This window comes from Apodemus sylvaticus, chromosome 13, assembly GCF_947179515.1.
Source record: "Apodemus sylvaticus chromosome 13, mApoSyl1.1, whole genome shotgun sequence".
NCBI classification, from domain to species: Eukaryota; Metazoa; Chordata; class Mammalia; order Rodentia; family Muridae; genus Apodemus; species Apodemus sylvaticus.
The window spans coordinates 6,429,450-6,695,478 of NC_067484.1; the positions used below are offsets into that span (position 1 = coordinate 6,429,450).

Here is a 266,029-nt window from a genome sequence, read left to right on the forward strand (position 1 = left end):
GACAGATTCCTAGACAGATATTCGACAACAAAACTAAATCAGGATCAAATAGATCATCTAAACAGTCCCATAACACCTGAAGAAATAAAAAGGGCCATAAAAGTCTCCCAACCAAAAAAATAAAAAAAAAAGCATGGGACAAGATGGCTTCAGTGCAGAATTCTATCAGACCTTCATAGAAGACCTAACATCAATACTCTTCAAACTATTCCACAAAATAGAAACAGAAGGAACTCTACCCAACTCGTTCTATGAAGCCACAATTATGCTGATACAAAAACCACACAAAGATCCATCAAAGAAAGACAACTTCAGGCCAATTTCTCTTATGAATATTTATGCAAAAATACTTAATAAAATTCTTGCCAACCGAATCCAAGAACACATAAAACAATCATCCACCATGATCAAGTAGGCTTCATCTCAGGGATGCAGGGATGGTTCAATATAAGAAAATCCATCAATGCTATCCACTACATAAACAAACTTAAAGAAAAAACCATATGATCATTTCATTAGATGCAGAAAAAGCATTTGACAAAATTTAGCATCCTTTCATGCTAAAAGTCTTGGAAAGAACAGGAATTCAAGTCCCATACCTAAACATCATTAAAGCTATATACAGCAAAACGGTAGCCAACATCAAACTAAATGGAGAGAAACTTGAAGCAATCCCACTAAAATCAGGGACTAGACAAGGCTGTCCTCTCTCCCCATATCTTTTCAATATAGTACTTGAAATTCTAGCTAGTGCAATTAGACAACATAAGGAGGTCAAGGGGATACAAATTGGAAAGGAAGAAGTGAAATTATCTCTATTTGCCGATGACATGATAGTCTACTTAAGTGACCTGAAAACCTCCACCAGAGAACTCCTACAGCTGATAAACAACTTCAGCAAAGTAGCTGGATATAAAGTCAACTCAAGCAAATCCGTTGCCTTCCTATACTCAAAGGATATGCAGGCTGAGAAAGAAGTTTCGGAAATGATACCCTTCACAATAGGCACAAACAATATAAAGTATCTTGGTGTGACTGTAACCAAACAAGTGAAAGATCTATATGACAAGAACTTCAGGTCTCGGAAGAAGGGAATCGAAGAAGACCTCAGAAAATGGAAAAATCTGCCATGCTCGTGGATCGGCAGGATATAGTTAAAATGGCCATCTTGCCAAAAGCAATCTACAGATTCAATGCAATCCTCATCAAAATCTGAACTCAGTTCTTCACAGAGTTAGAAAAAGCAATTCTCAAATTCATCTGGAATAACAAAAAACCGAGGATAGCTGAAACTATTCTCAACAACAAAAGAAATTCTGGGGGAATCAGTATCCCTGACTTCAAGCAATACCACAGAGCAATAGTGCTAAAAACTGCATGGTATTGGCACAGTGACAGACAAGTGGATTCAGAATGAACCCACACACCTATGGTCACTTGATCTTCGACAAAGGAGCCAAAAACATCCAGTGGAATAAAGATAGTCTTTTCAACAAATGGTGCTGGTTCAATTGGAGGTCAGCATGCAGAAGAATGCGAATTGATCCATTCTTATCTCCATGTACTAAACTTCACTCCAAGTGGCAAGGACCTCCATGTAAAACCACACTCAGTGAAACTAATAGAAAAGAAACTGGGGAAGACCCTAGAGGACATGGGCACAGGGGAAAAGTTCCTGAACAGATCACCAATAGATTATGCTCTAAGATCAAGAATTGACAAGTGGAACCTCATAAAATTACAAAGATTCTGTAAGACAAAGGACACTGTTAAAAGGACAAAATGGCAACCATCAAATTGGGAAAGAATATTCACCAACCCTACATCTGATAGAGGGCTAATATCCAATATATAAAAAGAACTCAAGAAATTAGACCCCAGGGATCAAGTTCCTTATCTTCAGAGCTGAGAGTCAGAGCTAAAGTCACCCTCATTGATTCTTGGGCAACTCCCTTATCACAGGTCTCTCTCCTGGAGATGCCCTTCAGTTCCATATTTCCATTTATTCTCAGGGTCATCTGACCATATCTCCTGTCCCATCCCATACTTAATCTAGAACCACCCATCTCTCACCATATCCCTTCTCTGCCCAGTTTCCTCCCTCTTATGACTATATTATCCCTCCTTTCTGAGTGAGATTCAAGCATTCTCTCTTGTACCACTTTTGTGTTTAGCTTCTTTGTATTTGTCGAGTGCAGCATGGGTATCCTGTATTTTATGGCTAATATCCTCTATAAGTGAGGTCTTACCATAAAAGTTTGAGTCTATTTTGAAAACTTATTGCTTACTATGATATCATCTGTAATAGAGATATTTTGACTTCTTTCTTTCCAATTTGTATTCATCTTTGACCCCCTTTTGTTCTCTAATTGATCTGGCTAGGACTTCAAATACTTTATTGTATAGGTAGGGAGAGAGTAGGCAGCCTTATACAGTCCCTAATTTTAGTGTAAGAAATCTTTGGTCCCATGAAGCCTTGATGCCCCACTGTAGGGGAATGTGAAGGTAGGGAGGCCAGAGTTGGTGGGTGTGTGTGGCAAACTCTCATAGAAGCAGAGGAGGAGTTATGGGATAGGGGGTTTCTTGCGGGGGTGGAATCAGAAATGTAAATTAATAAAATATCCAATTTAAAAAAAGAAAGGTCTTGGTTCCCTGATTTTTTCTTTGTCTGCCAATGGTATGTTTGAAGAATATCTGTTTCTCTGTGTTTAATTGTATACCCTGCTATGTTGCTGAAAATGGTTATCAGCTATAAAAGTTTACTGATGTCTTTTAAGTGTTCCCTCTCCTGGTGTGGAGAAAGAGGAACACCTCTCCACTGCTGGTGGGGTTGCAAATTGGTGCAACCACTCTGGAAATCAGTCTGGCAGTTCCCACGAAAACTGGGCACCTCACTTCCAGAAGATCCTGCTATACCACTCCTGGGCATATACCCAGAGGATTCCCCACCATGTAATAAGGATACATGCTCTACTATGTTCATAGCAGCCCTATTTATAATTGCCAGATGCTGGAAAGAACCCAGGTATCCCTCAACAGAAGAGTGGATGCAAAAAATGTGGTATATCTACACAATGGAGTACTATTCAGCCATTAGAAACAATGAATTCACGAAATTCTTAGGCAAATGAATGGAGCTAGAGAACATCATACTAAGTGAGGTAACCCAGACTCAAAAGGTGAATCATGGTATGCACTCACTAATAAGTGGTTATTAACCTAGAAAACTGGAATACCCAAAACATAATCCACACATCAAATGAGGTACAAGAAGAAAGGAGGAGTGGCCCCTGGTTCTGGAAAGACTCAGTGAAGCAGTATTTGGCAAAACCAGAACGGGGAAGTGGGAAGGGGTGGGTGGGAGGACAGGGGAAGAGAAGGGGACTTACGGGACTTTCGGGGAGTGGGGGGGGGGCTAGAAAAGGGGAAATCATTTGAAATGCAAATAAATTATATCGAATAAAAAAAATAAAAATAAAAAAAATAAAAAAAGAGTTCCCTCTCCCCAGTGTTGGGTATTTTAGTTAAGGTCACCTCCATAGAGTCCTGAGAGTCTCTCCACCCAGTTCTCTGGTACTTTTATTTCTTTGTTCAAGGATTTGAAGACCTTGCCATACATATTTTTCACTTCCTTGGTAAGAATTGCACCAAGATATTTTATACTATTTATGGCTATTGTGATGGGTATTATTTCCTTAATTTGTGTTTCAATCTGTTTTCCATTTGTATAAACAAAGAATGCTGACTTGTTTGAGTTAATTTTATATTCTGTCACTTTGCCAAAGTTGTTTATCAGCTGTAGAAATTCTCTGGTGGAATTTTGGGGTCATTTATATATACTATCACAACAACTGCAAATAGTGATACTTTGACATCTCCCTTTCCAAATTGCATCCTCTTTATCGTTTGCTGTCTAACTCTTCTATCTATAACTACAAGTGTTATATTGAATAGATAGGGAGAGAGTGGACAATCATGTCTTGTCCCTGATTTTAGTGGGATTGCTTCTATTTTTCTCTCCATTTAATTAGTTGTGCGCTGTTGGTTTCTTATATATTGCTTTTATCATGTTTAGGTATGTGTTGTGATTACCAGATCTTTCCAAGAATTTTAAAATGAAGGGGTATTGTATTTTTCAAAGGATTTACAGTATCTAATGAGATGATCATGTGACTTTTTTTGTTGTTGTTGAGTTTGTCTGATGGATTTTGGTATATCCCTGCCAGCCCTGCATTCCTATGATGAAGCCTACTCAATCATGGTGAATGATCATTTTGATGTGTTCTTGGATTTAGTTTGTGAGAATTTTATTGAGTAGTTTTGTTTGTGGAGCCAATTTCTTTCTTTTAATTTTATTTATTGAATATAATCTTCATTTACATTACCAATTGTAAAACTTTTCCAGATTTCCCCCCCTCCCCAAAGACCCCCAACCCCTCCTCCCACCCCCTGCCTCCAATGGCTGGAACCATGTATACCCCTTGGTTGTTGGTTTAGTCCCTGGGAGTCCTAGGGTATAGTTTTGCATCGATAATCATAAGTGAAACTAACCTAAAGTTCACTTTCTTTTTTTGGGTCTTTGCGATTTTTAGGTATCAGAGTAATTGTGGCTTCAGAGAATTAATTACTTTCTCTTCTTTCTGTTTCTAGTTAGTGGAATAGTTTGAGGAGTATTGATAATAGCTCTTCTATTTAGGCATGGTAGAATTCTGCACTAAAACAATCTAGCCATGGGAAATGTTTTTGTTGGGAGGTTTTTTGATGACCATTTCTATTTCTGTAAGTGTTATGGAACTGTTTAGGTAATTTACCTAATCTTTATTTAATTTTGGTATGTGGTATCTGTCTAGAAAATAATCCATTTCGTCTAGAGTTTCCAGTTTTGTAGAGTATAGGTTCTGATGACTTTTTTTAATTTCCTGAGTTTCTGTTGTTATTTCTCCCTTTTCATTTCTGATTTTGTTAATTTAGACACTATCTCTGTGCCATTTAGTAAGTTTGGCTTAGAGTTTATCTGTCTTGTTGATTTTCTCAAAGAACTAGGTCTAGGTTTGTTGAATTTTTGTATCATTTTCTGTTTCTAACTGTTGGGTTTCCACCCTGAGTTTGACGCTTTCCTGCAGTCTACTCCTCTTGGGTGTTTTTGTTTCTTTCTGTTGTGAGAGCTTTCAAGTGTGCTGTTATGTTATTTGTATGTGATCTCTCCAATTTCTTTATGAAGGCACTTAGTGTTACAAATTTTCCTCCTAACACTACTTTCATTGTGTCCCATAACTTTGGGGATGATGTGTCTTTATTAACATTAAATTCTATAAAGTCTTTTGCTTATTTCTTTATTTCATCCCTGATCTGAGCAGAGAGTTGCTCATTTTCCATGAATATGTGGGTTTTTTGTTGTTAGTGAAGTCCAGCCTTTCTTGATGCAGCATTGTAGGGGATTACCAGGACAATGAAGTGGGAGGGGTTTATTGGGGAATGGGTGGAGGGACTAGGGCTTATGGGACTTATGGAGAGGGGGGAACTGGAGAAAGGGAAAATCATTTGGAATGTAAACAAAGAATATAGAAAATTTTAAAAAAGTAAAAAAATTAAAAAATATGTCCAGCCTTTGTTGGTGGTGATCTGATAGAATGCATGGGATTTCAATCATCTTGTATTTTCTGTCCAATATATGCTGTTTTGGAGAAGGTTCCATTAGGTGCTAAGAAGAATGCATATTCTCTTGTTTTGGGGTGAAATATTTTGTGGACATCTGTTAAATCCATTTGTTTCATAACTTTTGTTAGTTTCACTCTGTTCTTTTTAGTTTCTGTTTCAATAATCTGTCTGTTGGTGAGAGTGGGGAGTTGAAATCTCCCACTATTATTGTGTGAGGTGCAATGTGTGTTTTGAGCTTAGTAACATTTCTTTTACAAATGTGGTTGCCCTTGCATTTGGGCATCTATCTGCAGAATTGAGAAATTTTCTTGGTGGATTTTTCCCTTGATGAATATAAAGTGTCCTTCCCCATCTTGTTTGATAACTTTTGGTTGAAAGTATATTTTATTTTAGATTAGAATGGCAACTCCAGCTTTTTCCTTGGGACCACTTACTTGGAAAAAATTTTCCCAACCCTTTACTCTGAGGTAGTGTTTGTCTTTGTCACTGAGTTATATTTCTTGTATTCAGCAAAATGCTGGGTATTATTTATGTATCCAGTCTGTTAGCCTATGTATTTTGGTTGGGGAATCCAGTCCATTGGTGCTGAGAAATATTAAAAACAGAAGATTGTTAGGTCCTGTACTTTTTCTTGCTAGAAGTGGCATTATGCATTTATGATTCTCTTCTTTGGGTGTGATGTGAAATGTTTATTTTCTTGTGTTTTCTTGGGTGTAATTTCCCTATGTTGAAGATTTCCTTCCAGTATCCTCCTTTGGGCAGGATTACTAGAACTATTTTGTTTAAATTTGGTTTTGTCATGAAATATCTTGGTTTCTCCAGCTATGGTGCTTGAGAATTTTGCTGGGTATAATTGTGTTCTCTTAGTGTCTAAATGACATCTGTCCAGAATCTTCTGGCTTTTAGAGTCCTTGTTAAGAAGACTGGTGTAATTATGAAAAGTCTGCCTTTATATGTTACTTGGCCTTTTTCCCTTACAGCTTTTAATATTCTTTTTTTGTTCTGTGCATTTAGTGTTTTGATTATAGTGCAATGAGATAAATTTCTTTTCTGGCTCAATCTATTTGGTGTTCTGTTCTTGTACATTTATGACCATCTCTTTCTTTAGTTGGGGGAATTTTCTTCTATGATTTTATTGAAAATGTTTTCTAGCCCTTTGGCTGGGATTTATTCACCCTTTTCTATTCCAATTATTCTTAAACTTGATCTTTGCATAGTATCCTGAATGTCCTGAATATTTGAGGTTAGGAGCTTTTTATAATTTATATTTTCTTTCACTAATGTGTCAATATTTTCTTTTTTTTGTAATTCCTCTTTTTTATTTGATTTTTATTAGGTATATTCTTTATTTACACTTCAAATGTTGTTCCCGTTCCTGGTCCTCCTCTCCCCTGAAAATCCCATAAGCCATCTTCCCTTCCCCAATCAACTTAGCCCGGCTTCCCTGTCCTGGTATTCCTCTACACTACAGTATCAAGTCCTTCCAGGATGAAGGGCCTCTCCCCTATTTGGTGCCCACCAAGATCCTCCCCTGCTGTTGATGTGTCTGGGGCCGTGGGTAACTCCAAGTCTACTCTTTGGTTGATGGTTTTGTCCCTGGGAGCTCTTGGAGTACTTGGTGACTCATATTATTGTTCCTCCTATGGTGCGGCAAACACCTCAGCTCCTTTGGTCTTCAAATAAGACCTAACACCAATACTCTTCAAGCTATTCCACAAAATAGAAGCAGAAGGAACACTGCCCAACTCCTTCTATGAAGCCACAATATTTTCTATGGTATCTTCTTTTTTTAAAGATTTATTAATTTTATGTATATGAGTATACTGTAGCTGTCTTAAAACACACCAGAAGAGAGCATCAGATCTCATTACAGATGGCCGTGCACCTGAGATTCTCTCTTCTATCTCTTGTATTCTATTGATGTATGCATCTGTAATGCCTCATCATTTTCCTAAATTCTCCATCTCCAGGGTTGCCTCCCTTTGTGTTTACTTTATTGTTTCTATTTCCATTTTTAGTACTTGGACCATTTTGTTTGATTCCTTCACCTGCTTGATTGTATTTTCCTGTATTTCTTTAAAGGATTTGTTTCTTCTTTAAGGGTTTCTACCTTTTTGCATAAGTTTTCCTGTATTTTTTAAGGGAGTTCTTTATATCCTCCTTAAAGGCCTCTATCATCTTCATGAGGTGGGATTTTAGCTATTATCATGCTTTTCTTTGACCGATTTGTTTGTCATGTTAGGGTATCCAGTGCTTGTGGTTGTGGAAGAACTGGGTTCTGGTGGTAACAAATTGAATTGGGTTCTGCTGCTTATGATCTTCCACTTGACTCTGGCCATCTGGTTCTCTGGTGTTGAGAGGCCTGCTTGTCTCTGACTGGAGCTGATCTCCCTGGAGGCAGGAAATGCTGTCTCTGCTCGAGGTAGGTCTCCTTTGACCCTGGTACCTGCAAAATTCCTAGAAGGCAGACAGGATGTAGGGTGTGGGAAAGTAATGGGTCAGATGATCTGGCCCAGGTGGAGAAATACACCTGAAGGAATGTGGAACTTGGAAGGGTGGAAAGGTCCCTCATCAGTTCAGCTCTGTGAGTGTCCCAGCTCTGTCTTTGGTTACTGAAGACTTCCTGGAAGACACATAAGCTATAGGGTGTGGGCAGGTATTCCAGTCTGGATTTTCTTTAGTAATTTTATTTTTTTATTAAATCGTAGTTTTATGTCTTCATTATTGTCTTCATTATTTCATTCAATTCTGTGTTTCCATGGCCTTCATTAAGGTATTTATTCATATCCCCTTTACAGTTTTCAAAAATATCCATAATTGCTATTTTGAAATTACATCTGGCAGTTTCTGGAGGAGGTATAGTTTTTAGTTTGCTTATGTTTTTGGCTCTGTGTTGAGAAGAATTTAGAATTATAGTATTTTAAGTACTTTTTGGTGTAGATATCTGGTATCATTGTTGGGTGATTATTCTGGGGCTTTTTTGTTTGTTTGTTTGTTTGTTTGTTTGTTGTTTTTTTGGATGCTGATACTCATTATGAATCCTAGCTAAGTGTGGCAGTTGAAGAGTCCCTGAGTCCCAACCCAGGATAGTAGGCATGGTTTACCTTATAGAGAACAGTTATGAACATCTGTAAGGTACCCACAAAGAATGGAAGATGGAATAGAAGGAAAGGCTGAGAGAGATGAGAAAGAAGAACTGTGGAGATATTGAGGGGATTTGAGGCAGAAAAGCAAAGTTCTGTGCTTTGATATGTATGCTAGTTACAAGGGCTCAAAGATTACAGAAATAAACATATTTAAACATTTTGAGTATAGTAGTTGCTTTTCTCTTTGCTATGACAAAATACTTGATTAAGGCAACTTTAATGAAAGGGTGTATTTTGGCTCACAGTTTGCAAGTGTAGTATGGTAGTCATATATGACATGAGGGAGCTATACCTATAGTCAAGAAGCACAGAGTGCTCCTTTCCCTCTTTTCTTCTTTTTATATAGTCCAAGACTCCAGCAGATGTGATGGTGCCATAGACATTCAGGAAGCATCTTCCTCCTCAAACTTCTGTAGACACATCTTCACCCACATGCATGCTTCCTAGTTAACTCTAAATTCATTCAAACTGACAGTGATTAACTATGATATGAAGCTAGGTCTTTGTGCTTCTGTATCTATATTTTATTGTACAACAAAGTAGATATTCTGTTTAAATATATAAGATAGGATTACATATAGAACAGTGTAACCATTTTAACAAAAAACAAAAATGTAACTATATCTTTTCACATCTCTGTACAAATGTAATTATCTTAAAATTTAGTCTTACATATTTGTGGAGAAAAGAGTTTTCTTTTAATTTTAAGTAATTTTGGAAGCTCTTAAGGAAATTAAAATAATAGATGCTATTTTTATTAATTATAGAATTTAGGATTAAATTATCAGCATACTGACATTCATAAGTTTTAATATGATAAATATAAGTAGCCTAATGATATGCCATTTTGTTTAACTCAATTATACTGTTACTGCAGAGGGAACTGTTTTGATCCGTGTAGACATTGTTGAAATTCTCTGCCCAGAACTGGCAGTGTAATTGTGGACAGGAAGCTTAATGACAGTGCTGATGATATTTATCAATGTGCAAAACACATGCATTTGTTAGTAAGGTGCAGGTTTATAAGCAGAATTTAATATAACTATCAAAAAACCTTAGTATATAATAAGCCTATATTCAATGTTAATTACCAAGATTTTTGCTGTTTTTCCATTACTGCTTATATACTGGCTTGAAAACAAGATATAGGAGTTGTAAGCCAAATGAAACTATTTCCTGATATAATAACTGTTTTTTCATTGTTTTCCACATGCTATTAGAAATAATTATTTATTCAATAAAATTTTGTCAGCAGCAGTATGCTGACAGTTGTATATTAAGTGAGATAACAATTTACAAATCTGGAAACATAACTTCTACTTGTAAGCAAATAAAATCATTAAATCTCACTTGACTCTGAGACAAAATGCAACAGACAGCTTATGAAAAGAAAGCAGAATTTCAAAATCACTGAGACTGTCCATTACAGCTAAATGTAATAAAGTATCTCCTCATGAACTTCCACATAAAAAGAAAAAAAAAGAAATATGTTCTTTAGCTCTGCTGAAATATTTCCAGCATTCTTCTGATAGGCATCTAAAATGACAAAAAAAAATACCCCTATCAAGTCAATAAACTATTAGATGAAAAGGCTTTATCAACTTTAAGGCAGATGATATGAGTGCATATACTCATGGTGTGGCCTCTCATGGTCATCTCTAAAATGCTCTAAAAACAACAACAATAACCTTAGATGTCATTATCTGAGAAATTCTTTAACCCTAACTACATAGCCTGATTCGCCAAGCTGCTGACTTTAATGTAAAAACATTTAAAATGATTATCATACTCTTCTTCCAGAATATAAAATGTAAGGCAATAAGTGGCAATCATCAAGAAAAGAAGCACTGTGGTCTAACACACACACACACACACACACACACGTGCGCGCGCGCTGCGCGCGCGCGCGCGCGTGTGTGTGTGTGTGTGTGTGTGTGTGTGTGTGTGTGTGTGTGTACTTATGTTTTGGTGTTTTCTTTTCACTGTTTTTTTTTTAATATTTTTATTTTCTATATTCTTTGTTTACATTCCAAATGATTTCCCTTTTCCCAGATCCCCCCTCCCCATATGTTCCATAAATCTTCTTCTCTCCATCCATTCTCCAATGACCTCTCTCCTTTTTTTCTATGTCCTTATATTCCCCTCCAATGCTAGATCAATCCCTTCCAGGATCAGGACCTTCTCCATACTTCTTCATGAGAGTCATTTGTTATGCGATTTGTGCCTTGGGTATTCAGGGCTTCTGGGCTAATTAATATCCACTTATCAGAGATTGCATTACATGTGTATTCTTTTGTGATTGGGTTACCTCACTTAGGATGATATTTTCCAGATCAAACCATTTGCCTAAAAATTTTGTGAATTCATTGTTTCTAATTGCTGAGTAGTATTCCATTGTGTAAATATACTACATTTTCTGTATCCATTCCTCATTTGAGGGGCATCTGGGTTCTTTCCAGCTTCTGGCTATTATAAACAAGGCTACTATGAACACATTGGAGCATGTGTCTTTATTGCATGCCAGGGAATCCTTTGCGTATATGCCCAGGAGAGGTATAGCAGGGTCCTCCAGAAGTGTCATGTCCAGTTTTCTGAAGATCTGCCAGACTGATTTCCAAAGTGGTTGTGCCATCTTACAGCCCCACCAGCATCTTCTTTCTCCACATCCTCGCAAACACCTGCTGTCTTCTGAGTTTTTGACCTTAGCCATTCTGACTGGTGTAAGGTGAAATCTCAGGGTTGTTTTGATTTGCATTTCCCTAATGACTAATGATGTTGAGCAATTCTTAAGGTGCCTCTCGGCCATCCGAATTTCTTCAGGAGAAAATTCTTTGTTTAGATCTGTACCCCATTTTTCAATAGGGTTATTTGGTTCCCTGGGGTCTAACTTCTTGAGTTCTTTTTATATATTGGATATTAGCCCTCTATCAGATGTAGGGTTGGTGAATATCCTTTCCCAATTTGATGGTTGCCATTTTGTCCTTTTAACCGTGTCCTTTGCCTTACAGAAACTGTAATTTTATGAGGTCCCATTTGTCAATTCTTGATCTTAGAGCATAAGCTATTGGTGATCTGTTCAGGAACTTTCCCCTGTGCCCATGTCCTCTAGGGTCTTCCCCAGTTTCTTTTCTATTAGTTTCAGTGTGTCTGGTTTTCTGTGGAGGTCCTTGATCCACTTGGAGTGAAGTTTAGTACATGGAGATAAGAATGGATCCATTCGCATTCTTCTGCATGCTGCCCTCCAATTGAACCAGCACCATTTGTTGAAAAGGCTATCTTTTTTCCACTGGATGTTTTTGGCTCCTTTGTTGAAGATCAAGTGACCATAGGTGTGTGGGCTCATTTCTGGATCTTCAATTCTATTTCATTTGTCCACTTGTCTGTCACTGTGCCAATACCATGCAGTTTTTAACACTATTGCTCTGTAGTATTGCTTGAAGTCAGGGATACTGGTTCCCCCAGAATTTCTTTTCTTGTTGAGAATACTTTTAGCTATCCTGCATTTTTTGTTATTCCAGATGAATTTGAGAATGGCTTTTTCTAACTCTGTGAGGAACTGAGTTCGGATTTTGATGGGGATTGCATTGAATCTGTAGATTGCTTTTGGCAAGATGGCCATTTTAACTCTATTAATCCTGCCGATCCACAACCATGGCAGATTTTTTTCCATTTTTTTGAGGTCTTGTTCAATTTCCTTCTTCATAATACCCACAAACAATATAAAGTATCTTGGTGTGACTCTAACCAAACAAGTGAAAGATCTTTTCGCTGTTCTTATGTAAAAGTAACTTATTCACCAGATGAATTGGCATCTTGGAGACTTGCTGCTGACTAAGCTCACCCTTTCTAATTCTTTCTGAATTCTGTTGAGGGATACCTGGGTTTTTTCCAGCATCTGGCAATTATAAATAGGGCTGCTATGAACATAGTAGAGCATGTATCCTTATTACATGGTAGGGAATCTTCTGGGTATATGCCCAGGAGTGGTATAGCAGGATCTTCTGGAAGTGAGGTGCCCAGTTTTCAGAGGAACTGCTAGATTGATTTCCAGAGTGGTTGTACCAATTTGCAACCCCACCAACAGTGGAGGAGTGTTCCTCTTTCTCCGCACCCTCTCCAACACCTGCTATCTCCTGAATTTTTAATCTTAGCCATTCTGACTGGTGTAAGGTGAAATCTCAGGGTTGTTTTGATTTGCATTTCCCTAATGACCAATGAAGTTGAGCATTTTTTATTGTTATTTTTTTATTCGATATAATTTATTTACATTTCAAATGATTTCCCCTTTTCTAGCCCCCCCCCCACTCCCCGAAAGTCCCGTAAGCCCCCTTCTCTTCCCCTGTCCTCCCTCCCACCCCTTCCCAGTTCCCCGTTCTGGTTTTGCCAAATACTGTTTCACTGAGTCTTTTCAGAACCAGGGACCACTCCTGCTTTCTTCTTGTATCTCATTTGATGTGTGGATTATGTTTTGGGTATTCCAGTTTTCTAGGTTAATAACCACTTATTAGTGAGTGCATACCATGATTCACCTTTTGAGTCTGGGTTACCTCACTTAGTATGATGTTCTCTAGCTCCAATCATTTGCCTAAGAATTTCATGAATTCATTGTTTCTAATGGCTGAATAGTACTCCATTGTGTAGATATACCACATTTTTTGCATCCACTCTTCTGTTGAGGGATACCTGGGTTCTTTCCAGCATCTGGCAATTATAAATAGGGCTGCTATGAACATAGTAGAGCATGTATCCTTATTACATGGTGGGGAATCCTCTGGGTATATGCCCAGGAGTGGTATAGCAGGATCTTCTGGAAGTGAGGTGCCCAGTTTTCGGAGGAACCGCCAGACTGCTTTCCAGAGTGGTTGTACCAATTTGCAATCCCACCAGCAGTGAAGGAGTGTTCCTCTTTCTCTGCACCCTCTCCAACACCTGCTGTCTCCTGAATTTTTAATCTTAGCCATTCTGACTGGTGTAAGATGAAATCTTAGGGTTGTTTTGATTTGCATTTCCCTAATGACTAATGAAGTTGAGCATTTTTTAAGATGCTTCTCTGCCATCCAAAGTTCTTCAGGTGAGAATTCTTTGTTTAACTCTGTACCCCATTTTTTAATAGGGTTGTTTGGTTTTCTGGAGTCTAACTTCTTGAGTTCTTTATATATATTGGATATTAGCCCTCTATCTGATGTAGGATTGGTGAAGATCTTTTCCCAATTTGTTGGTTGCCGATCTGTCCTCTTGATGGTGTCCTTTGCCTTACAGAAACTCTGTAACCTTATGAGGTCCCATTTGTCAATTCTTGCTCTTAGAGCATACGCTATTGGTGTTCTGTTCAGAAACTTTCTCCCTGTACCGATGTCCTCAAGGGTCTTTCCCAGTTTCTTTTCTATTAGCTTCAGAGTGTCTGGCTTTATGTGGAGGTCCTTGATCCATTTGGATTTGAGCTTAGTACAAGGAGACAAGGATGGATCAATTCGCATTCTTCTGCATGCTGACCTCCAGTTGAACCAGCACCATTTGTTGAAAAGGCTATCTTTTTTCCATTGGATGTTTTCAGCCTCTTTGTCGAGGATCAAGTGGCCATAGGTGTGTGGGTTCATTTCTGGATCTTCAATCCTGTTCCATTGATCCTCCTGCCTGTCACTGTACCAATACCATGCAGTTTTTAACACTATTGCTCTGTAGTATTGCTTGAGGTCAGGGATACTGATTCCCCCAGATTTTCTTTTGTTGCTGAGAATAGTTTTAGCTATCCTGGGTTTTTTGTTGTTCCAGGTGAATTTGATAATTGCTCTTTCTAACTCTGTGAAGAATTGAGTTGGGATTTTGATGGGTATTGCATTGAATCTGTATAGTGCTTTAGGCAAAATGGCCATTTTAATTATATTGATTCTACCAATCCATGAGCATGGGAGGTTTTCCCATTTTTTGAGGTCTTCTTCCATTTCCTTCTTCAGAGTCTTGAAGTTCTTGTCATACAGATCTTTCACATGTTTGGTAAGAGTCACCCCAAGATACTTTATACTGTTTGTGGCTATTGTGAAGGGGGTCATTTCCCTAATTTCTTTCTCAGCCTGCTTATCCTTTGAGTATAGGAAGGCCACTGATTTGCTTGAGTTGATTTTATAACCTGCCACTTTGCTGAAGTTGTTTATCAGCTGTAGGAGCTCTCTAGTGGAGTTTTTTGGGTCACTTAGGTAGACTATCATGTCGTCTGCAAATAATGATAGTTTGACTTCCTCCTTTCCAATTTGTATCCCTTTGACCTCCTTATGTTGTCAAATTGCCCGAGCTAGTACCTCAAGTACAATATTGAAAAGATAAGGAGAAAGGGGGCAGCCTTGTCTGGTCCCTGATTTCAGTGGATTGCTTCAAGTTTCTCTCCATTTAGTTTGATGCTGGCTACCGGTTTGCTGTATATTGCTTTTACTATGTTTAGGTATGGGCCTTGAATTCCTGTTCTCTCCAAGACTTTAAGCATGAAAGGATGCTGAATTTTGTCAAATGCTTTTTCAGCATCCAATGAAATGACCATGTGGTTTTGTTCTTTGAGTTTGTTTATGTAGTGGATTGTATTGATGGATTTCCGTATATTGAACCAGCCCTGCATTCCCGGGATAAAGCCTACTTGATCATGGTGGATGATCGTTTTGATGTGTTCTTGGATTCGGTTGGCAAGAATTTTATTGAGTATTTTTGCATCGATATTCATAAGGGAAATTGGTCTGAAGTTCTCTTTCTTTGTTGGATCTTTGTGTGGCTTTGGTATCAGCGTAATTGTGGCTTCGTAGAAGGAATTGGGTAGTGTTCCTTCTGTTTCTATTTTGTGGAATAGTTTGAAGAGTATTGGTGTTAACTCTTCTTTGAAGGTCTGGTAGAATTCTGCACTGAAACCATCTGGTCCTGTGCTTTTTTTGGTTGGAAGACTTTCTAAGATGCTTCTCCGCCATCCGATGTTCTTCAGGTGAGAATTCTTTGTTTAACTCTGTACCCCATTTTTTAATAGGGTTGTTTGGTTGAATTCTGATTGGCTGGTTCAACTCTCTGTTCTCGACCAAACTCCTCTACAAGATAACTGCTTCAAACTGGCTTCTCTTGGCTTCTCACTGAATTGCTCTGATTGGCCTCAAACTTATTCTGGCAATCTATTCTAATTGTCTGGCTCCTTCTTATGCTCTGTCTCATTCTGTCTCTATCTAAATCTAACTATGTAAAACTGTTCGGGTAAAATCTTTTCTGTGCTCTTCTCCTGTGAGTTGGAAGTATCCTATCTCTTATTCACTCTGTCAAATCTTTTTCAGACTTGTCAGTCTGTCTATCGCTCAATTAGACATCATTTTCAAACATTGCTGCTTCCTTCTATAAACTACCCTTACTTTCATTTTTTGAGTTTAAAGATATGTAAAAGGTACCTGTGTCCCATCCAGACAAATTAAAGGTATGTGATATGTCTGTATTTCAGCAGGATCACACAGACCTAGAAGGTCTTTGAATTTGATCCATTGCAAGAGCAGTTATGTTTCCAGATAAAATTTCTCTGCATCTTTAGTTTTTTAAATTTTCAGTATGCTATATAAAGACAATCAGAATCGTTCAATTTGGCTTCATTTTTCTACTGCACTAAAATACTAAAACAATTCTAACTGCATTAATCTATGGATTTCCTCAATTTCAAAGTATTATAGCATTTTCTTTTATATATTCAACTAACTAAGCAGCTTTTCATTAAATGGAATTTTATTGTTTTCTATATTACAATTTATTTCTGCCTTTCCTTATTATATTTTTAAATTGCTCATACAAAGAAAGTTAATCATCCTACATTTATTTTGCTTCTATTTAGTGCCTCTTTGCAGAAATGACTTACATGTAGAAATTATACATTATGTTCTGGGGAGGATATTAATTACTATTATTAAACACTATTCATCTATTGTGGTTTATTTGCATATATGTCTAAGAGGCTTGCCATCACACAAAAGTATCTTACTCTGTTTTGTCAGATCTGATCATTTGCGAATGAAAAGTCTTTTGGAAAAGCTCCACATTTTTTCTATTTTCTCATAATAGTTTTCTTTTACACTTTTAAAAGTAACCTGTATAAAGTTGTTATAATGATTGGTAGCATTTTTCCATTTTTTCCAACCACCCTGAGTTTCTGAACTAACATCTGATACCTTTGATAATTTGCCCATTTAAAAGTGTTCACAAATGTTACTGTTATTTTATCTAAGGTTCTGGAAGAGGCACAAGTTATAGGAATGTGTGTGTGTATGTGTGTGTGTGAGTGGGTGTATGTGTGTGGGTGTGTGTGCTTTCTCTAACTATGCCTTGCCTCCTAGCTTTCAGCTTCTCACTGTAATACCAATAAATTCTAAATCCATCAGTGTCAGAGAACCTAGGATCCAGTGACATTTTAAAAGCCCACCAGGTGGCAGTCAAGCATTTAACAGGTCTTCATGGGGCATTTTGAAATTGAAAATCTAACAGGAAACTTTATGTTTATTTTTCTAAATAGATGATGTTCTGCCCTGTTTTCAAGGCTTAATATGTCCCAGAATTCATGTTCCTTCAATTCTTAAATTTTTGATGTTTAGCTGGAAAAAAAAAAAAGAACTCCAAGTTTTGTTCTCCAGACTCTGTGTGGGAGAACACTGAGACAATGAGTCTCTTCCTGAACTAATAAGACAGGGTCAAAAGAGATTTAATTAAAACCGGCATTCAAGTGTACCTTAGTAGCAGGCAACGTGCTACCCTGAGCTGCAGCAAAGCAACTAAGGAGAGCACTCTGAGAATAATATAGACAGACCTCAGTGGCTATAGCTATGGTGACTTGTCTGCTCCTGCAGATGATTCAGAAGGCACTGTAAGCCACTTCCTCCCCTTCAGAAACTAGCAAAAATAAGTTAACTCTCACATTTCTTTATCTCAAGGGAAGTATCACTTTAGGAACCATATAAAAAATATATACCTGTGTATGTTCTGGAAGGCAAGTTGCAGAAAGCTGTTCTCACCTCCCAAGCATGTTTGCCCAAGGGACTTAGAATCAAAATAGTTGCAACAGAAGGAAATGGTTGTTAAGATCCCAGAAGCCTATTTTGTTAGTGGGCTTCATAATAAGGATTTTTCTATTTCTTTTTTTTCCCAAAATTCCTCTTTCCTTCTTTTTGCTTTTCCCTTCCCCTTCTTCCTTTTCTTCCTCCCCTTCATTTATCTTTTTTTCCCAAGTAAAATAAAGAACAAATGATATAAAATAAATTAGGTCAGCAAGATACTTATTTACCTTTTGCTTAAATAAAATGTACTTGTTCGATCCTATTGGATGAACTATTCAGTGATGATGTTGTGGTTCCAGGTTTTTGTGTTTCCTTCAATTTCTTCCTGTCTTCATGCTTGTCAGCTAATTCTCACAACATGGCTGCTGTAACTCAAGACATCACGCCCACCTTTAAAAGAAAGAACAAAAAAATATTTTCATTGAAAGGCTTGTTTTCTTTAATTACTGAATAAAATATTTCCAGGATTTGTATATAAACATCTCTTTCCATTTCATGGGCCATGATGATTCTGTCATATGGTTTTCCCTGTCTGCAAAGAGTCTAGGAACATAAATTGCAAATAAGAGAAAGATTGTGTTTATAATCTATTATCTACCTTTCCAGATAAAGGAGAATACTTTAGGATCAAATCATTCCTTGAAATCATTTATTTTTTCCTGAGTATAAAGGAGGAATAATTGACATTGTCTAAGCAAACTTATCATTTTAAATGTATTCCAAGATATATATGATAAAAATGATATATGGCTATTGAAGTAAATCTGGGAAAAGAACAAAAGAATACTAAATATAGAATGAGAAATTGTATTTCAAAATTCATATCCAGAGACAATTTCGCTAGCTTTGGGGGTCACATGTCATAACTTCTTTTTTGGATTTGCTATTCAGTTATTTATTCATTTATGGCACATTAAACTGTCTTAATGCTGACTTTTAAGTGCCACTCCTGGGCATATATCCATGAGATCCTCTAACAGGTAATAAGGACACATGCTCCACTATGTTCATAGCAGATTTATTTATAATAGGCAGAAGCTGGAAAGGACCCAGATGTCCCTCAACAGAGGAATGGATACACAAAATGTGATACATTTATGCAATGGGTTACTACTCTATTCAGTTATTAAAAAACAATGACTTCCTTTCCCACCATCCCTCGTGTCCCTCCTTTCTGACTTGGGCTCAGCAGAATGGTTCCCACAAAGAAAGGCAGTGAGAAGAAGAAGGGCCTTTCTAACAACAAGCAGGTGGTGACCTGAGGATACACCCTCAACAGTCATGAACACATCCATTGAAAGAAATTTGGAAGTTTGCCATAAAGAAGATGGGGACACCTGATGTGCACATTGACACCAGGCTCAATAAAGCTGTCTGGACCAAGGGAATAAGGAATGTTCCATATCACATCAGAGAATGTTTGTCCAGAAAACATAATGAGGATGAGGCTTCACCAAACAAGCTCTACACATTGGTAACTTACATGCCTGTTACCACATTCAAAAACCTACAGACGGTCAATGTGTATGAGAACCAACCTGCTGAATGTCAAATAAAGTTGCCAAATTTCCTGGGGGAGAGGGAAGGGGGCAATGACTTCATCAATTTCTTAGGCAAATGGATGGAACTAAAAAATTTCAACCTGAGTGAGGTAACCCAATCACAAAAGAACACAAATGGTATGCACTCACTGATAAGTGGTTATTAGCCCAAAAGCTCAGAATACCCAAAATATAATTCACAGACCACGTGAAGCTCAAGAAGAAGGAAGACCAAAGTGTGGATACTTCGGTCCTTCTTAGAAGGGAGATCAAATACTATGTTCTTCCTTCTTCTTTGGCATCATTTGATGTGAGAATTGTGTCTTGGATATTCTGGTCCTTCTTAGAATGGGAAACAAAATACCCACAGAAGGAGATACAGAGACAGCGTGTGGAGGAGAGTCTGAGGGAAAGATCATCCAGAGACTACCCCACCTAGGGATCCATCCAATATACAGTTACAAAACCCAGACACTATTATCAATACCCACAAGTGCTGACAAGAGCTGGATATAGCTGTCACCTGGGTGGCTCTGCTAGTGTGTGACAAATACAAGGGGGGACAATCTCAGCCAGCCATGGAACTGAGCACAGGGTTCCCAATGGAGGAGCTAGAGAAAGGACCCAAGGAGCTGAAGGGGTTTGCAGTGCCATAGGAGGAACAACAATATGAAACACTCAGTACTCCCAGTGCTCCCAGTGACAAAACCATCTACATGGAGTTACCCATGGCTCCAGATGCATAGACAGCAAAGGATGGCCTTGTTGGACATCAAAGGGAGGAGAGGCCCTTGGTCCTGGAAAGGCTCAGTGCTGCAGTGTAGGGGAATACCAGGACAGGGAAGCAGGGAAGCAATCCAAGGAGGGTTGATTGGGGAACAGGGGGGTAGGGGAGATGGCTTATGGTATTTGGGGGCCAGTGAACCAGGAAAAGGGACAGCATTTAAAATGTAAATAAATAGTATATCTAATTTAAAAGGGGGGGACCAAAATACCTATGGGAGGAGATTCAGGGACAAAGTGTGCAACAGAGACTTAAGAAAAGGCTATTTAGAGACTGCCTCACCTGGGGGATCCATCCCATACAGTTATCAAACCCAGACACTATTGAGAATACCAACAAGTGCTAGCCGACAGGAGCCTGATATAGCTCTCTCCTGAGAGGCTCTGCCAGTGCCTGACAAATACAGAGGTTGATGCTCCCAGCCAACCAAAGGACTGAGTGCAGGGTCCCAAAGGGAGGAGCTAGAGAAAGGACCCAAGGAGATGAACGGGTTTGCAGTCCCATAGAAGGAACAACAATATAAACCAACCAGTACCCCTAGAGTTCCCAGGGATTAAACAACCAACCAAAGAGTACACAAGGAGGGACCCATGGCTTCAGCTACATATGTAGCAGAGAATGACCTTTTCAGACATCAATGAGAGGAGAGGCCATTGGTCCTGTGAAGGCTTGATACCCCAGTACAGGGGAATGCCAGGACAGGAAAGTAGGAGTGGGTGGGTTGGTGAGTGGGGAGGGGGACATACGATAGGGGATTTTTGGAGAGAAACAAGGAAAGGGGCTAACATCTGAAATGTAAATAAAGCAAATACAAATATCTAATATTTTTATTTTTAGTGTATATATATACACATTAGTGTGTGTGTGTGTGTATGTATATATATATATATATATATATATATATATATATATATATATATATATATATATTCAACATGCTTTATATTTTAGGGAACAAATTTCATTTTCCACTTAATTATGTTTTAGATAGAGTCTCGCAATGCAGCTACTATTCAATTATTAACTAGTGTGTGGCCAGTGAGTTTTAAGTACTCACTTGCTTTCTCTTGCCCAGTATGGAGGTTACTGGCATGCACTGCCATACCTTTGTTGTTGTTGTTGTTGCTGCTGCTGTTGCTGCTGCTGCTGCTGCTGCTGCTGCTGCTGCTGTTGCTGTTGCTGTTGCTGCTGCTGTTGCTGTTGCTGTTGCTGTTGTGTTTAGTGAGTACTAGAGATTGGAACTCAGGTACTCATGTGTGCACATCTAGTACTTTACTCTTTAGTACACATCTCTAGGCTGTGTTTTAATCAGCATTTATCTTAGCAAAATGTCCTGGGAATGCCCCTCATCCTTAATGCTCATAAAGTAACATTCATAATAGCTATGTGACATTGCTTCCAGTATATCAGTACCTTACTTGGTATAATCAGCACCCATCATTGGGTATTTAAGTTGTTTCCTCTATTTAGGAACTTGCTTGCTTGGTTGCTATCAAACCTAAATTGCAATGAATCTAATTAATTTTTGGCTAACATTTGTAGACCTAACTGATCATTTCAGAGTCTCCAAATATTTTTGGGTGATGTGAATTGTTAAAACAGCCACATAGTCTATATCTATAACTAAGTTCCTTCTCTATACCTTGCTGTGGTCGGTCCCTCCACCATCAGCAATGCCCAGTCTGTTTAATTTTGGTAATGGTAATTTTGCCTGCTTTGAAGCACTGATTAAAATCCACTGATGGCCCTATTTACTCGTGTGCTTGCTCTGTGGGACTTTGAAAGCTTCATGGTGGGATGTATTTCCTCCCAAGCCTTGTGCTCCTGTCTCCTCACACTGGCTTCCTGTCTAACCAATGTCAATCACTGATTCTTAATTCCTATAAGTCACTCTGTCCAATGGTAAGAGGATTGTTCAGCAAGTAAATTGCTTGCTTTGCAACCACAGGACCTGAGTTCCAAATTCAGAACCCACTTTTAAAAGGTTGGACTTGATGGCAGATGCTTGTGATATTAGCACATTAGTAAAAGAATTACAGACTGATTGCTTGGGTTCACTGGTCAAGTAGCCTAACCAATTAATTTAATTGTAGGCCAATAAGAAGCACTTTCTCAACAAAAAGATGGATAAGGGACTGGCAAGAAGGATCAGGTAAAAGCAGTTGCAGTCAAGGCAGATGACTTGGTGATCCCTGAAACCCACTAAGTGGAAGGAAAGATCTGATTCTTACAAGTTGTCCTCTGACAATACACACACACACACACGCACATGCACACGCACACATACATGCTCATATGCTCATGCACACCATGCGAACTCACAGCTTATAGATGATAGATGATAGATAGATAGATAGATAGATAGATAGATAGATAGATAGATAGATAGATAGATGAAAATTAAAGGTGATAGCACATAAGAAACAAAAACTGAGGAGGTTATTCTCTGTCTTCCACATCCAAACCCCCCCCCCCCCACACACACATCCCTACACAGAAACAAAATTGTATAGCTCCACCTGGGATTCTTTTTCCAAATAAAAATGATTATAATTTTTAAAATAAAATTTAAATTAAAGACAACAAAGCATATAGAAGAAATGTTCTCCATTAGCTAATATCAAGGTGTATTATAAATAAGGCAAGCAGAGAATTCCATTGCCAGATCCAATCACTGAAACTATATCCTCTCTAAACTACCTTCATTAACACACATCTTACAGACCTGGCTGTCTCTCACTGTGAACCACTACCATGGTCTGAGCACACCAAAGGACCTTTCCTAGTACCTATGTCTATCCTTTCTCTCCCTTTTAGTGCCACCTTATGGTTGATATAGACATATATCTAACTATGTCCTGTCAACTTCTACACTAGACCACAATTCTCAGAGGCTAGGAATCATGTCATTTCCCCATTTGTAAAGCTGACTTCTAACAAATACATGTTATGATATGTACCTAGTCCCAAATTTCTAAGGAAAATTATCTATTTAAATAAAATTAAAATAAAATAACTTCCTAAATAAATTCAAAATAATGAAAGTAGAAACTTCCTCAAGAAACTTCTTTGCTCTTATTATTAAGAAAATTTTGTAAAGAGTATATCATTAGTTTCTGTCAAAAATGAATTAAATATACTTTAAAAGTCTACCAGAAAACAATTTAAAATAAAGGTCCATTAGTAAAAGTTGTCTTACTTTACATTGCCTATGATAGTGTAATGGTTTAACTATAAAGACCTCCTGTCTCCTAACACTCCCAACATTATTGACTGTGTTGCTAAATAACCTTTGAATGTTAAAGGAATACTTTGACAAATTAAAATTTCTGCAATGTATCATAAAATGTTGGTGATTACAATAATATATTTTTGAAATGCTTCCTTCTTAGGAGCATAATTGCTAGTAATACCACACATTTTTGATAATAATTTTCCTAAAATTACCAATGAATAAGGGAAAACTATATTTTGTACAGCATTGAGAAAGTTCCCTCTAAATAAAAGGCAAGCTTGCAGTGCGAAGTAAATACATTAAATGCAATAACTTAGATTTAAAATGTTTGGGATAAAGAAGAGGATTTATGACCTTACAAACCTATCTGACCTTGATCATCTGATGAAAGAAATTCCAGAAGGATATAATGAGTAGCCAAGACTCACAGAAATGATGCTGATCCACACTTTGGAAAATAGAATGCAGAAAAGTTTGAAGGGAGATACAGAAAGGTATTAGGGGACATATTATCCAGAACTCTAAGAATCAAAAATCATCCAGACAAATAAAAATGGAGGCAATTCAAGAGAAGATTGTTCTCCCCACAAAATTGCATGGGTTGTTTTTCTTATGACAGACTACTCAAAGAAAACAAATCAAATAACCAAATCCATTTTTGAGAATTTGCTTCAGCTTCTGAGAATGAAGGTTTCAGGTTCTAAATCTGAAATATTTTCACAGAGGCAATGGGTGATTAGACATAGTGTTCCCTTATGCCAGATCCCCACAGCAGCTTAAGATTTCTAAGCAAGTCAGCTGCTGAGATCATTGAAGTCACGTCTACACTTTAGGAGTTTAGAAAATGTCCCTTTATTAACAGTTAAATTATGCAAACAACCTATGGGTCTGAGGAGTTTCATATTCTATAATAGTTATACAGTCTCATTTATTCTTTTGAGCCCTGATTTTGATTAGAAACAAGGAAACTGAAAAGAGACATCAAGGGATTTCTTACCCATTGATTGAATTTTCCCTGTGTTCTATCTGCACACTGGAATGCTAGTGGCCTGAACACACACAATTGTTACTTGTTCTCAGGTTCATGCTTTCCTTACATGAGCCCTTAGATGAAGAATTTATGTTGTGGTTGCTATTTTTATCTGCAATCAGTGACCACAAGTACAGCATAGAATATGAGAAATTAGGACAGGACTGGTTCAGCTTCTAACTCAACTACTTCCGACACTTTCTTGGAGAAACCCAAGGCAATATGCAGACAGAGCTTGATTTTTGAGTATTTATGGGATTCCAATTCTAACATCACATAAAAACTTAATATCATGCAGTTTTTAACACTATTGCTCTGTAGTATTGCTTGAGGTCAGGGATACTGATTCCCCCAGATTTTCTTTTGTTGCTGAGAATAGTTTTAGCTATCCTGGGTTTTTTGTTGTTCCAGATGAATTTGATAATTGCTCTTTCTAACTCTGTGAAGAATTGGGTTGGGATTTTGATGGGTATTGCATTGAATCTGTATAGTGCTTTAGGCAAAATGGCCATTTTAACTATATTGATTCTACCGATCCATGAGCATGGGAGGTTTTCCCATTTTTTGAGGTCTTCTTCCATTTCCTTCTTCAGAGTCTTGAAGTTCTTGTCATACAGATCTTTCACATGTTTGGTAAGAGTCACCCCAAGATACTTTATACTATTTGTGGCTATTGTGAAGGGGGTCATTTCCCTAATTTCTTTCTCAGCCTGCTTATCCTTTGAGTATAGGAAGGCCACTGATTTGCTTGAGTTGATTTTGTAACCTGCCACTTTGCTGAAGTTGTTTATCAGCTGTAGGAGCTCTCTAGTGGAGTTCTTTGGGTCACTTAGGTAGACGATCATGTCGTTTGCAAATAATGATAGTTTGACTTCCTCCTTTCCAATTTGTATCCCTTTGACCTCCTTATGTTGTCGAATTGCCCGAGCTAGTACCTCAAGTACAATATTGAAAAGATAAGGAGAAAGGGGGCAGCCTTGTCTGGTCCCTGATTTCAGTGGGATTGCTTCAAGTTTCTCTCCATTTAGTTTGAGGCTGGCTACCGGTTTGCTGTATATTGCTTTTACTATGTTTAGGTATGGGCCTTGAATTCCTGTTCTCTCCAAGACTTTAAGCATGAAAGGATGCTGAATTTTGTCAAATGCTTTTTCAGCATCCAATGAAATGACCATGTGGTATTGGTACAGTGACAGGCAGGAGGATCAATGGAACAGGATTGAAGATCCAGAAATGAACCCACACACCTATGGCCACTTGATCCTCGACAAAGAGGCTGAAAACATCCAATGGAAAAAAGATAGCCTTTTCAACAAATGGTGCTGGTTCAACTGGAGGTCAGCATGCAGAAGAATGCGAATTGATCCATCCTTGTCTCCTTGTACTAAGCTCAAATCCAAATGGATCAAGGACCTCCACATAAAGCCAGACACTCTGAAGCTAATAGAAAAGAAACTGGGGAAGACCCTTGAGGACATCGGTACAGGGAGAAAGTTTCTGAACAGAACACCAATAGCGTATGCTCTAAGAGCAAGAATTGACAAATGGGACCTCATAAGGTTACAGAGTTTCTGTAAGGCAAAGGACACCATCAAGAGGACAGATCGGCAACCAACAAATTGGGAAAAGATCTTCACCAATCCTACATCAGATAGAGGGCTAATATCCAATATATATAAAGAACTCAAGAAGTTAGACTCCAGAAAACCGAACAACCCTATTAAAAAATGGGGTACAGAGTTAAACAAAGAATTCTCACCTGAAGAACTTCGGATGGCGGAGAAGCATCTTAAAAAATGCTCAACTTCATTAGTCATTAGGGAAATGCAAATCAAAACAACCCTAAGATTTCATCTTACACCAGTCAGAATGGCTAAGATTAAAAATTCAGGAGACAGCAGGTGTTGGAGAGGGTGCGGAGAAAGAGGAACACTCCTCCACTGCTGGTGGGGTTGCAAATTGGTACAACCACTCTGGAAAGCAGTCTGGCGGTTCCTCCGAAAACTGGGCACCTCACTTCCAGAAGATCCTGCTATACCACTCCTGGGCATATACCCAGAGGATTCCCCAGCATGTAATAAGGATACATGCTCTACTATGTTCATAGCAGCCCTATTTATAATTGCCAGATGCTGGAAAGAACCCAGGTATCCCTCAACAGAAGAGTGGATACAAAAAATGTGGTATATCTACACAATGGAGTACTATTCAGCCATTAGAAACAATGAATTCATGAAATTCTTAGGCAAATGGATGGAGCTAGAGAACATCATACTAAGTGAGGTAACCCAGACTCAAAAGGTGAATCATGGTATGCACTCACTAATAAGTGGTTATTAACCTAGAAAGCTGGAATACCCAAAACATAATCCACACATCAAATGAGATACAAGAAGAAAGCAGGAGTGGTCCCTGGTTCTGGAAAGACTCAGTGAAACAGTATTTGGCAAAACCAGAACGGGGAACTGGGAAGGGGTGGGAGGGAGCACAGGGGAAGAGAAGGGGGCTTACGGGGCTTTCGGGGAGTGGGGGGGGGCTAGAAAAGGGGAAATCATTTGAAATGTAAATAAATTATATCGAATAAAAAAAAAAGAAAAAAAAAGATAAAAGGAAAATACCGTTTTAAAAAAAAATATATATATCGAATAAAATTTAAAAAAAAAAAAAAACTTAATATCAAATGTTTCCTATTAATGTAAGTCCTTGCTTACATCAGACCCAGACTGCTAAAAGATTCTGGGTGTGCATGAATCAAATTCTATCCGGCTTTGACTCTAATGAGTTATCTACCAATGGGAGTATCTACAGGCTTGGATTTAAAAAGTTAAAACAAATTTCTACTCTGTAAATAAGGCATCCCTTTGTAGTAAGAAAGTTAAGGGTTGAAGGATAAGATATGTGAGTAAGCTGTGATTAATTCAGATTCATGACAAAAATGGAGTAGCATAAAGGAGAGGTCAGACACCTCATTAACAACTATTTTCACTAAGGACCATGAGTCAGAAGCTCCACAGGACATAATGGGTGACGGCCCCCGCTCTATAGAGGTATGTGTGAAGGAGACACACCTACTGCTGTGTTTATTAAAATAACTAAACTATTAAATAATCAATGAAGACATTAAAATAGTCAAAAATATTTTTATCTCAGAGGCTAAAAGTTCATGAACATGTGTAAGATGGTGTTATTTCCTCTGTTATTTAATAGTGGGTAGAATAGGAAGCACAAGGTTTGAAGGCATTCTTGACAGCTATTGAGATGTCACAAAAAAATGAGTAATGACAAGCAAAGACCCATGAAATAAAATGCTGATTGAAAAGGTGAAACAAATGTGGGTATTTTAAAATTAACATAACCACTTACAAAATAAGTGGTGCCTTAATTGTAACTATACCTGTTTCTGTAAGTTTGTGTTCTTCATTTAATATTCAATGAAAATATGACACTATTAAGACTATCATGAATAAAAGAAAAATACACCACAGCAAGCCAAACTATTCCTCAACTGTTTTATCACACATAAATCCTGATGGAATATAAGACTATTTATTATGTGTGTATATTTATATAAATATATGCAAATATACATATATTTATTAGTCAAGGTTCTCTACAGAAACAGAGCTGATAGGATGGTGTGTGTGTGTGTGTGTGTGTGTGTGTGTGTGTGTAGAGACAGACAAACAGACAGACTCTTCATTAAAGTACTAAAAAGTTGTGTCTCATCTGAAAGGTGGAGAGCACTGTAGTTTCTCAGTCCTTGAAGCTGGGCCCTCATCATCTGGAATAGTCACATGGAGCCTATCTCACCCTGGGTGGGGATTTGCTCAGTTCACAAGGATGGGTGCTTTAGCATTCCTACTCTAGCACCACAACCTCAGCCTGGGAGGTTTCTTTTTCCTTTTTTCTTCTTTCTTTTTTTCTTTTTCTCTTTTTTTCCAAGACATGGTTTCTCTGTGTAGCCCTGGCTGTCCTGGAACTCACTCCATAGTCCAGGCTGGAACTCACTCCATAGTCCAGGCTGGCCTCAAACTCAGAAATCTGCCTGCCTCTGCCTCTGCCTCTGCCTTCCAAGGGCTAGGATTAAAGTCTTGTGCCACCTTTGGCCCTTAGTCAGGGATGGAAACCTAGAAACCCTGCTTCTGATATCCTCAAAGAAAGCAGCAGTAACAAGGTGAATCATCTCAGTGGGAAGGCCCTCAGCAAGAGGGAAGGTCAAGTTAGCAAAAGGTAAAGTGAAGAATTACCCTGCTACCAGCCCCTCTTATTGGGCTCCTTCCAGAAGGTGACAACCATACTCTACACTCAGGGGTTGAGTCTCACACACCAATTAAAACAATACGGATAATTCTACAGCTGAGGCTCCCTACTCCAGTGATTCTCATTTGTGACAAGTTGACATTAAAATGAACTGTTGCAATATGCAAATATACAATGCTTAATAACTACAATTAATAATTGTCACAGTTTCCTAAAAATATTTTTATATATTTGAATAATTACCTGAAATTTTTACAGAATAAGCCATAAGAGAAGCAGTTATAATCATCTGGCCTTGCAAACAAGTTTTCCTTATTATTAAGGAAAAAAGTTCTGACAACTTATATTAACTGCTTATTACTTGACCTTTGAGATATTTTGATATTTATGTCTTAAATATTTAAACTAATAATAAAGAAGAGATCATATGTTGTGTTTTACTACTTAGTTCTTAAAATATTTTTTATTCGATATAATTTATTTACATTTCAAATGATTTCCCCTTTTCTAGCCCCCCACTCCCCGAAAGTCCTTTAAGTCCCCTACTCTTTCCCTGTCCTCCCACCCACCCCTTCCCACTTCCCTGTTCTGGTTTTGCCGAATACTGTTTCACTGAGTCTCTCCAGAACCAGGGGCCAGTCCTCCTTTCTCCTTGTACCTCATTTGATGTGTGGATTATGTTTTGGGTATTCCAGTTTTCTAGGTTAATAACCACTTATTAGTGAGTGCATACCATGATTCACCTTTTGAGTCTGGGTTACCTCACTTAGTATGATGTTCTCTAGCTCCATCCATTTGCCTAAGAATTTCATGAATTCATTGTTTCTAATGGCTGAATAGTACTCCATTGTGTAGATATACCACATTTTTTGCATCCATTCTTCTGTTGAAGGATACATAGGTTCTTTCCAGCTTCTGGCTGTTATACATAAGGCTGCTATGAACATAGTGGAGCATATATCTTTATACATGCTAGGAAATGCTCTGGGTATATGCCCAGGTATATGCTCTAAGATCAAGAATTGACAAATGGGAGCTCATAAAATTACAAAGTTTCTGTAAGGCAAAGGACACCATCAAGAGGACAAATCGGCAACCAACAAATTGGGAAAAGATCTTCACCAATCGTACAATAGATAGAGGGCTAATATCCAATCTATATAAAGAACTCAAGAAGTTAGACTCTTAGAGCATATGCTATTGGTGTTCTGTTCAGAAACTTTCTCCCTGTACCGATGTCCTCAAGGGTCTTCCCCAGTTTCTTTTCTATTAGCTTCAGAGTGTCTGGCTTTATGTGGAGGTCCTTGATCCATTTGGATTTGAGCTTAGTACAAGGAGACAAGGATGGATCAATTCGCATTCTTCTGCATGCTGACCTCCAGTTGAACCAGCACCATTTGTTGAAAAGGCTATCTTTTTTCCATTGGATGTTTTCAGCCTCTTTGTCGAGGATCAAGTGGCCATAGGTGTGTGGGTTCACTTCTGGATCTTCAATCCTGTTCCATTGATCCTCCTGCCTGTCACTGTACCAATACCATGCAGTTTTTAACACTATTGCTCTGTAGTATTGCTTGAGGTCAGGGATACTGATTCCCCAAGATTTTCTTTTGTTGCTGAGAATAGTTTTAGCTATCCTGGGTTTTTTGTTGTTCCAGATGAATTTGATAATTGCTCTTTCTAACTCTGTGAAGAATTGAGTTGGGATTTTGATGGGTATTGCATTGAATCTGTATAGTGCTTTAGGCAAAATGGCCATTTTAACTATATTGATTCTACCGATCCATGAGCATGGGAGGTTTTCCCATTTTTTAAGGTCTTCTTCCATTTCCTTCTTCAGAGTCTTGAAGTTCTTGTCATACAGATCTTTCACATGTTTGGTAAGAGTCACCCCAAGATACTTTATACTGTTTGTGGCTATTGTGAAGGGGGTCATTTCCCTAATTTCTTTCTCAGCCTGCTTATCCTTTGAGTATAGGAAGGCCACTGATTTGCTGGAGTTGATTTTATAACCTGCCACTTTGCTGAAGTTGTTTATCAGCTGTAGGAGCTCTCTAGTGGAGTTCTTTGGGTCACTTAGGTAGACGATCATGTCGTCTGCAAATAATGATAGTTTGACTTCTTCCTTTCAGAACACCAATAGCGTATGCTCTAAGAGCAAGAATTGACAAATGGGACCTCATAAGGTTACAGAGTTTCTGTAAGGCAAAGGACACCATCAAGAGGACAGATCGGCAACCAACAAATTGGGAAAAGATCTTCACCAATCCTACATCAGATAGAGGGCTAATATCCAATATATATAAAGAACTCAAGAAGTTAGACTCCAGAAAACCGAACAACCCTATTAAAAAATGGGGTACAGAGTTAAACAAAGAATTCTCACCTGAAGAACTTCGGATGGCAGAGAAGCATCTTAAAAAATGCTCAACTTCATTAGTCATTAGGGAAATGCAAATCAAAACAACCCTAAGATTTCATCTTACACCAGTCAGAATGGCTAAGATTAAAAATTCAGGAGACAGCAGGTGTTGGAGAGGATGTGGAGAAAGAGGAACACTCCTCCACTGCTGGTGGGGTTGCAAATTGGTACAACCACTCTGGAAATCAGTCTGGCAGTTCCTCCGAAAACTGGGCACCTCACTTCCAGAAGATCCTGCTATACCACTCCTGGGCATATATCCAGAGGATTCCCCACCATGTAATAAGGATACATGCTCTACTATGTTCATAGCAGCCCTATTTATAATTGCCAAATGCTGGAAAGAACCCAGGTATCCCTCAACAGAAGAGTGGATGCAAAAAATGTGGTATATCTACACAAAGGAGTACTATTCAGCCATTAGAAACAATGAATTCATGAAATTCTTAGGCAAATGGATGGAGCTAGAGAACATCATACTAAGTGAGGTAACCCAGACTCAAAAGGTGAATCATGGTATGCACTCACTAATAAGTGGTTATTAACCTAGAAAACTGGAATACCCAAAACATAATCCACACATCAAATGAGATACAAGAAGAAAGGAGGAGTGGCCCCTGGTTCTGGAAAGACTCAGTGAAACAGTATTCGGCAAAACCAGAATGGGGAAGTGGGAAGGGGTGGGAGGGAGGACAGGGGAAGAGAAGGGGGCTTACGGGACTTTCGGGGAGGGGGGGGCTAGAAAAGGGGAAATCATTTGAAATGTAAATAAATTATATCGAATAAAAAAAAAAAGAAGTTAGACTCCAGAAAACCAAACAACCCTATTAAAAAATGGGGTACAGATTTAAACAAAGAATTCTCACCTGAAGAATTTCGGATGGCAGAGAAACATCTTAAAAACTGCTCAACTTCATTAGTCATTAGGGAAATGCAAATCAAAACAACCCTGAGATTTCACCTTACACCAGTCAGAATGGCTAAGATTAAAAATTCAGGAGACAGCAGGTGTTGGCGAGGATGTGGAGAAAGAGGAACACTCCTCCACTGCTGGTGGGGTTGCAAATTTGTACAACCACTCTGGAAATCAGTCTGGCGGTTCCTCAGAAAACTGGGCACCTCACTTCCAGAAGATCCTACTATACCACTCCTGGGCATATACCCAGAGGATTCCCCACCATGTAATAAGGATACATGTTCTACTATGTTCATAGCAGCCCTACTTATAATTTCCAGAAGTTGGAAAGAACCCAGGTATCCCTCAACAGAAGAGTGGATGCAAAAAATGTTGTATATCTACACAATGGAGTACTATTCAGCCATTAGAAACAATGAATTCATGAAATTCTTAGGCAAATGGATGGAGCTAGAGAACATCATACTAAGTGAGGTAACCCAGACTCAAAAGATGAATCATGGTATGCACTCACTAATAAGTGGATATTAACCTAGAAAACTGGAATACCCAAAACATAATCCACACATCAAATGAGGTACAAGAAGAAAGGAGGAGTGGCCCATTGTTCTGGAAAGACTCAGTGAAGCAGTATAGAACAAAATCAGAACAGGGAAGTGGGAAGGGTTGGGTGGGAAAACAGGGGGAGGGAAGGGGACTGATGGGACTTTCGGGGAGTGGGGGTCCAGAAAAGGGGAAATCATTTGAAATTTAAATAAATATATCAATAAATTAAAAAAATTTCAAAAAAACCAAAAAAACAAAAACAAACAAACAACAAAAAAAGATCTTTACCCCATTTTTAATAGGGTTATTTGGTTCCCTGGGGTCTAACTTCTTGAGTTCTTTGTATATATTGGATATTAGCCCTCTATCAGATGTGGGGTTGGTGAATATCCTTTCCCAATTTGATGGTTGCCGTTTTGTCCTTTTAACAGTGTCCTTTGCCTTACAGAAACTTTGTAATTTTATGAGGTCCTATTTGTTAATTCTTGATCTTAAAGCATAAGCTATTGTTGATCTGTTCAGGAACTTTTCCCCTGTGGCCATGTCCTCAAGGGTCTTCCCCAGTTTATTTTCTATTAGTTTCAGTGTTTCTGGTTTTACGTGATCATTCTTTGCAAGAATAAAACCAAGGATTGCCATCCTGTGGAAATCACACATAGTATTTAGTGATGGTCTGGAACTGGGAGGTAAGGCAGAAGATTGAGCATTATAAGTCAAGCAGATGTGACTCTTTCCTTGCTGCTCCAACCCTCTTCTCCACTTCTTTGGGTAACCACATTTATCTGCTTCTCTTGGAACATCCTAAAACTCTGCACATCCAAAGCACTGGGTGTCTGTGTCTTTTCAGCTCAATTGTTAGTACATCGCAAGAAGAAACTTATCTCAATAAGAAGGCTCTGATTGGAGATCTATTCAGCAGTGAGTTGTCCTTTAAATGTTAACCATCCCGGCTTGTAGGCTACTTACCCTCCGCTTACTTTATTTTCCACCTTTCAAAGGGCTCTATTGTAATAGAGCAATCATATCTTAGAGAAACTGAGGGGAGCTGCAAATTTCCAAGAACAATTTATCAAATTCAGAATGAAAACATGCTTCGCCCTTTTTAACAATGGTTCTAAAAGGATAAAAGCTTGGTACTAAAAACGATAGTAATCATTCATTTTCTCTGTTTTGTGTTACTACTAATATAAATTTTTTCTTCCCTTTTTTGAAAAATCAAATGAGCTCCCTGATTTTTTTCTTGAGTCATCTTTTCGTTGACAGCATGCTATTCTTTAAAAAAATCATCTAAAGAAAAAATATTCTCTCCAACAAAACAATGCCAATAACAACAAAATCTATTTGCTTTATAAGAGATAATTTGAACAACTCTTCTGAGGAGCCTGAGCTGTCTGTATTGGAAATGACTTGAAATTAATAGTCTATTTCAATACTGTAGATTTAAGGGATAAGGATACCACTTACCTCATTTTTTGTTCTCTGGGGCAAAAACCATTGTCCATTTTCATTCACTGTATCTTGTATCATGGAGTTAGTAATTCATTTCACTGTATGAATCCATTCAATATGTCACTGCTGTATAAATTACCTCATTGTGGTACTTATTTCAGATACAGGGAGTATTTAAATGCAACCTTACACAGCCTTATTAAATGGTAAATGTAAAATCTACCAAAATTTTGACAGTTCTTTCTTTAGGGTTAAAATAATAGTGTGATTTATTATTATCAATGAAAATCTCTGAGTTTATACTCTACATATGAAGTTGGAAATAAACTTCCCACTATTTCATAACTGCTAATAGAATCTCTGAGACATGTAGGGTAAAGACATCCAGCTATCTACTAGCTATTTACTACTAGCAGTATTGTTACATACTAATTGTAATGCTCATTTCTCATCAGCATCTGGGATGGGTTTTCAAAGCTGTTTCTTGCCAGTGACTAACATAAGAAATGGTCAGGTGGTCTTTTCAGGAAGTAAAATATATTACAGATATGAAACCCAAAGTTTGGGGCATCTCTACATTTTATATCTAATTTCATATGAGTCTCCAGAAGACATTGCTTTTCTTGTACTGTAAGAACAAAATCTAAATCTTTGAGTTCTACAAATACCTTTGAAAAGATATACTAGAAAAAAGTGTTTCTGCTCAGAAAGCATGCAGAGATGCAAAATACCCACAGAGTTGATGATGAGCAAGCTACAACAACATGGGTCTTATTTTCTCATTTTCTCATCAAATAAATTTCCAATTTCAATTTTTAAAATACTTTAAATTTCTAGAATTGCTGGAGAATTCATTATAAGAAGTCTGAAACAGTCATATACATTTCCATATTGTTAACAGTTGCTAGGGCCAAAGCCTGTGCCCTGTCAGCTCTAGCAGACTATGCTCAGGAACCTGTCCTTGACAAGCCAATAAAAGAGAGAGGTAATGATAAAAAGTGAAGTAAATAAATTTATTCAATTTGACTGCATTAGGGAAAGGAACATTTAAGAGTTCCAGTGATACTCACTCTTGTCCATGTTTGGGACCTTACCTAAGGTTTAGGTTTAAATAGAGGCCAGGGGGTGTTGCCCATCACTGTCCCATCATTTGTGTAGAGTCACGTCTGCCCTGCACAGTGGTCAGAAAAGTTGGGTTCTTCCTCTAGCTGACACCAGGCTTCACCCTGTGTTTTCCTTTTCCAGAATGAACTTCCTAAGAGTCCTGGTTAGTTTTATGTCGTTCTGACACAAGCTAGAGTCATTGAGTAAAGGAAAGGAACCTCAGCTGATAAAATGTACCCACAAGATTGGCCAAGCCTGTGATGCATTTTCTTGAATACTGATTGATATGGAAAGGCCCAGATCACTGTTGGCATTGCCATTTTTGGATTGCTGGTACAGAGTTCTATACAAAAGTAAATTGAGAAAGACATAAAGAGCAAGATAATAAGCAGAATGCTTTCATAATACCTACAACAGTTTCTGCCTCCAGGTCTCTACTCTTGAATTCTCTCAGTGGTAGAGTTTGGCATGAGAGTTGTAAGGTGGAAGAAACTCATTTCTTCACAAGATGATTTTTTGTCATAGTATTTTAGAATAGCAATAGAAACCTAAGAAACTAGAGAATTTTTATTTCCTTGAATACCATTGTTTCTACAGCCTGATAGCCAAGGGAAGAACACAAGTATCTCTTTAGAATATCTTCACTTCTGTTTTGACTGTTACAATATTTGTACCTATCATTCATATTAGACAATCTCACTTAGCTTTATGTCATGATTTAAATTTTCATTTTAGAAAAGATTGTTATTCCCTTATTAGTCAGGATCAGGTCACATCATTTAATTGCTTTGATTCAACATTTAATTTTTTTGTGATCAAAGGTATGCAAAGCAAGATGTGTGGCTGCTTCAATCCCTGCATGTTCCATTCTTCTGTGCTCACAGGATTGAGCAGTCACATACATTTTTCATGGTTTTAGTCATTAATATATATTGAGTACCATGTGCCTGGCATTTTACAGGGCTGAGAAGACATAAAGATAAGTAAGTTTCCTTTTCACCAGCTTAAAGGAGAAGATACATGAGAGATAAAAGATAAAATGAGGTTTGTACTGGATGCTAAAGGAATATAGGAAGGCGTGTGTGGCTTAACTGAGGCTAGAGATTCAGGCTTTCTAAAAGATTATGTTTTATATTCCATCATAGCCAAAGGATGGAGAAACTACTTCTCTCTCTCTCTCTCTCTCTCTCTCTCTCTCTCTCTCTCTCTCTCTCTCTCTCTCTCTCTCTCTCTTCTCTCTCTCCCTCCCTCTCTCTCTCTCCCTTTCTCTCGCTCTCTCTCTCACACACACACACATATACATGCATATATATATATATATATATATATATATATATATACACACACACACATACACTAAGTACATGTTGATAAAAATACATGACAGAAATGGTTGAAGTAACAATTTTCTTAGAAAAGAGACCAGACTTAATGTAAACCACTAATTTTACAGCGAATAAAATACTTTAACAGATTTTTCTGGAAAAGTAGAATTTATGGGTAAAACTTTTGTAATCCACAAAGTTACAAACTTATGTTTCAGACTGTATTAAGAACCATAAATACTATGTTAGGGAGATTTCATTTTCCCAAAAGAAATACAGGAGTATATGTTACTTTGGCAAAAAATACATTGGTTATGTAGTCAGCTTGATAAGAAAAACAATTGTGTTCTTTAAATATTGGAATAAGCAGTGTTGGCGGCTGTAGCAGTGGCAGTGGCATCAGCAGCTCGTCAGGTGGAGAGGGCCACCAACAGTGGAACCAAGGCAGCAGGGTCCTGGCACCCCTGCGCCAACTACCACTGGTCACCTCTGGTCAGCCAGGCTGTGAGTGGCTGCAGTGTTACTGCACTTTTCACTGCACTGCAGCCACATTAGACCTTTGCCTCCCACCAGTCAGTTACGAGGGGCTCTCCACCATGTTGGCTCCCAGGCGCCAGAGAGATCTGACAGCCCCAGGTACGCAGACATAGTCCAAGGCTAACATCGCTTGGGTCTAAGCCTGAGAGGCATTAGCCTGCACCCAGGCCCTGGGCAGTTTGGTGGGCCATCTGTGTGCCAACCAAGCCAGGAGGTCGTTTGCCCAGCAGACTGCCCAGCACTTGTAGGGGCTCATGGCACCATCTTGGCTACCTTACAGAACCAGTTAGCAGACATTGCCCGAGGCGAATATTGCTCGGGCCTAAGCCTGTCAGACCTTTGCCTGGACTCAGGGCCTGAGCAGCTAGGCTAGCCATGTGTGCACCAACCTGGTTGGGAAACAGCTGCTCAGCAGAGTGTTCAGCACTCAGAAAAGGTCCCCGCAGCATCCACCATTATCACTCCCTGAAGGAGCAAAGGGGCATAACCAGGTTCACAGAGACAACTATGGCTCAAGGCACACTAGGGCTCCAAGGGCACCCAAGAGGAGTGCAACAAATCAGCAATCTGTGCTAGGGGAAACTCAGTAATCCAGTGTTGTGGAAATAGCCTTATAACCTCACAGGAGGCTCAAACACCAGCCAGTGACAAAAAGACCAACTAACACCAGAGATAACAAGATGGCAAAAAGCAAATGTAGGCATGCTACTAACAGAAATCTAGGCAATATGGCAGTATCTGAACCCAACTCTCCAACAACAACAAGTCCTGGATACCACAACATACCAGAAAAACAAGATTTGGATTTAAAATCACTGGTCATGATGCTGCTAGAGGAACACAAAAAGGACATAAATGAATCTCTTAAAGAAATACAGGGGAACATGAATAAGATAGAAACTGATATAATGGAAACACAAAAATCACTTAAAGAAATTCCGGAGAATAAGGCTCAAGAGATAGAAGCCAATAAAGAAGAAACACAAAAAAACATAAAGAAATACAGGAGAAAGTGCATCAAATGGCAGAAGTCATTAAAGACTTCTCTTAAAGAATTAAAAACATCTCTTAAAGAATTAAAGGAAAACACAAACAAGCAAATGAAGGAACTGAGCAAAACCATCCTGGAACTAAAAACAGAAGTAGAAACGACTAAGAAATCACAAAGGGAGATAACCTTGGAGATAGAAACTCATGGGAAGAAATCAAGGGTCGTAGATGCAAATATCAACAAAAGAATACAAGAAATGGGAGAAAGAGTCTCAGATGCCGAAGATACCATAGAAACCAATGATTTGACAGTCAAAGAAAATGCAAAATGCAAAAAGCTTGTAACCCAGAACATCCAGGAAATCCAGGACACAATGAGAAGACCAAACCTAAGGATTATAGGTATAGATAAGAGTGAAGATTTACAACTGAAAGGGCCAGCAAATATCTTCAACAAGATTATGGAAGAAAACCTCCCTAACCTAATGAGAGAGATGCCCATGAATATACAGGAAGCCTACAGAAGTCCAAACAGTCTGGACCAGAGCAGAAATACTTCCTGTCACATAATAATCCAACCCCCAAATGTACTAAACAAAGAAAGAATATTGAAGGCAGTAAGAGAAAAAGGGCAAGTAACATATAAAGGAAGACCTATCAGAATTACAGACTTCTCACCAGAGACCATAAAAGCTAGAAGATCCTGGGCAGATCTCATGCAGACTCTAAGAGAACACAAATGTCAGCCAAGACTACCCAGACTACTCTCAGCCACCATAGATGGAGAAACCAAGATATTCCATGACAAAACCAAATTTATACAATATCTCTCCACAAACCCAGCCCTACAAAGAATAATAGGAGGAAAACTCCAATACAAGGAGGGAAACTACACCCTGGAAAAGCAAGATAGTAACCTTCCTTCATCAAACCCAAAAGAAAATAACCACTCAAATATAAAAAGAACATCAAAAATGACAGGAAGTAATAATCACCACTCTTTAATATCTCTTAACATCAATGGACTCAATTTCCCAATAAAAAGACATAGACTAACAGACTGGATAAGGAAACAGGACCCTACATTTTGCTGCATACAGGAAACACACCTCAGTGTCAAAGACAAAAACTACCTTAGAGTAAAGGGCTGGAAGACAATTTTACAAGCTAATGGTCACAGGAAACAAGCCGGAGTAGTCATTCTAATATCAGATAAAATTGACTTTCAACCTAAAGTCATCAAAAGAGACACAGAAAGACACTTCTTGCTGTTCAAAAGAAAAATCCACCAAGAAGAACTCTCAATTCTGAACATCAATGAGCCAAATGCAAGGGCACCCTCATTTGTAAAAGAAACTTTACTAAAGCTCAAAGCACATATTGCAACTAACACAATAATTGTGGGTGACTTCAACGCTACACTCTCCTCAATGGACCGATCAGGAAAACAGAAACTAAACAGGGACACAATGAAACTAATTGAAGCTTTGGACCAATTGGATTTAACTGATATTTATAGAACATTTCACCCTAAAGCAAAAGAATATACTTTTTTCTCAGCACCTCATGGTACCTTCTCCAAAATCAACCATACAATTGGTCACAAGACAGACCTCAACAAATATAAGAAGATCGAACTAATCCTATGCTTCCTATCAAATCACTATGGAGTAAGAGTTGTCTTTAATAGCAACAAATAACACAGAAAGCCCACATATGCATGGAGGTTGAACAATACTCTACACAATGACACTTTGGCAGAAGAAGAAATAAAGAAAGAAATCAGAGACTTTTAGAATTTAATGAAAATGAAGGCACAGCATACCCAAATCTTTGGGACACAATAGAAGCAGTGCTAAGGAGAACTCAGAGCCCTGAGAACCTCCAAACAGAAACAAGAGACAGCATACACTAGCAGCTTAATGGCTCACATGAAAGCTCTGGAACAAAATGAACATAATTAACCCAAGAGAAGAAGAAGACAGGAAATCATCAAACTCAGGGGTGAAATCAATCAAGTGGAATCAAAGAGAACCATACAAAGAATCAACAAATCCAGGAGCTGGTTCTTTGATAAAATCAACAAGATAGATAAACCCTTAGCTAGACTAAACAACGGGCACAGAGACAGTATCCAAATTAACAAAATTAGAAATGAAAAGGGGGATATAACAACAGAAACTGAAGAAATTAAAAAAAAAAAAACATCAGATCCTACTACAAAAGCCTATACTCAACACAACTGGAGAATCTGGAGGAAATGGACAATTTCCTAGACAGATAACAAATACCAATATTAAATCAGGACCAAATAGATCATCTAAACAGTCCCATAACCCCTAAAGAAATAGAAGGGGTCATAGAAAGTCTTCCAACCAAAAAAATCACAGGACCAGATGGTTTTAGTGCAGAATTCTATCAGACATTCAAAGAAGACCTAACACCAATACTCTTCAAACTATGCCACAAAATAAAAACAGAAGGAACGCTACCCAACTCATTCTACAAAGCCACAATTACACTGATACCAAAACCACACAAAGATCCAACAAAGAAAGAGAATTTCAGACCAATTTCCCTTATGAACATCGATGCAAAAATACTCAATAAAATTCTTGCCAACCAAATCCAAGAACACATAAAAACGATCATCTACCATGATCAAGTAGGCTTTATCCCAGGGATGCGGGGATGGTTCAGTATACCGAAATCCATCAATGCAATCCAATACATAAACAAACTCAAAGAAAAAAACACATGGTCATTTATCGGATGCTGAAAAAGCATTTGACAAAATTCAGCATCCTTTTATGCTTAAAGCCTTGGAAAGAACAGGAATGCAAGGCTCATACCTAAACATAGTAAAAGCAATATACAGCAAACCGGTAGCCAGCATCAAACTAAATGGAGAGAAACTTGAAGCAATCCCACTAAAATCAGGGACTAGACAAGGCTGCCCTCTCTCTCCATATCTTTTCAATATTGTTCTTGAGGTACTAGCCAGGGCAATTAGACAACATAAGAAGGTCAAAGGGATACAAATTGGAAAGGAAGAAGTCAAACTATCACTATTTGCAGATTATATGACAGTCTACCTGAGTGACCCAAAAAACTCCACCAGAGAACTCCTACAGCTGATAAACAACTTCAGCAAAGTGGCTTGTTATAAAATCAACTCAAGCAAATCAGTAGCCTTCCTATACTCAAAGGATAAGCAGACTGAGAAAGAAGTTAGGGAAATGACACCCCTCACAATAGCCACAAACAATATAAAGTACCTTGGTGTGACTCTAACCAAACAAGTGAAAGATCTGTATGACAAGAACTTCAAGTCTCTGAAGTAGGAACCGGAAGAAGACCTCAGAAAATGGAAAAATCTCCCATGCTCATGGATTGACAGGATTAATATAGTTAAAATGGTCATTTTCCCAAAAACAATATACAGACTCAATGCAATACCCATCAAAATCCCAACTCAGTCCTTCATAGAGTTAGAAAGAAAAATTCTCAAATTCATCTGGAATAATAAAAAAAACCCAGGATAGCTAAAACTATTCTCAACAAAACAAGAAATTCTGAGGGAATCAGTATCCCTGACCTCAGGCAATACTACAGAGCAATAGTGTTAAAAACTGCATGGTATTGTTAAAGAGCCATGCAGGCAGATCAATGGAATAGGTTTGAAGATCCAGAAATGAACCAACACACCTATGGTCACTTGATCCTTGACAAAGGGGCTGAAAACGTCCAGTGCAAAAAAGATAGCCTTTTCCACAAATGGTGCTGGTTCAACTGGAGGTCAGTGTGCAGAAGAATGTGAATTTATCCATCCTTATCTCCTTGTACTAAGCTCAACTCCAAATGGATCAAGGACTGCCACATAAAGCCAGACACTCTGAAGCTAAGAGAAAAGAAACTGGGGAAGACCCTTGAGGACATTGGTACAGGGGAAAAGTTCCTGTAAAGAACCACAATAGCTTATACTCTAAGATCAAGAATTGACAAATGGGACCTCATAAAATTACAGTTTCTGCAGAACACCAATAGCGTATGCTCTAAGAGCAAGAATTGACAAATGAGACCTCATAAAATTACAAAGTTTCTGTACGGCAAAGGACACCATCAAAAGGACAAATCGGCAACCAACAAATTGGGAAAAGATCTTCACCAATCCTACATCAGACAGAGGGCTAATATCCAATATATATAAACAACTTAAGAAGTTAGACTCCAGAAAACCAAACAACCCTATTAAAAAATGGAGTACAGAGTTAAACAGGGAATTCTCACCTGAAGAACTTCGGATGACGGAGAAGCATCTTAAAAAATGCTCAACTTCATTAGTCATTAGGGAAATGCAAATCAAAACAACCCTGAGATTTCACCTTACACCAGTCAGAATGGCTAAGATTAAAAATTCAGGAGACAGCAGGTATTGGAGAGGATGTGGAGAAAGAGGAACACTCCTCCACTGCTGGTGGGATTGCAAATTGGTACAACCACTCTGGAAATCAGTCTGGTGGTTCCTCAGAAAACTGGACACCTCACTTCCAGAAGATCCTGCTATACCACTCCTGGGCATATACCCAGAGGATTCCCCACCATGTAATAAGGATACATGCTCTACTATGTTCATAGCAGCCCTATTTATAATTGCCAGATGCTGGAAAGAACCCAGGTATCCCTCAACAGAAGAGTGGATGCAAAAAATGTGGTATATCTACACAAAGGAGTACTATTCAGCCATTAGAAACAATGAATTCATGAAATTCTTAGGCAAATGGATGGAGCTAGAAAACATCATACTAAGTGAGGTAACCCAGACTCAAAAGGTGACTCATGGTATGCACTCACTAATAAGTGGATATTAACCTAGAAAACTGGAATATCCAAAACATAATCCACACATCAAATGAGGTACAAGAAGAAAGGAGAAGTGGCCCCTTGTTCTAGAAAGACTCAGTGAAGAAGTATAGGGCAAAACCAGAACGAGGAAGTGGGAAGGGGTGGGTGGGAGGACAGGGGGAGAAAAGGGGGCTTATGGGACTTTCGGGGAGTGGGGGGCTAGAAAAGGCGAAATCATTTGGAATGTAAATAAAAAATATATCGTATAAAAAAAAAGACAAAAAAAATTACAGTTTCTGTAAGGCAAAGGACACCATCAAAAGGACAAATCGGCAACCAACAAATTGGGAAAAGATCTTTACCAACCCTACATCTGACAGAGGACTAATGTCCAATATATACAAAGAACTCAAGAAGTTAGACCCCCAGAAAACCAAATAACCCTATTAAAAATAGGGTACAGAGCTAATCAAAGAATTCTCACCTGAAGAACTTCGGATGGCTGAGAAGCATCTTTAAAAAATGCTCAACATCATCAGTCATTAGGGAAATTCAAATCAAAATAACCCTGAGATTTCACCTTACACCAGTCAGAATGGCTAAGATTAAAAACTCAGGAGACAGCAGGTGTTGGCGAGGATGTGGAGAAAGAGGAATACTCCTCCACTGCTGGTGGAGTTGCAAATTAATACAACCACTCTGGAAATCAGTCTGGTGGTTCCTCAGAAAACTGGGCACGTCACTTCTGGTGGATCCTGCTTTACCACTCCTGGGCATATACCCAGAGGTTCCCCAGCATGCAATAAGGATACATGCTCCACTATGTTCATTGCAACCCTATTTATAATAGCCAGAAGCTGGAAAGACCCCAGGTATCCCTCAATGGAGGAATGGATATTAAAAAAATGTTATATATATACACAATGGAGTACTATTCAGCCATTAGAAACAATGAATTCATGAAATTCTTAGACAAATGGATGCAAGGGCACCCTCATTCGTAAAAGAAACTTTACTAAAGCTCAAAGCACACACTGCACCTAACATAATAATTGTGGGTGACTTCAACATTCATCATTTTATTGGCTGCCATAGACTGTTTGTAAAGCCTATAATTATTCAAATGGATTCTTGTCTGCTAATAGTAAAGAGTTAAGCTAGCTTTCATAAAGCAATCACAGTTGTAGAAAATTAATATCCTGCTAGGTAATTATAAGAATTAGAATACAAGACAAATTAATTCCAAACAACAGGAATAAATAGATGTTACATCAACCAGAAAAAATTTAAAGCTATTTTGTTATGAAAATGTTATAAAATGACTATTAAAATGTAATTCTATTTTAATAAATTAGATCATCTTTAGTAGTATTAAAACTACATTATGTTGATTTGTCCGTATCTTAATGTTTTTAAATTGCCATTCTAATTATGAACTGAGTGCTACATAAAACTAATTATGCATTTAATATTTTATACAATTTTTAAAGCTATGAATAAAGAATATTCAGATATTTACCTGTGAGACACATACTATAACCTCAAAGATAACAGCACCATTAATAATATCAATAAATATTATATTTCTCTATGTTTGTATATTAAAGACATGAAAAAGGGAAGAAAGGAGATGAGACCGTTACAAGTTTAAATTAGAGTAGTACAATTTAACTGTAATTCTTTTAGATTTGCAAGTAAAGGTTAAATAAATTAAAAACCTACAACAATTTCAGGCAACAAAAATAAAATGTAAAACCAGATTCTAACATTATAAATAAAATATTCAAATATTTAAACAACTGAAATTTAGGAAAAGGAAAAGGATGGAAGAGAGAGTAATTCTCAAAAATAGTTAAAACACTATGAGCTGGATCTGTGACTAGTCTAGCAAGACATGTCCACTGGTGGAACAGGCTATGACTATCATATACATAATCAACCCCTTTCTGTTTCAATTTACGGTGCATGCCACAAGGCATAACCCATATCTGGCACCATTATTGGGATCAAGAACTTGTAAACAGACAGATTCTCAGCCCTTATGAAGAATCTATTACTAACCCTCAGCTAAATGAATTTAGTATTTAACCAATTCCTAATAACATATCATTTTACCCATTGATTAGTTCAGCCCTGAATCCGAGGAGCTTCTTTTTTGCCATAGATGGTAATTTACACAGAGACCCACAACTAGTTAACATGTAAAAAATAAGAAATTGCAGAATACTCATCTGTAATGGAACACCTATATCATACTTTCTCTCTCCAAGATCCAAAGAACCATTGTGGAAAATGAGAGAGATCGTAGGAGCCATAGGCAATGGAAAGTAAGTAGTGTTTTCTGTACACAGCAGGCTATTTGTATATAGAAACTCATAGCAGTTGCATAAGAATGCACAATTGTGCAGGCTCGGGCCAAACAAAATTTCAACGTGGGGAAGAAAGACAGGCACAAATTCCTTGCCCTATCTAAGAAGTTATTGGCAATTAGTAGCTTCTGGGAGAAGGAGAATCAGGTTTTCTTTAAGGAGTGAAACTCCTAATGGGTTGACAGCTTTCAAGGAAAAGCCACACAGTCAACCATTTATGGGCTGCACAAACTATTCTTAATGGGTTTAAGAGAGGGAAAAAGAGCCAGTACACTTATTTCCTCTGCTCTTTGTGTATTAGCATATGGTAATTAGCTATTAGACTGCACAGCGTGTTAGCTTACAACAGATTCTATTTAAGGAGCTATTATGAACACTATCACAATTCTGAGAAACTCAAAGGACTGGGTAGTTAGGAAACATTGGGCACATTCAAACCAAGCAATCTTTCAAGTGCATGCCACTGAATACTACACAATAAGACAGATTTAATGTAGAGCATTAACCAAGTTAAATCTTTCATCAGTTAAAGATATAAAGAGAGAGAATAATTTATGCAAATATTGGAAAAAGGGTAAAAGAAATACTTTAATATTCTTGTAAAGAGGAGAACATATTTTATTGGTTATTTTATTTATTTACATTTTAGATGTCCCCTTTCCAGTTTCCCCTCCAAAAAATTCCTTATTGCATACCCCTCCCCCTGCCTACCTCCTCCTGCCTCAGCACCCTAGCATTCCCCTATGCTGGGGCATCAAGCCTCCACAGGACTAAGAGCCTCCCCTCCCATTGATGCCAGATAAGGTAATCCTCTGCTACATATGCAGCTGGAGCTATGGGTCTCTCTATGTGTACTGTGGTTGGTAGTTTAGTCCCTGGGAGCTTTTGGGGGTGGAGAGAGGTCCAGTGAGTTGATATTGTTGTTCTTCCTATGGGGTTGCAATCTTCTTCAGTTCTTTCAGTCCTTTTCCTAATTCTTCCTTTGGGGGTCCCTGTGCTAGTCTGAGAGTTGGCTGGGAGTATCTGCATCTGTATTGGTCAGGCTCTAGGAGGGCCTCTCAGAGGACAGTTATACCAGGCTCCTCTCCAACACCTAAGAAACTTTAAAACACACCTGACATTTTTTTAAATCTAGCTTTAGGAACTTTGTGTGACAAAATAAAATTAACAAAACATCAACGATGGAGCTACAGAAATGGCTCAGCAGTTATAAGCATTTGATGTTCTTCCAAGGGCCCTGAAGTCAGTTCATAGAACACAAGCTGAGTGACTCATAAGGTCCTGTATCTCCAGCCTCTGGGGATCTGAATCTTATCTGTCCTCCTTAACACTCGCACACTTTTGGGATACTCATACATATTCATACACACACACACACACACACTCACACACACATATACACACACACATTCACACACACAAACAGGCAGACACACAAACATACACAAACACACATACATATTTAAATATTTTAAAGAAAAAACTCTAAACACCATTGGAAGTAAGTTCTAATACTTGAAGTTTAGAAAAATAATTTCATACCCTGGGGGAACGGGTATAAATTAGTGAGAGCCATGTTTATACTTTAGGTAAAAAACCAGCTGGCCTAAGAAGCCTAAGACTGTTTTGTGTGTTTGGTTGGTTTTGTTTGTTTGTTTGTTTGGTTGGTTGGTTGGCTGGTTGGTTGGTTTTAGTTCTCTGAAACAGGGTTTCATTGTGGAGCCTTGGATATCTAGGAGCTCACTCTGGAGACCAGGCTGACCTTGGACTCAGAATTCCACCTTACTCTGCACAGATTTATTAGGAATTGGGTTGTTTGATTAAGAGGCAAATTCCTGAACCTGGGATGTGTAAGCTGGAGACTCAGAAAAACCAGTAACATAATTCCTATATCCAGAGGATTCTTCAGCATGCAATAAGGACACATGCTCCACTATGTTCATAGCAGCCCTATTTGTAATAGCCAGAAGCTGGAAAGAACCTAGATGTCCTTCAACGGAGGAATGGATACAAAAAATGTGGTATATTTATACAATGGAGTACTATTCAGCCATTAGAAACAATGAATTCATGAAATTCTTAGACAAATGGATGGAGCTGGAGAACATCATACTAAGTGAGGTAACCCAGTCTCAAAAGATCAATCATGGTATGCACTCACTGATAAGTGGATATTAGCCTAGAAACTTTGAATACCCAGGACATAATCCACAAATTAAATGATGTCCAAAAAGAATGGAGGAGTGGGCCCTGGTTCTGGAAAGACTCAGTGCAAGAGTATAGGGGAATTCCAGAACAGGGAAGTGGGAAGGGGTAGATGGAAGAATAGGGGGACGGAAGAGGGTTTATGGGACTTGCGGGGAGTGGGGACCCAGAAAAAGGGAAATCATTTGCAATGTAAATATAAATAAATAAATAAATAAATAAATAAATAAATAAATAAATAAATTTAAAAAAAATCTGAAAGTTTGAGAATCAAGAATTCTGTATCCAAAGCCAGAAAAGATGGGCACCTCAGCTTAAAAAGAGAAGTTACCTTCATCCTTCCGTTTGCTTTACATAGATGAACTGGATGAGGTCTTGCCACATTGATGAGAGATCATATTTATTTAACATACTGACTACCTTACAAAGCACCTCCAAACATATTTAGGAAATAATTATTTTACCATCAGTCTGGGTATTCATCAATCCTGTCAGGATGACACATGATACACAATCTCTTCCTCTCAAATTGGTTGTTTTTGTGTGTTTGGTTGGTAATTGGCACAATATCATCATGAAATTTGTATTCAGTGAGCAGAGGTTTTTATAATTTTCTTTTTAACCATTCTTTATGTAGACTAAGCCAATTATCATTTTCCCCCAATGGATCAAATAAGCTTGACCTGATCCTTGATAAATCCCAAAGTTTATTCAAGGTCATAAAGCTACACCCTCAAATCTCCACAAGAAACTCAGAAGCTCTCTAAGAATGCTAGTTTAAATTTCAGCTATTAAAAACTAAATACAATTCAAATATAATTTGTAAGAAAAAACATGGCAATGCATGTTGGCATTTCAATGCACAATAAATCTCTGATGGTTAATTATTGAGATGTAACAGAACTGTGGCTGTCTAACTCTAGTGTGGTTTCAACTTTCACCTACATTTAAGATTAGCATTCAAGAATTAAACACCGCATAAAACCCTCCTCTGCCAACAAGATGCTGTGGTGAGTTCACTCAGCCAACCAACTCTGCCTTACCCATTTTTTTTTTTTTACTATTTCTTCTCCTGTCCAGATGCATGTATATAGCCTGCCCATTTGTCTTGCAGCTAGTGTCTAGAAGGAACTTGTTAAAGACACATCTCAAAGGCTGGAGAGATGGCTCAGCAGTTAAGAGCACTAACTGCTCTATCAAAGGTCCTGAGTTCAAATCCCAGCAACCACATGGTGGCTCACAATCCGTAAAGAGATCTGACACTCTCTTCTGGAGTGTTCAAAGAAAGCTACAATATACTTAGATATAATAATAAATAAATCTTTAAAAAAAGGCATATCTCTAACTATTCATCCTAAGCTTTTATTAACGCATTTATTCTACATGTTTTCTTCCTCACCAGGAAACTTCCTCAATTAATTTATTGTAATACTAACTTTTGTTTTATTATTTAAAGAAATAACACCCTTTCAGCTCCTTGAGATTCTGAAAAATTCATTTAAGCACATGACTATTAAGTGTCTTTATCAGGGTCATTTCCACTTACCACCTATTGTTCAAGAGTTTTGTTTGGGGAATCTGTCTGGCTTTTATGAAAAGATTTTCCATTAGAATCGACATTAAAAAGGAAAATTGGTTAGTAAAAGTAAAAAACTAGATGCCAGTCTGGTTGAAGGTGTTCAGGTATAAGTGCTGATAACACACTTCTTAATTACTGGAGAAGAGGATATCGTGTCTGTCTTTTGCACCCTCTCCTTCTTCCCATCTCTGTGTAAGAATCTCTTGCACTCCACTTTGACTGCTGTTTTCTACTACATTTGCATTCTTTCCAATTCATCAGTAGTTTGGGCATTTGGGGATCCAGTAGGGAAGTTTCCCTTGAAAGTAAGCAATCACTGTGTTTTTATTGTTATGTGATGTTCTTCAGTTCTCTGAATAATTTTGTTAGCATAAAGAAATGTACTAAACGTACTTAATGACTCTACACCCTTCTAGAGAGAAACTCTGAAGCTTAGGTTTAGTAGATGCACATACAATTACCATGTCAGAGGGTTCTTGAACCCATTGGATACATATAGTCATCAATACTGTGGGAACATATGGAACATTTGAACTAAATATCATTTCTACTGAAGTAGACATGACTACAGCCAGAGTGAAAATAAAAAATTTAAGATTGTTTAAACAGACTTATTGTTGCTAACATATTTGCTGTTTTTAATCTGTAGCCTTTTACAGATGCTCTGGGTATGTATTTACCATGTATGTATGGCCAATAGAGAAAAACTGACAGAGCATTTCACTAGACTCCTTCTCAGTAGGATGAACAAGTCTAGTCCATTGAATTTTTAATGTAAGCCTCACAGTTTGTTTTTGTTGGTTTTTTGCTTTCATCAACACTGCCTAAGGGCATGGTTCCAGTGAATGTTGAAAGGCACTTAATTATTTTTTTCTCTCTTTGTTCACATTTATTGTTTTCTTGATAAAACAGCCTTCACATATTCAGTTCTGATTGAGGTATATTATCTTGCTGATTAGCATTAAACAACATAATTTATGAACTGTCTGAAGTAAATGAATAGTTGAAGTAAAAGAAAGTCATAAATTAATTTCCAATTAAACCAAAAATGATTCACAGAGGAAGTGAAAAATATACTAATGACTTTGAAAAGTATAACATTCAAAACATTGTGGAGAAAGGCAATACATTAAGATGGTAAGAGAAAGCATAAGCTGAGCAGGGGATGATAAGTTTGTGAGCCCACTCTGCTCAGAAAAGAAATTAAGCATACACCTGCAGTTTTTGCTAACAACCTATGTGTTGATTTGCTAATTTCCATTATACCTACAGAGAATATGATCTCCCAACATGGGACAATGAGACCACAAAAGTACAGCAAAGCCCAATTTGTTTCTGAAGCTCATTGTAGTGGTGAAATGCACTGTGAGATTCACTTTTCACACGGTGAAAGGGAAGCAGTTTGAGGTGCTGAAATGATATTTATGGTTTTATCACCCACCTGTCCTCTGGTTCTACTCAAAGAAGGTAGAGCAAACCATTCACTTGATGTTTGAAGTTTGCTGTTCTTGCCTGACTATATTTCTCCGGGCAGCTGAACAAGATAGATCTATAAAGTCAGAGCCCTCATTTCTAAGACTCTTTCCTGGAGACTTTTTGGGTAGAAGGTTGGTAAATGTTCTTTGAACTATCTTCCAGGATACCCAAGTTCTGTTCCAAACTGCCTGTAGCATTGTATTATCTTCCTTTTATGCTCAATATTATAGATTTAAAATAAAAAATGCTATGTTTATAAGAAAAATCTTTATTTTCAACTTAAACCTTCACTTTCAGACCACAAATAATATGAATTGAAGATATGTCTCACCTCTCTTCAGATATTTTTACATTTTAATAAGTTTTATAAAATCAAAGCCAAAAGTATATGTTTTGAAGAATACTTAATTTTTAATTACATGCATATGTGTAGTATGGGAGTACACATGAGTGCAGTTGCCCATAAAGGCCTGAAGGACCTCACCAGATCCTTTGGAACTAAAGTCACAGGCAGTTGTTAAGTTTCTTGGCATGAACTCTGGGGTCCCTTGGAAGAGCAGTACCCAACCTTAACCACAGAACATCTCTCTAGCCATAAGAGTAAGTTCTTAATACCTCCAGCTGGTATATGTTAATAAACACAATGTTCCTGGTTAAAAGAATCTTGAATTCTCATTAGTCAATGGCAAGATAAAGGGACAGAACACACACACACACACATCCATAATTTTTGTCTACATCAGTTTACCATCAATGTCATGCCAAGAAGCTACCTCATTATAGGCCTTCTAACTGCTCTAGTTAACCTTTAGGATACACTGCTGTCTCAGATGTCTTATGTGTTGTTGAGTTTAGTGCACATACAGCCAACAGGCAGTGTGATCTTCCCCCTAGGACAGTGAAACCCATGGAGACTACCATGGAATCACATCCTTTTATTGGATTACAACATTTGGCACAAGCTAGCTCACTGACTTAACATTTAAAAACCATAATACATGCTAAATAAAACAAAAGTATGAGCTGAGTGCTTCTGTAATAATAATCTGATTTCAAATCAATAAATGAAATATCTCATAGCAAAGTAATATCCATCAAAGATAACTTCCAAAAAGAAAATACCAGAAGCAGTATACATGGTGTTTCCACTTCTGAAATACTGATTTTTAACATTCCCTTAATTTCTACACACTCTTTAACTTCTTCCCCCTTCCAAAGCCCCTCTCTAACATTGCATTAGCATTGCCTTTCTTCACTCTCCACCCCAGTCTCTGACTTCTCCATCCTTTACCCATTTCTCTGCTTCATTTTCATGTTTCCTTTTTATATCATCAGATTTCTCATAAAAAAGTAGAAGCATGCAGTTGAAATTTTAAAATAATTTAATGAAGAGACTGTATATAGACCAATGGAAAAGCCAAAGTAGCTAATGGAAAGTAAGAGACAGATGCACAAGAGCAGGAGTAATGACATGCCTCTTCCAAAGCATGAAGACACTAGTGAGGAAAACGTGAGTAAAGGACTTTTCAGGGGTTCACATTTAACTTCCATACTAATTTAGTAACTACTAAAATATTAACTTTGTGTATCACACCACAACATAGATTCATTCATAGGGAAGAACTGCAGAATCAAAAGGAATTCAAAAAGCTCAAATGTACCTGAAAGAGAGCTACACCAGAGAGGGACAGAAAGGATGTACCACACTCTTTCTCCTCCCAGATTTGCAGCAATAGTCAGTAGTCATTCCCCATCAATGGTCATCAAGAGCATCAGGCCAACAACAAAGTTAATACAATTTTTTTCTAGAAATCAAGATTTGTCTCTCATGATTTTTTTTAACATTTGAGCAGTTTTACCAGTTTTAATTAGCCTTTAATTACACAATTCCTGTGGGTTTTCTCCCTTGGAGCTCAAGCTTTCCAGACGGCAAGGATATTTTGGGAGTCATCAAGTATGTAGCAATGAAACTGGCTTTGAGCCTATGACATTGCAAAGGACAGGGCCACTGATGGGTATGACAGTGGAACTCCAATGTTTCAAAGTTAACAAATAGCGTTCTCTGAATTCCACACCCAAGATATCAGCTAAAACATAAATAAAATTAAATTTATTTCATACCTTGGGTACAATATAAACTCTGAAGGGGAAGTGCATACTATCTATTTTTCTTCTGTCTCTTTAAGTCTTTTCATCAGGTACAAACCATCCTCAAGCACAAAGAATAATCATTGGTTATAAAAAGAGGTACGACAACTACTGGAAAGGCTTTCTAAAGCCTTAATATGTACACTTCCCGCTACACATTTTAAATATCATGACAAATGTTAAACAACCACTGTGCTTCGGTTTGCATTGGACAATTTTGTACCATAAGGTATCAGTTAAATAGTGAAAATCATGGGAAGACTTTTCTTGGGATATATTTTTTATAATATTCAACTCTTAAAGGATTTAAGTGACCATTGAAGCATATCACCTTAGTGAACCAATTTATGCAATCAGTTATGGGGAACTCGAAAAGTTCCTGGGAAAACCAGAACGCCAAACCTATTATTAGAAAACCTTCTTTGACAATTGGCTGTTATTAACTAGGGTAAAATTCAGTTTGCCTGTTCACAGATGCTTTAAAGAAAGCATTTCATTACCTTTGAGTTGCAGACAGCGAATGTAATGGAAAAGAAAGAAATTATTAAGCTTTCCATCATAAATACCTTTCCATGGAGAGGCTTTTCTGCCTTTAGTTCAAAGGTTGAAGACAGAAAAGTTGAGTCCCAAATATTAGCCTAGCTCTAAAGATGCCAAGAATCCTGGAAAAGATACATGTGGGAAAAATACTGATTTCTGAATATGTTTTTTCATCATCAAAGATCAAGAAATCATGCCTCATGTGGTGCTTGGACTGCAATCAAAGCTAACTGGGAAGCTGAGGGAGGAGGATCAGATGTTTGGTGTCTGCCATGATACCTTACTAAGACTTGGTCTCAAAATAAAAAAGGAGAGGGGACTTGACTGTCCTGTGGTTGACCATGGGTTCAGTTCCCAGTATTGGGTAAAAGAAGAGTCAGGATACCGAAATCTAGATTCTTGCCCACTTCCTTACAAGTTTGGGTTGGAAGTCTTTGGTTAGATCTATTTGCTCTCTTTGCTAAGATGTCATTTTGTTTCTTCTGAATGTTTTTCTTAGTACAGCTTTCCTTTCCTCTTCTTCAGGTCATGGGTTTGGTTCATCAAAGATGTCCAGGGCACAGACATTTCCCAGCTATGCTCCAGAACAGAGTGAAGAGGCTCAGCCCCCGTTGTCACGGTCCAGCAGCTATGGATTCAGCTATAGCTCCAGCCTCATTCAATGACACACTGAGGACACCAATGACCAGCAAGATAGTCTGCCCTGGACCTGCCATGGGGTCATTTTTGCCCTATGCTTCCTGGAAGACCAATTGTAGTACAATTTAACATTGGTAGGGTCTAGCCCCTACTAGAAGGTTAAAAACTGGAGTTCTGCTTCCTTGATTCAGTGGTTAAGTCCTTTATTTATTGAATTTCTCTGGGGGAAATCTATGTTTGATCAAAAAAATAGAATCTAATAATATGAACACTCATCTAAATAAGAAAAATTCTTTGTGTCTGACATAAGCAGAAGTTTTGGTACTGGGAAAATTTTTCACTCCAGTTTGAGTCTGGGTGTCAATGACATTTGTTTTTAAGGGTAGGTGGACATATGGCCTGTCTTTTGAATATAATGACCCACTGCAAGCCCCAGGGCTTCTTGAGATTTGGCAAAAACAAGTCAAGTAAGCTCTACAGTTAGCATCTTAACTCTATGTACAAAAGCCCAGTGACAATTAAGGAGGTGCAAAATTAGAATACTACATTTAAAAGGGCCCTGTAGCTTGAGTGTATGTGTATGTGTGTGTGTGTGTGTGTGTGTGTGTTTGTGTGTGTGTATGTGAAAGTATAGCCACCGATATTGCTATATCAACTTACTGATAAGTATATATCATCAACACTGAGGGTGATAGGATATGCTCACTTAAATTATAGAAAACTAATATTTTGCATTAAGATTGTTATGTTGAATAGCTATTTTTAACTTACTGATGATAGAAAAATTTTAAAAGGTCCCCTGCTAGCAAGAGTATTTCTGTAGTCCCCTCTGATCCTACAAACAGTATGTGTGGAAACATAAGAGGGAAGAGATTTGGAAGCAAGATAGAGGGCCTAGTTGTCCTGAATGTTGGTTGTCATATTGTGCGTCTAGTTAGTGTGGCCTTGTTATTGATTGTTTCTTCCCTTGACCATCCATCAGAAATACTTGAGGAATTGGTGTAATCTCTAACTCCAAATGAAAACTCCAAAATGTTTGAGAAAGACACAAAACTGCACTTAAAGTAAACTCAGCTGTCATGTAGTCAAGAGAGGAGGAACAAATGTTACACAAAAGTAGATGTTAGAATTTTAAATTTCACAGATGAACTTCACAAAGGTGATAGTCACTGGGGGCTTGGCATTCACTGTAGAATCAGAACTTATTTGACTTTAATTTTTTGTACTGAACTTATTAGACTGGGATGAAAGCAGAAAGTGTTTCACTTGTAAACTTTTTCAGCTCTAAAATATGACAAAATACCAAGTTTGAGGGAAAATAGGAAATTCTAGCTAATTCAGGTCAAAAGAAATGTTTGCTGACAATTTAAGTAGTAAAAATATGAATTACTATGCCAGACTCACCTGATATCATGTGCCTAAACCAAATATCTATCAAGGAATCCAGATCGCATTTAAAGATTTAAAAAAAAAAAAAAATGAGATCAGGCAAGAGGAAAACCTGATTTTTTTCCTTAATAGCAAGATTCTGTCAAAGTTAATCTGTTAAAGGGAATCTTTCTCTGATCCCATCAGGGATTTTGTCATCCTTATCCATAGGTAGAGAGCAGACTGCCTGACAACTCATTTCAGTGAATTACTACTGAGTAAAAGTATTTATGCACCCTTCCTTGATAAATGTGCACTTACTGAAACTACCTATACTCCCCAAATCACTCAGATAGGTATGAAACCCCATAAAGACTAATCATAAGAGTTAATGTGGCTGTGAAAAATAATTACCTTAACCCTTCAGGGATGAAAAGAAGATTGCCCAAATTCTGCACTGTAGATTTTGCTGACACAGCAGAAGAGAAAATCACTGGGTCCTTCTGAAGACAGAGGATACAGCCATCACTGGAATCCCACTTTTGAGGGTTAATGCCTCTGAGTTTCTTTAACACATGGCATCCACTGTAGAAATGCCATTAGTAAATACACCAGAGCAACTCTGAGCTGAGACTGTTTTAGCACGGTTCCTAGTGTGGCCATCAGAGCGAGCCTCTTGCTGGCTCACTGAGTCGAGCTGTTGCTTAGACACCACAAGTTTCTACAAGGAACTTATGGGGAAAGGCCCTAAGGGGTCTTGATTCACATCTCAGCTTTATCAATGTGCCAGAAGCACAGATAGCAAGTCCAGTGGGATTCTGCTAATTATGAGTCTGCTCTTGTGTCTCTTTGGTGGGAGACAAGTACTCAAAGTAGTTTCACCATTTGGTTCTGAACAGAACAATGTGTTTCATTGAGAAGGAACCAAAAGTAATGCATAACTGTAGGCTAGTAATTATTTTCCTGAAAATAGTGTCACGAAAAAAGTGTTTGAGAGGCATACATCCTTAGTCTTTTAACCAATCTCACCATAGTGAGAATAATACTGTAAAATATTTCATGATAAACTTTTGGAGCTTTATTCTAGCATACTCCTCTAAGTATACTTAAATTTTTCAGCTCAGTCAAAACTACTCAGAAAAGCAGTAGGATAATTTATAGTAGCCTAATATGCTTGACATGAGACAGTGATTATTGTAATAAAAGAGACAAATAGATAAACCTATATAAACCAAAGATGGGAAGATATGTACAACAGTCTTCCATAGCTTCATAAAACCCATTCCACCATAATTACTAGAATGACTGTGGGCATGTGTTAGCTCACCTGAACGTGCAGGTCCTTGAATTAAGATGCCTCTATAATTTCTCATTTTGAGGAGAGACTGCTATGCACCAAAGACACCTTTGTCCTCCTTCTGAGTGTAACTCAGGTGGGTTTCTACTCAGATTTATACAGAGCTAAAGATGGTTACTATATCAAAACCAAGTTGGTGGAGACAAATGATGAAAGAGGCTGATGTGCATGAGAAAGTCTCCTCTCAAAATCTGGAGGTATACATGTTTTCACATAAATATTTATGAGGGGGTTGGTTTTTTTGTACCCTAGGGCTAAATTAATATACATACAACCTGTGACACATAACATTGTATGAAATATGCAGAAAAGTGTAAATGAACTTGGACCACTATTTCACTATTTTGGTGGGGTGGGAACTCAAATCTTTTGCTAAGTGATTGGACAACAACAAATTTTGGTTTTTACACTCAGAGCTCATTTACTCAAACCAGTTGGAAATAATTTTGTATCAGTAGCTTTGGGCCACTGCCACAATTTGAATTTAATAAAATTTAAATAGATATTTAGAGTGAGTCTTTTGCTGGTTCAGAATGCAGCCATTGTTTCATACATTAGGGAAGATGCCGTCTGATAGAGCATGTGAAATGAAGCAATGCATATTTATTAGAACTAAACCTTTCTTCATTCTAGTATATAGACTATTTGTTCCAGTGTACAATTCTTCTGCTTCCACTAGGAAATTCTGTTTGAAAATCATTTATCCTTCTTCTAAAATGTTCAGCCATTCATATCTCTCATCTAACATAGAAGCTGTGGGGTGATCAATACCTACACAGTATTAGTTGTAGATTATACAATCCAATTTATTGCATGTAGTATCCTTACAGTGGATATTGAAAATACATCATAAAGGCTAATGTCTAACCTTCATTTTTTGGACAAGACCTCACAACATTTTGTTTTAAGAAAGCATGTATAATTTATTTCTTTGATAATTGGAACCACATACAAAATAACCACTAGTGTTACAGTGAAAGTGAACTAAGGTAATTACATTTTTTAAAATATATTCCTGTCTTGACTATTTTAATACAACACAATAAATGGGCAGTATACAATCAATGGTCCTGAGGTTTAGACCTTCAATACTTAATATTTCACAAAGTACAAATAAAATGTTAATGGCTGTTCCAAATGAAAATTATATATTTTCTCCTAATTTAATGTGTCTATCAGTATAATGCAATAATAACTTCCTTTTAGACTCATTAGTTATATAATCTTTGGATTATCACCATCTCAAAAATAGACTCTCTGAAAGGGTATTCCTTATGTATGTAATCTTGGTTTTATAATTAACTAATAAGCCACACAAATTGATTTCTACCCTATGAAATTTATGAAGTATTCTTAGATTATAAAATTTATGGAAATTATCCATGGGAGAAGTAGAGTCAATGGGAAATGATTAGTCTGTAGAATAATTTAAGTAAAATAATAAAGAATCCATTGACATAACCAGCATGACACTTGGACCCTACTCTTCCAAGATTCAGAGGTTCTTCTGTGTGGTAGATTTTGTCTTCTTAACTGGTATTCACCTAGTATTATGTGTAAGTGAAAAACAATCATATTATGTCTTAACATTCACATAGAAAACACATTAGCAAACAAATGTGTTTCTTTCAGTTTGTGAAAAAAATAACACAAAGGAAGGTATGTAAACCACAATTTTGTAATGCCAGAATTGATTTTTGTGGGCAACTTCTTTGAAATTTCGCAATGAAGTTGTGTTATCAATGAGAATGACTACTTGGTCAGTATACACAGAGAAACAGAGATCCCAATATTTATGTACTCTAAAGGAATTAGAAGGGTCTCCTGCCTCTTTGTGTGTGGATCTGTTAGGATTCCATTCTTTCTCAAATGTGTGAATCTTGGAGCATAGCTACACTTATTCTCAGAGACCACTTAAATAGTTTTATAAATTTTATGCAAAACCTTGAGAATCCAGACATATTTTAAAGATGGGCTTAAACCCTGTCAGCAATTGAATGATCATTCAGAGTGAAAGCCTCCTTTTAAGTTCCCCTGGGAGAAAAACTGAAACCTAAGTATATTTTAATTTGTTCAGTGGCAATAAACAGCTAGGAGTGATTTCCTCTTGCTCCAGACCTCATGAATGCTCCCCGGCTCCACCCATCTCTCAGCAGGATGAGGGGCCTTGTACACTGAAATGCTCTCCTTTCATTCTTACTTTTTTTGTCTTAGATTTATCACCAAGATACTCCAAAAAGCTTTTTTGTGAGCAACTCACTCCATTGATTTCTATAAACATATAAATTGCCAACCAGTACTTTATTACATCAAATAATAGGCAACCTAAATCTTAAGGCAATGCATTTTTTGTTGTTTGTTTGTTTGCTTGCTTTTACCATTTTTCTTTTGCCCACTAACAACTCTTGTGATAACCATGATTATTATTTTAGGAGACTTAATCCTTCCAGAGGATATTATGGCGCCATTGTCAATAACTTTTATCACAACAATATTAAATAGCTGATGACATTAGGGCTATATTCTTTCATGGAAACCACACAGTTTCCATTCTCAAAAAAAATTAAAGATTAGAATTTAATATTCAGATGTCATATCCATCATGTTTTTCTTTATGAACTTAAGTGGTTATTATTTAAATTATTTGAAATTTAGATGAATAAGAAAAAGGTTTTAAAATCACCTTTTAGTTGTAAATTTCAGGCACTTTTCCTCGAGATTAAATAATATGATCCTGTAAATATTTGTAAAGGAAAAATTCACTTAAAAGAGAACTCTCCCCTGTAGTAATTTCACATATACAGTAAGCTTTATTTTAATGTATTTAATTTTCTCTGACAACATCACTAATCTGAAATCCTCAATGTTGATTAATACAAATAAGTTACAAATGTATCACTCTCAGGATATTTTTAGACTGAGCATATAAAATCAATCCTCTCTGTAAACAGAACTGCATGTATCACTGGAATAAACTACCTAGCAGTAAGCAGGGGTGCAGAAGTTGAAATTCACCAGTGTTTGAAGTTACTCAAAGTACTCATAGTCTCAAAAAATTAAGTTTCTGAATGTTATAAACAAAAATTCTGAGAAAGATATCATTTAATTTTAAGGCACTGCAGGATTTTTCTCAGAAGAACCATCTTGATAGGAACATATCTCACAGACCACAGGGTATATGAGAAATGGACAGGTGGCAAGATGCAGAACAGTAATGTTAGCACTTCATATCAATCAGAACTGCACATAATTACTATGAGCTAGAAATCTGATCAGTCAAATCCTGATCCACAAACTTACTGTATAGTTCAAGAAACAATGCTTAATATGGACAAAAAATGTGTGTGCGTCTGTGTGTGTATCCATATATGTGTGTATATGTGTGTGTGTGTGTGTTTGTGTGTGTGTGTGTGTGTAAAGAGAGGGAGACAGAGAGAGAAGAGAGAGAGAAGAGAGAGAGAAGAGACAAAGACAGAGGGGGGGTCTAGTAGTGGCTAGACATGGAGACTGGGACTCCACACTATGGAGATGAGCAATCATGACATAATTTACTTCTTTCTTTTCTTAGACACTGTTACTTTAGCTGTCAGAGGCAGTACATGAATCACACCAGCAAATCTCTCCACTCCTGGGCATGAAGGCCAGTATCACCTTCACTGCAGATGGAAAAAAATTGATTCCCTTGCCCCTCTCATGCACCCCAACCAACACACATGCTCACATTCACAGACACACTCTTACTTTTAGCTTTTGACCCACTCTATTTCCAGTGAAGTATCACTTGTCTTTTAGAAGCTCATATGTTATATAAAATTTATCCCTATGAATCTCAAAAATAAATTAAATTATACATTATATGTTTGCTTCCTGTAAATATTTAACTAATTTTATGTACTTTCTGAAGTGTTCAACTGTGCATTTTAAAGGGATAGTATTTGTTGTTGATCAAACATAACAATTATGATGTTTTTAATAAAATTCACCAGACATCAAGCTCTAAGAAAAGAAACACTTATTACAAAATTGCTTCAGTTGGAAAACACATGACCTACCACATCTTATTCTAAGTTACAATATATTAAAAATAAATGATAGTCTGGGCACATCTGGACTTAAATACTATTTGAAATACAACTTCTGAATGAAATGCAAAGTAAAACACTGTCCTAGGAAAGTAAATGTGAATTTCTGACAGTGTAATATAGTAATGAGGCATAATAAAATTAAGAAATTTAATTGTTTTAAAATCTGTGTGTGATTTTTACTCTTCAGTAAAACTACATAGTTGAATTTCTTGTTCCTAAATTTCTCATTTTATACATTCTTCAATCATTAAAAGATATAACTAATCTATTGATATTGATGTCTTATAAGACATCAATAAGTCCAAGAAATTCACAAAGAGAATTGTTACAAAGAAGAACATGGTTGTACAACATTAAAGCTTGCCTTGTCACTTTAAAAACGGCAAAACAGCTAAAGTATTACTCTACACCACAAATCTGCATGAATGAAGTTTTGAGCTAATTCAATGGCTTTACCCATAAGTTAGTTGACTTTCCTAGAACTGCAATTAATAGTAAGTGATTTCCTTACATTTTTGTTATGTGATAAATGTAACTTTGTGATTAACCAGAATTCTGACAATCATATCTTGCTAACGTATTAATGTTAACTTCTTCCATCACTTATGAGCTTGCAATTTTTAAAAATAAAGTGGAGAGCCCTTTATTAATTGTAAGGTTACTGAGAATTTATTACACGTTTCCAGTATTTCCCTAATGTTATCATATTAGAGTTTTAGTTCTCTTGGGTTGAATATGCTTGGAACAAATTGTATAACATTAGTATTGATATCCTTACAACCAATGTGCTTAATGTCTATTTTCAAATGAAAAGACAAACAGTTAGCATACATGACTTACACAATGTGATGTAATTAGATTTTGTGTTTTCTTCTACCTTTTATCCATCCATTAGTTGTAATGTAATGAAAATTAGTTAAAATGAATATTTGGCAGCAAGATTGGATATCAAGATTGAAATTTACTCAACACTAACTGTCTTGCAATGATGTGATCCATGATTTTCTGTTTGACATTTCTTCTCATGATAGAGCAGTCTTGGTCATTTTAATGTAGATCTGTCTAGATAAACATTTGCCTAGCCTTTTTCTCAAAACTTGGTTAAATATCAGCTGAGCCTTTCTGGTTAGTTTACCAAATGATTTTTTAATGAATATTTCCCTTTCTTAAGAAAACACACCCCTAAAGAAAGGGTAAAATTTCTTAGTCCTGGAGAAAACAAACTGAATTGTAGACCCAGATCACACAGTCAGCAGTGTTAAAGTTCCCTTGATGAGTAGGAATAGCCACACAAACTTGTAAAAAGAAAATAAACAATAAAAAATAACTAGGACTTTTTGTTGCTATATGGTTTAGAAAAAGTGTTCAAGCGTGGAATGATAATGAAAATATTCATTCTTGCTAAATAGTAAATGAAATAGTTTATTCTGAATATCAATTTGAACCATTTTCATAAGAAATTAATGATGTAAATTAATGTGATGTTTCTTTCCCTTTTGTCGTAAGATCATGCAGAATTTTTTGCTGGGAAAAGAATATTTATGAATAATGGTTTATATAACCTGAGGGCTGACATCAAAAACAATAAATACATGCCACAGGGCACAGCCCCAAAGCAATTACTCTGCTATTTTTGTAACATACAAACAAACCAGCTATCTCTGTTTACAAGTTACTCAAAAAATGTTAGACGAATTGATCTAATTTTGTTATCCATATGGCCACTTACTAAAATTAATGTTTGAGCAAGAACTGGCTAGAATAGTTAACATTCATGGAAGTATGAATTGTTCTACTATTTAGGAATATGATCTCCAACCATAATCAATCACTAAATGCTTAGTGAGTTCTTGCTACCTCCAAAACACAAATAAAGGACATGCAATATCTTCTGATCTTTGTTTTTCCTAGTTTTAATTCCTTTAAGCACATCAGCTCTGATGGCAATGTGGTACCTAGATCACAAAACAGCTAGAAATAAGGGAATAAAGAAAAGCCAGAGATATTATCATGAACAAATTACTACAAGCCAACTTTCTCAAAGCCATCTCTAAATGTATTTATCTCCTTTCTCCTATTTTTCCTCCTCCTCCTTTTTCTCTTCCTCTCCCTCCTCCTCCCTCTTCATAACCATCCTCCCTTTCCTTTCTAACTCCTCCACCTTTCTGCTTCCTTACTTTCTTCTTCCCTCCTCCTCTTCCAGTTCCTTCCTCTAATCTTTCTTTATTTGCTTTCCCTCTGCCTCTTCTCTTTTACAGAACAGATTGCTTTTTTCAGTCATAAATATTTGTGAGGAAACAAAATTAAATACTAACACAAATCCATCTCTTACTGTTGGAATTGTATTTTATTTCTAATTTTAGATCTTCAACTTTTCCTCTGACAAAATCATAAGTGTGCTCATGAAGACTCTTCATCATCATCACTTTCTCACTCTTAATATGTGTGTCAAATACAGAGGCCTATACTATATATATATATATATATATATATATATATATATATATATATATTCCAAATTCCTCTGAATACATTTAAACTCTAGTTTTAAGCTAATTAACTGGGGAAACAGCTGTTTCAAACTTCAATTTAAAAAGTCTCAATTGATCTTTAGCAAATTTTCTTTTACAAATGTGGGTGCCTTTGCATTTGGGGCATCGATGTTCAGACCCAGATACTTACACCCAACCATTGGACTGAACTCAGGTACTCCTATGGTTGAATTAGGGGAGGGACTGAAGAAACTGAAGGAGAGAGGAGCCACAAAGGAAGACCAGCAGTCTCAACTAACTCCAACCCCTGGGAGCTCCCAGAGACTAAAACACCACCCAGGCATACAGTGGCTGGTCCTAGCCTCTGGCACATATACCAGAGGACTGCCTGGTCTGGCCTCAGTGGGAGAAGATCTGCCTAACCCTGGTAAGACTTAAAGCTCCAGGGAAGGAGGAAAAAAGGTGAGAGGGATGAAAGGGGGAACATTCGCTTAGAAACAAGGGGGAAGATGAATGCATGTGATGAGGAACTGTGGGAGGAAGGACCAAGAAGGGGGATAATGCTGAAATGTAAATAAATAAAATAATTTTAAAAATAAATAAATAAACTAAAATAAAGTTTTAATTGAATCTTCTTACAGCTGGACTTGAAAAACACAATGTGGTGTCCCTTTTCCAGAACACATCACCTAGAAATCAGGAGGAGGCAGGTAGCTAAGTCTGGTCTTATTCGCTGGGTGCCCCTGGAGTACACATGGCTTTACACATTCCCTCTTTGTTCCAATATATATTAAGTGTTATTTGTGAGTACCCTGCTACTTCTGAGCTTTGTAGTTCTTTTGTAAAAATCTAATTACATTTTAAAGGGTTAAGTATAGTATAGTAAGGCTATTACCTAGAAATAGCCTTACACTCACTCTAAGGAAATCACCTCACTTTCATGCTGTAATGGAAGAAACAATGTTACATTGAATGCATTTGAAATATTTTATTCAGCTTTCCTCCTTAGCTGTATTTCTCATATCTGACCTACTTCTCTCAACATTGGAAAGGGATAAAATTTTAAATTAAAAACTCATGGTCCTTTTAGAGGCTTTTCTGGGGAATATAACAGCAGCAAGATTTGTATATGTTTAGAATGTGCAAACTAGATAAATAATGTTGAATGCAAAAGAATGTCCATTGCTATTTTTGATAAGTCCATATATTAAACTGTTTTTGGTAGCTTTAAAAATTAAGGTAAAATTATTATTGCAATGTTCACTTCCTTTGTGAACTAAATATAACTCCATCCTTCATGTGACACTCATTCTTAACTCTCTAGGGAAAATATCAAAAGGCCTAGAGGTGCCATACCCATGGGATTGTACCTTATGCTTTTTCTGTGTTTATGAGTGAAGCAGGAATTGTAAGAAATACAGGATGATATCTAGTACATCAAAACACTACACATTTTCAGGACGTTGCTATCGAGTAGTGCACTAAAGATCATTCTTATCTGTTTGTATCCTTAGAAAATATTTCCCCTGATAACATGTGATTCTTACTCTGTGATTACTAGTAATGCTTTCTCTTAACCTGGAAAACAGAGTAACATGTGATGGGCAATGAAATAACTTTGGTCTATTTGAATGTTGCTTCTGCTATATAGGTTACAGTATAAAATGTAATTATTCAGTGGCTTATTCATTAAATTTTTTGAAGTATACTTACAAATGGTCATGTGCAGTGAAAAAAATCTCAATGAAGTCTAAAGAATTGTGTCCATATCTTAGGTTAAAATTGCTCATATACACATAAAGAGAAAGTTCTACTTACACGCAATTCAAAGGGGCCACAGAAGTCCTCTACCTCCTTTCGGTTTCTTAGAAAACTAGTGTGTGTGTGTGTGTGTGTGTGTGTGTGTGTGTGTGTGTGTAAAATTCTTGACTATGATTTTTTTTGCCTTTTTCACCTTAAAGTCTTCTATTTTTGTTTACATTTTTGTAACTTTAAAGTATTTACAACAAAGCAAAACATGTTGAAAACCATTCTCTGACATTTAAATGCTGTCTCATTTTGACAGTTTAAACAAAAAGTTCTCAAATTTTGATGTTGCAGACATTATTCCGTAATGAATAAGTATGGCTGACAGTTCATATGCTCCAGTATTAGCTAATTTGGTAGACTTGCCATATGATCTTTGTGTATATTGACACAAAATATTCCTGTAACCTTTTGCTCTGTTTGGATTTGGAAAGTTTTATGAATCTTAAAGATGAATTAAGCATAATCAGGAAACCTGAGAAGTATGATTTAAATTGACCTTAAGATTTTTCTCATATTCTATAGTTATTTTCTTGTAATTTTATAGTATTTGAAAGTATATTTTGAGTTTATATAAACCCTAAATGCTATGTCATTTACTAAAATGAGTTAAAGTGCAGCATATACTAAACAAAGTCAGATAAAACAAATGCTAGTATCAGGTCTTCCCAGTGGAACCATAATAAAGCTATAACAAGGCATGAAGTGAACACAGCTCAGTGGGAGAGAATTTACCTAAAATGCTAATTAAGAAACAGACCTAGGGATTTGCATCAATTGAGTGCTTTCTTACTGTCAACAAATCCCTGAGTTTGATCCTCATTACTACACAGACTAGTCAAACATGTATGTTTGTGTAAATCAAGCGCTAAGGAGAGAGAGTCAGAAGGATCATGTTCTCTTCATAAGATTCTGAGAATACTTGATCTTAGAGCATACACTATTGATGTTCTGTTCAGAAACTTTCCCCCTGTACTGATGTCCTCAAGGGTCTTCCCCAGTTTCTTTTCTATTAGCTTCAGAGTGTCTGGCTTTATGTGGAGGTCCTTGATCCATTTGAAGTTGAGCTTAGTACAAGGAGACAAGGATGGATCAAGTCCCATTCTTCTGCATGCTGACCTCCAGTTGAACCAGCACCATTTGTTGAAAAAGCTATCTTTTTTCCATTGGATGTTTTCAGCCCCTTTGTCGAGGATCAAGTGGCCTTAGGTGTGTGGGTCTTCAATCCTGTTCCATTGATCCTCCTGCCTGTCACTGTACCAATACCATGCAGTTTTTTAACACTATTGCTCTGTAGTATTGCTTGAGGTCAGGGATACTGATTCCCCCAGATTTTCTTTTGTTGTTGAGAATAATTTAAGCTATCCTGGGTTTTTATTATTCCAGATGAATTTGAGAATTGCTCTTTCTAACTCTATGAAAAATTGAGTTGGGATTTTGATGGGTATTGAATTGAATCTGTATATTGCTTTTGGCAAAATGGCCATTTTAGCTATAATAATCCTGCTGATCCATGAGCATGGGAGGTTTTTCCATTTTTTGAGGTCTTCTTCTATTTCCTTCTTCAGAGTCTTGACGTTCTTGTCATACAGATCTTTCACATGTTTGGTAAGAGTCACCCCAAAGTACTTTATACTGTTTGTGGCTATTATGAAGGGGGTCATTTCCCTAATGTTCTTATCAGCCTGCTTATCCTTTGAGGATAGGAAGGCTACTGATTTGCTTGAGTTGATTTTATAACCTGCCACTTTGCTGAAGTTGTTTATCAGCTGTAGGAGTTCCTTGGTGGAGTTTTTTGGGTCACTTAGGTAGACTATCATATCATCGGCAAATATTGATAGTTTGACTTCTTCCTTTCCAATTTGTATCCCTTTGACCTCCTTATGTTGTCTAATTGCCCCGAGCTAGTACCTCAAGTACAATATTGAAAAGATAAGGAGAAAGGGGGCAGCCCTGTCTAGTCCCTGATTTTGGTGGGGGCTGCTCCAAGTTTCTCTCCATTTAGTTTGATGCTGGCTACCTGTTTGCTGTATATTGCTTTAACGATGTTTAGGTATGGGCCTTGAATTCCTGTCCTTTCCAAGACTTTAAGCATGAAAGGATGCTGAATTTTGTCAAATGTTTTTTCAGCATCCAATGAAATGACCATATGGTTTTTTTCTTTGAGTTTTTTTATGTAGTGGATTGCATTGATGGATTTTCGTATATTGAATCAACCCTGCATCCCTGGAATAAAGCCTACTTGATCATGGTGGATGATCATTTTTATGTGTTCTTGGATTCGGTTGGCAAAAATTTTATTGAGTATTTTTGCATTGATGTTCATAAGGGAAATTGGTCTGAAGTTCTCTTTCTTTGTGGGATCTTTCTGTGGTTTAGCTATCAGTGTAATTGTGGCTTTGTAGGAGGATTTGAAAAGTGTTCCTTCTGTTTCTATTTTGTGGAATAGTTTGAAGAGTATTGGTGTTAGGTTTTCTTTGAAGGTGTGATAGAATTTTGAACTGAAGCCATGTGGTTCAGTCCTTTTTTTGGTTGGAAGGCTTCCTATGACCCCTTCTATTTCTTTAGGGGATTTGGACTGTTTAGATGATCTATTTGGTTCTGATTTAATTTTGGTATTTGGTATCTGTCTAGGAAATTGTCCATTTACTCCAGATTCTCCAGTTGTGTTGAGTATAGGCTTTTGTAGTAGGATCTGATGATTTTTTGAGTTTCCTCAGTTTCTGTTGTTATATCCCCCTTTTCATTTCTAATTTTGTTAATTTGGATACTTTCTCCGTGCCTTTTGGTCAGTTTGGCTAAGGGTTTATCTATCTTGTTGATTTTCTCAAAGAACCAGCTCCTGGATTCGTTGATTCTTTGTATGGTTCTCGTTGACAAATGGGACCTCATAAAATTACAAAGTTTCTGTAAAGCAAAGGAAACCATCAAAAGGACAAATCGGCAATCAACAAATTGGGAAAAGATCTTTACCAACCCTACATCAGATAGAGGGTTAATATCCAATATATACAAAGAACTCAAGATGTTATACCAGAGAAAACCAAATAACCCTATTAAAAATGGGGTACAGAGTTAAACAAAGAATTCTCACCTGAAGAACTTCGGATGGCAGAGAAACATCTTAAAAAATGCTGAACTTCATTAGTCATCATGGAAATGCAAATCAAAACAACCCTGAGATTTCACCTTACACCAGTCAGAATGGCAAAGAATAAAAACTCAGGAGACAGCAGGTATTGGCAAGGATGTGGAGAAAGAGGAACACTCCTCCACTGCTGGTGGGGTTGCAAATTGGTACACCCAATCTGGAAATCAGTCTGGCGGTTCCTCAGAAAATTAGGCACGTCATTTCTGAAAGATCCTGCTATACCACTCCTGGGCATATACCCAGAGGGTTCCTGAGCATGTAATAAGGATATATGCTCCACTTTGTTCATAACAGCCCTATTTATAATAGCCAGAAGCTGGAAAGAACGCAGGTATTCTTCAACAGAAGAATGGATGTAAAAAATGTGGTATATATACACAATGGAGTACTATTCAGCCATTAGAAACAATGAATTCATGAAATTCTTAGGCAAATGGATGGAGCTGGAGAACATCATACTAAGTGAGGTAAACCAGTCTCAAAAGATCAGTCATAGTATACACTCACTAATAAGTGGACATTAGCCTGGAAAACTGGAATAACCAAAACATAATACACACATCAAATGAGGTACAAGAAGAATGGAGGAGTGGCCCCTGGTTCTGGAAAGACTCAGTGTAGCAGTATAAGGCAAAACCAGAACAGGGTACTTGGAAGGGGTGGGTGGGAGAACAGGGGAAAGGAAGGGGGTTTATGTGACTTTCAGGGAGTTGGGGGCCAGAAAAGGAGAAATCATGTGACATGTAAATAAAAAATATATTGAATAAAAAGAAGATTCTGAGAATAATCCCTTTATAGCTCTAGCAATTGCTAAAAAGGATACCCAGAGAAAAGTAAGAGGAGAGCCTTCTCAGTAGCAGGGGCCTGCTGTCAGGAAAAAATGTTATAAGACAGTCCCCAGATCTTGCATTCAGATCAGCAGATCCTGCATTCTGAAGCTAGGTATCAGGCTCTGGAGGAAAGAAATTAGAAATGATGCAGGCATGGTAGTTGAAGAAAGCATGGTGGTGGTAGGCAGGCAGTAATGTGTTATACCATTGAGGAACTTGATAACTTTCTTTCTACACAGGCCCACTAAGAGCCTAAAGCTTAATTGTAAAATCATAAGACACTTCCGTTTTGCTACATCTTACCAATATAGAAAGAAGGCTTCAAAATAACTAAATTGTAGTTGCAAGTAAGAACTGCCAATCAGGGCAGTGTCTCTAAGGAGGAGAAATGACAGCAGAAGCCTTAAGTCAATGAGGAAAGAAAATCAAATTAAACAGCCACAAAAAAATTCCAAGGGAAGTCAACAATTCAAATGTATTTAGCACCTACAGATACAACAGACTTCAAACATAATCCAATCCCTAGTTATATTTGGGATTAATCTACAAATCAGTAACCTACTAACAAAAAAAAAAGTTTTACAGAAGTGAAGACTGCATTTTATGGGATCTTCAGAACTTGACACAACTGACAAGAGTGTATTTGAATGCTAGTTATGCATATAAATTTCCCAAAACTATGGGAGGAGAGAAGCCCAAAGGGCCAGGAGAATGAATGGAAATATGAGCTATGGGGGCTGGGGATAGAAGAACCTCTAGAAAATTCCAGTGCCCTGGGATGTGAGAGGCTCCCAGTATTGAATAGGGATGATCTTAGCCAAATGTCCAACAGTGGAGAGATGGAACCTGAAGAGACTACCTCCAGTACATAGACAAAGACTCCAGTGGAAAAATGAGATCTTCAAACTACCTTCAAAATTTTGAGCCAGATTTATTTCTGTCTAAAAGAAATGCAGGGACAAAAATGGAGCAGAGATTGAAGGAAAGGCAGTTCAGTGACCAGCCCAACTTGAGATCCATCTGATGGGCGAGCACCAACCCCTGACACTATTACTGATGCCATGCTGTATTTGCAGACAAGAGCCTAACATGGCTGCCCTCTGAGAAACTCTACCAGCAGCTGACTGAGGAAGATGCATCTCCTTACCTGCCAACCATTGGACTAAAGTTGAGGACTCCTATGGAAGAGTTAGGGGAAGGACCGAAGGAACCGAAGGGGATGGCAAATGTGTTAGGAAAAACTAACCTAGAACCTTGGGACCTCCCAGAGACTAAGCTACCAACCAAAGAGCATACATGGACTGGTCCTTGGCTCCCAGCACATATGTAGCGGAGGACTGCATTGTGCAGCCTCACTGGGAGAGGATGTGTGTAATCCTGTAAAGACCTGATGCCCCAGGGAAGTGGGATAAGGAGTTGGGGCGAAGTGGGTTGGTTATGGGGTTCTGGAGGTAGGTGAGAGCACATTCTCAGAGGCAAAGGAGAAGGGGATGGGATGAAGAACTCTTGGAGGGGAGACCAGGAACGGGGACATTTGGAATGTAAATAAATAAAAACAATTTTTAACGTTCCCAAAATAAACCTAAACAGGAAAAACCCCATAAAATATTAAGAAGAGTAGAATAATATCACCATGTGTAGCAAAAATAATCTGCAGGAGAGAGAATAAAGAAAAATAACTTTTGAAATAAAAGTGTCTAGGAATTTTTCAACATTATGAAAAGCCACTAATAGAGAACCATTGAGTTCTTAGAACATTTCAAATCTGTAGAGAGATAGGTTGAGGAAGATGGAAGAAAGGAGAGAGACACAGAAAGGAGTTCACAAAGAAAAAAAGAAAGCAGAGCTAGACAGTGAGAAGAAAGAAGAAAAAAGAGAATAAAGAGGGATAGAAAAAAGAAAGAATAACAATGAAAAGAAACCTTGATACAATAAATACAATAGAATTACACAGAAATTTTGAATTGAAACCAGAGAAAAGAATAAAGGGGACAGGGATAAGAGATTAAAGAATCAAAGAACACACAAGTACAATTGTAGAAAATAATTATAAGCATAATTAATACACTTATATAAGTAAATCACTTTCTCCTGAGTGGTTAAAAATGCCATTAAAAAACAAATATTGTTTCACTGGGTTTTAACTGTGGAAGATCAAAAAGGGTACAGATGACTTGTGTAGCAATACCCATCAATGTTAACCCGTGAAGACTTATAAAATGCTACATCTAACACCCTAACGCACAGAGTAACCGCGGAGCAAATGAAACATTTTTTAACATTGGCCATAGTCTGAGCCATGTAGCAATACTTTCAAAAGAATAAAATATGCACATAATCATTTTCTTTTTCTTATTGAATATAATCTTAACTTACATTTTAAATGGTAAAACATTTCCCAGTTTCCCCCTTCCCTGAAAACCACCAACCCTTCCTTCCACCCCCTGCCTCCAAGTATATGCACCTCAACCCTACTCACTCCCACTCACCCCCTCGATTTCCCTTTGTTGGAGCATCTATTGAGCCTTCACCTGACCAAGGACCACTGATGCACAACAAGGCATTCCTCTACCATATTTTTGACTAGAACCATGTGTACCTCCTGGTTGATGGTTTAGTCCCTGGGAGTTCTGGGGTATTTGGGTGGCTGAAATCTTTGGTCTTCCTATGGGGCTGTAAACCCAGTCAGCTCCTCCAGACCACCCTCCAACTCCTCCACTGTGGACCCCACACCAAGAACAATGGTTGACTGCCAGCATCTGCCTCTGTATGTGTAAGGCTCTGGCGCTACCCCGCCAGAGACAACAATGACATGTTCCTTTTGGTATGCACTTCTTGTGTTTCATAATAGTGTTGGGGTTTGGTGACTGTTTATAAGATGAATCCCCAGGTAGGGCATTCGCTGGGTGGCCTTTACTTCAGACTCTGCTCCACACTTTGTCTCCTTTATTGCTCCTGTGAGTATTTTGTTCCCTTTCTCATTACCCTCACTTAAATCCTCCTTCTTCTTGAGTTTCCTGTGCTCTGTGAATTGTAACTTGTTTATTTTGAGTTTTGGGACTAATATCCACTTATCAGTGGATGTGCAATCTTTTGTGATTGGGTTACATCGCTCAGGGTGACACTTTCTAGTTCCATCCATTTGCCTAAAAATTTCTTGAATTCATTATTTTTAATAGCTGAATAGTACTCTGTTGCATATATATATCACAATTTCTGTATCTATTCCTCTGTTGAAGGACATCTGGGTTCTTTTCAGCTTCTGGCTATTATAAATAAGGCAGCTATGAACATAGTGGAGTATGTGTCCTTATTACATGTAGGAACATCTTCTGGGTATATGCCCAGGACTGGTATAGCTAGGTCCTCAGGTAGTATCATATCTAATTTTCTGAGGAATCACCAAACCGATTTCCAGAGTGGTTTTAACAGCTTGCAATCCCACCAACCATGAAGAAGCTTCTCTTTCCCCACATCCTCTCCAGCGTCTGCTGTCCCCTGAGTTTGTCATCCCAGTCATTCAAACCAGTATGAGGTGGAAACTCAGTGTTGTTTTGATTTGCCTTTCCCTGACAACTAAGGATGTTGAATATTTCTTTAGGTGCATTAGAGTCAGTAGAGTTTCCTCAGTTGAGAATTACCTGTTTAGCTCTGTACCCCATTTTTAATTTACTCTCTGGAGTCTAACTTCTTTAGTTCTTTGTATACATTGGAAATTAGTCCTCTATCCAATATAAGATTGGTAAAGGTCTTTCCCCAATTTGTTTGGTTGCTGGTTTGTCCAATTGACTGTGTCCTTGCCAAAGTTCCTGTAGAAACTTTACAGTTTTATGAGGTCCCATTTTTTGATCGTAGTTCTTAGAACATAAGCCATTGGTGTTCTATTCAGGACACCTGTGCCCATGTGTTCAAGATTCTTCCCCACTTTCTCCTCTATAAGCTTCAGTGTGCCTGGTTTTATGTGGAGGTCCTTGGTCAACTTAGACTTGAGCTTGGTACTAGGAGGTAAGAATGGATCGATTTGCACTTTTCTGCATGCTTACTTCCAGTTGACCCAGCACCGTTGCTTAAAAATGCTGTCTTTTTTCCACTGGATGCTTTTAGCTCCTTTGTCAAATAGCAAGTGACTATAGGTATATGGGTTCATATCTGGGTTTTCAATTCCATTTCATTGATATTCCTGCCTGTCTGCATACCAATACCAAACAGTTTTTATCACTATTACATGAGGTTAGGGATAGTGATTACCCCAGGGTATCTTTTGTTGTGGAGAATACTTTCTGCTATCCTGGGTTTTTTGTTATTCCAGATGAATTTGAGAATTGCTCTTTTTGGATCTATAAAATATTGATTTTGGATTTTGATGGGGATTGCATTGAATCTGTAGATTGCTTACAGAAAAATGGCCATTTTTACTATATTAACCCTGCCAATCCATGAGCATGAGAGATCTTTTCATCTTCTAAGATCTTCTACAATTTCATTCTTCAGAGGCTTGAAGTTCTTGTCATACAGATCTTTCACTTACTTTGTTAATGTCCCACCAAGGTATGAAATATTATTTGGGACTATTGTGAGGGGTGTCATTTCCCTAATTTCTTTCTCAACTTCTTTATCCTTTGAGTAGAGGAAAGCTACTGATTTATTTGAGTTAATTTTATATCCAGCCACTTGGCTGAAGTTGTTTATCAGCTTTAGGGGTTTTCTGGTGGAATTTTTTGAGACGCTTAAGTATATGATCATATCTTCTGCAAATAATGATAGTTTGACTTCTTCTTTTCCAATTGGTGTACCTTTGACATCCTTTTGCTGTCTGATTGCTCTGGCTAGGAATTCCAGTACTATATTGAATAGATAGGGAGAGAGTGGGAAGCTTTGTCTTGTCCCTGGTTTTAGTGGGATTGCTTCAAGTTTCTCTTCATTTAATTTGATGTTGGCTACCAGTTTGCAGTATATTGCTTCCACTATGTTTAGGTATGGGGCTTGTATTCCTGATCTCTACAAGACTTTTTATTATGAAGGGATGCTGGATTTTGTCAAAAGTCTTTTCAGCATCTAATGAAATGACCATGTGTTTTTTTTTCTTGAGTTTGTTTATGTAGTGGATTACATTGATGGATTTCTGTTTATTGAACCATCCCTGCATCCCTGGGATGAGGCCTACCTGATTGTGGCGAATTAGAGTTTGGATGCATTCTTGGATTCGGTTGGCCAGAATTGTGTTGAGTATTTTTGCAGAGATGTTTATGAGGGAGATTGGTCTGAAATTTTCCATCCTTATTTGATATTTGTTTGGTTTAGGTATAAGCATTTTTGTGGCTTCATAGAATGAGGTGGGCAGTGGTCCCTGAGTTTCTATTTGATGGAATAGCTTGAAAAGTATTAGTATTAGCTCTTCTTTGAAGATCTGATCGAATTCCCTGCTAAATACATCTGGTCTTGGGCTTTTTTTTTGATGGGAGATTATTAATGACTGTTTCTATTTCCTCAGGACATATGATATTGTTTAGATGGTTTATCTGATCATGTTTTAACATTGGTACCTGGTATGTATCTAGAAAGTTGTCCATTTCTTCCAGATTTTCAAGCTTTGTTAAATATAAGCTCTTATAATAGGATCTGATGATTTTTTTGAATTTCCACAGTTTCTGTTGTTATGTCTCCCTTTTCATTTCTGATTTTATTAATTTGGGTAGTGCCTGTTTGCCCTCAGGTTAGTCTGACTAAGGGTTTATCTATCTTGTTGATTTTTTCAAATAACCAGCTCCTGGTTTTGTTGATTCTTTTATAGTTCTTTTTGTTTCTATTTGGTTGATTTTGGCCCGGAGTTTGGTTATTTCCTGCCATTATTTCTACTTCTGAGTGTATTTGCTTCCTTTTGTTCTAGAGTTTTCAAGTGCCCTGTCAAGCTGTTAGTGTAAGCTCTCTCCATTTTCTTTTGGGAGGCACTCAGGGTTATGAGTTTTCCTCTTAGCACTGCTTTCATTGTGTCACATAAGTTTTGGTATGATGTATCTTCATTTTCATTAAATTATAAAAAGTCTTTAATTTCTTTCTTTATTTCTTCCTTGACCAGGCTATCGTTGAGAAGAGCATTTTTCAAAGTCCATGTGTATGTGTGTTGTCCATTCTTTTTGTTTGAGCTTAAGACCAGCCTTAGGCCATGGTGATCTGATAAAGTGAATGTAATAATTTCAATATTTCTGTATCTGTTGATGCTCATTTTATGGCCAAGTATATGGTCAATTTTGGAGACGTTACTATGAGGTGCTGAGAAAAAGTTAAATTCTTTTGCTTTAGGATGGAATGTTCTATACATATCAGTTAGATCCATTTGGTCCATAACTTCAGTTAGTTTCACTGTGTCTCTATTCAGTTTTTGTTTCTGTGATTTGTCCATTGTTAAGAGTAGTGTGATGAAGTCTCCCACTACTATTGTGTGGGGTGCAATGTGTGCTTTGACCTTTAGCAAAGTTTCTTTTGTGAATGTTGGTGCCCTTTCGTTTGGCACGTAGGTATTCAGAATTGAGAGTTTATCTTGGTAGACTTTTCCTTTGGCCAGTATGAATTGTCCCTCCTTATCTTTTTTGACAACTTTTGGTTGAAAGTCAATTTTATCTGATATAAGAATTGCCACTCCAGCTTATTTCTTGGGACAATTTGTTTTCCAACTTTTGACTCTGAAGTAGTGACTGTCTTTGTCACTGAAGTGGGTTTCTTGTATGCAGCAAAATGTTGGGTCCTGTTTATGTATCCAGTCTGTTAGTCTATGTCTTTTTATCAGGGAATTGAGACTATTGATATTAAGAGATGTTAAGGAAAAGTTATCATTGCTTACTGTTATCTTCTTTATTAAAGGTGAAATTCTGTTTGTGTAGCTATGTTCAATTGGGTTTGTTGAAAGATTGTTTTTTGCTTTTTCTATGGTGTGGTTTCATGCCTTTTGTTGGTATTTTTCACTCATTATCCTTTGTAGAGCTAGATTTGTAGAAAGATATTGTGTAAATTTCCTTTTGTCATGGGATATCTTGTTTTCTCTGTCTATGATAATTGAAAGTTTTGCTGGGTATAGTAGTCTGGGCTGACATTTATGTTGTCTTAGGGTCTGTATGACATCTGCTAGCTTTCATAGTTTCTGGTGAGATATCTGGTGTAATTCTGATAGGTCTGCCTTTATATTTTACTTGGCCTTTTTCCCTTACTACTTTTAATATTCATTCTTTGTTTAGTGCATTTGGTGTTTTGATCCTTACATGACCAAAATTTTAAAAGTCAAAAACAAAATTATTCACACACAATTGTCCCTGTAAAATATATCAAAAATATATGAAAAAATTATTTGTACTTATAAATAAGACCAAGATTTAAAAAAGAATGTAATCACATAGATCCTTCATGTATTTGTCTGGATGTAATTTCTTCATTTATTTGAGTACTATGTTGAATAGAATTGATTTTTAAATTTCAAAATGTAATCATTTATTCGTGGAATTTATAGGAAACTAGAAGACTTCTGGGGATTGGTAAATGAATTAGCTTTGTATCTTTTCAGACGTGTGAGAGGAAGCTCATAATTAATCCCCATGAAGCTTTTGCCATTAGGCAGCTATTTGCATGAGTGGTTTTACAGCCAACATGAACTGGCAAGAAAAACTGTAATTGGTCAACAGAGGATTCAGTCAGGGGACACTGGGCACACATTAGAAAAGAAAAAGCTGAAACTTCCTAAGTCTTTTAAACCAGCCGATCACCACAATAACTAAAATGACCTACAGAGGAGAGTGTTCAACATTTCACATTACTCTTACACGAATTTTTAAAAATCTGTCTCCTATAGGAATCAATATTCTCATCTTAATCAAGTTGACAGTACTGTTTGGCACACACTTTATCTGAATCTATATGTACTAAATTCTAAATTACAATAATACTATTTCTCTTGGCCCAATCATGAAGTTTTGTAAAACTCTAATAAAATCATATAAGAAATGGTTTTAAAATTATACCACATAATAAAAATACATATTTTTGTTAATTACCAAACTTTATAAGAGCTAGCTATTATTATCTTTTGAAAGGACAATGAACGCTATTTGCAAAATTATATTTTAATGATTAATTTTGTTATTTGGCAATTGTTTACATAAAAAACAGTGTATTCTAAGAAAGAAAACCTAGACGACTAATATAATTCTTTAGAACTTACTGAATCATTACATTTTTAATGTAAGAAAGATGAAAGAACACTAAAACTTGCTTCAGATTACTCTCATATGCTAAAATGAAAAGTAGAACAGATAAGCTCCACTAAAGCCACTTTTTTCTTTAGTATTTTATTTATTTACCTGTCAAATGTTGCCCCCCTTTCCAGTCCTCCCTCCAGGAGCTCTTTACCCAATTTCCCCTCCTAGTTCTCCTGTAAGAGGGTGCTCCACCACTCACCCACTCCCACCTCACCCCTCAAGCATCCCCTTTCTCTGGGACAGAAAGCCTCCACATGACCAAGCACATCCCCTCCCACTGAGGCCAGGCAGTCCTCTGCTACACATGTAGCAGGGGCCATGGACCAGTCCATGTATGTTCTGTGGTTGGGCTTACTCCCTGGGAGTTGTGAGAGGTTCAGTTAGTTGAGACTGTTCTTCTTCCTATGGGGTTGCAATCCCCTTCAGCTCCTTCTCTTAATCATAGCCAAAATGCCAAGAAGTGATCCCCTTCAACTCCTTGATTCCTTCCCCTAACTCTTCCACAAGTGTCCCTGGGCTCAGTTCAAAGGATGTCGATAAGTATCTGCATCTGTCTCAGTCAGGTGCTCGTAGACCCTCTCAGAGGACACCGTTGCTATGTCTGCAAGCACAAAATGGCATCAACAGTATTGTAGTGGTTTGATACCTGTGCATGAAATGGACCCCAAGTTGAGCAGTCTTTGGGTGGCCTTTACTTCAGTCTCTCATCCATTTTGTCCCTGCATTTCCTTTAGACAGGATCAATTGTGAGTTAAAATTTTTAACATGAGTTGGTATCCCCACCCCACAATTGGGGACCATGTCTATCTACTGTACATGGTCTCTTCAGGTTCCATCTCCTCACTGTTGGGCATTGTGGCTAATGTCATTCCCATTTGATCTTGAAAGCCTCACACATCCCTGGTGTCTGGGACTTTCTAATGATTCCCCTGTCTCCTACCCCACACTGCTACATATTTCTATTCATTATCCTGGCCCTCTGGGCTTTTCTCCTGTATCACCCAATTCCTGTTCCTGCCTCCCCCTTTTTTCCTCCCCCTTCCCTCTCCCACTAAGGTCCCTCCCACTGCCTCCCATGATTATTTTGGTTCCTTTTCTAAATGGGATTGAAGCATCCACACTTGGGCCTTCTTGTTAAGCTTCATATAATCAATATATAGACAGAGAAAGAAATTAGAGAAACAACACCTTTCACAACAGCCACAAATAATATAAAATATATTGGTCTAACACTAGCTAAGCAGATGAAAGACCTGTATGACAAGGACATCAAGTCTCTGAAGAAATACATTGATGAGTTTATTAGAAGATGGAAAGATCTCCCATGCTCATGGATTGGTAAATTTAGCAGTGAAAATGGCCATCTTACCAAAAGCAATCTATAGATTCAATGCAATTTCCCATCTAAATTCCAAAACAATTTCTTACAGACTTTGAAAGTGCAATTCTTACAATCATATGGAAAAGTAACAACAACATCCCCCTCCAAGAATAGCTAAAACAATTCGGTACACTAGAACTAAGGGATCACCATCCCCAATCACAAGCTATAGTATATAGCAATAGTAATAAAAACTAAATGGTATTGGTATAGGAATAGACAGGTTGATCAATGGAATTAAATTAAATACCCTGAAATAAACCCACATAACTATATCCACTTGATTTTGACAAAGAAACTAAAACCATACAATAGAAAAACAAAAGCATATTCAACTAATAGTATTGGTCTAACTAGATATCTGCATGCAAAAGAATGCTAATATATTCATGTCTATCACCCTGCACAAAACTCAAGTCCAAGTGGATCAAAGACCTCAAGATAAAACCTGATACTCTAAATCTAATAGATGAGAAATTGGGGAAATAACCTTGATCTCATTGACATAAGAAACAACTTCCTGAACAGAATACCAGTGGATTGGTCTCTAAGATCAACAATTGATAAAAGAGATCTCATGAAACCAAAAACCATCTGTAAGGCAAAAAACATTGTCAACAGGACAATAGGCAGCCTAAAGATTAGAAAACAATCTTTGCCAACCAAAATTTATATCCAAAATTTATAAAGAACTTAAGAAATTAGAAACCAAAAAACCAAATAACCCAATTAAAAATTGAGATGCAAGGCTAAACAGGAAATTCCCCAGAGAGATATCTCAAATGGCCAAGAAACATTGGAATGTAAATAAATAAAATATTTTAATAATTTTTTTTAGAAATTAAATAATCAAATGTTTTTAGTCATCGAGAAAATGCAAATCAAAACAACTCTGAGATTCCATCTGTTTTTTTTTTTTCTTTACACAGGGAATTTTATTTTTGCTAAATAACACAGAAATAAGGTTAGCTCAGTAACACACAGAAAACGGGAGCATTTTTGAGTGCCCAGGTCTGTCAAGATTGTACTTAGATATATTGATTCACTCTGGAAGCTACTAAATAATCTAAAAGTAAAAAACAACAAAATAATGAATTCCAAAAAAGTAAGGGTGATTGAGCACATATGTACTTCAAAACACAGGAAGAATCATAACCACACTGAGTTATGACTGGCACAAAGTGAAGCTACAGTGCTCACTGTCAGGTCTTTAATGGAAAGATTAAGTCTTGTAGTGTGAGAGTAATGCTCTCTGGCAAGCCTGGTTTCACCTTCTACACCATGTCTGTTATTAGGAGTGTTTCAAGTTATTCTTGCTTCAACATGTTCTAACAGCATTTCAAATGTAGGCTTCTTTTTTTAATTTGATATAATCTTTATTTACATTTCAAATGATTTCCCTTTTCCTGGTTCTCCCCTACCTGAAAGTCCCATAAGCCCTCTTCCCTCCCCCATTTCTCATTCAACCCTTCCCACTTCTATGTCCTGGTATTCCCGTACACTGATGCATTGAGCTTTTCCAGGACCAGGGACCTCTCCTTCCTTCTTCTTGGGCATTTGATATGTGAATTGTTTCTTGGGTATTCAGAGCTTCTGGGTTGATATCCACTTATCAGTGAGAGCATACCATGTGTGTTGTTTTGTGATTAGGTCACCTCACTTAGGATGACATTCTCCAGTTCCAACCACTTGACTAAGAATTTCTTAAATTCATTGTTTTAATAGCTGACTAATATTCCATTGTGTAAATATACCACATTTTCTCTATCCATTCCTCTATTGAGGGACATCTGGGTTCTTTCCAGGTTCTAGTTGTTATAAATAGGGTGCTATGAACATAGTGGAGCATATATCCTTATTACATGCTGGGGAATCCTCTGGGTATATGCCCAGAAGTGGTATAGCAGGGTCCTCTGGTAGTATCATACCTAGTTTTCTGAGAAACATGCCATACTGATTTCCAGAGTGGTTGTACCAGCTTGCAACTTGACCACCAGTAGAGGATGGTTCCTCTTTCTCCACATCCTTGCCAGCACCTTCTGTCTCCTGAGTTTTTCATCTTAGCAATTCTGACAGGTGTAAGGTAAAATCTCAGGTTGTTTGGATTTGCATTTCCCTGATGACTAAGGATGTTGAACATTTGTTTAGGTGCTTCTTTGCCTTTGGATATTCCTCAGGTGAAAATTCTTTGTTTACCTCTTGTACCACATTTGTTAAAAGGGTTCTTTGGTTCTCTAGAGTTTAACTTTTTGAGTTCTTTGTATATCTTACATATTAACCCTCTGCCAGATGTAGGGTTGGTAAAGATCTTTTCCCAATTTGCCTGTTGCCTTTTTGTGCTTTTGACAATGTCCTTTGCCTTACAGAAACTTTGTAATTTTATGAGGTCCCATTTGTCAATTCTTGATCTTAGAATCTTAGAATGGCATAAGCTATTGGTGTTCTGTTCAGGAACTTTTCCCCTGTGCCCATGTGCTCAAGGCTCTTCCCCAGTTTCTTTGCTATTAGGTTCAGTGTGTCTGGTTTTATGTGGAGGTCCTTGATCCACTTGGACTTGAGCTTAGTACAAGGAGATAAGAATTGTTTGATTTGCTTCTTCTACATGCCCAACTCCAGTTGAACCAGCACCATTTGTTGAAAAGGCTATCTTTTTCCATTGGATGTTATCAGCCACTTTGTCCAGGATCAAGTGGCCATAGTTGTGTGGGTTCATTTTAGGGTCTTCAATTCTATTCCATTGATCTACTTGCCTGTCACTGTACCAATAGCAAGCAGTTTTTACCACTATTACTCTGTAGTACTGCTTAAGGTCAGGGATATTGATTCTCCCAGAAATTCTTTTTGAATTTGAAAAACTATTATTGAAAATAGTTTTAGCTCTCCTGGATTTTTTTGTTACTCCAGGTGAATTTGAGAATTCCTCTTTCTAACTCTATGAAGTATTGAGTTGGGATTTTGATGAGGATTGGATTGAATCTGTATATTGCTCTTGGCAAGATAACCATTTTTACTATATTAATCTTGCCAGTCCAAGAGCATGGAACATTTTTCCATCTTCTGAGGTCTTCTTCGATTTCTTCCTTCAAAGACTTGAAGTTCCTGTCATACAGATCTTTCACTTGTTTGGTTAGAGTCACACCAAGATAGTCTGCATTGTTTGTGGTTATTGTGAAGGGTGTAATTTCCCTAATTTCTTTCTCAGCCTGTTTATCCTTTGATTATAGGAAGGCTATTGATTTGTTTGAGTTAATTTTTATATCCAGCCACTTTGCTGAACTTATTTATCAGCTGTAGGAGTTCTCTGGTGAAGTTTTTTGAGCCACTTAAGTATACTATCATACCATCTGCAAATAGTGATAGTATGACTTCTTCCTTTCCAATTTGTATCTTTTGACCTCCTTTTGTTGTCTAATGACTCAAGCTAGAACTTCAAGTACTATATTGAGTAACTATGGAGAGAGAGTAGCCTTGTCTAGTCCCTGATTTTAGGGGAATTGCTTCAAGTTTCTCTCCATTTAGTTTGATGTTGGCTACTGGTTTGCTGTATATTACTTTTATTATTTTATTAGGTATGGGCTTTGAATTCCTGTTCTTTTTAAGACCTTTCATATGAAAGGATGCTGAATTTTGTCAAATGCTTTTCCAGCATCTAATGAAATGACCATGTGAATTTTTTTTCTTTGAGTTTGTTTATGTAGTGTATTACATTGACTGATTTCCATATATTGAAACAGCCCTGCATCCCTGGGATGAAACCTACTTGATCATGGTGAATGATCATTTTGATGTATTCTTAGATTCAATTGGCAAGAATTTTATTGAGTATTTTTATCGATATTCATAAGGGAGATTGGTCTGAAGTTCTCTTTCTTTGTTGGTTCTTTGTGTGGTTTTGGTATCAGCGTAATTGTGACTTCATAGAACAAGTTGGAAAGTATTCCTTTTGTTTCTATTTTGTGGAATAGTTTGAAGAGTATTGGTGTTGGGTCTTCTTTGAAGGTCTGATAGAATTCTGCACTAAAACCATCTGGTCCTGTTCTTTTTTTGGTTGGGAGTACTGTCAATGACAACTTCTATTTCTTTAGGGGTTGTGAGACCATTTAGATGGTCTATCTGAACCTGATTAAACTTTGGTATTTGGTATCTGTCTAGGAAATTGTCCATTTCATGCAATTTTCAAGTTGTGCTGAGTAGAGGCTTTTGTAGTAGGATCTGATAATTTTTTTTAATGTCCTCAGTTTCTACTGTTATTTCTCCCTTTTCATTTCTAATTTTGTTAATTTGGATACTGTCTCTGGGCCTTCGGGTTAGTCTAGATAAAGGTTTATCTATCCTGTTGATTTTCTCAAAGAACCTGCTCCTGGTTTTGTTGATTCTTTGTAAAGTTCTTTTTGTTTAAATCTGGTTGATTTTAGCCCTGCATTTGATGATTTCATGCCTTCTACTCCTATTGGGTGTATTAGCTTCTTGCTGTTTCTTCCAGGTGTGCTATTAAACTGCTAGTGTGTGCTCTCTCCAGCTTCTTTTTGGAGGCACTCAGAGGCATGAGTTTTCCTCTAAGCACTGCTTTCATTGTGTCCCATAAATGTGGGTATGCTGTGCCTTCATATTTATTAAAAGGTTTTCTAAAAGGTTTTCATTTCTTTCCTTATTTCTTCCTTGACCCAGGTATCATTGAGTAGAGCATTGTCCAACCACTATGGTTTTTTGTTGCTATTAGAGACCACCCTTACTCCATAGTGATATGATAGGAGGAATGGAATTAGCATGATCATCTAATATCTGTTGAGGTCTTTTTTGTGATAATTATATGGTCAATTTTGGAGAAGTACCATGAGGTGCTGAGAAGAATGTATATTCTTTTGATTTAGGATGAAATATTCTATAGATATCTATAAAGTCTATTTGGTCCAAAACTTCTGTTAGTTTCACTGTGTCTCTGTTTAGCTTGTGTTTCCCTGATCTGTCTGTTGTGTAGAGTGGGGTGTTAAAGTCACCCACAATTATTGTGTGTGGTGCAATGTGTGCTTTAAGCTTTAGTAAAGTTTTCTATATGAATAAGGGTTCCCTAGTATTTGGAGCATAGATGTTCAGAATTGAGAGTTCTTCCTGGTAGATTTTTTCTTTGATGAGTATAAAGTGTCCTTTGGTGCCTTTTTTGATGACTTTTGGTTGGAAGTCTATTTTGTTGGTTATTAGAATGGCTACTCCAGCTTGTCTCCTGGGAACATTTGCTTGGAAACCTGTTTCCCAGCCTTTTACTCTGAGGTATTGTTTGTCTTTGACACTGAGATGCATTTCCTGTATACAGCAAAATGCTGGATCTTGTTTATGTATCCAGTCTGTTAGTCTATGTCTTTTTATTGGGGAATTGAGTCCATTGATGTTAAGAGATATTAAGGAATAGTGACTGTTGCTTCCTGCTATTTTTGATATAATTTTTATGTTTGTGTGCTTATCTTTCTTTTTTGAAAGAAGATTAATTTCTTGCTTTTTCTAGTGTGTAGTTTCCCTCCTTTTGTTGCTGTTTTCCATTCATTATCTTTTAAAAGGCTGGATTTGTGGAAAGATACTGTGTAAGTTTGTTTTTGTCACGAAATACCTTGGTTTCTCGATCTATGGTAATTGAAAGATTTGCTGGATATAGCAGTCTGGGTTAGCATTTGTGTTCCCTTAGGGTCTGTATGACATCTGCCCAGGCTCTTCTGGCTTTCATAATCTCTGTTGAGAAGTCTGGTGTAATTCTGATAGGTCTACCTTGATATGTTACTTGACATTTTTCCCTTACTGCTTTTAATATTCTTTCTTTCTTTAGTACATTTGGTGTTTAATTATTATGTGATGAGAGAACTTTCTTCTCTGGTCAAATCTATTTGGAGTTCTGTAGGTTTCTTGTATGTTCATGGATATCTCTTTCTTTAGGTTAGGGAAGTTTTCTTCTATAATTATGTTGAAGACATTTACTGGCCCTTTAAATTGGAAATCTTCACTCTCTTCTATACCTATAATCCTTAGGTTTGGTTTTCTCATTTTGTCCTGGATTTCCTGGATGTTTTGGGTCAAAAGCTTTTTGCATTTTTCATTTACTTTGACTATTGTATCAGTGCTTTCTATGGTATCTTCTGCATCTGAGATTCTCTCTACTGTGTCTTGTATTCTGTTATTGATGTTTGGATCCATGACTCCTGACATCTTTCCTAGGTTTTCTATGTACTGAGTTGTTTTCCTTTGTTTCTACCTCCATCTTTAGATCCTGAATGGCTTTGTTCAATTCCTTCACATATTTTGTTCTGTTTTCCCTTAGTTCTTCAAGGGTTACACCCTATTTACTTGTGTTCATTTGTATTTCTTTAAGGGATTTATTTATGTCCTTCTTGAAGCCCTCTATGAAGCCCTTCATCATCATCATGACCTGTGATTTTAAATCCAAATCTTGCTTTTCAGGACTAGCTGTTGTAGGAGAATTGGGTTTGGGTGGTGCCATATTGTCTTGATTTCTCTTAGAAATGTTCTTATGTTTTCCTTTTGCCATCTGGTTATCTCTGGTGTTAATTGGTCCTGTTAATTGCTGTCACTGGCTGGTGCTTGACCCTCCTGTGTGCCTGCAAGCCTATCTCAGCAACCCTGGGTGACCTGCTTTCCCCTGGCACAGATCACTCTGGTGCTGCTGAGTTCCAAGGTGCAGGTGGGGACCTGGTGGGGTGTGTCCCAAGTGATCCTCTACCCTGGTGATCCCTGCCTACTATTCTGCCCCTTTACACAGTCACAGAAGCAAAGATGGCAGCGCCTCACCTCCAAGCTTGGGACTCCCTCTACCTGCCTCTCTGCAGGGCAGAGGACTCCTGGCAGGGTAGGTGCACAGCTGGCTGGCTGTGTTGCAGCAGAGCTCCTGGGTGCAGGCAGAGTCCTGGTGGGCCATGTCCCAAGTAATCCTCTACTCGGGAGATCCCTGTCTACCAGTCCACACAGTGGACTGGGTGAGATTACATCTTATACTTGTGAGAATGGCTAAGACCAAAAACTCAAGTGCCAGCACATGCTGGCAAAGATGTGTGTCTTAGTCAGGGTTCCTATTCCTGCACAAACATCATGACCAAGAAGCAAGTTGGGGAGGAAAGGGTTTATTGAGCTTACACTTCCATGTTGCAGTTCATCATTAAAGGAAGTCAGGGCTGGAATTCAAGCATGTCAGGAAGCAGGAGCTGATGCAGAGGCCATGGAGGGATGTTTCTTCCTGGCTTGCTTCCCCTGGCTTGCTCAGCCTGCTCTCTTATAGAACCCAAGAGCACCAGCCCAAAGGTGGTACCACCCACAAGGGGCCCTTCCACCTTGATCACTAATTGAGAAAATGCCCCACAGCTGGATCTCATGGAGACACTTCCCCAACTGAAGCTCCTTTCTCTGTGATAACTCCAGCCTGTGTCAAGTTGACACACAAAACTAGCCAGTACATTAACCCCTTGTCAACTTGACACACAAACACATCACTATTAAGCCTCAGCCCTTACTTTCTTATTCATCCCCAAGATCTAAATTACGTTAAAAGTCCCACAGTACTTACATATTAAAAGTTCAATCACCTTAAAATGTCCAATATCTTTAAAATTCAAAGTCTTTTAACTGTGGGCTCCAGTAAAATACTTTCTTCCTTCAAGAGGGAAACATGTCAGGGCACAGTAACAACCAAAAGCAAAACTCACACTCCAATGGTTCAATGCTGGGATCCAACTCATGATCTTCTGGGCTCCTCCAAGGGTGTGAGTCACTTCTCCAGCTCTGCCCTTTGTAGCACACAGCTTGTCTTCTAGACTACAGCTGCCTGTACTGCACTGTTGCTGCTGTTCTTGGTGGTCATCGCATGGTACTGGCATCTTCCACTGTAATTAGGCTTCACCAATAGCCTTTCATAGGCTCTCTTCATGGTGACAAGCCTCTGTTCCTATGCATGACCTCTTCAAGTCCTGGGCCATCAATTGCAACTGAGGCTGCATCTTCACCAATGGCCTTCCGTGGCCTCTCACTGTGCCAAGAGCCTTAGCTGCTCTTCATGACCCCTTCATGCCTTCAAAACCAGTACCATCTGGGTGACTCTTACACAGTACCAAGTCCAGCCACAGCACAAAATACAACTGTGGCTATCTCTGAAACACACTCTCTGTGCTCTCAGAAAACACTTCCAAGAAGATTTCACCTCAGTGATGCTGGTCTATTCTTAATCACCGCTAATTTCTTAGCTCCAGCTAACCAGCATCAATAGTCCCAGTAACACAAAGGTTTGCTTTAGTGGTTCTGGTATCTTGTTACTCACAGCTGATTCTTCAGCCCAGCCATTCAAAACATAGCCACTGTAAGAGTCTTTAATCTCTGAAATTTCACAAGCCAGGCCTCCATCTTCTGCACTGCTCTCAACATTGTCTTCCAAGCTCCTTCAGAACTTTCCACTGAGCTCTTAATATTCTAATGGCTTTTCTAGCTCAAAGTTCCAAAGTCCTTCCACAGTCCTCCCTAAAACATGGTCAGGTTATCACAGGAATACCCCACTATGCAGGTACCAATTTGTCTTAGTCAGGGTTTCTATTCCTGCACAAACATCATGAACAAGAAGCAAGTTGGGGAGGAAAGGGTTTATTGAGCTTACACTTCCACATTGCAGTTCATCACTAAAGGAAGTCGGGACTGGAACTCAGCAGGTCAGGAAGCAGGAGCTGATGCAGAGGCCATGGAGGGATGTTTCTTACTGGCTTGCTTCCCCTGGCTTGCTCAGCCTGCTCTCTCTTTTTTTTTAATATTGTTATTTTCTATATTCTTTGTTTACATTCCAAATGATTTCCCCTTTCCCGGATCCCCCCTCCCCATATGTCCCATAAACCTTCTTTTCTCCATCCCTTCTCCAATCACCTCCCTCCTTTGTCTCTGTCCTTATATTCCCTTCCAATGATATATCAATCCTTTCCAGGATCAGGACCCTCTCCATACTTCTTCATGGGAGTCATTTGTTATGCAATTTTTGCCTTGAGTATTCGGGGCTTCTGGGTTAATTAATATCCACTTATCAGAGATTGCATTCCATGTGTATTCTTTTGTGGTTGGGTTACCTCGCTTAGGATGATATTTTCCAGATCAAACCATTTGCCTAAAAATTTTGTGAATTCATTGTTTCTAATTGCTGAGTAGTATTCCATTGTGTAAATATACCACATTTTCTGTATCCATTCCTCCTTTGAGGGGCATCTGGGTTCTTTCCAGCTTCTGGCTATTATAAATAAGACTGCTATGAACATAATGGAGCATGTGTCTTTATTGCATGCCGGGGAATCCTTTGGGTATATGCCCAGGAGAGGTATAGCAGGGTCCTCTGGAAGTCTCATGTCCAGGTTTCTGAGGAACCTCCAGACTGATTTCCACAGTGGTTGTACCATCTTGCAGCCCCACCAGCAGTGGAGGAGTGTTCCTCTTTCTCCACATCCTCGCCAACACCTGCCGTCTCCTGAGTTTTTGACCTTAGCCATTCTGACTGGTATAAGGTGAAATCTCAGGGTTGTTTTGATCTGCATTTCCCTAATGACTAATGATGTTGAGCACTTCTTAAGGTGCCTCTCGGCCATCTGAATTTCTTCAGGTGAAAAGTCTTTGTTTAGATCTGTTCCCCATTTTTTAATAGGGTTATTTGGTTCCCTGGGGTCTAACTCTCTTATAGAACCCAAGAGCACCAGCCGAAAGGTGGCCCTCCCCACTTGATCACTAATTGAGAAAATGCCTCACAGCTGGATCTCATGGAGGCACTTCCCCAAATGAAGCTCCTTTCTTTGTGATAACTCCAGCCTATGTCAAGTTGACACACAAAACTAGCCAGTACAATGTGGAACAAGAGGAATATTCCTCCATTGCTGGTGTGATTGCAAATTGGTACACCACTCTGTAGATTAATCTGGTGGGTTCTCAGAAAACTGGGAATTGTTCTACCTCAAGACACAGCTATACCATTCCTGGGCATATACACAAAATATCCCCCACTATACTACAGGGACACTTGCTCCACTATGTTCCTAGCAACTCTATTTGAAATATCCAGAAACTGGAAATAACCCAGATGTCCCTCAATCAAAGAACAGATACAGAAAATGTGGTACATCTGTACAATGGAAAATTATTCAACTATTTTTTAAAAAGGGATCATGAATTCTCCAGGTGAAAAGATGCATCTTGAGAATATTGTAAGACCTGAAAAACGAGGGCACCCCAGCACCCCATGCCTCAGAAGGCAACACCCATATCACTCACAAGAAACAGTCTTGATTCAATAGCAAGAGGATTTTTTATTCCAGAGCTCTGGGGTCCACAGTCATACACCGCGCAGGGGTAGAGGACTGTGGGACCCCGTCCAACTGAAGTCAGGGGTATTTAAAAGGGAAAAATCACAAGGCAAGGGGTGGAGGACAAAGTTGAGGACAAAAATAACAAGGCAAGGGGTGGAAGACAAATTATTCACGGAATGGGGAAGTACAGAATGAGGAAGTCATGTAATAGTTTATGCCTTAAGGAAGGTTAGATCTGGAGCAAACATCCTTGGGGCATTGTATAGTTAAACACTGGAACTAGAACAGGGTGGGCTATCTTTCTCTCAAACTGAAAGTAGAAAAATGAGTTACTCTGTGCTGGGCTAGTTGTTTAGGGGTCTAAAAACATTGAGTTGGGGTCTCTCAATATCATCCTGAGTGAGGTAACACAGAACCAGAAAAACATGTATAGTATATGCTCACTTATAAGTGGACATCAGCCATAAAATGCAGGACAACCATGCAACAATCCACAAACACAAAGAAATTGAGTAATAATGAGGTCCTGAGAGAGGATATGTAAATCTCACACAAAAGGCAAAACTAAATAGTCTTTGGAGGTGGATGGAAAGAAGAAACTGTGTAGGAGAAGGTGTAAGGAGAGGAAGGAGGATTGCAATCAGGTGTGGGGAGAGGGTTGGGTGTGAGGGGCCGCCCGTTGCTCCTGCAAACTCCATTACAAGGTGGCGTTCGCATCTAGCTAAAATGTATCATTAACCGGCGAACAAATCAGTGCGCATGCCTGAAGTGATTTAACGTCCTTCGGTCTCTGCCTACCTCGTGGCGTAATATGGGCTGATGAGCTGCAACCAATTAGGAAGTGCCATGTCCTAGGCGGGCTTACCAGCCTATATAAGGGACGGTTTTTCAGACCGTTAGAGTCTCCGTGGTTGTAAGCTTATGCTCTGCCTCTCAAGAGCCATTAAAGCATTCTACAGAAGGAACCTGAGTGTGCCGCGTCGTTTTGCTGGCGAGACGGTAGCGCGGGACAACTGGTGCAGAAAACCCGGGAATACGACCAGACCATCGTCAGCACCAAAGTGGAGACCCCTTAAATTCAGGTTTCAGAACTGTAGGGAAAGACGTTCAGAGAGGTATGTTTTTTCTGGACTTTGGCTTGAGTTTCCTCCGCTTCAGGAAGATAGTATTGAGGCCTTGGTTATTGTTCTAGGGGCACTTGTGGTAACATTTGTATCCATCAAGGTTGGTGTTAAGTGCAATAAGACCAAAGTAGATACTTTCGCTTTCCAGGCAGGTTTTTACTTTCGCTTTCCGCACAGGTTTTTAGATTGCCAACCGAAAGCTCAGATGCCTGCTCCGGCTCACTAACTTTGGCCTCTTGGAACAAGCTGGGTAGGGACCTCGTTAGACGAATGGAGGAAGTGTTCTTGAGGAAGTCCAGGATAGCATGTCAGAAACTGAACGCAGTGAGAGGTTAGGCGCGCAAAGGAAAAAATGGGCCCAGTATAAGGAAAATGGACCTCCCGGAAAGTCTGCTGACAAGGGAGAGTATTCTAAGAAACCCAGTATAAGGAAAATGGACCTCCCGGAAAGTCTGCTGACAAGGGAGCGTATTCTAAGGAACCTAGATATAAGGAAAACGGCCCTCCCGGAAAGTCTGCTGACAAGGGAGTGTATTTTAAGGAACCTAGAGACTCTTTATTTGTTGAAAAGTCGGACAAGGGGACTAATTTATACCCTGTCCGAGAGCTGAAAGCTCTGCAATTAAGTAGTTCAGACAGCCCTGGAAGCTCAGAGGATGAAAGCCTCGACCCCGAGGAGGAGGCTGAGCTAGATGAGGAAGTGGCAAAATATGAAGAGGAGAGTTATCATCATTTGCAGGGCAATAAGAGACACCAAAGACATTCACATTATGGGATAGCTGCTTCACAGGTGGTCCCTTCGGCACCCCCTCTGTATGAGGTCCGCCGAGGATCCTTATCCCTCCTACCTGATAAGGTGAGAAGGAAGCTACGCTCGGCCTTCCCTGTTTTTGAAGGCCTAGAGGACGGGCGGGTATATGCGCCCGTGGAATATAATCAGATAAAAGAATTAGCAGAATCAGTCAGAAAGTATGGCGTTTGCGCCAATTTTACATTAGCACAACTGGATAGGTTGGCAAGAGATGCTATGACACCTGCTGATTGGCAGACAGTGGCCAAAGCCACGCTTAGCAGCATGGGCCAATACATGGAATGGAAGGCCCGCTGGCACGAAGCAGCTCAAGAGCAAGCTAGAGCCAATGCTGCATCTTTAACACCAGAACAACAGGAGTGGACTTTTGACATGCTGACAGGGCAGGGGCGCTATGTGCTGGACTTTGGCTTACCTAAGCTGCTCCTACAAGTTAATGGCAAAAGTTTTGAAGGTATTCTAGACACTGGGGTGGATAAGAGCATCATCTCTTCCCATTGGTGGCCAAGGTCTTGGCCAATTACCAAAGCCTCACATTCATTACTAATTTGTCTAAGAATCTTTTTCAGTTCATTTTTCAGTTCATTTTGCAGAATTGGACTTCTGAGTTTGAGCAGACGCTTCGAGAATTAAGGATGGCCGTGCTCCAGATCAACTCCACATGTCTTGCTGTCATCTTGGATCTCTTCGGCCGTCTCCTATTTCAAAGAATGGGTGGGGGTTGGATTGTTTGGCATGGCCGTCTGCTGCGGACTGGTATTTCTCCTATGAATGGTGTGCAGACTCAGAACCCAAAATAAGCGAGACAAGGTGGTTATTACTCAGGCGCTTGCAGCCCTGGAACATGGGGCTTCCACTGATGTATGGTTAACTATGCTCAAGCAATAGATCGCTGACCGGACAGCTCTTGCACGCCCGGAACTCAGGTTCATTGCACTGGGCAGAGTGTCCAACACAGCACCCAAGGAGGGTTGTTGAACAAGGTATCGCACAGAGGGCTACTATCCCTCTGAGAGACATGTCGTTCCGCATAAGGGTTGCCTGCCCAAGTCTCCTTTTCCCAGAAAAACGGCAGAGGACAGGTCGAGAGTATCTCGGGCTCCAGAATAGGCCTAGGGATAACTCCCGCACATGGTCTGATCAATATTTTTGGCTGGGAGGTGCGACCACTGTCTCTACCCTCTCTATTGGGAGATCTATTTGCTGCATAATAAAACAAAAAGAGGGAGATGTGAGGGGCCGCCCGTTGCTCCTGCAAACTCCATTACAAGGTGGCGTTCGCATCTAGCTAAAATGTATCATTAACCGGCGAACAAATCAGTGCGCATGCCTGAAGTGATTTAACGTCCTTCGGTCTCTGCCTACCTCGTGGCGTAATATGGGCTGATGAGCTGCAACCAATTAGGAAGTGCCATGTCCTAGGCGGGCTTACCAGCCTATATAAGGGACGGTTTTTCAGACCGTTAGAGTCTCCGTGGTTGTAAGCTTATGCTCTGCCTCTCAAGAGCCATTAAAGCATTCTACAGAAGGAACCTGAGTGTGCCGCGTCGTTTTGCTGGCGAGACGGTAGCGCGGGACAACTGGTGCAGAAAACCCGGGAATACGACCAGACCATCGTCAGCACCAAAGTGGAGACCCCTTAAATTCAGGTTTCAGAACTGTAGGGAAAGACGTTCAGAGAGGTATGTTTTTTCTGGACTTTGGCTTGAGTTTCCTCCGCTTCAGGAAGATAGTATTGAGGCCTTGGTTATTGTTCTAGGGGCACTTGTGGTAACATTTGTATCCATCAAGGTTGGTGTTAAGTGCAATAAGACCAAAGTAGATACTTTCGCTTTCCAGGCAGGTTTTTACTTTCGCTTTCCGCACAGGTTTTTAGATTGCCAACCGAAAGCTCAGATGCCTGCTCCGGCTCACTAACTTTGGCCTCTTGGAACAAGCTGGGTAGGGACCTCGTTAGACGAATGGAGGAAGTGTTCTTGAGGAAGTCCAGGATAGCATGTCAGAAACTGAACGCAGTGAGAGGTTAGGCGCGCAAAGGAAAAAATGGGCCCAGTATAAGGAAAATGGACCTCCCGGAAAGTCTGCTGACAAGGGAGAGTATTCTAAGAAACCCAGTATAAGGAAAATGGACCTCCCGGAAAGTCTGCTGACAAGGGAGCGTATTCTAAGGAACCTAGATATAAGGAAAACGGCCCTCCCGGAAAGTCTGCTGACAAGGGAGTGTATTTTAAGGAACCTAGAGACTCTTTATTTGTTGAAAAGTCGGACAAGGGGACTAATTTATACCCTGTCCGAGAGCTGAAAGCTCTGCAATTAAGTAGTTCAGACAGCCCTGGAAGCTCAGAGGATGAAAGCCTCGACCCCGAGGAGGAGGCTGAGCTAGATGAGGAAGTGGCAAAATATGAAGAGGAGAGTTATCATCATTTGCAGGGCAATAAGAGACACCAAAGACATTCACATTATGGGATAGCTGCTTCACAGGTGGTCCCTTTGGCACCCCCTCTGTATGAGGTCCGCCGAGGATCCTTATCCCTCCTACCTGATAAGGTGAGAAGGAAGCTACGCTCGGCCTTCCCTGTTTTTGAAGGCCTAGAGGACGGGCGGGTATATGCGCCCGTGGAATATAATCAGATAAAAGAATTAGCAGAATCAGTCAGAAAGTATGGCGTTTGCGCCAATTTTACATTAGCACAACTGGATAGGTTGGCAAGAGATGCTATGACACCTGCTGATTGGCAGACAGTGGCCAAAGCCACGCTTAGCAGCATGGGCCAATACATGGAATGGAAGGCCCGCTGGCACGAAGCAGCTCAAGAGCAAGCTAGAGCCAATGCTGCATCTTTAACACCAGAACAACAGGAGTGGACTTTTGACATGCTGACAGGGCAGGGGCGCTATGTGCTGGACTTTGGCTTACCTAAGCTGCTCCTACAAGTTAATGGCAAAAGTTTTGAAGGTATTCTAGACACTGGGGTGGATAAGAGCATCATCTCTTCCCATTGGTGGCCAAGGTCTTGGCCAATTACCAAAGCCTCACATTCATTACTAATTTGTCTAAGAATCTTTTTCAGTTCATTTTTCAGTTCATTTTGCAGAATTGGACTTCTGAGTTTGAGCAGACGCTTCGAGAATTAAGGATGGCCGTGCTCCAGATCAACTCCACATGTCTTGCTGTCATCTTGGATCTCTTCGGCCGTCTCCTATTTCAAAGAATGGGTGGGGGTTGGATTGTTTGGCATGGCCGTCTGCTGCGGACTGGTATTTCTCCTATGAATGGTGTGCAGACTCAGAACCCAAAATAAGCGAGACAAGGTGGTTATTACTCAGGCGCTTGCAGCCCTGGAACATGGGGCTTCCACTGATGTATGGTTAACTATGCTCAAGCAATAGATCGCTGACCGGACAGCTCTTGCACGCCCGGAACTCAGGTTCATTGCACTGGGCAGAGTGTCCAACACAGCACCCAAGGAGGGTTGTTGAACAAGGTATCGCACAGAGGGCTACTATCCCTCTGAGAGACATGTCGTTCCGCATAAGGGTTGCCTGCCCAAGTCTCCTTTTCCCAGAAAAACGGCAGAGGACAGGTCGAGAGTATCTCGGGCTCCAGAATAGGCCTAGGGATAACTCCCGCACATGGTCTGATCAATATTTTTGGCTGGGAGGTGCGACCACTGTCTCTACCCTCTCTATTGGGAGATCTATTTGCTGCATAATAAAACAAAAAGAGGGAGATGTGAGGGGCCGCCCGTTGCTCCTGCAAACTCCATTACAAGGTGGCGTTCGCATCTAGCTAAAATGTATCATTAACCGGCGAACAAATCAGTGCGCATGCCTGAAGTGATTTAACGTCCTTCGGTCTCTGCCTACCTCGTGGCGTAATATGGGCTGATGAGCTGCAACCAATTAGGAAGTGCCACGTCCTAGGCGGGCTTACCAGCCTATATAAGGGACGGTTTTTCAGACCGTTAGAGTCTCCGTGGTTGTAAGCTTATGCTCTGCCTCTCAAGAGCCATTAAAGCATTCTACAGAAGGAACCTGAGTGTGCCGCGTCGTTTTGCTGGCGAGACGGTAGCGCGGGACAGTTGGGAGAGAAAATGGGCATCTGTGGTGACAAGCTTGAGGCCTAGGATGAAGGAAGGATACAGAGAGTCTATGGGCATAACCCTAGCTGAGATTTCTACCAAAAGGAAGTGTGGAAACTGACATAGCCACATTGTCATGTGGTTCCCATAGCAATTAGAGCAGGCATGGAGATGGGGGACTGCCATGCTCTCTGTTTCCTGCCATTGGATCCCCTCCCCCCTGCCTGGACTACCTGGTTCTCACCCTGTTTGATTTCAGGTTCTCACCCTGTTTGATATCTTGTTCTGATTGATTGACTAGAGTGATTGACTGTAGGTATGGAAATATAAGCCAAGTAAACCCTTTCCTCCTACAATTTGCTTTAGGTCATGGTGTTTCATCAAAGCAATAGTAACCCAAACTAAAGTAGTCATGCATTTGCTCAGGTCTGCTGTGAAAACTTTGTACCCAGAATTCCAGTGTGTGACTATTGATGGGATAGCAGAAGAGTGGAATGAGGTAATGAGTAAGTACTGAATTTGTTGCCTTGATGGAAGGAAATGCAAGACATAAGACTGTTACCATTCCAAAAAGAAAATTTCCACATAGCTTCAATATATATATATATATATATATATATATATATATATATATATATATATATATATAAAATGTACAAAATATTGCTTTGAGATGAAAAGTTCAAAGTTTCTGTGATGAAAATTAGTTCTTTGCCTTTGTCTACATGTTGATTTTTCTATTTACATTTTCTAAAAATTTTTGGTAGCAAAAGAAATTAGTCATCAATGATAACTGTTTTATTCATTGAAAACACTGAGGGATAAGAGCTGTTTTTTTGCCTATAAATTCAGTCTCTGATAATGGAAAATAAAACTGAAAAAAATCTTCTAAATATAATAGTCATGGAACTTAGAATTTTAACAAAGACAATTAGCAACAGATCAGAATCAGACAATTATTATCCATAGCCTCAAATAAAGCATTTTCTAACAGCATTTACAACAATGTTAGTGCTTTGAACATAGAAAATTAAACTATGTAATCTGATCTCTAACAATAATGTGTGGTTCCCTAATTTAAAAAATTATTTTAATTATATTATTTTAATTTAATAGAGTTCTATATATAACCTAATAAAATTTGAATGTTTAAAGAAAGAAGCTCTTATCTTTTATTTTACGTTATCTTTTAAAATTTATATTTAATGTATAGTATCTTGACAATTAGTTGAATATTAAAACTTTAAATTATATTCTGAACTGGAATGTAACTCAGAAGCATAACACTTGCCTGATATCCAAAAGCCCTGAGTTCAATTTTCAGTAATAGAAAAATGGGAAAAAATAAAGGAAAAATAAAGATGTATATTCTATTTTCTTAACATTAACATAAATGCATTTAAATGAAATTCAATATCATTCTGATAATAAAATAGTATATACAAAGTTATTGTAAGCACATAAGAAACTGTTCCACTAATCAAACCTAACTTTCTTTTATTGCTTACTTTAATGAAAATATTAAGATAATAACATTTAATCCAACCATATTTCACTTAATGTTGCACTATATATTGGTATCCATTATCTGCATAAAGCACCTCCAGAAAGCATCTGGCCTCCAAAGCAGCACCAAATATTGAAAATATAAAATAAAATATTGAAAACAAAATTCTATTCCATTTCTGAAATTCATGCTTCATTTTTTGTTCAGTTTTGATCACTCTGTTGCCAATCAGAACAATAGGCACAAAAAAAAAATTGGAGGGGTCATATTCCAGAAATCTTGTGAATTTTGAAGGACACAAAGATTGCAATTAAAATGCTTTCTTGAGTAAAAATATCTAGAGAGACAGTGACCATCATCTCTGCAGCATAACAGAGACGAGGGAAGGTCAGAGATTATAGTAAGTATTGCTAATGAATACTAAATTCTATAAGGGAACACTGTAGAGAAAGGAAGGGTAGGCAGAGAAAATACATTTTGAGAGAGTGATTTTTTTTCAAAACATCATATGAATTGCCATAGAAACAGATGCAAGTGTCCATTGATCTGGAGGCTTTCTTGGTCTACGTTGGTGATTCTTCATACAAATCACTGACCACCAGGTAGTTATTTATATCTCCCTATCATGCAAGTATAAAAGCATTCCCTCTCACCAACTTAGCCATTGCAAAACTTTGCATCTAAACATACTAGAAAGCATTATTTTGACTCATTTTACTGTCTTTAACATTTATTGAAAAGAGGTTTATTTTATGAACAATACTAAATTGTTTAACCGTGCAAACTGAGGTATGTGATCTCTGATGGTTCCAAATATTGACTATTTTCTGATTAATTATCTTTCAACTATAGTTCACTGGCATATTTAGAGAAACGGTTCACAAATTGAGATAAAAATCTTCATGCAATCAGTCAAAATCTGAGTTAATTAACCATTCTTATTTAAGCACAACTAAGAAAACAGTCATTTTTATTTATTACCTTCTGAATTTCTGTAACTGGAAAAATAATTGGCCTATTTATCATGCTTTGCATCTAAGGTTAAAAATATGAAATATCCACTAATTACATTAAAACTATGGATTACATTTTAGAATCTATGTAACAGCATTAGCATTGGGATTTATTTCACTTAACGTTGTAACAAAACTTTGATACCAGAAACTTCAATGAAGCTTTCCACAATAAAGATTTAAAGATTATGATAATTTAAAATTTGTTAGAGATAAGAAATGGGTCTTTTAGATACTAAATACAATTCTATATGATAATGATCACCTTAGTTTTGAGATAACTTAGTTTTATTTAGCTTCATAAGTATTCCTTTTTTCTTTATCTAAAATGGAGACATCAGGTACATTCTCTCAGTGCCAGGAGAGTTGGGAAAAATGGCCTTGATCGACCTCTTGAAGTACAGATTTTCTCTCATATATCACTCAATAATGATATCTTTTCCTCTTCAGCTCCTCCCAAACTCTCTTCTCCCAGATTCCTACATTACTGAATTCTACTACTTAAAACCATCCACCATGTGGTTGGTGCTAATTTTCATGTGCTATTTTGCAAAATTTTTTGACTCACAAGTTTACATATTAAAATAATTCTCAAAAATTGGAAAATCATTATTAAAAAATTATTTCTTATTAGATCATCTCACTATATAGAAGGCCAGGCCTGAATGGGTAGCAAGAATTGTCTAGAGAATTAAAGATGAATTTATATGAAACTAGAAAGGGAAGAAATATACAACTATCTCATTTACAGCCATTCCTTTACATGTACTCTTTGGAATTATGCTGATGCTATAGCATATTTACTTGTTATCTGGTTAACAAGTAATGTCTTTGCAGTCAAAGTTTATTAAAAATAATTCAGCTTCTAGGTCCCTTTCATCCTCCTTTTAGCAAAACTCTGGATTTCCAAATAATGCTTTAGTCCTGGTCTTGAACCCATAGCTAACTTAGGTCATCTAATCCTTTATGGTAATGCTGCCTTCTTGCTAATATGTGAATAATGAACTTTGTTTCTTGTGTTTAACCAGTAAACTTTCTACCAAGTACCTTTGGCAACCATTATGGAACATCTGATAGAAGCAGCATGAGAGTTGGACCAGTAGTATGTAAGTAGAACCAATACTGTAGGAAGAATCCAGAAACAAGCTTATGCTCAAAATTAATTTCAAGTAGAGCAAGAAAGCCATGTGGTCCTTAATCCTCTCTAGATTGTTCTGTTACATAATGGAAGAAGATTTCTTGAACATATGAACATTAGATTTGGGTTTTCTAATGCATCTCTATTAAGAATGTTCCCAGGTAATAAAGTACTTCTATATATGAGATGAAATAAATTCAATTTTTTTTATCAATGTAGATTTTGGTGATGAGGAGAGCTTGGGTATAATTCCATGCCATAGATGTCATCACTAGTGTGCTCAGGCCAAAAAAGAAGCTTAGAATCTTGGTTTTGGTCTTCGAGAGAAAGTTGGATAGTTTACATAAATGTCCTCTTTTTCTTCATCTGTAGACTGGATGGGAGAAGTGGGACTTCTGCAGTTGGTGGCTACCTACAAAATAAATAGCAAAATATTGAGTGGCTCACTTAATTTCAGCATCCAATGAAGGTGCTCTGTAGAACCCTCTAAATACACTAATATAGGTCATATATGCATTGCAGATAATTTGGTAAAGCATTAATCTTAATTATACAAAACTTATTTCAAAAATGTATTTTAGAAATTACATTCTCAATTTGCATGACTGGAATATATGGTAAGTAAATTGAAGGCAGTCTTATGATGATTATTTCTTCAAAAATAAGATGTCCTCTACCTATCCAAAGTCTAGTATATTTTTCTCCAATGGCTGTGGAGAATTTCAGGCAGCTACTAGAAACATGGAGAAAAGTCTAAGACCAGACATACACAAGAAGTAGATATCCTTCTTGTGCTTCCTTTTGTTTGTTGTTTGTTTGTTTGTTTGTTTGTCTAAACCCTCATTTACAAAAAACAAAAATTGATGTCTGGTGTTATAAACTACCAAGCTTGTACAATGTGTTATGGAAGCATGCATAAAGCAGATTTTGGTGATGTGTAATTTTGACTGCAATTATAACAGTGTAATTGTTACTATATTCCTCTCAATATTCCCACCTCAGCTTTCCAAGAACCAGCAAAATATGCATATATTTTTATACTGATATATTTTCAAAATCCTGGCTTCAGAATTTATTAACAATAAGAGGATAACTATTTCATCAGCTACTTGGTACTTGAATAGCAAGCATTGCACGGTCATTGAAAGGAAAATAAGAAATAACATACAAAACTGAATATAAAAGAGTTCTTACAGGGGATTTTAAATAAATGGGAGCAATAATAATCAACTTACCTTATTTTGTTTTTCCCTGGGATCTTTAAGTGGAGTTCTCGCTTGTCTCCGTCTCTTCCTGGAATACAAAATTAGGGCAGAATTTTAAGATCCTACACTCAAGCACTGGTTATCTGTACTGTTTTAATACTTGCTGTGTACCCAGCCATTCATTATTGAATAATTAGTAGTGGCTACAAATAGTTGACTTATGTATACATTTTCCACAGTGATGCTTGACTGCCAACTTGACTAGAATCACAGTCATCATGGAAACATTTTTTTCTGGGTGTGATCTTTGTTTCCAGAGATTTTTACCTGAAGAAAGAATACTCATGCTATAAATGACATCACCACCCTATGGGCCAGGGTCAAAGGCTCAATACCAAGAAGAAAACACAGCAGGAATCTCTTCCCTCTGCTTCCTGACTGGGTACATGACAAGATGATTATGCTCCCATGATTTCTTTGCCATGGCAGACTATACTTCCCAACTGTGACTCAAAATGAATCTATTTTTCTGTAAGGCTGCCTTTCACGTGTTTTGTCACAGTGATGAAAAGACTAACATACTTATCTACCCTAATGTGCTCACAGATGGAAAAGAAGGGAACACAGCTCTCCAGGCAGAAAGCAATAGCAATTAATTACAGTTGTTTTTCAAGATACTATATAGTGAACTAATATCAAAACAACCTATAGCTCTTGGACTTCTGAACTTCTTTAAAAGACCAGCACTCTGACATATTGGATGACAATAATAATTGGCTTAAGTTTCATTTAAAAATCTGCAGGTCTTATTATAAATTACCTGGTTTATTATTTTGTTTAAAGTACATCAAAACTCTAATAGATTAGAAAAGTACTCAGAAGTGAATATCATCGTGCTGGGCATCTCATGGGTTAGGAATGGCATTGGAATTAAAGCCACAGCCCTCCTGTCTGTATCCAAAGCTTCTCCATTCTGAGTCACCTGTATAAGCAGACCAAGAGCGTATAATTGTCATCTAAGTAAACCAATGTTCTGGGTGAAATTTCAAAAGAATAAATATAAGAGAAACAAAAGTGATACTATAATTGTGTTGTAGAAAAATAACTACAGCCAAGAATATTGAAAGAGTTGTTATGGGAATATAAGGTCTGTTTCTCTGTCATCTCCCAACAAACAAGATTTTAACCAAGCTACAGCAGAAATAGATTATGTACAAGAACTGAGAAGTTCTGTTGTGTTTGCTCTTTCTTGTTGTTTTGTTTAAATCTACAATTACAACTCCTCTATAGCAAGCATGAAAGCAAGATAATCTTTCTACAAAGAAAAGATTATTCAAAATGGCTATTGACTATAATGAGTACTTCTAATTGTTTGGAAATAGCGCAACAACCTCAGCACAATCTTAACTCTTTATAAATATTTCTTTGATTTTTGTTTTTTAAGAAATTAGCACTCCACTTATTTACTTATTCTATGTGTAAATTCATGATACAGAAATACATACATGCTTTTTCTTAAATTTGCATAAATAATTCTTATTTATTCTTCAAGAAAATTTATAAGGTTGCTATTGCTTCCTGTGTGCATGAGCAAACAAAGGCATGGATTTATGATTTTGGCGAGTTGTTAAATTGTCATTCTTAAGAAATGTATGTGTGTGTGTGTGTGTGTGTGTGTGTGTGTGTGTGTGTCTGTGTGTGTATGCCGGTGTATGTGTGTGCCTAAACGTATCAGTGTATGACTCTCCCTATGTGTTTGTGTGTGTATATACTTAAATAACACTAAAGCATGCAATGTACTGTGAATAAAAACAAACTTGGTTTTTATCTCAAAGCTTTCTTTTTTATTTATTTTTATTTACATTGCAAATGATTTCCCCTTTTCTGGGTCCCCACTCCCCACAAGTCCAATAAACCCTCTTCTGTCCCCCTATTCTTCCATCTACCCCTTCCCACTTCCCTGTTCTGGAATTCCCCTATACTCTTGCACTGAGTCTTTCCAGAACCAGGGCCCACTCCTCCATTCTTTTTGGACATCATTTAATTTGTGGATTATGTCCTGGGTATTCAAAGTTTCTAGGCTAATATCCACTTATCAGTGAGTGCATACCATGATTGATCTTTTGAGACTGGGTTACCTCACTTAGTATGATGTTCTCCAGCTCCATCCATTTGTCTAAGAATTTCATGAATTCATTGTTTCTAATGGCTGAATAGTACTCCGTTGTATAAATATATCACATTTTTTGTATCCATTCCTCCGTTGAAGGACATCTAGGTTCTTTCCAGCTTCTGGCTATTACAAATAGGGCTGCTATGAACATAGTGGAGCATGTGTCCTTATTGCATGCTGAAGAATCCTCTGGATTCTTCATATATGCCCAGTAGTGGTATAACAGGGTCCTCAGGAAGTGACATGCCCAGTTTTCTGAGGAACCTCCAGACTGATCTCCAAAGTAGTTGCACCATCTTACAATCCCACCAGCAATGGAGGAGTGTTCCTCTTTCTCCACATCCTCGCCAACACCTGCTGTCTCCTGAATTTTTGACCTTAGCCATTCTGACTGGTGTGAGGTGAAATCTCAGGGTTGTTTTGATTTGCATTTCCCTAATAATTAATGATGTTGAACATTTCTTAAGGTGTTTCTCAGCTCTCCGAAGTTCTTCATGTGAAAATTCTTTGTTTAGCTCTGTACTCCACTTTTTAATGGGGTTATTTGGATCTCTGGGTTCTACTTTCTTGAGTTCTTTGTATATATTAGATATTAGCCCTCTGTCAGATTTAGGGTTGGAGAAGATTCTTTCCCAGTCTGTTGGTTGACGTTTTGTCCTTTTGACGGTGTCCTTTGCCTTACAGAAACTTTGTAGTTTTATGAGGTCCCATTTGTCAATTCTTGATCTTAGAGCATAAGCTATTGGTGTTCTATTCAGGAACTTTTCCCCTGTGCCCATGTCCTCTATGGTCTTCCCCAGTTTTTTTTTTCAATTAGTTTCAGTGTGTCAGGTTTTATGTGGAGGTCCTCGATCCATTTGGAGTTAAGCTTGGTACAAGGAGATAAGAATGGATTGATGCGCATTCTTCTGCATGCTGACCTCCAATTGAACCAGCACCATTTGTTGAAAAGACTATCTTTTTTCCACTGGATGCTTTCAGCCCCTTTGTCGAAGACCAAGTGACCATAGGTGTGTTGGTTCATTTCTGGGTCTTCAATCCTATTCCATTGATCCGCTTGCCTGATATTGTACCAATACCATACAGTTTTTATCACTATTGCTCTGTAGTAGAGTTTAAAATCTGTGATATTGAATCCCCCTGAAGTTCTTTTACTGTTGAGAATACTTTTAGCTATCCTGGGTTTTTTGTTATTCCAGATGAATTTGAGAATTGCTCTTTCTATCACTATGAAGAACTGGGTTGGGATTTTTATGGGAATAGCATTGAATCTGTAGACTGCCTTTGGCAAGATGGCCATTTTAACTATATTAATCCTGCCAATCCACGAGCATGGAAGGTTTTTCCATTTTCTGAGATCTTCTTCGATTTCCTTCTTCAGAGATCTGAAGTTCTTTTCATATAGGTCTTTCACTTGTTTGGTTAGAGTCAACCCAAGATACTTTATGTTGTTTTTAGCTATTGTGAAGGGGGTCATTTCCCTAATTTCTTTCTCAGTCTGCGTATCCTTTGAATATATAAAGGCTACTGATTTGCTTGCGTTAATTTTGTAGCCAGCCACTTTGCTGAAGTTGTTTATCAGCTGTAGGAGTTCTCTAGTAGAGTTTTTAGGGTCACTTAAGTATACGATCATATCATCTGCAAATAGTGATAATTTGACTTCTTCCTTTCCAATTTGTATCCCTTTGACTTCCTTCTGTTGTCTAATTGCTCTAGCTAGGACTTCAAGAACTATATTGAAAAGATATGGAGAGAGGGGGCAGCCTTGTCTAGTCCCTGATTTTAGTGGGATTGCTTCAAGTTTCTCTCCATTTAGTTTGATGTTGGCTACCGGTTTGCTGTATATTGCTTTTACTGTGTTTAGATATGGGCCTTGAATTCCTGTCCTTTCCAAGACTTTTAGCATGAAAGGATGCTGAATTTTGTCAAATGCTTTTTCAGCATCTAATGAAATGATCATGTGGTTTTTTTCTTTGAGTTTGTTTATGTAGTGGATAGCATTTATGGATTTCTGTATATTGAACCATCCCTGCATCCCTGGAATGAAGCCTACTTGATCATGGTGGATGATCATTTTGATGTGTTCTTGGATTCGGAGGGCAAGAATTTTATTCAGTATTTTTGCATCGATATTCATAAGGGAAATTAGCCTGAAATTCTCTTTCTTAGTTGGGTCTTTGTGTGGTTTTGGTATCAGCGTAATAGTGGCTTCGAAGAAGGAGTTGGGTAGTGTTCCTTCTGTTTCTATTTGGTGGAAGAGTTTGAAGAGTATTGGTGTTAAGTCTTCTTTGAAGGTCTGATAGAGTTCTGCACTGAAACCACCTGGTCCTGTGCTTTTTTTGGTTGGAAGCCTATCTATGACCCCTTCTATTTGTTTAGGGGTTATGGGTCTGTTTAGATGGTCTATTTGATCCTGGTTTAATTTTGGTAATTGGTATCTGTCTAAGAAAATGTCCATTTCCTCCAGATTCTACAGCTGTGTTGAGTACAGGTTTTTGTAGTAGGATCTGATGATTTTTTGAATTTCCTCGGTTTCTGTTGTGATATCTCCGTTTCCATTCCTAATTTTGTTAATTTGGATACTTTCTCTGTGCCCTTTGGTTAGTCTCGCTAAGTGTTTATCTATCTTATTGATTTTTTCAAAGAACCAGCTTTTGGTCTTGTTGATTCTTTGTATGGTTCTCTTGGTTTCTACTTGATTGATTTCAGCCCTGAGTTTGATGATTTCCTGTCTTCTCCTCCTCCTGGGTGAATTAGCTTCTTCTTCTTCTAGGGTTTTCAGCTGTTCCTTTAATCTTCTAGTGTAAGCTCTCTCGAATTTCTTTTTGAAGGCACTCAAAGCTATGAGTTTTTCTCTTAGCACTGCTTTCAATGTGTCCCATAGATTTGTGTATGTTGTGCCTTCATTTTCATTAAATTCTAAGAAATCTTTGATTTCTTTCTTTATTTCTTCCTTGACCAAGCTATCATTGAGTAGAGTATTATTCAGTTTCCATGTGTATGTGGGCTTTCTCTTGTTTATACTGTTACTAAAGACCACTTTTACTCCATAGTGATCTGATAGGAGGCATGGGATTATTTCAATCTTCTTATATTTGTTGAGGTCTGTCTTGTGACCAACTATATGATCTATTTTGGAGAAGGTACCATGAGGTGCTGAGAAAAAGGTATATTCTTTTGCTTTGAGATAAAAAGTTCTATATATATATATATATCTGTTAACTCCAATTGGTTCAAAGCTTAAATTAGTTTCATTGTCTTCCTGTTTAGTTTCTGTTTTCCTGATCGGTCCATTGGTGAAAGTGGAGTGTTGAAGTCACCCACAATTATTGTGTTAGGTGCAATGTGTACTTTGAGCTTTAGTAAAGTTTCTTTTATGAATGAGGGCACCCTTGTATTTGGGGCATAGATGTTCAGGATTGAGAGTTCTTCTTGTTGGATTTTTCCTTTGACCAGCAAGTAGTGACCTTCCCTGTCTCTTTTGATGACTTTAGGTTGAAAGTCAATTTTATCTGAAATTAGAATGGCAACTCCGGTTTGTTTCCTGGGACCATTTGCTTGTAGAATTGTCTTCCAGCCTTTTACTCTAAGGTAGTTTTTGTCTTTGACATTGAGGTGTGTTTCCTGTAAGCAGCAAAATGTAGGGTACTGTTTACGTAACCAGTCTGTTACTATGTCTTTTTATTGGGGAATTGAGTCCATTGATGTTAAGAGATATCAATGAGTAGTGGTTATTGCTTCCTAACATTTTTGATTTTAATTTTATATGTGTGTGGTTATCCTCTTTGGGTTTGATGAAAGAAGCTTAATATCCTGCTCTTGCCAGGGTATAGTTTCCCTCATTGTACTGGTGCTTTCCCCCTATTAACCTTTGTAGGGCTGGGTTTGTAGAAAGATATTGTGTAAATTTGGTTTTGTCGTGGAATATCTCGGTTTCTCCATCTATAGTAATTGAGAGTTTCGCTGGGTATAGTAGTCTTGGCTGGCATTTGTGTTCTCTTAGAGTCTGCATGAGCTCCGCCCAGGATCTTCTAGCTTTCATAGTCTCTGGTGAGAAATCTGGTGTAATTCTGATAGGTCTTCCTTTATATGTTACTTGCCCTTTTACTCTTACTGCCCTAAGTATTCTTTCTTTGTTTAGTACAATTGGGGTTTTGATTATTATGTGATGGGAGGTATTTCTGCTCTGGTCCAGTCTGTTTGGAGTTCTGTAGGCTTCTTGTATATTCATGGACATCTCTCTCTTTAGGTTAGGGAATTTTTCTTCCATAATTTTGTTGAAGATATTTACTGGCCCTTTAAGTTGTAAATCTTCACTCTCATCAATACCTATGATCCTTAGATTTGGCTTTCTCATTGTGTCCTGGATTTCCTGGATATTTTGGGTTACAAGCTTTTTGCATTTTGCATTTTCTTTAACTGTTGCGTTTCCTCCTTATTGGCTTCTGTATTCTCCTGAATTTCTTTCAATGATTTTTGTGTTTCCCTTGTAAGGGCTTCTAATTTTTGATCCATTTTCTCCAGAATTTCTTTAAGTATGTCCTTCATGTGTTCCTGTACTAGCATCATGACCAGTGATTTTAAATCCAAATCTTGTTTTTCTGGTGTGTTGGGGTGTCCAGGACTTGCTAATGTTGGAGAATTGGGTTCAGATGCTGCCATAATGCCTTGATTTCTGTTAGTAACGTTCCAACGTTTGCCTTTAGCCATCTGGTTCTCCCAGGAGTTAGATGGTCTTATTGTCACTGGCTGGAGCTTCAACCTACTGTGGATCTTTAAGGTTATTTCTGCAACACTGGATGACTGGGTTTCTTCTGGCACAGATTATTGATATTCTGGCTTCCTCTTTTGTGCCTTTGGAGCCCTTCTCAATCTTGCCTCAAGCAATGCTATACTTAGCTTGTCAAGGTCAACCAGGTGTTCTCTGTCTGCTCTATTATGGAGGGAAGAAGTTGTGGTGGGTCACTCCCTCTGTTGATTCTCACATAGGACACAGGTCCTACGATGGACTGGCTTGCAGATGAACCGCCTATGTGCTCAGTTCCTGAGTGCAGGCAGACCCCTGGCGGTTTGCACCACCAGAAATCTAAGGCTCAGGGTGTTACGGTACCTAGTGATCCCTCTGTGTCCCTGCAGACAGCAAATATGGCTGCGGGGCTTCTCTCCTTCCACAGCTTCCCGAGCCCAGCTGGCTGGCAGACAAAAGCCGCCTAGGTGCTCAGTTCCTGAGTGCAGGCAGACCCCTGGCGGTTTGCACCACCAGAAATCTAAGACTCAGGGTGTTAAGGTACCTAGTGATCCCTCTGTGTCCCTGCAGACAGCAAATATCCAAAGCTTTCTTAATACAACTTGTGCTGTGCTATTTTCTAGACAAGTGATCAGTATCTCATGATCAGTCCTCTTATCTTTACAATACAGTTAGATCATAAACCAAAGCTTGTTGTGTGTTGGACAGTTGTCCTGGTGTCTTAGTCAGGGTTTTTATCCTGCACAAAACATCATAACTAAGAAGCAAGTTGGGGAGGAAAGGGTTTATTCAGCTTATATTTCCATATTGCTCTTCATCACTAAAGGAAATCAAGACTGGAACTCAAGCAGGTCAGGAAGCAGGAGCTGATGCAGAGGCTATGGAGGGATGTTTCTTACTGGCTTGATCCCCTGGGCTTGCTCAGCTTGCTTTCTTATAGAACCCAAGACTACTAGCCCCAAGATGGCACCACCCACAATGGGCCCTTCCAGCTTCATCACCAACTGAGAAAATGCTCTACAGCTAAATCTCATGGAGGCACTTCCCCAATTGAAGCTCCTTTCTCTGTGATAACTCCAGCCTGTGTCAAGTTGAAACAAAACCAGACACTACAATTAGGTTTGCCTAATTGTGAAGTATTTCTTAATAGGGGACATTTTCAGTCCTGAAAACTCTGCATATTAAGACATTGTATTTGCTAAAAAATATCATTTCCACATTTATACCAAATGTACAAATGAGCAATGCTTTTCTTGCTAAATATTAAATTTCACCTAACAGATGTCAATATTAAGAATAAATATTGGCTCCTTTCATTCTGAGCAGCACTCTGTACTTCTGCTGGTCCTGTTCACTCACTACTACCATTCTTCTCATCTCTACATGGAACAGCACAAACCTGATGCAGAGGAATTGCTTCCAAGGGCATCAGACTCACAGGTGACTGGGTGCCAAAAGTAAAGTCTAAAATTACTTTGGCTTCTGTCCAACTCAGCACATCTGACACTGCAGCATTATTCTAAATGGGAAGACATAGGGCTCTGGGCCACTGTTATAAACCTTGGTCAGTTTTCAAAGCATTTTCATTTGAAGTAACAACCAAAACAGCCCAGTGAGAAGATAGAAAGAGTGAGCACACTTTCTTTTGTGCTTTTCACCTATATTATGCAGTCAAACTCACAAATCTTTTTATAACATTTAACCAAGAGAGGCTATGTACTCTCTGGTTCAATTTAGTTGTTCATGTAAAAGTAATGCATTTTTATGAAGTAAAACCTATCATGTCAACATCTATGATGCTCCAAATATGCCTTCTGATACTCACTGTTCCAGCTCTGCTACCTGTCCTCGTGATATCACTCCTGTGATATAGAATTTTCTGTAATACTAACACTTGCAGGTCTTTTCCTAACTTGGCATTTTCTGCTCAGGAAAAAACTTAAGGAAGCTTAACACTGCCATAATGGGGAAAAAGGTAAGATTTCCCTGTGTTCCAATGTACTTGTGCAGACACCTATTGAATATGGACTGTTCAGACATATTAGTGCAATGAAACACAAAAAATGAAAAGCACAAAACCCTCCCATTATGATTACCATAGATATACAGAAAGGGATAACAACCACAAGAAGAATTAAAATACAAAGCAAGATACAAGGGATGGCAGAAGAAGAGGAAAAGATTATTCCAAATTGTGACATCATGTCTGAAGGAACATCAAAAGAGAACAGACCTCTGGCATGAATAAAGATAAGTGTCTTGCATGCTGAATGAAGCACAAAGACTGAGGTCAAATTAGAAAAGTTGTATTTTAGTAGCAAAATCCTTCACTTTTGAGAAGTGAGTTGGATATGTTAAAAATATAATAGCTCTAGTTTTAGCAAAACTAATCAGGATTGAGAGAGTAGTAACATGAAAAATATAAACGAAGATTATGCTGAGGTCAGGAAACAAGGCACCTTTCGATGACTTGCTTAAGTTGTAAGATTATTCTGGTGTCTTTGGGAAGATAATACAAGCATCAATGAGGAGAATTGCATCACCAATTCTACCTCAAACACCACCCCTGCATTCCTGGGATGAAGCCTACTTGATTATGGTGAATGATCCTTTGGTTGTGGTCTTGGATCCAGTTGGCAAGAATTTATTGAGTATTTTTGCATCAATTTTCATAAAGGAAATTGGTCTGAAGTTCTCTTTCTTTGTTGGATCTTTGTGTAGTTTTGGTATCAGTGTAATAGTGGCTTCATAAAATGAGTTGGGTAGGGTTCCTTCTGTTTCTATTTTGTGGAATAGTTTAAAGAATATTGGTGTTAGGTCTTTGACGGTCTGATACAATTCTGCACTAAAACTTAAAAAGATTTTCAATGACCACTTCTATTTCTTTAAGGGTTATGGGACTGTTTAGATAAACAAGATCTATTAGATCCTGATTTAATTTTGGTATTTGTTATCTGCCAGGGAAATTGTCCATTTCCTCCAGATTTTCCATTGTGTTGAGTATAGGTTTTTGTAGTAGGATCTGATGATTATTTAATTTCCTCACTTTCTGTTGTTATATCTCCCTTTTCATTTCTAATTTTGTTATTTTGGATACTGTCTCTGTGCCCTCTGATTTGTCTGGCTAAGGGTTTATCAATCTTGCTGATTTTCTCAAAAAAAAAAACAACTCCTGGTTTTGTTGATTCTTTGTTTGGTTCTCTTTGTTTCTACTTGATTGATTTCAACCCTGAATTTGATGATTTCCTGTCTTCTACTCCTCCTGAGTGGATTAGCTTCTTTTTGTTCCAGGGCTTTTAGGTGTGCCATTAAACTTCTAGTGTATGCTCTCTCCAGTTTCTTTTTGGAGGCACTCGGGGCTATGAGTTTTCCTCTTAGTACTGTTTTCATTGTGTCCCATAAATTTGGATATGCTGTGCCTTCATTATCATTAAATTCTAAAAAGTCTTTGAATTCTTTCTTTATTTCTTCCTTGACCAAGTTATCATTGAGTAGAGTATTGTTCAGCTTCCAAAGTGAAAGATCTGTATGACAATAACTTCAGGTCTCTGATGAAGGAAATTGAAGAAGACCTTAGAAAATGGAAAAATCTTTCATGCTCATGGATTGGCAGGATTAATATAGTAAAAATAGCCATCTTGCCATAAGAAATATACAGATTCAAGGCTATAACGATCAAAATGCCAACTCAGTTCTTTATAGAGTTAGGAAGAGCAATTCTCAAATTCATCTGGACTAACAAAAGACCCAGGATAGCTAAAATTACTCTCAACAATAAAAGAACTTCTGGGGGAATCGGTACCACTGACCTCAAGCAATGCTACAGAGCAATAGTGTTAAAAACTGCATGGTATTGGTACATTGACAGGCAAGTAGATGAATGGAATAGAATTGAAGACCCTGAAATGAACCTACACATTTATGGTCACTTGATCTTTGACAAAGGAGCTGGAAACATCCAGTGGAAAAAAGATAGCCTTTTCAACAAGTGATGCTGGTTCAACTGGAGGTGAGCATGCAGAAGAATGCAAATAAATCCATTCTTATCTCCTTGTACTAAGCTCAAGTCCAAGTGGATCAAGGACCTCCACATATAACCAGACACACTGAAACTAATAGAAAAGAAACTGGGGAAGACCTTTGAGAACATGGGTACAGGGGGAAAGTTCCTGAATAGAACCAACAGCTTATGCTATTCTAAGATTCTAAGATCAAGAATTGACAAATGGGACCTCAGAAAATTATAGTTTCTGTAAGGCAAAATACACTGTCAATGGGACAAAACAGCAAGCAACAACTTGGGAAAAGATCTTCACCAACCCTACATCTGACAGAGGGCTAATATCCAATATATACAAAGAACACAAGAAGTTAGACTCCAGAGAGCCAAATAACCCTATTAAAAATGGGGTACAGAGCTAAACAAAGAATTTTTACCTGAAGAATTTTGAATGGCTGAGAAGCACTTAAGAAATGTTCAACATCTTTAGTCATTAGGGAAATGAAAATCAAAACAACCCTGAGATTTCACCTCACACCAGTCAGAAAGGCTAAAGTTAAAAACTCAGGAGACAGTAAGTGTTGGTGAGGATGTGGAGAAAGAGGAACACTCCTCCACTGCTGGTGGGATTACAAGCTGGTACAACCACTCTGGAAATCAGTCTGGCAGTTCCTCAGAAAATTGGACATGACATTTCTGGAGGACCCAACTATACCACTCATGGGCATATATCTAGGGGTTTCCCCGGCATACAATAAGGACACATGCTTTACTGTGTTCATAGCAGCCTTATTTATAATAGCCAGAAGCTGGAAAGAACCCAGATGTCCCTCAATGGAAGAATGGATACAGAAAATGTGGTATATTTACACAATGGAATACTACTCAGCAATTAAAAACAATGAATTCATGAAATTGTTAGGCAAATGGTTGGAACTGAAAAATACCATCCTAAGTGAGGTAACCCATACACAAAAGAACACACATGGAATGCAGTCATTGATAAGTGGATATTAGCCCAGAAGCTCTGAATACCCAAGACACAATTAACATATCATATCATTCCCAAGAAGAAGGAAGAAGAGGGCCCTGGTCCTGGAAAGGGACCATTGTTGATGCAACAATGTAGGGGATTACCAAGACAGGGAAGTGGGAGCAGTTGATTGGAGAATGGGTGGAGGGACGAGGACTTATAGGACTTATGGGGAGGGGGAAACCAGGAAAGGGGAAATCATTTGGAATGTAAACAAAAAAATTAGAAAATAAAAGTTTTTAAATTTTTTTAAAGAAGAAAAATGTTATTAACATCAGGTGGCACTAAAAGAATTTGGAGGTCATGGATAATACATGGAGACAGGACATATAAACCTGCTTGAAAACCATAATAATAAGCCATAGTTGTGTGTGTGTGTGTGTGTGTGTGTTGTTAATATTCTCATCAGAGAAAGAAAGAAATTTTATTTATTCATTTGTCAAAAAATAATACATGCCTGTGCCTTTCCAGGCATGCAAAATTCTAATGTTCAAAAAGTTGTCTCTTTCTCCCTTGAGCATGTAACAGTCCAACTGGTACATAATATAAGAAGTTTTCTAATAAAATTGAAGTCCAAGGACTCAACCACCAACCACAGTATACATAGATGTGTCCATGGCTCCAGCTACATATGTAGCAGAGGATTGCCTTATCTGGCATCAATGGGAGGGGAGGCGCTTGGTCCTGTGGAGGCTTGTTGCCCCAGCACAGGGGGGATACTAGAGGGGTGAGGTGGGGGTTGGTAGGTGGGTTGAATAGCATCCTCTTAGAGGCAAAAGAGGAGAAAGGCAGTATCGAGGTGGTGAGGCTGAGAAGGGGGACAATATTTGAAATAAATAAATAACAAATTAATTTTAAAAAGTATAAGATACACTACACAGATCAGTAGTGCTCATTTAAAAGCTAGAAGGGAAAGAAAAGGCCTGAAACCTCTCTCTCAGGCCACACCTTCATGTTCTACTGAATTACATCATTTAGCATCTCTAGGTGGCTTGTTTCAGGAAATAACAAACCATCTCAGACTGTGTTGTTATTCTGGTAATATGTAAGCTTCCTTTCCTCTTATTCATTGCATTGCAATAATTTTTTTGACATATTTTATTAGATATTTCTTTTACATTTACATTTTAAATGTTATCCCATTTCCTCATTACCCGTCTGAAAACCCCTGATCCCATTACCCCTTTTGCTGCTTACCACCCCCCCTCCCACTTTCCTGATCTGGCATTCCCCTACAGTGGGGCATTGAGTGAAGGTCCTCTCCTCTCATTGATTTCTGAAAAGGCCATCCTCTGCTACTTATGTAGCTCGAACATGGGTCCCTCCATGTGTACTCTTTGGTTGTTGGCTTAATCCCTGGGATGTCTTGGGGTACTGGTTGGTACATATTATTTTTCCTCCTATGGGGTTGCATGCCTCTTCAGTCCCTTGGGTCATTTCTCTAGCTCCTCCATTGGGGACCTTAGGCGCAGGCCATTGGTTGGCTGTGAGCCATTGGTATTTTGATCCCTTTTCTAAGAAGGACCAAGTATCCATACTTTGGTCTTCCTTCTTCTTGAGCTTCATGTGGTCTATGAGCTATATCTATGGGCATTCCAAGCTTTTGGGCTAATATCCACTTATCAGTGAGTGTATGCTGTGTATGTTCTTTTGTGATTGGGTTACCTCACTCAGGATGATATTTTCTAGTTCCATCCATTTGCCTAAGAATTTCATGAATTCATTGTTTTTAATAGCTGAGTAGTACTCCATCATGTAAATGTACCACATTTTCTGTATCCTCTGTTGAGGGACATCTGGATTCTTTCCAGCTTCTGGAATCATAAATAAGGCTGCTATGAACATAGCATTGCAATATTTTTAAAAAGAAAATGACTGAATAAAAGATCTCTTCATCTCTTCTCCCTGCTTTTTCATCCTTCTATGTTTCCATTTCCAGCCACTCTCCCACACCCACACACTCACAAAACTTCTCCACTGACAGCTATTCCCATGGAGGAGGCAGAAGGGAAGATGGATTTAGAACAGAGAAGTTTGCATGAATTTAAGGGCACACTGTCAACTCTTAAGTGAATGACTCCAGCTTTGGTCAATAATAGTTGCTTCCCATCTTTTTTTTTTTTTTTTTTTTTTTTTTTGGCCCTTTCTTAAAAGTAGCAATTACCTAAAAACATACTTGTACACTCATACATGAATCACAAGTAACTTCATAAGTTGTTGGGTTATTCACAGAAAATCTTAAATATCAGAATCATTCAAGATAAATTAGACTCAGTATAAGTTTCTTTACTCACCTGCTATATAAAATGATAATGATGATAATTAGGATGACAAGTATCAGTGAAGCTAAGCCTCCAAAGATAGGAAGGATAAAATGTTTATTCATTCCACCTAGAAGAAAAAAGATATAGTATGAATTATTAATTTAATAAATTCTCACCAATGAAAGATGGGGAAATGAAGAAAGTATCAATTAATCATGGCAGGATAACAATCAAACTCAAAGAATCTAAATATAATTGGATTGGTTAACAGGGGAAAGTAGTTTTCCTTGAAAGCCTCCTAATTCTTATGACTATCACAGATTTGCAGTGATTCCTTGATTGGAATTCAAGTTGTATTCAATATCAAGAACAAGAATATGGGGCTGAAAAGATGGTTTAGTGGTTACTTTTCTTAGACAGATCCCCAGAATACATACACTGGCTCACAATTGCCTGTAAATGCAACTCCTGAGGACCTGACACTATGGCTTCCAAAGGCACTTCCACTCACACCCACATACACTATACAGATAAAAGTAATAAAAATACATCTTAAAAAAAATAATGTTAATAGCACCTGCCATACAACCACAAGGACCTGGCTTCGATCCACATAAAAAATGTCTACTGTGGTGTAACACTCTATAATCAAGGTCAGAAGTAAGCAGGTCCCTGGGCTGAGTTGGCAAGCCCCAAGCCAGGGAGAGGCCCAATTTCCAAAAGCAAGATGAATACCTCCTGAGGAACAGCATTTAAGGCACCTCCACAGGTGGAATTTATCCATGTTTACTGATTTTCAGTGGTTGAATTTAAAGAATAAAATGTACAGAACTCCATTTTAAAGTAGACTCAGAATTGTTGAGTTATAATACCATGCATCCTATTAGGTCACCATGGCCTAAATGGTTTTCAATAACTACAAAAAGCTACAGGAAGCTTAGATATACATGAAAACTGAACATCTTGTTACTCAATGATAATTTGGTCAGGGAAGAAATTAAAGACTTTGTGGAATTTAATGAAAATATTGATACATCATAAACTTAGGGGTCACAATGAAAGCAGTGCTAAGAGGAAAGTTCATAGCACTTAGTGCCCAGGTACAGAAACTGGAGAGATCTTACACTAACAACAGCACACCTGAGAGCTCTAAAACAAAAAGAAGCAAACTCACCCAAGAGGAGAAGGCAGGAAATACTCAAACTCAGGGTAGAAATCAACCAAATAGAAACAAAGAAAACAATACAAAGAATCAACAAAATCAGAAGCTAGTTCTTTGAGAGGATCAATAAAATAGATAACTCCCTAGCCAAACTAACTAAAAGGGCAAGAGGCAGTATCCAAATTAACAAAATCAGAAATGAAAAGGGAGACATGACAGCAGAAACAGAGAAAATTCAAGAAATCATGAGATCCTACATTAAAAGCTGTCTTAGTTAGGGTTTTACTGCTGTGAACACACACCATGATCAAAGCAAGTTTTATAAAAGACAACACTTAATTGGGGCTGACTTACAGGCTCAGAGGTTCAGTCCATTGTCATCAAGGCAGAAACATGGCAGCATCCAGATAGATATATGGTGCAGGAGGAACTGAGAGTTCTACATCTTCATCTGAAGGCTCCTAGTGGAAGATTGACTTCCAGGCAACTAGGGTTAGGGTCTTAAGCCCACACCCACAGTGACATACCTACTCCACCAAGGCCACACCTCCTAATAGGGTAACTCCCTGGGCCAATCATATATAAGCCATCACATTCCACTCCCTGACCCCCATAGGTTTGTTCAAGCATGAGTCTATGAGGGCCATACTTAAACATAGCATAATGCAAAATACATTTAGTCCAACTTCAAAATTTCCCAGTCTTTAGCTGTGTCAACAGAGGTAAAAGTCCAAAGTTCAAGGTCTCTTTTGAGATTCATCCAATTACTTAACTGTAATACCCCAAGCAAGCGAGGAAACCAGCTGGGCAAAGTCCAAACTCTGCAACTCAATGTCTGATAGCTAAGCAGTCTTCAGATTTTCAACTACTTTTTTCATCTTTGTTGACTGTAACAAGAATTTTTCTCCTGGCCTGGTTCTACTCCCTGTTAGCAGCTTTCCTTGGCAGGCATCCTGTGGCTCTGGCATCTTTAACATCCTGGGATACCCAAGTCAACTTCAGCTTCATAACTTCTTGTTCCAATGTATGAAATCCACACATGTTCTTAGTTGCATCTCCAAATGTCACTTCTGCTCTGCCCTCTGCAGCACGCTAAGTTCAGGTTGTTCCACTCCACTGCCACTGCTGTTTTGGTGATCATCCCATGGTACTGGCATCTCCAATATGCTAGGGTCTTCCACTGCAACTATGCTTCACCAAAGCATCTCATAGGCTCTCTTCTTGGTACCAAGACTCAACTCCTTTGCATGACCCCTTCAGTCCTGAGCTGTCAATTACAACTGAGGGTGCACTTTCACCAATGGCCTCTCACAGTGCCAAACCTGAGCTCTTCTTCATGATGCCTTCAGGCTTTCAAAACCAGTACCACCTGGATGATTCTTAAACATTACTAAGTACAGCTGCAGCATGAGGTAGAACCTTGGCTATCTCTGGAACACAGCTTCTTTGTGCTCTCAGAAAACACTTCCCAGAAGATTTCACCTAAGTGAAGCTGGTCTTTTCTTAATCACCACCAATTTTTTAGCTCCAGCTAACCAGCATCATTTGTCCCAGTAGTCTCCTTCTCTTGAATATAAAGCCAGAGACACATGGCTAAAGCTGCTGAGTTCTGATGCTTGCAAGAGCTGGCACATTGGCCTCCTTGTTCTATTACATAATCACTAGCTTCTTTTTTCCCAGCTCCTTCACTGCCCATCCTGGATCTTGCTCTATATACTGTCTTTGAACTCAGACATCTGCATGCCTGCCTCCTAAGCACTGGGATTAAAGGTGTGATCCATCAAGCCTGGATTTAAGCTTTTCTTCACATAGAATTTGCTGTGTTCTAGGCTGGCCTTGAACTCAGAAATCTGCCTATCTTTGCCTCCTGGGATTACAGGAGGCTTGTAGAACTTTGCCTGGCCGTAAATTTAGCTGGGTGAAATCTTGCCCCAAGGTCACCACTTCCTTAATTCAATTTAATATCCTTGAATTTAGCTCCATTTCACTGCCTGGAGTCACTTTAATACTGAAACTATATATTTTGTTTCTTTCTCAGCTTGCTATGTATGTTCAAAATTCTCTTCATCAGACTTAACCAGAGAACAAAGTCTTTGTTGAACTTTTTTGAGACTTCCTTTGCAGCTGCAATTAATACAAATCTCTTTATCTTAGCCCCAGTCAGTCTCTTCAGACAATGACAAAAAAGCAGCCATGTTCTTTACCAAAACATCACAAAAACAGTCTCTTGGCCACATATTAAAGATCTTCTCCACTGAAACCTCTTGGGCCATCAGGCCTACACAGTTCAAATGACCCTCAGCACCACTGTCTTCCATAGTCCTACTAGACTGGCCCACAAAGCTCCACTTAAAGCATTTCATGGCATTCCAAATCTAAAGACCCCAAATCCACATCCTCCCAAACACACACACACACACAAAAATCTCTTAAAGAAATACAGTAGGGTCTGCCAGCCCGCCGGGAGTGGGGCCTGTGCCCTGCCCAGAGAGCTGCAAAAGGAGAGAAGCCCCGCGGCCATACTCACTGCCTGCAGGGACAGAAAAGGGTCACTAGGTACTGTATCACCCTGAGCTTTAGATCTCTGGTGGTGCAAACCGCCAGGGGGTCTACCTGCACTCAGAAACTGAGAACATAGGAGGTTTGTCTGCCAGCCTGCAGGGAGTGGGGCCTGTGTCCTGCCCAGAGAGCAGCAGAGGAAGAGATTCCCTGTGGCCATATTTGCTGCCTCCCAGAACAGAAAAGTGTCACTAGGCACTGTGTCACCCTGAGCTTTATATCTCTGGGGGTGCAAATCTCCAGGGCTCTGCATGCACTCAGGAACTGAGCACATAGGCGGTTCATCTGCAAGCCAGTCTGTCGAGAGACCTGTGTCCTAGGTGAGAATCAACAGAGGGAGTGACCCCCACCACACCATCTGCACTCCATAATGGAGCAGACAGAGAACACCTTGTTGACCTTGACAACCTAAGTATAACATTGCTTGAGGCAAGACTGAACAGGGCTCTGAAGGCACAAAAGAGGAAGGCAGCATAACAATAATCTGGGCCAGAGGAAACCCAGTCATCCAGTGTTGCAGAAATAACCTTAAAGATCCATAGTAGGTTGAAGCACCAGCCAGTGACAATAAGACCATCTAACACCTGGGAGAACTAGATGGCTAAAGGCAAAAGCAGGAACATTACTAACAGAAACCAAGGCATTATGGCAGCATCTGAACCCAATTCTCCAACAATAGAAACTCCTGAATACCCCAACAAACCAGAAAAACAAGATTTGGATTTAAAATCACTGGTCATGATGCTGGTTCAGGAACACATGAAGGACATACTTAAAGAAATTCAGGAGAAAATGGATCAAAAATTAGAAACCCTTACAAGGGAAACACAAAAATCATTGAAAGAAATTCAGGAGAATACAAAAGCCAATAAGGAGGAAACACAAAAATCACTTAAAGAAATACAGGAGAACTTTGATCAACAGGCAGAAGTCATGAAAGAGGAAACATAAAAATCTCTTAAAGAATTAGAGGAAAACACAAACAAGCAAATTAGGGAACTGAGCAAAAACTTCCAGGATCTAAAAACAGAAGTAGAAACAACCAAGAAAGCACAAAGGGAGACAACTTTGGAGATAGAAAACCTTGGGAAGAAATCAGGGACCATAGATGCAAATATCAACAACAGAATACAAGAGATAGAAGAAAGAATCTCAGATGCTGAAGATACCATAGAAACCATGGAATCAACAGTTAAAGAAAATGCAAAATGCAAAAAGCTTGTAACCCAAAACATCCAAGAAATCCAGGACACAATGAGAAAGCCAAATTTAAGGATTATAGGCATTGATGAGAGTGAAGATTTGCAACTTAAAGGGCCAGCAAATATCTTCAACAAAATTATGGAAGAAAACTTCCCTAACCTAAAGAGAGAGATGCCCATGAATATACAAGAAGCCTACAGAACTCCAAACAGACTGGACCAGAACAGAAATACCTCCCGTCACATAATAATCAAAACCCCAAATGTACTAAACAAAGAAAGAATACTTAGGGCAGTAAGAGAAAAAGGGCAAGTAACATATAAAGGAAGACCTATCAGAATTACACCAGATTTCTCACCAGAGACCATGAAAGCTAGAAGATCCTGGGCAGAGCTCATGCAGACTCTAAGAGTACACAAATGCCAGCCGAGACTACTATACCCAGCGAAACTCTCAATTACTATAGATGGAGAAACCAAGATATTCAATGACAAAACCAAATTTACACAATATCTTTCCACAAACCCAGCCCTACAAAGGATAATAGGGGGAAAACACCATTACAACTAGGGAAACTATACCCTGGCAAGAGCAGCATATTAAGCTTCTTTCATCAAACCCAAAGAAGATGACCACACACGTATAAAACTAAAATAAAAAATGATAAGAAGAAATAACCACTACTCCTTAATATCTCTTAACCTCAATGGACTCAATTCCCCAATAAAAAGGCATAGACTAACAGACTGGTTACGTAAACAGGACCCTACATTTTGCTGCATATAGGAAACACACCTCAGTGTCAAAGACAAACACTACCTTAGAGTAAAAGCCTGCAAGACAATTTTACAAGCAAATGGTCTCAGGAAACAAGCTGAATAGCCATTCTAATATCAGATAAAATTGATTTCCAATGTAAATTCATCAAAAGACACATGGAAGGACACCTCTAACTAGTCAAAGGAAAAATCCACCAAGAACAACTCTCAATTCTGAACATCTATGCTCCAAATGAAAGGGCACCCTCATTCATAAAAGAAACTTTAATAAAGCCAAAAGCACACATTGCACCTAACACAATAATTGTGGGTGACTTTAACACTCCACTCTCCTTAATGGACTGATCAGGAAAACAGAAACTAAACAAGGATACAGTGAAACTAATTAAAGCTTTGGACCAATTGGATTTAGCAGATATATATATAGAACATTTCATCCTAAAGCAAAAGAATACCATTTTCTCAGCACCTCATGGTACCTTCTCCAAAACTGACCATATCACAAGACAGACCTCAACAGGTATAAGAGAATTGAACTAATCCCATGCCTTCTATCAGATCACTATGGAGTAAACATGGTCTTCAATAGCAACAAAAATAACAGAAAGCCCACAGACACATGGAAGCTGAACAGTACTCTATTCAATGATACTTGGTCAAAGAAGAAATAAAGAGAGAAATCAAAGACTTTTTAGAATTTAATGAAAATGAGGACACAGCATACCCAAACTATGGAAGACAATGAAAGCAGTGGAAAGAGGAAAAATCATAACCCTGAATGCCTCAAAAAAGAAGCTGGAGAGAGCATATACAAACGGCTGAACAGCAAACATGAAAGTTTTATAACAGAAAGAAGCTAATACACCCAAGAGGAGTAGAAAGCAGGAAATCATCAAATTCTGGGCTGAAATTAACCAAGTAGATACAAAAAGAACTATACAAAAAGTCAACAAAACCAGGAGCTGGTTCTTTGAGAAAATCAACAAGATAGATAAACCTTTAGCCAGACTAACCAGAGGGCTCAGAGACAGTATCCAAATTAACAAAATCAGAAATGAAAAGAGAGATATAACAACAGAAAGCAAGGAAATTCAAAAAAATCATCAGATCCTACTACAAAAGCCTATACTCAACACAACTGGAAAATCTGAATGAAATGGACAATTTTCTGGACAGATACCAAATACCAAAGTTAAATCAGGATCAAATAGACCATCTAAACAGTTCCATAACACCTAAAGAAATAGAAGCAGTCATTGAAAGTCTCCCAACCAAAAAAAGCACAGGACCAGATGGTTTTAGTACAGAATTCTATCAGACCTTCAAAGAAGACCTAATACTAATATTCTTCAAATTATTCCACAAAATAGAAGCAGACAGAACACTACCCAACTCATTCTATGAAGTCACAATAATGCTGATACCAAAAGTACACAAAGATCCAACAAAGAAAGAGAACTTCAGACCAATTTCCCTTATGAATATCAATGCAAAAATGCTCAATAAAATTCTTGCCAACTGAATCCAAGAGCACATCAAAATGATCATTAATCATTTTCAAGTAGTCTTCATCTCAGGAATGCAAGGATGGTTCAATATATGGAAATCCATCAATGTATTCCACTACATAAACAAACTCAAAGGAAAAAAAAACACATGGTCATTTCCTTATATGCTGAAAAAGCAGATGACATAATTTACAATCCTTTCATGTTAAAAGTCTCGGAAAGGTCAGGAATTCAAGGCTCACACCTAAACATAATAAAAGTAATACACAGAAAACCAGTAGCCAACATCAAACTAGATAGAGAGAAACTTGAAGCAATCTTGCTAAAATCAGGGACAAGACAAAATGCCCTGTCTCTCCATATTTATTCCATACAGTACTACAAGTTCTAGCTAGAGCAATTACACAACAAAAGGAGGTCAAAAAGATACAAATTGGAAAGGAAGAAGTCAAGGTATCACTATTTGCAGATGATATGACAGTATACATAAGCAGTCCAAAAAATGCCACCAGAGAATTCCTACATCTGATAAACAACTTCAGCAATGTTGCAGATATAAAATTAACTCAAACAAATCAGTAGCCTTCCAATACTCAAATAATAAGCAGGCTGAGAAAGAAATTAGGGAAACAACACCCTTCACAATAGTCACAAACAAGATAAAGTATCTTGGTGTGACTCTAACCAAACAAGTCAAAGATCTGTATGACAAGAACTTCAAGTCTCTGAAAAAAGAAATAAGATCTCAGAAGATGGAAAGACCTCCAATGCTCATGGATTAGCAGGATTAATAGAATAAAATGCCTCTCTTGCCAAAAGCAATCTACAGATTCAATGCAATCCTCATGAAAATCCCAGCACAATTCTTCATAGATTTACAAAGAGCAGTTCTCAAATTCACCTGGAATAACAAAAACCCAGAAAAGCTAAAACTATTCTCAACCATAAAGGAAGTTCTGGTGAAATGAGTATCCCAGAACTCAAGCAGTACTACAAAGCAATAATGTTAAAAACTGCATGGTAGTGGTACAGTGACAGGCAGGTAGATCAATGGAATAGAATTGCAGACCCAGAAATGAACCCGCACACCTTTGGACACTTGATCTTTGACAAAGGGGCTACAACCATCCAGTGGGAAAAAAGATACCCTTTTCAACAAATGGTGCTGGTTCAACTGGTGGTTGGCATGCAGAAGAATGCAAACCGATCCATTTTTAGTTCCTTGTACAACCCAAAGCTTGGAATACCCAAGACACAATTCACACACCAAATGATGCCCAGGAAGGAAGAACAATGTATGGATACTCTGGTCCTTCTTAGTAGGGGAAACAAAATTGGCACAAAAGGAGATAAAAAGGCAAAATGTGAAGCAGAGTCTGAGAGAAGGACCCTCCAGAGACTACCTCACCTAGTGAACTATCACATATACAGTTACAAAATCCAGGCACTATTATAGATGTTCACATGTGCTTGCTGTCAGCAACTGGATATAGCTGTTACCCGGAAGGCAACATGACAAATACAGAGGGGGACACTCTCAGTCAGCTATTGAAATGAGCACAGGGTCCCCAGTGAGGGAATTAGAGAAAGGTTCCAAGAAGGTGAAGGGGTTTGCAGTACGATAAGAGGAACAACAATATGAGCCACCCAGTACTTCCAGAGATCCCTGGGACAAAACCATCAATCAGAGAGTGCACATGGGGATACCCATGGCTCTAGATACATAGACAGCAGATGAAGGCCTTGTTGGACATCAAAGGGAGGAGATAGCCTTGGTCTTGGAAAGGCTAGATGCCTCAGTGTGGGGGCATACTGGGACAGGGAAATGGGAGAGGTTTGATTAGGAAACAGGGGGAGGAGAAATGGGTTATGAGAATTTGGGGAGGGGGAACCAGGAAAGGGGACAACATTCGAAATGTAAATGAAGAATATATCAAATAAAAACAAAAAAGAAAAGAAAACAGTAATTCACCATGATCAAGTTAGACTTCATCCCAGGGTTTCAGGGATGGTTCAATATACAGAAATCCATCAATGTAATCCATTACATAAGCAAATTCAAAGAAAAAATCCACATGGTCATTTAATTAGATGCTAATAAAGCTTTCAACAAAACTCAGCATCCCTTCATGATAAAAGTCTTGGAGAGAAAAGGAATTCAAGACCCACCCCTAAACATAGTGAAAGCAACATACCATAAACCGGCAGCCAAAATCAAACTAAATGGAGAGAAACTTGAAGCAATCCCACTAAAATCAGGAACCAGACAAGGCTGCCCACTCTCTTCCTATCTATTCAATATAGTCCTCAAAGTCCAAGCCAGAGCAATTAGACAACAAAAGGAGGTCAAAGGGATACAAATTGGGAAGTAAGAAGTCAATTTATCACTATTTGCAGATGATATGATCATATACTTAAGCAACCCCCAAATTTCCACCAGAGAACTCCTAAAGCTGATAAGCAGCTACAGCAAAGGTACTGGATATAAAATGAACTGAAACAAATCAGTAGCCTTCCTCTGCTCAAAGGATAAACAAGCTGAGAAAAAATAGGGAAATGACACCTTTCACACTAGTCAAAAATAATATTACATACCTTGGTTTGACTCTTACAAAGCAAGTGAAAGATCTGCATGACAGGAACTTCAAGCCTCTGAAGAAAGAAATCATAGAAGATCTCAGAAGATGGAAAGATCTCCCATGCTCATGGATTGGAAGGATTAATATAGTAAAAATGGCCCTCTTGCCAAAAGCAATTTACAGATTCAATGCAATCCCCATCAAAATTCCAAATCAATTCTATATAGAGCTAGAAAGAGCAATCTTCAAATTCATTTGGAATAACAAAAAGCCCAGGATAGCAAAATGTATTCTCCAAAACAGAAGATCTCCAGGGGGGATCACCATCCCTAACCTCAAACTCTACAACAGAATAATAGTGATAAAAAAGAAAAACTGTTTGGTGTTGGTATGGAGACAGGCAGGAAGATCAATGGAATAGAATTGAAGACCCTGATATGAACCCACATACGGCCACTTGATATTTGACAAAGGAGCTTAAAACATCCAGTGGAAAAAACGACAGCATTTTCCACAAATGGTGCTGGGTCAACTGGCAGTCAACATGTAGAAGGATGCATATTGATCCATTATTATCTTCTTGTACAAAGCTGAGGTACAGGTGGATCAAGGACCAGACAAGGCTGCCCACTCTCTCTATTCTATTCAATATAGTCCTCAAAGTCCAAGCCAGAGCAATTGGACAACAGAAGGAGGTCAAAGGATACAAATTGGAAAGGAAGACGTCAACGTATCATGATTTGCAGATACACTGAAGCTTATAGAGGAAAAAGTGGGGAAGAACATTGAACACATAGGCACAGGGTAAAATTTTCTGAATAGAATACCAATGGCTTATGCTCTAAGAACAATAATCAACAAACGGGACCTCATAAAACTGCAAAGCTTCTGTAAGACAAAGACAGTCAATAGGACAAAATGGCAACCACCAGATTGGGAAAATCTTTACCAATCTTACATCCAATAGAGGGCTAATATCCAATGTATAAAAAGAACTCAAGAAGTTAGACTCCAGAGTGTCAAATAGCCTTATTTAAAAAAAAAAATACAGGTTACACAGCTAAACAGGGAATTTTCAACTGGGGAAACTTGAATAGCTCTGAAACACCTAAAGAAATGTTCAGCATCCTTAGTTATCAGGGAAATGGAAATCAAAACAACACTGAGATTTCACCTGACACCAGTCAGTATGGCTAAGATGAAAAACTCAGGGAACACCAGATGCTGAGAGGTTATGGGGAAAGAGGAAAACTTCTCCGTTGCTGGTGTGGTTGCAAGCTGGTAAAACGACTCTGGAAATCAGTTTGGTGCTTCCTCAGAAAATTGAACATAGTATTATCTAAGGACCAGCTATACCACTCCTGGGCATATACTCAGAAGATACTCCAAAATGTAATAAGGGCACATGCTCCATTATTTATAATAGCCAGAAGCTAGAAAGAACCCAGTATTAATATAGTAAAAAATTAAAATCTTGAAAACACCCTAACAATAAATTCAGAGCTTTATATTGCTATTTGGCCCTAAACTCACAGGCTTAACCATCTCAGATCTGTTATAATAACAGCAAAGAATGACTGGGTATAAGCCCTGTGCTTTTAAATATTTAGTATCAATATAAGAAATGTATACAAATGAAAACCTTGACTACGAATCAAAATGAATTCTGTACCAAATAAGAACTTATTACTTGAACTTAGTAACAATTAAAAGGATTTTTACCAAATGAAATTATGTCTATATAGTAAATTCTATTTCCTCCCTGTTTCAAATCTGACCATTTCTACATTCCCTAGAAAGACAACTTAATAATAATAACCCTCGCCAGGGAAGAGGGTTGATGATTCTTCATGTCTTCTTCAAGCTGAATATGGGCATTGAAATATTATGAATTTGGGTGGGGAAGGGTAGGACCAATCAGTCTCTGATGACTGTGTCTTGACGGGATCTAGCTGAAGTCCAGGACCTCAGGAGTTCAAGCAGGTCAATTCAGCATGTTTGATGAGAAGACTCAACCTGGCTATATTTTCTGTAATATATAAATCTCAAAACAATATTTTAGTATCACAAAGATAGATTTTTTTTGCTTGATATTCTGGAATATAGTCCTCTGGAAGTATCCCACTATTATTTCTGATGCAAATAGTTCTGGAAGATGTCCAGAGCCTAATCACCCTTTCTAAAAACACAAAGACAAAACCTTTTTCTCAAATCAGCATATCCTTAAGCCAGTAACCAGAAAAAAACTTCATTTTGACCTCTCTCCCAGAGGAATAATATTACCACAAAACTCAACATCACACCCATTATGAAAATCAAAACAATCTAAAACAAATGACTCAAAGGGAGGACCTTAGATGAAATGCCTGACAGTAGGGAAAAAAATTATAGAGCTCACCTCCAGTAGCAAGAGAGGGCATCAAATGATGGAGAGGGGGGATATCCCATAGTCACTACTCAGACCCATAATTGTTCCTGCCTGAAAGAGTTACAAAGATTGAAATGGAGTGGAGCCTGAGGGAAAAAAAAGATCCAGCAACAGGACCAAAGTGGAATACAGCTTAAGGGGAGGTCCCAAGACCTGACAGTATTACTGAGGCTATGGCGCACTCACAAAAAGGGACCTGGCATGAGTGCACTCTGGAAGACACATCAAGCAGCTGAAAGAATCAGATGCAGATATTTGCACCCAACTAATGGACAGATGCAGCTGACACCTGTTGTTGAATTAGAGAGGACTGAAAGAAGCTTAGGAGAAGGTCAATCCTGTAGGAGGACTAGCAGTCTCAATTAAACTGGACTCCGAGATCTCAAACACTGGACCACCAAAGAGGCATCAGACACCAGCTGATATGAAGCACCCAACACACATACTGTAGAGGACTGCAGGGTCTGTGTTCATTCAGATAGAACCCTCAAGAGACTGGAGGCCCCAAGGAGTTTGGAAGTCAGGTGGTATGAGGCAAGGGGACATCCATGTGGAGATGGGGTAGGGAGCAGGTATAGGATGTGGAACAGATGGAGGGTGGATGAGGGTGAGGGGGAATAAAATATGGAATGTAAAAAAGTAATTTAATTAATTAATTTAAAAATCACATTTTTGTCACATTCAAATATGTGACTTTGGACTTTTCATTAAAGCTCTTAATTATAAATCCTACTTTTAAATGCTACAGTCTGAACTATGTTTCTATGATCAACCTCTTCCAATAAGTCTAACCATTAGAGTCAGGTCCATCTTTTCATTGTCAAGATGCAAACAATCTCACAGTGTGCTGGGTAATTGGTAAAAATAGGGAAACAGATAAACTCATTTTTTATATCTGATTTAATGGAACTTATGTTAGTTCAAATAGCCCTCCATGTTATAAAGTCAGCTTGAAACAAACATTTTCCTTCCAGAAATGAGAATAGACAAGTAAAGCTTCAGTCATGCATGGACCAGTACAGCTTTGAACTCCTGCTGTTCTCCCTACCTGCCCAACTTCTTTATGAAGCTGTTATGGGAATGGCCAGAGTACTGCAAGCATTTACCTCCCTGAAACCCGTGAGCATGGAAAACAGAAAGCACACAGGATACTTTGAGGAGTTAATCAATAGTTCATAACATTCACTTTTCCCCTTAAGTTCTGCTAATAGATCTGTGGTTGAATAATGCCAGCCCTCAAGCCCTTCTTCTAAAGAAAGAATTGTTTTCTGTTCTCAGTGGTCCCTTCTCTGATGGCTTCTATTTTTAATGTATACCAATGCTGTACTGATTCATAAGAGGACAAAACTGTCTTGAACTATGAAGCCATTATTTTTTACTCCTATCACAAAGAATAAGTGCAGTTAAAACAATTTAAATCAAGTGAAGTGAAATTTATAAATGAATAATTTTTCTCTAGGCCCGCAATCCTCCAGGGCAAGTTTTTGTCAATGCCAAGTATTTATGACCGAGTTACAAACTTTTGAAGAAGACTCATGATAGAAGTGCCATTAGATCTTTCTTGCCAAGCTAGGCAAGAAGCAGATCTATCAGCACTACCCACTGTTTGTCCTCATTAGAGACAGGAGTTGGGAATTGTCATGGTTTGTACATGCTTGGCCCAGGGAGTGGCACTATTAGAATGTGTGGCCCTGTTGGAGTAGGTATAGCCTTATTGGAGTAGGTGTATCACTGTGTATGTGGTCTTTAAGACCCTCATCCTAGCTGCCTGGATGCCAGTACTCTGCTACTAGCAGTCAGATCAAGATGTAGAACTCTCAGCTCCTCCTGCACCATGCTGGCCTGGATGCTGCCATGTTCCCCCCTCGATGATAATGAACTGAACCTCTGAACCTGTAAGCCAGTCCCAATTAACTGTTGTCCTTATAAGAGTTGCATTAGTCCCTGGGGTCTGTTCACAGCAGTAAAACCCTAACTAAGATAGGGGTGAAGGCACAAATGATGTAGAACCTAGATAATGAGCCAAGTACAATAAGCCATGCTTTTGATTCAAGCACTCAGGAGGAGTTAGAAGCAGTATTACAAAGAGTTTAAGTGCAGTTTGGGCTATATAGCAAACTCCTGGGCTACATGAAAGCCAACAACTAACTAACCTAACTTTCTAGATCAGAATATGTGAAGAAGTGAGTGTCAGGTAAATGTATCTTTTCATGGCACATTAAAAAGATAAGCACATAAGAGGAAAACTCATAGCCTTGAGTGCCTCCAAAAAGAAATTGAAGAGAGCATACATTAGAAGATTAACGGAACAACTGAAAGCCCTGGAACGGGAAGAAGCTAATTCACACAGGAGAAGAAGAAGACAGGAAATCATCAAACTCAGGACTGAAATCAATCAAGTAGAAACCAAGAGAACCATACAAAGAATCAACAAAACCAAAAGCTGGTACTTTGAAAAAATCAACTAAATAGATAAACCCTTAGCCAGACTAACCAAAGGGCACAGAGAAAGTACCCAAATTAACAAAACAAGAAATGAAAACAGAGATATTACAACAGAAACCGAGGAAATTCAAAAAAAATCATCAGAACCTACTACAAAAACCTGTACTCAACACAACTGGAGAATCTGAAGGAAATGGACATTTTCTTAGATAGATACCAATTACCAAAATTAAACCAGGATCAAATAGACCATCTAAACAGACCCATAACCCCTAAAGAAATAGAAGGGGTCATAGATAGGCTTCCGACCAAAAAAGCACAGGACCAGATGGTTTCAGTGCAGAATTCTATCAGACCTTCAAAGAAGACTTAACATGAATACTCTTCAAACTTTTCCACCAAATAGAAACAGAAGGAACACTATCCAACTCCTTCTTTGAAACCACTATTACACTGATACCAAAACCACACAAAGATCCAACTAAGAAAGAGAATTTCAGGCCAATTTCCCTTATGAATATCGATGCAAAAATACTGAATAAAATTCTTGCCAACCGAATCCAAGAACACATCAAAACGATCATCCAACATGATCAAGTAGGCTTCATTCCAGGGGTGCAGGGATTGTTCAATATAAGGAAATCCATAAATGCTATGCACTACATAAACAAACTCAAAGAAAAAACCACATGATCAATTCATTAGATGCTGAAAAAGCGGTTGACAAAATTCAGCCTCCTTTCATGCTAAAAGTCTTGGAAAGGACAGGAATTTAAGGCCCATATCTAAATATAGTAAAAGCAATATACAGCAAACCGGTAGCCAACATCAAACTAAATGGAGAGAAACTTGAAGCAATCCCACTAAAATCGGGGACTATACAAGGCTTCCCCCTCTCTTCATATCTTTTCAATATAGTTTTTGAAGTCCTAGCTAGAGCAATTAGACAACATAAGGAAGTCAAAGGGATACAAATTGGAAAGGAAGAAGTCAAACATCACTATTTGCAGATGATATGATAGTATGCTTAAGTGACCCTAAAAACTCTACTTGAGAACTACAGCTGATAAACAACTTCAGCAAAGTGGCTGGCTACAAAATCAACACAAGCAAATCAGTAGCCTTTATATATTCAAAGGATAAGCAGACTGAGAAAGAAATTAGGGAAATGACTCCCTTCACAATAGCTACAAACAGCATAAAGTATCTTGGGGTAACTCTAACCAAACAAGTGAAAGACCTATATGACAAGAACTTCAGATCTCTGAAGAAGGAAATCGAAGATCTCAGAAAATGGAAAAATCTTCCATGCTCATGGATTGGCAGGATTAATATAATTAAAATGGCCATCTTGCCAAAGGCAATCTACAGATTCAATTCTATCCCCATAAAAATACCAACCCAGTTCTTCATAGTCAAACTATCATTATTTGCAGATGATAGGATAGTCTATCTAAGTGACCCAAAAAACTCCAATAGAGAACGCCTACATCTGATAAACAACTTCAGCAAAGCGGCAGGTTATAAATTAACTCAAGCAAATCAGTAGCTTTCCTATACTCAAAGGATAAGCAGGCTGAGAAAGAAATTAGGGAAATGACACCCTTCACAATAGCCACAAACAGTATAAAGTACCTTGGGGTGACTCTTACCAAACATGTGAAAGATCAGTATGACAAGAACTTCAAGACTATGAAGAAGGAAGTGGAAGAAGACCTCAAAAAATGGAAAAACATCTCATGCTCATGGATCGGCAGGATTAACAGAGTTAAAATGGCCATTTTGCCAAAAGCAATATACAGATTCAATGCAATACCCATCAAAATCCCAACTCAATTCTTCACAGAGTTAGAAAGAGCAATCCTCAGATTCATCTGGAATAACAAAAAACCCAGGTAGCTAAAACTATTCTCAACAATAAAAGAAATTCTGGGGGTATCAGTATCCCTGACCTCAAGCAATATTACTGAGCAATAGTGTTTAAAACTGCATGGTATTGGTACAGTGACAGGCGCAGATCAATGGAACAGAATTGAAGGTCCAGAAATGAACCCACACACCTATGGCCACTTGATCCTGGACAAAGGGGCTGAAAACATCCAAAGGAAAAAAGATAGCCTTTTCAACAAATGGTGCTGGTTCAACTGGAGGTCAGCATGCAGAAGAATGGGAATTGATCCATTCTTGTCTCCTTGTACTAAGCTCAATTTCAAATGGATTAAGGACCTCCACATAAAGCAGACACTCTGAAGCTAATAGAAAAGAAACTGGGGAAGACCCTTGACGACATCGGTACAGGGGGAAAGTTTCTGAACAGATCACCAATAGTATGCTCTAAGATCAAGAATTGACAAATGGGACCTCATAAAATTACAAAGTTTTTGCAAGGCAAAGGACACCGTCAAAAGACAAATCAGCAACCAACAAATTGGGAAAAGATCTTCACCAAACCTACATCAGATAGAGGGCTAATATCCAATATATATAAAGAACTCAAGAAGTTAGACTTCAGAAAACCAAATAACCCTATTAAAAAATGGAGTACAGAGTTAAACAAAGAATTTTCACCTGAAGAACTTCGGATGGCAGAGAAGCATCTTTAAAAATGCTCAACTTCATTAGTCATTAGGGAAATGCAAATCAAAACAACCCTGAGATTTCACCTTACACCAGTCAGAATGGCTAAGATTAAAAATTCAGGAGACAGCAGGTGTTGGAGAGGATGTGGAGAAAGAGGTACACTCCTCCACTGCTGGTGGGGTTGCAAATTGGTACAACCACTCTGGAAATCAGTCTGGCGGTTCCTCAGAAAACTGGGCACCTCACTTCCAGACTGTTGTATCCTAAGGGTGCTTAAATTGGTATCTCTGGTGGTCTGAATGAGAATAGTGCCTAGAGACTGGTGTGTTTGAAAACTTGGTCTCCAACCAGTGAAATAGTTTGGGAAGGATTAAACAGTGTGGCTTTGTTTGAGGAAGTATGTCCCTTGGGGTGAGATTTGAAGTTACAAAAGCCCATACCATCCATTCCCAGTTAGCTCTCTCTCTCTCTCTCTCTCTCTCTCTCTCTCTCTCTCTCTCTCTCTCTCTCTCTCTCTCTCTCTCTCTCTCTCTCTCTGGTATAGCAGCATATAAGCTTGCAGCTATTGTTCCAGTGACATGCTAATTCATTAAACCTAATGGTTTCACATTTAAATAATTTAAGGGAAAACGATCAAATTTATTGATTTGATAAGTGAATACTAGAATACTAGAAATAAAAGTTAACAGAGGTTAGAGTTCATTAGTCTTGTTCCTAAGACAGGTAAATATTACTATTTAGGATAATGACTTGATTTAGCTAAATCTTCTCTGAGTCAGGCACCCAGGTGCAAAATTCTGGAATCTGTGACTTTTCACAGATATATAGAATATAACTATATATAAATATATAGATATATAGAATAAAACAATACAGAGTAAGGTATTAGGCTATTAGAAATTAGCTTTGAATAATATTTTATAAATATTAATGCATACAGAACATTTTTAAAAACTATTTTAGATACATAACCTAAGGCTTAATTCCATAAAATTGACTTTAAGAAAATCAATGCCCTCCAGATTCTCCAGTTGTGTTGAGTACAGGCTCTTGTAGTAGGATCTGATGATTTTTTGGATTTCCTCAGTTTCCGTTGTTATATCTCCCTTTTCATTTCTAAGTTTGTTAATTTGGATACTTTCTCTGTGCCCTTTGGTCAGTCTGGCTAAGGGTTTATCTATCTTGTTGATTTTCTCAAAGAACCAGCTCCTGGTTTTGTTGATTTTTTGTATGGTTCTCTTTGTTTCTACTTGATTGATTTCGGCCCTGAGTTTGATGATTTCCTGCCTTCTACTCCTCCTGGGCGAAATAGCTTCTTTTTGTTCTAGGGCTTTCAGGTATGTCATTAAGCTGGTAATGTATGCTCTCTCCATTTTCTTTTTGGTGGCACTCAGGGCTATGAGTTTTCCTCTTAGCACTGCTTTCATTGTGTCCCATAGATTTGGGTATGTTGTGTTTTCATTTTCATTGTGTTCTAAAAAGTCTTTAATTTCTTTATTTCTTCCTTGACCAAGGTATCATTGAGTAGAGTAACCAAATACCAAAATTAAATCAGGACCAACTAGAACATCTAAACAGTCCCATAATGCCTAAAGAAATAGAAGGAGTCATAGAAAGTCTTCCAACCAAAAAAAGCACAGGAAAAGATGGCTTCAGTGCAGAATTCTACCAGACCTTCAAAGAAGAGTTAACACCAATACTCTTCAAACTATTCCACAAAATAGAAACAGAAGGAACACTACCCAATTCCTTCTATGAAGCCACAATTACACTGATACCAAAACCACACAAAGATCCAACAAAGAAAGAGAACTTCAGACCAATTTCCCTTATGAACATCGATGCAAAAATACTCAATAAAATTCTTGCCAACCGAATCCAAGAACACATCAAAATGATCATCCACCATGATCAAGTAGGCTTTATCCCGGGAATGCAGGGTTGGTTCAATATACGGAAATCCATCAATGCAATCCACTACATAAACAAACTCAAAGAACAAAACCACATGGTCATTTCATTGGATGCTGAAAAAGCATTTGACAAAATTCAGCATCCTTTCATGCTTAAAGTCTTGGAGAGAACAGGAATTCAAGGCCCATACCTAAACATAGTAAAAGCAATATACAGCAAACCGGTGGCCAGCATCAAACTAAACGGAGAGAAACTTGAAGCAATCCCACTGAAATCAGGGACCAGACAAGGCTGCCCCCTTTCTCCTTATCTTTTCAATGTTGTACTTGAGGTACTAGCTCGGGCAATTCGACAACATAAGGAGGTCAAAGGGATACAAATTGGAAAGGAAGAAGTCAAACTATCATTATTTGCAGACGACATGATCGTCTATCTAAGTGACCCAAAGAACTCCACTAGAGAACTCCTACAGCTGATAAACAACTTCAGCAAAGTGGCAGGTTATAAAATCAACTCAAGCAAATCAGTGGCCTTCCTATACTCAAAGGATAAGCAGGCTGAGAAAGAAATTAGGGAAATGACCCCCTTCACAATAGCCACAAACAGTATAAAGTATCTTGGGGTGACTCTTACCAAACATGTGAAAGATCTGTATGACAAGAACTTCAAGACTCTGAAGAAGGAAATGGAAGAAGACCTCAAAAAATGGGAAAACCTCCCATGCTCATGGATCGGTAGAATCAATATAGTTAAAATGGCCATTTTGCCTAAAGCACTATACAGATTCAATGCAATACCCATCAAAATCCCAACTCAATTCTTCACAGAGTTAGAAAGAGCAATTATCAAATTCATCTGGAACAACAAAAAACCCAGGATAGCTAAAACTATTCTCAGCAACAAAAGAAAATCTGGGGGAATCAGTATCCCTGACCTCAAGCAATACTACAGAGCAATAGTGTTAAAAACTGCATGGTATTGGTACAGTGACAGGCAGGAGGATCAATAGAACAGGATTGAAGATCCAGAAATGAACCCACACACCTATGGCCACTTGATCCTCGACAAAGAGGCTGAAAACATCCAATGGAAAAAAGATAGCCTTTTCAACAAATGGTGCTGGTTCAACTGGAGGTCAGCATGCAGAAGAATGCGAATTTATCCATTCTTGTCTCCTTATACTAAGCTCAAATCCAAATGGATCAAGGACCTCCACATAAAGCCAGACACTCTGAAGCTAATAGAAAAGAAACTGGGGAAGACCCTTGAGGACATCGGTACAGGGAGAAAGTTTCTGAACAGAACACCAATAGCTTATGCTCTAAGAGCAAGAATTGACAAATGGGACCTCATAAAATTACAAAGTTTCTGTAAGGCAAAGGACACCATCAAGAGGACAAATCGGCAACCAACAAATTGGGAAAAGATCTTCACCAATCCTACATCAGATAGAGGGCTAATATCCAATATATATAAAGAACTCAAGAAGTTAGACTCCAGAAAACCAAACAACCCTATTAAAAAATGGGGTACAGAGTTAAACAAAGAATTCTCACCTGAAGAACTTCGGATGGCGGAGAAGCATCTTAAAAAATGCTCAACTTCATTAGTCATTAGGGAAATGCAAATCAAAACAACCCTAAGATTTCATCTTACACCAGTCAGAATGACTAAGATTAAAAATTCAGGAGACAGCAGGTGTTGGAGAGGGTGTGGAGAAAGAGGAACACTCCTCCACTGCTGGTGGGGTTGCAAATTGGTACAACCACTCTGGAAATCAGTCTGGCGGTTCCTCCGAAAACTGGGCACCTCACTTCCAGAAGATCCTGCTATACCACTCCTGGGCATATACCCAGAAGACTCCCCACCATGTAATAAGGATACATGTTCTAGTATGTTCATAGCAGCCCTATTTATAATTGCCAGATGCTGGAAAGAACCCAGATATCCCTCAACAGAAGAGTGGATGCAAAAAATGTGGTATATCTACACAATGGACTACTATTCAGCCATTAGAAACAATGAATTCATGAAATTCTTAGGCAAATGGATGGAGCTAGAGAATATCATACTAAGTGAGGTAACCCAGACTCAAAAGATGAATCATGGTATGCACTCACTAATAAGTGGATATTAACCTAGAAAACTGGAATACCCAAAACATAATCCACACATCAGATGAGGTACAAGAAGAAAGGAGGAGTGGCCCCTGGTTCTGGAAAGACTCAGTGAAACAGTATTCCAGTATTCGGCAAAACCAGAACGGGGAAGTGGGAAGGCGTGGGTGGGAGGACAGGGGAAGAGAAGGGGGCTTACGGGACTTTCGGGGTGTGGGAGGGCTAGAAAAGGGAAATCATTTGAAATGTAAATAAAGTATATCGAATAAAAAAAAGAAAAAGAAAATCAATGCCCCTGCAAGTGGAATGCTTGAGGCTAATCACAACACAATTCTGCTTTTTTTTTTTTCCTCACTCCCTACTTTCTGAGAGGGTTAGGAAGCATAAGCTTTGTGTCATTTGACTATAACACTATGGAAATCTCTTTTAAAGCTAAATGAACTTCTTAACCTACTTTGTGTTGGAGAAATATCCTTCTCCAGAACCAGAAAGCAATAGCTCTGATCTGTCATCACCAAGGATAACATAGCATGGAGCAGGTTCTATTACCCAAACATTTCCCTCCAATGAGAAAACTACCTCCTGCTGTAAAGATTTAGTTTGTGTTTCTTTTGAATAGAGAGAATTGGATAAATTGGATAGCCTCCACAAATGTCAGATGAATATGGCATATTCTGTATGATATATGTACCAAAAGGTATTGTGAAATCTGTTTACTTGAAGACTGGTTATAATTTGTCTTTAAATTATGTATATAATAAATCCTGATTGTCTACATTACAGAAATAGTATTCTTACTTTGTTTGCAATCTTTTAGTAGATCACCTGAGATCCACAGAACATTCTAAATTCATGTTTGTTAAAATATAAATAAGTTCTAAAAAGTCTTTAATTTCTTTCTTTATTTCTTCCTTGACCAAGGTATCATTGAATAGAATATTGTTCAGTTTCCACGTGTATGTGGGTTTTCTGTTGTTTTTTTTTGCTATTGAAGACCACTTTTACTCCATAGTGATCCGATAGGAGGCATGGGATTAGTTCGATCTTCTTATGTTTGTTGAGGTCTGTCATGTGACCAGTTATATGGTCGATTTTGGAGAAGGTATCATGAGGTGCTGAGAAAAGGTATATTCTTTTGCTTTAGGATAGAATGTTATATATATATCTGTTAAATCTAATTCGTCCAAAGCTTCAATTAGTTTCATTGTGTCCCTGTTCAGTTTTCTGTTTTCCTGATCGGTCCATTGAAGAAAGTGCAGTGTTGAAGTCACCAACAATTATTGTGTTAGGTGTAATGTGTGCTTTGAGCTTTAATAAAGTTTCTTTATTGAATGAGGGTGCCCTTGCATTTGGAGCATAGATGTTCAGGATTGAGAGTTCTTCTTGTTGTATTTTTCCTTTGACCAGCAAGGAGTGTCCCTCAGAGTCTCTTTTGATGACTTTGGGTTGAAAGTGAATTTTATCTGATATTAGAATGGCTACTCCAGCTTGTTTCCTGAGACCATTTGCTTGTAAAATTGTCTTCCAGCCTTTTACTCTAAGGTAGTGTTTGTCTTTGACCCTAAGGTGTGTTTCCTGTATGCAGCAAAATGTAGGGTCCTGTTGGTTAATATCCAGTTGGTTAGTCTATGTCTTTTTATTGGGGCATTGAGGCCATTGATGTTAAGAGATATTAAGGAATAGTGATTGTTACTTCCTGTCATTTTTGATGTTATTTTTTAAATTTGATTGGTTAACTTCTTTTGTGTTTGATGAGAGAAGGTTGCTATCTTGCTTTTTCAGGGTGAATTTTCCCTCCTTGTATTGGTGTTTTCCTCCTATTATCCTTTGTAGGGGTGGGTTTGTGGATAGATATTGGGTAAACTTGGTTTTGTCATGGAATATCTTAGTTTCTCCATCTATGGTGATTGAGAGTTTTGCTGGGTATAGTAGTTTTGGCTGGCATTTGTGTTCTCTTAGAGTCTGCATGAGATCTGCCCAGGATCTTCGAGCTTTCATAGTCTCAGGTGAAAATTCTAGTGTGATTCTGATACGTCTTCCTTTACATGTTACTTGGCCTTTTTCTCTTACTGCCTTTAATATTCTTTCTTTGTTTAGTACATTTGGGGTTTTGAATATTATATGACGGGAGGTATGTCTGTTCTGGTCCAGTCTGTTTGGAGTTCTGTATACTTCTTGTATATTCATGGGCATCTCTCTTTAGGTTAGGGAAGTTTTCTTCCATAATTTTATTGAAGATATTTGCTGGCCCTTTAAGTTGTAAATCTTCACTCTCATCTATGCCTATAATCCTTAGGTTTGGTCTTCTCATTGTGTCCTGGATTTCCTGGATATTTTGGGTTACAAGCTTTTTGCATTTTGTATTTTCTTTAACTGTTGAGTCCATGGTTTCTATGGTATCTTTAGCCTCTGAGATTCTTTCTTCTATCTCATGTATTCTGTTGTTGATATTTGCATCTATGTCCCCTGATTTCTTCCCAAGGTTTTCTATCTCTAAAGTTGTCTCCCTTTGAGTTTTCTTAGTTGTTTCTACTTCTGATTTTAGATCCTGGATGGTTTTGCTTAGCTCCTTCACTTGCTTGTTTGTGCTTTCCTGTAATTCTTTAAGATATTTTTTGTCTTTCTTCTTTCATGACCTCAGCCTGTTGACCAAAGTTCTCCTGTCTTTCTTTAAGTGATTTTTGCATTTCCTCCTTATTGGCTTTTGTATTCTCCTGAATTTCTTTCAATGATTTTTGTGTTTCCCTTGTAAGGGCTTCTAACTTTTGATCCATTTTCTCCTGAATTTCTTTAAGTATGTTCTTCATGTTTCCCTGTACCAGCATCATGACCAGTGATTTTAAATCCAAATCTTGTTTTACTGGTTTGATGGGGTATCCAGGACATGCTGTTAAAGGAGAATTGGGTTCAGATGCTGCCATATTGCCTTGATTTCTGTTAGTGACGTTCCTGCGTTTGCCTTTTGCCATCTAGTTCTCACTGGTGTTAGTTGGTCTTGTCAATGCTGGACTCACCAGTGCAAGCTGCCTCTTCCCAGGTGGCCTCTGGTGCACAGCTGACCTCCTGCACTGCCTGGAGACAGGGTGCTGTGGCCCAGGCTGTTCAGATCCCGAAGCAGACATCTCAAGGCTCCTGCCGGGGCCTGCTGAACTCACCAGAGCACAGTGACTCCTCCCAGCCGGTCTCCTGGATGCCCCTCTTGCCTCTTGCAGAACCTGGAGATGTGGCGATGCAGCCCAGGCTGTTCTGGATCCCGAAGTGGAGATCTGAAGGCTCCCGCCAGAGGTTTCAGGACTGGAACCTAGAGCCAGAGCAAACTGTGTGCTCCCAGTCTGCCTCCGGGGCTGTAAGATGGTACAACCACTTTGGAAATCAGTCTGGCGGTTCCTCAGAAAACTGGACATGACACTTCCAGAGGACCCTGCTATACCTCTCCTGGGCATATACCCAAAGGATTCCCCGGCATGCAGTAAAGACACATGCTCCATTATGTTCATAGCAGCCTTATTTATAACAGCAAGAAGCTGGAAAGAACCCAGATACCCCTCAAAGGAGGAATAGATGCAGAAAATGTGGCATAGTTACACAATGGAATACTACTCAGCAATTAGAAACAATGAATTCACAACATTTTTAGGAAAATGGTTTGATCTGGAAAATATCATCCTAAGTGAGGCAACCCAGTCACAAAAGAATACACATGGAATGCAATCTCTGATAAATGGATATAAATTAGCCTAGAAGCCCTGAATACCCAAGGCACAAATCGCATAACAAATGACTCCCATGAAGAAGTATGGAGAAGGTCCTGATCCTGGAAAGGATTGATCTATCATTGGAGGGGAATATAAGGACAGAGAAAAAAAGGAGGAAGGTGATTGGAGAATGGATGGAGACAAGAAGGTTTGTGGGACATATGGGGAGGGGGGATCCAGGAAAGGAGAAATTATTTGGAATGTAAACAAAGAATATAGAAAATAAAAATATTAAAAATATATATAAATAAAATTATTTTGCTTCTCTTCTACTTTGGGGGAAGTTTTCTGGGCAGAGACATTTTGTTTTTATTACATTTTCCCTCCAAAATTGCTTCTATTACTGTTGTTTGATAAGGTGTTCCTTTGTACCATGGTGTTCCTTTGTAAATGGCCAACATGTGCTAGTGTTAAAAATAAGCTTCGGGGGACCTGCACCACTTCTGCCACAGTAGGATCCTACCTCCTGATACTTTTGAGAGAATGGGCAGGAGCAGGGCATTCGGTAAAAATTACCCCTTACCCCTAGAGGCCCAGAGCCACTCTGGGACTCACTACCCAGGAACCTCCAGATCATCACTGCCCTTGTGTCCCTTATACCACTCCCTCCTCCCCCTCCACCACCCCTTTCTGTCTGATGTGGTAGACCTGCCCCACTTCTGACACAGGGAGGATCCTACTTCCTGATACTCTCCAGAGCACTGGCAGGAGCAGGTCATTCCAGAACTGGCACCAGCAGGGCATTTGAACTGGCAGCAGTGGGGCATTCAAGAACCAGCATTAGCAGACCATTCGAGATCTGGCAGCAGCAGAACATTTGAGAAATAGCAGCCTGCAGGGCATTCAACCCTTGCCAAGTCTGCCACAAGGGAGACCCCATCACCTGATACTTCCTGGAGAACCAGCTGTTTACAGGGCACTGGATAGAAAAGGAATCCCAGGAGTGCAGAAACACAGGCCTGAAAAACAGAGAAGATAGAGACAGCAAGACCAGCTAACACCAGAGATAGCGAGGCCAAAGACAAATGCAAGATCATTACCAACAGAAACCAAAGCAACATGGCAACCATCAGAACCCTGTTCTCCCACAGCAGCAAATCCTGGATACTCCATCACATCAGAAAAGGAAAAGCTAGATGTAAAATCACATCTCTTATTGCTAATGGAGGACTTCCAGAAGGACATAAATAACTCCCTTAAAGAAATACGGGAGAAAATGAGTCAACAGGTAGAAGTCCTTAATGAGGCAATACAAAAACCCCATAGGGAATTATGGGAGAACATGGGTCAACATGCAGAAACCCTTAAAGAGGAATCACAAAAATCCCTAAAAAAAAAAACAAAAACAAAAACAGGAGAACATGTGTCAACAGGTAGAAGCCCTTAAAGAGGAAACACAAACATTCCTTAAATAATTTCAGGAAAAAAAAAACAAACAACTGAAGGAAATAAACAAAATTATCCAGGATCTAAAAATGGAAATAGAAACAATAAAGAAACCACAAAGGAAGACTTTACTGGAGATAGAAAACCTTGGAAAGAATTCAGGAGTCATATATGCAAGCATCAACAACAGAATAGAAGAGATAGAAGAAAGAATCTTGTATACTGAAGATTCCATAGAAAACATTGAGTCAACAGTCAAAATAAAATGCAAAATGCAAAAAGCTTGTAAGACAAAACATCCAGGAAATCCAGAACGCAATGAGATGACCAAACCTAAGGATTATAGGCATAGAAGAAAGCAAGGATTTACATCTTAAAGGCCAAGTAAATATCTTCAACAAAATTATAGATGAAAACTTCCCTAACCTAAAGAAAGTGATGCCCATGAATGTACAAGAAGCCTACAGAACTCCAAACAGATTGGACCAGAGCAGAAATTTGTCCTGTCACATAATAATCAAAACACCAAATGCACTAAACAAAGAAAGAATTTTTTTTTTTTTTTGCAAAATGTTTATTCTATTAATTCACTGCATTCATAAGATGTTAACACTTTACCACTTCAGGGAGCTGGGCAGTTCTACAGTTGCCTGGAAAGGCACCCTGTGGGGAGCATCTGACCTGCAGTGGGTCCCACAGTTAGACAGAGCCCCACCATCTGAGGTCGCCAGCCACCATGTTGGCTCCAGCAGCTCAGCCAGGGAAGTGCCTGACCTGCAATGCAAGCCTCATCAAAATCCCAACTCAGTTCTGCATAGAGTTAGAAAGAGCAATTCTCAAATTAATCTGGAATAACAAAAAAACCCAGGATAGCTAAAACTATTCTCAACAACAAAAGAACTTTTGGGGGAATCAGTATCCCGGACCTCAAGCAGTACTACAGAGCAATAGTGAATAACTGCAATAAAATAGTGAATAAAAGCAATAATTAAAAACCGCATGGTAATAGTACAATAACAGGCAGGTAGATCAATGGAATAGGATTGAAGACCCAGAAATGAACCCACACACCTATGGTCACTTGATCTTTGACAAAGGAGATGAAAACATCCAGTGGAAAAAAGATAGCCTTTTCAACAAATGATGCTGCCTCAACTGGAGGTCAGCTAGCAGAAGAATACGAATTGATCCATTTTAATCTCCTTGTACTAAGCTCAACTCCAAGTGGATTAAGGACTTCCACATAAAACCAAACACACTAAAACTAATAGAAAGGAAACTGGGGAAGACCTTTGAGGATATGAGCACAGGGGAAAAGTTCCTGAATAGAACACCAATAGCTGATGCTCTAAGATCAAGAATCATCAAATAGAACCTCATAAAATTACAAAAGTTTTTGTAAGGCAAAGGACATGGTCAAGCAGACAAAACGGCAACCAACAGATTGGGAAAGGATCTTCACCAACCCTACATCTGAGAGAGGGCTAATATCCAATATATACAAAGAACTCAAGAAGCTAGACTCCAGAGAGCCAAATAACCCTATTAAAAATGGGGTACAGAGCTAAACAAAAAATTTTCACCTGAAGAACTTTGAATGGCTGAGAAGCACCTTATAAAATGTTCAACATAATTAGTCTTTAGGGAAATGCAAATCCAAACAAACCTGAGATTTCACCTTATACCCATCCGAATGGCTAAGATTAAAAACTCAGGAGACAGTAATTGTTGGCGAGGATGTGGAGAAAGAGGAACACTCCTCCACTGCTGATGGGAATGCAAGTTAGTACAACCACTCTAGAAATCAGTCTGGCGGTTCCTCAGAAAACTGGGCATAACACTTCCAGAGGACCCTGCTATACCACTTCTGGGCATATACCCAGAGGTTTCCCCGGCATGCAATAAGGACCCATGCTCCACTATGTTCATAGAAGCCCTATTTATAATAGCCAGAAGCTGGAAAGAACCCAGATGTCCCTCAATGGAGGAATGGATACAGAAAATGTGGTATATTTACACAATGGAATACTACTCAGCAATTAAAAACAATGAATTCATGAAATTCTTAGGCAAATTGTTGGATCTGGGAAATATCATGCTATGTGAGGCAACCCAATCACAAAAGAACCCACTTGGAATACAGTCACTGATAAGTGGATATTAGCTCAGAAACTCTGAATATCCAAGACACAATTCACATATCAAATTCACATCCCAAGAAGGAGGAAACAGAGGTCCCTGGTGCTGAAAATGTTTGTTCCAGCATTGTAGGGGAGTACCAGGACAGAAAAGTAGGAGGAGAGTGATAGGAGAATGGGTGGAGGGAAGAAGGCTTAGGGAACTTATGGGGAAGGGGGAACTGGGAAAGAAAAAATCATTTTGAATGTAAACAAAGAATATTGAAAATAAAAAGTTAAAAAAAAATAAACACAAGATCACATGTCCTCTTAAGCATATAGGTCCTGACTACTGCAACCCTCATCAACTTTCTGGATATCCTTTTCACACTTGAAGAAAGAAAAAGTATAAAAGGAAATGCAATGCTTTTCTTTATTAACACTGAGATCTTAAAAAAATTCATTCACAAGAAGGGCAATTCTCACATGATGATTTGCATTTTGATGTTGGCATCTGTACTGGATTTGGTTTAAGTGTCTCCCTGGATAATCTCAGCTTTTTCTCTGATGGTACTGATAAACATTCAGGAAAATCTCTACAATCAATAAAATGTGTGCAGTGTGAAGAAGTTCTGAATTTCATTAAAAACAGAATCTAGACTTTCATTGGCATTTTTGGAGAATGGGCCATTCACAGAATAATGACCCTGCATGTCTGATATCTCCATGCTGACTGTGATAGTCAACCTGTTCCCATATTTTGGCTGGTGGATTTCATTAGAAAGCATCTTATCACACATGTCCTATGCTGTCCTATCCTGACAGTACCTTTGTCCCTGGAGAGCAGCTCTCTACTGCCTCTAACTGTTAAGATGTGGGGCAGTGCTTCTCAACCTTCCTAATGTGGAGACCCTTTAATATAGCTGTGGTAAGTTCTAATTTTTATTTGTATTGCTAAATTGTAACTGTAATTTTGCTACTGTTATGAATCATACTATAAATATCTGATATGCAGGATATCTGATATACTATGGGAAGGTTGCTCAACAACAAAAGGGGTCGAGAGCCACAGGCTGATCATCCACAGTATTTCACTGGGAAAAAGATCTCTCCTAAGACATTTTTTCTGAAACATTAAATGATGGTTTTAAAATTTTAAAAAAAATTTAAAAAATATGTTAACACCTTTTTATCATTTTTAAGTAAACCAGAATAAACACTTTCATCATAGATGTAGCTAACAATTATTAATACTTTTTAAAGGACCTAAAGTTCTCCTTAATTTTAGTACAGGCAGTTTTATTGTATGATTCATCTAAGAGATATTTTTTAAAAAGTATTTAGAAATGATTGTTTCCATCTAAGTAAATATATTATACCATGTTATCAATCTGCCAAATTGAAAGTGCTCATGAAGCTGAATAATAAGTTACAAAGAAATAATAATCCTGGGTTACACAGATCGTGCAGTGTTTTCAAAGATCTTAGGAATTACCCACTAACACAAATCTCTGACACTTGGAAGGTAAATTTCACAGTAATGTAATTTTAACTTCCATTTACATCCATTTTAAATATATTACTCTGATGTTTATGTCACAATGGTGCTTTCCAGTGTTCACAATTTACAGTTTCAATTTGTACATACATAATTCACTAATATAAGGGACAGTTCTTGCTATTGTAAACTATCCCTAAGAAGAAAAATAAACCACAACCCTAAATAAAACTGTAAAAATGGTCTGACTTAAAACAGATTAATGCAACATAGTTTTTCATATTTTTTTCATTTCAAAACCTATGAATATTTACTCTACACGGTTGCAGCAGTTTACAAAACTGAAGAACGTACAAGTTCTTGCAAGGGACAGACATAAACAATTTGTTATCTTAGAATCTTGTTATCTTTATCATAACACTAGTCAAATGCATATTCTGTTGTCTTTAGTATACAATGAACACCAACATTCTACTGATAGACCAAGCAAGTATACACCAATCTATATAGAATAAGCAATGTTGGAAGATGGATTTCCCATGAATGCAAAGGTATCTGTACATTTGGGTTCATGTTAATGCCTTACACTGTTTTATAAACATCTCTATAAGGAGCTGTCATACTGCTTGTGCTTAAGACAAGAAGTGTATGCCAAAAGGAGCATGCCATGGTTTTCTCCTGAGGGGCCCTGCAAGAGCCTTACAAATACAGAGGCAGATGCCAGCAACCAACTATTGGACTGGGCATGGGATCCCCAATGTAGGAGCTGGTGGGTGGTCCAGAGGAGCTGAAGGGGTTTACAGCTCCATGGGAAGAACAATGATTTCAGCCACCCAGATGCTCCAAGAGTCCCAGGGACTGAACCATCAACCAAGGGGCACACATGGTTCCAGCCAAAAATGTGGCAGAGGAAGGCCTTGTTGGGTATCAGTGGGAGGAATGGTCCTTGGTCAGGTAAAGGCTCAACAGAGGCCCCAACAAAGGGAAACCTAGGGAGGTGGGAGAGGTGGGAGTATGTCAGGTGGAGGGCATATACATTCTAAACACAGTAAAACAAGGAAATACACTATTACCAGTTCTATTTAAAACTGTGACTCAAACATTTAGGTGGGAGAATAGGGGGAGGGAAGGGGGCTTATGGGACTTTCGGGGATTGGGGGACCAGAAAAGGGGAAATCATTTGAAATGTAAATAAAAAATATATCGAATGAAATAAAAAAAATAAAGAATCTGAAAGGTAACCCTTCAAACTAGAAAGGTAACCCTTCAAACTTCAAACCTTTTAAAACTATAAAGAGGAAATCAGTTCACATCTGCAATTGTAGCATCTATTGATATTACAGAATTAGTTTATTTCTTTTTCATTTTTATATTATACATGTTATTTTGTTTTACTAAACGTTTGAGTCACAGTTTTAAATAGAACTGGTAATTGTGTATTTCCTTGGTTTTTCATATTTGAGCTGTTTCCAAATACGGGCATGTAACTTTGCCTATTTAATGTATGACAGCTACAACTTTATTCACTGAGAAATTATGCATTTATTTTCTTAAACCACTTTTTCATTTTATTTAAAAAAAAAATTCTTGCTGGGTGGTGATGTCACACACCTTTACTCCCAGCACATGGGAGGCAGAGGCAGGAGGATTTCTGAGTTCGAGGGCAACCTGGTCTACAAAGTGAGTTCCAGGACAGCCAGGGCTATACAGAGAAACCCTGTCTCAAAAAAAAAAAATCTTGATTTGCTATTTTAGTCTGCGAATGCTAAATTGTACTTTTGGAGTAGGCAAAAGAAAGATGATAAACATTGTAAACAATAAAGTTCCCCAAGTTAATGTTTGAACTTTTCTTTTAGACCATTTAAAATGTCACTTACATGGTTTCCTGTTTCTTTTCCTTTTTGTTTTTTTAGACAGAGACTAGTTACTGAGAGGTAGTGACCTGGATGGACAAGAACTGAGACCCACCTGCCATGCCTCTGGAGGCCGAGGTTGAAGATTTATGCCCCCTCACCCAGAAGCACTATTTCATTTTTTAACACCAATACAAATAAATTACTGGCAGGTCAGTACAATACTGGGGCCTAAAATTATAACTGAATAAAATCTTTCAATATTCCATTATGCAGCTTAGAACAGTTATATGATTTGATTAAACTGGTCAAAGTAATAAGAAACACACAGTTCAGTAAATAGTCATTTTGCTTTTGGGGCAAACAGTCAATGAACAGAGACTAACAAGCAATTAAGAAAAAAATTTAAAAAGAAAAATGTCACAGGGCAGTTTGAACCTCTAAAATCTATTGGACATAGCCAGATTCAGGTCTAAAACAGAATTTTCATTTTTTTCCTTGAATAATCTCCATTCTTTCCTAGAATATCAAACTGATTGGTAGTCACAGCTTCATACACAATCAGAGCATACAATACAGTATTAGTAATGTCAAAAAAAACCAAACTAACTAAATTCCAAACTACTTTTTCCAAAGAAAATCTACTCAAAACATTCAGTTTTGAAATCATTTACTAACATGATAATAGATTTGGCTTAAATCCCCTTTGCGTACACTCAGACCCAGAATAGACTCCCCAGCCACTCATCTACTTTGCGACACAAGGCCATTTAGTCAGAGATAGCATTCTTCAAGCCAAACTTTAAGCAGTTTAAAGAAAGTAATTTTTAATTTTTGCAGAAATGTTTCTTCAAAAAAATTTCTCTCACTCCCTCATCTCCTATACTGAAGGATGTATAATGTTTTTTTGTTTTCTCTTCCAACCTAAATCTGAACCCTCAAAATTGATTCCAGGCAGAAAATCCCTGAAAATTAAAATTAAAAACAAAAATAGAAAAATTATATGCATATATATATATATATATATACATATATATATATATGAATCTACTAGCATTGGAAAATCATTTAGAGATGAATTTTGGGCTCTTCCTACTCACAATTCCAAAAATCCAAAATATTTAGTAAATACTTCCCATTCTTTCCTGGCTACTTTCTCCCTTCCAAATCAGTTCAACAGATGCTCAAATTTAGTGGGAAGAGAAGCTTCTGAGTAGTTTTTGTATGGTTTTGTTTTTACTTTGGTGATCTGGGTGGCACGTATTGCTCTTTCCCATTATGCCGAGTCACTCCCTGAGGTGTAGCCCTATGGCTGATCTGGTGTCTCTATTCCCTGATTTATCCAGCTGCTCCCCTGGGAATGGTGTTGCCTCAGAAGCTGGAATGATCCTTACTAGCCCTTGTTTCTGGTTTCTCATGTGGCTTCTCAACAGGCTTCTCAGGAACTCCGTTCTCTTCATTTCTGGTGGGAGATACTACATTGGACCATTCCTGCAGTGGCTGGACAAGAACTGGAAATGGCTCTTTAGGAGGCTTCTGGCACACTTCAGCATAGCTTAACTTTTGAGGTTTCTGTACTGCCACATCCATAGGTGTATTTATGTTACTACTTCAAGATGAAGCAGTGTTTGCCCTTGATGGCTTTATAGTAGTTGGAGAAGACACTGGTAGAGTTACTGGATTGAGAACATCCTTCGGAACAATGGAATCCTCCATTTGATCCTTGCTGAGTTGTGCTTAATGCAGAAAGCTCAGCTGTACATGGAGGACAAGGACTTATGCTGAGCTGTGGCCCAGAAGTGCAGTCTGTAAGTCTGTCCTCTGCAGGAACCAGACAACTAAGTCTCACATCCTCACCTCCTTGATGAACTTCCAGGTAAAGGAGGAAAGTTTGTAGCTAGTAAACCAAACTTTGGTGTTGGAGCCTTTGCTTCAGTTGCTGCAGACTAGGGTTTTGGAATTCTGTCATCATCTCTTCATCTTCAGCCTCTGAAAAGAATTCTCATGCCTCTTCCAAAGTCTCCATTCTATTCCATCTGTAAAATTGGAGCCTCCTTGGAAGATAAGTTTGTTCCTGATGTCCTGTTGCTGTTGTGTTATGTCATTCAGAAAGAAAGATCCTTGAACTAGATCTGCTAAGTGGTCCATCCCATAATGACACAGAGCTCTCTGTTGAGTGTTCTGAACCACTGGATGACCTAAATGAGGCTTCATGTGATTTTTTTGGAATGGTTGGCCCATATTCATATCAGCAGCATTTGTTTTATAAGATCCTGGTGAACTAAAGCCATTCACAAAACTACCATTGGGAAAGGGAGCCAGTGGTGTTTCAAAGTAAGGTGCAGGACTTGAAGACTATGGCTGAGGCACTATACTATACACTGAGTACTGCTGATGAGGATTATACGCTGACTGCATGAAGACTGGTGAGGGATATTGGGTTGGTGTCTGAAGAGGTTGAGTATACATACTACAATCCATTAATCGATAACCATTCTTAGCAAAAAAATGTATTGATGGCTTTTATCCTTGCCATTATTTACTTGTTCTGAAATGTCTTAACTTCTTCTCTTAAGTATTTAAAAGCCTGCTGTGTATTTGTGTATGACTGGAAAGTGATATACCAGTTGCTGTTGTGTGCAAACTCACAGCTTATCACTTTGGGGCAGTTTTCATTTTTAAACAAACCTTTCACTTCCTCTACAGGTGTTGTCTCAGGAATTTCTCTGAATCACAGTACAGTGCTTATGGCTTGGACTCACCTTCTCTCCCTTCTCATCAACTTGTACCATAGGGGGAAGATTTCAATACTTCAAGAATTAAATCTGGATCTGTAGTCAAATTTTTTATATCATCCATGTTGATATCATCATTATCTATTTGAGATCAAGTAAAGGTCCTTTGCTTTTCTTGTGAGAAACAGAATTCCAATTGTTTCTTCAGACATACTTTTAAATCTTCTGCAGAAATTGTTGAAATGCTTTCTCTAGAAACATCACGTAGTTGATAACTCAGGTCTTCCGGTCCTAAGAGCATTCTATAAGCTGACACTTCAATGTCTGCAGTAATTCTTGTGGTTTCACAAGATGGAGAATACATTACTTTATATTCCTTACACATATATTCTGAAAGTTTTATATTGCCCTCAGGGTGAGATCCGGATATGGTTGCAGTTTCATTCCAAGAGGATTCTGTTACAGGAGAGCCATCCAGAGTTCCAGAAAGAATTTCTTGCCACACTTTGGCATTAGGATTTAAACCAGTGCCTTTAGATGTCACCTGCTCCAAAGCCATATGCCTCAAGGTAACTTCCCTATTTGTCAGTCAATATGTCTGTATATAAGGTTCTACCCAAGACTCCACTTCACAGATCTCTTCATGTCTTTGGTTAGCAGCTTATAGTTTATCCTAAAATTCCCCCCATTTTTAGTTTATTCATAAAAGCCCTATTGTATGGACTTTATGGTTTAAGGTAATTGCAGCAGCATGGTACTACCTCAACAAATGATTTTAAACTGGGCAAGAAAGAATACTAAAAGCAGTAAGAAAAAAAAAAAAACGTCAAGTAACATGCAAAGGCAGATATATCAGAATTACACCAGACTTCTCACCAGGGACTATGAAAGCCAGAAGATCCTGGGCAGATGGCAAACAGACCATAAGAGAACATAAATGTCAGCCAAGACTCCAATACCCAGCAAAACTTTCAATTACCATAGAAGAAAACAAGGCATTCCATCTCAAAAGCAAATTTACACAATAACTTTCCACAAATCCAGCTCTACAAAGTATAATGGGTAGAAAATACCAACACGAGGCAGGAAACCATAGAAAAATCAATAAGGTAATCTTTCAACAAACCCAATAGAAGATAGCTACACAACCAGAATTTCAGTTTTAACTAAGAAGATAACAGTAAGCAACAATAACTTTTTCTTAATATCTCTTAATATGAATGGTCTCAATTCCCCTATGAAAAGACATAGACTAATGGACTGGATATATAAACAGAACCCAACATTTTACTGCATATAAGAGACCCACCTCAGTGACAAAGACAGTCATTATTTAAGAGTCAGAGGTTGGAAAACAATTTTCCAAGCAAATGGTCCCAAGAAACAACCTGGAGTGGCCATTCTTATATTAGTTGAAATTGACTTTCAACCAAAAGTTGTCAAAAAAGATAAGGAGGGGCACTTCATACTGGTCAAAGGAAAAGTCTACCAAGATGAACTCTCAATTCTGAACATCTATGCTCCAAACACAAGGGCACCCACATTCATAAAAGAAACTTTAATAAAGCTTTTGAGCTTTGCACCCCACATAATAATAATGGGAGACTTCAACACCCCACTCTCAAAAATGGACAAATCATGGAATCAGAAGCTAAACAGAGATACAGTGAAACTAACTGAAATTATGGACCAAATGGATCTAACATATATTTAAATAACATTCCACCCTAAAGCAAAAGAGTATACCTTCTTCTCAGCACCTCATGGTACCTTCTCCAAAACTGACTATATGCTTGGTTATAAAACAGGCCTCAACAGAAACAGAAATACTGAAATTATTCCATTCACCTTATCAGATTACCATGTCCTAAAGCTGGTCTTAAACTCAAACAAAAACAATGGAAAATGCACATACATGTGGACTCTGAACAATGCTCTTCTCAACAATAGCTTGGTCAAGGAAGAAATAAAGAAAGAAAGAAAAGACTTTTTAGAATTTATTGAAAATGAAGACACATCATACCAAAATTTATGGGACACAATGAAAGCAGTGGTAAGAGGAAAGCTCACAGTTCTGAGTGCCTCCAAAAAGAGAATGGAGAGAGCTTACACTAACAGCTTGACAGTGCACGTGAAAGCTCTGGAACAAAAAGAAGCAAATACACCCAAGAGGAGTAGATGGCAAGAAATCATCAAAATCAGGGCCAAAATTAACCAAACAGAAACATAAAGAACTATATACAAAGAATCAACAAAACAAGGAGCTGGTACTTTGAAAAAAATCAACAAGATAGATAAACCCTTAGCAAGACTAACCAGAGGGCACAGAAACAGTATCCAAATTAATAAAATCAGAAATGAAAAGGGAGTCATAACAACAGAAACTGGAAATTCAAAAAATCATCAGATCCTACTACATGAGATTATACTCAGCAAAGTTTGAAAATCTGGATGAAATGGACAACTCTCTAGATACATACCAGGTGCCATTCTTAAAACAGGATCAGATAAACCATCAAAATAGTCCCATAAGTCCTGAGGAAATAGAAACAATCATTAATAGTCTGCCATCAAAAAGTAAATCCCAGGACCAGATGGGTTTAGTGGGGAATTCTATCAGATCTTCAAACAAGTGTTAATACCAATATTCTTCAAACTATTCCACCAAATAGAAACTCAAAAAACACTACCCAACTCATTCTATGAAGCCACAATAACACTTATACATAAAGCAAACAAAGACCAAACAAGGAAGGAGAACTTCAGACCAATCTCCCTCATGAAGATTGATGCAAAAAATACTGAACAAAATCCTGGGCAACCTAATTCAAGAATGCATCCAAACTATAATTCACCACAATCAGGTAGGCTTCTTCCCAGGAATGCAGGGATGGTTCGATATACAGAAATCCATCAATGCAATCTACTACATAAACAAATTCAAGGAAAAAAATCCACATTGTCATTTCATTAGTTGATGAAAAGGCTTTTGACAAAATCCAGCATCCCTTCATGACAAAAGTCTTGTAGAGATCTGGAATCCAAGGCCCATACATAAACACAGTGAAAGCAATATACTGCAAACCAGTAACCAGCATCAAGTTCAATGGAGAGAAACTTAAAGCAATCCCACTAAAATTGGGGACCAGACAAGGCTGCCCACTCTCTTCCTATCTATTCAATATAGTACTTGAAGTCCTAGCCAGAGCAATCAAGCAACAAAAGGACGTCAAAGGCATACAAATTGGAAAGGAAAAAGTCAAAATATCACTATTTGCAGAAGATATGATAGTATATTTAAGCAATCCTGAGACTTCTACCAGAGAACTCCTAAAGCTGATGAATAACTTCAGCAAAATATCTGGATATAAAATTAACTCAAGCAAATCAGTAGCCTTCCTCTACTCAAAGGATAAACAAGATGAGAAAGAAATTAGGGAAATGACACCCTTCACAACAATCACAAATAATATCTCATACCTAGTTGTGACCCTAACAAAGCAAGTGAAAGATCTGTAAGATAAGAACTTCAAGCCTCTGAGAAAGAAATCGAAGGTCTCAGAAGATGGAAAGATCTCCCATGTTCATGCATTGGCAGGATCAATATAGTAAAAACTGCCATCTTGCCGAAAGCAATCTACAGATTCAATGCAAATCAATGATTTCCCCATCAAAATTCCAAATCACTTCTTCATAGATTAGAAAAAGCAATTCTCAAATTCATCTGGAATATCAAAAAACCAAGGATATCAGAAAGTATTCTCTATGACAAAAGAAACCCTGGGGTAAGCACCATACCTAACCTCAAGCTCTACTACAGAGCAATAGTGATAAAAACTGTTTGGTATTCGTATGCAGGCAGGCAGGAAGATCAATGGAATAGAATTGAAAACCCAGAAAAGAACCCACACAGGTACAGTCACTTGATATTTGACAAAGGAGCTAAAGACATCCAGGAAAAAAGACAGCATTTTTCACAAATGGTGCTGGATCAATTGGAAGTTTGCATGCAGAAAAATGCAAATTGACCTATTCTTATCTCCTTGTACAAAGCTCAAGTGCAAGTGGAACAAGGATCTACACATAAAACCAGGCACACTGAAGCTTATAGAGGAGAAAGTGGGGAAGACCTTTGAACACATGGGCACAAGGGAAATGTTCCTGAACAGAACATCAATGGCTTATGCTCTAAGAACAAGAATCAACAAATGGGACCTCATAAAACTGCAAAGCTTCTGTAAGGCAAAGGACATTGTCAATAGGACAAAATGACAATAAATTGGGAAAAGATCTTTACTAACCCTACATCCAATAGAGGGCTAATATCCAATGTATATAAAGAACTCAAGAAGTTAGTCTCCAGAGAGTCAAATAACCCTATTTTTAAAATGGGGTACAGAGCTAAACAGGGTATTCTCAACTAAGGAAACTGGAATGGCTCTAAAGCACCTAAAGAAATGTTCAGCATCCTTAGTAATCAGGAAAAGGCAAATCAAAGTAACATTGAGATTCCACCTCACACTGGTCAGAATGTCTAAGATAAAAAACTCAGGGGACAGCAGATACTGGAGAGGATGTGGGAAAAGAGGCATACTTCTCCATGGTTTGTAAGATTGCAAGCTGGTAAAAGCACTCTGAAAATCAGTTTGGTGATTCCTCAGAAAATTAGACATAGGACCTGAGGACCCAGATACAGAAGATGCTCCTACATGTAATAAGGACACATGCTCCACTATATTCATAGCTGCCTTATTTATAATAGCCAGAAGCTAGAAAGAACCCAAATGTCCTTCAACAGAGGAATGGATACAGAAACTGTGATATAGATACATAACGGAGTACTATTCAGCTATTAAAAACAATGAATTCATGAAATTCATAGGCAAATGGATGAAACTAGAAAGTGACATCCAGAGCGAGTAACCTAATCCCAAAAGAACACACATGGTATGTACTCACTAATAAGCAGATGTTAGCCCAAAAGCTCAAAACAAATGTTACAATTCACTCAGCACAGGAAACTCAAGAAGAAGGAGGACTTAAATGAGGGCACCTTGGTTCCTTTGAGAAAGGGAACAAAATACTAACAGGAGCAATAAGGGAGAAAATGTGTGGGGCAGAGACTGAAGGAAAGGCCACCCAGAGACTGCCCTACCTTGGAATTCATTCTATGAATAGTCACCAAACTCCAACATTACTATGGACAACAAGAAGTGTATATCAAAAGGAGAGTGCCATGGTTGTCTCTAGAGGGGCTCTTCCAGAGCCTTACACATACAGAGGCAGATGCTAGCAGCCAACCATTGGACTGGGTGTGGGTCCCCAATGGAGGAGCTGGAGGGTGGTCTGGAGGAGTTGAAATTCCCATTGTTCCCATGGGAAGAACAATGATTTCGGCCACCCAGATGCCCCAGGACTCACAGGGACTAAACCATCAACCAAGGGGTACACATGGAGGGAACCATGCCTCCAGCCATATGTGTAGCAGAGGATGGCCTTATCTGACATCATGGGAGGAGAGGTCCTTTGTCCTGTGAAGTCTCAATGCTCCCGTGTAGGGGAATTCCAGGATGGGGAGGCCAGAGTGGGTGGGGGAGCACCCTCACAGAAGCAGGAAATCAGAAAAGGTTTTACCATTGGCAATGTAAATGAAGACAATATTCAATAAAAAAATTAAGCTTCTGTTGCTTCTTTAGGATATCTTGAATGTTAACCCTTCACTAACCAACAATGAGGGGAAGAAGAACTCTGATTGCTAACTACAGCTATAATCCAACTGTCCTAAGTCATTTAGGTCTGATATATAAGACAATGTAGAAGAAGAAAATATGAGAAAAAAGAATTTTAAGTGGGATAAAGAAATTTGTTTAGGTATTTTCTATAGATACCTAAGAAGTTGCCCAAGAAAGGAGGTTTACCCATGAAATACAGATCTAGTAGGAGATTATATCAAGGCCATGAATGCACTGGTTTTTTTTGCAATGGATCAAAAACATGTACAGGCTGAGATATCACTAGGTCTCTATAGCATGAACTAGGATTGTCCTTGTACTGGCTAGTTTTGTGTGTCAACTTGACACAGGCTGAAGTTATCACAGAGAAAGGAGCTTTAGTTGGGGAAGTGCCTCCATGAGATACAGTAGTGGGGCATTTTCTCAATTAGTGATCAAGTGGGGAGGACCCCTTGTGGGTGGTACCATCTTTGGGCTGGTGCTCTTGGGTTCTATAAGAGAGCAGGCTGAGCAAGCCAAGGGAAGCAAGCCAGTAAGAAACATCCCTCCATGGCTTCTGCATAAGCTCCTGCTTCCTGACCTGCTTTAGTTCCAGTCCTGACTTCCATTAGTGATAAACTGCAACGTGAAAGTGTAAGCTGAATAAACCCTTTCCTTCCCAACTTGCTTCTTGTGCAGGAATAGAAACCCTGACTAAGACAAATTGGTACCAGAAGTGGGGTATTCCTGTGACAACCTGACCATGTTTTCGGAAGGACTGTGGAAGGACTTTGGAACTTTGAGCTAGAAAAGCCATTAGAATATAAAGAGCTCGGTGGAAAGTTCTGTAGGAGCATGGAAGACAATGTTAAGAACAGTGCAAAAGATGGAGGCCTGGCTTGTGAAATTTCAGAGGGAAGATTAAAACCTCATACAGTGGCCATGTTTTGATTGTGAAGATTCTGTGGTTTTGGTTAGCTGGGCTGAAGAATCAGCTGTGAGTAACAAGATACCAGAACCACTAAAGCAAACCTTTGTGTTACTGGGACTATTGATGCTGGTTAGCTGGAGCTAAGAAATTAGCAGTGATTAAGAAGAGACCATCATCACTGAGATGAAATCTTCTTGAAAGTGTTTTCTGGGAGCACAGAGAGTGTGTTCCAGAGATAGCCACAGTTGTATTTTGTGCTGTGGCTGGACTTGGTACTGTGTAAGAGTCACCCAGATGGTCCTGGTTTTGAAGGCATGAAGGGGTCATGAAGAGCAGCTGAGGCTCTTGGCAGAGTGAGAGGCCACGGAAGGCCATTGGTGAAGGCACATCCTCAGTTGCAATTGATGGCCCAGGACTTGAATGGGTCACGCATAGGAGCAGAGGCTTGTCACCATGAAGAGAGCATATGAGAGGCTTTTGGTGAAGGCAATATTTCCCCGGTAAATCTTCAATTTTATCATAGAATGTTTTTACTTCCTTTTTAGAAAACTGGACATGACACTTCCCGAGAACCCTGGTATACCTCTCCTAGGCATATACCCAGAGGATTCCCTGGCATGCAATAAGGACACATGCTCCACTATGTCCATAGCAGCCTTATTTTATAATAGCCAAAAAGTGAAAAGAACCCAGATGCCCTCAATGGAGGAATGGATACAGAAAATGTGGTATATATACACAATGGAGTACTACTCAGCCATTAAAAACAATAAACTCATGGAATTCTTAGGCAAATGGTTGCATCTGGAAAATATCATCCTATGTGAGGTAACCCAATCACAAAAGAATACACATGGAATGCAATCAATGATAAGTGGATATTAATTAGCCCAGAAGCTCTGAATTCTCAAGACACAATTAGCATTTCAAATGATATCCAAGAAGAAGGAAGGAGAGGGCCCTGGTTCTGAAAAGACTTAATCCAGCATTGTAGGGGAGTACCAGGACAGAGAAATGGGAAGGGGTAATTGGGGAATGGATGGAGGGAAGAGGGCTTATGAGACCGATGGGGAGGGGGGAACCGGGAAAGGGGAAAGCATTCAGAATGTAAAAAAAAGAATATAGAAAATTTAAAAAATAAAAAATAAATTAAAAAGAAAATAAATAAATGTTAAAAAATAAAATAAATGTGATGTGAGCAAACTATACTTTTAATAATAATATTTAATATTTCTACTATATACATATATACTATATACATATGCTTATTTAATACATATTTCTTAAAATAAATAAATTTATAATATTCTTTAATTCCTTTTACTAAATATGAATATGTAATACTTATTAATAAAAATAGCATTTATTTGTATTAAACATTATTTTAAAAGCAAAGGAGTACATAAATAAACATATGTATTTAATATTGTCACAAACCTCCAATGAGGTTGGTTTCTTTCAATTTTAATGAAAACCAAAGCTAACAAGGGTATTTGCTAGGAATCTGAACCACACAAACAAATACAGTTACTACATCACTGAATCATAGTAATTTTAAGTTATGAAAGACAGCCACATGTATAAGGTTCAAAGACATGAAAGGATATTGGGACAATGTAGGCAGAGCATAAAGACAGACAGTACTGACTAAACTCTATGGAGACTGCAGTACATGGTGAAACAATGTGTCCATGGAAAGGAGAAACTAGAATGGTATGAAAGGCAAACCCAGGGAGTCACAGGCAGAAGCTGGGGTTCTTTCTTTGCTAGCACCCCTCTCTTCTTGTCAAGGCCACATCTTTGCTCATTTGGTACATGCGGCTTGCCAATAATCCCAGAAGCTGATAGTTTCACATCTTCTTCTACATGAAACATCTAAAGTAGGATTAGTGACAATGCTTCTTCAACTTTCTGAATATATAAGGAATACTTCAAATTCTATGACAAAAGCATTACTATAATATTTAAATAAGCAATCCACAAAGGAAGATGGCTATAAGTCAATGTCTCTAATGAAGATAAGATAGATGAAATTTTCAGTAAAATACTAGCAAATTTAATTATGTAATTAATATAGTACATAGATAAGATTATATACCAAAATTAAATGGGGTATGAGAATATTTCAATGCATGAAAATCAAACAATATACCACTATATATATATATATATATATATATATATATACACACACACACACACAGACACACACACATATATCAATAGACATAGAAAAGGCATTTGATAAGGGTTAACATCTTTTCACGCTTTACAAAACCCTCTCAGCATGTTAAGCATAGAAGGAATGTAATAAAAGCCATATAGGAAAAGCCATCAGACACTCATAGTAAAGAATTAAAAACATTTCCTTTTAAGATCAAGAACAAAAATATGCCATTCTTCCCCAGGGAAGAGGGAGGGCTGGTAGAGGGGGAGTACTATCTCGGGGGCAACAGGGATGAGGAATGGGATGAAGAACTGTGGGAGGGAGGACTGACTGGGGACAACAACTGGAATATAAATAAATAAAATATTTAAAAAAAATGCCATTCTCACCACTGAACTCAAGTTAATTCTAGATATCCTCACCATAGCAGGTAGGTGTGAGCAAATAGGAAGGGGTAAAACAAATATTTCAACATGACAATATAACACACACATAAAACCCTAAGGACTGTACCTAACCACACACACAAATATACCTCAACTGCTAAAATTAATAAATGAATTTTTTAAAGTTGCAATGTATAAAATCAATACACAAAGAATAACCACATCTCTCTATGCAGAATGAGAGCATCATAATAAGTGAGGTAACTCAGTTTCAAAAGATCAATCATGGTATGCAATTGCTGATAAGTGGATATTAGCCTAGAAACTTGGAATACTCAACACATAATCCACATATAAAATGATGTCCAAGAAGAACGGAGTAGTAGCCCCTGGTTCTAGAAAGGCTCAGGGAAGCAGTGTAGGGAAATACCACAACAGGGAACAGGAAGGGGTGGATGGGGGAACAGGGGGAGGGAAGAGGGCTTATGGTACTTTCACGGAGTGGGGAGCCAGAAAATGGGAAATCATTTGAAATGTAAATAAAAAATATATGGAATAAAAAGAACAAAAAAAAGAAAGAAGAAAAAACCAAAAAAAAAAAAAAAGAAATTAAGAAAATAATGTAATTCATATAAAACCAAAACAAAATCAGTACACAAGACCATGCACATTTTTCCACATCATGGTACAAAATAAATTTGAAAAATAATCTCATTCATAAGAGAAAAAAGAAAGGAAGACAGGAATAAATGTAAACAGAAGTGAAAAAGATAAACACAGAAAAATATGAACAACCTACTTCTCCCAGAATGTTATTTCACCATCCTTGCTTGAGAGGCACAAGTGGCTTTCCTTGACTTTGACAGAAGATCCAGAATCAATCAAAGTGGCATTTCATTTAACCTGCCTCACTCTACACTAATCCATGGGTCAGACTGTCTATACCAACTTGTCATCTGATTATAATCTTCTACATGCATTCCCCCACTATCAACTGCAAATTTCACTTTGCCCAATGTGACCTAGTTCCCCCTCATTCCTCAGCTCTAATTGTGAAAATTAATTCCTCCTATGAAACTTGGTTCCACCAAGAGGCCTCATTAAAAATTGCACCACGACTGTAGCAAGCCCATCAACCAACAGCAGCAAACAGTTCTTTCCAGTCTTGTCTCTGTATTGTCTGGTGAGCTGATGTCATTTATTTTATTCTCATTCCTTTTATGTTAACAGGTGCAGCTTAAATGCTAATAGTCTATACATCATCTCTTGCTAATATTAAAAGAATTTCATATTTTTTGGTTGTGATCTGAAATGTTTTCTTATGACTCATTAAAATCTGAAGGATATTAGAGAACAAATGTAACTGTGATCCATGGCTATAAGCACACCTTTCATTCTGTCACTAGCCTCTGGCATTGAGGTTCAAAATCAGTACTGTCAATCTGTAACTATTTCGTAACACTTCCAAGAATATACACAAACAATACAAAGCTTCATTTTGTTAGCAAATAACTCACATTTCTGCCTCCTTCATCCTTTACTTATGTCAAGAAAGCACACACACACATATTTGCTGGTAATTAGACAATTAGTTAAAATTACTTAGGTGATTGTTGGCTCTTGTCTGAAGATAAATTTAAGTAGACAGAAGTCATAGGAAAACCCATAAGGGCAGTGTGTGTGTGTGTGTGTGTGTGTGTGTGTGTGTGTGTGTGTATGTGTGTGCGTGCATGCGCATGTAAACTTGAGATCCCTAAAAATCTCATTTGGATTTATGCAACATTGTCCTATGAAAGAAATGGATGACAACTAAAAGAGGATGTGAGGCAGTTTATAAACCATGTATCAAAATCACCTTTACCCTGACAGTTGAGATGAATTAAATCCTCCTCACATCTTATACCTGTCTCCCTGCTTCAATCTCTACATTGATTTTTTTTTTTTTACCAAATTACTTCAGGACTTGAGATAATAAAATCACACCAGAGAAAACACAAATCATCCTCCTTGCTTGCTGTCTAGTAGCTTTAGATTTTATCTTTACATACAATAATTGAAAAAAAAGAATTAAGTCAAAGCATACAATCAATGGTTGTCAACTCCCATCAATTATAATATTTGCTAATGGAAATAAAATCTAGTTGTTATTCTTTAATCTGTCAATTTACATGTCAAAAAATATTTTGCAACTGTTCAGGGCTTCTGGACATTAACAATACCTGCTATTACACTGTCAGTTCCAGCTGATGGCAGATTTTGACATTGTTTATAATTTATGTACATAGAAATTGTTTTGAGAAAAGTCATGTTGGGCATATGAAGGACATTTTCAGTAATTTATAAAAGTTAAACAACAATATCTTTTAAAACCCATTCCCTTTACTTACTTTATGACCTGAGAGATTTATTATATCATGCTCTCAGCATTTACTAGATAAGACCTTATTTCATACATGTTTGAAAATGGCTCTATAACATATTTCTATTTAGAATATTTTCTTTTTTATACAATATATATTTTATTTACATTTCAAATGATTTCCCCTTTTCTGGCCCCCCACTCCCCAAAAGTCCCATAAGCCCCCTTTCCTCCCCCTGTTCTCCCACCCACCCCTTGCCACTTCCCTGTTCTGGTTTTGCCCTATACTGCTACACTGAGTCTTTCCAGAACAAGGGGCCACTCCTCCTTTGTACCTCATTTGATGTGTGGATTATGTTTTGGATATTCCAGTTTTCTAGGTTAATATCCACTTATTAGTGAGTGCATACCATGATTGATCTTTTGAGACTGGGTTACCTCACTTAGTATGATGTTCTCTAGTTCCATCCCTTTGCCTAAGAATTTCATGAATTCATTGTTTCTAATGGCTGAATAGTACTCCATTGTGTATATATACCACATTTTTGCATCCATTCTTCTGCTGAGGGATACCTGGGTTCTTAGCAATAGGTTAATACCTGCTTTTTAACTCTCTTTTTTTCTGTCCAAAAACAAAATAACTTCGGAGATGCATAAAATTTTTAGGCAAGAATTATTTCCTGCCTACAGGAATAGTCAACATGTAAGATGTTAATTTGTATCTCCAACCTCAAAATATTCTATCAAGAAAATGGAGGGAGAGAGGAAAGAAAGGAGGGATGGAGGGAGGGAGGGAGGGATGGAGGGAGGAATGGAGGGAGGGGAGGGGGAGGGACAAAGGGAGGGAGGGAAGGAAGGAGGGAGGGAGGCAGGGAGGGAGGGAAAAGGAAGGAAGAAGTTAGTGGGTAGAAAGCCAGGGAAGGTCTGAGGAAGGAAGGGTCAGATGGAAGAATGGGGAAGAGAGGGAATAATAAAAGAGAAAGCAGGTGAGAAGAAAAGAAAGGATTGAGAGAAGAAGGGAAGGAGGGGAAGAATAAAGAAAAAGGGACAAGCAGGAGAGAGAAAAAGGAGAGAGGAAGGAAAGAACGGCAGAGAGGAAGGAAAGAAAGAGGAAGGGAGAGAAAGTGAGGAACAATAAATTGAAGTAAAGTTTCTATCACTGGAACAAATAATGCTTTGCTCCTGGTCAGTGAGAAAGTTGCCCAGAGGCAGAACCATGAAAGCCTAGGATTGCTTCTTCCCTCAGTGGTAGGACAGCTATACACACCTTCTCTTCATCTTTGTGTTTTTCTTTCCATAGACAGAGAAATATCTGTTATTGTTATCATTCATGAGGAGGTGCAGCTCTTGGTTACTCTGATGTTTACACGATTTAAACTTCGTTATGACAAAGGAGACAAATTATGGATACAAAAGGAATGCAGCCTCATAGAAGAGCATGGCTGTAGGCCAAGAAGGTCAGCATTGCAAACCCTAAGGTCAGCTGTCTTCTGTTCCTGATGGATACAAGGCTTCCGTCTGGCAAACTGGTAATGGCATACTGTCAAATGTCTACAGAAGCTCTGTCCTCTCAAGACTTAGAAACCATTACTGCCATCTTCTATTAGTTCTGGGGACATACAGGAGATGAAATATCCAGGCATCTCCTTCAAATCCATAAATCATTTGGAGTGGGGAATTACATAATGAAGATATAGGCTGGTAATATCCTCTATGTGCATGTATGCATATGTGTGTATTTGTGTGTGCATTTTAAATGTGTACACAGTGTACATTTTAGTTTATAAAGGATTCAGGTTAAAAAAAATATTGAAATGTTTAGCTTGGGAAATGGCATCAGTGGATAAAGTACTTGGCACACAAGTGTGAGGATTGGCATCATCCTCTAAAACACAGAGCATGACAAGATTACCCCAGCAAGGGTTGAAGCAGAGACAAATAGATCCCGGGGCAGACCACCTCCACAGTCTAGTCAAAACTGTGGTATTTGAATTTAGCTACAGACCCTGTCTCAAACAAAATGATAAAGAGCAATAGAAAAGTTTCCAGATTTCAATATTCACCTACACAGATGTATACATGGATACACAAACACTTGTGCATGGGTATACAAACACACACACACACACACTCACACACACACACATTAAATAAAAATAAAATGAATTATTTCGATTAGTAAATCTATGATGGTTGATTTACTAACTAAATAAAGAAATACCAAGTCCTAAAATTTAATTGTGTTCAATATACTTAAATCAACCAATAAAATATTTATAAAATTATATATACACTTATGATTACTAGGTAAAATATTTTTGGATAAGGATAAATTATAATAACAACCTTTTAAAAAAGACATATAGAAATCTATTACTCTAGAAGCTTCATGTATAAACATTAAATATATTGATGCACATGTGTGCTGCAAATAAAAAGAATGGAAACCAATTCATAGTTGTTGTGTTTGTTTGTTTGTTTGTTTTTGTTTGTTTACTTCTCTGTTTTTGATACTGGAAACATCTCTTGTCACTCACCATCAGTTATGATCAGCCTTATGACAAAGGTTTCATTTATTTCCATACTGGCCTCTGAACGGCATCTGTAAAGTCCTGAGTCAGTGGCCGTGGCTTGGGGGATGATGAGGGAACTCTTCATGCTCCCCTGGCTACAGTTGTTCCATGTTGGTCTTAGGTACTTTGAAGTGTATCTTGTCCCTTGAGATAGGTTACAGGAAGCTAAGATGTCTACCTGATGAGGCTGGACTTTTTCCCATATGACTTGTTTCACGGGCCAAGTCCTTTGAAGCTGGCAACTGAGTGTGACATCTTGTCCAGGTTCTACAGACAGGTAGCTATCCGGGGATGCTGCTATCTCAAAACTATCTGGAAAGGAAAGGAAACAGATATTTAAGTAGGTGGTCAGATGTTCATGCACAGAGGAAAGCTACTCAGAAAACCACCAGAAATGATAGATGATGTTACCTACTGCAGGTGCTCCAAGAGTAAGTGGTATCTTCATTTTTGCATTTTTGTAAAATTTCATTAAGGATTTGTAGACAGAAAAAGGAAACAATCTTTGACACATATCCTTTGAGTGTTACTTTGTTAACTAAACAACTAGAAACATAACTGAAAACGATGGTACTTTATTAGCAGTGATTACACCAGGGCCTGAATTTAGAAGACTGAACGAGTAACTCTAATTTAGAGATTATGAGACAATAGGCTAAGGTGGCTATGAAAAGATACTACATCATTTTTTGTTTAACTTCATTGAGTTTTACAGGAATATGGTAGAGATTCACATGCAGTATAAATTTCTGGTGCCAAAAGTATTCTCCCAAAGAGGAACACTCCTCCACTGCTGGTGGGATTGCAAGATGGTGCAACCACTTTGGAAATCAGTCTGGCAGTTCCTCAGAAAACTCAGCATGTCACTTCCTGAGGACCCTGTTATACCACTACTGGGCATATATCCAGAGGATTCTTCAGCATGCAATAAGGACACATGCTCCACTATGTTCATAGCAGTCCTATTTGTAGTAGCCAGAAGCTGGAAAGAACCTAGATTTCCTTCAACGGAGGAATGGATACAAAAAATGTGGTATATTTACACAATGGAGTACTATTCAGCCGTTAGAAACAATGAATTCATTAAATTCTTAGACAAATGGATGGAGCTGGAGAATATCATACTAAATGAGGTAACCCAGTCTCAAAAGATCAATCATGGCATGCACTCACTGATAAGTGGATATTAGCCTAGAAACTTTGAATGCCCAGGACATAATCCACAAATTAAATGATGTCCAAAAAGAATAGAGGAGTGGCCCCTGGTTCTGGAAAGACTCAGTGCAAGAGTATAGGGGAATTCCAGAACAGGGAAGTGGGAAGGGGTGGATGGAAGAATAGGGGGACGGAAGAGGGCTTATGGGACTTGTGGGGAGTGGAGACCCAGAAAAGGGGACATCATTTGCAATGTAAATTTTAAAAAATTTCAAAAAAAAAGTATTCTCCCAAATTTCTATCTTTAAGGCAATAGGAAAATATAACAGATCTTCTCCCCTTGTGATATCTCATGAGTGTAGAGCATATACTGTCAGAGGCTCTGGTAGCTTGTACAGCCAATGCTCAAAGATTCTTGTGTTAAAAATTGCATTCCACGTTAACTTCTAGTGCTGTGAACATGGTAGGTTAGATATAATGCATGTGAACAAATGTCCTTTATTTCTCCATCATTTTTGGTTTTGAGACTAGAAAGCTTGTGAACTTAATGTAGTACTAAAACTCACATTGTAATTTCCCAGGTCAGGAAAGTCCAGAGCCATAAAAGATAAACTAAGTACCAGTCTCATCCATTCAAAGTCTTTATTGTCACAAATCAAGAATGCTGATTTGTTATTCAAGAAGAGGAGGTTGAGTAGCAATGATGTCACAAAGCTATTGGGCAGGTGAGATAGGGTCTCAGTGGAGGAGCTGGAGGGTGGTCCAGAGGCACTTAAGGGTTTACAGCTCCATGGGAATAACAATGATTTTGGCCACCCAGATGCCCCAAGACTCCCAGGGACTGAACCATCAACCAAGGGGTACACATGGTTCCAGCCAAAAATGTGTCAGAGGAAGGCCTTGTTGGGCATCAGTGGGAAGAATGGTCCTTGGTCAGGTAAAGGCTCATCAGAGGCCCCAACAAAAGGAAACCGAGGGGGGAGGAGATAGTGTGTTGGATGGAGGAGCATATATGTGGAGGCAGGGGGAAAGAAGGAAGAGGAGGGGTTGCGGGTCTTAGGGGAGGGGGGATATTGGGAAAGGTTTTACCATTAGCAATGTAAATGAAGATGACATTCAATTAAAAAATAGAAGAGTTACTTATTTGTATCAGATATGCTCAAAAGTATTGAGAAATCAGTGCTTGGTTTTATAAAACAACAATCAATAGAAAAAAGAAGAATGGGAAAGGGAGGGGGCAATGGAAAATAAAAAAAGGCACATTTATCGCTTCTTGGCCTTTTGGCTAAGATCAAGTGTAAAAAAAGGCACATTTGAAAAAGAGTGCAAGTCTAAAGTACAATAATATGTTCTTTTCATATTTGATTAGGACCATATATCTCCTATCACCAAACACTAGCTACAACAGTGGTTACTGACTTGAAAATCTAGCACACAGAAAAAGCCACAGCTCTCTAGTGTGTGACCGTGAGACTCTTTAGCAGAAGTAACACTTAGCCCACATAAGAGGCATACAAAAACTGTTTCATCTGTAAGCTATAAACCACAACAGAATGGGGGAGGGGGAGGAAAGGAAGGGCAGTTTCTTCCAAAATGGTACATTCCCTCCAGAAGGAGGCCCAGGAGGTCTTGGGTTATAAAAGCAGTGAACAACTATAGTAGCAGAGAGCTCTGAGGTTAAGTGCTTGCAGAAGCTGTCAGAGTATTTGGGTGCTGAAGTGCTCTTTGGGTGATGAGGCTTCCTTTCAGTTATCCCTGCTCCTGTAAATGACCACTCATGCATATTCTGCTAATCAACTCAATAAAATATCATTGGTTCATCAAGTTTGTCATAGGTCCATCATGAGAGTCCTATCTAGGGTGAGTAGATATGTATGTATGTCATGACTCCCAGGAACAGACTGTTATATAACTCATCATCATCACTGGGCCCTGGGTCTCTTCACACCAACTTCTCTAGCCAAGCCTTTGTGCAGGTCAACTTGTCTTACACTACTCTGCCTCAAGCCCCAAGGTCCACCTTTGCCAGAAATGAGAGAGAGCAATCAATATTATTTTTAATAGAAAATCAATTTGCATTCCACATTGTAGTCAGAATAATATGCCTTTGTGCTATTTTGTGTAGTATTGACTTCTGCTATAATTCTCATATAAGAAACATATTTAAAATAACATTTTATGCCAAAATAGCATTCTACACAAAGATAAGATACATTCAAAAATTCATGAAAAGATGTTTCTAATAAATTCATGTTTCTAAGAAATAACAGCTCTGCCCAAACGCCCGGGCTCTACGTTACACAAGAATGTTACAGAGCCTTAAAGAACTGAGAAGTGTGTTCTAGGACACTGGGAAAGTAGTGCATTGGACTACCAAAACTCAAATTATGGCAGCAATAACAAAATAATGAATAAATACAATACATACATATATACATACATAGATTCATACATAAGAGGAGGAGCTTACAAGTTTAAAAAGACAAAATATCTCTAACCTGGAATGAAAAACAGAATATTGATACAACTGGAGACATGTAAAATAGAAAATTTATTAAGAGTGAGTATGAGAAATATAGAACAGTAATATTGGGGCCAAGCTTTAGTTGGGTAAGCTTTAAAAAGACACATAGAAATTTATCTTGCTATTGTTTCTGAAATGCCATCCTTTTCTGATTCCATTTTGTGTTTGCTTAGACAGTTCTGGGTGCTCCCCTCCTCTTCCCAAAGCAGTCATGTCTCCCTGGGCAACACATTTGGGATTTTCATTGTTTTAACCAAGGTCCAGATATATTAACCCAAATAATTAAAGTAAACTAAAATAACTAGGAAAAATATAAGTTAAATAAAATTGGCATACTATGCCTAAAATAATTACTATGCTCTGCCAGAAATGAACATTTCAAGGTTACTGTGAATCTCATCTAACTTTGCTGTAAAGTATGGGCTTTGTAGTTTTTGTCTTTAAAAACTTTGTATCCCTGAGCTTGGATGCTAAGAGATTTTTTAGAGGCACATGTGTCTCTTGCCATTAATAAAAAGGACTGGAAACTTCCAGATGGTTTAAGCAATGCAGTTGTCAATAACTGTCCCACATGGCTCACTTAGTTTCAAACGAAATTTTCTTAAAAGACTAAAATTATTTGTTTGGAAAGCCAGACAACTAAGCTAAAGAAGATCACTTGGTTTGTAAAGGCCTGTAACATACCCAGGCTCTAATCAAGTATAAAATAATGAGGTTGTTTCACGAACAGGGACATTTTAACTTCCCAAAACACTGAGCTTGCAGCTGAAAGAATGCAAATCAAACAAATTTCATTTTATTCTTGGGCCCATGTATTTTTCATGCCAGAATATTTCTACTTGTAACAGTCTTCTTATTTTCCAACCTCTGTTTCTAACTGGATCCCTTCCACTCATCTCTGAGTAGAAACTTCTGCTACTTGAGAGCCAACTCAGACCCTGTAAGACACTATTTAATGGCCCGATTACTATTTATTCTTCCCCATTCATTCAAATATCTAGAAGGTCCCTGTGTTCTCATGTTTCATGAATACTCCATGCTAACTAGCTTCCATCCCACCATTCTACAAGTACTTCAAATGTCACCTATGTCTTTGACCCTAAAAATTAGAGGTCTAGCCTTCTGTAAATTCCCACTCTACCTACCTGGCAACTATGTCTTACAGCTTCCCTTCTTTCCTCTCTGACCTTCTTCCCATCTTCTTCAGAATTTGTTCCTCTTTCTCAACTGTTCCTTTCTGACTGTCCACCCTCACTTCCCTACCACCTCTTGTGCACATGAGGTAAAAATCAACAGCTCCCATTTTCCCAGATGTCTCATGGGTTTCCAAAGCAAAAGACAATATCTTGTTCTTCAGATGTTTAAAATAGACTGTTAGAGAATTGCCCCCAAACCATCTGTAGTAACTATTATTATGCCAGCTAATTAGAAGTATTAGCACTAGCTAGTGTCTCTGTGTATTCCCAACCCTGTCTAGTCTGTGAAGATGCACAGTGGTACATCTTCTTTAAAATCCATATATTGACTGTATGATGACTAAGGAAGTGTTCTACAGTGCCCTGAGATAGTTCTCTGAAACAGGCAGACACAATAAATAAACACACTAATTTCCAATTACAAGTAGGGTACAGGAAGTAGAAATGAGGGTCTAGAAAATGGAAAAAAAATGTTTCTGAAATTCACAGAACAGGCAGTGTGGGAGGATGCAGTGAGGGCAGAGGAAGGAGGCCAGACCCCAAAGACGAAATTTCCCTCAGAGTAGCTTCACCTCCCTCACTCTTCCTGTGACAAAGGGCTGAAAAAGTGAGTTGTGGCAGACCCCTAACTGAAGTTTAGCAACTTCAAGCAGAACAGGAACAAACAGGAACCTGTAACTTAAAACCTGTCAGTATTCACAGAGCTGCAGCAGGCCAACTCCCAACTGCTGCTGTAAAAACACTGCACTGCGTTCCTTTCAAATGTGGAAGATGATACCTAGGTTGGGCATGCTTTCCTTAAAATGCTCCAGTGTTCCACAGTGACTAAGTTAGGAGATGAGTTGAATATGTTCCAACAAATTCACCTGGCAAAGTTCTTTTGTTTTTGTTTTCCTTTTTTTTTTTTTATTCAGTTTACAGTCAGAGTGTAGCCCTCTCTCTTCACTGTCCACCTTCAAAAAGCACCCTCATTCCCTTCTCCCTGAGATGGGAACCTGCCCCATATCACTACAACCCAGCACAACAAGTCACTGCAGGACTAATCAAAGTTCCTACCTAGCCTTCACTGTCAAATAAAGTAGTTTAGAGTGAAGGCCATTGTAGATGAAATTAATTAAGATGAAATCATGTTATAGTGGATCAACTTTTATTCAATATAACTGATTTCTTTACATTATAAAGATGGAGAATTCAGACCCAGATATGCAAAGAGAGAGAGTGCCATGGTAGGATGAAGGCAAGACTGGTAGAGTATCACAAGACAAGGAACAATTGAGATTTGGGGAAGGCCTTCCACAGCTGTGATAGGAACCTGCCTGTTGGCATTGGTATCACACACTTCCAGCTCTTCATCTATCCCACGATGCTTTCCTGTTGGGCAAGCCACGCAGACTGAATCACTTGTTACTGTTGCTGCATCAGTAACCCAGAACTACCTTTGGGCAATACCAGCTTCACCAGCCTAGCCTGAAGCAGCCAGGATGCTGTTCAGAAGAGCAACAGTCTTCATAGCCCCACCATGACATATCCTTTGCCATCATCCATTTAAAGTGCAGGTGAAAGGTAAAGGAAACAAGCAAGATTGAAAAAAAATGAGCTAAAAGTTTGCTTGACTGAAAAGCAATGACAAAGTGAGCTACCATCAGAGATAAAACACAGCCTGGCAAAGCCTTCCCAAAGGCGAGATAGACAGGGACAGATGTCCAGACTGAACAAAAGAGATCTGCCTGGGATGATAAAGCAGGAACTCTACCCAGAAATCACAAATAAAGGGAAGATTTACAGTAGGTCCCAAATGGACTGCACCTGTCCAAACTTGTGATATGGCTATACAGATTGCGGAATGGCTATGCAGATTTGATTCCCATCACTCCGATTCTAAGCAGTGATCCAGGCTGCAGGCCCCGCCCTAGATACCTACGCTGCCCCTCAAGCAACTTCCAGGAGCTCCTGATTCTAGATTACCTCTGTGTGAGAGTAACTAGAATCTGCACTCAGATCATAATTGTAATTCCCAGTCTCTCACCATGCTACCTGGAAGTGATACAATGTATTAAATCAGTAACACAAAGTTTTCTTGGAGCACAAGAAAAAGGTCAACTCTTCAACAATTCTACATTATTTTCTTCCAATTAGAAATAAAAAAGAATTGAACAACAGTTTTAAGTAGTGTATTTCTGAGGATTTTTAAAAGAAAGATATTACAGTCCAAGAGGTTACAGTTTTTCCTACTAAAATGTTACCAAGAGTCTCCCACATTTAGAAGTCAAATGTTGATATTTTTAACAGAAAAAAATCCAGAGTTTATTTCTCTCTTTAATAATCTTCCAGCAGAGAGAAGAAACAGGAGACACTAAGCATTTAAGCCCATATACTTAAAAATATATGTGTGCAGGTCTAAACAAGATTTCAACAGCATCAAATCCCTCATGTCAGAGTTCAGAGGAGACTGAAGCAGTGGGGAGGACAGAGGGTATAGATAATAACCAAGAGAATAAGGCCCTCTAAAAAACTGAGCAAAGTCCATATGATCTCACAGAGACTAAGGCAGCAATCACAGAGTCAACAAGGGGCTGCACTAGGTCCTCTGAATGAATGAGTGTGTCTTTGATTCTTGTGCTGTCACTTGGGACTTTTTAATTTTTCTGTTGGCATGGCTTGTCCAACTTTGATGTGATGGTTTTACTTTATCTCATTACATTTTATTTTATAGTATTTTGTTTTTATCTCTTAGAAACCTATTTTTTTTCTAATGAGAAACAGAATGGAAGTGGATCCAAATGTGAAAGGAGGTGGGGAAGAACTGGGAGGATTAAAAAAAGGCAAAATTGTATTCAGATTATATTGTATTAGAAAAGAATCTATGGCTAACAACAGGGAGAAACACATATGTGTGGCATGAGAATGTACTCACATGTGTGTACAAGTATGTCTATATGAATATGTCCACGTGTGTAAAGAACAGAGGCAAACATCAGATGCCTTCATTGATCATTGTATCTTTTTTAGATGCAGTCTCTAATAGAACAAGGAGTCATGGCAACAAAAACGACAGAAGGCCCACATACAAATGGAGGCTGAACAATACTCTACTCAATGACACCATGGCCAAAGAAGAAATAAAGAAAGAAATCAGTGACTTTTTAGAATTTAATGAAAATGAAGGGAAAAAATACCCAAATCTTTGGGACACAATGAAAGCAGTGCTAAGAGGAAAACTCATAGCCCTGAGTGCCTCCAAAAAGAAAATGGAGAGTGCATACATTAGCAGCTTAAGGACACACCTGAAAGCCCTGGAACAAAAAGAAGCCAATTCACCCAGAAGGAGTAGAAGACAGGAAATCATCAAACTCAGGGCTGAAATCAGTCAAGTGGAAACAAAGAGAACCATACAAAAAATTAATGAATCCAGAAGCTGGTTTTTTGAGAAAATCAACAAGATAGATAGACTCTTAGCCAGACTGACCAAAGGGCAGAGAGAAAGTATCCAAATTAACAAAATTAGAAAAGAAAAGGGGGATATAACAACAGAAACTGAGGAAATTAAAAAAATCATCAGATCCTACTACAAAAGCCAATACTCAAAACAACTGGAGAATCTGCAGGAAATGGAAAATTTCCTAGACAGATACCAAATACCAAAATTAAATCAGGACCAAATAGATCATCTAAACAGTCCCATAACCCCTAAAGAAATAGAAGGGGTCATAGAAAGCCTTCCAACCAAAAAAAGCCCAGGACCAAATGGCTTCAGTGCAGAATTCTATCAGACCTTCAAAGAAGACCTAATACCAATACTCTTCAAACTATTCCACAAAATAGAAACAGAAGGAACACTACCCAATTCCTTCTATGAAGCCACAATTATGCTGATACCAAAACCACACAAAGATCCAACAAAGAAAGAGAACTTCAGGCCAATTTCCCTTATGAACATGGATGCAAAAATACTCAATAAAATTCTTGCCAACCGAATCCAAGAACACATAAAAACAATCATCCACCATGATCAAGTAGGCTTTATCCCAGGGATGCAGGGTTGGTTCAATATACAGAAATCCATCAATGTAATCCACTACATAAACAAACTCAAAGAAAAAAACCACATGGTCATTTCATTGGAGTCTGAAAAAGCATTTGAAAAAATTCAGCATCCTTTCATGCTTAAAGTCTTGGAAAGAACAGGAATTCAAGGCCCATACCTAAACATAGTAAAAGCAATATACAGCAAACCGGTAGCCAACATCAAACTAAATGGAGAGAAACTTGAAGCAATCCCACTAAAATCAGGGAGTAGACAGGGCTGCCCACTTTCTCCTTATCTTTTCAATATTGTACTTGAGGTATTAGCTCAGGCAATTAGACAACATAAGGAGGTCGAAGGGATACAAATTGGAAAGGAAGAAGTCAAACTATCATTATTTGCAGATGATATGACAGTCTACCTAAGTGACCCAAAAAACTCCACTAGAGAACTCCTACAGCTGATAAACAACTTCAGCAAAGTGGCAGGTTATAAAATCAACTCAAGCAAATCAGTAGCCTTCCTATACTCAAAGGATAAGCAGGCTGAGAAAGAAATTAGGGAAATGACCCCCTTCACAATAGCCACAAACAGTATAAAGTATCTTGGGGTGACTCTTACCAAACATGCAATAGTGTTAAAAACTGCATGGTATTGGTACAGTGACAGGCAGGCGGATCAATGGAACAGGATTGAAGATCCAGAAATGAACCCACACACCTATGGCCACTTGATCCTGGACAAAGGGGCTGAAAACATCCAATGGAAAAAAGATAGCCTTTTTAACAAATGGTGCTGGTTCAACTGGAGGTCAGCATGCAGAAGAATGGGAATTGATCCATCCTTGTCTCCTTGTACTAAGCTCAACTCCAAATGGAGAAAGGACCTCCACATAAAGCCAGACACTCTGAAACTAATAGAAAAGTAAGTGGGACCCTTGAAGACATTGGTACAGGGGGAAGTTTCTGAACAGATCACCAATAGCGTATGCTCTAAGATCAAGAATTAACAAATGGGACCTCATAAAATCACAAAGTTTCTGTAAGGCAAAGGACACCATCAAAAGGACAAATCGTCAAGCAACAAATTGGGAAAAGATCTTCAGCAACCCTGCATCAGATAGAGGGATAATATCCAACATACACAAAGAACTAAAGAAGTTAGACCCCAGAAAACCAAATAACCCTATTAAAAAATGTGGTACATAGGTAAACAAAGAATTTTCACCTGAAGAACTTCGGATGGTGGAGAAGCATCTTAAACAATGCTGAACTTCATTAGTCATTAGGGAAATGCAAATCAAAACAACCCTGAGATTTTATCTTACACCAGTCAGAATGGCTAAGATTAAAAACTCAGGAGACAGCAGATGTTGGCGAGGATGTGGAGAAAGAGGAACACTTCTCCACTGCTGGTGGAGTTGCAAATTAGTACAACCACTCTGGAAATCAGTCTGGCAGTCCCTCAGAAAACTGGGCATGTCACTTCCGAAAGATCCTGCTATATCATTCCTGGGCATATACCCAGAGGATTCCCCACCATGTAATAAGGATACATGTTCCACTATGTTCATAGCAACCCTATTTATAATAGCCAGAAGCTGGAAAGAACCCAGATATCACTCAACTGAAGAGTGGATGCAAAAAATGTGGTATATATACACAATGGAGTACTATTCAGCCATTAGAAACAATGAATTCATGAAATTCTTAGGCAAATGGATGGAGCTGGAGAACATCATACTAAGTGAGGTAACCCAGTCTCAAAAGATCAATCACGGTATGCACTCACTAATAAGTGGATATTAACCTAGAAAACTGGAATATGCAAAACATAATCCACACTTCAAATGAGGTACAAGAAGAACAGAGGAGTGGCCCCTAGTTCTGGAAAGACCCAGTGTAGCAGTATAAGACAAAACCAGAACAGGGAAGTGGGAATGGATGGGTGGGAGAACAGAGGGAGGGAAGGGGGCTAATATGACTTTCGGGTAGTGGGGAACCAGAAAAGGGAAAATCATTTGAAATGTAAATAAAAAATATATTGAATAAAATTTAAAAAAACAAACAAAACAAAACAAAAACATAGAACACGGAGTCTGATGAATCAGCTCAACTGAATAGCCAACAAGTAATGCTTCTTCAAACTTCTCCATAGCTAGGATTACAGATACACATCTCATTTGGCCTTTAGACATGGCTTCCACATAAACACTTTACTGGCAAACCCATCTCTCCAGATCCCATTTGCAGTGGATTTGAAACTATCTCAATGAGCAGTAAATAATTCCTAAATTATATACTGGCATTAAATGTATGCCATATACTAACATACTGAGTCTCTGCAGAGAAGTCTCCTGGCTGATATATGGCAGAATCCTTCTCACCCTGGTAGGAGGGTGTGAAGCCACACTGAACCACGGAATCTGCTCTAGTTCCTTAGATCACAATGAAGGCTTGCAGAGATAGCTGAAGTTTTCTTTTCCCTGTATGGAGCCTAAATTTCACAGAGACAAACAGGACCCAAGATAGCCTTAGATCCTAAATATCTTATTTCCTGATGCTTTAAATGCTACAATTAGAAATCAGCTTCTGTCCTTATCCTTATTAAAATGCATATAACAGTTTCAATTCCTGACAGGCACCAACACAGTGTGAAATTGCCCATTAGATTGTTTTTCAAGAAGTAAAGAAACAAATTCCCACAAGGAACCCAGAACAGACTTGCTGTAGTAAAGGAGAGTGGAAAAGCCAGGAGCCAACCTTGTTCCACTGATGCTGCTGTGGATGTGTGGTCACCTGTAAGTGAACTCCAGGCACTGTGGGATTCATGCAGGAGGAAGTGATACAAGTAGCATGTTATAGAGTCACTCTGTTCCTGCCTCTTTCCTTTCCCCTTCCTTCTTTCTTTCCCTTTTCCTTCCCTCCCATTTTCTCCTTTCCTTTCCTTCTTCCCTCCCCCTCCCTGCTTCCTTTGTTACCACCACCCACATTCATTAAGCAAAAAGAGAACACTAGAACAAGTTGCCCTTAGGGATTTGCCATAGAGGCTTGAATATCTACAGGGACTCCTTTGAGTTCTGTTATGTTTCTACCTACTGACACTGGGCTCACCAAGCCTGTAAAGGGGTCATAGACATTTTTGCTAGGAAAAAAAATCTCTGTTTAAAGCTTCAGACTCAAAATATGCAGTTTGCCCATGTTTACTGCATTTACAACAAGTAAATTTCTTTCTTTTGAAGTTTAATTTTCTTTCGTTTTCCACATCAGTGACACTATTTCATTATCTAACATATTATACTCAAATTTATACTCTTATGTGACTTTCCAGGAAAGCTAAATGGCATTTCTGACTCATGACATTTGAGTAATGAATGACAAAAAAGCAATTGATGTATTAAAATCTGAAGAGAAGAAATAACATATACACTTCCCTAAGATGAAAGAAACATGTTTACATAGATGTGGACTTACATGCCTCAACTTCTATAGAAACAAATGTTTTAATCAAACTTGACAATAAGGTTGAATTTAAAATCATGATTTAGGCTCACTCATTTTAAAATTGAACCATTTTTATCAACATGACTCCTCTATTTAATTTTCTCTGAAAAAAAATGGAAAGTCATTGCTTAAAAATTTTTATGGGGAAAACTGTTCTACAAAATAAAATTATTTCCTCTAAGATAATAAAATGAAAGTACCTCTACTCAACTCAAAATTGCATATCTTCAGCAAGTACCACCATTAGTACTCAAAGACAACCCTGTTACAAATGACCCATACAACATTCTGCTGAATACTTGAATGAGTCCATTTACTCAGCTATAGCTGATCACAATTGAAAGTAAAGATTCCTGGTGTATTTTTATATTTGTATTCTATGAAGGGGATAAATATAATACCAAATTTTGCATTTGCTTCATAGTCAATAATATCTGAAAAACCAGAACTCTATCTTGGGCAAAGCATCCTACATCAGGGGATATCTCATTAATCTGGGGAAGAAGCCAGGCTTGAAATGAGCACTCTGAAGACTGTAAAACTGTTCCATGGACATCTCCATTGGATCCCTCCACCTTTGTCAGCCTCCCAAGCTTCTTAGCCCTCTCCTCTATGGGTAGATCCCTCTGGGACAACTGACATCCAGAGTCCCTAACTATCTGCTCATTTAGGACAAGAAGAATGGACTCTCCCATCTTTGCCTTTGACAGCCTCAGGACTCTGTGATAGACAATGTTGAAGTTCGCTTCCCTGGACCTTGGTCATGGGCCTTTGGTCTGCATCCTTGATCTGGCTTCACTGGAGGACACTCCTAGAAATACTGTAGTCTGATTGGTCACACTTATAGTGACCCCTCTAGCACTGCTTCTGGAAGAATTCTAAAGGTATATGCAGTACTGGGACTTTATGAAACTTGTTCAACATTAGGCTTATACCATCCTATCATCACAAGAGACAACACAAGGCCTCTGAGCATCCGCATAGAGGCATAGCTTGAGTAAATTAAAAACTTCCTTTTTGACTCAGTAAACCCCTGATGGCTTCCAAAGTCTGGCTAACCATCATTCTCTTGCATGAACTATATTCAGGAGTTACACAGTCAGAATCCTAGAGACTTTATTTTCTTTTCAAAATGTTCTATAAATGTGTAAAATAAATTACTGTGCTTGCAAGAGATAAACTGATACCCCCTTCTGTGTGCATCTTGATTTTCTCAATTATGCTGGACTTTAGGAGAGACAAAAATTATTTCTGAAGTATTTGTTTGTTGTTGGTTTCTCTACTGTGATTCAAATGTTTTCAAAGTAAATATATCATGTATTGTGCTTATTTTAATCTCAGAAAGAGCTCTACTTTCAAAGTTACGTCTACATGATGGTAAAAAAACAATGTGCTAAAAACATTTACTTCATCTGGGGAGCTAAAAACAATACCAAAGAAAGTTGTACAATGGAAATAATGATTTCTAAACAAAATAGTTTAAAAGTCTTTTGCTTTGTTTTCTATAAGACCATACAATAGTTACCCAAATGTACTCTAAAATTCAAGTTCTCCTTTGGTCCCATGGATTCTTATACCATGAAGATGAAGCATTGGTTTGATTATATTCCATCTCTATTTAAAAGGCTTTGCATTCCCCTCTTTCACTCATGTGCGAAGAAAAAGATTGTGTGCTTTTACTCTTAGCCTTGTGTCTAATGTCTCACATTGCACTGGAATCAACAGTGAGCATAAGCTTCCCCCAAAACTGCATTTGCTTTAATGTCCTTGCAGCTTTAAATTCTTAAATGCTGTTTTCCTGCTCTTTGCATTTCTTTTCAGAAGAACTCTTTAACTTTGATACTTTATACCAGGCTGTATTCTATCTGCTATCTTTCCTCCTGCACTAGAAAGCTGTTGAGTTCTCAAAGGAACCATACCTGGAAAATGTGTAATCTTAATTCACTGCCAAGCTCCTTAGTTTGCCTGATAAATTTTATGAAGAATGGGTCATAAACCATCTCTCAAAATGTCCAATGTATAAAACCAGATCCTACACAAATTGTAGTTTTTCATTTCCAGATTTACAAAAAGAAATATATCCAAGAGCTATTCTTCTTGGTACTATACACACAGAATACCTAGGACTTTATAGTTTTGATAATGTTGTAACAAAAGGTTCCCACTACTATTCAAATGACAGTGTTTCTCAAAAATATCTAAGGAAGAAATGGTGCAATTATTTAGTTCAAACTATAATGCAGCTGAACTTCCTAATATTGAAAAATTAGAATGGGCACAGATACTAAAGGAGGTGATTATAGTCGTCAGATCTGCCCCAAAATGCAAGTAGTTATGAAAGAAAACCCAGAAATAGGAGAAACAAAGAATCTTCATGTCACATATATACTATAAAGAGCATTTAAAATGTAATTGTTAGCTATGAAAATATATTTGTAATGGGAAATTAGGTGTAGCAGTAGAACATAAAGAAACAATTGTTTATCAGCAGTCCATATATTCTTCATCACAGGACATTACATTAACCCAGGAAACATTTCACAAATGTATGAGTGTGAATATGGTTATTGAGAATTATCTGAAACAATAGTGGAAATAATTTAAATGATCAGCAATATAATGAGATAAAATAAGTTATAAAAAAGATTGAGGATATTTATCATATAAAAAAGAAATTTTATCTATACTTTTCTAACAGTCCAAATATACACATACCTATGAATAAGAATTAAATAGGAAATGGATGGTGAAATAGAAGGGATTTAAAATTTTTACTTTGTTTTATACATACTCTTTTCTGTATATTCACATAAACACATACACACACACACACACAGAGAGAGAGAGAGAGAGAGAGAGAGAGAGAGAGAGAGAGAGAGAGAGAGAGAGAGTCATTTGCTATATTATCAAAGAAACTTTGCCCACCAAAGCAAAATATTTAATCTTATGTTGGGATTATAAACTTAACTTGTTGCTCAACTGAATACCAGACTTTGTTTCCTTGTGTTTGCTCAAATTGTCTCTTATATTTCACCATTTCAACATAAAATGGGAAGTCTGTCATAGAATCACAAGAGGCCCCAGTATCATCAAAGCCATCATAAAGTAAGTGGCTGGCTACTTTTAGATGGTGCTTATTCTGTCTGTCCTGTTAGTTTATTTATGTCAGTGTACCTCTTCTTTTCTTAGTCCAGAAAAGGGTAAGTAGAATCCTTTAAATTCCGATGTCAGGATTTAAACTAAAAATTCTTTAAAGTTTTAAAGATAAAATTACTCCCCACTTAGGGTGTCAGCATGTCACCCCTCTTATCAAGGTTGCAGTTTTCACACTTGAATAAGGAAGTGGATTCTCACAAAAAGTGTGATAGTAATCTAACCTCTGGGTTTGACCTAATTGTGGTCTTGCTTTCTTGAGCACAATGCAATGAATAAATATTCTGTTGCATTTTAACACCTACAGCCATCCAATGAAGTACATATTATGATAACATTTTATAGATTTTGAAACTCAGAAAAAATGAATAAGAACAGAGCCATTCTCTGTATAACAAAATCTTTTCTAATTCTTATTTAATATAAGTATCTCAGGTAGCACAAGGAACCGGTAGCTGATGACTTACTGGAGATGATTCGATTCACCCTTTCCTTGTAATTAGAACAGATAATCCTAGACCTAAATATGGACCTGTGGGCTATAAATTTGGACTAAGAAAGTCTATACTAATGGAAGAATTCCTGGAGCAACAGAGGAAATGTAGCATTCCCCTGCACAAGCAATGAAATACTCCCTGTTTCTGTTGAGGCATTTGAGAAGTAGAGTCCCACTACTTCTGATGGCTTAAAAGTAAGCAGAAGGAAAAATACATGGAGAGAATACTGAGAATGTCTAAGGCAGGAAAACATTTGAGAAATTCAGTAACAGAGTCTGAAAATAAAGCAATCCAATATTCAGGGAATTATTTTTTTCTAAAGGATTTGTTCCTGGTTTCTCAGATCCCAAGAATGAAGTATTTTACTTCTTAGGTTACTTATTTCTCATGGTGGAAAAATATCACTGTCTTCATCACAACTAGAAAACAAGAGGTTTGTTATTTTATCAGGAATTGATTGTAGAGTATATCAGATGTTATTGTGTAATTTTCATATGTATATAGTATAATCTGATCAAATCTTCTCTTCTCTCATTCTTCATCTCCATTACTCCTTCCATGTCCTTAATAATCTTTTACTTTCAAGCTCCTTTTCCTCTCTAAATTCCACATATGCTAGAAGGTGCAACATAGTTTTCTCTTTGAGTCTGGCTTGTTTTCTACAACATGATAATCTCCAGTACAATCCATTTTCCTGAAAAATACATAACTTAATTCTTCTTTACAGCTCTGAGTATGTGTATGTGTGCGACATTTTCTTTATGCATTCAACAGTTAGTTTATAGATCACTAGATTTGTTATGAATAAAAAACCAATTTGCTTGTTGTGAATAAATCATATAGGTGTGTAAGTTAATGCAGCTACTATGTGAGTCAATGTGGAACGTCTTCTAAAATGTTTTGCTTTTTATGCCTGTAGCTATTATTTTTAAGAGTTGGGGTTATTTTTGAGAATTTCCACATATGAGCATAACATCTATACCACTCCTACTTCCTTCTCCATCTTTCAACTCCTCCATCCTTCTCCAAAATTTATATATTCTTTAGTTATTATTGTTACATGCATTTATATGTGCATATGTGTGTATACTATATAGGCACAAGTGTATGTGTAGCTTATTAAGTCCATCTGTGTTTGCTCTGATTCACATATCCAGGAATGGACACTTTGGATAATCTATGTGAGAGTGTATCCCACAATGGATTCTTCTCATCTCAGCACCCTTTGACATCTTGTAGCCCTTCATCTATGAGTGGACCATGTGGAATGTTCCTTGTATGAACTGATATGTCTGTCAACTAGTATTGCCATTTTTCTTGTCTTATCCAAGAAAGTATATTGTGGGAAATTGATGAGTATATTTGTCTTGTCTATATGCCTACAGAACATTGTCTATCAGCAGGCATCCTAAGCCTCTGGCTTTTAGGATTTTTTGTTGTTTTGGTTTGGTTTTTACCTAATTTTCCACAATTTTCTCTGAATCATAGCTTTAAATAGATCCACTGGAGTTGGGCATCCCACAGTCTCTTATTCTCTGCATTTTGACCAGTTGCAGATCTCTGCAACTGTCTACATCTGCCACAAAAAGAAGCTTCTTTGACCAGGGATGGGAGATACACTTAACTGTGGTTACAAAGATAAGTATACAGAAGACAGAAACTATGTTGCTTTAGGAACCTGACAGTAGATTCTCATCTTGGCTCTAAGGCCTCTTTAGCCTGCAAAGTTGACTAGGTTCACAGTACCCGAAAGGTCTAAGTATCCCTTCTGTTCAGCCAGAAGTCCAATTAAACAGCTGCTGGCTATACCCAAGGGAAAAATACCATCATTTCACCATTTGGATCACTTCTCAACCCAATCATTGTTGTACTTCAGAGGCTTTTCAACTGAATGAAACAACTGAGCATTCCTTTCTCAACAGCTGGCACAGCACCTTCCAGTACTTCAGGAACCTTATCTCTCCACTTAGTTTCCAAGGAAGGCAGCAAAGGAGTATGAAGTCAGCAATGGGGGCCAAAGCTGCTTTATCTGGCAAATCTGTCTTTGACTCTTTGATATTCCTTGGCTAAAAGCTACTTACTTTGGGTAATTTTTCTCTTCCTTTAACTCTTTGTTATTTTAAGTCCAGAAGCTATTGACTTCTGGTAATTATCTCCTGCTGGTAGGGGGAGGGGATTAAGAAATTAAGGCTTAGTTACCTGCTTCTTTTCTCTCCAGATCAAGGGCCCCTCCCTGGCCAGGCAAGAGGCTCTGGGTTTATTAACTCTTCATGAACCAGAGTGGGGGAGGGAGAAAAGAAAATAAGAGAAGAGAAAAAAAGGAAAAAATAAAAAAGAAACAGACATACTTACTAAATGTAACTGAAGAAAGCTGCAATGTCATTTTATTGTGGTTCTTTGTTTTTATACTTTCTCTAAGAAATTACCACATACAAATATCAGGGAGAACCACTACAACAGGACAACTGATTACATGATTTTCTAAGTACATTTACACTCCAATAAATTCATAGTAAATTCAAGGCAATAATTCATGTCATACATTAATACGGTTTTAGGAGTAACAACAGGATTACATGTCTGTCCATTAAGACTAGTATCTGAATAAGCATTGCTTATCTGTTCAGAAACACCCATAAGTTCTTTATAAGTTTAAAGCAATAATTTTGTCACAAGTAATCATGATTTTGTAGAGACAAATCATCTGCCTTGTGTCTTATTAGCTTTGAAGTTTTATACAGATAAACTAGTCAATACTGTATTTTCTGTCATTGCACCTACAATAAGTTGTCTACTCTGAGTTTATGACATTAATTAATTTTTTTTAGGTTAAGGCTTTGTGTTATAGAGGATTTTATTCATACATTAACACAATATCTTGTTGAGGACATCTTGAAATCTAGAAAAATTATTTTTAAATATCTGCATTCGCTCAGTATCTTACATTTAGTTTCTATTGGGTAATAAGATATTTCCCTCTCATTGTTCCTCAAAACTTCAACCATTAGTGTGAAACAACTATGATTTTTTTCATAAATGTTCATTATTACAAGCAACAGGAAACTTATTCTTATAACTTACTTATGGGGCCAGTGACATGGCTCAGTGGGAAAATGGCTGCTAGCAAGCATGACAACTGAGTTACATCTCTATGAGCCACATGGGGAAAGGAGAGCACTAATTCCCCTAAGCTGCCTACTTTTCTTTTATTCAATATATTCTTTATTTATATTTCAAATGATTTACCCTTTCCTGGATCAGCCCTTCCCTGAAAGTCCTATAGGCCCTAATTCCTCCCCCTGTTCCCCAATACCCACTTCCTGCTTCCCTGTCCTGTATTCCCCTACACAGCTGAACGGAGCCTTTCCAGGACCATAGGCACCTCCTTCCTTCTTGGGCATCATTTGATATGTGAATTGTTTCTAGTGTATTCCCAGCTTCTGTGCTAATATCCGCCTTATCAGTGAGTGCATACCATGTGTGTTCTTTTGGATTGGGTCACCTCACTCAGGATGACATTCTCCAGTTCTGCCACTTGCCTAAGAATTTCATGAATTAATTGCTTTTAATAGCTGAGTGATATTCCATTGTGTAAATATACCACATTTTGTGTATCCATTCTTCCACTGAGGGACATCTGGGTTCTTTTGAGATTCTGGCTATTATAAATAGGGCTGCTATGAACATAATGAGCATGTATCCTTGTTACATGCTGAGGAATCTTCTTGGTATATGACCAGGAGTGGTATACTGGGGGCCCAGGTTTGTGAGGAACGGCCAGACTGATTTCCAGAATGGATGTACAAGCTTGTAATCCCACCAGTACTGGAAGAGTGTTCCTGTTACTTCACATTCTGGCCAGCACCCGTTTTCTCCTGAGTTATTTGATCTTAGCCATTCTGACTGGTATGAGGTGAAATCTCAGGGTTGTTTTGATTTGCATTTCCCTGATGACTAAGGATGTTGAACATTTTTTTAGGTGCTTCTCCACCATTCGATATTCCTCAGGTGAAAATTCTTTGTTAACTCTGTACCCCATTATTTGGTTATTTGGTTCTCTGGAGTCTACCTTCTTGAGTTCTTTGTATATCTTGGATATTAGCCCTCTGTCGGATGTAGGGATAGTAAAGATCTTTTCCCAATTTGTTGATTGCCATTTTGTCCTATTGACAGTGTCCTTTGCCTTACAGAAACTCTGTAATTTTATGAGGTTCCATTTGTCAATTCTTGATCTTAGAACATAAGCTATTGGTGTTCTGTTAAGGAACTTTTACCCTGTGCCCATGTGCTCAAGGCTCTTCCCCAGTTACTTTTCTATTAGTTTCAATGTGTCTGGTTTTATGTGGAGGTCCTTGATCCACTTGGACTTGAACTTAATACAAGGAGATAAGAATGGATGGATTTGCATTCTTCATACTGACCCTCCAGTTGATCCAGCACCATTTGTTGAAAAGGCTATCTTTTTTTCCACTGGGTGGTTTTAGCTTCTTTGTCAAAGATCAAGTAACCATAGGTGTATGGGTTCATTTCTGGGTCTTCAATTATATTCCATTGATCTACGTGCCTGTCACTGTACCAATAGTTTAATTAGTTTAACCAATAGTTAAAACTGTACATGGTTTTTAACACTATTGTTTTGTAGTACTGCTTGAGGTCAGAGATACTGATTCCCCCAGAAGTTCTTTTACTGTTGAGAATAGTGTTAGCTATCCTGGGTGTTTTGTTATTACATATGAATTTGAGAATTGCTCTTTTTAACTAATGAAAAATTGAGTTGGGATTTTGATGAGGATTGCATTGAATCTGTAGATTGCTTTTGGCAAGATGGCCATTTTTACTATACTAATTCTGCCAATCCAAGAGCATGGAAGATTTTTCCATCTTCTGAGGTCTTCTTCAATTTCTTCCTTCAAAGACTTGAAGTTCCTGTCAGACAGATCTTTCACTTGTTGGTTAAAGTCACACCAAGATACTTTATATTATTTGCGACTATTGTGAAAGCTGTCATTTTCCTAATTTCTTTCTCAGCCTCTGTATTGTTTGAATATAGAAAGGCTACTGATTTGCTTGAGTTAATTTTATATCCAGCCACTTTGCTGAAGTTGTTTATCAGCTATAGTAGTTCTCTGGTGGAATTTTATGGGTTGCATAAGAACACTATCATATCATCTGCAAATAGTGCTAATTTGACTTCTTCCTTTCCAATTTGTATCCTTTTGATCTTCTTTTGTTGTCTAATTGCTCTAGCTAGAACTTCAAGTACTACATTGAATAAATATCTAGAGAGGGGGCAGCCTTGTCTTGTGCCTGATTTTAGTGGGATTGCTTCAAGTTTCTCTCCATTTAGTTTGAGGTTGGCTACTGGTTTGCTGCATATTGGTTTTACTATGTTTAGGTATGGGCCTTGAATTCCTGATCTTTCCAAGACAGGAATCATTTGTCCAAGACAAAACATTAAAAGATGCTGAATTTTGTCAAAAGCTTTTTCACTGTCTAATGAAATGACCATGTGGGTTTTTTTTTCAAGTTTGTTTATGTAGTGGATTACATTGATGGATTTCCATATATTGAACCATCCCTGCATCACTGGGATGAAGCCTACTTGATCATGGTGAATGATCATTTTGATGTGTACTTGAATTCAGTTGGCAAGAATTTTACTGAGTATTTTTACATCAATATTTGCAAGGAAAATTGGTCTAAAGTTCACTTTCTTTGTTGGATCTTTGTGTGGTTTTCGTATCAGCAAAATTGTGGCTTCATAGAAAGAGTTGGATAGTGTTCCTTCTGTTTTTGTTTTGTGGAATAGTTTGAAGATTATTGGTTTTATGTCTTCTTTGAAGGTCTTATAGAATTCGGAACTAAAACCATCTGGTCCTGTGCTTTTTTTGATTGGGAGACAATTAATGACTGCTTCTATTTCTTTAGGTGTTATGGGACCATTTAGATGGTCTCTCTAAACCTAATTAAACTTTGGAAGTTGTTATCTGTTTAGGAAATTGTCCATTTCCTCCAGATTTTCGAGTTGTGTTGAGTATAGGCTTTCATAGAAGGATCTGATAATTTTTTTGAATTTACTCAGTTTCTGTTGTTATATCCACCTTTTCATTTCTGATTTTGTTAATTTGGAAACTGTCTCTGTGCCCTCAGGTAAGTATGCTAAAGGTTTATCTATCTTGTTGATTTTCTCAAAGAACCAGCTCCTGGTTTTGTTGATTCTTTGTATAGTTCTTTTTGTTTCAGCTTGGTTGATTTCAACCCTGAGTTTGGTGATTTCCTTCCTTCTATTCCTCTTGGGTGCATCAGCTTCTTTCTGTTCTAAATCTTTCAGGTGTGCTGTTAAGCTGCTAGTGTATGCTCTCTCCAGCTTCTTTTTGGAGGCACTCAGAGCTATGAACTTTCCTCTTAGCACTGCTTTCATTGTGTCCCATAAATTTGGCTATGTTGTGCCTTCATTTTCATTAAATTCTGAAAGGGTTTTGATTTATTACCTTATTTCTTCCTTGACTAAGGTATCATTGAGTAGAGCATTGTTCAGCTTCCACATGTATTTGGGCTTTCTGTTGTTTTTGTTGCTATTGACGACTACCCATACTCCATAGTAATCTGATAGGAGGCATGGGATTAGTTTGATCTTATATCTGTTGAGGTTTCTCTTGTAACCAATTATATGATCAATTTTGGAGAAGGTACCATTAGGTGCTGAGAAGAAGGTATATTCTTTCAATTTAGGATGAAACGTTCTATAGATATCTATTAAATCCATTTGTTCCAAAACTTCTGTTAGTTTCACTGTGTCTCTTTTTAGTTTGTGTTTCCCTGATCTGTCCATTGGTGAGAGTGGGGTGTTGAAGTCACCTATAATTGTTGTGTAGGGTGTAATGTGTGCTTTGAGCTTTAGTAAAGTTTCCTTTACAAATGAGAGTGCTCTTATATTTGGAGCATAGATGTTCAGAATTGGGAGTTCTCCCTGTTAGATTTTTCCTTTGTTGAGTATTAAGTGTCCTTCTGTGTCTTTTTTTTTTTTGATGACTTTTTGTTGAAAGTCTATTTTATTGAATATTATCATGGCTAATCCAACATTTTTCCTGGGACCATTTGCTTGGAAACCTGTTTTCCAGCCTTTTATTCTGAGGTAGTGTTTGTCTTCGACACTGAAATGTGTTTCCTATATGCAGCAAAATGTTGGGTCTTGTTTACATATCCAGTTTGTTAGTCCATGTCTTTTTATTGGGGAATTGAGTCCATTGATATTACGAGATATTAAGGAATAGTGACTGTTGCTTCATGCTGTTTTGATATAATTTTTATGTTTGTGTGGTTATCTTCTTTTGGTTTTTTTAAGAAGATTAATTTCTTGCTTTTTCTAGTGTGTAGTTTCCCTCCTTTTGTTGGTGTTTTCCATTCATTATCCTTTGAAGGGCTGGATTTGTGGAAAGATGCTGTGTAAATTTGTTTTTGTCATGAAATACCTTGGTTTCTCCATCTATGGTAATTGAGAGATTTGCTGGATATAGCAGTCTGGGTTGGCATTTGGGTTCCCTTAGGGTCTGTATGACATCTGCCCAGGCTCTTTTGGCTTTCAAAGTCTCTTGTGAGAAGTCCAGTGTAATTCTGATAGGTCTATCTTGATATGTTACCTGACATTTTCCCTTACTGCTTTTAATATTCTTTCTTTGTTTAGCACATTTGGTGTTTTAATAATTATGTGATGAGAGGAATTTTTTTCTCTGGTCAAATCTATTTGGAGTTCTATAGGCTTCTTGCATGTTCATGGGCATCTCTTTCTTTAGATCAGGGAAGTTTTCTTCTATAATTACGTTGAAAACATTTACTAGCATTTCTAAGGGATTATTTATTTCATAAACAGCATTTGATGGCAATGTTGTTCAAACAACCAAGTCTTTATTGTGTGAGATTTCTGCTAATCTAAATGAGAGTAAACACATTTATTACTTCATATCCTGCTCAGAATATTCATGTCATTTTGAGATGATGTCTGTAGCTACTTTTATTAATTATCTATGAGTTAAACATAGTTAAGATAACCAATAAATGTTTAATATGAGAGATAATATTGATTCTGGTTTGGGAATTGCTACCACTTGCTTTAATTTTGTAGGAGGATAAATGGAAATGAAACAGAAACATGTAGACATTTTAGTAAATTGTCAAAATGCCTATATTTAATATTACCTAATGATTTGAAGCTATCTGGAAATCCTCAGGTAGCTGAGGATTTTTTTATTGTCCAGTGGCTCTTCATTTGTGGAAGTTCATCAAGGAACTATGTTGAAATTATAAACATTAAAAGTAAAACTGAGCTTGAGAAAAGCAAACAGAACTGTTTTCAGATCAGTTAGAAAGAGCTCTGATGAATATGACATGTATGAATTTGTGTTCCCTGTTGCCACATGCCAAGTTTTTAATGCAGAAACTAGCTGGAATGGTTCCTTTTGAAATATTCAAAGATAATGTTTTCATACTCTCTGACTTTTTTTTAATCACAGTATAAACTCTATCTCTAAATTGGGTTTGACTTTCCTTTTCCTTGCACTGTGCACACTTCCCTCCAAAGTCTGCAATTTCATTTCCACCTCCATAATTTTAAATATTTTAAAATCATCATTTGACAGTCTCCATTTTCCTCCAAAATTGCCTTCAGTAATGGCTTCCTAACTCCATTTTCTTGGAATTCCATTTATCACATTTATGGGTTTGCCTTTTAAAGCAAAACAAAACAAAAAGCTATAAATTTGGGGATCTGAGCCTAGTCAAAGGATGAGCCCCTGCCAGTAGCAGCAATTGCAAGTCTACCCTAATGTGCTTCAATCTAGGTGAGGCTTATCACAGTGTGCTATTTCATTTCAGAGGCATATTGCTGTAGAGTAATAGTAGAACAAAACATCTTTTCAATTCTATGCAATAGCCAAGATAATTTATTCACAGGTTTAAATAGGACATATAAAAGATACATATAAATAAATCAGTGGCAGCCTCAGCAAACAGAGAAAACTACCAAGATGGTGAGCTCTTAGTGAAAATCGACAGACAAAGGGAAAAATTATGCTGAATATTATAGCAAGCTGTTAATTGGAAGCCATGGTACTTAAAAAATATAAAAGATAAAATAAAACAAAAATTAACTAGTCAAGCTTAAGACTATTCCAGAGCTAGTGAATAGCTTATGTGATTCTGATGGTCTGCACATTTCCATGTTTCCTTTTCCTGAAATATATCTTGAACTCAGAAAATGATATATGTCTTCAAAACAATTTAGGGAAAAGAAAGAATAGTAGGCCAGCAGACTAATCTCTAATAAATAAATGTTTTCCATGAAGAGATCACTCAAAACATTTGTCAGTTCAACAAGTATTGGTGATGGATTTGATTTATAGAATAATGTAAAAAATAATGTTCTCTTAATGTCTAGACAAGAGTTAAGCACAAAATATTTTCTAATGAGTCACTGGACTAGAGACTATAACTTCATCATTTAATGTAAAAATACAATTTATCACTTAGAATCTATACCTAGGAACAGTCACATATAACAGAAGTCAAGAGCTGTTCATACTTAATACCTGATCCTAATGAGCATTCATGGCACTCATTAATTTTGCTCTAAGGAATGTTGATAGAACACTATAGCTTCCTGTACTTTGGAACATTCCTTCTAATGTCATCCATTATTATAAATTATATCCTCACATGTCAGCAGCCCAGTCCATAGGTCAACCTTCACCTCCATCCCAAGTTTCTAATTTAACTCATCTCCCTTGAGGACATGGGCACAGGAGAAAAGTTCCAGAACAAAAGACCAATAGCTTATGCTCTAAGATCAAGAAATAACAAATGGGACCTCATAAAATTACAAAGTTTCTGTAAGGCAAAGGATACCATCAAAAGGACAAAATGGCAACCAACAAATTGGGACAAGATCTTCACCAACCCTACATCCGAAAGAGGGCTAATATCCAATATATACAAAGAACTCAAGAAGTTAGACCCCAGAGAATCAAATAACACTATTAAAAATGGGGTACAGAGCTAAACAAAGAATTTTCACCTGAAGAAATTCGAATGACTGAGAAGCACCTTAAGAAATGCTCAATATCATTAGTCATTAGGGAAATGCAAATCAAAACAACCCTGAGATTTCACCTTACACCAGTCAGAATGGCTAAGGTTAAAAACTCAGGAGACAGCAGGTGTTGGCGTGGATGTGGAGAAAAAGGAACACTCCTCCAATACTGGTGGGATTGCAAGATGGTACAACTACTCTGGAAATCAGTATGGCAGTTCATCAGAAAACTGGGCATGACACTTCCAGAGGACCCTGCTATACTACTCCTAGGCATATACCCAGAGGATTCCCCAGCATGCAATAAAGACACATGCTCCACTATGTTCATAGCAGCCCTATTTATAATAGCCAGAACCTGGAAAAAACCCAGATGTCCTTCAGTGGAGGAATGGATACAGAAAATGTGGTATATTTACACGATGGAATACTACTCAACAATTAAAAACAATGAATTCATGAAATTTGTAGGCAAATGGTTGGAACTGGAAAATATCATCCTAAGTGAGGTAACCCCATCACAAAATAATACAAATGGCATATATTCGCTGATAAATGGCTATTAATTAGCCCAGAAGCTCTGAAAACTCAAGACACAATTAGCATATCAAATGATTCCCATGAAGAAGGAAGGAGAGGGCCCTGGTCCTGGAAAGGCTTGATCCAGCATTGTAGGGGACTAACAGGACAAAGAAATGGGAGGGGATGATTGGGGAATGGGTGGAGAGAAGAGGGCTTATGGGGAGGGGGGGCACCGGGAAAGGGGAAAGCATTTGAAATGTAAACAAAGAATATAGGGGAAAAAAAAGAAAAGAAAACCATTATCTACTTCTCTAAAAAAAAAAACAAAAACAAAAAACAAAAACAAAAATCCTCATCTCCAAATTCCATCACCCCTTCTGTATACCTAGTAGCTTTCCATCTGCCTAATGATCTCCTTCTCAACTAAATTAGACTGAGTATTAACTCTTAATTCTCAGTAGTTATGTCACCATTCTCTCTACTGATGCCTCACTCCTATCAATTCCTGATACAATCAAAGCAATCCTGAAAATCAATCCAGGCCTGTATTTCCCTAGTTGATAATCTTAATTTCTAGAGAACTTAGAAATAAATGTAAACTTCTTAGCATCATCATCAATCCTATTGGGAAATAAAAAAAACATGAGTTCTTGGCGTTGGCCTTGTTGCACCATTCACCTCTATCTTGGAGTTATACTAAGATTGTCTTAAGATTTACCCAGAATCACACACACACACACACACACACACACACACACACACACACACATGCATACTCAAGAATATTCTTGTTTCATCTCTGAGCACCCAGTAAGTGTTCCTGTCCAAAGCAGTACCTTTCTTCCATCTCTAGCTGTGGAGTCATGTGCTATTTCTTCTACTGAGCTTTTCCAAACCCTGCTGTCCAACAACCAATTCTTCATGATTAGACTCCTTTTAACATATATTTATTCAATTCATGGTGATGTGTTAAGACATGCCTCTCACATAGTTGCTGGTGATTTTTGCAAAGCAAAATATTGTATACACCTTCTTACTCAATTTGCTTTATTAGAGTTAATTTTTCCAAATTGTTCCTTTCATCATCCATTTCAAAATTATAACTTTATGCTTAATTCCTTATACCACTTTATGGGTGTCAATGTCATTGAAAAGTATCAAATGGTTTGAAGTAATAGAGAAATGGTGGTGAAAGACACAAGCACTTCAACTCATTCAGAAGAGGGTTCAAATCTGAAATGTCCCCAACAAGCTCATGAATAGGACTCTTGGTTCCCCAGGACTATTACAAGTAAAATCATAAAATCTTTGGAAAATGGCACCTGGGTAAAGAATAGGTAACTGTTGATGCTGGAGTGGGAGGTGTTTTAGAGATGATACTTGCCTAGGCCCTACTATCTTTTGCCTCCTAGGAGGTATATAGCCATGCTAAGGACTCCACCACAGGTTCCCACTACTATGAATAGCTCCATACTGCTATGCTTTTCCCCAGCATGATGGTCTGTTCCTGGGAGTTGAAACTAACCTTTCTTCCCTTAAGTTGTTTGTCCCAAATATTTTGGTCACAGTTGTCATAGACTAAATCATATGAAAGTTAAGCACCAATAGCTTTCTGATGCAAACCTTAAAACTGAGTTGTGCTAAGACTCCTGGTCCAAAGCAACACTGGCTGAAATGTGCCCTGTGTCTAGGCAAACTATGTACCAAACCACATAACTAGACATCTGAGGCTGACTCACAAATGACACAGAATTTAGTCATCAGTACCTCCAGTGAGTAGAATGTTTATAAGACTACTCTACAAAGGTTTAAGGTTTATGGGAAAAAGACTTACGGATTTTAAAGATGAAATACCCCTGCCCTGAATGAGCCTACAAAGAGCCATTGCAGCCACTGATTCAGTGTTTTAAAATGAGGTTGGACTTATAGCTTCTTACAGATTTTACCTAGCACTCATGAAACCCTTAGTTTAATCCCAGTACAACAAATCTAAGTAGATACATAATTATTAAGTAACGGACTGATTTATGACAGGGATTAAAGAAGACAAATTGATGAAGTGAATAATAAGACAGATGTGTCCCCATTGTCAAAGGGCTAGGAACTACTAAGCAACCATTAAATTAAACAGAATTAACATATAAAGTGTTATTTAAAGATATAAAATTCAACAATACAAGAGAGATTACTCTAAGAAGAAAATTGAGTATTGACTTGGAACAAAGTTAGAGATTATCATGTATCACCTGGTCTTCAGAACTTGCCAGTATGAACAGGGAATTGGTTGGAGAGACTGAAGTAGACACATGGGGTATTGGCCAATAAATATAATTTGAACTTCTCACATCAAATGTATGAGTATGATGGTGATTCTTTTCAATAATTTTGTGCACTGATCTGTGTAGGAAGCAAGCAGAGAGACTAGAGATAATAGAACCCCTGCCTGAGTGATACAAGTATGAAGAAGAATTTAAAAGTAATGTAGTTGCTGGAGGTTCTAGAAGACAAAAATAAGATGAAAAAAGAAAAAGTCAAAAACACGGAAAATTTAAAACTATATTCAGAAAATATTTGGGCAGCTGTGGCTTTGTCTGCTGGGTCTTGTAAGTATTGAACATTATCTTGACTGAGTTGTTGATTCATTTTTTTTTAAAGAATTAAACAAAATCTGACAATGGCTTCTCTTACAATTACTCTCAAGGTGAGGAAGAACAATGAAAAACCCAGGCAATAAAGACATTCCATAAAGCTGTCTAGGCTCTGTTCACAAACATAGGAGGAAAAAAAACCTGTAATGCTACTGAAAAGTGTGACATAAAATATTTCAAAGATGTTTTGAAACAGAAACTATTGCATAAGAGAAAACATTTTCATTTGCACCACAATACTTAAAGGATCATTGGAGAGAGAGATAAAAGCCTTCAAACAATACCTATTATCAAAGAAAAAAGAATTGATAAATACCTTTTTAAAGAGCACAATGCAAAAAGAATATCTAAGTTTTAAGGATAAATAAATTCTGTAAGAGGACAATTATTATCTCTGTGTGAAATAAGTAACACTGAACATGTCTTCACATTTTTATTGTTCTTTGCTGAAGAATTCTGAGGAGGATTTAGTCTAACAGAACAAATTGTTTATCAAGACCAACTCATACTATTAATAGTAATAGGTAGTTTATATAACTTTCCAAATGTTGAATGAGGATTTTTTAAAGTAAAATTATTTCAAAATATAAGATTATAAGGCATATAAAGTCTCCAACCTCTATCTTCTTTGTTTCTTGCTCTTTCCAAAAACTCAACTGGAAAAAAACAAACCTGAAGATTATCTGCTTTACTTACCTCATGAAAGGTATCACAATTTTTTCTAATCATTCTGCAACAATATGTACCAATGATTTGTTTATTTTTCATATTTATAACCTCTACTTCCCATTAAAACTGTATCCCCTACAGAGTGAAACTAAAAATGAGTGTCATGTTGTTTTAACAATAAAATAGCTCAACTCATTAAGTGTTCTCAGTGATTTCACGGAGGAATTTGGAAACGTTTGGCAATGGAAACTAAAGAATTCCTATAATGTTGTGCATAGAGTTCAATGGACAATGCAAGTGTTGCATTGGAAGTCCAGAACACTGTCAGGAACACAGATACTAAATGTGTTCACAAGGTGGGAACAAAGACTCTACTGAAAAATCGACTAGAGGCCACTTATTTCACAATATCACAAAACATTTACCTGTGTTTTATCTCTTTCATAAAATTTTGAATAAATCTGAATGCAAGAGTAATGTATTGATGAATTCAATGGAGAAACTTCAAGACACTGCAACTATAAGCTAGGGCATGGTTGCCAACAGCTACCATTAGTCAGGATTATAATGAAAGCTATTAGCAAAAAGCTGAACAGAAAGATGTGGAAAATGTCTGATTTAACAAGAAAATAAGAATGTTTACTATTTCTGGTAAAGAAACTTCAAGAAAGTGTTTTTTTTATTAAGTATTAACACACTGTAGGAGGACCCACAAGTTTTACTCTAGAGTATTAGAAGGGGACATTTCAGGCTGAGTCCCCACCCACCCATACAAACTCATTTGAAGAGCTTTTTTTTTTTTTTTTTTAAATAGAGGGTAACTGGAATTAAAGAGGCTACAGAGTACCCTGCTGGGAAAGAATGACCTATGGAAATGGGTACTCAGAATCTGACACAGCCATGCTGAAAGGCTGCTCCAATATTTCTCAAACTGGAAGGAAAAACTTCATCATCCCTGTGGTTTTGTAGGCACGAATAATGCAAGAGCTATAGAATTACAGAAGCTGAAACAATGACATTTATGGTAATCTTGGGAGTAAAGGCAATGTGTAATTGGGCTGGGTTTTTCTGCAGGGAACTCTTGCAAGACACATGAGAAGCTGTAAGCGTAAAGCATACGGTTCCAGGAGAAGTGAGGCATTTGATGCTGACAGATGGAGGAACCGAATGGACCACCAAGTCATTACCCAATGTGCCCCGGGTGTCAGATGAGGAGCTATAGGATTTGCTGTCCAGCTTGCTGGGGTTTCAATTTTGCGCATTAGTCTCCTTTCCTCCCTTTAGAAGTGACAATGTGCACCCTATACCATTGTATACTGAAAGTACATGTGCCCTTTTTACTTTGGAGAGTTTGCCTTGTGTAAGAGAAAAGACTTAAATTTTACACTTCTGAACAATTTCTTGTCATTGTAAAGGTTTACAAAGACTGGGGAAATCAAACTAAATGTACACCGATTTTTTTTTCCTAAATTCTTTGTTTACATTCCAAATGCTCCCAATATGTCCCATAATCCCTCATCTTTCCACTAATCTCCAATCACCTCCCTCCTTTTTCTCTGTCCTGGTACTCCCCTACAATGCTGAATCAAGTCTTTCCAAGATCAGGGTCCTCTCCTTACTTCTTCACGGGAGTCATTTGATATGCTAATTGTGTCTTGAGTATTCAGAGCTTCTGGGCTAATTAATATCCACTTATCAGTGATTGCATTCCATGTGTATTCTTTTGTGATTGGGCTACCTCACTTAGGATGATATTTTCCAGTTCCAACTATTTGCCTAAAAATTTTAAGAATGCATTGTTTTTAATTGCTAAGTAGTATTCCATTGTGTAAACATACCACATTTTCTGTATCCATTTTGCAGATGATATGATGGTAGATTTAAGTGACCCAAAAAACTCCACCAGAGAATACCTACAGCTGATAAACAACTTCAGCAAAGTGGCTGGTTATAAAATCAACTCAAGCAAATCAGTTGCCTTCTTATACACAAAGGATAAACAGGATGAGAAAGAAGTTAGGGAAATAGCCACAAACAATATAAAGTATCTTGCTGTGATTCTAACCAAACAAATAAAAGACCTGTATGAGAAGAACTTCAGGTCTTTGAAGAAGGAGATTGAAGAAAACCTCAAAATGGAAAATCTTCCATGCTCTTGGATTGGCAGGATTAATGTAGTTAAAATGGCCATCTTGCCAAAAGCAATATACAGATTCAATGCAATCCTCATCAAAATTCCAACTCAGTTCTTCATAGAGTTAGAAAAAGCAATTCTCAAATTCATCTGGAATAACAAAAAACCCAGAATAGCTAAAACTATTCTCAACAGTCAAAGAACTTCTGGGGGAATTGGTATCCCAGACCTCAAGCAATACTACAGAGCAATAGAGTTAAAAACTGCATGATATTGGCACAGTGACAGGCAAGTGGACCAATGGAATAGAATTGAAGACCCAGAAATGAATCCACACACCTATGGCCATTTGATCTTCGACAAAGGAGCAGAAAACATCCAGTGGAAAAAAGATAGCCTTTTCAACAAATGGTGCTGGATCAACTGGAGGTCAGCATGCAGAAGAATGTGAATTGATCCATCCCTATCTCCTTGTACTAAGCTCAACTCCAACTGGATCAAGGACCTCCATGTAAAACCAGACACACTGAAACTAATAGAAAAGAAACTGGGGAAAACCCTTGAGGACATGGGTACAGAGGAAAAGTTCCTGAACGGAACACCAATAGCTTATGCTCAAGATCAAGAATTGACAAATGGGACCTCATAAAATTACAAAGTTTCTGTAAGGCAAAGGACACTGTCAAAAGGACAAAACAGCTACCAACAAATTGGGAAAAGGTCTTCACCAACCCTACATCTGACAGAGGTCTAATATCCAATATATACAAAGAACTCAAGAAGTTAGACCCCAGGGAACCAAATAACCCTATTAAAAAATGGAGTACAGATCTAAACAAAGAATTTTCACCTGAAGAAATTTGGATGGCTGAGAAGCACCTTAAGAAATGCTCAACATCATTAGTCATTAGGGAAATGCAAATCAAAATAATTCTGTGATTTCACCTCACACCAGTCAGAATGGCTAAGGTTAAAAACTCAGGAGACAGCAGGTGTTGGCGAAGATGTGGAGAAAGAGAAACACTCCTCCACTGCTGGTGTGGCTGTAAGATGGTACAACCACTTTGGAAATCAGTCTGGCGGTTCCTCAGAAAACTGGACATGACACTTCCGGAGGACCCTGCTATACCTCTCCTGGGCATACAGCCAGAGGATTCCCCAGCATGCAATAAGAACACATGCTCCACTATGTTCATAGCAGCCTTATTTATAATAGCCAGAAGCTGGAAAGAACCCAAATGTACACAGAATGAAGAGATGACCACAAACCTTTGTGGGCAATGGGAAATAGGCAATCTTATGTTCTAAATATGAAACATCACCCTCAGAGTCATTTTTTAAATTATTGGTCCCTTGCTGCTGTTGGTACCATGTTCAAAGTCATTGGAACATGTGCCTGGTAAATCTAGTTCTCTATGGACAGGCATTTGCAGGTTAGAGGCCAGCCCCTGGTTTGGACATGCTTTCTGCTTCCTTATCGACAGTGATGTTAATAGTCTCCATGGCATGTTCATTCTGGTACTGTAATAGCATGATAATCACCACTCCTTCCTCTGTGAGATGAACCAAATTTTCTAAGCCACAAATTAAAATAAGCATTTCTTCTCTTAAATGGGTTCTACCATGTACCTTGGCCACAGTAATGTGAAAGTAGCCAATAAAAGCTTGTTGCTGTCTTAAAATATAGTTGTTTTAGGTTTCGTGATAATGCAAGGAATATTTACAATCAAATTTTTTCCTATAGGAAAAAATTCCTTCCTAAACATAAATTTGATCTCAGCCTTCCCTGCTTGCAAGTCTGAAATTTTGGCATCTGTAACACCATAGAGTTCGGCAAGCACAGTCTGCAGCCAAACCTCTCCACTGCATCTCTTTCCACATCTGCCTATAGTTTGTAATAAGTTATTATACTAAAGCCCATCATGTGTTTATAATCCTCACTCACTTAATGTCTTCATGCAGACAATTCTTTCTGCTAAAATCTTTTAATTCTATATACATCCTGATATTATCACATGGAAACTTTCTCCGGTACTTCCTCTGGACTCAAAGCTGTAGCTTTTAACTTTCCATTCTTTCACTGCAGCATTTCTGTCAGAATTTAGCATGCCCTGTTGATTTATGTTCAGAACTCCAGATAAGCAACATCTTCCTACTCAAAGAAGGGCACTGACATTACAACTCTCCCAGGCCCTGTCACTAATAGGCCAACAATCCAATCACATACTCCAGGAGTGAAGTGGACAAGATATCATGTGCCTGATGTAAACAGTGAAGAAACACTTCTGTCGTAATTATGTCTTTTTCATTATGTCTGGAAATGAACTTCAATGAGTAGTCTCCTCATTAGCCAAATGAGACAACTATACATCAAATGACATCATTTTTACATTCCAAACTGCATTTAATAATTGACATAAATTATCACCATGATAATCTTTACTTAGTCCTATTTTCTTAGTTATTTCCTCCCAAGTTTTTGATCCATTTTAGTTTTAGTTTGAATTCTGTTCTTTCTCCGAGGTTTGTATTTACTTTTCAGGAATGTTCTGGTTGGCTGTATCTGGATAAACATACTTAAGGAACTACTAAGAGCCATCGATCATTTATTATTCATTATTACTAGTTCCCTCACACATAGGGAATCTCCCATAATAAATGGCCAGCTACCAGTTACTAAATGGTACACTAAGGAAATAGAGATACTACAAGTATACTGCAAGATTTGTGATTTGCTCTAAATAAAGGAATATATTTTTATATTATAATACATACCTAGTACAAGAAATGAAAAGTAATTCTAGCATTGAGAAGAAAGTCCTTGAGTATTTCCTGAATGTTTAAAAGTCAACCAGGGTCAATAGAATTATTAATGTTAAAGAACTACAGAGACATAATTTAGAACTGAATTTAACTGAAACCAGGAATCACCTCTTTGCTAAACAAATAAAGTGAAGAAAGCAAGATTCAGGACATAGTTCAAGCACCCACAATAATAAGAATAAATGCCTACTAGTATGATATTTTACACTCCTAACAGTTCCACTCCAGATAGCTTTAAGGTGGTAATTGTCATGCAAATTTATGAGAGCATTTTTTTAAGGGGACAATGGTTAAAAAAAATCAAGTTCTGGGATAACATTGGAAAGAGGGTCATGCTGCAGAAGGACAAGCCTAGAGGCTGGAGCATGGAAGATGTTGGGACTAAATACAGAGGGAAGAAATCTGAACCAACAAGAACCTAGTACATTTCCTCAACACATGATTTTTCAAGTCTCTTGCTTCTAACAAAAAATGTCTACCTTCCCCTCATAGTCCCAACCATTCCATTTTTTTTAACCTCACTGTTCCTTAATGAAGCTTCAACTACTCTATCTTAGAACTAATAGAAAGATGATAATTTTCCAATACAAACACCAAAATCTTAAATAACTGAAAGGATTAAAAGGAACATTTGAAGCAAGCTCCAACAAAAATGACAAATCTGACTCAGAATTAGGGGGTGGGGGAAAATAAGATACAGTGTTACATACTGAGGACATCTTAACTTAGTTGTAAATAGCAACTGCTACAGAAGTCAACTTTTTGTATGGAGGAAACCAGTCACCCATGTGATGCTATCAACCTAGTGCAAACAACAAAATGAAAGGAAATACTACAACAAAGCTAATCAGGTAGAAGAATTAAACACAAGAGATCAGTGGATAGCTAAATTGTCCACATTCTGTCTTGAATCTCTCTCTGAAAAATCTTAGTATAGTCATACCGCTCTTCTGCCGGGTTACTTAATCCATGAGAATAAAAAATATATTGAGTTTTACATTATGCTGTGGAAATAGACACAAATTTTGTGCTTTAAAGCAATTGCCTCTTCTAATGACTAAAAGCCATTCTGAATAGAAAGTCAAAGAATGTTCACTGGAAAGTTTTCATGGTTAACAAATGGAAACCATACTAAAATGCAAATATTCTGGTTTTAAATATATATACACATAAATTCTGCTTTAGAAGGCAAAAATCCCAAAAGAAACCCCAAGAATACTGAAAAAAATGTTTGAAAGTCTATGAGAAATATATTCTAACAGATCTAAAGGGCCCTATGCTTAAAATAAAGCCTCTTATGGCTAAAATGCAAAGTCAAAATGTCATAGTCAGATGAAGGTTACAATGTAGAACCGCCAGAGAAGAGTTACAATGCCCAGAGGTAGGCATTGAAATGAGACCAAAAGAAGGCTTGAAAACCTCTGCCCATGGTTCTAAAAGTAAATGCAGATAAAATATCGAAACATCAAGGAAAGAGAGTGAGTGAAATGGAGTCACAGAAAATAAAAGTTTTTCAGTAGATAAAGAGAAAGTGAATGTGTAGGAGAAGCTCTTAGAGAATGAACCAACAGACAGCATGTTTTCTCCCAGAAATGATGACCCTTTGATCTAACTAATATCCTGAGAAAATTTGCCTCCCTGGAAATAATAGCTCTACTCCCACTGAATTTGCTTTTCAATGCAACAAGCCAAACTGTCTGACACAATCTCACTTGTACTGGCAAACAGCCATCATGTTTCAAAACACTCCCATGTTTTTATTGGGTACTAGACTAAATATGGATAAGTCATTAAATTAAAATCTATTACTCTAAATCTTGAGTCCAGACAATGGGGGGAAAGGTTTTGATACTGTGTAGCCAAGTGAAAACAAGGATAAGAACTGCAGCATGGTCTTATTAAGATTAAAATGTCTACATTGGGACTGGAGAGATGGTTCATCAGCTAAACATATTTGCTGCTCTTGCAACGAATCCAGATTTCATCACCACTACCCACATGGCAGCTGACAACACTCTATAATTCCAGGCAAAACTCTCATACACATAAAATAAATAAAGCTAAAGGAACTAAAAAAGAATTTCTACCTCCCATTGTAGAATTTTTGGTAGCAATATGATGTGCCAAAGAAGAATGAAACAGCATAACTCAAATTTTCAAACTTTTATTTATTTTGTACTTACAGAGAAGCAAAGCCACATTTCCCTTTCCAAACGTAGTCCTTGATATTCTCCTGTTGGAGCTAAATGTTATTCATAACTCATTTGTCCTTACCAATGCCTCTGACTAGTCAATAGGTGCTGTCACGACTTGCTCTTAAATAGGTGCCTTTATCTCCATCCCCATTACTCTTCTTTTTTTTTCCAAACTGTCAGTCTCACAAACCTGTCTAAAATCGACTCTTAGCATCCTCACATTCATTGCAATTTTGATCTCATTTGAAAATTCTTTCCATAAATGATCAATCAGATATTTCCCTTCTATTCAGAACTCTTTGGCAAAAAAAAAAAAAAATCCTCTGTTGCTACACAGGAAAATGTTTCTAGATTCCTAAACAGAACTCATAAAAGAAAAATTGCTATGTCCCATTTAATTGTGTGTGAAATTAATGCTTTCCTATATACCTCCCAGGATTAATTATTTCTTTTTTTTTTTATTGAGCATGTCTTATAAGTTTACATATTCCCAGCAATGATGTACATAGAGGAGAAAAAAATTGATAGTATTTGCAAACAACATAGGCAATATATTAGTCTCTGTTCTCATTGCTGTGACCAAACAGAGGTTTATATTGTCTCATGGCTTGAGACACAGTCCATAATGGCAAAGAAAATATGGTAACAAGAGTGTAAGGAAGCTGGTCACATTATATACATTGATATAAAGAAAAGTAAAAAGAAGATTAATACTCAGGACACTATTTTATTCAGTCCAAGCTCCCAACCTGGGATGGCACTAGCCACATTCCAGGGAGTCTTTCATCTTTAGTTAAACATCTCAGGAGATGTTCTTACAGACACATCCAGAACTGTTTCTTATATAGTTTCAAAATTAATCAAGTTGACAATGAAGATTAATTATCACAGACAAAAGAAGTTTCTGAGGACCTGTTATAACAATCTACCAAAGAAAGGGTGAGTGAAACAACAACGAGTGTTTCATTTTCAGAAGTCTGAAAGCTAAAAATGCAAACTCAAGATGGCAGTAACATTGGTTCTTTTCACACCTCTTCCTTCTTTTGACTTGCAGAACACTCCCTTCCCCAGGTCTTCCTAGGACTTTCCTGTCTGCACTCTAATAGGCTATTTATAAAGATATTGGCTGTGATGAGTTTACCACTTGAATGATTTTTCTCCAATCCCTTCCCATCATAATTTATAACTTCTACTGAAATAACAACATAGCATTTCTTTACCCTTATGATTAATTTTGAACTAGTGTTTCATGGGCTTTATTAAGTATCCAGTTGTCTCTAAAAAAATGGACTCATTTTGCCTTTGTGTCATTACAGCATGGTTTTCATCTAGCACGAAAAAATTTGCAATAGTCTGATTTTCCTCAATTTCAGAAGTTCTACACTTCCTTCTTGAGAAAACTCTAGTGACTTTTGATCACTACAGCTTCCTGAGTATCCCCTTTCCCTGCCTCTCACGCCATCCTTCCAAAATACATGTATAGTGCCACCTCCCTTCTCCTAGCATTACTGTCTCTTGTTCAGCACACCTGCACCAAACAAGCATTGGATTAGACTGTAATCCATATATTAGGCTAAGAATAGAAATCCAAATAGTTTTCCTACTGCATACATCTGACCTAGCATAGATCACAGCAAGGGATAAATACAGAAAGGGTAGAATTAAATACAGAAAGAAGCTTTCTTTGTTGGGAGAGAGGAAAGTAAATTAAGTAATCTATAGTAGAGACTGTACTGTGGGCCATGGCTTAAAGGCTGTGTCTGCTTTTTTTTGAATTGACAGGGTTCTCTTTGTCTCAGCGACTTTACCTGACCCATCTTTCTGCTTTCTCCACCCAACCATCCCATATACAACATGTGGCTTCCACTTAATAAAAATTTTTTTGGCTGCTAGGTGAAATCCAATATCTAGAATTTGTACTTCCCAAGCTATCCCAAAGCATGTGACAAAATGTTTTCTTTACATCCAAAGCCCACTTCCCTGGCCAGCAATGTTTTATAAGATGTGTCTTCTGTATAGGGCTTCTCTCTCCTATCATTCCTGTCTCCACTCATCTAAAACATACAAGATTTCCAGATCATGGTTCCCACCAAAGGAAAAGAAATTTTACTCATCTTTTATTTCCTCAAATCATTCTGAATGCTAATTAGAACAATCTCCCATGTAATATGTATAGCCAGCTCCTATTATTTCAAATCGCAGATACAGGCCTTTCCTATATTATAACTCACAGAAGAGGCATTTTTTAATTTCTTAACACATACATGTACACATATAATTTCCAATATGATAGAATGGATTTGCATAAATATTTAAATTATTGTTATGATCATTCATTCTAAACATCCAATCAGTTATAATTTTATATACAATAATGCCATTTGACAACAAGGTTATAATTTTCCCTATGGTTTAATTCTTTAATTCTGCCTCTTTAACAAAAATGTCATGGTCACACTACATTAAAAATGAGAAGTCAAATACTGAGTCAGTTCAAGGAAATGCAGTACCAGTGGTTGGGCATATTTCCATCTGATTAAATTCTTATTTTTATAAAACAGTTCTTACAGAAGAGAAACAGGTTTATTTATAAAAATCATTTATTTAACTATCCATAACTATGTATTTAAAAAATAGAGAAGAGACTGAGTAAACAGCAGAATGGTAGAGTGCTTGCTTCACATACATGAGACCTGGATTTTGATCCCCAGCACCACACACATAGAAACAGATAATGAAGGGTTACACTGAGAAATCTGATGTCATGAGCTAATGGAACAAACTGTCTCATGGTAAGTACACTAACCCTCTACGTGTCAAGCCCTCTATCAAAAATAATAATGGAAATCCTTTGATGTTTCTCACTTGAAAACTAGTTTGTGTTCAATTATAGCATGCAATTCATTAAAAAATAAATTAACTCTATACATTCATAGAATTGATTGGAAATATGATTAAATTTTTCCTGTAATCTGGGATTCTGAGGAATCTCGAGAACACAGTGCAGTGGAACCTTCCTGGAATACATAAGGGTAACCTTAGTGAGGATCTCTAGGAATGGAGGACACAGATTCTGAACTGGCCATTTTTGTAACCAGGCAAGGCTTCAAGTGGCGGGTTAGGGTTTACATACAGTTGAATTGGCTGAGACAGTTCCATGATCTATCCAGGCTGATGCTAGGATAGAAGGTCAGTCTTGGAAAGCTGGCAGTGGTATTCTATTGCTGAGGACAACATCAACACAGCTTATTGAATGTAGAGAGGTTGAGTTAGCAACTACATGGAACTTTCATCCTACATTCTAGGCTTTTTACCCAGGAAGGTACTATGCAAACTATCAAAAGAGAAACCAGAACACCAATCTAACCACAAAAACTTTGACCTATAATCTGTTCTGCCTACAAGGTGTGCTAGGGCAATGGTGGCTTAGAACTTGTGAAAGTGACGAACCAATGTCTGGTTTAACTTGAGGTCCACATCCTGACAGAGAGTGCATGCCCTACACTGTGTAGATGGCCGGGAACTAAAAGCTGGATCGGTAAAGTTCCAAAGGTAAAACCAAACATGACTCCCCCACCCCCAACAAAAAAAAATCAATGAAATTATTCTTAATCATATTCTGCCATGCTCACGGCAATGCCATTGTCCAGTCATCATCAGAGAGGCTTCTTTGAACAGCAGATGGGAATGGAGTAGGTGCAGAGACCCATAACCAGAAATGATACTGAGAGTGTAAATATGAAGTCTCCACTGGCTGTCTCTCGTGGGAGCTTGAGCAAACCCACAGAAGAAGGCAAGGAAAGATTGTAAGAGTCAAATGGCATGGAGGACACCAGAACAACATGGTCCACTAAATCAACTAAGCAATGCTTATGTGGGCTCACAGAGACAAAAGCAGCAAGCAGCAGGCCTGCATGGGTCTGCTCCAGGTCCTTTGCATATAAGTTATGGCTGTAATCTTTATGTTTTTGTGGGACTCCTAAAAATGGGAGTGGGTATGTCTCTGACACTTTTTCATGCTGTTGAGACTATCTTCCTCCTATCAGATTGACCTGTCCAGCCTCAGTATAAAGGCACTTGCCTTGCCTTATGTCTTGTTTTATCATCTTTGGTTGTTCTTGGAGTATTAATCCTTTCTGATGGGAAATAGAGGAAAAGTACATCTGAGCAATAGGGGAGAAAGGGAGAAGCTAGGAGGAGTAGATAAAGGGAAAACTGTGCCCATACTGTAGTGTATAAGAGACAATGTATTTTCATTTAAAAAAAGAAAATTGCACAGAACACACATGCACATGCACATACATTCATATGCAAACTTTCACTAAGACATTCTAAAATGTTAATATGGTTGCAGAATGAAATTCATTCTGTACCCAAGAAATAGCACAAGTTTGTATTGGGAACAGTTAGCTGGAATGAGAATGTGAAGTTCTGTAATCATCCTGATGATTAAGTTGAACATTTGAACACAGAGCACATGCCCGTATTTTACTCTTACTGACCACCATCTTCACCCTTGCTGCCTTTTGCAGATATCACACCCTTATCTATTTCAAGTGTTAGTAAATATAAATTGCCATGTTATCACTCTTTACCTTCCTATATCCCCTTTCTGTTGAGCATATTTCTTCCCTTGACACCCTCCTATGGGATATGACCTTTCCCTAGACATAATAGTTCCTAAACTTAAATCTTATGAATGATGGTCCTTTCTCTAGATACCTAGAGTATTTCTCTCAGGGTAGATTATGAAAAAGAGCAAGGTTTGAAAATAGCTGAAGTCAGGAGAAAATTTCTCACCTTAAGATTTATTGGATTGTGAATAATCTCTCTAGGGAAGTTCCAGCACTCACATCAGTGGAGTTACTTAATTAAAACAATTCTAAAGTAAGTACATGAGATGTTGCCTCAGGGAGTCATTTTGCATTGATCCCTGAAGGATCACCTTGATGGTTTTAAAATTGTTAGCAGTTTTAAAACCTTCATTGTTTTCAGAAATAGTTTTCCACCATTTTCATGAAGGAAGGGAAAGGCTATCCCATTTCTAATCAACACTACCTATAAAGTCAAACCAAAACAAAGGGCAACATCAAAAATACAGTTTACAACTCAAGTTGTTTCCTACTGGCACCATTACCTCAGAGAAAGTTCACAGAAGATTCTCTCAAGCCAGCCCTGGAGCCAAGAGTTTTACTTTCCCCTCTTTTCCTTCATTAATTATTTTCTTGTTTGCATATTCAAAATTCAATGTTTCTATTCTTTAAAATAAAGCCCACGTTTTTTTTTTCTTGTCTTTGGTCAGTACTATGACTAGTCTATGCGTAAATTCCTATGATCATTTATAATCTATGCACTAATTCTCCAGAGATCAATGCTTGTTCTCCGTAGATTTTGACTTTTGATGAGAAAAAAAATTTAAGCAATAATGAAATCTAGACAGTCTTGGATAGCCCTGACCTGAAGACTGAATATGTTCCATGGTGATGTTGATAGGTATCAAAGACTGAAGGGTGCCCACTCTTACTCTTGCATGAAGCTTTGTCTCCACTACAGACCAGCACCCACACAACCCAAAACCTCAACACCTGCTCTACAAAGGAAATGTGTTCCAGATTTTGTGATTGGTTGTTTCTTTCAGACTGGGTATAGAGTAGCTATAGTAAGGACCAGAGGAAGAAATATGGATTCACTCAACCTTTGAGAATTAGAAGAATACAGATAAAGGTCTGAACAATTTCCAGTAATCTTTGAAACAAGAGTCTGTGGGAGTCTACCACAGTGGAGGATTTGGAGGACAGCCTGGAGGAGCTGAAGGATTTTACAGCCTCATGGGAAGAACATGAGGTCGGCCACCCAGATGCCCTAGGACTCCCAGGGACTAATCCATCAATCAAGGGGTACACAGGGTTCCAGCCAAAAATGTGGCAGAGCAATGCCTTGTACAGCATCAGTGGGAGGAGAGTTCCTTGGTCCTGTGAAGGTTCAATAGATGCCCCAACAAAGGGAAATCAAGGGGGGATGGGAATGGGTCAGGTGGAGGGGCATATACTTGGAGGCAGGGGGTGGGAGGAGGGGTTGAGGGGTTTCAGAAATGGGACAAACAGGGAAAGGGTTTAGCATTTGAAATGTAAGTGAAGATTATATTTAATTAAAAAAATGATACAACTGGCTATTATAAATAGGGCTGCTATAGCCAGAAGCTGGAAAGAACCCAGGTATCCCTCAACAGAAGAATGGATGCAAAAAATGTGGTATATATACACAATGGAGTACTATTCAGCTATTAGAAACAATGAATTCATGAAATTCTTAGGCAAGTGGATGGAGCTGGAGAACATTATACTAAGTGAGGTAACCCAGTCTCAAAAGATCAATCATGGTATGTACTCACTAATAAGTAGATATTTAGCCTGGAAAACTGGAATACCCAAAACATAATCCACACATCAAATGAGGTACAAGAAGAACGGAGGAGTGGCCCCTGCTTCTGGAAAGAATCAGTGTAGCAGTATAGGGCAAAACCAGAACAGGGAAGTGGGAAGGGTTGAGTGGGAGAACAGGGGGAGGGAAGGGGGCTTATGTGACTTTCGGGGAGTGGGGGGCCAGAAAAGGGGAAATCATTTGAAATGTAATAAAATCTATATCGAATAAAAAAATAAATAAATCCTGACGCTGATACTGTAAAGAAAGAAAGAAAGGAAGGAAGGAAGGAAGGAAGGAAGGAAGGAAGGAAGGAAGGAAGGAAGAAAAGAAAAGAAAAGAAAAGAAAAGAAAAGAAAAGAAAAGAAAAGAAAAGAAAAGAAAAGAAAAGAAACACTAATATAAAAAACAAAGTGCGTATCTAGTAAAAGTTGGGCAGGTCACTTTCTAGCAGGGAGCTATTAAACTAGAAATACATTTCATTTAACTGACTACTAAGGCCAGGGATACAAGGTGAGCAATGTGCTCCCCAAGACTTCCACCACAAACTCTGCTATCAACGAACTGTTTTGAAAGGTCACCACCTAAGTCACTTCTATTTTACCATGAATTGGGAAAATAATAAAGCACCAATTTGTCTATTTAATTGTATCAGTAATTAAGAATCACTATTTTTTTAATTTTTTTATTCGATATAATTTATTTACATTTCAAATGATTTCCCTTTTCTAGCCCCCCACTCCCCGAAAGTCCCGTAAGCCCCCTTCTCTTCCCCTGTCCTCCCACCCACCCCTTCCCACTTCCCCATTCTGGTTTTGCCGAATACTGTTTCACTGAGTCTTTCCAGAACCAGGGGCCACTCCTCCTTTCTTCTTGTACCTCATTTGATGTGTGGACTATGTTTTGGGTATTCCAGTTTTCTAGGTTAATATCCACTTATTAGTGAGTGCATACCATGATTCACCTTTTGAGTCTGGGTTACCTCACTTAGTATGATATTCTCTAGCTCCATCCATTTGCCTAAGAATTTCATGAATTCATTGTTTCTAATGGCTGAATAGTACTCCATTGTGTAGATATACCACATTTTTTGCATCCACTCTTCTGTTGAGGGATACCTGGGTTCTTTCCAGCATCTGGCAATTATAAATAGGGCTGCTATGAACATAGTAGAGCATGTATCCTTATTACATGGTGGGGAGTCTTCTGGGTATATGCCCAGGAGTGGTATAGCAGGATATTCTGGAAGTGAGGTGCTTTAAAGCCAAAAAACATTTTAATGTGTTTTCTGCTAATTGCATCACTTATCCAAAATAAGATCTCTAACTAGCTCCATTCTCTGCTAAAAGACTAAGGAAAGAAGGAGAGAGTAAGACATAAAGGAGCTCTATAGACACATATGCAATGTTCATATATCATCCTTTCAAGGCTGAGAAGCTCATGTCTCCCCATACATCACTTAACATCTAACTATGCCATTACCCCTATGGGACTCATACAAATTGGAGGCCATGGAAAGGCCAGAAGACCTAAGCCCACACTCCTGTATGGGATATTGTGCAGATATTATGCCCAAGTATAGAGCGGGAAGGAATAAAGAAATCTGTCTAAGGTACTGAAAGGAAGTTTCCTCAACCATAGAGAGCTACTAGTGAAGAAAAGCAATCAGTATTTGCGGTGAACATGTGGTGTTACCCTTTCCTGTGAAATTTCAACAATGTTAGGGTCTCTGATTTTTAAGTTTCTTTTTTTACTATTAAATAGACCAATTTTCTCTGTATATTATAATTCTGAAAATTTACTATGCACTTTAGGATTTCTCATTTTAAAGGTTTTTTTTTCTTTAATATTAAATAAATCAACTCCCTCTTTATGTTGTAATTCTGACAATTTACTAGGCATATAAGGATTTCTGCATTTTTAAGATTGGTTTTAGTATTAAATAGATCAATTTCATCATTATATTATATAAAATGCAGTACTTACAGATCTTGTTAAATTGTAAATAGAGCATAAAAGGAGATTTTTAGGTATATTTTAAGGTAAATGCTTAAATATAACAAATATGCTTAATTTTCACATTATTTTTTATAGAAAATTACCCTTCCAGTGATTTTGAGATTTGGAATGGTAGATTTTTTAATAAATCATTATTATTAATAACTTCATGTGTCATTCTGTTACTTCAGTGAGAGGTATGGAGCCACTAACACAAGGTTTTACAGAGAATGGAGGCTGTAACACCCAGACTTTCCTTCCTGTGTCACACCCAATCCCTGTGGCCATATGAAAAGAGTCTAAGCACACTCACTGATATCTCAATCTAGCCTTATGTCATCATAAAGACTATGTAAATCTGCATTTCCTCCCACACCACAGAAACCTGGGAGATTCTTGCACTCAGAAATGACAGCAATTAAGAAAAAATGGGATTGGTTTACACCATTATTCTTTGAGGAAAAATGACATCAAAAATCTAGAGATGGAATTGGGAAAAGAGTACAATAACATTTTCAGCTTCTGGTTGGGTTTCTTAGAATTAAACATTGTTGGTAGACAAAAAAAATAAAGTTTTTCCTTACCTGACCAGACTACTTTTATCTTCTTTTCCCAAGGTCCCCGTGGGAAAGCATGAAACAAGCAGGAGTAGATGCCAGTGTCTGCTTCAGAGGCATTGTAAAAGGAAAGGCTCATGTTGCGGAACCCCACTGTTGAGTTTCGAAAGTGCACTCTATGGAGGTAGTTAGGGTCTATATGCATATTATGGTTAGGGTTGTAAACAGCTATTTTCACTGTCTTTGTGCCAATGTGCTTGGTCCATTCCACCTGGGTTAAATTGTCCGTCAATGGATATACACATTCCAGAGTCATAGTCTCAGAAAGTCGAACAGTTGTATCCCACAATGTCTCTTCACACAATGCTAAAATAGATATCAAATAAATTGAGTTAGATCCAAATTGAATTAAAATTTGAATTAAAACCAAATAAATACAATTTATAAGGCATAACAAATAGTATAAGTTCATGGTGAAGACTGACAATTTCAACTTACAACAAAATTGCCTTTTGTGAGTTTTAGTATTTCTGAACAAGTGGGAAACTGCTTAAGAGATGCTGCACATGTCACAAAAAAGAAAAGCAAAACTTTTAAATGAAGACATAGGATTGGCTTTACCTTTGTGCACATGAAGAATAGCCAAAAGGCAAGTAAGATAAGCCATCTCTGGAAACGGTTCAGGAGTCTGGACTGTCAAAAAAAATATATATATATGATGTTATATTCACAACTCAGCATGAAGTGCTGCTTCCTTCCTCTCAGATGTTATCAGCTGCATCTTCTTCTCTGAAGTATGAGTACAGGAAAGAAGCTTCAGCTTCAAAGGAAGCTTTGCTATCATGCAGGGATGGAGAGGCTGCAGTTATTTCTCTGTCAAAAAAAATCATTTTACTTTAAAAGATATAATTTCAAGAAAGATTCTTTCATTTGACAAATTTTTACTGAGTGTGTCTCCTGTGACAGACTCATCTCTGTGCAACAAGAATATACAAAACTGCATCTTAAAAATAAAATCCCATGCCATTTTGATAGGAGGAGACTGATACAATGCTAAATGCATGCTAGATACAGTGAGTTGAAGGTGGTTGGTACCTGAGAAGAAGTAAAGCAAGGCAGGACAGTCAAGCTCTTTTGAATAGGCAGGTCCCGGAACTGCTCACTGAGCAAGTGAGATGGGGTGAAGACTGGGGTTGATGGGAGGAGCCTGCAGAGCAGACAACCACTCAATGTGGTCTTCCAGTTGCACCACACCTCCGGGTAAGATCTGAACAAAGATATACAACAAAATGGACCTCCAACTACAAAAGTATTAGAGTCTAGAAGACATAAAAATATACCATTATATCTGATGTTTTTTCCAATTTTTATTTTAAAATAAGCATTGAGTACTAAGAAACTAGATATGCCGACCAAGTCTGCTTGGAGGCTACACCTTATCTATAAAACTACGATACAATATCAAGTGAAATTGATTTCTAAGATTTATCATTTCTCTCTTTAGTTAGAAAAACAGTTCAGGGTTGTGGCAAGATTGGTTAGCCAATAAAGATGCTTACTAAAAATGCCTAATGACCCGAATCTCCAGAATCTACATAAAGGTAAGAAGATAGAACTAACTTCACAAAGTTATGCTTGGACCAACACAGGTGCACTGTGGCACATGAACCCACATACATCAAACAAACACATGCACACAATTATAATATAAATAACTAATATAAATAAAATAGTAATCCTAATTCTTAAAAATTTGTGAGGAATATTTCAACGAGAAAATCAAAAGTTAAAGTTCTACCTTTCAAAAAAGAAGTATATTTCATTTGGCCCCATTAGCAGGACCAGGATACAATGTGCACATTATAAATGAGGTTACTTCTGATTATCAGCAGGAATTTCATGTTCTCTGAAAACATCTCCCAGTTTTATACTCATGCTGATACACATGATATAGTTGATTCACATTGATAATCTTTTATATGGAATCACATATGAAGATGAAGAGGCAAATTGTCTTTCACCATTTTTATTCTTTAATCAATCCCCTTTTACAGTCCTTTTTTACAGATACACTGAATCTAATAGACAAGAAAGCGGGAAAGAGCCTTGAACTCGTTGGCACCAGGGGAAATTACCTAAACAGAACTCCAATAGCTCAGGATCTAAGATCAAGAACTGATAAATAGAACCTCATGAAACTAGAAAGCTTCTGTAAGGCAAAGGACATAATCAATAGGACAAATCAGCATTTTTCACCTTTTATTTTAACAATATGAATTATTCTATTAGATTATAACAATAAAGAAGGAAACAGTTCAAACTATACATTTGGAGAATATTATATAAAAAAACAGGAGGAAAGACAGATTTGTCCGCATAGCGGATATTCAAGAATTTAAATAAGTATAGAGTATGGATGGGGTGATCCTGTAACCAATAGGTATATATGACCAAAATAGGGAGGTATTTTACAGTCTAAGGGATCCCTGATCTGGTTAGAAAGACATTAAACACATATACAAATAATTATTTACAAAATGCCTTCAATGCTAGGAAAAAAAGAAGTTCTTGAAAGTATCCAGAAGACCAAATTCCAGACTGGCAGTCCAGTTAAGCCTTTTGTAGGGAGGATAACTGGGAGAAAGATCTGCCACCTTGTGGGATGAAAACTAGAACCAGGAACACTAGCCAGGTGAACACTGAGGTCAGGTGGAGGAATTTTTTCAAGCAGACAGGAAAGCAGGTGCACCATGCCAGCAGCTGGCAATTTTCAGTGGAGTTGTAGCTGTGAATAGTAGAAGGGAAACAGAGACAGGAAATGATGGGAGGTAACATTTTATACCTAGGTGTGGTAAGTTTCTGTTTGCTTTTGTAGATTCTGGATGATAGTCCTAAGTTAATAGAAGGGTAACTGTCACTAACTTGCCTTTTCATTATTCTTTGGAAATTCGGCTTTCTTTGAGTATCTAATCCTTTCTCTAAACCACATGAAGAATCTAAGCTATTCTATTGGCTGATCTGAGGATATGGGGGAAATAAAAACAAAACAAAACAAAACAAAAGGCCTGAGATGATCCAACTGGAGCAGAGGAGATTATTTTCATTCTGTACCAAAAGGAAAGTTTTCTTTCCTGAGCTAAAGTCTGAGATGACCCAATAATAATGCAGGAGATTATTGGCATTCTATACCAGAAGGAACATTTTCTCTTTCCTCCCCTTCCTCACCTGTTGTGAACAAGAAGGAATGTTGTATGGTCACTACATAACTATCTTGAAGATCAATCAGAGGACAGTTGTCAGAAGATGTATACAAACTCACATCTAGAATCATTGAACCACTGAATCCATCAACTGTGGCATCAGAGCATTCAGTGAGATATATTATCTTTTATAAAAAGTCCCTGTTACTTCTGTCCAGATATATCTAAAGTGGTACATTTTCTTTCTGTCTATGCTGTAAAGACAAAAATGTGAATGAGAAAACACTGACAACCAACTTTTAGACCATCTTTACCATCTAAACAAAATAAAATGGCCATGTGGACTTGGATATTTTCCCTGCAGATGAGATTGAATTAGTTGGCTTCCAAGACATGATCTGTAATCTCAGAGACACAGCAGTAATGGGCATCTTAAATTCCAAAATTGGTTGCATCCAGTCAGGAAAATATATCTAGGTATAAGAGATGGAATTTTCACAAAAACAAACAACTGGAGAAGTTGTCCTGCCTGCAAAATATGCTAGGGTGATGATAGTTTAAGGTTTAAGGTAGTAACCAACTGTCTAATTTGATTTAAGACTCACTCTATCAGATATAACCAATATTACTTCGATAACCAAGAACCAAAGCCAAGAGAGCCAAGAGACCTAGGGTAAAACCAAATGTTACTAGGTTTTCTTAGGGGGGGTGTTAAGTAATGATAAAATGACTCCTAATAATATTCTGCTGCATTCATAGGCCAATGCTTTCTTCAACCATCATCAGATTTTTTCCTGCTGGGGCAGATGGGAACAAATACAGATGTCTGATTCATGGCCAGACATCTCTCTCTCTCTCTCTCTCTCTCTCTCTCTCTCTCTCTCTCTCTCTCTCTCTCTCTCTCTCTCACACACACACACACACACACACACACACACGCACATGCACATGTGCACACACACACACACACAGAGAGAGAGAGAGAGAGAGAGAGAGAGAGAGAGAGAGAGAGAGAGAAGACAGAAGACAGAAGACAGAAGAGAGGAAAGATGAGAGACCTGGGAACACAACATCTCTAAATGGGTTGTCTCCATTAAATCCCTCTCCTCAGAGCTCAGGGAACCCTGTGTAAGAGGAGACAAAAAGTGTAAGAATCAGAGGTAACAGAGGACACCAAAAGAACAAGGCCTGATAAGTCAACTGAGCAAAGTTCATATGAACTCACAGAGACAGAAGCATTAAGCACTGGACCAACATGGGTCTGTAACAAGTTATATATATATATATATATATGTGTGTGTGTGTGTGTGTGTGTGTGTGTGTGTGTGTGTGTGTGTAAACCCAGTATTTTTATGGGACTCCTGCATGTATGAACAAGTGTATCTCTGATTCTTTTGCCTTCCCTTGGGTCCCTCTCTCTCTCTCTCTCTCTCTCTCTCTCTCTCTCTCTCTCTCTCTCTCTCTTTCTATCAGCTTCCCTTGTCTTGTCTTCCTTCACTGTGACAGTTTTTGTTTTGTCTTATTTTGTTATAAAAATTAAAAACTTTAAAAACTAAAACAATACATCCATAGTGAATTGATGCTCAACACTGAATCAAGACAAATCAGTGGGAAACAGCACAGTATTCAAAGAATAGGGCTGGAACAACTGTATGGCCACATGACATTAAATTTGTAATTCTCACTTTACAGAAGAACTATGTCAAATGAATTGACCTAAATGTAAGTGCTTCATGACCTTAAGCTTGACTAGGGATTATTAGATATGGTACTAAAAGGAAGAAAAAAGGAAAAGTAAATTGGGACTCATTAAAATTAACACTATTGTGTACCAAAACAGATGTCAAGAAGATGAAACCAATATAGTGAAAGAAAACATTTGTGGATTAAATTTCTGACTTGAAAGTCATAAAATATGTAACCCAGCTTTAAAATGAGCAAACTACTTCAAGAGACATTTCTTCAAAGAACATGCATAAATGGCCTACGAACACATTGAAAGGTACTCGGCATCATTATTTTTATGGGATAGGTAAATGCAGATAAAACCACTTTGAGGAATCACATTCTAGTTAATTAAGTGGCAATCATAAAACAGAAAATGGAATCATGCTGTAAATAAACTGAAACTTTTCTGTATTATTAACAAAAACGTGAAAGGTTGAAGCTGCTGTGGAAAGTAGTTATCAATTCTTCAAATAGGATCACAGGATGTAACAATCTCATTCCTAGAAATGTACCCCATGATATTAAAAACAAAAAATAAATACTCATTCACACATCATCATTCATAGCAGCACTGTTCACAAGAATTAGAAGGTGAAAACAACCTGAATATCCATCATATGTGTGGGGTAAACAAATTTAATATCATTATAGCAGGAGATATTATTCTGTCACAATAAGAAATAGGCATTGATTCATGCCATTATATAAATGATTACAGAAAATAAGTAAAACACTGTAAGCACAAATGGCCCCAGAATAGGTAAATCTGTAAGATATACAAAGCACATTGCTGTTTGGAGGCTGGTAGAATAACAAAATGGGGAGTGACTGACTTATAAAGTTTTATTGGGAGATTATAAAAACTGGATTTGAGTGGATAAGAAGTGGTTATTGGGATTGTAGAAATGGTTCAGTGACTAACAGCAATGGTGCTCTTCCAAAGGACTCAGGTTCAAGTCCCAGCATCAATATGACTACTTATTACACACACAAGAAAAGTAAAGTTCTTACTGTAGAGCATTATGAATCTGTTAAGCACAACTTAAGCAGACACTTAAACATGATTTGATTACTTTTATGTGATATAAATTTCATTATAGTAAAACAAATATTGTTAGTTATAATCAAGACTGCAGCTGTACCTTTGGAATCCCAACTGCAGAAGCCAGTACAGTTTTCTGTTCATTGTGTATTTATTACTTGATTCCCCAATACCCTGAAATATGGCTAACATTAAGCTTTCTAGAACATTGAAAGGACAGAGCCCAATGACATGCTGTGTCACATGCTTGTGAAAACAGCTAGAAATAAATAGTACAAAAAACCAGAGTGTACATTGTCAATTAAGAATTTGAGAGATTAAAACTTAAATGTTTACTAATTGAATGTGTGTGTGTGTGTGTGTGTGTGTGTGTGTGTGTGTGTGTGTGTGTGTTCAGGAAAAGACAAGGATTAGGATTCTGTAAAGTGATATAATATAGAAAAATAAATTAGATACTATGACAGTGTATTCCTAACAGACCTAAATGGAATTAGGTGTGATGTGATTTTCTCCACTCAGTGAATTACAATTCTTACAAAAATGAATTGAAAGAAGTTTCCTCTCTCTGGGAATAAGCAATTAGGTTTGTTGAAGAAATCTTGAAATTAACTAATTGATTCAATATATAGTTCATTCCCAAGTCATTCAGTGCTGGTTCATCAGATATCAGATATGAGAGATCAGAGATCAGTTGCACTCACACTCAGAAATCTAAGCACACAGAGATCACATATGCATTTGGAAAGGTACCTATTGATGGACAGTTGAAGACAAAAGTTTGACTGTTACCACGTTGCGGGGGACAAACTCTATCTATCAACATCTAACTAAAGACAAATAGAGATGGCAACTGAGCTATTTATGTGATGTTGGCAGTCATATTTTTGCCTGATGGAGAGGTTTCTTTTTTTTTTTAAATAGAGCTGTCTATACCTGTCTGTAAAAAGGAGCTTTAGTCTCAAGAAAACCACAAATCAACATATTTCTATATGATGTGTACTATTTTAAACTTCACAGCAATGAGCATGAGTAGAGGTTTGTCTTCCGAGATTTCTCAAAGGGCTCTGGAGAACATCTCTAGACACATTCTTTCTAGCCACATAGGCAGACCCCCTCTCCTTTTCCTTGATTTCACTGCATCCAAAATCTTATATAATTTGATTAATATGTGTTTCTACCACTTCTGACTCTGGGAGGATTTTCATCTTTCTTCATTACTCTAATGGCATCTTTTCCTCCAAGATTTTAATGGGACACCTTGTGATACCTCTCTGCTCACTCAAACCACAGGAAAGCAGAGACTGACCAAGCAGAGAGCATTGCTATACTGAAAACTCGTGATTACTATTGGGAAGATCTCAAATACAAGATCTTTGCTTCAGTTCTTATTCCAAAATTTAGAGGATGTTTGTGTGATGGGACACTATAATTTAGTTGATTTGGAACTAATCAACTAAATTTCAGACCTCTAGGCAGATTCCATTGAAACACCATAGCCTTGGCTTCTACTGAAGCACTAGGGAATCCTTATCAACTGTGGAAGCTGTGGTCCCCTCTGCCTCACAGTTTCCTTAGAATCTCAACAAGTTATATTGCATTCAAGTCAGAATCCTTAGTGTGCATTCATCAGGGATCATCTGCAGCAGTAGAGTTAGACCCTATGGCCCAAGAGCCAAATCCCGCTCACTATTTAATCTCTAAAGCTGTTAGCTGGATCATAGCCGTTATCATCTGTGTAACTGTATGTGACTGTGTTTTGTGCTATAGTCTTCCACAGGAAACATTTGGCAACCTTTTCATACTACAGAAATTCTGTAGATAGCAGGCACTGGTTTCATTCACCTCACTCAACCTTTCCTAAGCAGAAGAAGACTAAGTGTGATAGCTCAGGCGCTTATAAAGAGAAAAGAAGAACTTTTCTCTTCTTCGGAATTTTATTAGAATAAAACAATTTTTCATGAATACACAGAGAAAGGTATTTAAATGGTACCATTTACCAAATCTATGCCCATAGCTTAAATTGTAGCCTTCCATGACATTCAAGCAATGAGGACTGTTTCTGGTAGTGTCCCTGACCTACATTATCTATTTGTACCACAGGCGTATTGTGATAAGTGTCATCTCAGCCACAGTCAATGTTTTCTTGGCATATACTGACGGCAGTACTGGGTTCCACAGACCGTTTTCATACAAGTATGTTTTCCATTTTTGCCATGCTCCCTTACCTCCCTCCTTTCCAGCACTTCCTCTTTCCTCTCCTTCCCAAAAACACTTAGGCTCCCTCCCTAGACAGTACTGGTTGTAACTTCACATCACATGTACAGACATGAATTTATAGTTTTACGTAAAATCTGGAGCCCCGTCTTACTTTCTAGGAAGACAACTTACTTTGATGCTCTTTGGCTGTAACTCTTGTTGCAGATCAGTGGATTGTTTAGTGCTTCCTAGCCTCTGGCTAGCACTGGGAGCTTGCCTCTTTCTGGGAACCAACTCTTCCATGCAATTGAGCTTTTCCTTCCACCACAGCCTCTTCGAGCAGTCACTGAGATAGCAAGCACTGTTTCATAAAGTTGAGAAGTCTTTGGGGTCTAGAAACAACTTTACTGTTTCATCTACTCATACTCATTCATAACTCAGAGAGTTCCAAGCCCGTACGCACTTTTTTCATACTCAATTCTAACTCCAAACTGAAACTAAATGTACTTTTTTAAAACTTGAAGCTCATTTCTTTCTTTTCATTTCCTCATTTCTTCCTGCCAATCAAAGAAATGTACATTCAGAACTGTCTACAATTCAGGAAGCTTTATTCTCTCTCTCTCTCTCTCTCTCTCTTCTCTCTCTCTCTCTCTCTCTCTCTCTCTCTCTTTCCCTCTCTCTTACACACACACATACAATCTCATCTCTGCCATATAATCTGTGACACTCCCCCATCCCCAGCTCAGTTGGTGAAGGACTAACTCTACATACATGAAGATCTGAGTAATAACCCCAGCACCTAGGTCAATAGCAGGGTGCAAAAATACAAACATGTTTTTAACAATACTAGGGAATAAAACAAGAGCATCACTAGAGCTTTCTGGCCAATGAAGATCCTGGCTCAAAAAGTAAGATATGAAGTGATTAAGGAAGATACCTGACATTAACCTCTAGCCTGTATTCACACTAACACATACACACATATAAAGGAGTACAAATTGATGTCACCAAAGATCAGTTCCTATATATTAGGCAAAATCTTTTTGGAACCTTTTCATGCATTTACTGAAGCATATAGCATAGCCTTTTGTGATTGCTTTTCTTATTCTAGTCTTAAATTTTTATTAAAATATACTTTACTCCTTCCTTTTCAGTTGTACCTCTAACCTGTCCTGTGCCCTCCTTCCAACCCCTTATGTGCCCTCTATTTTCCTCTCAAATTTATGGCTGCTTTTTATCATTGCTTTATATCTATATATATAATTACAACTTGCTGAGTCCATTTACAGTTACTTCTCTGTATATGATTTCAGGGCTGACCACTTTGTATTATATAATACATTAGAAGCTCTTTCCTGGAAGAGTAAAATTCTCCCTCTCTAAAACATGATAAGTTGCTGCTGTTCTTTATTTAGAGGTGAGACCCCATGAGATTTTCCCTTCCATGTTAACATATCAGTGAGGCAGTGGTGACACACACCTTTAACCTCAGCACTTGGGAGGCAGAGACAGGCAGATTTCTGAGTTTTAGGCCTGCCTGGTCTACAGAGTGAGTTCCAGGACAGCCAGGGCTATACAGAGGAACCCTGTCTCAAAAAACAGAAGGGAGAGAGAGAGAGAGAGAGAGAGAGAGAGAGAGAGAGAGAGAGAGAGAGAGAGAGGGTCTCACATCATGTTAACATATCTAAAAATATTGTCATTGTTCAGATCCATTTTAGGCAGTCATATCATTCAGGTATCAAGAGTATACCTTCCCTAACTTGTCTAAGGGACGCGATCTCACAGCAGTCTTCCTGGTCCTTTGGCTCTAAAATCTTTCCACTCTCTCTTCCATAATGTTCCTTGAATCTTAGGTGCAAGAGTTGTGCTATAGATGTTTAATTTGAACAAGGATATGCACAATCCATTAAGCTCTATACTATGACCTATTCTGCTTTCCTACAATGGTCACTAATATAAATAGAAGCTTCTTTGACTGTGAGTTAGATACACCATCTGTATCTAAGGATAGGTTTTAGAATACACTTTAGAATTATGATGGTCTAGTAAAGTGATGATTTTCTTCTAAAATCCATGACCTCATTAGCCCTTGGCAGTTAGCTAGGTTTCCAGAAGCAGGAATTTTCCTCCTATTGAGTGGTCTGCAGTCTACTCAGACAGCTGTTGGCTATCATTAAGAAAAGAGTGACATTATCGCAATTTCAGGAGCATATTCCAAGTCTTGGGAACACCAAAGGATAACACTTTATCTGTTGTTTGATTAACTAGATTACAATGTCCCCCTTGTTGGTCAAGTCAACTTGAAGGATATGACTGAGGCCTAAGTTCATCATGGAAATACTAGATGGACTAGAGCTGACAACTAAGAAATCATTATAAAGCCAACCATTAATCATGCCTCAGGGTACAAAGTTAGCCTTTGGTGCTAGATTAACTATGTCTGAAAGCATAGAAATGAAGTAGTAGTGTTGTCCTTCATTACACCAATGTTATAGGCACTTTCTGAGAGTCAGAGGAAACTTTATACAATACCCACCTGAATCCCATCATGTTTTTAAATGTGTCACTGTCCTGGGGAAATAAAATCAAATCCATATTTTCCAATTTCATGTTTCACAAGTATTCTAATTCTAAGCTTACATTCAGATATAAATAATATTTTATATTTAAAGACAATGATCTATTAAAGTAGGTGTTATGCATACAAGAGTCATTTTCCTTAATTTCTCTGCTTTTCCATCCAGTATGTCTCAGCTCAGACATCCTTCATAAAATTCTCTCTTGGCTGGAGAGGGAACACCGAAATCAGGTTTCAGTATCCCTCCTGTGATCTTCTTGCAACCTTGGCATACATTTACTGAAGCATATAGCATACCTTTTTTGATTGCTTTTCTTATTCTAGTCTAACAAATCCTTTCAAGGTTGGTGTAATAGTACATACCTGTGATCTCACCATCTGAGCTAATAGGAGGAGGATCACTTGTTCAAGTCACATGCAGCTACATAATGAGTTCAAGACCAGCCACAAAGTATCAAAATTAATGAACAAATGAATGAGACACATTAAGTCTTGTCTGTTGCTCTTTTCTTCTCACTTGGTACCTGAGTTGAGATGTAATAAACACTTGTTGAATTGGGATGATGTGATAACTTCTGCTCCTTAGGTTTCATAGCACATATCCACAAACTACTTATAATCTGTATTCCATCTTGTTTCCAGTGCATAGATGTTCTTCTCCCCCAACTCTCTATTTCTCCAATGAATAAGAAAAAATCAACAAAAAACACCCTATAGCCTAAGTACACTGATTTTACAGTATAAATTTTATATTCTTATGTTACACCAAACAATCCTCAAAATGTTTCAGTGGGCTCTGAATAGAATCTCAGACATTGGCAAAATAGTCATCGTCTATACATATAAAGTGCTTTTAAAATGAGAGTCAGCTATAACAAAAGCTATAACTTATATCTGTATATATAACTATATATATAGATTGCTTTTTCTACTCCCTATCTCATTCAATCTCAGATTTATAAGAGTAATTTTTCACAAATTATAATATCTTTTGCACTCACTTCTTATATCTGTTTCCACAGCAAACACACACACACACACACACACACACACACACACACATGTACACACACCATTACTATCATCATCGTTAACTTCATCATCACTCTCATGATAACTTTATCCTATTGCAAGGTTATTGTTATTGTAGCTGTAGACAGAACCAAGACAAGCACTTTTCTTGATGGAACTGTAGTGGTTTTATGCATTGTGGGTGGTGCTCTTGGTTATGTTATATAACCTTTACAAGGTGGAGCCCTTGCAAAAGGAAATGCATCTCTGCTGGGAGGGGGGTGCTTTGAACATTTATAGCCATGTTCCCACTTCCCATTCTCTCTGTATGTCTGTCTGTGTGTGTGTGTGTGTGTGTGTGTGTGTGTGTGTTTGTCTTTCTGTCTCTCTATCTCTCTGTGTGTATGTGTTTCTCTCTGTCTATTGTCTGTTTCTCTCTCTCTCTCTCTCTCTCTCTCTCTCTCTCTCTCTCTCTCTCTCTCTCTCTCTCTCTCTCTCTCTCGCCCTGGATGTGATCCACCAGTTTCCTAATACTACTTCCCTGCCATTTTTGCTTCTGTCTTCTTGGAACTGAAAACTAAAATAAACCTCTTCTTTCCTAAGTTGCTGTTGTTGCTTGTGATATTTTTTCAAAGCAATAGAAATATAAGTAATAAGCATTAATAACATATTTTTCAGCTGATTCATAAAGAAATGTAGGGACATCATGGAGCAGAAACTGAAGGAAAGGCAGCCCAGTGACCAGCCCAACTTGGGATCTGTCCCATAGATAGGCCCCAATCCCTGACACTGTTACTGATGCCGTGCTTGCAGACAGGAGCTGTCTCTGAGGATATGGCTGTCCTCGGAGAGGCTCTACCAACTGCTGAGACAGATGCAGATACTCACAGCTGAGCACTGAACTAAAGTCAGGAACCTCTAGGGAAGAGTTAGGAGAAAGATAGAAGGAACTGAAGGGGATGGCAACTCCATAAAAGATCAACAGGATCAACTAACCCAAACTCCTGGGAGCTCCTAGAGACTAAGCCACCAAGCAAAGAGCAAACACAGGCTAGTCCAAGGCTCCCAACACTTATGGACTGGGAGCCTTGTCTGGCCTCTGAGAGAGAGGATGTCCCTAATCCTGTAGAGATTTGATAACCCAAGTTGTGGAGATAGCCAGAGACAAAGGGGCAGAGGTATGGGGGAGAAACTCTGGTGTGTGGGGGGGGGGAATCAGAAGGAGGACGACATTTGAGATGTAAATAAAGAAAAATTTAATTTAAAAGAGAATTTAAAAAGTTTATAATACAAAATGCTTAACAAATATCTTTATATAATTGCCAAAGGAATGCAAGGCACCCAATGATGAGAGTACTAGAAATATATAATTATTCTCCTCAACATAAAGCTATATACCTTCAATCAGCAAATAGAAAAATATGACTGTCATATGATCAGCAATCAATCAGGAAGCAAACAATTGAATCAGCTTGAGACTGATGAATCTGTTCCACTCTCAAAGTTTTCCCTAGAAAAACAAATGAAGACAAGAAGACAGGAAAATCAGTCGAGCAGAATGAAGATTTGTCACCACTTACAGGGACAGACAGATTACTTCAGTATTGCTGTGGACCCTTACAAAAGGCATTTTTATCATTTTAAAACAAAGCAATGTTCTTTGGTGTTACTATCTGTTGGCTGAAGTAGGAGACACAGTAAAAACAAATCATATCACTACAAATACCACATTAACTACTTTTTGTCTCTTTCCTATAAGTTTCTAGACTTGGTTATTAGACCAGCATATTGTTCTAACAAAATATAAGAGATGGGAAATAAAGTATTTACCTCATCTTTTACATACAAATTGCACCTCACAATAATTTAAATTTATCCTAATAGAAAAATTGAACTGCCCTACAGAAAAACATCCTTTGTAGATATATGTTGTCTTTTCATAATATGTGATCAAACAATGAACAAGGATAATCATTAAGATTGCTAGAAACTAAAACCACTGAATGGCGACTAGGAAGCTTTGCAATAAGAGGAACTATTGACTTGGCATTGCATACGCCCTCTGACCAACTTCCTTAAAAAAATGTTCAAGTAACCATTAGGGGCTTTCTAATATTATGGTTCATGAGGAAGAATATAGTGCCATTTAGAAAGTGATCTTCCCTGTAGGCCTAAGTTCAGCCAAGTCTGAAAAAGTAGCAAACTTTGTAAAGAGCAAACAAGCAGAGAAGAAAGCACTGGCCTGCAAAGGTCAGACAAATGGCCCACATTCCTCAATAAGATGCTGGTGGTTATGAACTCTATGAGAAAATATTATTAATCTTTAAAATTCCAAAGATCATTTGATGATTTTAAGCAGCCTCATAAGAACACAAAACAATTTTTAAATTTCTGTTGTAATAAAGAAAACTTACTATATACTAAAATGAAATGATAAAAAGGTAGAAGACTTTCAGTTACATTCCAAAATAAAGTAAGGATGGCCACAATCTCTGCCAATGTTTACCATATTCTGAAATTTTAACTTAATATAGTGATAACTTTAAAAGGGAGTGAAATTATAAACCTTCAAAATTATTCAAAATTTAGTATTTGTGCATGTCATATCCAAAAGAACAATAAAATTTGAATAGTATAAATGCATGTAAGCATGTATTACAATAGAATGATCCTGAAGGCTTATTAAGAATTAGACTACCCATGATACAACTCACAGGACATATGAAGCTTAACAAGAAGGAAGACCAGTGTGGATGCTTCAATCCTACTTAGAAGGGGGAACAAAATAATCATAGGAAGTAGAGGGAAGGAAGGTTCTGGGGGGGGGGAGAGAAAGGGAAGGTATAAAAGGGGAGCAGGATCATGTATGGGAAGAGACGGTAGAGAAGTACAGACGGTCAGGAAATGAATAGAAATATGTAGCAGTGGGGCATGGGAACTGGGGTAGCCACTAGAAGTCCCAGACACCACGGAAGCAAGAAGTTCCCAGGACCCAACTGGGATGACATTAGCAGAAATACCCTACAAAAGGTAGAGAGAACCTGTAGAGACCATATCCATTAGATAGGCACGGGCCCCAGTTGAGGGATAGGACCATCCACCCATCTCAAAAATTTTAACCCAGAATTGTTTCGGTCTAAAGGAAATGCAGGGACAAAATATGGAACAGAGAATGAAGGAAAGGCCATCCAAAGAGTACCCCACCTAGGGATCCATCCCATCTGCAGACACTAAACCCCCACACTATTGGGCACTTGCTGAACAGCAGAAGCACTTGCTGACAGGAGCCTGGTACAACTGTCCCCTGAGAGGATCTGCTAACATCTAAGACAGATGCAGATACTCACAGGTAAACATTGTACTGAGTCCAGGGACCCCAATGGAAGAGCTAGGGGAAGGAATAAAGGAGCTAAAGAGATTTGCAACCCCACAGGAAGAACAATATCGCCCAACCAGACCCCCCAGAGCTCCCAGGGTCTAAGCCACCAACCAAAGAGTACACATAGAGAGACCCATGACTCCAGTTGCTTATGTAGCAGAGGATTGCCTTATCTGGAATCAATGGAAGGAGAGGCCCTTGATCCTGTGGAGGCTTGATGCCCCAGCATAATGGGACTAGAGCAGTCGGGCAGGAGTGGGTGGGTAGATGGAAGAGCACCTTCATAGAGGCAAAGGGGAGGAGGATGGAAGAGGGAGTTATGGAGGGGAGACTGGGAAGGGGGACATTTAAAATATAAGTAAATAAAATAATCAATAAAAATAATTAGAGAAATTTGTAAATTCTACCAAAGAAAAATTTTGAAATCCTTAATTAGTTAAGTCATGTGTGAGTGAGGCTAATCCTCTAAGACACGATTTGGGAGTGCATCAAAAATTATACTGCAGGACTTACCTGAAATCCCAGAATCTCTTACGTTTTTTAACAGGTCGGATTATATGTGTTGACTGTATTCTCCATCTGATTATAACTGAGACCATGAGAACTGGTCAGTCAAGGGCACTGACCCTTAGTACTTGTGTGGTGTGTGTCTATGAATGGTCACAGAATTGAAACGGTCTTGGTTTTCTAGAGCTCTGTTTGAATGGGGATATCATGGCATGCTTGTTAAAAGAAGAAAAGAGAAGGGTATCTCACACTGCCACATATTAAAGTGTGTTATAAAGTTGCAATGACTGTTATATTCTGTAAGAATCAGTCTTCAAAAATAGGCTCGAAGAATTGTAAATTTTCAAAACATGATAGGAATGACATTTTAATTCAGTAGAGAGAACCGGTGTTCTAACAGTATTTAGGAAACTGGCTTGACATTTGGAAAAAGGTAAGCCAAACTTCACCCTTATCATTATGAATGCCTTCCATTCCTTGGGCAGCAAAAACCTGTAAGCACCTATCTCAATTGAAATATTCCATCTGCCAGATTAGTTTACAATTGGAATGGGATGCAACCTAACAGCTTTATTTCATGGAACTTGGATCAAATGCTAAAATTTGAAGCAAGAAAGAAATAGGGACATTAAGGCCAGGACTAGAGAGCCTACAACTCCAGGCAGGCTTCAGGGTCTTCTCATTCTCTACAACAGGATTCATCCCTTTCCCCATGCAGGCACTAGCAAGCAGTGGCAAGCTGCAGCGTCTGGGGCTGTGGTGAGGTGTGCGTGTGGGGGGAACTAATGTGCAAATGTGTTCATCTGGTACAGTGGAAATGTTGTTGCAAGCTGATTTGCATTAAACAAGCCTCTGATGCCCCCATTGCCTATTTATCCTGGGACATATCCCATATCCTGTATCCTTTCTTACAATTTTTTATGTGTATAGGGTTCACATGAGTGTGTGGGTATAATCACATATATGTGCTTGCCTAGGGAGACTAGAAGTTAACATCAGGTATCTTCATTGACAGTTCTTATTTATTGAGACACAATTTCCATTGAAACCAAAGCATGGTCAGGATCCCTATCGATGCCTTATAAGTATTAGTAATAGAAGCAGCAACCATACCTGCCTGACTTTTAGCAGAGATCTAGGAATATGAACATCACTCTCACTTGCCAGTCTTTTATCCACAGAGCCATCTCCTAAATTATTGCATGCCTCCTTTTAAAAATATGTTTTAAAGCATAGCTACATATAAACAATGTAAGTATTTTTTGTGGTCCTTGATTTTTATTTATGTTTTATGTATTCACAAAAGGGAACTACACATTTACAGTTTGGGTTTGCATTGGGTTGTCCTCCCTCCCTCTCCCTCCCTCTTCCTTTCTTCTTTCCTTCCATTCTTTCTTCTCTCTTCCTTTCCTGTTGCCATTCCCTTCATAACCAATTCCTGACTTACTGCCAGAGCCTCCAGATTTTCCTTTAATTCATCTATGCCTCTGCTGCCAAAATACATACATACATAATGCATACATAATACATATATATATATACATATACATATTGTGTGCCCCTATACTCTCTTTCTGTACTGTAACTTGCATCTTTTCTAAACCACTTTTAACATATATCACCAAAGCTCCAAAGTTAAGAAAATTAAAACAGCTCCTTTTCCTAATAATAACTTAGAAACCTAGTATGTCAAGTATACAACAAGTAAAGGAAATAGCACATGAGAATCTGAATGGAAAAAATAAAGAAAATGTATGAGAGGGAAGAATGATATTTTTAAACTATAGGTTATAAAATTACCCAATACTACCAATTAAAGAAAAACAGATAAGGATGTGAAGCATCAAAAATATTATTATTGTGAGCTGTAATTAATTAAAATAATTACAAGCCAACTTTTGTTTGATTAGGTATGTAAACAGAGACGCAAGAATGATGGTGATGGTCTATATTAATAAGAGTAAATGCAAATATTTACGTGGTAGAAGAGTCAACTTACACACATTCTGAACTTTCTGGGTGTTTTTAGATATAAATAAGACTTGTAACAAAATACTCTCAGACCCAGAAAAATCACCTCTAAAGATGTTTCCTAGATGCAAAAAATGTGGTATATCTACACAATGGAGTACTATTCAGCCATTAGAAACAACGAATTCATGAAATTCTTAGGCAAATGGATGGAGCTAGAGAATATCATACTCAGTGAGGTAACCCAGACTCAAAAGGTGAATCATGGTATGCACTCACTAATAAGTGGATATTAACCTAGAAAACTGGAATACCCAAAACATAATCCACACATCAAATGAGGTACAAGAAGAAAGGAGGAGTGGCCCCTGGTTCTGGAAAGACTCAGTGAAACAGTATTCAGCAAAACCAGAACGGGGAAGTGGGAAGGGGTGGGTGGGAGGACAGGGGAAGAGAAGGGGGCTTACGGGACTTTCGGGGAGTGGGGGGTCTAGAAAAGGGGAAATCATTTGAAATGTAAATAAATTATATCGAATAAAAAAAATTAAAAACAAAAGATGTTTCCTAGAACAGGTAATCTTAGCAAAACTAAAAAAGATAATTATTTAAGGGGTGTGTGCATTGTGACAGATGCACTCAGGAGACTGTTTTGCTCTGCAATGATTACACAGATCTGTATTTAGGCATGGAAGACTTCCGTAATATGCTAAACATAGAGCTTTAATGCATCTTGCACAGTCCCATTGACAAGACATAGAGACCACAAGCTTTATGCACTTCACATAGTCCTATAAACATGAAACAGAGACTACCACAGAAAGCAGCAGAGAACCCATGCTCTCCTCACCTGCCTTACACATTGCCTAGGGTCTACGTCTCTGAATCCATGCTGCCTTTGCCACTGTCCTTTCCTTCCTCTTCTGTTCTTCACCTTTGTTGTGGTGCTTGTCTTAAGATTTCCAAGAAATGTATTCTTGCAAGGATATTAACAGGAATGCAGACTGTAAGTGCAAGACCTAGCCAAATGCTAAGGATCTGAATGGATAGGTTCCTAAGAAAGAAACAGGAAGGAGCAGACAGCTCATCTGTACTGATAGACAGGGGCTTTCTGATATCCAGTATCTCTTCCCCTCAGAACCAGCCTCCTAACATCACTCCTCTGCCATCCTCTGTATTCCACAATGCTCTGTGCTGCCACCATTTGATAACAATTAGATCTCTGTTGTGGTTACAAGTAAGAGAAAGTCATTGTCATTCTAGAAGCAAGAGTGTGTGCTTCACAGTGACTTGGGTTCACACATTAATCCCTGTGTGACCAGCCATGGCACTCCCAGTCTTCCATCCACTGAGGAAGCCTAGATCCTTGCCCAGCTACAATGGCATTCATTCTATTACAGGGAGGCTGAAGTTTCTTGTAATGCAGACAGCATCTCTGGGACTTTAGACAAGGCATTTTCCTTTCTCTGCAGAATTCAATAAAGAAATCACAAAAGAAAACAACTCTGGACATAGAAAACCTAGGAAAGATGTCAGAAATTATAGATAGATGCAAGCATCAACAACAGAACAGAGATAAAAGAGAGACCTCAGATGCAGAAGATACCATAGAAAGCATTGACACAACAGTAAAAAAAAAAAATACAAAATGCAAAAAGTTCCTAACCCAAAGCATCTAGGAAATTCAGGACACAATGAGAAGACCAAACCTAAGGATTATAGGTAGAGAGAAAGTGAAGATGTCCAATTTAAAGGGCCAGTAAATGTCTTCAACAAAATTATAGAAGAAAACTTCCCTAACCTAAAGAAAGAAGATGCCCATGAACATACAAGACATTTACAGAACCCAAATAGATTGTATCAGAAAAGAAATTCCTCCAGTCACATAATAATCAAAATACCAGATGCACTAAACAAAGAAAGAATGTTAAAAGCCATAAGGAAAAAAGGTCAAGTAACATATAAAGGCAGACCTATCAGAATTATACCAGACTTCTCACCAGAGACTGAGAAAGCCAGAAGATCCTGGGCAGATATCATACAGACCCTAAGGAAACACAAATGCCAACCCAGGCTGCTATACCCAGCAAATCTCTCAATTACCATAAATGGAGAAAGCAAGGTATTCCATGACAAAAATAAATATACACAATATCCACAAATATGGCCCTTCAAAGGATAATGAATGGAAAACATTAACAAAAGAAGGGAAACTACACACTAGAAGAAGTAAGAAATTAATCTTCTTTTAAAATCCAAAAGGAAGAGAGCCACACAAACATAACTCCACTTCCAATAGCAAAAATACCAGGAAACAACAATCATTTCTGCTTAATCTCTTAATCATTGGACTCAATTTTCCAATAAAGGGACATAGACTAAAAGACTGGATCTATAAACAGGACCCAACATTTTGCTGCATACAGGAAACACACCTCAGGCACAAATACAGATATTACCTCAGATTAAGAGGCTGGAAAACAGTCGGGCAGTGGTGGCACACACCTTTAATCTCAGCACTTGGGAGGCAGAGGCAGGAGGATTTCTGAGTTCAAGGCCAGCCTGGTCTACAGAGTGAGTTCCAGGACAGCCAGGGCTACATGGGGAAATCCTGTCTCGAAAAAAAAAAAAAAACAAAACAAAAAACAAAAACGCTGGAAAACAATTTTCCAAGCAAACAGTCCCAATAAAAAAGCTAGTGTAGCCATCCTAATATCAAATAAAATCTACTTTCAACCTAAAGTAATCAAAAACGGTAAGGAAGGACACTTCGTACTCATGAAAGGAAAACTCTACCAAGTTGAACTCTCAATTCTGAACATATATGCTCCAAATAAAAGGGCACCCTCATTCATAAAAGTAACTTTACTAAAGCTCAAAGTACACACTGCACCTCAAAAAATAATAGTGGGAGACTTCAACACCCTACTCTCATCAATGGACAGAAGAGGGAAACACAAACTAAACAGAGAAACAGTGAAACTAACAGAAGTTATGAACCAAATGGATTTAACAGATATCTATAGAACATTTTATCTTAAAACAAAATATGCCTTCTTCTCAGCACCTCACAGTGCCTTCTCCAAAACTGACCATATAACTCAGTCACTAGACAGACCTCAGCAGATATAAGAAGATTGAAATAATTCCATGCCTTCTATCAGATCACCAGGGACTAAGGCTGGTCTTCAATAAGAACAAAAACAACAGAAAGCCCACATACACATGGAAACTGAACAACATTCTACTCAACGATAACTTGGACAAGGAAGAAATAAAGAAAGAAATTGAAGACTTTTTAGAATTTAATGAAAAATAAGGCATAACATAACCAAACTTATGGGACAGAATGAAAGCAGTGCTAAGAGGAAAAAACATAGCTCTGAGTGCCTCCAAAAAGAAACTGGAAAGGGCATACACTAGCAGCTTAACAGCACATCTGAAGGCTCTAGAACAAAAGAAGCAAATACACCTAAGAGGATAGACTGCAGGAAATAATCAAACTTGGGGCTGAAATCAACCAAGTAGAAACAAAAAGGACTATAGAAAGAATCAACCAAACCAAGAGCTGGTTCTTTGAAAAAAACCAACGAGAGAGATAAAGATAGATAAACCCTTAGCCAAACTAAGCAGAGGGCACAGAGACAGTATCCAAATCAGCAAAATCAGAAATGAAAAGGGATACATAACATCAGATACTGAGGAAATCCAAAAAAATCATCAGATCCTACTACAAGAGGCTATACTCAACAAAACTGGAAAATCTAAATGAAAGGGACAATTTTCTAGGTAGATACCAGGTACCAAAGTTAAATCAGGATCAGACAAATGTTCTAAACAATTCCGTAATCCCTAAAGAAATAGAAGCAGTCATTAATTGTCTCCCAACCAAAAATAGCCCAGGACCAGATGGGTTCAATGCAGAGTTCTATCAGACCTTCAAAGAAATACCTAATACCGATACTCTTCAAACTATTCCACAAAATTGAAACAAGAGGAACACTATCCAATTCATTCTATGAAGCCACAATTACTCTGATACCTAAACCACACAAAAACCCAAAAAGAAAGAATTTTAGACCAATTTCTCTTATGAATATTGATGCAAAAATAGTCAATAAAATTCTTGCCAGCCGAATCCAAGAACACATCAAAATGACCATCAACCATGACCAAGTAGGCTTCATCCCAGGGATGCAGGGATGGTTCAATATACGGAAATCCATCAATGTAATCCACTATATAAACAAACTCAAAGAAAAAAAAACATGATCATTTCTTTAGATGTTGAGAAATCATTTGACAAATGATCCAACACCTCTTCATGATAAAAAATCTTGGAAAAATCAGGAACTCAAGGCCCATACCTAAACATAGTAAAAGCAATATACAGCAAACCAGTAGTCAACATCAAACTAAATGGAGAAAAACTTGAAACAATCTCACTGAAATCAGGGACTAGATAGGGCTGTCTACTCTCCCCCTACCTGTTCAAAATAGTACACAAAGTCCTAGCCAGAGCAATCAGACAACAAAAGGAGGTCAAAGGGATACAAATTGGAATGGAAAAGTCAAAGTATCATGATTTGCAGATGATATGATAGTATACTTAAATGACCCAAAAAATTCCACCAGAGAACTCCTATAGCTGATAAACAACTTCATCAAAGTGGCTAGATATAAAATTAACTCACACAAATCAGTAGCCTTCCTATACTCCAAGGATAAACAGACTGGGAAAGAAATTAGGGAAATGACACCCTTCACAATAGTCACAAACAATACAAAGTATCTTGGTGTGACTCTAACCAAAGAAGAGAAAGATCTGTATTACAAGAACTTCAAGTCTCTGAAGAAAGAAATTGAAGAAGACCTCATAAGATGGAAAGACCTCCCATGCTCATGGATTAGCAGGATTAATACAGAAAAAATAGCCATCTTGCCAATAGCAATCTACAGATTTCAATGCAATCCCCATCAAAATTCCAACTCAATTCTTCATAGAGTTAGAAAGAGAAATTTATCTGGAACAAAAAAACCCAGGATAGCAATAACTATTCTCAACAATAAAAGAACCACTGGCAGAATCACCATCCCTGACCTCAATCTATACTACAGAGCCATAGTAAAAGAACAATGGTATTTGTACAATGGCAGACAGGTAAATCAATGGAATAGAAATGAAGACCCAGAAAGGAACCCACACACTGCTGGTCTTTGACAAAGGAGCTAAAATCATCCAGTGGCAAAAAGACAACATTTTCAACAAATGGTGCTGGCAGTCAACATGTAGAAGAATGCAAATGGGTCCATTCTTATCTCCCCGTACAAAGCTCACGTCCAAGTGGATCAAGGACCTCCGCATAGAACAAGATATCCTGAATCTAATAGAAAAGAAAGTGGGGAAGAACGTGGAGCACATGGGCACAGGGGAAATTTTCCTGAATTTATGAATTTATAAGCACCAGTAGATTATGCTCTAAGATCAAGAATTGACAAATGGGACCTCATAAAATTGCAAAGCTTCTGAAGGGAAAGGACACTGTCAATAGGACAAAACAGCAACCAACAGATTGGGAAAAGATATACCAATCCTACATCCAATAGAGGGCTAATATCCAATGTATACAAAAAAACTCAAGAAGTTAGACTCCAGAGAAGCAAATAACCCTATTAAAAGTTATTAAAAGGAGTACAGAGCTAAACAAATTCTCAACTGCAGAATACTGGATGGCTGAGAAACACCTAAATAAATGTTCAACATCCTTAATCATCAGGGAAATACAAATCAAAACAACCCCGAGATTTCACCTCACACCAGTCAGAATGGCCAGATAAAAACTCAGAGGACAGCAGATACTGGAGAGGATGTGGAGAAAGAGGAACACTCCTGCATTGCTGGTGGGATTGCAAACTGGTAAAACTACTCTGGAAATCAGTTTGGTGGTCCCTCAGATAATTGGACATAGCACTACCTGAGGACCCACCTATACCCCTCCTGGACATATTCCCAGAAGATGCTCCAACATGTAATAATGACACATGCTTCACTATGTTCATAGAAACTTTTTTTTATAATAGCCAGAAGCTAGAAAGAACCCAGATGTTCCTCAACAGAGGAATGGATACAGAAAATGTGGTACATTTACACAATGGAATACTACTTAGCTATTAAAAACAATGAATTCATGAAATTCTTAGGCAAATGGATGGAGCTAGAAAATATCATTCTGAGTGAGGTAACCCAATCACAAAAGAACACACAGGGTATGCACTTGCTGATAAGTGAATATTAGCACCAAAGCTCAGAACACCCAAGATGCAACTCACAGACCACATGAAGCTCAAGAAGAAGGAAGACCAAAGTGTGGATACTTTGATCCTTATTGGAAGGTGGATCAAAATATCCATGTCTCACAGCCAATCAATGGACTGATCATATGTTCCCCAATGGAGGAGCTCAAAGAGGCCCAATGGAGGACTGAAGGAGGTGAAGAGGACGGCATCCCTGCAGGAGGAACAATAATATGTACCAACCAGTACCCCCAGTGCTCCCAGGGATTAAGCCACCAACCAAAGAGTACACATGGAGGGACCCATGTGTACATGTGTAGCAGAAGATGGCCATTTCAGACATCAATGAGAAGAGAAGCTATTGGTCCTGTGAAGGCTTGATGCCCCAGAGTAGGGGAATACCAGTCAGGAAGAGGTGGAGGTTGGTGAGCTGTGGAGGGGGGATGGGATAAGGGATTTTTGGAGGGATAACTAGGAAAAGGAATACCATTTGAAATGTAAATAAAACAAATATCTAATAAAAATTAAAAAAAATAATTAGAAGTCAGCTCACATGGGAGGCTGTGGTCCTTTACCCATTCTTCAGTCAAGTTGGCCCTGGCTTCAGAAACAAAAATCTGCTACTATTGCAAGCTGTAGAGGAAATTGGGACAGATGGTCTCTTCTCGGTACTCAAGGCCTCAATAAAAAGTAAGTTATATTTCCCAAGGACATGGGAGCCTGGGGAAGGTAATAGAGTCAGACAAAACAATCCAACCTTATCTGTAAGCAATAGGAGCTAAACTTGCTTTCTATGTATGCACATGACAGGAAACTGTCAGTATACAAGAACCATCTCTCTCACACCACACACAGAAGAGTCAGCTCATCACAAAATAAGTGTTTGAACCAGTTTACAACTAAAAATGGTTTAATTTCTTTCTTATTTAATACTATGTATGTAAAATTATTACTTTTGCCTTGGTGTGTGTGTGTGAGAGGGGGGGGGGAGAGGGAGAGAGAGAAAGAGAGAGAGAGAGATCTGTCTCTGTGCCATCAACTTAAGGATGAACACATCAAATGTTTTGAAGCCTTTCTTCTTGACTGCTGTTAACAAATATGGTCCAATCTAGGTACTGGTCACCAAGTCTATACCCCAATGACAGGAGCACCATCTAGCATCTTATAGGTATTTATAAACAGTTGTTTCCTAAATATAATCTTAACTCTTATTTTGTTTTTAACAAAAATCAAAATATGTTTTTGTTCTTAAAATCAGCAAAGGGGGCTCTGTCAGAGTGCCTAGTCAGAGCTTTAAAAAACAAGGTAAGCTGTGGAGAAAAGGCTAAGTTCATTACTTTCAGGACTCACCATAGTAACAGAAGATAAAAGGCAGTGGGGGGCCAGGATACCAGCATGCTTCCTGCCAAGCAACACAGTTCTCTCCTTCTGAATTCTTCCTTGCATTTCAGAGGTTGAAATCTTGGAGAGTGTGTGCCCCAATTTTCCTAGAAGCAAGATTTCAAGTTAAATTCTTGGCGCAAAAAGCGCTTGAACGTGACTTGGAAGTCTGTATTTAGGTTTAGTCATATATTAATATTGCATGATTTCAAATGGGAAATTTGTACTACTGCCATCTGCAGTTTTGGTGGACAGGTTTTGAACAGATGAGGCTTAAAGTAGCTTCTGTTCAAAACTTTCTGAAAATTCCTTGCAACTGTGCTGCTGGAAGCTGGTGGTGAACTTGGAGAGGCAGAATTTCTTGAATATTTGACTGCAACCAGACTCAGATGACTCCATCAAGTTGGTGACCTCAGGACTTCAGTAGTGCCGCTTTCTACTCCTCCGTCTTCACTCTCATCCTGCTTAAATGAACATATTTATTTCCCTTGGCCTAATTGCCCCCTCACTGATAATTTAAATCTAGTAAGTTACAGACATCATGTCAACTAGGTCAGAAATGTTAGGTTCCTGATAACAGAGAAACTGGATAACTGTGGATGAGCTCTAGGGTCCCAGTCCTCAGATTTCTTTTCCTCCATGCTTCTCTGGGACAGAGGCATGATACTGGTACAGTATCCTTAGGAAACCGTTTAGAGGAACAACTTTGAAGCGCAGCATCCGTCAGTCTACCTCTCCAGAGAAGAAATTTTGCACAGCAGACTCTTCTTGCTACACAGACCAGAATTATCATCTTACCTATTATGAAATCACAAATTAGTCCCAAAGCTCAGTACTGTGTGAAACGTTCTCATGATTTTGTGGATTAACTATATAGTGAGTTTTACTGCTCTAATGTCTCGTCTCTATTCACTCTAACTGGTGATTTGGAAACTATCTCTGTCCCCATCTCCTTCCCTGTTTCTGTCTCACTCATTATCTCTCCACATCTGAATGTAATTTAGGTCTTCCAAGACCCTTTATTTTTTCTCCACATGGGATTATAATAAATTTCCATAAATTTAGGTGTAAAATGAAACATGAGTCTGAACTGAACCCCATGTGTCCACAGAGCTGTGCTTCCTCCTCTAGGCTCAAGGCAAGGTCATGTCTGATGGGCTTTGCCGGCTCCAGAGCAGATGCTTCCTGAACTCCTGGTACTTTCTCTGCCTTCCAAGTCAGCAACATGGCATCTCTCTGACCATTTTCTCTGTTCATATCCTCTTTGACTATCACTGTGCCTCCTGGTCCAAGGATGCCTGTAATTATATGGAAGCCATTCACACAATACCAGATAATGTTTCCATCTCAAAGTCTTTGCTGTTGTCTTGTGAGAAGTCCCTCTCTTCGAGAGAAGTCGTATTAACAGATTCCAAATATCAGAATGGATAAGTATCTGAGGAAGTATCATTATTATGTCTCCCTCATAAATAAAATACAAATTGATTTTCTTCCATTTTTGTGTGTGAAAGTATGAATTTTAGTTTAAGACTTGGTACTTGGTATAGAGACAAGTAGAATACTGGAACGTTCACTAAGCAGTTGGCCACAGATCTATGGGCCAGTTTCTGGGTGGTTCTAGAGAAGACAGCTTCAGAGAAAAAGTCATAAAGCTGTGGATCAGAGAAAGATATACATGTATGTATTAAGCCCTACATACATGTAACTAATGTGATTATTCTTTGTTCAAATCCTTTTAGTTGTATAGTTTTATTTAATCTTCTTACATTTATGTATGTATTTGGGTAAAGGAGTGGATGGGCACTTCTATGCCACCGTGGTGAGGGTGAGGTGTTAATGTACAACTATGTCCTTTCTCCTATATGGGATTGAACTCATGTTGTTAGACTTGGTGGTACATGTCTTTATCAACTCATCAAAGACATATTATATTGTGAGAATAGTGTTAGAAGGCTTCTCAGTTCCTCACAGCTGTGATCCAAAAAGAAAATACAAGGAAATGAGAAATACTATGAAAACATAACCCAGAAAATTTCTGACACAAGGTAAAATCCAGTACTCTATATGCAGAGGGTATGAAGTTGTATGTGTCTGGTATACCAAATTTTCCATTTACTCAAACCTATGTTATTGAGGACACCATTTTCTTTTCTGGCTTTCATTTGCACATATTTATTTCACTAGAGGCCTTTTTAATTCTTCCCACTTGTATTGTTTCTTTTCTTGATTATGAGTACCAGCATGCCTTTATCTCTTTTAATTCCTTCCCAGAGGACCTATTCTACCACTTCAGTGCCCTCAATAAAAAGCAGAAATGTCCTCAAAGTTCAAAGTTGCATATCAGGCATAATTCTCCTTGTAGTACAACTGTGTCACAGACTGTTTCATTCCCAATGTTGATCATGTATTAGATTTTTGTATAAACAGACTAAAGGATTTCATATCCCTTCCTCTCCATAAAGACAAAACTTGAAAGATCTTTCCTTTATCCTATATCACTGAATTTCTCAGGATGATATACTGATATCCAAGACACACTGCATTCATGATAGCTATAAGCCCCTTTTGTGGTACCTAGGTCCAACCTCAATGCCATCTCTGAGTTGTTCTTGTTAACATGTTATTTTATGTCACCAAATATGGAAGAATGTTCATTAAAAATACCTATAAAATCAAACTCTTCCTTTTCTACTTCTACTGATGCCATCCTTGCTCTCACAGTAGCTGCTCTGATTAGCAGATCATTGTTCATGGTCCTTGGGTCTACACTCCAAGGGTCACCATGAGCTTTGCTAGTCTTTTCACCTAATTGTCTAACTGTAAGGACCCAGGCTGGTGATGGCTAGATTGTTGTTATGTGCCAAACATTTCTCTTTTTTATTACTTAATTCATTTATGAATAAGTATGTATTGTATATATGTTTGCATTGCATTTATGTATTCTGTAGATGGGTATGTGCATATGTGTGCACATGTGTGCATTTGTGTCTATATGTGTTTGTGTGCTTGAGTTAAGGGGAACACTTGTAGCTTGACACTCATATAGAGATCAGAAAACAACCAACAGGAGTCTATTTCTCCTTCCAACCTGTGCTTCCTGAAATCAAACTCAGGTCATTAAATTCACTGGCATGTACCTTTACCTGCGGAACCATCTTGATGGTCCCCAGCACTTCTATTTATTCATTATATACTTTGCTAATGATCCTTTTTCATTTTATTATTGAAAAGACTTTTTTCAGATTATGATCACAATATTATTGATTTTTCCCAAAAGACTGACTTTTCATTTAATTGAATCTTTGTAATTTTTTGTTTCTATTTATTGATATCAGCCCTGCATTTGATTATTTCTTTCCTTCTACTTTTGAGCATTATTTTTTTCTTTCTTTTCTAGCACTTTCAGGTGCACCACCAAGTTGTTAATATGAAATCTCTCCTGTGGAGAATTGGGGGGGAAGGGCAGGTAGATAGGTATGTATGTAGGTAGCATTATGACCTTGCCTTTTTGAATTGCCTTCATTAAGTCCAATATTTTGTATTTAGATATGTTTTGTTTCCATTTATTCAATTCTAAAATAAGTTTTTAATTTTGTTTTGACCCATTTTTCCTTCACTAGTGAGTTGTTCAATTTCAGTGAATTTGAAAACTTTCTTTTGTTTCCATTTTTGTATATTTGGTTTTAATTTATTTTAGTCAGATAGGAGTAGGGCATTATTTTATTGTATCCATTGAGACTTGCTTCATGTAAAAATAGGTTGTCAATTTTGGAGAAAGTTCTATGATGTGATAAGAAGTTTCCCCTTTCCATTACTGACATTTTTCTCATCGAGACTAAGTTCATCTGAGGTACCAAAATGGGAGTCACCATAGTCACAGTGTGATATGTGATTTATAATTTGGTTATCCTTGTGTTTGGTGCCTAAATGTTTAGGATTGGTATTTGGATGTTTCTTGTACCTTTGATAGGTACCTCCTGCTTTGGTTTTGTGACATTTTCTTCTATGATTTTTCTGTGCATTGACTTGAGTTTCTTCCCCTTCTTCTAATCCTGTTATCCATAGATTTGGTGTTTCCATAGTGGGGATGATTTCCTCAATGATTTGTGATGATGTTCTTTTTTATATTTAACATTTTCCTTGAATGGGATATCCATTTCTACTACATTTTGTTCAAAACCTGAGATTCTTTCTTCCAGGTATTGTACTCTGTTGGTAAGACTTACCTCTGAGATTTTTGTTTGACTCACCAATTTCTTATTTCAAGTTTTATCAGAGAAGGTTATCTTGAGCAGAGAGTTATCTGAAAAGCTGTCTCAAGCACAACATAGGTCATCTGCTTGTAACCCATTTGACTTCAAGTCTCTGTTTTGCCATTCCCAGACACACTTCTTCTCAAGAACCACTCTCCAAGCTGAGGCTGGTTCTTGACAAACCACATTATAAAAGTACCAAATCTACAGATATTAGGAATAGAGGAAGAAGAAGAAACTCAAGCCAAAGGCACCGAAAATACTTTCAACAAAATCATAGAAAATTTTTTTGCAAAAACAAAGTAGGAGTTATATATCAAAGTACAAGAAACATTCAGAATACCAATCCTGAACACTCAGGCACCAAACACAAGGACAATCCAGTTCATAAAGGAAACACTGCTTTAGCTAAAATTTCATATCACATTGTGACAAGGGCTGGAAGTTGACTGTGGTGACTCCAGTTTGGTACCTTAAATGAACTTTGTCTTGCTGAATAAAATGTCATGTGGAAGTGTGGTTTTCTGCAAATAGACTGCAGTAGAACAAAGAATATATTTCAAGAGGTGAAGAGACCTGGTTTTATATCAGGAGTTGGAGTTTTTAATAAATGGAATTGAGGTAAGAGAAAGGGTACCTGCAAACAGATTGCTACAGGACTAAGGACCAGAATGGGGAGGTCATCATGAAGAACAGGAAGGATAATGTGAATTACCTACCTGAGTCCTAGCACAATGTCACAACTGTGGTCCGAAGTAGAGAATGTTGCTAGATATTAGCTGTAGCTGTACCCAATTAATCTAATCATTTGATCCCAGCAGTGGGGACACATTCCTCACTGTGTGCCCCAATGTTCAGGGTTTGCAAATAAAAGACACATAGGCTTTATAATTTGATATGCCTAAAGCAACTCAATGGTTGGGCCACTTCCTAACATTCACATGGCTAATACACGCCCCCCCATCTTCCTGAGTTATTACTTACTAAAATCTATATACTATCTTTGCTGCTCTAGACCCAGATGTGCATCTCTCTTGGATCAAGATCCCTTGGCTCCTGCATGGCGGCTATGCTCTCTGTCCTGCATCTCTCAGGTGTGGTGTCTTTTCTCTCCTTTTCCCAACATAGTGGATCTCTCTCCCTCCTCCTTCTTCCTTGTTTGCTTGCCTGGGAAACTTTATTTACCAATAAAAACCAAGTTACGTTTGGTTTCAGTATCTTATGTGTGGGCATGTGAATTCTCATGCAATTTTGGGAACCCAGATTAACATAGTCAAGCATCATTAAACCAAACCCACAACAACTAGCAGCTGACACTAGGAATAAGAATGAGCTAACAGTGCTTAGAGTATCCAAATTAATGGGCAAAGCTAGGGTCCAGACAAATCCATTTAATCGGTTTTTAAATCTTAAAAGTATACTACCAAGAAATTGTTACTATTTTCAGGTGACTTATCTAATGTACTCCTCCTGACATCTACTACTTGGCAAGCCAGGATTCAAGTCCAGATACTTGCTTACAGAGTCCACGATTTTAACCTTAATATCCACTGTCTGTCTACCTATGGCAATGTAGACCTCTTCCGTCCACTCAGTAGATGATAAATGAGCTTCACCACAGTTAGGAAACCCCCTGAGTTTTGTTGATAAGCAACCATAGAAAATGTTTCTTTTTTCTATAATACTCCCAAGGTCAGCAATGTAAATAAATTATTTCCTATGATAACCCTCCCTGTTGGGTGTGCTTTTTTAAAGACATTCAGACTCAAATGAATTTAAGCAAAACTTGGGGAATCTGAGTGAGTTAAGCCTACTGTAGTAATGGCAATGTCCTAGTTTGACATTGTTTTAAGTCCTGTAAATTGTCACCATTTTGGGGAACCTGGTAAATGGTTTGTGGAATATCTCTAGATTATTTATCACATCAGCAAGTGAATTTACAATTGTCTCAGCTACAAAAGGAGAAGGACACAGCATAACTTTAATGGTCCTTTGGTGCCATCCCGGTGCCTCTGCCAGATGGCTCCTGCCAAGTGCCTGGGTGGATAGTGAGTCACCTTTTCAGCATAACCAGAAGGACATTAACTTGGGCTCAGAAGACTTGCAATCACTTTGCTCTCTCCTCACTAAAATTGACTCAATTTCAGACTTATATAAAACAGCATGGTCATTACTAAACATTGCAGCACCCTCTAAAACTTTTAGGAAAGCAGAATTGTTTAAAATCCTAGAAAATTGGGTTGATCTTCACTCCTGCAACTAAGTAGGCTGTTGCAGCCAAGAACACAGGGAACACCCAGGTGTCAGATCAGCTGGGACATGGTCTTCCAGGATCCCACCAGCACCCAGGAGCTGGGGAGGACCACGGCCACCTGTGTGCCTATTCTGCCAAGGGACATCAGCCCTGCCGGTAGTCCCTCATTTATAGGGAGTCCCACCTTTAGAGCTGAGGCTGCCATCTTTGCTCCTGTGATTGAGCAGACTGTGCAGCCAGGAATGCAGGGAACACCTGGGGATTCATCCTATAAACAGTCACCAAACACTGACACTATGACAAGAAGCATGTACCAAAAGGAGCATGCCATGGCTGTCTCCAGAGGTGCCCGGACAGAGCCTTAGAAATTCAGAGGCAGAAACTAGCAACCAACTATTGGGCTGAGCTTGGGATCCCCAACGGAGGATCTGGAGGGTGGTCCGGAGGAACTAAAGGGGTATATAGCCCCATGGGAAGAACAATAACTTCAGACACCCCAAGACTCCCAGGGACTGAACCATCAACCAAGGGGTATACATGGTTCCAGCCAAAAATGTGGCAGAGGAAGGCCTTTTTGGGCATCAGTGGGAGGAGTGGTCTTTGGTCAGGTAAAGGCTCAATAGAGGCCACAACAAAGGGAAACAGATTTGGGGGGGGAGGAAGTTGGGGGGAGGTGGGGCTGTGTCAGGTAGAGGGGCATATACATGGAGGCAGGGGTGAGAGGAGGGGTAGGGAATCTTTGGGGAGGAGGGCTTTGGGGAGGGGGGAAATTGGGAAAGGTTTTACCATTGGCAATGTAAAGAAGATACTAAATAAATAAATAAATAAATAAATAAATAAATAAATAAGGAAAAAAAGATTACTTGAGACTCAGTCCACCAGCTCCCCACCTGCACCCAGGAGCTGTGCAGCACCACAGCCATCTGTGCATCTATCCTGCCAGGGGACATCTGCTCTGCAGGGAGTCCCACAGTTAGAGGTGAGGCCACCATCTTCACTCCTGCCACTGAGCAGGCTGTTATAGCCAGGGACTGAGGGTACACCTGAGAGTAATATCACTGGGAACTCAGCCCTCCAGGACCCCACCTGCACCCAGGAGCTGGGCAGTGCCACAGCACTCTGTGCTAAGGAAAAACTGGTCACCAAGGGGTGCTGAGACGGCTTACACACACAGATCAGGGAAACACAAACTAAACAAATGCACAGTGAAACTAATAGAAGTTTTATACCAAATGGATTTAATATATATCTATAGAATATTTCATCCTAAATCAAAAGAATATGCCGGCCAGTGGTGGCGCACGCCTCTAATCCCAGCACTCTGGGAAGCAAAGGCAGGCAGATTTCTGAGTTTGAGGCCAGCCTGGTCTACAGAGTGAGTTCCAGGACAGCCAGGGCTATACAGAGAAACCCTGTCTCGAAAATATATATATATATATATATACTTTCTTCTCAGCACCTCATGGTACCTTCTCCAAAACTGACTATATAACTAGTCACAAAACAGACCTCAACAGATATAACAAGATGGAATTAATCCCATGCCTTCTATCAGACCACTATGGAGTAAGGGTGGTCTTCAATACCAACAAAAACAACAGACAGCCCACATACACATGGAAGCTGAACAATGCTCTACACATTGATACTTTGGTAAAGAAGTAAGGAAAGAAATCAAAGACTTTTTAGAAATTAATGAAGGTATAATACACCCAAATTTATGGGGCACAATGAAAGCTGGGCATATACCCTGAGGATTCCACAGCATGTAATAAGGACACATGCTCCACTATGCTTATAGCAGCCTTATTTATAATAGCCAGAAGCTCAAAAGAACCCAGATATCCCTCAGTGGAGGAATGGATACAGAAAATGTGGTATATATACACAATAGAGTACTATTTAACCAATTTCCCCTATGAATATCGATGCAAAAATACTCAATAAAATTCTTGCCAACCGAATCCAAGAACACATCAAAACAATCAATCACCACAATCAAGTTGGTTTCTTCTCAGGGATGCAGGGATGGTTCAATATACGGAAATCCATCAATACAATCCACTACATAAACAAACTCAAAGAAAAAAACCATATGATCATTTCATTAGATGCAGAAAAAGCATTTGACAAAGTTCAGTATCCTTTCATGCCAAAAATCTTGGAAAGAACAGGAATTCAAGGCCCATACAAAAACATAATTAAAGCAATATACAGCAAACCAGTAGCCAACATCAAACTAAATGGAGAGAAACTTGAAGCAATCCCACTAAAATCAGGGATTGCTTAACTTTTTTAAAACCATAACTTTTCAATATAGTATTTGAAGTTCTAGCTAGAGCAATTAGACAACATAAGGAGGTCAAAGGGATACAAATTGGAAAGGAAGAAGTAAAATTATCACTATTTGCAGATGACACGATAGTATACTTAAGTGGCCCAAAAAACTCCACCAGAGAACTCCTACAGCGATAAACAACTTCAGCAAAGTGGCTGGTTATAAAATCAACTCAAGCAAATCAGTTGCCTTCCTATACTCAAAGGATAAGCAGGCTGAGAAAGAAGTTAGGGAAATGTCACCCTTCACAGTAGCCACAAACAATATAAAATATCTTGGTGTGACTCTAGCCAAACAAGTGAAAGATCTGTATGACAAGAACTTCGGGTCTCTGAAGAAGGAAATCGAAGAAGACCTCAGAAAATGGAAAAATCTGCTATGCTTGTGGATTGGCAGGATTAATATAGTTAAAATGGCCATCTTGCCAAAAGCAATATACAGATTCAATGCAATCCCCATCAAAATCCGAACTCAGTTCTTCACAGAGTTAGCAAAAGCAATTCTCAAATTTATCTGGAATAACAAAAAACCCAGGATAGCTAAAACTATTCTCAACAGTAAAAGAACTTCTGGGGGAATTAGTATCCCAGACCTCAAGCAATACTAGAGAGCAATAGTGTTAAAAATTGCATGGTATTGGCACAGAGACAGGCAAGTGGACCAATGGAATAGAATTGAAGACCCAAAAATGAATCCACACACCTATGGTCACTTGATCTTTGACAAAGGAGCAGAACACATCCAGTGGGGGAAAAAAAGACAGCCTTTTCAACAAATGGTGCTGGCATGCAGGAGAATGCGAATTGATCCATTCTTATCCCCTTGTACTAAGCTCAAGTCCAAGTTGATCAAGGACCTCCACATAAAACCAGACACACTGAAACTAATAGAAAAGAAACTTGGAAGAACCCTTGAGGACATAGGCACAGGGGAAAAGTTCCTGAACAAAACACAAATAGCTTATGCTCTAAGATCAAGAATTGACAAATGGGGTCTCATAAAATTACAGTTTCTGTAAGGTAAAGGACACTGTCAAAAGGACAAAACGGCAACCAACAAATTGGGAAAAGATCTTCACCAATCCTACATCTGATAGAGGGCTAATATCCAATATATACAAAGAACTCAAGAAGTTAGACCCCAGGGAACCAAATGTTCCTATTAAAAATGGGGTACATACCTAAACAAAGAATTTTCACCTGAAGAAATTCGGATGGCCGAGAAGCACCTTAAGAAGTACTCAACATCATTAGCCATTAGGTAAATGCAAATCAAAACAACCCTGATATTTCACCTCACACCAGTCAGAATGGCTACTGTAAATAAAAAATATATCAATTAAAAAAAGAAAGTATACAAAAAGCCAATAAACACATTAAAAAAAAACCTCAGGAGACAGCAGGTGTTGGCGAGGATGTGGAGAAAGAGGAACACTCCTCCACTGCTGGTGGGATTGTAAGATGGTACAACCACTCTGGAAATTAGTCTGGCGTTTCCTCAGAAAACTGAACGTGGCACTTCCAGAGGACCCTGCTATACCTTCCTGGACATATACCCAGAGGATTCCCCAGCATGCAATAAGGACACATGCTCCACTATGTTTGTAGCAGCCCTATTTATAATAGCCAGAAGCTGGGAAGAACCCAGATATCCCTCAGTGGAGGAATGGATACAGAAAATATGGTATATATACACAATGGAGTACTATTCAGCAATTAAAAACAATGAATTCATGAATTTTTTAGGCAAATGGATGGAACTGGAAAATATCATCCTAAGCAAGGTAACACAATCACAAAAGAATACACATGGAATGCAATCATTGATAAGTGGAGCTTTTAGAGAGAACCTTCTTGTTAAAAGCCTCCCCTTCAATTTAGTTTGTAACAATAAACTTTATTAGAAGCAAGGATTTAAGAAAGGCCTATCCCACTGGATATTAATTAGCCCTGAAGCTCTGGATACTGAAGATACAATTAGCATATCAAATTATTCCCATGAAGAAGGAAGAAGAGGGCCCTAATCCTGGAAAGGTTTGATCCAGCATTGTAGGGGAGTACCAGGACAGAGAAAAGGGAGGGGGAAAAATAGGAGAATGGATGGAGAGAAGAGGACTTATGGGACATATGGGGGGGGGGGGGGCTGGGAAAGGGGAAAGCTTTTAGAATGTAAACAAAGAATATAGAAAATAAATAAAAAATAACAACAAAACTATGTACCTACTGTCCAATAAAATGATGACCAACAAAAAAAATAAATAAATGTGACATTTGTTTACTAGAGGGATTATCACTAGAGTTACTTTAAAAAATGATATAGCCTACGCTAGCATCATACTCACCATATAATAAAGATATATATATGATTATAAAGATGTACATGTTACATGCTAAATAACTGCTAAATAACATGCTAAATAAATAACATAAGATGTATAAAGCTAATTAATGTAGTCACATTCTACTCTTTGGATCCTGAGCAACACAACTCAGGTTTATATTCTCTCTCTCTCTCTCTCTCTCTCTCTCTCTCTCTCTCTCTCTCTCTCTCTCTCTCTCTTTCTGTTTGTGTATGTGTCTGTTGTGTGTGTGTGTGTGTTGTGCATAATTGTGTGAAATTACATTATTCTCTTAACACAAAGGGTTCCAGAAATAATATTCTCTGTATCTTTCTGCTTCATTTCTATTCTAGCAATTCCTGATTCTACTTTACCAACATTCCTCCATGTGGTTTTCCTACTTTCAACAGAGTATCTTTCACAGTGCTAGAGATGTTTTGATAACAAAATTTTCTGTGGAGAACCAAATACATAAGAGGACTCTAACATTTGTTTTTAACACTCTACATAAATTTAAAGTTTTACATTTTAAAAGTCTATTTAGCAATTTCATTCCATTTTTATGATAAAATAATATAAACAAAAATATTAATTTATATGTAAAATGAAGACATGAGTAAAACATCCACCGAATAGAATCATTAAATCACAGCACATCAATCATTTTATCTATAGTGAGTACATATTTTTTATTAGATATAAGCTTTATTTACATTTCAAAAGTGTCCCCTTTCCTGGTTTCCCCCTGAAAATTCCATAATCCATCTCATCTCCCCCTGTTCTCCAATCAGCTGACTCCTGCTTCACTGTCCTGGTATTCCCTTACACTGCTGCATTGAGCCTTCCCAGGACCAAGGGTCTCTCCTTCCTTTGATGTTCAACAAGGCCATCCCCAGCTGCCTATGCCTCTGAAGCCATGGGTAACTCCATGCTTACTCTTTGGTTGATGTTTTAGTCCCTGGGAGCTCTGGGGGTACTGGGTAGGTCATATTGTTGTTTCTCTTATGGTGCTGCAAGCCCCTTCAGCTCCTTGGGTCCTTTCTCTAGCTCCTTTATTGGGGACTCTGTGCTCAGCTCAATGGCTGGCTGAGTGTGTCTATCTCTGTATTTGTCATGCACTCACAGATCCTCCTAGGTGACAGCTATATCTGGCTGTGGTCTGCAAGCACTTGTGGTCATCTATAATAGTGTCTGGGTATTGTAACTTTATATGGGATGGAAATACTCAGGAGACAACAGGTGCTGGTGAGGATGTGGAGAAAGAGGAACACTCCTCAACTGCTATTATATATATATATAATGGAAAACTACTCAGCCATTAAAAAAATGAATTCATGAAATTCTTAGCCAAATGGGTGAAACTGGAAAATATCATCATGAGTGAAGTAATCCAATCACAAAAGAACACACATAGTATGCACTCACTGAGAGTGGATATTATCCCAGAAGCTTGGAATACCCAAGACACAATTCACAGATCAAATGAAGCTCAAGTAGAAGGAAGAACAAAGTATGGATACTCTGCCCCTTCTTAGAAGGGGGAACAAAATATCTACAGAAGGAGATACAGAGACAAAGGGTGGAGCAGAGTCTGAGGGAAATACCATCCAGAATACAAACTATTGGATTAAAAAAAACAATTTTAAAAAATATAGGAGCCAGAGAAATGACCCAGTGGTTAAGAGTACTTGTTGCTCTTGTAGATAACCTCAGTTCAGATCCCAGTGCCCATATTGGGTGGTGCCTGGCTATCTCTAACTCCAGATCCTGAGATTCTGACATCCTCTTCTGGACCCCAAAGGATCCTGTATTTAAGGCCCATACTCAGGAGGAGACATGGAGACAATATATACACATGAAAATAGTAAGCCATCTTTTAATGAATATGGCATTTGTACTAGAGGCATTGTCACCAGAGTTACTTAAAAAAATATGGGTTTAGATTAGCATGAGACTCGCCATATAATAAAGGAAGACCTTCAACTTCTGATCCCTCTGCCTCTACTATCTGATTGATAAGATTACAATCATTATCATCATGCCTGGTTTATGAAGTGGTGGTGATCTAATCCAGAACTTTCTTCATGCTAGACACGTATTCTACCAAATGAGCCCCAATGCTATCTCCAAGGGTTTCTGAGAGGTTAAAATAAATATCAGTATGATATAGGTGTTGATTACATCTGTATTGATACAGTAAAGGCAGTCCCTTATTTATAAATTTATGATCTTAAATGTAAACATGCACAGTTTTCAATACAATAAGAGATTTTAAATGAGACAGTTATTTAGTAGTATACAAGTCAAAACTTGTATAAACCAAAGCTTGTATTAACCAAAGCAGTACACACAGTGAAAATGGAGACTGTTTAGTAAGTGATGACTGGCTGAAGCAACCCAAGGGCAGCAAGAGTCTTCAGTGAACAGAAGTTGGAAAGAACTGTCTATATCTCTAGGATTCTGACCCAACAACTACTGTAGGAATATATTCTCTAAACAAAGGTCATGGCCAGTAACAAAAAACATAAGAACACTTTGGTGGTGACATTGTTTATAACCCCAGTCTCTGAAAGAGTAAATAATTGTGAACATCTATTTCTGAGAGCACGGATAATGGGGTATGGATTGCTGCACAGTCATATAACTGAAAGTACAAGGATATAAAAGAAAGCATGCTACCTTTTTGTGAAAATGGAGATGTGGCTTGTGATTTGGCTCAGCTGGTAAAGACACGTGCTATTGAGCCTGGCAATATGTAATAGTATTTAATTCAATTTTTGGGACCTAGATGCTTGATGGATGATACTGACTCCTTAAATTGTGTTCTGACACCAACAGATGCACTGTGGCACATGCACACACATACACAAAATAATAAATAAGTGCAATTTTCAAAAACTAAAAATAGAATATATCTACATATATATCATATTAGTTTATTTTAGAGAAAAGAAAAGCAAAAGGATGAAGTATGAACTAATCTTAGCATCTGTATTTGCAGGTCAGTGGAAAAGGCAGGGTGTAGATAAGAATAATGGATCAAAACTCATCTCTTTATAAGGAAAATAGAAGTAAAGATGAAAAACTAAACTAAATTTACTACGAACAAATTAATAAACCAAGTATACATCATATGTACACACACACACACACACACACACACATGCACCTTTGAGCAAAGTTCTCTGTCCTCTCAATTTTGGGACTACAGATCAAAATTATTACAAAAGAAACTTCCTTGAACGTCACTAAGAGTAAAATATCCCTGCTTGTTGATAGAACCCTTTTGTACTGATTTGGAAATCATTGTATTTTTCAAGGAGAGGAAATGAGATATCTTTACTTGAGTGCAATGGGGAAGCAGAAATATTGCCATGGAGAACAAAAATGCAAACACAGAATGAGGAACAAAGATGAATTCTGCTACTTAGTGAAAATTGGAAATTATTTGTCCATTTGTAAATTTCAAAACCGTTTCTTAATTCTGCCTACTGTAAGGAAGAATATGCTCTGTCAGCTCAGCTGCCTGCTTTCAAACCACCCTTGACTTGTTTCTGGATACACTTCTACCAAAGCAAGGCTCCTTGCAGAAACTGCTTATTGCAGTGTTGGATGGAAAAAGTAAAGAGCCAGAAATAAATACAAAGTATTTGCAACTCTAAGACCCCCTCTCTCTGGGTTCCTCTGCACCACACCCATGCTGGTCCTGCTGAAGCTCTAGTCTCTCCCCATCCTGCTGACTTTTCTAAAGCCAATGAAATACTAAACATCAGGCTTAAAAACTCCACTTTCTGTGTCACCCCATACCTTACGCATGACCATGTTCTATGGGAGGCATCAAAATAACCAGCATACTGGCAGACAAACTATATGCATACATTTTACCCTGAAAAGGAAATAAAGCATCCAATATACAGATGTGCCAAAAGACATTCTAGAGCCTCTTGGAATATATATCCAGAACTCTCACTTTAGAAAGTCCACAGCTTCCAACCCTGGATGGCTCCTTCTAGGAAACAATTGTTCTATATTCTCTTAACTATTCTTATTCTGTCTTCTTGAGTAAATATGCTCATTCTGATATCTGAATCTGTTGATTTACCTATTGATTTACCTACTAGCAAAGCATAATAGCATAGGACCATAATCTTAGCATTTTAGACATTGGAATAGAAACACTTGGAGATCTAGGCTAGTCTCGGCTATATAGTTAGATCCCGCTCTTAAGTCAGCATGCAGAAGAATGTGAATTGATCCATCCATGCCTCCTTGTACTAAGCTCAACTCCAAATGGATCAAGGACATCCACATAAAGTCAGATACTCTGAAGCTAATAGAAAAGAAACTGGGGAAGACCCTTGAGGACATCGGTACAGGGGGAAAGTTCCTAAACAGAACACCAATAGCGTATGCTCTAAGATCAAGAATTGACAAATGGGACCTCATAAAATTACAAAGTTTCTGTAAGGCAAAGGACACCATCAAAAGGACAAATCAGCAACCAACAAATTGGGAAAAGATATTCACCAACCCTACATCAGATAGAGGGCTAATATCCAATATATATAAAGAACTCAAGAAGTTAGACTCCAGAAAACCAAATAACCCTATTAAAAAATGGGGTACAGTGTTAAACAAAGAACTTCAGATGGTGGAGAAGCATCTTAAAAAATGCTCAACTTCACTAGTCATTAGGGAAATGCAAATCAAAACAACCCTGAGATTTCACCTTACACCAGTCAGAATGGCTAAGATTAAAAATTCAGGAGACAGCAGGTGTTGGTGAGGATGTGGAGAAAGAGGAACACTCCTCCACTGCTGGTGGGGTTGCAAATTGGTACAACCACTCTGGAAATCAGTCTGGAGGTTCCTCTGAAAACTGGGCACCTCACTTCCAGAAGATCCTGCTATACCACTCCTGGGCATATACCCAGAGGATTCTTCAGCATGTAATAACAATACATGTTCCAGCCAGGCGGTGGTGGCGCACGCTTGTAATCCCAGCACTCTGGGAGGCAGAGGCAGGCGGATTTCTGAGTTCGAGGCCAGCCTGGTCTACAGAGTGAGTTCCAGGACAGCCAGGGCTACACAGAGAAACCCTGTCTCGGAAAAAAAAAACAAAAAACAAAAACCAAATTAAAAAAATTGGAAAAAAAAACAAACAAAGAATACATGTTCCACTACATTCATAGCAGCCCTATTTATAATAGCTAGAAGCTGGAAAGAACCCAGGTATCCTTCAATAGAAAAGTGGATGCAAAAAAATGTGGTATATATACACAATGGATTACTATTCAGCCATTAGAAACAATGAATTCATGAAATTCTTAGGAAAATGGATGGAGCTGGAGAACATCATACTAAGTGAGGTAACCCAGTCTCAAAAGATCAATCATGGTATGCACTCACTAATAAGCGGATATTAACCTAGAAAACTGGAATACCCAAAACATAATCCACACATCAAATGAGGTACAAGAAGAACGGAGGAGTGGCCCCTTGTTCTGGAAAGACTCTGTGAAGCAGTATAGGGCAAAACCAGAACAGGGAAGTGGGAAGGGGTGGGTGGGAGAACAGGGGGAGGGAAGGGGCTTATGGGACTTTCGGGGAGTGGGGGGCTAAAAAAGGGAAAATCATTTGAAATGTAAATAAAATATATATCGAATAAAAAAAGTGTAAGTGAAACAACAAAACATTAGGGTTGACATCATTATGACTCTACAAGTGCTGACAATTCCTTTTTTAAACATTGTCATTAGCCATGTACCAACCTATCTCTCACCAAATACAGAAAATGCAGTTCATTTTTTTTTTTTTTACAAACCACTATAATCTTATTTTTTCTTTAAGCTTCAGTAGTTGAATACTATGTCTAGCATAAGTGATCCTCCTGGTGGAGACAATGACTATGGAATTCCCTGAAATTTGTTCAGGATATCATAGTATCTCTATAAAGTGCTCTAAGGCAGCCAGGTCTGAGTGTAGCTAGCATGCTTGCCCTGCTAATTTGTCATTGTTAGATGGATCATATGAGGAAAAGCCCTGGACTTTCACAACCATCCTTCTCTCTTGAAAGAAAAAAGTTTAGCACATATTATATAGTGACATTAACACTATTGATTTTCCTTTTGGAGAGCTCTTATCTGAAGAAGAAATGAAGGTGGAAAGAGAAGAACTGTTGTTGAGTGTCCAGAAGTTTAATATAACCAGACATGCTCGGTTGTGTTACAGTTTTCACAAGATCAGTGAATCTGAAAAGATAAGATTATAGTCCGTTAAGATTTGAACATTGGGAGTGTAGCTCAGTTGTAGAGTGCTTACCGAGGATGCATGAGGCCTGGAATTTTACCACCAGCACAGAAACAAATGCAGAAATATTTTAGAAGACATACACATGAGCTTATAACAGTATGTTTAATCTCATTTTCAATTCAACCATGTGTCTCTTTGTTATTGTTTAACTCCCATAACTCTTTATAAAATGCTATGGATGGGAAAATTATAAACATTCTCCAGATTTCATGAAGAGACTGTTTGAGCTCTACATATTATGCAGTGGCTGGTTGTCAGAACCAGAGGCTGTGGAGTTGTCAGCTGCAGCAAACAGTAGCTCCAGGGTAAAGAGAAAAGTCTAGTGCTAATGATCTTCTGAGAGTGATTGCCAGAACACAGAAGAAACCTGGATTGCTCTAGGGATGGGGCTAGTCAGAAATAAGGAATCTAAGAAGTCATACCCAAAAGAGGCAGCTGGATAGTGGGGAAGATGAAGCAGTTAGAAACAAGAGAAACCGTTTGCAAGCCGACCATGGCCTTCCCCTGGAGGTAATGAGTGACATCAAAGAGGGGATGTGACATCGTGGGGAAGTACAGAGAGAAACAATAGCTGAAGAACAGTGGCAGCAGAAGTCCAGGATAACATGAATCAAACCTTAATCCCCAAACTTCTGAAGACTTCACGATGGTTCAGAAGTCAATTCCAATTCTCAGAATTGAGAATTATCTCATTGTAGCTTGGAAGTAAAAGTGAAATATTAAGCTTTGTCAGAATTGATTCATGTTCGTTCAGTAACAATCTATTAATATTGCCTTTAATACAGAGCACAACCAAGATATACCATAGAAGATTTAGAGGATGAATAATATAAGTTTGGTTATTTTAAAATGGTATAAAATTATTGTAATCAATACACACACATCACAACATGACACATATTTGTATACACATGTATACATCACAACATGCCAAGCATGTGCACACACACTGAATTCAAATATATGAAGGGTCTTATACAATAAAGTAAGCTAAAACAAGGAAATTGGTGACTGTTTTGTCAGCATACTTGGCACTATAATTTCCCTGGTATGAAGTGAAAGTTAACTTGATCTGTCTTCTTATCCTCTCAGAGTACACAGGAAACAAAACTTCACATTTGTCAAGTTATAGAGCAATGACTCACTATTTAAATTTTCAGGAAGGACGTGGGTGGTTAAATGTTTGGCACTGAATGTTAAAGTAGCTTGAGGATGAATTTTAGTCAGAAATACCCTGCTTCATAGGGCATTGACACCAGGAATGTATGGTACAAGGTTTGATGCCAGGGAATGAGGCATAAAGGAATCCTGAGATGACATGAGAGTAGCCCTCTGTAAGGCAGATGAGGCCGGCTTCTGCAGAGGAGCACAGGGTAGCAGACAATGAGGGAGTTTGGATATGGTTTAAACAATTAATTTCAAGTTTGAGTAACTTTTGGTTAATCTTGCTCTGTCACTTCACATCTCTAAGCTCTGATACATATGTTTGTGGTGGTGGTGGTGGTGGTGGTGGTGGTGGTGGTGGTGTGTGTATGTGTGTGTGTGTGTGTGTGTGTGTGTTTTGGAATAAGTTTTGTTGAATGGAAAGGTACACTTTCTCTTGACATAAACACTGAGTACAAAACTCACAAATTCCTAAACCCATTCATATAAAACCTTTTTCTTGGCTTTTCTTCGCCTCTTTGAAATTTGGGGATCCCTTTGGGATTTACATGCTTTCAAATCTTCTGTGTCATGTGTCTGAATTTAATAAGACTCAAGCTACTTTTAATTTGAACTTAATCTGAATTATGTTACTTTTCTAATTTCAGGTGGAACTATAGTATAACCATGATCCAAGCTAGATTTAAAATTACTCTGGATATCAGTACTGTTTTGAAGCAGGCTTCTTAGCTCTTGAAATTCTAGTGAAGTAGATTTAATCACCTTATGCACTGAACTATCAAAATACATTGCTACTAGCTTAGTATGCAGTCTGGCAACTATGTGTGTTTGTAAATGCTTTTCCCCATATGACATAATCACTTTTATGTAGGTCGTTTAGATTTAGAATACAACATGGATTTTAGAATCATACAAATATTCCACCAAAGATCTCCCCAAATTCATGCTATTTTACAAAACAAAATATATCTATTTTATTCTAAAAGCTGTAAATCTCTTACTATACTACCAACTTAAAAAACTAAAGTCAACAGTATTATCATATGTGGGTGAAACTCAAGGAATGCTGCACTCCCAGTCCATTTCTTACCAAGTTATAAAGCTGTAAAACAAAAGTTCAATGTTTCTAAAATACAATGGTAAGATATGTATAGCACAACCATTCTTGTTCCAAAAAAAAAAAAAAATGGAAAATAAGAGGAAACAAAGTGCTCAAACTATTCCGTAAGTAAAACCAAACCCCGCATTAAATCTTAAGGCTTAAAGGGAATATTTGATTATGAGACCTATTTTCTAAATTAATTGAGATAGAAATTTGGTCTCAGCCTAATGGGTTTTCTGTTCCTATGCCCTCCCTCTTGCTTTATAGTCTCATGGATACAGCTCATTCATACTGGAACTACAGTGACTACAGTCCTACCTACATCTCTATGATGAAAGATTTGTCATGCTCACAGATTGACAGAAGCAATGTTATGAAAATAATTTCATTAAAAAAGTATTTTACTTTTCCATCATTGGAAGATCCTCTCCTAACCCATTTCCTCTGTGGTTATTCTATTGGAAGAGAAAATAAAATACAGTGTTCTTAGAAGAATCGGATGAGGAGGGAGGATGGGAAGGCAGAGTGAAGAAGGGAATGTGGGAAGGGACAACTAATAGCCTTTGAAAAGCCATTTGGAAACCTATTAATGTAGAGGCTCCTAAAATATGTACATATATAAAAGGAATTTAAATGGAGTTACCATATACATTTAATCCAGATAAAAATCTCAGCACACAGAAGAGTAAGGAGACAGAAAGCCATATCCTTTATTTAGAAGATATTTCTGATTGATACTTTCCGGGACAGTAGAAATCAGAATTCTCTAATTGAGTGTCACTGGATATATCAACCAAATTTCCATGGAGGTCCCAAACTCTGGAATAGTAGACTAAAACAAAGATGAATTCCATGTTTTTGTGTGATTTTGTTTTGATGAGTTTTTTTGTCTTGTTGGTTTATCACTTCTTTTGATTGTTGTTTTTGCTCTTTAAGAAAAAGAGGAAAAGAAAAAGAGAAAAAGAAAAAGAAAAAGTTGGGGTGGAGGTAGACAAGTGAGGAGGATCCAGAAAAAGTTGAGAGAGGATAAATGTAATTGAAATATATTGGATAAAAAAAATTTTAAAAGTGGTTTACAGAAACACATATTTCTCATTAAATTTCTAATGATATGTTTCATGAAACTATTAAAGTAATTCTAAAATTCATATGGGAGGAATAATCAATGCAATTGTAAGTAGAGAAGGTATAATACCACATCTCAAACTCTGCTTCAAAGATACAAAGCATGATTCTGGTATTCAAAAAACACAAGCAAGCAACGAAGCAAGCAAGCAAGCAAACAAACAAATCCAGATACATAGACCAATGTAATAGAAGAGAGACCCTAGAAATAAATCTATACTTTTATAGCAACCAAATGTTTTAACAAAGGCATTAAGAATATGCATAGTTTAGAGCTAAAGACCTAGATATAAGTTCTGTCATGATTTTTCAAACTTCTTTTAATAGACATTTGACTCCCAAAGTTGGAGGCCTTTATTTTTATGCAGATTTAAAAACAATTTTCCTGGAAGATAAATGTGAGAATTCTCACCTCTGCTCCATCTCACAGGTATTATGGGTACACATTCTCATTAGCTCCATCCCACAGGTATGGGTACACTTTCTTATCAGCGTTCAGTAATTTCCATTGTGGTTTCTGCTTTAACTATGGGGAAACTTAGAAACTTAGAGAATCCACTTTCAAATATATTAACACACTTCATCTTTTTTATTAGTTATAACTGTATTGCAAAATGGAAAAAATTCTTGTAATATGCAAACTTACCAGAGATCAAGTAGATGTGGTCCATGGAAAAGCCTGTTTTTTTTCTAAATTTTGGTAGGAAACCTTCACCAAGTTTGTAGTTGAAGGTTGCTAGTTGTGATATCAAGGTCTTCCACATTCTTTTTATGTACTTTCTACCTTGATATGTAAGTAATAAATAATTCATTATTTCCTCAAATTTGTGAGGCTGAGACAGTAGAAGGGCCTCAGTTCAAGGCCATATTGTGCTAGAGTATGAGACATACCTTAAAAAAAAGAAAGAAAAGGGGAGTGATAGAATGACTCAAAATAATATTCTGCTATACTCATGGACCATTGCCTTATTCAGCCATCATTAAAGAAGCTTCCTCCTGCAGCAGATGGGAACAAAATTAAAGACCCATTGCCAGACATAATCAGGGAAAAAGAGTTTGGAACACACTGCTTTAAATGAAATGTCTCCATAAAAATCCCTTCAGTGCTGTGCTCGAAGAACCCTGTAGAATAGAGGCCAGAAAGAATGTACAAGCTACAGGAGATGGAGGACACTAGGAGAAAAGGTCCATCTGAATTAATTGATCAAGCTTCTTATGAGCTAACAGAGACTGAAGCGGCAAGCATGGGGTCAGTACAAGTCTGCACCAGGTCCTCTCAGATAGCATAGCCCTCATTTTAGTATTTTTATGGGACTCCTGATGGCATGAATGAGTGGGTCTGATTATTATGTTCTCTCTTGTACTTTTCTGTATGTTTGTGTTGTCTAACTTCAGTGTGAAAGTTTTTGTTTATCTTATGTTTTATTTTGTTGTATTTGGTTGTTATGTCTTCGAAGCTTGTTCTGTTCTAATGAGGGACAGAAAGGGGAAGTGAAGAAGGACTAAGAAGAGTAAAGGGAGCAGAAAGTATAATCAGGATATAATGTATGAGAAAAAAATCTATTTTCAATAATAGCGGAAAAATCAGTCAAACAAAAAACAGGCAAACACACACCAGAAAATAAAAATAAATTTGCTGCAATGATGGCAAATTTAGCAATTTATTCTAGAAACTTCAGAACAAATTGAATTTTGTCTACTTCAAAGTTATAAAATGTATAAACTTTTGAAATTATCACATGTTCTTGATAAATTTCAAAAGATTCATCTCTTATAATTGCTGTAGATTTTTTCATCTTTATGTAATTTTTAATCCTAAAGACAAACAATTTTCCCTATATGAATATTAGTCTACAATGACAATTTCTATTTGGGTTTTCATCTTTTTTCTTGTTATTATTCATAACTTATATATTTTTATTTATTATTTATTTTCTGATATTTTATTAATTTTAGAGAATTGTATATGAGAGTCTCTGAGAGCCAATCACCAATCAAAGAGTGAAGACTTAAGCCTGCAGTGACTTGTATGCAGGTATAAGGAATGGTTAGCATGGATGGGTGACAGCCAGAGGGACTTTCCCTTTCTCTTTTGAAAAGGGGATGGTGTAATGGGGGTAGAACTTGCATAAGGGGGTACTTGGGGGATGGGAGCTGATAATGGGATATAAAGTGAATAAATAAATTTTAGAAGTGCAATTATTAAATTCTTAGTTAAATGGATGGAGAGACATAGTAGAAAACCAAATACTACTGTTCTGCGAAAGAAATGCAGAAATGAACTGACTCCTGATGACATTCTACTGTACTTGTAGATCAGGGTATTTCTCAGCCATCACCAGAGAAGCTTCCTTCTGTGACAAATGGATACAAATACAGAATCCCACAGCAGTACAATATACAAAGAACAAGAGACCTTGGGATGCTCAGTCCGAAATGTGTTGTGTATATCATATCTCCCCTTGGAGGGCTCAGGAAATCCTGTGGAAGAGAAGTGGAAAGATTATAATAGCCAGAGGGAATGGAGAAGACCAAGAAAGCAAAACTTTCTAAACACAGTAGGATCAAAGCACATATGAACCACAGAGATTGAGGTAGCTTGTGTAAGGCCTGACCGGGTCTGGCCAAGATGTCGCCCCAGTGATGAATGAGAATGTAGAGACAAACTGCCATTCCTCACCCAAAAGTGTTCTATTTTTGATAAGAGCTTGTGTATTTTTAAAAAAAAAGTTTCCTCCAGCTAGCTCCTACTATGATACAAACCATTCTTAAGGCTAGGCCTCAAGCTCAGCAGTAGATGGCCAATACAAAATAAATTTTAAAACATTAAAAAAATTCCAGTACTTTCTTCTGTGATGTGACTTAAGCCTTAAGTGCAGAAGTTGTGTTACAAATGTTTTAACTGGGAACACGTACTCATTACACAGACCATTCATCTCTATGGTTGGATCATTTGTGGGTTTCTCTAATTATCACTTTCTGTCTACCGTAAAAAGAAGTTTCTTTGATAAGGGATGAGAACTACAGGTTTGTGAGTGTAAAGATGAGTTTCAGAATGTGGATCATACTGGTTTAGGAAACAGACAGTACTAGATTCTCTTACAGTTTCCATGTCCTCACCCACCACAGATAGTTGGCTAAATTTACAGTAAGAGGCATGAATTTTCTCCCATTAAGAGGGTCTAAAGTACAATTCAGAGGCTGCCCCCCAGCACTACCTTTGCACCTATCAGAATCACTGATTCCAGATGTGTATAAAGGTACCCACTGGAGCATAGTTTACTTACCAGAGGCCATACTCTAAAATACAACTGACACTGTATCCCCTAGAAGCAATCAACTGCCAATAGCTTCTCAGCAGTGGGGACTCCTGAATTTCTTCTCCTCTCTAATAGAATGTTGACAAACTTGATCTTGTACAGGCAAACATAGCTGCTGTGATTTCATGGATACAGTCCTGTTCTGTCCAGATGATACTATTTCAGTCCAGTCTTCCATGGCTTCTGGCTCTAATACTCTTCCCATATCCCCTTGCTTGACAGTTACCAAGTCTTGGAGAAAAGGTGTAATACATATGTTCCATTTGTGGCTAAGCATGGCCCTGATACTTTTCCCCTACACTTTAACTAGTTTTGAGTTTCTGTATTAACTACTACCCACTAGACAAAGAAAAGAAAGTTTGATGATAAAAAGACTATACCTTCTTCACAGCAACTCATGGTACCTTCTCCAAAATTGACCACAGGTTACAAGACAGGTCTTAACAGATACAAGAAAACTGAAATAATCCCATGCAGCCTATCAGATCACCATGGACTAAAGCTGGACTTCAACAGCAACAAAAACAACAGAAAGCCCACATATACACGAAAGCTGAACAATGATAACTTGGTCAAGGAAGATATAAAGAAATTAAAGACATTTTAGAATTTAATGAAAATGTAGGCACAACATACCCAAACTTATGGGACACAATGAAAGCAGTGCTAAGAGGAAAACTCAGTTCTGAGTGTCTCCAAAAAGAAAAAGGAGGGAATATACCCTACCAGCTTAACAGCACACCTGGAAGCTCTAGAACAGAAAGCAGCAAATACACCTAAGAGGAGTAGAGGGCAGGAAATCATCAAACTCAGGGCTGAAATCAACCAAATAGAAACAAAAAGAACTATACAAAGAATCAACAAAACCTGGAGCTGGTTCTTTGAATAAATCAACAAGATAGTTGTGCCAGACTAACCAGAGAGCACAGAGACAGTATCCAAATTAAGAAAATCAGGAATGAAAAAAGAGATATAACAACAGAAATCGAGGAAATCCAAGATATCATCAGATCCTACTACAAAAGCCTATATTCAACAAAACTGGAAAATCTGGATTAAATGGACAAATTTCTAGACAGATACCAAATAACGAAGTTAAATCAGGAACAGATAAACCATCTAAACAGTCCTACAAACTCCTAAAGAAATAGAAGCCATCATTAAAAGTCTCCCAACCAAATAAATCCCAATCCCAGGAGGTTTTAGTGCATAATTCTATCAGACATTCAATGACATTAATACCAAAACTCTTCAAACTATTCCACAAAATAGAAACAGAAGGAACACTACCCAGTTCATTCTATGAAGCCACATTTATGCTGAGTATTTTCCCTTGGAGATGGAACAGTTTCTGTTTAATCAGGAACTTGTCACATTTTTCTTTCATAGAGGACTTCATAAGAATTTTTTTCTATTTCTATCACATTTAATGTTCCAAATAGATTTTAAAAACCGGTTGAGTGCATATTACTTTTAGCTTCAGAAGACATCATGTATACTTAAGAGGCATTTAACAATAATAAATTATTTTGATGACTTAAAATAATGTCATTACTGAGTTGTATATTTTAAAATAAATTTTATTAGTTTAATACAAATAAAAAACAAAAAAGAAAAAAGAAATTTTGATGACATCTAATAGCTGTACTACTAATGTATAGGTATAAAGACATAAATTCAGAGGGTAGTTATCTACTCTCCATTTAGGAGGATAATAGTAGGTATTTTTTTTTTAAAGATCTATGATTTCCCAACCATGGGTTCTTGTGCAGATTCATAATAAAAGAAGTTTATTTATTCCTCTAGATGGATCTTAAGTCAAACATAACTCATTCAGCTATTGTACACATCTTACTACACCAGTCATTGCATTTTACAAGATTTGCTGGTAGGTAAGAATTTCAATGATTTTCTCCCAGTAGCCTTAATAGCATCTTTCTATATTATGAAAAATAGCCAGAAGGAAGAAAGCTTCTTGGTCAGTAGCAACCTGATTTCTCTATGTCCAATAATCAATAAATGAAATTGCCCTGTTCTTCTATTGTGAGACAGTGTCTTATTATTTTTCAAAGTATTTTTTTGTTGAATATATTCTTCATTCACATCTCAAATGCTAAAACCTTTCCTGGTTTTCCACCACCCCCAAAACCTCCATACCCTCCTCTCACACCCTGCCTCCAAATATATACCCCTCCAACCAACCCGCTCCCACCTCCTGCCCACGATTTCCCTTTGTTGGGGCATCTATTGAGCCTTCACAGGACCAAGAACCTCTCCTTCCACTAATGCTGGACAAGGCATTCCTCTGCCACACTTTTGGCTGGAACCATGTGTACCACTTGGTTGATGGTTTAGTCCCTGGGAGCCCTGGGGCATCTGAGTGGCCGACATCGTCATTCTTCCCACGGGGCTGTAAACCATTTCATCTCCTCCAGTCTGCCCTCCAACTCCTCTATTGGGGACCCCACACTCAGTCCAATGGTTGGCTGCTAGCATCTGCCTGTGTATCTGGAATGCTCTGGCAGGGCCCCTCTGGAGACAACCATGACAGGCTCCTTTCAGTGTGTACATCTTGTTGTCCATAATAGTGTCAGGGTTTGGTGACTGTTTATAGGCTGGATCCCCAGGTGGGGCAGTCTCTGGGTGGCCTTTCCTTCAGTCTCAGCTCCACACTTTGTCTCTATAATTGCTCCTGTGAGTATTTTGTTCCCTTTCTCAGAGGAACCAAAGCACCCCCACTTCAGTCTTCCTTCTTGAGCTTCCTATGATCACAGTGTCTTAGTCAATTACACTAACAACTTCTATTTTAAAAACATACAAGCTTAAAAGCCAGCACAAAAATAATGGATGTCATTATGGTAATTTTTCATATATGTATTATTATAGTTTGGTCTAGGCTCATTCAGAGATTCACCAGTCTGACCATGAATAAATTTTAACAAAAAAGAAGCTTTATTCAGATACTCATGATGGATACTCATGGTACCAGGACTATGCCCCCAGAGGACTTGCGAGATGTATCCCTGAATTATATTAGTCCAGGGATTATAAAGCCTAAACTCAGAAATATTTCCTGCCTTTATACAATTAGGGGCAAACACTCATCCTGATGTACTTCCTGCTAATATGTGATCAGTCATACATCGACCTACATGTAGTCAAGCACAAATCCTGCCTACATGCAGTCAGGGGCAAGCAAGCTAGTTTACAACAGCAAAAACACATGGTTTGTTATCTTACATAAACAATAGTCTTGTTGAAAATGTGCAAAACGAGGCAATGACAAAAATAACCCTAGCATCCCGGGAAGCTATCTGTCATTGGACAAGTGGGGCTTACAGGTTAGAGGCACTTTTGTTTTATAGTTCTCTTAAGCACAGTAACTTTAAACTTAAACACAGTGTTCACCATCACATGCTAAATCACCAACCTCCCCATTGGCCTCCTCCCTTCCCTTGGCTTGTTCACTCCTCTCCTTCAGACAGTATCCACTTCTATTTTCATAATATATGTAGTCATTTACCCCCTCTTCCTCTTCTTTGACCTCTTCTTCCTCTTTCAAAATCCTCTTTCAGTTTTAAAGCTACACACACACACACACACACACACACACACACACACACGCGCGCGCGCGCGCGCGCGCGCACATAAGCACATGCACCATGGAAACCCAAAGAATCTGTAGAAATAAAAGGATAATTTAAAACTGCAAGAAGGAAAGTTACTGTTTCATAAAATAGGAAAGCAGCCCTATCAGACTCAATATATAAAGCTAGCATTACTCTAATGTCAATGATTTAAAAACCAAAAAAAAAAAACAAACCCAATTAACTATAAGACCATAACTATAGACCAATTTACATAAGTAGCCACATAAAAATTCTCAAACTCTGTATACCAAGTTCAATATGCAAATAATGTATGTCATAGTTATGTTAGGGCTTCATTCAAGGTTTGTAAGGTTTGATGCAAATAACTAAGATTAGCACATAAAGAGTTTTAAGGACAGAAAATATATGATACTCTCAAATGATGCAGGGAAATGGATATTCTTCCCAACAGTCAATCCTCTTGATTAGTGAGTTTTTCTTTTCTTTTTTTTAATTGAATATATTCTTCATTTACATTTCAAATGTTATACCATTTCTTGGTTTTCCCCTCCCCCAAAACACCTAGCCAATCCTCCCTCCCCCTGCCTTCAAGAAGATGCCCCTCTCTCCAGTCCACTCCCACCTAACCCCCCTCAATTTCCCCCATGCTGGAGAATCTATCTATGGAGCCTTCATTTGATTGACCAAGGACCTCTCCTCCCCTCTCCATGTCTGACAAGGCAATCCTCCACCACAATAGGGGCTAGAACCATGTGAACCCCTTGGTTGATGGCTTAGTCCCTGGGAACCCTGGGGGGTCTGTGTGGCCAACAGTATAACCAAATACAGTGCTTTACATCCTGCAAAGCCAAAGCAAGAAGAGTGAAAAAATGATTCAGTGGACTAAAGCTTGTTACCCAAAGAAGGTAAGGAGAGCACAAAAATTATTTCCAAAGAAATACCTCCTCCTTGAATTAAGGAAAAGGAGAAATTTTATCTGGAGAATCTATATCTATTCATAAAGAAAAGAATATTAAGAAAAGGCCTATTTAACAGCATACACAAGCAAGAAATATATTAATGAACATGCCTAGTTTTAAAATATAGTTCAAGTGCTGAGGATGCAGCTAGGGAGAGGGGTCTTGCCTTGCATGCTCAAGGGTCAGTCTCCAGTCCTGAAAAAAATAGCAGTTCCAAAAGGAAATATGGCTGACCAATATTTTCTCTTCTTAGCTCAAGGTTATGGAGTGCATTCTCAAAAGATTCAAAGTGACAGAAAAGAAGAATTTTAGGAATGTCCAGTTTACAGCATAAAGAGGTAGAAAGAGATGCCTCTGGCCATGCTCATGTCATGACAAGAAGATGGGTGACAGAATGCCTCTGGGCAAGCTCAGGTTGTATTGTACAGATGCCAACAGAAACACTTGAGACATGTTCAGTTTGTGTCACAAATCTGGCTGACAGGATCCCCTCTGGGCATGCTCATCTTAACTCATAAATTCTAGCTTTAAAATTATATAGTTTGAAGGGGCATCAACATAGGAGTTTGGGGATCTTTTCCTTGATAAGAAGCTAATAAAATTGGTTTGGAATCTGTAAAGTCTTCAAATACACATTTTTGAATTTGTGTTTCTGAGAGGGCAAGTCAGATCTACCAAACATTCTGGTTCTTAATCTGTGCCTCAGTTTCTCATAAGGATTAATAGGTCTTTTGAATTAATATTAAAGGAGGTATCAACAGTCATGGTAGTTTAGAATCTTATTCGTCACCAGCTCCACAAATGTCAAATCATTAAATGATACACAGTCCATTTCATTTTTGTGGGACCTGCCAGTTTTGAGTTAGACTGTAATCCGAGATTTCCCTCTGGCTTCAAACTAAAATTGAGTAGAAAGTCTCAGTATCTTCCTTCTTCCAGTTGGAGCAGTGTGTTATCAGTTGCTGCCATGAAATAAGCTTGAGAGTTTTAAAGTAATGCAGTTATAGACAGTATTCCCCACTGTGGGTATCAGAAACAATGTGCATTGCTATTGCTTTGATTAAGTTGAGCTAGTAAATAGTCCTTCAACCTTTAGCACTACTTTCTAGTTCTGTCACATGCATCTTGTTCAAGTGCAGGCTCGGGAGGAGTTTTTGCTGTCGTGTGTGAACTGTGAAGTGAAAGGCTAGAAGGACATTGATCTGATTCAGTCTAAGCGACACACTGGGCGATGCACTGCAGCATTTTTGTAGCTGGTGCAACTTTCAGAATTTGCTGTTTTATTTTCCAAAAGCTGACACTGACATTGACTCCCCAGCAGGGTATCTTTATCATGGTTCTCAGTAATACAAGGGATCCTGGAAGCATGGTAGCCACTTTCTTTTCAATATTGCCTATATTTTCACACTGTAACCATCAAGACTTCATTGTTTTCTTTACAGAATTTAAAATTTCTAAACATTGATTTCAGATATCACTTAGAGGTTTCTCCGTGTCATGATCAGTTTTACTGTTTTAATACTCACTCATTGGGGGAGAGACACTCTTTGTCTTTGCTTTGTTGCTGGGTCACAAAAGCACCGGCTCCCAAGTTTATCACAGGTCTGGTCTGATAAAGTCAGTGGGAGCAGTGACTATATGCAAATCAGCACAGAACATTGGCAAAAGAACTAGGTGGTCTAAAAACTGAACAAATTCTTGAAGTAGTTGTGCAAGCCCAGAGTGGAGAACTTCCTCTCAGTTGAGAATCTGAGACAGCTTCCTAGGAAAGGTAACATTTTGTTTGGGATTTTATAATAGGTACAAAGAGAAGATGGAGGTACATGGGAGAACATTGTGTGGGAGAAGTTGAACTAAAGCACAGAGGTCAGAGAATCCAAAAGGGTGCTAAGGTATATCGTTTGTTCCCAATAATAGGGGACCAGCAAGGAGTAACCCATTAAAAAGAAACTTAAAATTTGAAGATGCCTGGGAATGTGATAGGAATTGTGTTTCTAACTACTACAGAGATGGGGCTTGCTGAGCCTGCAGAAGTTCCTTCCCGTAAAACACATGGCCAAAAAAGACACACATGAGTGCAGTTTGGGAGTGGGGCTGGAAAGCTACCCTCCAGTGGAAGCCTTCCTCTGGCTCTCACTCCAAAAAAGCTTTATGACTTTCTGAGTCTTTTGCAATACTTAAACATTTGTAATTGCAGTTTTATAATTAGGTAAAGTATTAATGACAAACACAGAAACTGTTTTATACAAACAAATTTGTTTATACAAATAACTGTATAAGAATGAAGTCAAATGCTTTACAGTAAGTTGCTAACATGAAATAACATATCACTGGATTTGATAGCCACAAATGGAAGGCTACCTAGAAACAAATGGCAAAACAAAATCAAAACGTAACAATCAATATGGGTGCTGGAGAGATGATGGCTCAGCAGTTATGAGCACGTACCGCTCTTTCAGAGGAGCACAGTTGGGCTCCCAGAACCCATACCAGGATCACAACTGCCCACAACTCTGACTCCAGTGATTATTTTTGGCATCTGTGCAGGGATGCAGACACACACACAACATCATAAACATACACATGTCCATGAACAAATAAAAAATCTGAAAGTGGTTAGTTTTTCTCATTTAACAAGTACATTGGTATTTTTACATTCTCAAAACCTAAAACTGGATATTCCCAGGAACACTTTGACAAAACAGTATGAACTACATTTAAAAGGCCTTTCAAAAACTGGAGAATAGGTAAACATCTACATGTTGCAAATAAAACATTGGAGGTAGCTATTATTGAATCTCTCAAACCATTTTTATTTAATTGATTATCTAATTTTAAATTGCTGTCATTGGGAATTTGTTCAGCCTGACTGCTTTGTCTCCCTGGCTTCCCTTCTTCACAATAGGCAGGAAGATACTGATAGCTTCCATTCAGAGGGTTAGACTCCATCCAGGGTACTGAAGAGAAGTAGTCTTCACACTGAAATTCAACTTGATTTCTTATCTCATACTAATATCTTTAGTTGTGTATGCAATTAGAATTAATCCTAAAGTCTTGATGCACATAAAACAATTCAGTAAAGTGGCTAACCATTTTTACCTTTTGGGGGAGAAAAATGCTTCTATCTATAATAGTGTCACGTTTTTCTCTTAAAACAAGTTTGAACATTGCTATATGGAGAAGAGACTGGTGGTGCCTAACCAAAC

The 266,029-nt window shown here is 38.0% G+C and overlaps 2 protein-coding genes and 1 pseudogene across 9 annotated transcripts in view; 1 reads left to right on the forward strand and 2 right to left on the reverse strand.

Moving 5' to 3' along the window:
- Positions 1-53,817, forward strand: part of Dok6 (docking protein 6) — a 564,609-nt gene extending 510,792 nt beyond the window's left edge. Inside the window, exon 8 of the mRNA XM_052155464.1 lies at positions 53,678-53,817. Coding sequence (XP_052011424.1) covers positions 53,678-53,817 — 140 coding nt within the window. The remainder of the gene's footprint in view (positions 1-53,677) is intronic.
- A 42,500-nt stretch (positions 53,818-96,317) lies between these two features.
- Cd226 (CD226 molecule) lies at positions 96,318-227,418 on the reverse strand. Of its 8 annotated transcripts, XM_052155249.1 has the most exons (9): positions 227,224-227,418; positions 224,412-224,477; positions 209,860-210,031; positions 209,386-209,457; positions 208,792-209,130; positions 162,627-162,974; positions 113,948-114,044; positions 99,731-99,788; positions 96,318-98,907 (listed from the first exon to the last, which is right to left on the reverse strand). In XM_052155249.1, the coding sequence occupies exons 4-9, from the start codon at positions 209,429-209,431 to the stop codon at positions 98,794-98,796; spliced, it is 1,002 nt and encodes a 333-aa protein (XP_052011209.1). In that variant the 5' UTR covers positions 209,432-209,457; positions 209,860-210,031; positions 224,412-224,477; positions 227,224-227,418; the 3' UTR covers positions 96,318-98,793. The 8 variants fall into 8 exon arrangements, with proteins under 8 accessions (XP_052011209.1, XP_052011207.1, XP_052011213.1 ...); XM_052155247.1 differs by lacking the exon at positions 224,412-224,477; XM_052155253.1 differs by lacking the exon at positions 209,860-210,031.
- LOC127663583 (la-related protein 4-like) lies at positions 147,037-149,094 on the reverse strand (annotated as a pseudogene).
- Positions 227,419-266,029: the final 38,611 nt, after the last annotated feature.

Excerpts from the sequence above, each read along its gene's own strand:
- Cd226 (XM_052155246.1), bottom strand. Across the intron at positions 209,131-209,385 it reads TATTCTTCATGTGCACAAAG|CATTGTGTGAAGAGACATTG; the intron begins GTAAAGCCAATC and ends TATCTATTTTAG. Across the intron at positions 114,045-162,626 it reads AAGGCTGATCATAACTGATG|GTGGAATGAATAAACATTTT; the intron begins GTGAGTGACAAG and ends TTTTTCTTCTAG.